Source organism: Eptesicus fuscus, chromosome 11, assembly GCF_027574615.1.
Source record: "Eptesicus fuscus isolate TK198812 chromosome 11, DD_ASM_mEF_20220401, whole genome shotgun sequence".
Taxonomy (NCBI): domain Eukaryota; kingdom Metazoa; phylum Chordata; class Mammalia; order Chiroptera; family Vespertilionidae; genus Eptesicus; species Eptesicus fuscus.
The window spans coordinates 62448383-62703950 of record NC_072483.1 but is presented as its reverse complement, the minus strand read 5'-3'; the positions used below and the strand labels follow the sequence as shown (position 1 = coordinate 62703950).

The 255568-nt window shown below is 44.1% G+C and overlaps 5 protein-coding genes and 1 long non-coding RNA gene across 16 annotated transcripts; 3 read left to right on the top strand and 3 right to left on the bottom strand.

Moving 5' to 3' along the window:
* Nucleotides 1–15100: 15100 nt before the first annotated feature.
* Nucleotides 15101–17733, bottom strand: LOC114230427 (uncharacterized). Of its 2 annotated transcripts, XR_003616307.2 has the most exons (4): nucleotides 17660–17733; nucleotides 17307–17362; nucleotides 16425–16488; nucleotides 15101–15394 (listed from the first exon to the last, which is right to left on the bottom strand). It is a non-coding gene; the product is annotated as an uncharacterized LOC114230427 (long non-coding RNA). The 2 variants fall into 2 exon arrangements; XR_003616306.2 differs by lacking the exon at nucleotides 17660–17733 and having other exon boundaries at nucleotides 17307–17396.
* Nucleotides 17313–55474, top strand: EFHD1 (EF-hand domain family member D1). Of its 3 annotated transcripts, none has more exons than XR_008557522.1 (5): nucleotides 17313–18285; nucleotides 39889–40036; nucleotides 48522–48656; nucleotides 54284–54581; nucleotides 54870–55474. XR_008557522.1 is itself a non-coding variant. In XM_008138407.3 (4 exons), the coding sequence occupies exons 1-4, from the start codon at nucleotides 17408–17410 to the stop codon at nucleotides 54416–54418; spliced, it is 1296 nt and encodes a 431-aa protein (XP_008136629.2). In that variant the 5' UTR covers nucleotides 17313–17407; the 3' UTR covers nucleotides 54419–55474. The 3 variants fall into 3 exon arrangements, 1 of the variants encoding a protein (XP_008136629.2); XR_008557521.1 differs by having other exon boundaries at nucleotides 54849–55474; XM_008138407.3 differs by having other exon boundaries at nucleotides 54284–55474.
* Nucleotides 55475–61553: 6079 nt separating this feature from the next.
* On the top strand, nucleotides 61554–185251 carry GIGYF2 (GRB10 interacting GYF protein 2). 7 transcript variants are annotated; one of them, XM_028140572.2, is made up of 30 exons: nucleotides 61554–61627; nucleotides 65083–65144; nucleotides 67509–67574; nucleotides 79646–79727; nucleotides 91284–91413; nucleotides 93063–93158; nucleotides 107560–107668; nucleotides 112745–112856; nucleotides 113902–113942; nucleotides 137516–137695; nucleotides 141051–141250; nucleotides 141341–141503; nucleotides 141588–141776; nucleotides 145217–145413; nucleotides 146390–146549; nucleotides 149253–149419; nucleotides 153538–153629; nucleotides 154914–155021; nucleotides 156025–156125; nucleotides 157424–157524; nucleotides 160054–160215; nucleotides 161931–162089; nucleotides 163182–163418; nucleotides 168532–168654; nucleotides 171700–171915; nucleotides 172038–172243; nucleotides 173325–173479; nucleotides 174945–175153; nucleotides 178583–178730; nucleotides 184213–185251. In XM_028140572.2, exons 4-30 carry the CDS (start codon nucleotides 79687–79689, stop codon nucleotides 184278–184280), a joined length of 3870 nt encoding a protein of 1289 aa, XP_027996373.2. In that variant the 5' UTR covers nucleotides 61554–61627; nucleotides 65083–65144; nucleotides 67509–67574; nucleotides 79646–79686; the 3' UTR covers nucleotides 184281–185251. The 7 variants fall into 7 exon arrangements, with proteins under 7 accessions (XP_027996373.2, XP_027996371.2, XP_027996370.2 ...); XM_028140570.2 differs by having other exon boundaries at nucleotides 171697–171915; XM_028140569.2 differs by having other exon boundaries at nucleotides 141033–141250.
* KCNJ13 (potassium inwardly rectifying channel subfamily J member 13) lies at nucleotides 120808–123612 on the bottom strand. Its single transcript, XM_008138409.3, has 2 exons — nucleotides 123153–123612; nucleotides 120808–121430 (listed from the first exon to the last, which is right to left on the bottom strand). The coding sequence occupies exons 1-2, from the start codon at nucleotides 123610–123612 to the stop codon at nucleotides 120808–120810; spliced, it is 1083 nt and encodes a 360-aa protein (XP_008136631.1).
* A 14909-nt stretch (nucleotides 185252–200160) lies between the features above and the next one.
* SNORC (secondary ossification center associated regulator of chondrocyte maturation) lies at nucleotides 200161–206011 on the top strand. Its single transcript, XM_008138411.3, has 3 exons — nucleotides 200161–200291; nucleotides 205564–205746; nucleotides 205857–206011. The coding sequence occupies exons 1-3, from the start codon at nucleotides 200219–200221 to the stop codon at nucleotides 205964–205966; spliced, it is 366 nt and encodes a 121-aa protein (XP_008136633.2). The 5' UTR covers nucleotides 200161–200218; the 3' UTR covers nucleotides 205967–206011.
* Nucleotides 206012–207829: 1818 nt separating this feature from the next.
* NGEF (neuronal guanine nucleotide exchange factor) lies at nucleotides 207830–238499 on the bottom strand. 2 transcript variants are annotated; one of them, XR_008557499.1, is made up of 14 exons: nucleotides 238240–238499; nucleotides 237447–237589; nucleotides 231558–231856; nucleotides 222213–222373; nucleotides 220597–220749; nucleotides 218788–218917; nucleotides 216625–216699; nucleotides 213898–213987; nucleotides 212628–212791; nucleotides 211961–212116; nucleotides 210886–210965; nucleotides 210110–210214; nucleotides 209315–209425; nucleotides 208735–208789 (listed from the first exon to the last, which is right to left on the bottom strand). XR_008557499.1 is itself a non-coding variant. In XM_008138413.3 (13 exons), the coding sequence occupies exons 1-13, from the start codon at nucleotides 238344–238346 to the stop codon at nucleotides 208599–208601; spliced, it is 1854 nt and encodes a 617-aa protein (XP_008136635.1). In that variant the 5' UTR covers nucleotides 238347–238499; the 3' UTR covers nucleotides 207830–208598. The 2 variants fall into 2 exon arrangements, 1 of the variants encoding a protein (XP_008136635.1); XM_008138413.3 differs by lacking the exon at nucleotides 209315–209425 and having other exon boundaries at nucleotides 207830–208789.
* Nucleotides 238500–255568: the final 17069 nt, after the last annotated feature.

Below are 255568 nucleotides of genomic sequence, written 5' to 3'. Positions count from 1 at the left end.
GTAAGTTCTGTGATCCTGAAACTGGGACAACTGAAGAAAAGGTGACTATGATAGATGGCTTTCTTTGCAAGGCTGTGCCTGTCTGCAGTGGTTGGAGACCTGCTTTCATTCCTCGTCACCTGGTATATGTTAGGCTACTGCAGGCATGCTTTAGAAATGATTGGGCATGCATCAGAGAAGCTGGGTCATCTGACTCAGAAGGACTGCAGTCAGAGAGGCGAGAAGCACCTAGAATTGAAATAAGTACTGAGTACCAATCGTACAGCAACCTCCAAGGAGCACTGTCTTACTAGGCTCTTGTGAGCAGAGATCGAAGTACCTTAAATTAAGGTCTCTCCTAAAACCTATCCTTGTAGACCAGGAGTCCTTAGCCACCTGGTCTCAGAGAAGTCATAGGAGAGTAACAGGCATTTCCTTATTGTATTTATATTACTCTCCTACTTTTCAACTCCTAAACACCCTCTAATTGCCACTGTTTTGGGATGTTTTTTCCTAAAAGAAGAGAGGAGTACAGGGGCCAAAGGGAGGTGCTTCCGTTATAGGTGAAGTTAGATCGGATAAGATCTAGCAATGATTTAAACTCCAGGAATGTGAAGAATAAATTCTAGTGCCCGGACCATTGTGAAGGGCTCAGGCAAACAAACATAGGAGCAACATGGCTAAAATGGGGAGCAAAGGCTGCCTCCTGAGGTCTGTGTAGACCCAGGGAGGTCTTTACTTCTGCCTAAACTCAGAATTGCATGGATATTCCAAAGAGAGCAGACATTTGGATTTGCCCTCCTTTGGGCATCTACCTGACTATTGTGTGGGTGCGTGTGCGCAAAGTGTTCTTGAGTGAGGGATTTGTCACGCCCAGTGCTTAGGTGTATTGTCCATATTCATGTTGCTTTTTTTTTGTCTCATTGTTCAGATCTTTTACTCTCTTGTGTTTTCCAGAGCTGCTCATGTCTCCCACTTTTGAAATTTAACTTTTTTCCATCAAAAATAGGCTGACCCTATGCTAGGTCAAACCAGAGTTATTTGTTAGGCAGCATCTTACCCTCAGAGCGCTCCAGATACTCTGCCTAACAGCTTCAAATGAGAGCTTGAAGAGTCACTTTATCCAAATCACCCATTCTCCAGCCTGGCTGGAGAGGTCTTTTCACTTCTGACTCCGGCCTCTGCTGTGCTGAGACGTGACACGTGCGTGGTTACGGTTTCGTCTGTTCTAGAGACACGGGGAAGGGTGCACCTAACAAATGTAGACGCTGCTGCTGGGATACGGGGAGTCTCTTTCCACTTTGCACAGGCGGGCTGTTTTCCCAAGACCCTCTGCTGAGTTTGCCATTTGAAACTGGCCCCTACTCCTCTCCTGTTCTCTTCTCATTTTGTCTTTCTATTCCTGTGTGTGTTTGTGTTTTCCTTGTGACATTGGCAGCGGCAATAAGTTTCTACCCAGAGAGAAGCTTATGGTCCGCATGCTCTAAGAATGAATTTCCAAGGATCTGCCAGCGGAGGAGCAGAGGCCGTGGCAGGAGGGATCTAGTGTTGCACTTTCAGAGCAATTGTCTACTGCAGTAATAAATGGAAAGTATCAGCAAGAACTGGGTGTGGCCTCTTCAATACAAGGGAAATGGGTAATCTGTGCACAGGTCTTTGTTTTAAGTGCATCCCAGAACACAGTATGTGGATGGTGCAGACAGTGTCAGTATCATAACTATGTTATTAAAATATTCTCTCATTGGTATTAATCACTGCCAAAACACAATTTACATTTATAATGCCAAAATGTGGTTGTAATTCTCAATTTTTGGTAAGGAATATTGGAATGGAAGAAAGTTCAAGGAATTAGATTTTTTTGATATATATTTTTATTAATTTCAGAGAGGAAGGGAGAGGGAGAGAGATATAGAAACATCAATGATGAGAGAAAGCATTGATTGGCTGCCTCCTGCATTCCCCCCACTAGGGATCGAGCCCGCAATCCAGGCATGCGCCCCCGACCAGAATCGAACCTGGAACCCTTCAGTCCACAGGCCAACGCTCTATCCACTTAGCCAAACCGGCTAGGGCAGAAAATAGATTTTGAAGTGAGAAATCACTCCCAGCCTAGGCTTGGAATGTAGCTTAGCCCAAAGGTGGACATATGGGGTGTACGGATGTCCAGTGCCCATGGGAAACACCAAGAGAAAATGAAACTTACAGAGCCTCAGTTATTGTGTCTAAAGGATTTAAAACAATACAGTCTTGAGGCCCTGTTTCAGTAGATAGACATTTCCTTGCTATGTGTATCAGTCATGGTCCAAATAGGAGGCAGAAACCTCACACAAGTTATGTTTATAGTATGATAGGATTGTTTACTCAGTAACTAAAAGGGCAAAAAGAAAACACTAAAAAATGAAGGAGGCAGCAAATCCAGAAGTGCTGCCTCTGAGCGTGGATGCTGCCCACCTGGTGCTGGTGTCTGGGTGCGAATGCAGCTGGTTCTGAGCTCAGACATGGCAGTCGGGCTTGGCTGTGGGAACACATTGCTGCTGCAGAGGCAAAGAAACGGGGCTGGAATCCTGCTGATGGGAGCAGGAGCATGGCCCTTCTCTCCCTCCAGCATCGAGTCTTCCCTCATGGGCACCCTGCTGGAGAAACCTAAGGTATGCCAGCTGGCAAAGCAGGATATTTGCCCAGTTCTATGCCCAGTATCCCAAAAACAGGTGAGGCTGAGAGGAAGGAGCTTAGTAATTGGTATAGTCCTCAGCATCTATACACACCCTTCTACACATATTTGAACTTTAATAATACCACAAAAGCAACTCTTTTTCTGCCCAAGATAGAATTAATTGCAGTATGTTCTTATCCTCTCCCCAAACAGGAAGTGCAAAGCTCAACAATCTGTGGACCTCTGGGCTACGTTGATTCCTCAGTCACAGTCTCATCTGAACAGAATGTAGAATAATAATGACACCTAAAGATTAAAGGGTAGCCCTAACCGGTTTGGCTCAGTGGATAGAGCGTCGGCCTGCGGACTCAAGGGTCCCAGGTTCGATTCCGGTCAAGGGCATGTACCTTGGTTGCGGGCACATCCCTAGTAGGAGGTGTGCTGGAGGCAGCTGATCAAAGTTTCTCTCTCATTGATGTTTCTAACTCTCTATCCCTCTCCCTTCCTCTCTGTAAAAAATCAATAAAATATATATATTTTTAAAAAAAATAAATAAAGATTAAAGGCTTTAGCTTCCAGCAAAACTTGCATGAAATACTGAGGAAAGAAAATTGCGTGCGGGTAGCACCTCCAGGAAGAGCTGCCGTGTACATCGAGGAAGGATGTGCGGTCTAACTCATGAGGCTGGAGCTGGTGTTTTATAACTTCTTTGTCCACTTCCTCGCTGTATTTGCTGGGCCCTCAGCCAGGACCTCAGCTGGTCAGCATTCTTCATTTGACATGGTTGATTCACACCTTTACTCCAAAGGGTCTGAATTGTGCAGCCTTTGTTACAGTTTTTCATTCATATTTGCTGTTTCTAGAGGATTCTCTGGGTTTCAGCTATGGTCCTTCCTACCTTTATTGTGGGGGAACTTGTGCCCAGGTTTCCCCTCCTAATGCTCCCCAGTCAGTGTCCTGAAGAGCCCCAAATGGCCTGGTGAGACAATTTGCCATCCATTATTCTGTCCCCTGGCAGAAGCATTCCTTCTTTAAAAACCAAGACCTCCTCGAGAGCAGAACTCCATTTTACACCTGGTTCCTGGGCCAGGAATTGTGGTTGAGGAGAGAGACTCATGCAAAACGGACACTGCAACCTTTAAGGCAGAACCTGCCCTTTCAGGAGACGGTCTCCAGTGGGCCATTCCAGTCTTTTACCAGCTGCTCTGTGTCGTGGGACCTGTGCTAAACCCTGAGAATTACATGATTGCAAGTCCATTGCTTCACTTCATTTGCTGTGAAATTAGTTTCTTCATTAAAAGTAATATGTGGAACACCATGCTGGCGAACAAGGTGTTTTATCAGTCCACAGCTGGCCATGCTGGGAGAAGCGCTGTGGAGGGAATGCAAGTCCCCATCCAGGATCTGTGGCTACTTGCATAATTTACCCAAGGGCAGGAGACCTGATCCATCAGCTGTCCCTTGGCCAGTAGGTCTTCTTCCTGTCACGGACAAGAGGACTACTCACATTGATGCTCTAAGAGCCAGAGGCCCGGCTCAGCCTTGGCCTCATCCTGTTCCCCCCAGACCCTGCTCAGGATGGTTCCTAGAAGGTGCTGCGAGTCCTGCAAAGGCTGCCTCCATCTGTCACCGGGCTGGCCTGGCCCTGCCGAACATGGGCTTTCTGGGGGTCTCCAGGGGCTGGCTCTGTTTTCTCAGGTCTGTTCTTGTTCTCCCATTTGCAGTGCCCTCCACGCCCCAGTTCCAGGCACCCTGCCTGAGGTCCCAGCCCACTCATTGCCAGGCCCCCTTGCTGTCGCTAATTCTGAATATGTACCTCAGCTTTAGGTTTAAGAAAAGTTTCTTGATCATTTGAGCTGCCTAAAACTGGAGTGGCTGGCTCAGATGGTGCAGGTGAGCAAGCAGAGGCCGGAAGGCCACCTATTGGGGGATTGACCAAGGAGATCCCAGTGGCACACTAAGGGTAGAGCAGATAGCCTTTCAGGCCCTATTCAATCCTGGGATCTAAGAGTCTCAGAACTGAGGGTGAGGAAAATAACCTCCCCCTCCTTCCACAGCTGCCCTGGCCCTGGGGATACAGTGGTGTCAGGCTCTCGGCTTGTGAATTTGCCTTAGCACCCATGGCAACTGGCAGTCTACCAGTTTGGCCACAAAGGTGCTAAATGTCCAGGCTTTGAGCCCCTGGCCTCCTAGGAAATGCTTGGTGGTGAGCTTTTCCAGACTGCAGCTGCCAGGAAGCGGTAGTGGGTGCTTTGAAACCCACCATGAGCCAGACAGGAAATTCCTCAAGACACAGGTCAACATGAAATGACATAGATGTTGACTACTCTGCACCTGTTATGCCTCCGCCTTCTCTCCCAGGACCTAGAGGCCCAGGGCTCCAAATAAGTACCTACTGCTGCTGCCCTGCCTTCCGCAGCCCCTCTCCCTTCCACCACTGCCTCCCTCCCCTTGGCAATACCACGTTCTGCTCAATTCTGCACCCCCCGCCCCCGCCCCAATACCATCTATACACCTTCCTTCTGCCTCTTCTTCCCCAAATACATTTTGTCCCCCTTTCTAAAGGAGGGTTTCTTTCCTGATTTTAAACGTGCTCATTAGATAAACTGTGGTTGGTACATCCATACAATGAGATATTATCTATAATAATAAAGGGTAATATGCTACTGGATGTCTTCCCGATGTCATTCCGGACATCCTTCCTGAAGAAGCCGGGGCACAAGGGAAGCCAGCCTGGGTCCCGGGTGCCTGTGGGCGGCCGGAGGAGGGAAGCAGCCCGGGTCCCGGGTGCTGGAGGGAAGCTGGTGCCGGCAGCCGGGGGAAGGAAGGCCTACTCTTGCACGAATTTTCGTGCATCGGGCCTCTAGTCCTGTATAATAAATAATATGCAAATCGACTGAACGATGGAACGACTGGTTGCTATGATGCGCACTGACCACCAGGGAGCAGACACTCAACACAGGAGCTGCCCCCTGGTGGTCAGTGCGCTCCCACAGGGAGAGCGCCGCTCAGCGACAAGCTGGGCTGAAGGCTGGCGAGCACAGTGGCCCGCCCCCCACCCAGTGCACGAATGTCTTGTACCGGGCCTCTAGTTCAACAATAAAAAGAAATGAGCTATCAAGCCACGAAAAGACATGGAGGACACTTGAATGCACATTACTAAGTGGAAGAAACCTCAGCACCCCTTTGGGATGAGTTGGTTTTCTTGGACATGCTTCTCATAGCTGCCCTTTCCCTTCATGCCCATGACACTCTCTTCCCAGCACTGACACCAATTCGTAGTTGTACTTTTAATACATAATCTCCTGTCCTTCCAAGCTGCAATAGAAGATAATTGTCATCCCATTTTATAGATAAGGAAGCTGAGCATCCAGAAAGGAAGCAATTAATCAGATTGGACATCTGGTAATTGCAGTGTCTAGGAGATGGTGGTGGTGCACCAGGCACCCCATCCTCAGCAGACCCCTCCCTCCAGGGTCTATGCCTGCTTCCCAAGATTTCACTGTCCCCCTTTGACTCCTGCTCCATTTTCATCCTCAGCTGGTGATGGAGTCAGGCACCCAAACACTAAGTTGCAGTCCCCCAATCTTGGCAGGGTGTTAAAGAATTAGGAACCCAGTCATTAAGACTCCAAAGTCCCCCGCCCTCCTTTACCATAGGGACATGGCCTTTCTGCCCCTGGCTCCCCAGTACCTAGAAAAACACCTTCAATGTGGAAGTTTAATTCCTGGGAGCAAGCAGTGCAGGGCGGGTGGAGAGGGCACAGGCTTGGGGATTAGACCGGCTTTATGGCCTGCTGGCTGTGTGCCTCAGGCAAGTCCCTAGACAGCTCTGAGCCTCAGGTCCTCATCTGGGAAGGTAACGACTCCCTACCCCATGAGGTTCCCTTAGCCTCAAGAACTGAACTCCGGAAGAGACCAGCAAGGGCCTAACACATGGTGGGGATCAATGAACAATCATAATAACTAGTAAATGTTAATGCCAAAGGGGACGATCTCCCCGGCAGTGTAGGACACGTCTCCAGACCCAATGTAATGTGGGTGGCAGCACGGTCTGGTGAGCTGCCATCTGGTGGTAGCTCTGCTTTGCTACATCTCAGCCCACTCCAGGCTAAGGAAAAGGAGAGAAAATTGAGGGCCAGAGACCCCAAGGACCCTTTACCCAGCCACCCCAGACTCAGGGCTGATTTGAGGGGACAGCCAGGGCTTGGACTATATGGGTGTTACCTGGGGGTACAGGTCCTGGTCTTCTCACCCTCTTGCAAGATTCCACTGTCACCCCAAATTCAATAGGTCTGGAAAGGAGCTCATGGCCTTCAGCTTGCCCTGGACCTCCCACTCATCTCCCACTACTTTTTAACAGAAGAGAAATTGACTAACTGAACAATAATGTCTTTCACTCTTAAATGATTCTTGAAATAGCAAACCTCCGAAACAGACCTTAATGTACATATCACACTTTGGTATATGACATGGTGGCGTTTCAAATCACTGAAGAAGTATTACTCAATAAAGGGGCTAGGATGCTTACTTTAATTAACTATTAAAAATAAAACAATCTCATCCTCTTCTCCTTTCCTTTTATTAAATATTAATTATTGCCATTCTTCTTTCTATGGTCAAAAAGCCACAGGCAGGTCCACGTGAGGTCGTTGGCCTGGGGTTGGGGGTTTTGAATGGGGGAAAGTGCCCTGAGTATCAGGGGCTCATGGGTGAAGGGGTTGGGAAAGTGGTTGTAGAGGGAACAACGAGCAGGTAAGCAAACATGTTGAGGCAATGGGAACCAGGTTTCTCACTGTTGGAAAGGAGGTACAACCTGGAAAGGGGAGAGCAAGAATGACCCTGTGGTGTTGGGTTGGAATGGGAAGTATTGGTCTGAAATCACGATTTGCACATATTGACATAGAAATAAATGTAGATGTAAATCTGAGTGTGTGTCTGTGCGTTTCTGTGTTTGTTTATACACATATTTCCTAGCTATGTCCACTGTAAAGGCCTGGGAACACACCACACCGGTGACAATGACCACGCCCACCATCTAGGTCTTGGTTACTGAACACCACCTCCACTAAAGGGAACGAGGCTCCTTGGACAGATGGAGAAAAGGGAATATGGATGAACCTGGAATGTTCTTAATGCCAGAGAATCAGGAAGTGCCCCCAAAATGTCAGGGCGATTAATAAAAAGAAAAGCTAATTTAAAGGGGCTACCAGCAGCCAAACCTGGGATAATTTGAGCATCAAGAGAATTAATGATAGTAACAGATTGTAATCCATTAAATAAGAGTTTATACTGATATAAATGAATGAATGAATGACGTGAGAACGGAAAGCTATTTCTCACAGAAGAATGCCAGCTAACACCTGTAGGAGTGGTGACATTAGAACATCACTGGCAGACACCATGGTAAAAATTAATTCCATTCTAGCAAAAAAACACTAAGGCCTGCTAAAGTTAGTGGGTGAAAGGGGTGAGGAACAGAATTTTACATGATCTTGAAGTATCTCCCTACCAAACACTTATTAAATACAAAGGGAAGAAAAGAAGCTCAGTGCACGTACCATCTTCATCAAGAGGACTAAGGTACCACCACCAGTCATGGGACAGAGAGAAACAGGTTGCAAAGGAGAGAACACAGCATTTGTGGAATTTTTTGTTTTTGTTTTTTTAATTGTTCAATTGCCGTTGATGTACAATATTATATTAGCACAGCATTTGTGATGTGCACTACCTGTGTCTGATCAAGAGGAAGCATTGGACAAATCCAAATTAGGGGACAGGCTACAAAATGACTGGCCTGTGCTCTTCAAAACGTGAAATCCTGAAAGTCAAGGAGAGACTGAGGGGCTGACTCAGATGGAAAGTGACCAGAGGGGCAAGACCACAAGGTACGGTGTTCGTCCTGAGCTGGAACCTTTGCCCTACATGATGTCACTGGGACGACTGGGGAAACTGGAATCGAGTCTCCTGCTGGAGGATATGGAAGGGATCTTTGTACTAGTCTTGCAACTTTTCTGTTGCATTAAAGCTGTTTGATTTTAAAATGTTAAAAACAATGAAAGGGCCCTAGCCGGGTGCTCAGTTGGTTAGAGCATTGTCCCCACACACCAAGGTTGCAGGGTCACCCCAGGTCAGGGCACATATAAAAACCAACTAATAAATGCATATGTAAGTGGAACAACAAATGGATATCTCTCTCTCTCTCTCTCTCTCTCTCTCTCTCTCTCTCTCTCTAAAATCAATAAATAAATAAATTTAAAAAAAGAGAATCTTCTGCTTCCTGTCCTTAGAGGTGACCCTCCCACATGTTCCAGCCAGAAATTACACAACTGGACAAAATTCCCACTGGCGCTGGCTAACTGGCAGCCCAGGAGAAAAGGGAAGAAAATGAGGCGAGTCCAACCCTCTCCCAGGCTTCCCGCCTGAGGCAAAATCCAGACTGGGCACCATGTAGACAAATCCAAGCAGAGCCCAGCAATCTCACAGAAAGTGGAGTGTGGGGCAGCTAAGACAGCAGGAACTGACTGCACAGAGGAAGCGAGAGAAGCAGATAGAGAGTTCCAGAAATCTGCAAAGGGTGCCTAGCATCTTTGACTGGATGAAGACTCCACCCTCTACACATCAGGCCCTATTGCCTGACATTTTATTTAATTATAAACTTCTATTTCACGAGCAGGTCACTTCCTACGGGAAGCCTTCCCTGACCACCTAGGTCAGGTGCCTTCTAATATGTTATCATTGCCCTGTTTTTTCATCTTGGACATTTATTACATTGGTGTGAATTTATGTGAATACTCTGAGCCCAAGAACTGGATCGTGTGTGTCCCTTGAATCTCCAGCATGAGGCAAAGTGCCTGGCACAGGGTGTCATCCATAAACATTTGCTGAATGAATGAATGAATACATGAGCACATGCTGTGGGCATAATTTTATTCAGTCTTTGAAGCAAATTTTAAGAACGTCACTGACAAACCGGGGATATCCAGAAGAAGGCGCTCCGAACTTGTGATGAAGTGGAACTGCCAGGGTCAGCCCAGGTAGGCTTCAGGAAAGCACATTTGGTGCAGGGAAATGTTTGAGCTCCTGTCTGACTCCCCTTTGATGATTCCTTCTTAACAGAGGTCTTTCTCACACAGTGTCTTCAGGTCACGATCTATGACGTTGAGAGCACTGTCCTCATAGGCAAGAGAGACCATCCCTAGACATAAAATGGGACGGTTGCAGTAGGTGTTCTTTAAAACCCCTTTCAACCTTGAAAGTCTATGATTTTTGACGTTAATGAGTCAATTTTTTCTTTCTTTTTAAATGTAAGCATTATTGAGGTATAATTGACATTTAAAATTATAAAATATTTCAAGTATACCTCGTGGTGATTCGATATATGTATACATTGTGAAAGGAGTCCCCAAATATAGTTAATTAACACATATATCACATTATTATTATTAATTATTATAATTATAATTATTATTATTATCATTTAAGTTCTACTCCCTAGGCAAATTTCAACTTCAATTACTTAACCATCCAGCTTGGTTCTAGTTCAGTGTAGGGACGCGGTAATTTCTCACGGCCGCCACTAGGTGGCACTTCCAGTTTTAAATTCCCTACCGGGCGGGAGGTTTAAAAACCTCTTCAATTTACCTCTACTGGAATTTGTCATTGTAGAAGAGAGAATCGGTAACTAAAAACTTGTAAGATCCCACAACCTCCAGCAATCGGGGGAGGGGGAAGGTGTTGGAGGAATCCACCGCCGGATTCACCCGGAACGTCGGTGAGAGCCTGCCCACACTCTTCCTCCTCCTCTTCCCACTCACCTGCCTTCTCTCTGCGGCTGTACACTCGTCAGGGCTGGCGAGGCCATGAGCAAGCTCCGCATCCACACTGACCCTCGTCTTTAAAGGTAGGGTGCACAGGATCCACTTCAGTGGTGTACCCCAGCCTGGACATCTTGTTTCGAAAATAGATTCCCAGGCTCCGCCTCCAGAGATGCTCATCAGGCCTGGGTGAGGTTACCTCCCAGGTTGCTGGAAAGGTTAAGGGAGACAAACCTAGCTTGCAGGATTTATGGAAAATTAAGTGAGGCCATATGTGGAAAGCTCCCAGTACTGTGTGCAGCGCATAGTAAGTGTTGCTTAATGAGAGCTTTTATTATTTTTAGTGTTAGCAGTTATCAGCCCAAATACTTGTACATAGACGCCCAGAAAATGCTGTTGAATTTCTGGGAGCAAATTGGAAGAGAACACAGAATGCCTGATCTCTCACTTTTCCAGGAGGCAGTCACAGAAACTGTTAATTAAGAAAATGGAGGTTCAGCCCTGGCCGGGTAGCTCAGTTGGGCATCACCCTTGTCCTTTTAATCCCGGATCAGGGCACATACAAGAATCAACCAATGGCTCTAGCCAGTTTGGCTCAGTGGATAGAGCGTCGGCCTTTGGACTGAAGGGTCCTGGGTTCCATTCTGGTCAAGGGCACATGCCCAGGTTTCGGGCATGATCCCCAGTATGGGGCATGCAGGAGGCAGCCGTTAATGATTCTCTCTTATCATTGATGTTTCCATCTCTCTCTCCCTCCCCCTTCCTCTCTGAAATCAATAAAAATATATTTTAAAAAATATTTTTAATAAAGAGAATAAACCTCATTTTAAAAAAAGAACCAATGAATGCATAAATAAGTAGAACAACAAATCAACGTTTCTCTCTCTCTAAAATCAATTTATTTTTTTTATTTATATGTTTAAATATATATTTTCTTTCTTTCTTTTTTTTCTCTCTTTTTTAACTGAAGGTAACCACCAATACAATAATATTGCAGTTACTTGGGGGAAAAGAGAAAAAACACTTGACTTGTATACGAATAGACAGGAAAGGAAAAACCAGGGAATTGCAGGGTAGCATCCAAAAGAAAACTCCAAGCCTGGCTGGTGTTGCTCAGTGGTTTAACGTCGACCCATGAACCAAGAGGTCTCTGGTTCAATTCCCTGTCAGGGCACATGCCCGGGTTGCGGGCTCAATCTTCAGTGGAGGGTGTGCAGGAGGCATCTGATCAATGTTTCTCTGTCATTGATGTTTCTATCTCTCTATCCCTCTCCCTTCCTCTCTTTCTAAAAATCAATTAAAAACATTTAATTTTTAAAAAGAAAGAAAATGCCTAAAGTCAATGATGAAGTAATTTCAAACATTTATTATCATAACCCATTTGAATAGGTTCAACTCTTCTATTACAGGACAGAGATTTTTGTTTAAACAGGAGAAGCATAAACTCTTAAATGAAAATGCAGGTAAACATGTTAGATGTAAACATTCTGATCAGGGAAGGCAAGGTTAGGTGAAATAGAAAACTTCTCTTCAATTCTTCATTAATTCATTCCTTCCTTCATCATCATTTGTAATGCCTAAGTGTGCCAGGCACTGACATGGGGACCAGGGATCACAAGTGACGAGACTAAGAGGTCGGGGAGGAGGGTGCTTCCACCAACTCCTGGGGAGCTGTCTGTCCTGGACTCCCCTCTCAGGGGGTGCCATTTGTGGGAAGGCCAGGGATGTGAGGAAAGGTGACTTCTTGACCGGCTGGCCTGTCTTGATCTGTGGACCCTGAGGCCTGTGGGTGTGCCCAAATGCCCCTTTTCCTGCGGAATGAGCCGGGTGCTGGCGAGATTTTCAGTGAAACTCACATGCTGCGTGGCTCCCCCAAGAGTGAGGGCTGCAATCTGCTTTTCCTTTGTGCCAGTGTCTAGACCTGGGGTCCATGGACCCCCAAGTGACTGTGGACAGGCTCAAATGGGTCTATAAACTAGAATAGAGAAAGAATTCCATCTTTATCTTTACTAACCCCCACTGAAATTTAGCATTTTTTTCCAGCATGGAGCCAGCAACCTCACAGGATTTTGTATTGCTCAGTTGTGGCAGGCGTCTTGAAATACTGCTTCCATTATTCTATTTTCAAACGACTGACATCATGAGGGCTGCTGTTAGGACATTATCCAAGAAGCCCATATAGCATACATTTCTAAACAAGTTTGATCCTTGTGTTTCACTATAATTGGTTTCCTTTGTACTCCTGTGTGTTTTGTTGTTTACACTGAAAAACATTCCAAAAGAGTCCATAGGTGAAGAGGCCAGCAGGATCCAGGCAGGAGGGAGGTCAGGTGCCCCTGAAGTCCATCTCCTTTTGTTATTTTCATGTCCAGGCGAGTCTGCCTGCAGCATGCAGGGCCCAGCCCACAAGCCTGTCAGACCCAGAAGGCAGAGGCTCCAGGTCCCAGCTGTCAGAGGGAAGCAGATGACCAGCTGCCACCCAGGTTCCCCCTCCCCTCACCCATTGTGTCTTCGGGGGCCTCTGGATCCCATAAGCATCCTGGGCAGGGGGTCCATTCTGAGATGAAGGCAGCTCTTGTGATTCAGTCCAAAGCCCTAAGATGAGTTTTCCAGCTCTACACTCCCATCCACAGCGACATCTTGGGAGGGAGGGGGCTGTCCACCCCCCACATCACACACGACACCTTCATGGTAAGACCTTCCATTGCTAGAGGGCACTGGTCACCTTGAGAATGAGAAAATCATCAACAAAGCTCAGCCCCAGAAGAGGGCACCAGGTGGCAGTTGGCTTGGATAGTGGCAGAGGCTCAGGGTGACTGAGGGGCCAGTGATGTTCCCAGCTACTCACCCGCCAGGCTGAGCTACGTCTGCATCCAAAGCTCCCTCCCATGGGCAGAACAATTCTGTTTGTCTTCCCAAACCTCAGAGACTCTGAGAGCTGTGCTGGATCTGACTGGCTTAGGTAAGTTCAAAATGATGCTCATACCTGTTGCCTGTTTTGTTGTTGTTTAATATATTTTTATTGATTTCAGAGTAGGGAGAGGGAGAGAGAGAGAAACATCAATGATGAGAATCATTGATAGGCTGCCTCCTGCTTGCTCCCTCCTGGGGATTGAGCCTACAACCTGGGCATGTCCCCTTGACCAGAATTGAACCCAGGACCTTTAAGTCCACAGGCTGACGCTCTAGCCACTTAGCCAAACCAGGTAGGGCCCTGTTACCTGGTTTTTAATCAGTTTGTTTTTCTTTTTATTATTACTTTGTAGGAGCTCCCCATAAAATTCTAGATAGTTTTTTGTTTTTTGGTATTTGTTGGAGATATCTTCTTCCAGTTAACACATTAAATCTTTGAATATTCTTCCTTGGCATGGACCACTCTTAAATTGAAACTGTAAATAGGTTTGTTACACCAATGATTCTGGAAGAACCAAACTATCCCTGCTCATCTCAAGACCCACTGGGCCTTGGTCTACACCCTAATTCAAGCACCAGCCAAATCCTTAGAAATGCAGAGAGACCTAGACCCAAGTTTGAGGGCCAGGCTGAAGTGAGGGAGTGAGTGATCTGCGTGAGAATATCGGAGGTTTCTGTGGTGGGGGTGGTCTCTGAGAGGGAGGGGTGAAGATGGAGAGAAGGAGAGAGGGAGGAAGCCCTGGGCCACTCGGCCAATTTGGAGTGGGTAAAGGAGACAGGTTTTCTAAAAATCAAAATAGAATTCATTGATGTGACAGCAATGTGATTCCCTGGTGTCTCCAGGCTTTTGAAATCCTGAAGGGCTGAGCTACTAGTCTGCGTAGCAGAAATGTGGGTGAGGGCTGCAAGACGCTCCCCCCAAAACACTGGCTTAGTCAGTGCCAAGGTGAAAGCTGGAGGGCACAGAGCATGCCTGTGGCTGGAACTCATCTCCAGCACCCCAATCGCAGCCACGCCTGTGCAGTGCCTAAAGCAGCACCTCCTAGTTCAGTGATGGCGAACCTATGACACGCGCATCAGCACTGACACGCGTAGCCATTTCTGATGACACGCGGCCGCATGCCGAGGATGAAACATTTGCTGCTCCTCAGGATGAAACATTTGCGACTAGAGTCTTGGAGTTAGTTTTTTCCTCAAAGTGACACACTACCCGAGTTATGCTCAGTTTTTTGGCGAAGTTTGACACACCAAGCTCAAAAGGTTGCCCATCACTGTCCTAGGTGCTTTACATGCCATCAGTGATCATTACATCCTTGTACATCCTATGGGAAGTGTTAGGTCGCAGAAGGTTACGTAATTTATTCACAGTCACACAGCTGATAAGGGACAGAGCCTGGATTTATACCACTCCTCTTTTCCTTCCCTCTGTCCCTGTGACAGGGTCTTGGTTCCCTCTGAAGAGAAGAACCAGAATAGTTTTTTATTATTATAGAACCCCAAAGGTGATCTTATCCTGTGCTTTATGTAAAGACTGTCAGAGAATGTGGGGGGATGCAATGAAGTGTAATATTTCCAAACTTAAGACATGCTCTCATCAGCAGGTGCCTGGCAACCAAGCAAACCTTTGAACCTCGAAGATGTCCCCTCTGCAGGGGGAGGGCAACCCCACCACTCCCTACAGCAGGGGCCCCAGATTAGAACAAGAAAGGACACGTCGGAGCTGCAACCAGTGTCGTAGTTTGGCCTTTATTTTAGAATTTTATCCCCAGGTCTAGCATCTATGGAACACGGGGTCAGATGTGGGCGGATGGATATGCCTTGTGGGGCAGTGAGGGAGGAGAGCTGGGGGAGGAGGATGATTCAGAGCAGGAGTGGAGGCCAGAGATGAGGCCAGACAGGAACTTCTCAGCAGCAGAAATGGCTGAGGGTCAGAGTGAGGGAGCGACTGCTCTGATCTGCCCCTTAGTCCTGAGTTATCCAAGAGGGCAGCCAGCCACCAACTGTGGGTATTGAGCGCTGCAAACGTGGCTCGTCTGAATTGAGATGAGATGTAGGTGTAAAATACACCCCAAATTTTGAAGCTTTGGTATGAAATAAAATAACGTAAAATATCTCATGAATATTTTTATATTGGCTACATGTCAAGATGACAATATTTGGCATACGGTATATCAGGGTAAAGAAAATATATTAAAATGAATTTCAGCCCTGACCCGTTTGGCTCAGTGGATAGAGCGTTGGCTTTCGGACTGAAGGGTCCCAGGTTCGATTCCGGTCAAGGGCATGTACCTTGGTTGTGGGCACATCCCCAGTGGGGAGTGTGCAGGAGGCAGTTGGTTGATGTTTCTCTCTCATTGATGTTTCTAACTCTATCCCTCTCCCTTCCTCTCTGTAGCAAATCAATAAAATATTTTAAAAAATGAATTTCACCTTTTTTTTTCTTTTCATTTCTAAAAAACCAGGGTATTTAAAATACAAAATTACAAATAAAATTATGCTTTCTATTTCTATTGGATAGCACTATTTTGGACCAATTCCTCCTGCCTGGGTGAGTGAATGGGGGACAGAATGACAGAGGGTGAGGCCCCTAAAGAGAAAGGCATTGGTTGCCAGCTACAGTTGACCCTTGAACAAGGGGGTGGGGGATTAGGGGTGTCAACCTCCCTTGCAGTTGAAAATCCGTGTATAACGTTTGGCTCCCGCAAAACTTAATCACTGTTGATCAGAAGCTTTAGGATAGCAGTCGAATTACACATAGTTTGTGTGTTGCATGCATTCTCCCAATAAAGTAAGCTAGAGAAAAGAAAATCATAAGGAAGAGAAAATACATTGACTTCACTTATTGGAGAAAATTTCCCTATGAGGGGACTGAGCAGTTCACACTTGTGTTGTGCAAGGGTCAACTATATTGCCCTTCCAGGCGGGAGACCTGTGCTAGTCTCACGCGGGAAGGATGGGAGACTGGGAGCACTCCAGGGAGTGGAACCCAGGGTTGGCTGACGCGGCATTGGGGGGAAGGGGTCCCAAGGGTGGGGAGCAAATGGAATAGGATTATGTTCTTACGGCCGTGCCAGGGGACCTCTTGGGCAGTGGGACGGTCTGGCTTGCCTCCCCTCCACCTGCCAGGCTGAAAGAGAAAGGTGAGAAAACCCTGTTAGGGCCTGAGCCATCCTGGGGAAAGCCACGTGGATCACTTTAAGGATTTTCCAAGCAGAAACCTAAAAAAGACCTCGACATCCCTGGAGAAAAGGAAGAAGTAATTGAGGGCCTTCTGGAAACATCTAGGGAAGAGTTAGAAAGTAAGAGGAGGAAAGTAAGGTGGGTGCTGATAACAAAGGGAGGGATTTCTCCTGCTCCTGTGTGAGCCTGCTCTGGGCCTGGTTCGCTGTTGGGCACCCTCACTTCCTGCTGGTCATTATTTTAATGACACCTCTCCGATGAGGCTTTTCCTGGCCATTTAGCCCATCAAATCACATTGTTAAGTAGGGATGTTAAAACATTTTATTTGATACCTTTAGTTCAAACGTAATATTTCCCCTAATACCTTTTAAAAAATACCCTTCCTCTCCCTCCTCATTAGACCCTTCCAGAGGCCCACAATCCCTGCAGGACCTCTGCGTGCCCTACAAAGTCATGCCGAAGTCCCACCCGGGGTCTCTGGCGCCCCCCGCCGGTTGGGTCGCAGACACTCCTGCTCGAGCAGCCCCAGGGGCGGTCAGATCGGAGTCGGCCTGGGCTGGGGCAGATCTGTGTTTACAAGACATTTCTCAAGGCTTGGCTGATGTAACTGCCACCCGCATCAGCCTTCCTTGGGGAGAATGACGACTGTACTTGTTTTGCCCTCTTGTTAAACATGCGGAATTATTTATTTTCGAGTGTCTTTCTTTTCCTTCTGAGCGGATCCCAGAAGAAGCCGGAGCCCCTGGAGCTGCGCTGGTCTCTTACCTGCAGGGCAGCCACGAGTTCCCTCTTGCTCCTTGTTCTCTTTTCTGTTTGTTTATCTGTTTGCAGTACGTCTAGTTTTGTTTTGCAAACATTTCTTTTCAATGCGTGTTCGAAAAGCAGCTCCCCCGCCCCGCGCTCCCTGCGGGCGCCTCCCACCCTCAAACCTCCGAACCGATGGGAGGGGTGTCACCCGGAGTCGTGGGGGCCTGTGGGTGATACCCGGGGGCGCTTGGCTCCCCCGACCCCCAGCCTGTCCTGGGCCGCGAGCGCCTCCAGTTGGGGCACTTCGGGGGGAAGAGAAGGGAACCGCCCGAACGGTCGTGAAACTTTCCCGTTGCCGTTCCTCCCCGGACCTCAGGGTCCCCGGGCTCCCCCGGAGCGGGCGTGGGCAGCGAGGTCAGAGATGGTCAGAGGTCCGCAGCCTCAGGGAGCCGGGAGCGGGCCGAGGTCCCGGGACGCGCAGACACCTGCGGCCTCGGGCGAGGCGGGCGGTCCCCAAGCCCTGGCGCCTCCTTAAAGCCTCGGCTCCGCCCTGCGCTCCCCGTCCCTCGCCAGCAGTTCCACCCAACCGCCGGTCCCCGCCGCCCGGGCAGAGTGCTGCCGAGCCGCGAGCCTGCGAGAAGCGCGACGCCCGCCCAGTCCCCGCGCCGGGTCCCGAGTCCCCGCGTCCCGGATACGCCGCTATGTCCAGCGAGGAGTTGGCGCGCAAGCTGCAGCGGAGACTGCAGCGGGAGGGCGCTCCGGACGGCTGCCCGGAGCCCGCATCCCTCGCCGCCGCGGCCCCGGAGCCGGAGCCCGAGCCGCCCGCCGGGACGCCCGCTGCCAGCGCCGACGCCGAGCTGAGCGCGCAGCTGAGCCGACGGCTGAACATCAACGAGGGCGCGGCGCGGCCCCGCCGCTGCAAGGTCTTCAACCCCTACACCGAGTTCCCGGAGTTCAGCCGCCGCCTCATCAAGGACCTGGAGAGCAAGTTCAAACAGTGAGCGCTGCCCCGCGCCGTGCGCCCCAGAGGGCCCTGTGCCTGGGCGCCTGGGAGGGAGAGAAGGGAGGCGGCTGTGGGTCGGTCAGGGCCGGGGGTCCCAGGCTCCGCTCTGACGGGGAGGGTGGGACAGTGCAGGAATCCCTGGGGTGCCCTTCGCGTTTCACTCAACGCCCCGGACCCTGCGCTTCCCCAGTCTCCGCCGGCGCGGTGGGCAACCCGACCGGGCTGTGGGCACGGAAAGCAGGACCGCAGACCCAGCTCAGAAGGTCCCCCCCCCCCCCGCCTCCCCCCTTCGGGCAGCGGAGCCCCACTCCCGGGTCCTGGGGCCCCGGGCGGCTCCCGCGGGTCCCGCCCCCTCCGCCGCCTGGTTCTGCGATTTGCACCGAAGCACAACTTCTAGGAAACGGAGACGCGCCGCACCTCACCTGCCAGCTTTTATCTCCCAAGGGAGAAATTAGCCCCGTTGTCCTTTATCTTTTAAAATAAAAGAGGAAAGTTATCCTTGGCTGCCGCACGGGGTCTCATGTACCAAATAGAGGCTGAGAACTGGGAGTTGGTTAAACTCTTCGCAAAAGATCAGGGCGTTGCTGGAGCGAGCGGATCCCGGGAGCCTCCTGGGGGCGTCGCCTTGTCTGGAGGCGTCTGTCGGAACCGACGCGGCAGCTGGCAGCCGCCCCGTGGGGGGCTCATTCTTGTCCTGCTGTGTAAGCCCCACCCGGCGGGGACGGCAGAGCAGAGAGCCCCCCACTAGACGGACTGGTAGCTTGGGAGCTTCTGGGGCCTCAGTGTTCTCATCTGAAGAATGGGAGCAGTAATCGTTCCTGCCCTTCAAGGCCATCACTTACTTTGCACACCGTAAGCTCCTAACCGAGCTATTAATATTATTTCCAGAATAGGGCCAGGACCAGAAAAAATGTCTGGGGGAGCGGAGGCCTCCGGCCAGGTCATGCTTGGGGCGTTTTTAAAGCTCTTGGAATGTTTGTCCTCCCCTGGAGGTTCTATTTAAGGGCTCTGTGTGGCCAGCGCTGTGTGGCTCCAGCCTGAGGCTGGGCTGTAGTCCAGCGCCAGCCCCCGTGGGGAGGTCAGCAGAGGCAGGCACCCGGAGGCCGCCGAGCCTTCTCTGCTTGCCTGACACCCCAATTTCCGAATCCCGGGCTTCCAGGCACTGTTCTCTGGTGTTGACACCTGATGGGGCAATGAAGGAAAGCCGAGTTGGGGCAAAAGAAATGCCTGCAACTGGGGCAGAGGCGGAAGAACAATCAGTGAGTGCGTTGTCAGAGTCCCTTGGATTTGTCTGGGATTATGCCTTTCATGGGAAGACCAGCAGTCCCCCCAGTCCAGCTGGATTCAGGGAGGGCATCTTGGGGACCTTCTTCAAGTTGCTTTGCAGTGATTTGGGTTTCATTTACTTACTTTTATTACTATAATTTCTTTTCCTGCAGAAAAGTCTTTGAGAGGATAAGTTTGTTAGTTGGCTGCCTGGGAGCAGCAGAGGCAGTCCCCATAGTAACAAGGCAGTGGGGTCAGGTATGGCTGGATCCAGGTGCTCAGATGATGCCGACCGTGCTTAGTTTCTCTTTTTCTTCAGCCAACTACCTCTCTTTTGTCCATGCCCAGAGCCTCGCTCCCCTGCCCCACCTTCAGGCTACCCAGACCCTACGAAAACGAGGATTCCTTGGCCCACCCCCTGAGCTTCCACAAACGTAAGCATCTTCCACCTGAGCTGATGGGCACCCTGCAGGTGCTTCTCCCAGTTTCCCATCTGGGAGCAGCTGAAACTTTGCTCTCCCTGCCTCCCCAAGGTCAGGGGCTCCTCTGGCTGAGAGATTTTTGTCACTTAAGTGCTCATCCACCCTCGGTGCCTAGAACATGGCAGAGACTCTACTTGATAGACACACCCCTCATCTTATGAAGGGGCCTTGACTACACCAGCCCAGGCAGGCAACAAATCCCCAAATGCAGTGGGTGCTGGTCGCTCTGCCTTGATAGTCACATGGTGCTCTCCCTGCACGTGTCTTCACGTGGCCTTCTTATAAGGACACTAGTCATTGGATTTATGGCCCACCCTAAGCCAGTGTGATTTCCTCTTAATTTATTACATCTGCAAACTCTATTTCCAAATAAAGTCACATGCTGAGGTTCTGGATGACCATGAATTTTTTTTTTTTTGGGGGGGAGCCCTATTCAACCCATTATTGTGAGTGAGCAGAGATACCCAGACCATGGGGCACCATGAGTGTCTCCTCCCCACCTTCTGGGAGGTATGGGGAAAGTCCGTTCAAGGATGCCCTCAGATTTAGGAACATCAGACTCCTAACCAACTTAGGTTATCTGAGGGAGTTAGGAAGGTCAGAGACCTAACCAAAGCCAGCATGATCCCACCCCCAACAGAAGAGGATCAGTCTTCCCATAGCCCAATCCTAATCCAAACGGAGTTGCCATCTAACTATAAGAACGAAGCCAAACCAATGGAAACCCCCCAGTGGTGCCAGGTGTGCAATTACTTTCAGTAGGAATTTTACTTTTAATCAGAGTTTCTAGATCCAGATTCCGATGTCACTTTGGAGTTTGCTGAGAACCTGACTTGACCGGTACAGAGCACGCTCATTCTTTCGTTCGGGGCTAGAGAGATTCATGTAGATACTGCAAAACATGCTTTGAACTTTTAAAGGTGATTTCTTGTATTTAAAAGTATTTTGCCTGGGGATTTCTTACATTTTTCAAGATTAACACACACACACACACACACACACACACACACACACACACACACCCAAACAACTGGATCCTTCCTTCACAGCCTGTGAGCATGTTGGGTTCTTGGCAAGGGGTCATTTGTCTTTGTATCCTGGCTCCTCAATGGTGAGTTGTAGAATAAAGAGAATTTTCTAATGAGTGTGGGAAGCCAGAGGCGTCATCGGCCGGGCCAGAGAAAGTTCCCTCTCCATTTCCAAGTGTGTTACTAGATAGCCTGAGCCTACAGAATAGTGGCCTGATTTTAAACGAAGAGTGAGAAGGCCCAGAAGAAACTGACTCTACAGTGTGTGTCCAGGACTGTAATAGGAGCTGGCGGAGTGGTCAAGGTTAGACAGGAAATTTCAATTACCCTGGACCTTAGCCAGGGGCCTCTTTCAAAGGGGGAGGTAACGAGGGCAGCCACTTAAGGGCAGGACCCAAATGCAACATCTGAAAATGCAGCTGTGATGTGTTTGCAGCATTTTAAAAGCTTGTGTTTCAATTCCCCAAAGAGAGGGTGGGAAGAGGAGCATTGGGCTATGGGAAAGTTGTCTTTTTATTAAGAATCCGAAATGATGATGTCATGGACACCCTGCCAACACCCAATTCCCGGGTCACCATTGAACCCCGAAAAGAAGACGTTGTCTTGGAACTCTTCATTCCTTGTCTTCCCCGCACCCTCCTAGTTTCCTTTTCTCCTCCCTCTCTGAGGGTGGGAGAAAGGGGGTGTGGGACTGGAGGGATTTTGCCAAAGAGGTGAAAGGAGCCTTCTTAAGGAGGTTTGTCCTGGGGGGTAGAAGTGAGGCGCGTCACCCAAACTCATCCACATCTTTTGAGTGAGTTGACTTTAAAGATTGGAAAGGAGATGCAAGTAAATGGAAGCTGAGTGCTTCCCCCCCTGAGGAAAGGAGAACTTCGACCTCCCTGTGGCTGCGGTGACAGGGATGCCCTTGGATTTGAAATGGTCTCACCTGCACTGGATTTGCACGTTGGACTGTTCTGGGTGACGGTGGGGTGAGGGAACCCAGGCTTGTTGGAATTCCTGGGGGGTGTTCAGCCAGAACCCAGGCTGGCTTCTGTTTCGGGGCCTCGGTCTCTGGCAGAAAGTCAGCGTGACTTGGAACTGCTCCTTCGCCCGGTGAGCACTGCTTGTTTTTATTCGCCAGCATGCGTGATGAGCGCGATGTGGGGGCTCCTGCGGTGCACAGCGCCTGGTAGTTCTTCCTTTGCTGGAGTTTCTCCCGCCTCTCTCTCAGAAGTTCCCTCCACCCTCCTTATTACAGAGCCATCTCATTTTATGAGAATTTGAAATTGAGTTATTAAAGACTTACATTATGTAAAAAAAAAAAAAAAAATTAGTTAACAAGTGCCTGATTCAAGGTTGTACCGTCCAGGGGACTCAAACTCTCAGCCCTGAGGTTCCCCCCACCTCAGTCTAACTAGGAAATAGAAATACCTTCTCCATTGAGTTTGGGGGTGTCTGGTTTACACGGGGCTACATCCTGCTTGGTTTTTGCAGCATGGCTGAGCCAGTGGGTCTCGGGAGCTGGGGACTGCCAGGCTGGTCTGCCTCAGGGAACACGTGCTGAGGTCAGGAGCCCAGCACACCCTCAGGTTTTGGGAATGTTTGCTTTTAGCTTGTTGTTTCATGAATGTGCATCTCGGGTACGCTTGCACACTGACACATGCCTATATGCATGTGACACCCATGCTCTCTCTCGCGCACCCTCTCACGCACTCACAGTGCTCGGCCTCCACCGCATTTTGCGGTCCTCCTGGAAAAAGCCTCTGTAGCCTCCTGCTTCTGTTTCCCTTGAGTGTTGATGATCAAGGGCACCCCTGGTCCTAAAGCCTAGATGCTCCTTGGGGGGCCTATGTGCGGGGACATCTGAGTGGTTAGAGCCTGACCCGGAATCTAACCAGCAACCTTCGGTGCCCAGTAGGACAGGATGATGCCCAACCAACTGAGCCACACCAGCCAGGGCTCAACAAACGTAACAGCGACTCAGATTTAACAGGATGCTGCTTGACAGGGACGGAAGGAAGTCCTGGGAAAGCCACCCACCACCCGTGTGCAAGACACCCCAGGTAGCCTAGCAGACCCTGTGAGGATGTTGCATTCTGCTGCCTTCATGGCAGGAGGTCCTGGTATTTCTGGACACAGTCAGAGAAGAGCAGCCAGCCAGTATTGGGAAGGCATTCCGACGGAGGCTTCTGGAGCCAGAGGATGGGGGCTGAGAGCTTGAAGCGTTGGGGGGACCTGTGTGACCTCAGAGGGCAGAAGGTGGGCCACATGGTTCCGTGGTGGTCTCACTCCTCCTTCCTCACTTCTGGTCATTGGCCTGGGTTTCCCTCGCTGGGGCTGACCTCAGTTCCTGAGGGGGAAAGAGGCAGAAGCTGGGATCCCCAGTGTGACGTTCTGCACCCTCAGAAGGGTTGCCTTGGTGTTGCTTCCCCTGAGAGGTGGTCCAAGATGTGTTTGAGCCGGGCTACGGTCACGCTCTGGAGGGGCTTAAAAACCCCAGATGGAAAGGAAGACTTGTGGCACAGAGACCTTGGCCTTGGGTGTCTGCCTCCTTGAGCCCCTTGGTTAGAGCAGAGGTTCCCCCGCCCCCCAAGTCTTCAGATCCTCCAAGGGGTTTATGACCCGTTTCCCCAGACATAGTTGAGACCCATTGGTTTGAAGAGAAAGAGGAGATTAGAATCTCACAGCTTAAAGAAAACACATTTTTTCCATTACAAAAGTATGTTTCCTGTTTAAATTTTCTTGTAAAATAGTAGAGATATTTATGTACGACTTCAAGAACGGAAGCCTCATGCTGTTCTGTCCCCGAGGGATCACTGCCAACAGGTTAGGTGTCTGTTCCTAAACAGGAATGCTGAGACGGGCTATGCCGTCCTGTCATGTGTTAGGTGGGAGGCCTTTGGCTAAAGTGGCAGAAAACCCTGCCCCCAACTCACTGATCAGTAAAGAAATGCACCAGCTCGCATGACAGGGATCCAGAGAACAAGGAGGCCCTTGGGCCTGATGGCTGCTTCCATCAAGGACTAGGGTCCGGTCCTTCTCTGCCGTCTACCACTCTCTCTGTTGGCTTTATCTGCGTGCTGATAGCAAGATGACTAGGCTCTCCAAGTCACATCCAGGCAGGAAAGACCTGGGGTTCTTCTCAACAAGGAGGAAATCTTTCCCAAGTCTTCCCCTAAGCCAGCCTCTGGTATCCCATGGCCAGCACTGGGTCATGGGCCCACCCAGCCCAGTGACTACCCAGAGGAAGGTGATGACCATGACCAGACCACAATAGGGCTCCCTTCCCCGCGGGGGGGAGTTCTGTCATTGAGGAGGGAAGGGGCCCCTGTGTCCTCTGGGTCTTTTCCTGAGCAGTGTGCTGTGGCTCTCTTCTGTCCCTCTGTGATTCTGTGTACATGAGAGGGGCTTAGTTACAGGCTTGGATTCCAGAGACCAGGTAGCAAGCAGCCCATTCCCAGGGGCTCCTGAATGCCTGAGTGTAGAGGTCATTTCTCTGGGACACTCACTTGTGCTGTTTTAGTGGAGACCCCTATGGTCTCTCTCTGCCTGTGGTTGTGGATCCCTGGCAGCTGGGAGCGCTGTGTGTGTGTGTGTGTGTGTGTGTGTGTGTGTGTGTGTGTGTTTTGGGGGTAGAGGATGTGTGTCTGTGTCAACATTCCCTAGGCCAACTCTCAGCAAAACGGCTTTTGCCCGAAGTAGTTCTTTTACCTTACAGAGAGCCTGGCGTGGCTGGACCCGCTCTGCATCTGGAGGGCCAACTGGCTTCCTGGGGCAAATTGATTGGGTACACTCCTCACCTGCTTTGTCTTTGAAAACTCTTTGCTGATGCCTCCCCCGCTTCTCCCTCCTCTCTCCCCAAACCTCCTCTACTCTCCATCATCATCAGTCTCTGAGTTCCTCCTTTTGGAAGGGGCTGCAGAGGGAGAGTTGGTGAGTGCGTGGAGCCAGCCACCATCTTTGGCTGGGAGTCGAGTGCATTGAGGGCCCTCATTCCTTTCAGCGCTGCCTGGGGTTCTGTTGCTAGGGCCCCTTTCTCGGCACGGAGGCCTTTGTACAAGGCGTGGGTGGAAGGGTGTGGGGCGTCTGGGCCTGGTTTTATCTTCTTTTCATCTCAGCCCCGGGCACCCCCCGTGTTGGCTGAATGAAGGTGCATTCTTTGCTTTTGGAGGTAAGGACTGGCTTGCCAGTGCCAGCAGCCGTCTCCTTGGCCGGTTCCTGGTTTCAGGCCAGCAGGGGCCTTGGGGAAGTAGGGACAGGACAGAGCAGTAGATTCCCTCCAGCCTCGCTGGGGTCTGATTCCGAAGGGATGACCCCACCTCTGGTGGGTGGTGTAGCTGCATGGTCTCTCATCATGCAAGGCTGCCCCTGGGTCGCCGACAGGCCTGTAGCCCTTTTCCAGCGTGGACCTGGTTTGTGGGAAATAGGAGGACGTACTTTGGGGCTTACATATTGCCACGTGTCCAGGGCTGGCCCCTCCACCCCATCCTGGTGGGAATGGCAGGGGGACCTGAGGGCTGCAGCTGGTCCCAGCTCTGGGGTTAGACAGCTCTTTGGACCCGCAGTCCCACCCAGCACTGCTCATTGAACACCCATTGTGCCTGGGACAGTGGTCCCCAGCCATTACCTCTCCAACAAGAAGATCTGGCTGCTGGCCACCCTAGCTCTGTTGCCAAGGGACCTGGTGAGCTCTGTCCTGGCCTTGGAGAGGTGCTGTCCCCGATCCTGCCCACTCTGCCGAGCTTGGCCCCGGTGACAGGGTCTGTCCCTCCCTAAATGCCTCATGCTTGCCCCACTCCACCCTGCCCTACCTACGAAGGCCAACTTTACTGAACACTGGGCTCCCCCAACTGCACCGAACAACCATTGCTTACAGAGTACCTACTGTGTGCGGGCACTGTTTCTAGCATTTACACATCAGAATCACTGAGGTGGGTACTATTATCACCCCCCCCCCCCCCCATTTACAGACGAGGAAACTGAGACACAGAGAAGCTAAGTAACTTGCCCAATGTCACATGGTGGAAGTGGTGAGATTGGAACCCAGGCCGCCTGTGCGCTTGTCCCCTGTGCCAATGAGCTTCTCTCGGTAACTAATATCATTCCACCCCCAGCTTCTTAGGCTCCAAATCTCAGCTGTCCTTGGCAACGCCCCCTCCACAGCCAGGTGGGGCCGAGTGTGGCACAGCCTCTGCAGGCTTTCTGACCTCCAGGTCTCACTGGACCACCTGCCCTAGGCCTGGGCAGCTTCCACCTAACTGTCCTCCTCCCATCCATCCTCTTGCCAGAACCCAGATCTCATTACAGTACCTTGTTTTCCTTTTCAGAACCTTTGGGGACAACATACAACATTTGGTAGCTCCCTATGACCCATGGAACAAAGTCCAGACTCCTCATGAGGACCTCAAGGCCAGGCCCAGCTGGCTATTGCATTCCTCTCGCACAGGTTCCCCCAGCCTGGCCCTCCTCTTATTGGCCTGATCCCCCCCTCCCCCCACAGCCTCTCTCCACACCCCGCATTGTCTAATTGGTTGCACTTAGTTATTATTATAGAACTGTCCATTATTGTTGATTTTGTGAGGATCCCCTCCCCCTCCATAGGGTCTGCCCTGGGAAGGCAGGGTTGGGTCTTTGTGGTTGTGTGGCTAACTTCTTCCTCCAGGCCCCCGGTCCCCCCAGGGCCAGCCCAGGGCCAAGGAGGGCAGGGGTGCCTTGATCCCAGCAGAGGGTCTTCCTCTGGAGCTGCAGTGAGGCCCTCATGAGTGCCCTGGGGAGCTGGGCAGCTCACAGGGCTGTCCGAGGAATGGGAGCTCTCAGCGGGGTGGTACAGTTCCTTCTAGCCGTGACACGGACCACATGCCACACGGGCACACGCCTGTAAGTGAGATGTGGAAAAAGGTAAGTGACCACCTTCTCAGGTTGTCCCCAAGATCGCGTGACTACTTGGTGTGCGGTCACAGCCTTAATTAGGTCACTCCAGTTCCAGCCCCATGTTCTTTCCACTAAGGGAGCTGCAGGTCCCTCCGGCCCGGCAGGGCAACTGGATTTAAGGTGGTGCCAGCCCAGAGCAGGGACACAGGAGAAGGACAGGCCGGCAGGGAGGCAGTGGGTGGAGAGCCAGACTCTGAGGGCGGCAGCCAGGTGCTCTTCCTCCCGGTTTGGAGCGATAGCCTCATCCTCCACTGCCCACTTCAGCTCCCCCGAGACCTGTGCCTCCCCCTGGCCATTTCCTCCCAGACTCCTCCTGGTCTTGGGGGAAAAGAGGGGTGGGGCACTGCGGGGCTGCCCCAGGGCTGACCAAGTCTGGGTATGAAAACCCCCGGTTGTTTGGGGGCACCCGTCCCCCGAAACTCACAGGGCTCCTGGGAATTCCCAGAACTGGGTCTCCAGGGGCTCCTCTGCCTGGTTGTCTGGCCCCTCAGGACTTTTACGGGGAAAGTTGGGAGCTAAGGGGAGGCACCCCCTTACTGCACATTCACAGCAAAGAACCCACCATCACCCGTCTCGACATCCCTGATCAGAAGAGCCTTTTACCCGCCCCTCCCCCAATCAGTCTTTGTCCAGAGAGGCTTCCCTTGGGACCCGACTGTTGTGTCCTCACAACCTCGGTCCTTTCGTCTCACCTCCTTTCAGGATGGATTGCCTGGAACTCAAGATTCCCAGACCCACTCACCCCATCACCCTGTCCCCAAACAGTCCCCCAGCCCATATTTGCCCAAACCCAGCAAGAGTGCCCCAAATTCCAAAGGACTAAGGGGAGGCCCCAGGATGAGGGTCTTTCTCTTAACGAGATAATAGCAACCAAAACCAGGAAAGGGAGGCCTCATTGATAAGCTGAGCGTTTCTCTGCCTTCCTTTCATTTTGGCAACAACTAGACAAAAGAGGAATTGGAAGCCCAGAGAGTTCGAGTAACTTGCCCAGGGACACACAGTACATGAGGTCACCAGGGGTTTGAGCCAGGGGATTCCGACCCCAGGAGCACACACCCAGCCACTGCTGTCTCCACCTTCCTCACTCAGGCTCCAGTAGGAGGAATTGTTACTGTTACACTTGCGTTGCTGAGTCAGAAGCTTTCCGGGGCTCTTCCTTCTGCACCCCACTGTTCGTTCGTGGTCAGAGGGCATTTGTGCCTTCAGTGTGGCTGAAATACTGCACCACTGACCTGTTATGGCATTGTCTCTGGCATGTTCCTTTGGGGATGGCCATGGGGACCGGTTGGCTTTGTTTCCACTCTGGGTTGCTGGCATCAGCAGGAGGGTTTGTACTGAGGTCTTCCCACTATTGCGTTATGGCATCCAGTTGAAGAGCATGAGGCTGGGGCCTGGGCGGCTTGGTGCAGCGAGCTGCTGTCCTGTGCCATCACCCCTTGCCATCTCTCTTCCTGAATCCATGTGGCAGTCCCCAGTAGGGCCACTCCCCGGCATGCATTTGGGACTAAGTAGACTTCCCTGATCGCACTGAAGCCTGAGTAGCAGCCGCCTGGCTCTGCCTCCCCTCTGCTGTCTTGTGAGGTGCTGAGCACACAGGTGGTGTTCTGTAGTGGGCTCTGCCCCCACTTTTTAAATTTTTTTTTATTGATTTTAGAGGAAGGGAGAGAGAGAGAGAGAGAGAGAGAGAAAGAGAGAGAGAGAGAGAGATTTGTTTTCTACTTATTTATGCATTCATTGGTTGATTCTTGTATGTGCCCTGACCAGGGATCGAACCCACAACCTTGGCGTATTGGGACAATGCTCTAATAAACTAAGCTATCTGGTCAGGGCTGCCCCCACTTTTCTTTACAAGCTTTCAGACATCGTGTATGATGTGTGGAACTACAGGGTGCTGTGGCTGACGGTGGGGACAAGACCCAGCCTCCACTGGTCTCCTGCAGCCTGCCAAGAGGTTGGTCTTGGCCAGAAAAGGAAGGAATTGGCCAGAATGCGCACTGGCTGTGCACAGAACAGGTGAAGCTGGTGTTCACCTGTACCCGGGACCGCTCCCACCTCACCATTGTCCCCCCCGCTCCCCCCGCATCCCTCCATGGCTAGGACTACGTGGCATTCCCCCACTGGGCCCCCTGCCTTAGTCTGCTCATCTCCCACCCCTCAAAAGATCCATTCTGCTCACAGAGCTGAGAGGTCTTTCTGAAACAGCTCTCTGCTGTTGCGTCTCTGCCTCAGACTCTTTGAGGGTCGCCCCCTGTTGCCCTTTGGCAGACACAACTCTCCCAGAATGCTTTGTGAGAGTGGGCCCTGTGCCCCCTTCTGGGACATCCTGGCACCTCTGGACAAGACTGGTGATGGTGGCTCCCGCTCAGCACATTTGCTCCTCTGTCCCAGCACCTCCTTCCACTCCAGCTCTGCCCAAGTTCCGGCCTTATCACAGCTCAACTGTCTCTTTGTCCCTCTGCTTCCCGCTGGGACTGGTCTTTGTGCTTTCCTCCTGCTCGGGAGTGGCCCCAGGTAGCTGGGAGCCTGGTGGTGAGTGAGAGGGTGAATAGAACTTGACAAAGCTCGTTCGACCAAGCTGGCTGGGAGCAGCCTGATTGGAAATCAAAGACTTTGGGCTCAAGCTTTCGTACTTAACTCCTGCGAGTCCCCCGGGCCCTTGCTCAGAGCCTGCTTACTCTTACTTTGCAAGCAGTGGTAACACACGTGGATATCTGGTTTCCCTGCAGCAAACAGGAAGGAAGGAAGGAAGGAAGGAAGGAGCAGCAGATGACTTGACAGCTGGGAGGTGGAGGAGGACCCACACAAAGACTAGGAAACCAGAGACTAAGAGAATGGGCAACCGGGCGAGTCTGGAGGAGGAGGGACAGTCCTGTGACCTTGGGGAGTCCTGAGGCTCATGTGGATAGGCCCAGTTAGGGATCGGCACAGTGAGAAGGTGGGGGGGGCCCCAGGAAAGGCCACTCACTTTGGGGACAGTCTGGCACAGTGCCTTTCTCCTACTTGAAAGAGCCTGGGCACCAGCAGGAGTCATAAAAACGCAGGTTCTGATCCAGCAGGTCTGGGGCGGGGCCCGATATTGCGTTTCTAACAATCCTGGGTGACCTGGCCCCAGGACCACACTTTGAGTAGCCAGCCCCTGCCTGTTTGAAATACACGATTTCCGTACAAGGCCTTTTGAAAGAAAAGTGGGGGTGTTCCGATGTCCTGGTGAGGTCTGAGGCATGATCCCCCAACACTAAGGCATTTTCTGGGGCACTGCCACCCCCCTGAGAGCCCCCTCCTGAGGGGTCCCTGGGGAGTTTCTGATGGCTGAGCCTTAGACAGACAAAAGCTGGCGGCTTCTTTCTTCCATGAAGGCACGATTATTTGTGCGTTGAAAACCAAGAAAACCCAGGGGCTCCGCACAGTGGGAGCCCAGTGATTCGTGGAAAAAGGAGCTGCCAGCTCTGGGCCCACATGGGAAACTGGCCCTCGCCCCCTTGCTAGCGGGCCTTTGGTGGGGTGAGGACTAGGCATCACTGGCCCCTCTGGCCAGGCTGGGGGCTTTTCTAGGTCATAGGCACACACAGCCGTGTGTTCAGAGATCTCAGCCGGGCCTTGCTCACCTACTCCAGTCAGTAAAGCGTGGGCCCTTGGGAGCAGACCTAATCCTCTGACATAGGATGGCTAGGCGGGTCCCTCAGTGAGGGCTGGTGGAGATTCCGTGCAGGGAGCCACCGCAGGCTGTGGATTTGGGTTCCCTGCAGAACGCTAAGATGGTGGGACCTGTGTGAGGCCTGGTTGGGTGTGGGCAGCAACGCAGAGCAGAAGCCCTGGAAGCTGTCAGCTTCCTCTTCGTGGCTGCAGACAGGCACTGCTTTTAGAAATAGCTCCCTCGCGCTGGCTGCTTCCCAGGTGCAGGGGCCAGTGCAGGCGTCTTATCTCCACTTGGCCCCTCTCCCACCCTGCACGGCACAGATGGCTCTCACACTCAGTCTGCAGAGGGGCCCCAGCCCAGGCCTCTCCCAAGTGAGTGGCAGGGCTGGGCTTGAACCCGGCCTGTGTCAGCAGGGCCATCCCCAGTGCTGCTCGGACCAGAGTCTCTCCTAACACAACCTGGAGAGCATACAGATGACGGGGACTGAGGACATTTTAAAGATTTGAAAAAATACTTGTTTATATGTGTGTGTTTTTAATTGATTTCAGAGAGAGGATGGGAGAGGGAGAGAGAGATAGAAACATCAACGATGAGAGAGAACCATCCACCCACTGCCTTCCGCAGGCCCCCTACCCGATTGAACCTGAAACCCGGCGAGTGCCCTGACTGGGAGTCCACTGCCAACCGTTTGGTGCACGGGCCCACGCCCAACCAGCTGAGCCACGCTGGCCAGGGCAGGACTGAAGACATTTTAAAGCAAAAACACGGGGAAAGGTCACCAATCCTGAGGAGGGCTGGAGCAGTGGTTGGCAAACTCATTATTAGTCAACAGAGCCAAATATCAACAGGACAACGATTGAAATTTCTTTTGAGAGCCAACTTTTTTAAACTTAAACTTCTTCTAATGCCACTGCTTCAAAATAGACTCGCCCAGGCCGTGGTATTTTGTGGAAGAGCCACACTCAAGGGGCCAAAGAGCCGCAGGTGGCTCGCGAGCCGCAGTTTTCCGACCATGGGCTAGAGGGAAGCTCCAGAAAACACAAAAGGGTGCTAGGTTTTTGGGGATTACATGTGGTTTTTCTTTAATATCCCGGGTTGTCTTTAATAAGAAAACGCTGGGTTAAAATTTAAATTATAGAAAAAAAAGGAGCTAAGATGTTAGTAGTGGGGAGCCAAGGGCTTAAGGGAATTCTAATAAGCCTGCAAGCATTTGAAAGATGTAAACCGTGGGGAGGAAAAGAAAATATTTTGATGGTTTGAAATGGTGGGGGTGTGACTGCAGGTTTAGGCCAGGCTTGTAGAGAGAGAGGGAGACCAGCGAGGCCTAGGGCTGGGACCCTGCCTGCGGGGCCTCCCGGGGCCGTGGTCTCCCTCCCTCTCCTGGCCTTCCCCTTCCGGTTCCCCTGTGACCTGGTCCCACATCCCAGTGCTGGGAAGTGGCATCTGTCTCCGGGGCGATGCCTGACTTGGACAGGTGTTCTAGGTGCTGTTTCCTTTTCTCAGGGCTGGGTTCCAAACTGCAAGGAACGTGATAGCATTGTCCTGGGGGCAGGCAGCAAAAGAGTTTTCTAGAATAAGGAGGACGCATCCAACTTCATTCGCCTTTCCCACAGGCCCCAAAGTTTGACGGAAGATGAGCGATTTTCAGCGGCCTGGTCCAAAGGGGCTTCCACACTGCCGTTGCCTGAGAAGAGGGCCTCTGAGCCCATTAAAGCAGGTTGTGGTACCCTCGGGGCCAGCCTGGGCACCTCCGCTCGGGGTCTGCACCTCCAGCACCTGCAGCCACACCCACCATGGGATGTGGGAATAATGTAGAGAATCTTACAGCCTCCAGAAAGGCCCTCATATTTTTAACACCTGACTTCCCCACAAACTCCTCTCTACCTTAGCTTTGGCTAACCTGTCTCTGTGAACTGTCCTTGGAGGGGCAACCTTGGCATTGTGTAAGGACTGGCCTGATATCAGATCTTCCTTCCCCAAAACCTACCTCTGGTGGCCATGCCTCCCAGCCCCAGGGGTGGGCCGCAAGCCTGGGCATCAGGATAGATGTCCTCCTTGTTAACCTCACTAGGCCCTAGTGACCTCGGGCTGGTTGACCTTGATGGGCCTGGTTTATTCATCAGCCACACATCCCTCAGTACTACATCCCTCAGGATGTGTTGGGGGTTTAAATCAGTTTAAATTTATTTGAAGGGCTTGGCTGGTGAGACTTTCTCCAAATGTTTGTAAGATGGCAACATCAGTATTCTCTTGGCCAAAAATGAATGACTTTGCATATTTGGGCAGTCCAAAGCATCATGCTTTAAGACCAAAATCAGAATCCACCCACACTCAGGACTCAGCAACGTGGTCCCTGTCACTTCTGCCAAAGGCTTCCCAAATAAATTGTAAGAGGTGTAAATCTCACAGTTGCAGTAGTGGTCTGTTCATTGAGACATTGAGTAGGCACGGTGCCCCCCGGCCCCTCTTCAAGTTGAGGGGCACCTGGTATAACTCAGTTAATGATCATTTTTGCGTTCCCCACGCCCATGCAAAGCCAAGCTCCTGTTTGGAAGTCCCAGGTTCATTGTGATCCACACAGGACTTGGCTTTGCTGCCTACCTCAGCTGTCACCATCCATCAAGTGGGTGACTCATCACCACGTTACAGAACTGTTGAATTCAACGAGGTGATTTAGCACAGTGCCTGGCACTTAGCAAGCTCTCAATAAAACAAGAAACAGGTGGCTATTATTAATTCTTCACAGGACGGGTAAAGATGAAAAGGATTAGAATATGAGACAATGCGTCGTGAACTGCAAAGCAGACCGGTTTCAGTTATTGGGCACTTTGAATCCCATTGTGTGTACTGCACACATATATAGTCTTAGATGCTAGGAGAGGAGCAGATAAAACAGTAAGATGACAGGGGACTTGGGAAGTTTTTTTGCCTCTCTTGCAAATGCAGGCCCTGAAGGAAGGGACTGTGGACAAACCCTCCTAGATGGCCTGAATGATCAATCCCAGCTCCACAGGGAGGGGTGAAGATGCCACTACTGGGACCACTTTATAGTCCTGCCAGGACTTACAGAGATGGCACTGGGCCGGTGCTTCCAGCAGGAACAACGAAAGCAGCCTTTACTGCGTCCCTGGGAGTGAGGGCGGTGGCTGGCTCATGACCCCTTCCTTCCCTGTCTTTCTTGGCCTTGGAGATGTCCCCTCTTTGTCTACACACTGTCTATTCCTGTGCCAAGCTGGTGGCTCATGGCGGGACACCAGCGGGGCTGCGGCTGCAGCTTCGGCTCTTTCTTCTGTCTGGGATCTGCCCCCTGGGTGGTGGGCTCAGCTTCCAGGCAGGAAAAAGTGGTCAAACCAAACTTTCCAGCCCAGTCACAGATAGTGGAATTCCTTAACCTGTTTCCAGGCTGTGCTGAGTCCCTTTCTGACATATTTGTCCTTTTTTCTTAGGCCTGGAGAATGTTTGAAGCTTCAGGGCCTAAAATAAAGGTTTTCTAAACCTTCTGCACTCCTCAATCAGAATCCAGGTGAAAAAAAAAAACAAAAAAAAAACAAGAAGAAAGTCTCCAAGCCCCTCCCCACGCATGGCCTGTATCCACAGCCCCTCTGTGCTGGGGGGGCCATGTCACTCCAGGTTAGGGGAGAAGGGAAACCCTGGTCCTCCTGGTGCCCTCCCCCACCCCAGGACAAATTCCTGCTTTGTTCCCTGATCTTTTCTTATCTCCATCCTCGCCCCCTGTTTACCTCTTCTTCCTGGGCCCTCCTCAGTCTTTTCACCTAAGTTTTGGGGCTGCTCCTTTCCTGCCTTCTCTTCTCCTTCCTTAGCGTTCAGACCCTAACCCTCTCGGCATCAGCCCCCAATGGTTCCCATCTTGAATGCACCCCTCCCCGCTTCATCGCTTTAGTTTCCTCTGCAAACTTTGGTGGAATGCACACCGTGTGCTGAGCAGTGGGTGGAGGCCATTTCATTCAAAATCTCAGCATGGAAGCGGCTGTCCTGGTCGTTTAACTGGTCGCCCTTCTGGAATTGCCCAAGGAAGTGTTTCCCAAAGTTAACTCTTTGGTACCCCAGGTTGTCAGTTGTGCGCCTCCTCCGGTGGAAATTTCCCAGATGCAGAGACCTGTGGTCAGACGAGTCTGTGTGCTGTTTTCCTCTGCTAAATCTCAGACACATGACTGTATGGAAGGCTCTGGAAAGTTCCACACTAAAGAAGCCTGTTTACTTTGACTAGGACTCCCTGTAACGGAGACTGTCCCGGTGGCCTGTTTGTAAGAGCTCTCCGTTCTCAGGTCTCCTCCTAGTCGCCTGTTTTTGCCAGAGAGCTCTTCCTTGTGTTGGCTAAGGCCGCTTCTGTCCTGGCCACGCACAGAGCCCAGTCCTCACCATCCAAAGGTTCCTGGGAAGTAAATGCACAATCTGAGGACAGCCTTCTGCTTCCCGGCGCCAAATGCTCCAGGTTCCTTCCACTCTAATCCTGATGGGGTCTTAAACACCATCCCCCTTCCCGGGTGCTCCCCACTGACCAGGCCCATGGCCCCCGATGTTGGGATCAGCCTGGAGTGGAGCAGACGATTGTGGGCTGGGGAGTACTGCGCGCCCCCCCACCCTTGTCCAGGATTGGGAACTTTTCCTTCTCGCCGCCGTCAGGATTTTACCCGTGGGTTTTGGGCAGCCCCCAAACTCACTGGTGTCTGGCAAATCTCCAAATGTCATCACACATGCCACTGAGCCCTTTCCTCCAAGACCTGCACTTGAGAAGTGGGTGTGGAGGACTTAGTTTTGCGATCTTGCCTTTAAAAAAAATTGTGACAAGGTATAAATTTTACTATTTTACCCATTATTAAGTGCACAGTTTCAGTGGCATTATGTGTATTCACATTGTTGTGCAACCATCACCACCATCCATCTCCATAATTCTTTTCATCTTGTAAAATTGAAACTCTGTTAACAAAAACAATGAAATAAGAGCACCCCATTTCATTCCCGCCACCATTCTACTTTCTGTGAGTCTGACTATTCTAGGTACCTCATATAAGTGGAATCATACAGTATTTGTCCATGTTGTAGCATGTGCCAGAATTTCCTTCCTTTTTCTTTTTAAAAAATATGTTTTTATTGATTTTTAGAGAGGAAAGGAGAGGGATAGAGAGAGAGAAACATCGATGAGAGAGATACATCGATTGACTGCCTCCTGCATGCCCCCTACTGAGGATTGAGCCCGCAACCCAGGCATGTACCCTGACCAGGAATTGAACCAATGACCTCCTGGTTCATGGGTTGACGCTCAACCTACTGAGCCACACCGGCTGGGCTCTTTCCTTTTTAAAACTGAATAATATCCCACTGTAAGAACACACCACATTTTGTTTATTTAGTCATCCATCGATGGGCATTTGAATTGTTTTCACCTTTGAGTATTGTGAATAATACTGCTATGAACATGTTCGAGTCCCTGCTTTCTTTCTTTCTTTTAAAATATATTTTTACTAATTTCAGAGAGGAAGGGAGAGGGAGAAAGAGAGAGAAGCATCAATGATGAGAGAGAATCATTGATCAGCTGCCTCCTGCATGCTCTACACTGGGAACTGAACCTGCAACCCGGGGATGTGCCCTGACTGGGAATTGAACCGTGACCTCTTGGTTCATAGGTCTATGTTCAACCACTGAGCCATGCCGGCCAGGCCGAGTCCCTGCTTTCAGTACTGTTGGGTGTATACCCAGAAGTGGAATTGCTAGGTAATGTGTGCTCTTCCTTGCTCTGTTTTATCCCTGGACATCACCAGCTTGCTGAGATCTTTTGGGCCTCGCTTCTGCCCCAACTTTGTGTCACCAGCAAATTTGGTAGTTGGCACCCTTTCTAGGTTGCTCTACAACCAATAGCAAACCCACCTAACTGTATAGGCACCTATGACCTGTTTATCTTTCCGCCAGCAGCCCATCAGAGGGGCCTTGCTCACCCTGGCAGAGATAACGGGTTAGCCGTGGTTTTCTGTGGGACTAGCTTGACAATCTTGTTTCAAAAGCAAATGAACATGTGACTCAGCAATTCCACTCTTGGATATATACCTAAGGGAAATGAAAACGTATGTCTGCACAAAAATTTGTACGTGAGTGTGGTAGCAGCATTGTTCATAACAACCAAAAGTGGAAACAACTCAAATGTCTATCAACTAATGAATGGATAAATAAAGTAGGGTATATTTATACAATAGGACATTATTTAGCAATGAATAAAAAGGAATAAAGTACTGATTAACATATGCCACATCATGGATGAACCTTGAAAACATTATGCTAAATGAAAGAAACCAGATACAAAAGGTCACATATGGTATGATTCCATTTATCTGAACTGTCCAGTAAGGCAAATACATAAAGACAGAAGACAAACTAGTAGTTGCTAGGGGGTGGTGTGGGGGAGAGGGGAATGGGAATAACCATACAGATTTATTTTTGGGTGACAAAAATGTTCTGGAATTAAATAGTGACGGTGGCTGCACAATCTTGTGAATTCAAATTTAAAAAATGAATTTTATGATATACACTGAGTGGCCAGATTATTATGATCTCTGAACGCATAATAATCTGGCCACTCAGTGTATATCCTATATAATAAAAGGCTAATATACAAATTGTCCCCTCGACCAGGAGTTCGACCAGCAGGCAGGTCGGCCAACTGCCCATGTCTCCTCCCCCTGGCCAGGCTGGCCGGACCCCACCCATGCACGAATTCATGCACTGGGCCTCACACACACACACACACACACACTCACACACACACACTGAGTGGTCAGATTATTTTGCATTCAGAGATCATAATAATCTGGCCACTCAGTGTATATTATATCTCAATAAAGCCATTATTTTAAAAAGAAGTTAAAACCGAGTAAATAAGGCCCACCCCTGAATTATATTTATTGAACTGATGGCAATCATTGCTTCCTTTTTAGAGGGCTCACACACCATCCTTTGGCAATACTAGATCCTGGACTGGTCCATCTGTGATTCATATACGCTGCCCCCTTCCTGGAAACCCAGAAGAACCTTGCTCATTCCAGACCTGGAACACCTGTTTTGTCCTTAAGTGTCCTTGGAGTCACCAGCAGATCCAGGGGTCTTTCCTGCACCCAGTAGCACTTGTACTGTGATTCTCCCAGGCAAGGAGGCAGTGCTTAGTGAGAGCACAGAGCTGCTTGAGTTGGAAGATGCCAAGCAGAAGGAGGTCGCGTCAGCGAGTTCCAGAGCGGGACAGACAATGGGTGCTGTTGCATATCAGAGGAGAGAAGGGGGCAGCTCCCAGAGCTCTGGGGTATAGAAAGGCCACCGTAGAGAGTCAAGAGTGGGTGGGTGGTGTGTTCCGGGTGGGAGGATTGGCATGAGTCAGCCACTGTGGCTGGAACAGATCATGTTGAGGAGTACAGGCCTCATGTCCAGCCCGACCCCGTGGGCCTCAGAATACCTCCAGCCCACAGAGATGGGTTTCTGGTTGCCTACAGGCTGTAATTCCTGGTGGGTGGTGGTGTGGTTCCCAACAATGGTGGGTTTTTGTGTTAGGTTGGGGGAAGGGCGAGATAGAGAGTGAAGAAACCAGATTTTTTTTATTTGTTTAATTTTTTAAAGTGCTAAAATACACATAAAATTTACCATCTTAACCGTTAAGTGTACATTCACATTCTCGTGTAACCATCACCACCATCTCTCCAGAAACTTTTTCACATCCCAAACGGAAACTCTAGCCCAGAGATTTCTAACCCTTTTCATCTCATGACACACATAAACTCATTACTAAAATTCTGTGGCACACCAACAAATATTTTTTTGGCCAATCTGACAAAAAAAAAATAGGTATAACTGTCATTTACACCAGACAGTTATTGTTGTGTTGGTTGTTGTCATTTTTTTCTTTGACAATTTAAGGGAAAAGAGGTCAGTGCCCCTGATGATATATCAGGTATTGCATGTTTAAAAAATTCTTATGACACATCAGTGTGCCACTGCACACTGGTTGAAAATAGTGGCTCTAGCCCATTAAACAGTAACTCCTCATTCCCCCACTCCCTGCTAACCACTGTTCTACTTTCTATCTCTATGAATTCTAGATACCTCATATAAATGTAATTGTGCAGTATTTGTCTTTTGTATCTGGCTTATTTCAACCCTAGCATAATGTTGTCAAGGTTCATTCATGTCGCAGCATGTATCAGAATTTCATTCCTTTTTATTGCAAATAATATTCTACTGTATAAATATGCCATATCCCATTGTATGGATATACCACATTTTATTTATCCACTCATGTGTCAATGGATAGGTGGGTTGTTTCCGCCTTTTGGTGATTATGCATGGATATGTTTTTTAAAGCAAGAGAGCAAAGAGAGAACTCTGGGCAGCAGAAAATAAGATGCACTTGAAGGAAGGACGCCAGGGAGTCTGTGAGAAAATGCTGTAATAGTCCGAGTGTGTAGAGAAGGCAGGTGGAGTGGTCAGGAGAAAGCAGAGGACTGAAGGCTAAACAAAGCCCTACTGGGCTGACCTAGGCATTCTGCAATAGAGGGCAGGGCTGGGTTTGTTTCCAGGGAGAAGGATGGGGGGCTCAAGGGGCAACCAGCAGAGGTGCTGGCTCTGTGGTTAAAACTCAGACAAGAGGGCAGAGCCGGGACCCCTCTCAGCTGTCACTCACACAAAAGTGACCATTCAGAACTGGAGACTAGATGAGTGAGCTAGAGGGCAAAGCATAAAACCAGAGTGCAGTGGCCAAGCCTGATTCACAGCCTCGTGCAAGGGCAGGAAGCATAAGCAGGAGACAGAAGGATGAGAGGAGGGGTTGGTGGAAATGGGGGTAGAGAAGCCCGAGGGGAGGCTACTGGAACCTCTGGTTGCTTTCTGTGAATATAGTGAGTGCATGGGGCACATTCCTGCAGCTCGTCTGCTGTCCAGTACCAGGAGATTCAGTTGATGCTTATTGACAGAAATGGGGGGAATAAAGTTAAACAGGAATATTTTCATCGTCAAGAAACTATGGCCCACTTATGAAGATAAATCATTAAAACAAACATGTAGTACAAGATCCACTGTGAATCATAGCAGGCAGTACCCAAAGGTTTTGAGGAAGGTGGTCCCTTCTGATGCGGTGGTCCAGGTGCTGCACAGCAGGAGGTACTTGAGTCGCTTTTCAATGAGTGAGGCCAAAGAGTCACACGTTTGGGAGAGTAACTAGTGTTCTTTCGTCCTGGCTGTGCCATGCCTCATCAGTGTACTTCTTTTGACTCTGCAGGTATGATGCCGGACGGGACGGCTTCATCGACCTGATGGAGCTGAAGCTGATGATGGAGAAACTGGGGGCCCCCCAGACCCACCTGGGCCTGAAAAGCATGATCAAGGAGGTGGACGAGGACTTTGACGGCAAGCTCAGCTTCCGTGAGGTACCTGTGTCCTGCAGTCCTGAGCCCCTGGAGGGGGAGTGTCCCTGAGGGCACCCTCAAATGTACAGTCTCCTGGAGTACAAATGGCTTGGGCCTCTCCAGAGCAGTGTTTGGATATTTAATCTACAGTTCTGCTTGTAAAAACAATTTAAGGCGCCAGTGAACCTCGGTTCTGCCATGGGGAAATGCTCAGTAAGGAGATTGAAAGTCAGTGTGGCCCTGGCCAGGTAGCGCGGTTGTGTGGAACATTGTCCTGTACACCAAAAGGTGGTGGGTTCAGCCCAGCCAGTGTGGCTCAGTGGTTGAGCATCAACCTATGAACCAGGAGGTTGCAGTTTGATTCAGAGTCAGGGCACATGTTCAGGTTGTGGGCTCAATCCCCAGTAGGGGGTGTGCAGGAGTCAGCCAATTAAGGATTCTCTCTCAGCATTGATGTTTCTATCTCGCTCTCCCTCTCTTTTCCTCTCTGAAATCAATATATTATATATATATATATTTAAAGATGCCAGGCTCGATTCCCCATCAGGGCACATACTGAGTTTGCGGGTTCGATCCCCTATCGGGGCATATGTGGGAGGCAGCCTATCCATGTTTCTCTCTCACATCAATGCTCTCTCTTTCTCTCTCTCCCTTCCTCTCTTTAAAATCAATTGGGGGAAAAAAAAAAGAAGAAGAAAGTCAATGCGAATAGGTTAACTTCATTTGGGTAAAATGGTATAAGTATTGAGAAATCTGGAAGTATATTCACCAAAATATTCACAGTAGGTATTTCTGGGTACAAAGTTTTGGTGGTTATATAAGTTTATTCTGTTTTATATATTAAAACTTTTCATTTTTATAGTAAGCATTTAAAAATAGTAAAAAATAAAGAAAAGAAAAGAAAAAGTGCTCTGTCCAGGTAGCTCAGTTGGATAGAACACATCCCTAAGACTGTGGGTTCCATCCCCAGTCAGGGCACATATAAGAAGCAACCAATGAATGCATAAATAAGTGGAACAACAAATCAATCTCTCACTCTCTTTCTCGTTCTCCCTTCCGTTCTCTCTCTAAAAGGAATAGTTCTTTTGGCCTTTGAACCCTGAAATTGCAGGCAAAATTTTGTATGTGCAGATATCTTCCTAAGAGTGTGCACACAGATTCACAGGATGATCCCCTGTGGGTGAAATGGCCTTTTCTGTTTGCGGGGTGGGGAGGAGGCTCAAGGCCATTGGGTTTCTCCCAGGGTAAGGATGCAACCCTAGAAGAAAGGGAATTCCATGTCTTATATGTTTGAGGTGTTTTTGTTTTTTTTTATTGTAAGTCTAGAGTTTTATCTTAAACATGTATACAGTAAATTCAGAATTAAGGTGAAGAAAGTTATAGTGTAACAGCCAGAGGCCCCTTGGGGACTGAAGCATTCATTTTTTTATTTTTAATAAATCTTTATTGTTCAGATTATTACAGTTGTTCCTCTTTTTCCCCCATAGCTCCCCTCCACCCGGTTCCCACCCCACCCTCTGCCTTTACCCCCCGCTGCCGCGACTGTCCTCGTCCATAGGTGTACGATTTTTGTCCAGTCTCTTCCCGTACCCCTCACACCCCCTTCCCCCCGAGAACTGTCAGTCCACTCCCTTTCTATGCCCCTGATTCTATTATATTCACCAGTTTATTCTGTTCGTCCGATTTTTTTATTCACTTGATTTTTAGATTCACTTTTTGATATGTATTTGTTGTTACTTTGTTGTTCATAATTTTTATCTTTGCCTTTTTCTTCTTCTCTTCTTAAAGAATACCCTTCAGCATTTCATATAATACTGGTTTGGCGGTGATGAACTCCTTTAGCTTTTTCTTATCTGTGAAGCTCTTCATCTGACCTTCAATTCTAAATGATAGCTTTGCTGGGTAGAGTAATCTTGGTTGTAGGTTCTTGCTATTCATCACTTTGAATATTTCTTGCCACTCCCTTCTGGCCTGCATAGTTTCTGTTGAGAAATCAGCTGACAGTCATACAGGTACTCCTTTGTAGATAACTAACTGTTTTTCTCTTGCTGCTTTTAATATTCTCTCTTTGTCTTTTGCCCTTGGCATTTTAATTATGATGTGTCTTGGTGTGGTCCTCTTTGGATTCCTTTTGTTTGGGGTTCTCTGCACTTCCTGGATTTGTAAGTCTATTTCTTTCACCAGGTAGGGGACGTTTTCTGTCATTATTTCTTCAAATAGGTTTTCAATATTTTGCTCTCTCTCTCTTTCTGGCACCCCCATAATTCAGATGTTGGTACGCTTGAAGTTGTCCCAGAGGCTCCTTACACTATCTTCATATTTTTGGATTCTTTTTGCTTTTTGCTTTTCCTATTGGGTGTTTTTTGCTTCTTCATATTTCAAATCTTTGACTTGATTTTTGGGATCCTCTAGTCTTCTGTTGGATCTCTGTATATTATTCTTTATTTCAGTCAGTGTATGCTTAATTTCTAATTGGTTCTTTTTCATATCCTTGAGGGTCTCACTAAATTTCTCGGAGGTTTCTAGAAGATTCTTGAGAAACCTTATAACCGTGGTTTTGAACTCTATATCCAGTAGTTTGCTTTTCTCCATTTCTTTCATTTGTGACCTGTTTCTTTGTCTCTGCATTTTGGCTGTTTCCCTGTGTTGATAGAATGGCTTTGTGTGCTATGTGTCCTATAGGGCCCAGTGGCTCAGCCTCTCTAATTACCTGAGGTGGACACTCTTGGCGCACCCCTTTGTGGGCTGTGTGCACAGTCTTGTTGTAGTTAAGCCTTGATTGCTGTTGGTATTACTGGGAGGAATTGACCTCCAGGCCAATTGGCTGTGAGGACCAGTTGTGTCTACAGTGGGAGAACTTCTGTGCTGGAGACACCCTTATGGGGCAGGACTTGCTTCAGTGGGGCTTTGGCGCTCACTGAGTCTGCCCCCTGAGTGTGTCTCTTATGGATGTGAAGAGTTGTAATCTGGATGGTCTCACTCTGACCACTAAGTACACTTTATATGTTTGAGTTTTATTGAAAGGCCTCTAGATGTGTCAGAGTGGCCTGGAATTAGAATAACCTGGGGACAACATCCGGGCTGAAGGCTCGGGGCTTTAGCCCAGCTGATGAAGTCTATTCTCAGGCATGTCTCAACTGATCCCTCAGGGGCCGGGAATAGAGAAGATTGTCCTTCCTGGTGTTTACACTTGGTTACTAGTATTCCAGAAACAGTGGAGCGCCAGCGTCCTGCTTTCCAATGGTGACTTTGACCGAGTACTGGTCTTCTGTCCAGGCTAGATAGGGCCTTGGAGGCTCTTCCTGGGGTCTTTGCAGCTGACTGGCATCTACGAGTCCCTACCCAGCTGTGATAAAACTGACCTTGCCTCTCACTGCCCACAAATCAACTTCAGATTCTTCCATCGCTTCCTTTCCTGAACTGGTAGGTGTGGATGGAGATGGAAGATCACAGAAAACATGTGTTGGGCATAGCCTCCCCAACTAGGATAATCCGGTCCAGCCTTCATTTCAGAGCTGGGAGCTAGAGGGCCGAAAAGATCAGCATTTGCCTGAAATCAGGCCCCAGCTTATGGGTGGACCTGAGCTGCAGCCTTTATGTCACATGTGTCACTTGCCATGGTCGCCTTCCCACCTGTCCCTCCTGCTCCCTCACCTGCCGTTTGGTTCATTTATACCATGCATGTGTGGTACTGGGCACTGACTCTTTCCTACCCTGGTGCCCCTGGGGTGTAGAAGGTAAAAGCTTTTGCTTGGTGAAGCTTTGGAGGCAACACTGGGGAAAGAACTTCTGTGGCAAAGTTGTGATCTCTGGGGAACAGAAATCAAGAGAGTGTTGAGAGGTCTGTGCAAGTCACCAAGTGAGCTAACACAATCCCTGCCCTGAGTTTTACCAAAGAGCCTCCCAAATTTGCTCTTCCTGGAGTCCAGGATGCTTGGTTAGCTGCTGGAGATGCTGGTTTGGCCATTTCCCACAGATGGTGGACAGTAGAGAATTGGACATCTCCAAGGGTTCCATGGTGGGTTTTCAACCTGCCTACAGAGCTCAGTGACCTTTGCATTCACTCCTTTGTCAGTTCAGAGCCCCATGTGGTCCCACCTCTAGCAGTTATACCTCCAGAGGTATAGGCTCGCTTGCTGTTACCACACTGTGCTTATGGAGAGAGGTTTGCTGTCAGACCTCAGTCTCACACAAGCTGCAGAACTTCAGCACATTATTTTCCTCCTGTGCCTCAGTTTTTCTGTCTTAATATGGGAGTGTTAATAGCTTTTCCTCAGGACTGTTGGGAGAACCAAGTTCTCTTCCTTTGCCTGTATCAGAACTCTTAGTTGTAAGTGACAGAAAGAGAATGCCAACTAATGTAAATGAGAAAAATCAAATCACTATTGGTTCACATACCTGGGAGATGAAGAAGTAGAAATGCATTAGGCACAAGTAATCCAGGGTCATTCTCTTGACATATCTCAACATCTTGACTGTGCTTTCTTCTGTGTCCACCTCATCTTCTACTTCCACATAGGCATTGTCCCAGCACCTGCAAGATGGCTGACAGCAGCTCCCAGGTGCAGTGTCCCAGTTTAGCAACCCCAGTGAATAGAGCGCTTCTTTATATATATATATATTTTATTGATTTTTTACAGAGAGGAAAGGAGAGGGATAGAGAGGTAGAAACATCGATGAGAGAGAAACATCGACCAGCTGCCTCTTGCACACCCCCTACTGGGGATGTGCCCGCAACCAAGGTACATGCCCTTGACCAGGATCGAACCTGGGACCCTTGAGTCCGCAGGCCGACGCTCTATCCACTGAGCCAAACCGGTCTCGGCTAGAGCGCTTCTTTATCTCAGTCCATACCAGTCCTAGAGGAAGGCCTCCGATTGGCCCTACTATGAATGCATGCCCACATCCTGGGCCAATCATTGCATTCAGAGGACTGTTATTGGCTAAGGCCAGGTCAGATGCTACAGGGCACCATGGTCAACAGACTTACCATCATCACATGGGACAGGGGTTGCCAGGAAACAAAATTGCTCACGTCTTCAGTTCCTTTCTCAAAACCTGGCACTTAGTAGGTGGTTACCTTTCTTTAACTCTCCCAAGCAAGTCACACCCAAATAAAGCTCTTTGATATAAAAGGTAGGTCTCTGTTAAGTATTATTTTGCTGCTTTTCCCAAACATACAAGGAAATTGGTCTTCCTCTTAAACCTTTTCATTTCCAATTATGAAAATAATGCATGTACATTAAGGGCATTTTAGAAAATGACATACATGGAACCATTAAAAATGATGATGCAACACAGTGTTTCATGACCAGAGAACAATTGTTAACAATGTTAAAAGTAGGGACAAGTTCTACCCGGTGTGGCTCAGTGGATAAAGCATTGGCATGCAGACTGAAGGGTCCCGGTTCGATTCTGATCAAGGGCACATACCTAGGTATAGGCTTGATCCCCACCCGGGCCTGACCAATCAATGGGACATCGATGTTTCTCTCTCTCTGTCTCTCCTCCTCCCTTCCACTGAAAATATCCGCAGGTGAGGATTAACAAACAAACCAATTTTTAAAAAAGTAAGGACAAAAGCAGATTACTAAACTGTCTGTAAAATATTATTTGCATTTGTGGTTTGTGTGTGTGTTCAGACACACAGAAGAAGCATAAGGATGGACCAAAGTTAGCAGTTCTATCTCCATCCTCACCTGAGGATATATTTTTATTGATTTCAGAGAGAGAGAGGAAGGAAGGTGGAGAAAGAGAGCGAGAGGAACATTGATATGCGAGAGAAACATCGACCGGTTGCCTCCTGTAGAAGCCCCACTGGGGATCAAACCTGCAACCTAGGTATGTGCCCTCACGGGGGATTGAGCCTCAACCTTTCAGTGAGTGGGACGATGCTCCAAGCAACTGAGTCACCTGGCCGGGGCTACCCTTGAGTTTTTATATAATGACTACCCCCTTTTTGATTAAGCCAAGTTTGTTTCTGTTACTTGCAAACTACGAGCTCTAACTAACTAATATGGAGACGTGTTCGCATCTCCAACTAGAGCCATGACATTTAAAATTTCCTAAACTTATCAGAAGCATTTTATAGCTTGTATCTGAAATTGCTTTTAGCTTTGACAGATCTCTCTGTTTCTTTGTTTTCTGTTTCTCCTTCCCTCCCCCGCTCTTTGCTCATAGCTAGGACATTTTCCAATTCTCCACAACATACCAGTCTTTGTGGACTATAAATAGGAAGACAAACAAGGCTGGGCAGTTAGAGAAATTATCATTCAGGGGTTGGTGATTGTAATAAAATTAAATGAGAATGTCTGACATGCTTTTGGAAGGCTGCACATTTTCAGGTTGAGCTGGACTTTTTATCTTCTTTAACTGGCTGGGATGGGGGCCCCTAAGTAATGACAGGGCTCCTCTTGGTCATCTGCTGAGCTGGCAGAGTGAGCACACGAGGCCAGGCTGGGATCTGCTCTGGGAAAAGACCCACGAGGAATACTTTAAGCTATTCTGTAAACACAGGGGAACATTGTCATCTCCACTTCGGATGTGAGAGGCCTCCCCAGGGTCACCTGGGTTGTTGCTAGGCTCTATCTTTCCTGGGTTGCCTCCCTGGGCCCAAGGGAATGGCTGCTATGAAGAAGCTACCTGCTTTTGTGTGTGTGGTGGGGGAGGGGCTTCTGTGACTAAATGTTTTAAGGACAGGCAGGGTACGGAGGGACAAGGGGCAGATACTTCCCTCCTTCTCTCCTGGAGTGGCTCACATTTGCAGCATTGAAGTCTTTGCTGCTTCAGTCTCTTCTGGGAGAACCCGACCACAACCGTCCCCAAATCCCCCTGGCCCTCCCTTCTACTCTTGTGGACCTCACCTTCTTCAACAGGCTTGGTTTCTTTTTTGTTTTATAGCCAATATGTACGTGTTAATTTAAAAAAATAGTTAAATACATTTCTTTTATAGTACCTGAACTTGACTCTCAGACATATAAAATGAAACACCGAAGTGTCTTTATAGTCAGTGATAAAGCTGATATCATATATAGCTTTCATATAAGTATACTTAATATTTTCCAAGCCTCTGGAGCCAGTGTTTGGGCTCTGATAGTCTGCAGCAAACTGAGTCTTTGCCGGCCTCTAGTGAGAGAGTTTGAAGTTGCGGGTGGGTGAACATCGTGTTGCTACTGAGCCAACCAGTGGCCTCTGCAAAGCTGCGTGTCCCTGCACATCTTGCTTCATCCCTGAGCATCTTGCTTCATCCATAGCTTTGCATTCAGCAATGCCCATAGTGGAGTCAAGACCTCCAAAGCAAGAATTACAAAGAAAGCTTTATTAGCAATGTTTTTGGGGTAGTGGTGGTAGAGGTTAAAACTTTTTCTTTTTAATATGTTTTTATTGATTTTAGAAAGAGAGGGAGAGAGAAAAAAACACAACAGCAACATTGAGGCTGATTGGCTGCTTCCTGACAACCCCTACTGGGGATCAAGCCTGCAACCCAGGCATGTGCCCTGACTGGCAATCGAACCTGTGACCCATCCCTGCATGGGGGGATGCTCAACCAACTGAGCCACACCGGCCAGGGTGAGGAGGTTGAAACTTTGACTTAATGAAAGACACTTCCCTCTAGGAATTAAGAGTCTTGGCAGTAAAAGACACCCCCGGTGGGATTTGGAGAGCCTGTTGTAGGTGTTTTACCTCTCACTATACTTTCGGTAATGTCCTTTTCTCTTGGGAAGCCATTCTCTAGAGAAGAAGGTCATGAAAAAGAACCTGAAATTTCCCTATATTTTAGGTAGCACATGAAAACCTGGAGAAGCCTCTTTGATGAGGAATGCATAACTCATATTCTTTCCAAATGGAAAAATAAATGGTATGAGTTAGATAGCAGTTATTGACAAATGAATTCAGAAAAATTCTTTAAAGAAGAGAAGTAAAAAGCCATAAAATTGACGTGGGGGAGAAAGACAGAACGCTGGGGGACCAACCTTTTCAGCTTAGCCTATTTATTTATTTTTAAATGCATTCTACGGAGGCCTTGGCACAGGCTGGCTTTAAAGATTAACTCATTCAGGTCACATTTTGAATCTGAAAGAAGAAGATGGATTATCCAATAAATGATGTGGGGATTACTAACTAACCATTTGAAGGAAAATAAGGTTAATGATCAACGTTGCATGATAGATCAGAATAAATTTCAGAGATTAAATATTTACATGTTACAAAAAAAGGGAGTCATAAAAGCAGTAGACAAAAACATGGGTGATTGTGTCTATAACCTTGGTGGCGAGGAAGGTTTTTCTAAGCATAACACTGGTGAGAAAAAAGAAAAAGTTTGATAGATTTTATGTAAAATTTTTGAAAGTCAAAAATGACCATGAACAAAAGTGGAGAGACAGAGCTAAAGCATTTGAAACATAGCTATAAGGATTTCTTAGAAAATACTAAGAAAGGTAAGCAATCTAGTGGGGCCGAAGGGGATGGTTGTCAATCTCTCAGCGATGTTGACCTTTCCCCACAGTTCTTGCTCATCTTCCACAAGGCCGCCGCAGGGGAGCTGCAGGAGGAAAGTGGGCTGATGGCCCTGGCAAAGCTGTCTGAGATCGATGTTGCCCTGGAGGGCGTCAAAGGTGCCAAGAACTTCTTTGAAGCCAAGGTAGGTGGCTTCTTCCTGTGCAGGACAATTGCCCCCTCCCTCTACCTTGCCCAACAGGAGATGCCAGTTAGTGACTCTCTCAACTCCCTCAGGACAAGCTTAAACAGATCATGTGTGATTGCAGGAGAATGAATGAGTTTCCTCATCTGTGCAATGGGGGGATAATGGGATTACTGTGGGAATTACAAGAGTTCACATATACATGAAGTATTAAGCAAGTACCTGGCTCACTGGGAATATTTCATATGTGATATGAGCTGTTGGGACTTTCCACCACCCCAGGCAGGAGTCTGCCTCTTGTGTGGTTTTGGCTTATTTTACTAGTCTGCCCAGAGACAAATTGTCCTTGGCAACACATTTCAGCCTGCTCGGGCCCCTAAACTCGGTTATCTTCTCTGTGGTGCTGCTTGGAGAAACAGTCCATCATTTTTGTGCCAACATGTAAACTGAATCATGGTGGACTTGGTGCCTGAATTTCTACTGCCGTCATCTGATAGTCAGGGGCAGGCTGACCACTCATTGGGCCTTCAACACCAGCGTTGTGTGTCCAACCCTGAAAGTGGTTTGGTCCTTCCTTCATGACGTAGCATTGATTCAACCCAGTCCCCCTGGCAATGCCTGGCCCCACATTCAGCTCAGGAGATACCAGGGTGTAGTAGACAACACTTTTGCCCTTCCCAGGACATACACTCCGTCTAGTAAGGAAAGCAAACTCTCAGCCTAGATAGAGAGGAGGCAAGGAATAATTCTGGTGGGATGGGTCCTCCCCATTCATTGACTGAGTCAACATGTGCAGATCTCTCGTGATGCCTTGGGCTGGGGCCAAGGACTGAGACCCACCTTAGCAGGATGCTCTTTCCACTCCATGGCGGCAGCGCAGTGTGCCGAGTGCTTTTGTCCAAGACTGTATGAAGTCTCTGGGAACGTCTTATCTGGGCATTCAGACCTTTTATAACCTAGATCTGGTCCCCACTCTAGCCTCGTCCACCCCATGCATGTTTCAAACGCTGCCATGCTTTTCACGACTGGGCCTCACTACTGCTGTGTCCTCTGCCTGGAAGGCCCCATCCGAATGCCTCTTCCCAGAAAACCCTACTCATTCTTTAAGACCCATGTTAAAGAGTTGCCTCCTCTTGGCTGTTTTCCCCGACTATCCCAGTTGAGAAAGTCTGTCCTCTTCTGCGTGCCTGTGTTATGAGTGGAAGTGCTATCATAATTTATTTGTTCAAGATATTATAATTTATTTTGGACACTTTGGGCAAGTACATAAATCGACCCAACTTTTTGAGAGTGGATTGGGGCAAGCTGTTAACTTTTGATATCCTTCACCTCTAGAATTCTGCCTTTAGGAGTTTGGCCTCAGAGATACTCATGTAAATGTGCCTTCAACACCAGCATTGTGTGTCCAACCTTGTCTGTATATAAATATAAATACAGACAGGGTTTTTTTTTCTACAGCACTGTTAAGTAATAGAGAAAAATTGGAAATGACTGAAACTTCCATTACCGGGGAATTACACCCACACATTTGCACACCCTACCGCCACGGGTATGTATGGACAGATGCCGAAAATGAATTAAGCAAAAACAGTTTGTTTGAAACCCCATTTTGTAAATATTAAATACACCCTGAATAATCACATACCAAAGCATTAGTAATACTTGTGTCTGAGGGACTTTTTAAATATTTTTGTAATGTTTTATAATTATGGGTGCATTATTTTTATAACCAGGAGAAAAGATGAAAAGAATAACAATAAAATAAAAATTTTTGAATGTGTTATGTGTATGCATCTGCCTCCCCACCCAGACTCAAAGGCAGGGTAGGTATATTATCTTTGTAATTACAGTGCTGGGCATATAATGGCCCTCAATAAACATTTGCTTGAGTGACAAACGCAGGGAATCACCCCTTGAATTTAGGAGAGGGCCATAAAGGAGCTGACGTTTGTGACAGATGTTCAAAGATGAATGGAGACTCACCTTGTAATCAAGGAAGGGAAGGCGTTCCTGCCGTGGGAATGGCAGGAGCAAAGGCTCCAAGGCATGGAGGGTGAGGAGTGTCTGGAGGCTGGCCCTGGTCCACACTGGACACACTTAGACAGGGAGTCTGGGCTCCCCTAGAGGTCAGGCCTTCCTCAGCCTCCTGAGCACCAGAACCAGCTGCAGGCCAGCTTCCCAGTCCCACCCAGATCTACCCGGTTCTCCAGGGTGGGGCTCAGGAAACATGGACTTGAATGAGCTCTGCAGGTGGTTCAGGGCAGAGCCAGGCTTGGAAAGCACAGCTGCACACTTGTGTGTGTGTGTGTGTGTGTGTGTGTGTGTGTGTGTGTGTGTGTGAGGGGGGTCGTCCTCAGAGGAGCTTGAGCAGGAGCCTGACATGATCAGTGGTGGACACTATGGGGATCGGCTTGCCTGGGGCGAGGCTGGACTTGGGAAGCTTCCATAGATTCTGGAGAATCATAGGTCCAATGAAGGCAGCGACAACGGGGGACTCTCAGTATTTACAACCACTTGATGGGAGGTGGGATGTAAAATGCTGCAAGGCTTGTCGGTGATATTTTTTTTCCCATCAAGGCAGGACATCCCCCCAGCCATGGGAATAATTTAAGGAGGAAAGTTATAAGCTGGGTTTTAGAGTTTAATCTAAGTTGACTTAAGGCAAAAGGAAGGCATGCCCTTTCATTTGAAGGGCACAATGTTGGTTGCAAATAGTTTCTGGTCATGCCCTAAGAAATATCTGGGAAATTTGGAAAATATAATTTCCTAGTCCCTGTTACACCCACATATTGGCATGATAGGGCTTCTGATTCAGAAAGAACAAAAACATAACACTTCCAGGTAATATTTTCAGAGGTATCTGTCTCCAGAAACAGACCCCTGTGAAGTGTGGACAGAATTCAGAAAAAGGATATAATAACTTTACACTGAGTTGTGAGAATCTTCATTAGGCTCCAAAGGAGGTAACAGAATGAATATTAGAAAGGGACCTGGCCAGTGTGGCTCAGTGGTGGAGTGTTGGCCCATGTGCCAAAGGGTTGTGGGTTTGATTCCCTGTCAAGGGCATGTACCTGGGTTGCAGGTTCGCTCCCTGTCCCCAGTTGGGGCATGTTGGGAGGCGACCAGTCAATGTGTCTCTCTCACATCGATGTTTCTCTCTCTCGCTCTCTCTTTTTCTCTCCCCTTTCTTGCCTCCCTCCCCTCTCTAAAAATCAATGGGAAAAATAGCCTTGGGTGAGGATTAATAATAATAAAAAAAGGACTGGGATAATGTTTAAAATATTGATATCATAGGTAGATCAAATTAGAAAAATGTGGTCAGTTAGACATCTCAGAGACATTGGTGAAGTTTAACATTCATAATAACACATTTTAAAATAAAACCATCTTCTTTTTTAAAAATATTTTATAGGTTTCAGAGGAAGGGAGAAGGAGAGAGAGATAGAAACATCAATGATGAGAGAGAAACATTGATCAGCTGCCTACTGCATGCCCCACACTGGGAATCAAGCCAGCAACCCGGGCATGTGCCCTGACGGGGAATTGAATCATGAACTCCTGGTTCACAGGTCAATGCTCAAGCACTGAGCCATGCCAGCCCAGCAATAAAACAATATTCTTCTTCAACGTGATAAAAGAATATTTACTTTTTTTATAAGTATAAAAACATTCAATAAAACAGTAATATTAAATAATGTAGTTTGGGTATAGGAATAAACAAAACAGTTAGTCGAACAGGATAGACAATAATAAAGACAGATCTCCTTCATGTGGGAATTTCGTAGATGAAAAAGATCATTTTTGCCCTACCTGGTTTGGATCAGAGGTTGGAGCATCAGCCCAGGGACTGAAGGGTCCAGTATTGGATTCTGGTCCAGGGCACACACCTCAGTTGCAGGCTTGCTCCCCGGCCCTGATTGGAGTGCCTGCAGGAGGCAACTAACCGATTTGTCTCTCTCACATTTGTCTCTCTCTTTCTCCCTCCCTCCCTCCCTTCCACTCTCTCTAAAAATCAATGGGAAAAAAAAATCCCATGTGAAGATTAACAACAACAACAACAACAAAAAGCTGGATGTGAAGATAAAACCATAAAAGTATTGGAAGGAAATACAGGAAAGTGGGTTTAGAAACTTCTTAAACATGACATAAAATTCTAAAGTCAGAAAGGAAATGGCTGGAAAGCATTGATTGCATCAAAATTTAAGAATATTTGTATGGCTTAAGCTACCTTGAAGTTAAAAGACAAATAAGCCCGGCCAATGTTGCTCAGTGATTTGAGTGTCAATCCATGAACCAAGAGAGGTCACCAGTTCGATCCGGTCGGGGCACATGCCCAAGTTCCAGGCTTGATCCCTGGTGGGGTGTATGCAGGAGGCAGCCAATCGATGGTCCTCTCTCATCGATGTTTCTATCTCTCTCTCCCTCTCCTTTCCACTCTCTCTAAAATCAATAAAAACATATTTTAAAAAAAGACAAAGAACTTGGAGAAAGTAACTGAAAAATATTAACAAGGAATTAATACCTACATTATGGAAAGTAAAAAAAAAAAAAAAAAAGCTGAATAGAAAAATGAGCAAAGGATACAAATGGGTACTTCACCAAAGAGGAAATAAAAGGTGCCAGTTTGCCTATCAGATTGGCAAGTAGGGAGAAGGTTAATTATAAGCCATGGCAAGGCTGCAGGTGAAGTGAGAACCTGTGTTCTCTGATGGTGGGGTATAAATGGGAATGGTTGCTTTGGAGAGCAAGTTCGCCATCTTTATTAAATAATGTACATGCCCACTGTGTTTGCAAAGTTTACCTAATTGATGAGACACACAGAGAGAAAAAATCAGTTCTAGAATAGAGGATTTTAAGATGAGTTTACCTGATATTGTATCATTGGAGATAAATTTGATTTTTTTAAAATGGCACTGAATCCCATTCACAAATACAAACAAACAAACAAAAAAAACATGTAATATATGGAAATAAGTTTAGAATGATTTATTTAGAGAAAACAAAAAATTTTAGTGGGTAACATAAAAAACCATACTGAATAAAAACAGAGGTTTTCAGGGGGAACCTATATTGTAAAGAAATCCCTTTGCCACAGGAGAGTGATTCAGTCCCAATCAAAATCCCAGCAGGGAAGTTATTTTGTTGTTGTGGAATAAAAAGTGGGAAGCAGCCCAGATGTTGTTGCTCAGTGGTTGAGCGTAGACCTATGAACCAGGAGGTCACGGTCTAGTTCCTGGTTAGGGCACATGCCTGGGTTGTGGGCTCAATCGCCAGTGTGGGGCAGCAGGAGGCAGCTGATCAATGATTCTCTGTCATCACTGATGTTTCTATCTCTTCCTCTCCCTTGCTCTCTGAAATCAATAACAATATATTTAATAAAGAAGTAGAAGTGGGTAATAGGTGGGACATTAAACAGTATCCTGAAAAAAGAAGGGACGTGGGAAGACCCATCCACAACAGCAGAGTGACTGTCCTCGCTACTACCAGGCAAACCTGGGAAGACCACAGGGAAGGAGTCTCATGTCACGTGGCTCTAGACAACCGAGCTCTGTTCGGTGGGTGCTCCATCTCCTAGTTTCTCTTCCCCTCTCTCACTCTGTTGGTCTATTTCTGCTGTTTCACTGCAGGTCCAAGCCTTGGCCTCTGCCAGTAAGTTTGAAGCTGAGCTGAAAGCTGAGCAAGATGAGCGGAAGCGGGAGGAGGAGAAGAGGAGGATCCGCCAGGCAGCCTTCCGGGAGCTCAAGGCCACTTTTAGCACATAGTCGGGTGACCTTGACCTCTGTCTACAGCTGTGCCTCACAGATGCCCCTGGGAGAGCTGGCCAGGCATCCTCGCCCCCAACTGATTCCTCGCCCCAACCAGCCTCCTCACCCAGTCAAGCAAACTCCTTCGCCTCAGGGCAGCAGGGAGCGCTCTCACCCCCAGGTGAGAGAGACCAGCTGTTCCTTGCCTTTCTTTTCCTCCCACGTTGCTCTGCCCTTTTCTGTATCCAGCACGTGCCTCTGTTTGGCCACCTGTGGCTTTTCCTTGTTCCTCTTACTCTTCCACATCAAAGAGTGGAAACAAATTGTACAGACACTTCTTCCCTTGGTGGTCCTCAGAGGAGAGGATCCTTGGGGGCTGTGATGTTAATGTTGCCCATTTTCTTGGGTAATTCTCTGCCCCGCCCTCCCCCCCTTTGTTTCCCATCAGCTACCTTGTTCTCATTCTTAGCCTGAGCCTGCCAGTTGCCTTTGCATCCTCGTCTTTTGATGGTGGTGAAGTTTGAGGCAGGTCAAGCTGGACCATTGTCCCCTCTCCAACAGGGGGCGTTGGCATGCTGCCAAGATGACACAAAGTGGTGAAAAGATAAGTTCTGTTCCTTCCCATCACTTTTCTCCTGTCCCCTAGCATTTCCCCCAGACCCACCTTCATTCATGTCTCCCTATTTCAGCCTTTTTCCTACCCTTAAATACTGTGCTACATACTTATACTAATAAAAGAATAATTAGAAGTACTATGAATGAGTAGAAGAATTCCTGCTAACTCTGACTCTATGCAAATTATATTACAGTAGACCCCTGACATTCACAAGTGACAAATCTAGAGTCTTTTAAAATCCCAAAGGTCATGTCCACCCTCATCATGTAGAAAGTTTCCAACAGCTGCTCCAAGGCAGCGAAGCTGTTCTAAACCTCCCGCACACATTTTTCTATCTTGAGAGTTCTTGGGATTGTGTACAAATGCCAGGGGTTTGCTGTATTTTTAAAAAATAATTCCTAATGTCATATTTATTCCCTTTTGTAACTGCTGTCTTTACAATAAAGAGAACATCTGCATTTCTACCTTACAGCTGTTTCTTTTTAAATAAACTGTGCAATTAGACTTTGCCATCACATCATTGTGCTTCTAGACTTCTTTGAGTTGGGGGAGAGAGGAAGTGTTTTCTGTAGGGGCCACTTCCAGCCCAGGCTTCTGTTGGTCACCGATTCTCTGAAATCCAGTGAGAAGTGGTAACTAGAGGGTTAGTCTTCACTCCAGGGAATCTGAGCACTGAGGTTGTCTGTTGGCTGCCCTTTCCCATCCCCTCACTGAGGATTTTTTTCAGCTGCAGGTCAAACCTGTAGCTTAATCTCTCTCTTGCTTCCTAGACTCTTGAAACTCTGATGAGAGTTCAACCTTCCCATGTATAATGCCAGGGTATTTTGGGGACCTGGTAAGGACTTCTGTCCTGAGAGAATACCCTTAGCTCCCCAGTGAGAGTCATTTCTGTTTCTGCCCATGCCCAAGACCTATACAATCCTCAGGCATTTTTCTAGGTCAAGTTACCCTCCAACCTCCCCACCTGGGTTGCGGTGAACATGAAAAAGGAATGAAGAGACTTATTGTATGATATGCTTATTGGTATTTATCCAAATGAGCCAAGAACCTTTGTCCGCACAAAAACCTGCACAAAAAAATGTTTATAAGAAGCTTTCTCCATAATTGCCAAAAGTTGGAAGCAACCGAGATATTCTTCAGCCGGTGAATGGATAACAGTGTCATCACAATGGGATATTAATTCAGTGATGAAAAGAAATGTTTAATAAGAAAAAGAAATGAGCTATCAAGCCACAAAAAGATATGAAGAAAACTTAAGTGCATATTGCTAACTGAAAGAAGCCAACCCATAAAGGTTGCATCTACGTGATTCCAACTGTATGGCATTCTGGAAAAAGCAAAACTATGGAGACAGTAAAAAGATCAGTGGTTGCAGGGTGAGGGGCAGGATGAATACGTGGCACACAGAGGATTTTTAGGTAGTCAAACTATGTATGATACTGTAATAGTAGATACATTCATTGTACAGCTGTCAAAACCCATAGAATGTACAACAACAAGAGTGAATCCTTATGTAAACTATGGACTTTAGTTAATAATAATGCATCAAATATGGGCACATCAACTGTAACAAGTGTACAACACTAATGCAAGACGTTAATAATATGGAAAACTGGCCCTAACCGGTTTGGCTCAGTGGATAGAGTGTCGGCCTGTGGACTCAAGGGTCCCAGGTTCAATTCCGGTCAAGGGCATGCACCTTGGTTGCGGGCACATCCCCAGTAGGGGGTGTGCAGGAGGCAGATGATTGATGTTTCTCTCTCATGGATGTTTCTAACTCTCTCTCCCTCTCCCTTCCTCTCTGTAAAAAAAATCAATTAAAAAATATATATGAATCACTTAAAAAAATAATATGGAAAACTGGAGGGGGAGAAGGAAGAGAGGTTTATGGGAATTGGGTACTTCCTGCTAAGTTTTTCTGTAAACCTAAAACTGCTGTAAAAAAATAAAGTCTAACAATTAAAAAAAAGAAAAGGAGAAGGCAGGAATGGAGGCAACATTGTAATTACTTTCAAACATTCATTTGTTTCTCTTATAACTAGCCCCATGTGAGAGTTAAAAACTCTTGATTGCAATAACAGAAAATGTAACACAGGAGGATTTCAGACAAAAAAGGACCCATATTGGGCCATGTACTATTAACAAAGACCAGAGACAGGACTTCGTGGCCCCATCTTGGTCATGAAGTCCTGCAGATGTTCCTTTCATGCCTGTCACCTACAGTTCCCATCCTCCATCTCCATGGCCATGGCCTTCATTGGTTCTTTCCTGGGTCACTACAGGGTTGCCCTGCCCTCATGTTGCCCTGATTGTCCACCCTGCAGCTTAGAATAATTCTTATAAGCTTCAAACTGTTTCTAACACCTCCTGATTCTACCTTCCTCTTCACATGGAGTTCTCCCTCTATGCGTGTCTGTGTCCAAATTTCCCTTTTAAAATTGTTATTGATTTTTTTTTCTTAGAGAGGGAGGAAGGGGGAGAGAGAGCGAGAGAGAAACATCTATCAGTTGCCTCCCATATGTGCCCTGATCAGGAATCAAACCCTCGACTTTTCGGTGCACGGAATGATGTTCCAACCAACTAAGTCATACCCACAAGGACTATAGTTCCCTTTTTCATAAGGACTCGAGTCACTGAATTACAGCCCACCTGAATGGCCTCATTTTAGCTCAATTACCTCTTAAAGACCCTATCTCAAAATAACATGACATTCTGAAGTACATTCTGAGGTTAGGATGCCAACATGTCTTTTGGAGGGATGCAATCCAATCAATAAAGAGGATGTTCAAATTGCTGTGTAACAAATTACCCCAAAATGTAGTGGCTTAAAGCAACATTTCATTATGCTCATAGATTTGGTGAATCAGGAATTCAGACACGGCACAATGAGGATGTTTGTCCTTGCTTCATGATGTCTTGGGCATGTACCTGGGTTGCAGGTTTGATCCTCAGCTCCAGTTGGGATGTGTGTGGGAGGCAACCAATTGATATGTCTCTCTCCCATCCATGTTTCTCTCTCTCCTCCTCCCTGCCTCCCTGCCTCCCTCTCCTTCCCTTCTACTCTGTCTTAAAAAAAAAAAAAAGCAGTGGAAAAAATATCCTCAGGTGAGGATTAACAAAAAAAATAAAATAGACTGAGCAAACAAGGTGGAAGCTCTACCCTCTTTATGATCTAGCATTGAAAGTCATCTTGTTTTTCTTCTAGCACATTCTATAGGTTACAAGGGCCCAAGGGAAGGGGAATTATACTCTATGTCTAGAAAGGGTAATTACAAGGTTTTAGAGGAGTACAAGGCATGGAAGATATTGTTGCTGCCATCTTTAGAAAAACACAATCTGCCCTAGCTGGTTTGGCTCAGTGGATAGAGCGTCAGCCTGTGGACTGAAGGGTCCCAGGTTCGATTCCGGTCAAGGGCGCATGCCCGGGTTGCCAGCTCAATCCCCAGTAGGGGTCATGCAGGAGGCAGCCGATCAATGATTCTCTTTCATCATTGATGTTTCTATCTCTCTCTCCCCTCTCCCTTCCTCTCTGAAATCAATAAAAATATATTAAAAAACAAAAAACACAATCTGCCACAGTTGATCAACCTGTGTTTGCTACAAATTAAACTTGTTTCGGACTAAACTCCTTACTCCCCTCTCCTCCTAATGATCTGCTAGTCTCAATTTCTGTTTCTATCACTGATACAACTAATCTGAAACTGTTATTATCTCTGACTAGGGCAGGAATCATCTGCGGTTAACTTTAAAAACCACTATTTAACAAAACATTGGAGAGACAGCAAATTAAATGAGGAGAGAAAAGCACCCTTCCTGAGGAGCATAAGAAAAAATTTATTGATTCTATAGGTATTTATTGAGTGTCTACTGTGTGCTGGGACAATGCCAGCTGCTGAGGAAACAAAGTCAAAGAATGCAGTATGTGTAATGGTTAAAAGCAAGGGATGTTGTTAGCTTTCACCACCACTACCACCATCAGATCATCATCATCTCTTAGATTCAGTTCCTGCTCTCTGGTTTGTAGTTTGGGGCTAAAAATATGGCTAAGGTACTCTGAAAAACAACTTGGCAGTTTCTGATAAAGTTAAGCAAACATCACAAAACCACCAATCCTGTCTCTAGGAATTTACCCAAGTGAAATAAAAACCTATGTCCAGCCCTGGCTGGTTTGGCTCAGTGGACAGAGCGTCAGCCTGCAGACTGAAGGGTCCCGGGTTTGATTCTGGTCAAGGGCACGTGCCTGGGTTGCAGTCTCAGTCCCGAGTAGATTGGCTATCAATGATTCTCTCTCATCATTGATGTTTCTATCTCTCTCTCCCTCTCCCTTCCTCTCTGAAATTAATAAAAATATATTTTAAAAAAAAACAAAATAAACTTACGCTCATACAAATACCTGTATATGGATATTTATAGAAATTTTTATTAATAATCCCCCAAACTATAAACAGCCCAAATGTCCCTCAACTGGGCATGGATAAACAAATAGAGTGCATGTACCCAGTGAAATACTACTCAGCAATAAAAAAGAATAAAGTGCCCTGGCTGGTGGGCTCAGTTGGTTGGAGCATTGTCCCATGTACTGAAGGGCCTTGGGTTCAATTCCCAGTCACAGCACATACCCAGCTTGTGGGTTCGATCCCTGGTCAGGGTGTGCACGGAGGACAACAAATTGATGGATGTTTCTCTCTCTCTCCCTCCTCTCCCTTCCTCTGCCTCTCTAAAATCAATGGAAACATATCCTTGGGTGAAAGAAGAAGAAAAAGAGGAAGGAGGAGGAGGAAGAAGAGGAGGAGGAGGAGAGGAAGAGGGGGAGGAGAAGGAGAAGAAAGAAAGAAAGAAAGAAAGAAAGAAAGAAAGAAAGAAAGAAAGAAAGAAGAAAGAAAGAAAGAAAGAAAGAAAGAAAGAAAGAAAGAAAGAACTGAAGCACTGAAACATGAAACAGTATGGCTGACTCTCAGATGCATTAGCTGAGTAAAAGAAGCCAGTCTCAAAAGGCCATATAGTCTATGAATTTATTTATATGACATACTAGTAAGGCAAAACTATAAAGATGGAAACAGAACAGTGGCTTCAGGGGCTGGGAGTTTGGGGGGGGGGTAGGGCTACCTACAAAAGGTCATGGGGGGAACTTTGGTGGGTGACGGGACTATTCTATACCTTGATTTTAGTGGTAGTTACACACACCTGTATACAAAAGTTGCAGAACTACACATACAAATGTTAAATTTTACTATATGCAACATAATTACAGGCACAGGTTAGAAACATGAGCTCTGCAAGCAGTCAGCCTGAGCTAGGAAGTCCTTAGAAGCAATAGGTGGATGGGTCAGGATAGAGGCCACGTTGAAGTTGTTCATGATTGCTTACCAGGTATGGGAATTGAGAAAGTGCTTATAACTTTGTTGTGTGTAGTTGGCTTTGAAAGTGAACACAGAGGTAGGAGGTGGTTGGAAGAGGGATTGGAGTGAGAACATTACATTTTAAGATGGAAGAACATTTGAGTAGTTTTAAAAGTAGACAGCCCGGGCTGGTGTGGCTCAGTTGGTTGAAGGGTTGTTCCATACAGAGAAAAGTCATGGGTTCCTGGCACATACCTGGGTTGTGGGTTCGGTCCCGGTTGGGGAGCTTAAGAAGGTGCAACCAACCGATGTTTCTCTCTCTCCCTTCCTTTCTTAAAAACAAACAAACAAAACATCAATAAACATATCCTCGGGTGAGAATTTAAAAAAAAAAAAATCGCGGATGGGAAGAATCCCTATAAGAGGGAGAGGTTGAAGCCGTAAGGAAAGAATGGGATGACCTGAGAAGGGTAGAGTGGTCAGATTTAGCAAACAAAAATTTGAATTTCAGAAAACAACAAATACCTTTTTAGTGCATGTCCCCCATATTGCTGGGCGTCCTGTATTTCACCTGACAAACCCCAAACGGAAGATTTTTGGGCAAAGGGTTTTAGCGCCGACACAGGAGGAGGGGTGGGGGCTCTGAAGTCCTTCCCAGCTGTCACACTCCAAGACTCTAGAATGAATTCCCAGTTCTACCAGAACCGTTAGTAAGTGGAGAAACTGCTTTGAATTTCAGCTTTTGCCGCTTCCCCATTTTCTCTAGGATGGTAAGCGGTCAGAAAAAGGCTGGACGAGAATCTGTGGAAAAGTTCTAGTTGGAACATCAGCTCGTAAATGATGCAGAGCTTTTTGAACTGTGAACGGGCTCAGGATTGGGCACACAGGACGGTGAGTCACAGGGCACCTGGCCCGCGTCCACCGCTGGACACAACTCTACTCAACTCAAGGGCAGGCGGAAGCCCCGCCGCGGACCGCCGGCGCCTGCGCCCTGCCGCCGCTCCGCCCCGCCCCCTCCGGCCCGACATCCGGGGCTCCGGCGGCAGCGTGTCCGGGAAGAGGGGCGGGAGGCAGCGGAAAGGAAGATGTCGTGGGAGGCTGGAGGAGCCCGGAGGGCGGTGAGGCGAGGCGGGGCGGGGCGGGGCGGAGCAGGGGGCGGGGCGGAGCGAGCGCGCTGTCACGTGACGTGCGTGGCGACGTGTCGGCCATCTTGTGTTGTTGAGGCTGAGGACTGACTTGGGTTCTGAGAGACTCCCCTGTCCCGGACCGCAGGTAACCAGCGACTCCGTCTCGCTCCCCTGCCCGGCACCGCTCCGCGCTCCGTCTCCGCTGATCCTCCGGGTGGCCGGGCCTTCCGCCCGCGCTCGCGTCCCCGCCGCTCCGGCACCCCTGGTCCAGCCGCATGGATACCCATAGGCCGCCCTGGCAGCGGCCGCGGCCGCGGCTGGCTCGGGCGTCAGGCTAGGGGACAGGTCAGGTGCGGGGCCGGAGGGAGCTTCCTCCCCGGCGGGGGGCACGCCGGCCCCGGGCGCGTCTTGTCCTCGGAGCCGGGGAGCCCCCTCCTCCGGGGCCCGTTGGCATCGCGGTGGGAGCCAAGGAAGGGTGATGGGATGGGCAGTGTCCGGGCCTGAGGGCTCGCCGTCCGCTACCTGCTCCTCGGGGCCAGCCCCCCGCCCAGCCTCGGGGTGCCCGGGGTAACAGCTGCTGCAGCGAGACAGCTGCTCCTGCCGGCCGCCCCCCCTCCCCACACCTGGCCTCTGGGAGGTGCGCCCTTGTCTTGCTTCCTGAGTATCTGCATTGGGAGACTCCTTCCGTGGAGAGAGGACTGGGTCTGGACCAGGCCTGAGGCGAAGTGGAGCCATGGTCGGAACCTGGGACAGAGGTTGGGAAAGTAGAGCCCTTGGTAGCTTCGGGACCCGAACGTTCACTTCAGGCTAAAATGGGCATTAGCCTTTAAGTGTCAGCAATTTCCCACCAAGCATTTGAATACTTCAGTTTTGTGGCTGAAACATAAGTCAAGCGACCAGGGAACGGGGGAGGGGGGTGGGGAGCGGTGAGTATGAAAGAAGCAGGTTGTATGACTGGTGTTTGGGAAGCAATAACGTTGCTTTGCATTTACCTACTACTGTTTTTTTTAAATTTATTTTACATTCTTCCATCTCTGAAAGTCAAAGCACTTAAGCACACCTAGTCTCTCTGTTAGAAAGGTAAGTATCCCAATGTAATCTGCAAGAAATTGAGGAAGGGGCCAGCACCTGTAAACAGTTTCTTATCCGGTGTTACATACCTTGGGTTATAGGCAGTTTTGATTGCCAGTGTTGCGTGCAGGGAATATATTCTTATGTAGTATTTCCTTTTTAGACTTTTAGACTGAAAAAGAATTTTCTTGTCATTGTTTCTGTACATTAACTCATTCTTCTGATATTTGCAGCTCTGGCCTTACAGAGTTTGTCCATTTTGGTTAGAATGTAAATGTGTTTGGTCATACATTGATGTTTTTATGTATTTTACCAGTTCAAGTAGCACCTTTTTTCGAGTACTCAAACTGGAATGTGTGCTTTTCTGTTACATCAGATGTTGCCATCAGTAGAGGACACTGGATAAAAATTTTCAAGTGGCATGTATCTGGGAAAATGTCACACTACCCTTCTTCCTTTGACATTTAACACCGAGGAATACACTGATGTTGGTAGTGATTCACTAGCAAAGCAAGGGCTCCACAGCTTTTCTATACTTGACAGAGCATTTTACAATTTTGAGAATGAGGAGGGAGTGAGGACCATGTGTCTTTATTCATTTATTTATTTATTCATTCATTCATGCATTCATTTATTTGACAAATATTGAGACCTTGTTACACTGTTGGGTGCTAGGAGCAAAACAGACCAAAAATTCCTGTCTCCTAGGAGCCCATTTCTAGACAGATAAGTAAATACTTAGGTAAAATATATTGTGCAGTGGTAAATGATGTGGAAAAAAATGAGACAGTGAAATAGGATAATAAAGAATTGGGGGAGGGATTAATTTTGAGTGCCCTGGCAAGGCTTCATGGAAAAGCTAATATTTGAGGAAAAACCTGACACAGGGGAAGGAGCTACTCCTGTGGCTATGTGAAAGAGGAATGCTCCAGGCTAGGGAAGCCAGGCCAAATACCCCGAGACAGAAACTGAAGGGAGCAGATAGATGCTGGTGACTGGGGAAAATGGAGGGTAGTCTAGCCAGAGGTGCAAGTGAGAGATGGGCTAGTAGGAAGTGTGTACACAGGTCATTGGTCCTGAGATGAGAGGAGTTATTCAGTGTCCTGGACTCTTTCCACATCTCTGACTCTTGGAAAGGGAAATCAGATTCTGGAAATTTGGGCCCCTGTATTCAAACCCCTCTCTCCACATGACCCCCTCCCTCCCTACCCTACCCCATTTAGAAAAAATTCAGGATGCTCATAGAACATATTTCAGGAAGTTGTCATGAAATACCTTTCTCAAAAAGTTTTTAAAGAAGGTTGATGATAAACTACCTAAAGTGATTTTTCGAAAGGAATTGCTTTTTAAGAAGGGGATCTTTGTGATAATTCAGAATATTTGAAAATGTAGGGAAATAATGTCCTTTGAAGTTTAGATACAGATAGTTCAATAAGGGATATGACCTAAAAGAAAGGTGAAATCAATGTATTAACTCATGTTGTCCTTAATGTGGTTAGCAAATAATTCGTAATTATTTCTGTGTTGTCCAGCCTAGTTTTAAATTACTCAGGGACTCTTCCACTAATTTGTTTATATATATTTTATAGCATTTTACATGTGTAGAACTTTATGTGCTGTGTTTTTTATTCTTCCACTTTTACCTTTTAGAATAGGTCTTCAATTAATTTGATAATCAATAGACTTTTTCATTGGAAAACTTTTCTGATTTCCTTCCAGCTTATCTCCATATTCTTATTACTGAGCTTTCATAAATGTCCTCTTTTGTTTAAAAAATATATTTTTATTGATTTCAGAGAGAAGGGAGAGGGAGAGAGAGATAGAAACATCATTGATTGGCTGCCTCCTTCATGCCCTCCACTGGGGATCAAGCCCGCAATGCAACCCAACCTGGGCATGTGCCCTGACTGGTTCATAAGTCGACGCTCAACCCTGAGCCACACCAGCCAGGCTGTCCTCTTTTATTTTAATTCACCTTAGGAATTTAATATTTTGGTTTTGAAATACTTTTGCTTGTGAGTTGCATATATGAAAAATAATTTGTCATAGGCTTGCCTGAAAATCATGAGAAGATAAGAATTACAACTTCAGGATGTGAGTGCAGCTCCTTGGCTCAAAAGGAGACATAGTGATGATAGTGACAGTGGTAGTGTTTTGTTTTCTTCTTTTTTTTGTTAGGGTAGTGTTTTAAGTGAATCACCTTTCTCCTTTTTCTTCATTGAATTTTGAAGTGACATTTCCAAATTATAATGTCTTTGATGTCATACCAGTTCATTTGTTCTCTTGACTCTGCATTTAATACTCCATATGTCTGTTCTCTTTTTGTTGACCTTCACACTGGAAGATGACAATATTGATTGTGATTACTATCTAGGAGAATCTTTTTGGGTGAAAAGATTATTACTGTCCCTTCCCTCCTAAAGGATCTTTGATTTGTGCCATTTTCAAAGACTGATTTCATTTGCAGTTTTCCATTAGCCCCAGCTGAGTAAATTTTCAGTACTTTTTGTTTTGTTCTGTTTCTTACAGATTAGAGTGGGACCAGTCTCATGAGGTTGAATCTACTACAGCCTATGTTGGTGTTAATCCAGGTATTTTAGAAGCAGGTTAAGTGTCCATTTTTCTTCAGCAATTTAAATTGCCTCACATTATTTGGTCATTGTTGTAAAATTTTGAATCCCAGCTTTGTTCTCCCCCTTGATTCCCACTTGGATTTTATGATGATAAAATCCTAGGATTTACATTCATGTTTAATGCCCTGAAGAAGTACATATCTTTAAAGTTGTTGTTTTTTTAATCCTCACCAAAGGATATGTTTTTATTAGCCAAAGAGGAAGGGAGAGGGGGAGAGAGAGAGAAACGTCGATGTTAGAAAGAAACATTGATTGGTTGTTTCTGCAGGCACCCCACCAGGGATCAAACTCGAAACCTAGATATGTGTTCTGACTGGGAATTGAACCCAAAACCTTTTCATGTATGGGATGTCGCTCCAACCATCTGAGCCACCCAGCCAGGGCAAGAAATACATATCTTCAAAAATATCAGTAGATTTTTTAATCCACAGGCAAGTTTACTTATATTTAGAATGCTAATATTTCTTGTCCAGATTAGCATTTGGTTTTTATTTTTTATGCTCTCTAGATGACTGAAAATATACTAGATTAATTATGCAGGAATACAAAATGATACCTTTGCTGAATTGCCCATAATTTTCTGGGAGGTTGGAGAAGAGGGGAGAGGTTTGAAAAACAAAAGGGAATTCACTTAAATGGCCAAAATTAATTTTATAAAAATATTTTCAAAGTATTACATGCTTTCCTACTTGAAGAAATTAAGGACCACAATTTTATATTAATTATAGAGTTTCACTGAACTTGAACTTAATTTATAAAAGAAGATATTCTAGAGCTTGTTCTCTTGAGCCCAGAGGAAAGTTTGTTTTATTATCTAGTTCTGCCCTCTTTTTTTAGTTCTGCCCTCTTTTTTTTCTGCCTACTTTTATAAAAAGTAGAGTGCATTGGGCAAAGTTGGATGACCTTTTGGACATTATAACAGCTATTTTTTCTTGCAAAATCAAAGGCGGAAGTGGCTTTCTCAAATTGCTTTCTTTTTGTTAGTAAAATTGTCAACTTTATTGTTTTTTGACTCTTTAGGAGCAGCATTCAAAACATCATTTGATGTTAGCTGAGAAACTATTATGGTTCAGTCCACTCCTTGTCATTTGAAATATCACCATCTGGTGGATTTTTAAGATACTGTCTCAACAGAGCATTAAAAGAAGGTTGTGATTTTATAACCGAAAGCATATCTGGAGCTTTGTTCCTTGGACATTTTGGCAGTGGTTATACTTCTTAGGACTCACGGATTATTTGCATTATGTTGCTTTGTTGCTGGCTGTCGTTTTTCTATCAGATATGTTTAAAAAGTTAATACCAAATATCAGCAGTATTATTTGTTTTTTTGTTTTTAATCCTCATTCAAGGATATGTTTATTGATTTTAGAGAGAGAGAGAGCTAGAGAAAGAGAGCAAAGCATCATTGCTTCCTGTACACTCCCAGATCGGGGATTGAACCCAAAACGTAGGTATGTGCCCTGACCTGGAATCAAACCCATAAACTTTTGGTGTACAGGATATCGCTCTGACCAATGGAGCCACCTAGCCAGGGCACAGTGTGGTTTTGAATGAAAATTCCAAATAATCACTCTCCTGAAACCTTATAGTAGTGCTCATTTGTTATCTTCATCAGAATCAGAACTTTTGTTAAAAAGTTCTATATGTATTTTTCTCCTTAGCCAGCATAGCCTAGCGGTTAGAGCAGTGATGGGCAACCTTTTGAGCTTGGTGTGTCAAACTTTGCCAAAAAACTGAGCATAACTCGGGTAGTGTGTCACTTTGAGGAAAAAACATTATTTCGCAAATGTTTCATCCTCAGGAGCAGCAAATGTTTCATCCTCGGCATGCGGCCGCCTCAGCGGCCACGTGTCATCAGAAATGGCTACGCGTGTCAGTGCTGACACGCGTGTCATAGGTTCGCCATCACTGGGTTAGAGTGTCAACCAGTGCCCTGAAGGGTCTTGGGTTCGATTCTTGGTCAGGGCACATACCCAGGTTGCGGGTTGGATTCCTGGTCTGGGTACCTGGGGGTGGGCAACCAATTGATGTTTCTCTTTCACATCTCTTCCCCTATCCCTTCCTCTCTAGAATCAATGAAAAAAGCATATCCTCAGGTGAGGACTAAAAAAAATGTATTTTTCAGTCCCACTCCAGAAGTAGTGAGAGAGACTCTCTAGCTGTCAGGAAAGAGAATCTCGTTTATGAGCACACCATATGATTTTAATATTTTAACTAGGTTTGGAATTCATTTCCTATAAAACATATTCATAATAAATTATGTTTTTGAAGTTTCTTATGAGATTGCTAGGTGATTTTCTTTAATAATTTTATTATTTACAGTGTTAAAAGGGCCTGAACAAAGTCTGCTCAAACCACCTGCTGTGAACCAGTAGAACTTTTGAACAGGTGAGTGTTGAAGGGAATACAAAGCTGAGGTGGGTTTATGCAAACAGATGGTTTTTGCTTTTAAAGGTTTTGGTTATTTTTGTCCTATTATTTCTCCTGAGGTTATAGACAATGAGTAAACTTCTCTAATACTGCTCAGATCCTCTATGAACCATAAGAGTAATAATAAGTGCTGCTCAGATCCATGAACCATAAGAATAATAATACCCTTTCTGCATTGATCCTGGTATAAATTTAAGTCTTAAACTGTCATAATGATGGCATGAAACAGGAAGAGGAATGCTTTGTGGGCAGGGAGGAGGTATCTTAAAGAACCCAAGAGCAGTTGCCTTCATGAAGGACACGATTTAGAAACTGGAAAGCATTCAGGAACAAGGTTGTCCAGCTAGCACTTTTCTCCCCTTTGGCTAGTCAGTGTCCTCTCTTGTTTCTTGTTATCCTGTTTCCGTTGTCTTTCCACAGTCTGGTCTTTTATGCTTTACAAACACATGAAAGAAAATTGTCACTTATTTTCTAGAGCCACAAATGAACTCAGGCTCTTGTGCCACTGGTTAAAATTGTGTCCACATTTCAGGTTCCTTTGAGGGAAAATTTGATTAGCTTAGCTTGGTCCAGTTCTCCATCATTGATTCATTTAGTATAGCCATAGGGTTGGGGTCGGTAGTGCAACCTAGTTAGCTGAAAGATTCCTGAGTGGGGGCAGGCCTTGGAGAAGGTGGTATGTTGGCTATTCTAATCAGAGACCCACAGAAGTTTCTAGACATTTTTCCTTTCCTAGAAAAATTTTCTTTATCTATAGCTCAGCAGTTTCAGTTTATGTGCCCTGAGGAGTTAAAATATAGGGCGTACACTCTGAATACCATTATTAATTCCAATGGGTTAAATCTGAAAAGAAACACCAATTGAGCTATCAGCTGTTAAAGTGTGTATACATTTTTTGGGGGACCCCCTATATATGCATATCTTTTGGTGAATGAGGGCCAGTAGGTCTCACCAAGCATCTTTGTTGGAACTTCCTAGTGCAGAGTTTTAAAAAAAATTATTTTAAATTGGTTTTTAGAGAGAGAAACATCTATGTAAGCGATTAGCTGCTTCCTGCATGTCCCCTACTGGAGATCGAGCCCAGAAGCCTGGACGTGTTTCCTGACCTGGAATCGAACCAGGAATCAAAATGGCAACCTTTTGGTGCATTGGATGATGCCCAACCAACTGAGCCACACTGGCCAGGACCCTAGTGCAGAGTTTTAACTAAAGTCCTTTTTTTAAAAATATTTTTATTGATTTCAGAGAGGAAAGGGGAGGGAGAGAGAGATGGAAATATCAATGATGAGAGAGAATCATTGATTGGCTGCCTCCCGCACACACCCCACTGGGATTGAGCTGTAGCCCGGGCATGTGCCCTTGATGGGAATCAAACCCGGCATCCTTCCGATGATGCTCTATCCACTGAGCCAAACTGGCTAGGGCTTAACTAAGGTGTTTGATTGGAGTGGGGAAGGAATGCGGGTGGGGTTCAAATGAATACATGGGATAAAGGTTTTTTGTTTATTTTTTAATTTTTAGAGAGAGGAAGGGAGAGAGAGAAGCATTAATGTGAGAGTAAAACATTGATCAGCTGCCTCCTGCACACCCCCTGTCGAGGATAGAGCCCGAAATTCCAGGCATGTACCCTGACCTAGAATTGAACCAGAAACCTTTCTGTGCACAGATGGCACCTAACCAGCTGAGCCACATTGGCCAGAGTGGGATAAAGGTTTAATAAAAGGACATAAGCAAATGAGAGGCTTAGTGGAAATTCAGTGGTTACTTATTTATTTTTCATTGATTGCTTTTATAAATTTTAATCTCTGGGCACCTTTTACATTATTGAGCAGCACTTAAGTATTAGGAAGCAATAGAGAATTTGAAGGGTGCGACTTCTATAAGTGAATCTATAGTCACATTATTTGGGTGGTAGAAGGGACTTGTTACTGTTGGTAAAGGATCAGTGAGACAATATAAACTTTTATATTAACATGTTTTTGTAGTCTTTAATTATTAGTTAATTCAGAAGCAAAATTGCTTAAATATTTTTTTATTACTTAAATCTTACGTTAGTATATTAGTATATCGAGATTTTTAAAAATTGATTTTTAGAGGAAGAGAGAGAGAGAGAGACACATCTATTGGTTGCCTCCTGAAAGCGCCCCAACCAGGATGGACCCCAAAACCTGGGTATGTATTTTGACTGGGAATCAAACCCACCACCTTTTGGTGTACGGGATGACACTCCAATCAACTGAGCCACACCGGCCAGGGCAATATATCGAGATTTTTGATGCAAAGCCTAGGGATTATTTATAAAAGTGATCTATTACAGAGTGATGTATCGAATGACAGATCACAGATGTGATTTCCTATGATACTTCTTCAGCCAAGGTTTCTTTAGTAAATTGGTTACAGCTGAATTCATTTTTAAGGTAGAAGAGTCCATTCTGATATTGTACGTTTTCTTTAATCTGGATGTTGAGGTAAGGGTTATTCAAGATTTTGTGAAGTTTAAAAAGATTTCCACATAACCTCTGTAAAGGTGTCAAGGGTTTGGGGAACCCTCTCTGGAAAACATTGGCTTTTAGTGAGATTATCAAATGAGATGGTAATATTTATGACATTGAAATTTTTCCTAGAATAGTGCACAGTTGCTAATTTTGTTCTTTGATCAAAAGGGGGAGAGAAAAGAGAAACATTTACTTATTGTTCAGAAACAGTGGGGAGAATGATAGTAATAGCTTTTCTTCTTATAGTGATATTGTGGTCAGTATGTTCTCTGGGAACAAAGCTCCTTTTATTCAAGTTGTCCTGGGTCTGGAGGAAGTCTCAAGAGCTCTGGTCTCTTCAGTATTGGTCTCATGGGTATAGAGACTGGCAAGGAATTGACAGAGGTACTGTCTTGGTACTTTTTAAACGATAAATCATGGCTGAGGCCGTGAAGACATGTCCATATCCAGGGGCTCTCATGATTAGCCCCTTGGGAGTTGAAGTGGTGCTGCCCAAACCATGGCCAGTTGAGTAAAGCCATCATGAAAGATCAGTGGGACAGAGCCTTAATTCATGTTCTGGAATCTGATCCTCTCCTTTAATCTTTTATACTGCACCACCATAGTTAATGACCTTTGTAATAGTGTGTTATGAGAATACATACATTCCCTGTATTGCTTGCTTAATCAAGTGATGCAAAGGCAGGGTAGAAGTTGGAGGAGAGTGAAATAGAGTGGTAGATTGGGAAAGGCGAAAATTCATTCCACAAAATGAATTCCTCTGAAAATTACAAAGAAGTGGGGGAGAAAAGGTAACCAAGCAAAACTGAGCAGTATATCAGTATGTAGTGAAAAGCTTGTGGCCTTTTAAATTTTTTTTTGTTAATCTTTACCCAAAAATGTTTTTCCATTGAATTTTAGAAAGAGTGGAAGGGAAGGGGAGAGACAGAGAGAAACATTGATGTGAGAGTGACACATCGATTGATTGCCTCCCCCATGCCCCCGGAATTGTGTACCTATAACCGAGGTACGTGCCTTTAAATGGAATCGAACCCAGGACCCTTCAGTCCGTGGGCTGATGCTCTATCCACTGAGCCAAATCGGCTAGGGCGCCTGTCGCCTTTTAAGCAAAGAAATGTGGGCTTAATTTTCTATCACTTTTAAAAAATATATATATTTTTATTGATTTCAGAGAGGAAAGGAGAGGGAGGGATAGAAACAATGATGAGAATTATTGATAGGCTGCCTCCTGCACGCCCCCTACTGGGACCCAATCCGCAACCCAGGCATGTGCCCTGACCGGGAATTGAACAGTGACCTCCTGGTTGGTGCTCCGCCACTGAGCCACATAAATTGGCTTCTGTCACTTATTACCTGCCTCTTTAGGTAAATAAGGTAACCACTTGCAGTTGTATTTTCCTTACCTGTATAAAGTATATCCCACGGTGGTTGTGGGAATTAAAAATCTAAAATGCCCAGTACAATGCCTGACACAGTAAATAGGCTCTCAGTGAGTGGTAGCTTGTCTGATTGTTGCTACTATGTAAGTTGGTAATTTTGATTATAAAATTTCATATTTATAATTTGAATAGAGATGTCAGTGGGTTCTGTTTGTAAGTCTTTTGTCTTTGTTTTGTTTTCAATCTAACAAATATTTGAATACCTTCTTTGTGCCAGCCAGGTGCTGGTCTAGCCATAATGGTGAACTAAACATGAAAGGGTCTGTCTTGTGGCCGAGGCAGTTAAAAAATCATAGAATTAAATTTCAAAATGTGAAAAGTCTCTCTGTCCTTAGAAAAGATACATTATTAAAACCCTAGATACTTTTTTAATAAGTGTCACATTTTGGATCATGGTGTTCATGTCATTGGTATTTTATGCTCCTTGATATACTTTCTAGAGTATGTTCGTTTGTTCTGAGTTAATAGGTGTATTTCTTTTGTCATTTTTCTTCTTTCTCTGAGATAGACATTCTCACCTTTTTGATCTTAGGACTCCTTTACCCTCTTAAAAGTTAGAGAACCCCAAAGAGCTTTTGGCTTTTTAGTTACATCTATATATACTTACCATATTGAGAAATTTAAAATAGTTCATTAATTTATTTTAAAATAATCTCATTACATATGGACATAAATATATTTTTGAGAAAAATACCTATTTTCTAAAACATTTATAAGAAGTTTGGTGAGAAGAGTGGCATTGTTTTACCTTTTTGCAAATTACTTTTGCCTTGCTTTATAGAAGGCAGCTGGATTCTCTTATCTGCTTCTGCATTCAATTCGTTGTTTATTACTTTGGTTGAAGTATATGAAGGATATGTATGTAGGTGGAAAAGGGAGGAGTATTTTAAGAACTTTTTCAGATAATTGCAGATATTTTTTGATACACTAAAATTCAGCAAGTATTCATTTTTAAAGATTAGTTGCAATGTGAAATCTGAATTATATCAATGCAGGCACCCCACCAAATATCAGCAATGTACTGTTACATTAAAATTCATTGGTCTCGCAATGTACTGTTACATTAAGATTCATTGGTCTCGCACATTTAATGGATATATTATACATTACATAAAAAAATCACATTAATTAATGTGAACACTCATCAAAAAAAAAAACCACCTTCAAGTATTGAGAAAGTCTAAGTACTGGAAAACCTGTCAAGCTCATGGTGGTGAATAGGAGTTTGCCAAAATTTTAATTTTTGCTTGAAAGCTCGAATTTTATAATTGGTAACAACTGTACTGTCAATTGTTTTCCGTGAAGTGACAGTTTCACTTTGTTAGTTTAAAATTTTTTTTTCATTGATTTCAGTGAGAGGAAGGGAGAGAGGGATAGAAACAGCAAAGATGAGAGAATCATTGATCAGCTGCTTCCTGCACGCCCCCTACTGGCGATCAAGCCCCAAACCTTGGCATGTGCCCTGATGTGGAATTGAACCGTGCATGACCTCCTTGTTCATGGATTGATGCTCAACCACTGTGCCATACTGTCCGGGCATCAGTTCATTCATTTTTGAAAAAAAATGTTTGCTAAATATGTAGGTCTGCATAATCATGTTTGTGTGTCAGCTCTTCTTTCAAGTTAAAATAATGTTCCATAAAAAAACGAGTTGAGTTCACAACTCAAAACAATCTCCTAAGTGTCTTTGAGACCATGGTGTGCAGCAGAAGTGCTTTATGTATATTTCCCATTTCATTACATAGAACATTAAAAAGATGTATACAAAGGGGTCAAGATGAATAAAATCAGTCGTTTTTACTGCTTTGTCTAGGGCCGTGGTTGGCAAACTGCGGCTCGCGAGCCACATGCGGTTCTTTGGCCCCTTGAGTGTGGCTCTTCCACAAAATACCACGGCCTGGGCAAGTCTATTTTGAAGAAGTGGCGTTAGAAGAAGTTTAAAAAATTTGGCTCTCAAAAGAAATTTCAATTGTTGTACTGTTCATATTTGGCTCTGTTGACTAATGAGTTTGCCGACCACTGGTCTAGGGCATTCTCAAGTAAAATGGGCTTTTTTCTCTCCTGTGAGTATATAACAGTGGTAGCCAAGAATACAATGATTACCAGTACATTTTGGTGCCATTAATTTGAATGATGCTAAGGAGCCAGCAGCTTCCCTCATCACTGCTTTGCATGATCAGTGCAGTGCTAACACAGTGAAAAAATGCAAATAATACTTTAATATTATTATAAAAATTGTTTTGGCATCATGGATACCTTAAAGGAGTTCTATTGGAAGACTTTACTTTGAGGATTGTTGCTCTGGGGAATGGAGCAGTCTAAGGATGTCTGACCGCCGGCTTAGGCCCGCTCCCTGCGGGCTGAGGGAACCCTCCCCCCCTCCACCCCCCCCCCCCCCCCCCACCGAGTGCACGAATTTTGTGTACTGCGCCTGGCCTCTAGTGTGTGTGTGTATATGGCTAAGTGACTGACCATATGTCCATCCGACCAACTGATCAGCCGGGACATATGACCCACACTGGCAATTTAAAAATAAGCGTTGAGCCGAAACCGGTTTGGCTCAGTGGATAGAGCGTCGGCCTGCGGACTCAAGGGTCCCAGGTTCGATTCCGGTCAAGGGCATGTACCTTGGTTGCGGGCACGTCCCCAGTAGGGGGTGTGCAAGATGCAGCTGATCGATGTCTCTCTCTCATCGATGTTTCTAACTCTCTGTCCCTCTCTCTTCCTCTCTGTAAAAAATCAATAAAATATATTTAAAAAAAAATAAGCGTTGACTCGCGCATGTGCGATACATATAATGCTCTCGCTGGCACCAGTGCATGCATGTGTTTCGATAAAAGATTGCAACCTAACATAATAAAAACTGAAGTATTAACAGGATCTGTGGAAGGAGAGGTTGTTCTGATTCCAAGAATTGATTTGTTCCCATCTGACACTGGCCTCCCATTTAAATTAATTCAAAGACAGTTTCCCGTGATGCCAGCACTTGCAATGACTATTAATAAATCACAAGGATGAACTCTAGACCAAGTAGGAATATTCCTACCTGAGCCTGTTTTCGGACATGGTCAGTTATATGTTGCTTTCTCTCGAGTTTGAAGAGAATGTGACGTTAAAATTGTAAATACTTCATCACAAGGGAAATTAGTCAAGCACTCTGAAAGTGTTTTTACTCTTAATGTGGTATACAGGGAGATATTAGAATAAGTTTAATCAATTTATCAGTCATTGTTTTTATTAATGTTTTTATATAATGTTTTTGTTGTTTTATATCATGTTTTTGCTGCTTTTATATCATGTTTTTGTTTTTATATCTTGTCTTTGCTGTTATATCATGTTGTTTATTAATCAATTCGTATATTATTTTCATATACATTTTACTAATCTTCTTTTACCTCTGACACTTCTGTTACAGAGAAAGGGCGAATAGCGATATTAAAATACTTCTTGTAATTAATTTCCTTTCAGTGTGCATGAATCTGTGCACTGGGCCACTAGTTGATTAATAAGATTATATAGGATTCAGTATATATACAGGGTGGAACAAAAGTAGGTTTACAGTTATATGTAAAACACAATTTATTCTTATATTAGTATTTATTATTGTATTACGTTCCATATGAACAACTATAAACCTACTTTTGCCCCAACCTGTATGTATTTTAAAATATATTGAACATGATTATATTCTCTGTATTCCATAATCTGCCTTGGACACAATATATTGTTGACATCTTTTTATGTCAGTAAATACAGTTATCATCTCTCTCTTCTAGTGCTCTGGAGATCTGGCTTCTACAGTATCTGCTGGATTAATACCCTCTTTTCCCTTTAGCTCTTGTTAATTCATTCTCCTCCTGGCATCCTGAATGATCTTTCTGAAGGGCAGATTTCATCCTGGACACTTCCTTGCCTGAATCTTTTTATATAATAGTAGTTTTTCATTGCCCTTGGGGTATAAAATACAAAGACTTCTATGATATGGCCACTGCTACCTCAAGCTTCACTTTACTAGGTGTACCGGTTAATAATGATGGATTTTGTAATAAAAAACACACACGATAATTTCAAGAGAAACATCGAAAGTGCTTTATTCAAAGTAGTGTTCATCGCTAGCTACACATTTCTCCCATCTTTCAGTTAATTTGTGGATACCGTCCCAATAGAACTTTTCTTGTCTTGAGGCAAACCATTCAGAGACCCAATTTTCCACTTAGTACGTTTTGAAGTGCTGCTCAGAAAGTGCATGTGCCATCAATCGGAACTAGTGGTAATCAGAAGGAGCAAGGTCTGGTGAATACGGCGGGTGGGTTCATACTTCCCAGGCAAGATCTTTTAATGTGTCTTTAACTGGTTTTGAAGTGTGTGATGGTGTGTTATCATGAAGCAAAATTACTTTGCCGTGTCTTCTGGCCCAGTCTGGTCGTTTTACCATCAAATCGTGGTTCAAATTGATTATTTGTTGTCAGTAGCGATCATTATTAATGGTTTCACCTGGTTTAAGAAGTTCATAATACACCACACCTTCCTGATCCCACCAAATGCAGAGCATTGTCTTCTTTCCGAAGCAATTTGGCCTTGTAGTCAATGTTGATGGTTGACCTGGATCAACCCATGATTTTGTGCATTTGGTATTCTCAAAATAAATCCACTTTTCATCGCCAGTCACAATTCGATGCAAAAAAGACTTTCTTCCGTGCTGTTGAAGCAACATTTTACTGATGACTTTTCGGTTTTCCATTTGTCTTTTGTTCAGTTGATGTGGCACCCATTTTCCTTCCTTTAAAATATTTCCCATTGCTTGTAAACAATTGGAAATTGCTTGCTGAGCAACGTTTAATCTTTCTGCAAGTTGTTTTTGAGTTTGACACGCATCTTCATCCAATAATGCTTGTAATTGTTGGTCTTCAAACTTTTTCGGTTGACCTGGACGTTCTTTGTCTTTCACATCGAAATCATCACTTTTAAAGCATTTAAACCAGTGTTCACAAGTGTCTTGAGATGGAGCATGTTCACCATAAGCTTCCCGAAGTTATGATAACTTTTTCTTCAAAATAAAGTAATGAATTAAAACTTCCCGCAAATGCTTTTTTTTTTGGCACGAAATTTGACATTTTTAAGTGTAAAAATATCTATGCTCTTAACACCTTCAGCAAATTTGACATATGAAGTTTTGAAGCTTGCTGTCAATACAACAAAATAGCATACATATCAAATCGCATATGTATCAACATATGTGTAACTCCATCTATTGAAAAAAATCCGCATTATTAACTGGTACACTTAGTAGTAATTTTTAGCTTTATTGATGAAATGGAAATCTTCCAAAAGAATCTAGCTCTTCCCCCTTTCTGTTTTTTTTTTGATGCAGTGAATGTAGAAAAAGCTGAAATCAGTGAATTTGAGTTTAGGAGAAAGGTTAGGGCCAGAGATATCTAGCTTTATGCTTTTTCTCTTCTTTCAATTTTTGGTTGTTGTACTGTAGATTTACTTCAAAATCTATGTCTTCCCATCCCTACGCTACACTGAAGTTCAAGGTCTATATTATGGTCTTTTAGATGTCTTTACTAGGAGTTTTGATGATGCACAGTAGGTTTAATTGTTTTAAAGAGGGGTAGGCATACCAGAGCAGTGCTTTAGGAAGGTTGATCTTTTTGGATGTGAATATTTAGAGGCTGAGTCAAGAAAGCCAATTAGGAGTTTTATTCTAATAATCTAGACATGAGTTAAGGTTTCATTATAATGAAAAAAATGCAAGAGGAATTTTGAAGGAGAAATTGACCAAATTGGAGACAAAATCATTGGATATGAGAGAAGCAAAAGGAGTTTCAGATAACTGGGCTTTTGAAGCCTGGCTCACCGGTGAATTGTAAAAGCAGTGGTACCTTGATCAGTTGTTGATGAGATAGGTATCCAGGAGGAACAAGCATCTGGAAATGCCACACAGGTCATGGCAGAAAAGAAATCTGTAATTTACAATAGGGGCGAGGCATCGCCCCAGGAAGCTGGGCAATTTAGAAATTTGTGGGAAAATTTTTCATTGCTCCTGTTGTAACTATACCCCTACTCCCTGCATGGTATTCCCTGTGATTTAGTAGGCAGAGTTCTACCCAAAGTGTTAGTGGAGAAATAACAAAAGGTTCAAGACAATATCTAAACAGAATTTATAGTTAAGTAAAACATGGGTACACTGATGGAAGTTAGAAAAGAAGGGAAACTTTTGGGGAATGCTGACTAAATTGGAAGGAAACGAAGATAGGGAAAAGTAAGAATATTGTTCTGATCCCGGTGGATAAAGGATGAAATGGTTTTAAGAAAAGGCAGTCTAAAGAGGCAGAAGGGCATGATCGGAACACAGCATCTAGAAAGAGTCTGGTTCTAATACTGCTGTCAAAATTCAGAGCTGTTTTCTAATGGTCACAAGTCTCCTAGGGGTTTGAGTTAACATTTAGTATGGTGGGGTTTTAAATGGTGCTGAAGCCTATACTCATTTTAATACCTCACTGCATCTTTAGAAAGGACAGTTGAGGAAAAAAGCCCAGTTTCCATTCTGACTAATTTATAATTCAGAGGCATCATGTAAGCCAATCCCTCCAGTACATATAAATACATTACAACTGGGCTCATTTAAATTGATTTAGAAGGAGCAATCTGAGGTGTAGAATTTGGAATTAGTGATTATAGTACTTCAAGAATTTAAATGAGATTTCTTCAGGACTCATAACTCTAATATTTTTGCTTTAGTTCAGAAAGGAGAATGAGCAGAACTCCATTCTGAGTAATGTTGGTCTCTTTAGTTGATAATTAAATTGTTTGGATTATCATTCTTTGGTTCTTAAGAGTACTAGGGAAATTTTTACATCTTCTTATGAAAACAATGTTGTAAATGGTAGTTAGGGTCCCAGATCAAGGTATTAAAAAAACTTCTGAGCTTTTAATATTGGTACAGTATGGTAGTTTGGCATTACCTAAAGGTTTTTAGGTGGAATGATAGAGGACTGAAACAGGATTTCCTTTTTTTCTCTTTTGTGGTGAGAACCTTTAAGATCTACTCTCAGCAGTTTACAGTATTATTAGCTATAGTCACCATGCTGTACATTAGATCCCCAGAGTTTGTTAATCTTATAACTGAAAGTTTATATCCTTTAACCAATATCTCCCCATTTCCTTCACTCCTCCAGCCACTAATAACCACTACTCTCCTCACTGAGTTTGGCTTTTTAGATTCCACATATACGTAATATCATACAGTATTTGTCTTTGCCTATCTGATTTATTTCATTTTAAGCTCTGATATCTTAAAATTTCTTTTGAAAGACTATTTAAGAAATTCATTAGCTTATTGTTTTAACTTATGGTCCAAGATAATTTTTTAAAGCGTCACTAGAGTGTAAAGTGCTAAGCAGAAATTGGGGAGAGTTGTGGAAGCTGTGAGATAGGTAAGGGAGGCGGTCCTTATTTTAAGAATCTTTGATATATCTCATGGTGATGGGAGAGTCCTTAACAAGGGAGTAATATAAATTAAAATGGAAGTCTGTTATCCTTCATTTACTCTCCATTGCTGTAAGGCAGTGATGGCGAACCTATGACAAAATATTGTAGCCATTTCTGATGACATGCGGTCGCTGAGGCAGCCGCATGCTGAGGATGAAATATTTGCTGCTCCTGAGGATGAAACATTTTGCGAAATAATGTTTTTTCCTCAAAGTGACACACTACCTGAGTTATGCTCAGTTTTTTGGCGAAGTTTGACACACCAAGCTCAAAAGGTTGCCCATCACTGCAGTCTAAGGTGAAAGTAGAAAATCCTTAATTTGGTTTCCAGTGCTCTGCATGGTCTGTTCCCATCTGTCATCTTATACCATGCCTCCTTTCTTTAGATAAACATAAAAAGATGGTGAATTGGAATGTAAGGGTGATTATATTAATTTCACTTTACCTGCTATATTGTTATAAACAGGGATTTAAAAATCACATTCTGGTGACTGTGGTTGAGAGGAACATAAACAAAACACACTCCCTAGCTATACTTTCTGGGCTGGAATTCTGCATTTAATCTTGATTCACTGTATGGAGATATTTTTCTCTTTAACAGGTTTCTCCACATATAAAAGTCTTGTAAACATACTGAAAAGAATGGCAGCGGAAACACAGACACTGAACTTTGGGCCTGAATGGTGAGTTTTCAAAATCACATCTTTTTGATATTGGATGACTAGTACAGTAGTAAGGTATTTTTACAGGTGTTAGATGGTTTATAAATGTGTATGGTTTTGAGACTGCTTTATGTGCCTAGTTGAAAACAATGTATTTAGCCTAGGAATAAATTATATTTGGTCAATGACTATATTATATACTTTATTTTAAAACATTTCTTGGTCTGGTTATGTTAACAATAGTGGAATTAAAACATCTCACAGTCCCAAGATCCTATCAAATTATTTATTTTCTGTTTCAGCCCTTGTCTAGGTATATGTACAATTTTATATAGTTGAAACATTTATATGTGTATGTTTTTTGCTATACTGTTCTTTGTGAGTGCTGTTCATAGACTCATTTAAAAGTAGTTTTGGTTGAATTGTTATTTGAATTTTATATTATTGATGGGCTAGGCATGTGGTCCAGAATTATATTGGTTGTTAACAGAAGCCCATCTAGGATTGGGTTAGCATTTGCCATAATTATAACTGACCTTTGAGTCTCTTACAGATGTGTTTGGACCCCGAATATGGAATTCTCATGGAATTTTGAGATCCATCACATTGTAGTGTGACTTTTACCCCTTTCTTCCTTTCTCCCCAAAGTTGGTGATTGAAGATCCTCTCCTCAGTGCGTGAATAATGTAGTTGCTTTTCAAACCTTGAACCAGAGGCATTTGGAATACATTGGAATAGTGTCTTAAACATTGTTGGTTGTTCGGGTGGTGGTGGTTTGATAAATGATGCAGACTTCTTGAAGTAACTCCCTGTCTGAGGATTCTTATTAACTTCCCTTTGTATACGCATTTCTTTATATATGTAATTTCTAAATTTTCTTGGCTCTTATAGCTTAGCATTTGGAGACTAAGGAGAAAGTCTCCATATTTGAAATTCTAAGAACTGATGCATCTTCTGTACTTTGAGAATTTATTTTGGAAATGTTGATACAAGTAGTGCTGCACCTGTTTTAGTTCTTGTTTATATTAAAAAAATAATTTTCTTATTATCAAATTAATATGAATTTCCCCGACTATCTGAAATTGGAGTGTTCCTGTGAAACCTTTCATAAGCTGAAATGGTATAAAGTGAAGAAGCAGTTACTTTAGGGACACATCTTGCTAGCAGATGCACAAATTAAATGGAGATAAAGCACAGATGTTCATAGACACAGTTCAAAGCCATGGTGGCTAATGCTGAGATGCTGAGTACAGTTCCTGGGGAGGGAGCTTGGGGCCACTCTCGCTGCTCAATATTAACTGCTTAATAATAATTGCTTATTGCAAGACACATGCTGAATGCTATTTCACTTTTTGCCTTTTTTCGTAAAAGTGAAAATCCTCTTTGGATTTCTTTTGGTTATCGAAAACAGGTACTGGTATAGGTCTTTTGCAAAAGCGAAGTGGTGTAAAGTGAACTTTGAAAAGCGGGGGATAGCTGTATGTTTTTAGAAAAATGAGAAATTACTAGTAAGCCAGAAGAAGATATCACCATAATTTCACCAGCCGTGATAACCACTGTTAATAGATTGGTATATCTTTCCAGCTGGTTTTATGTATGCTTATTTGTGTATATATATGTTTATTTTCACAAAAGGTGGGATCATACTGTACATTCAATTTTGTAACCTGCTTTAAAAAAATAACTATGCCAAAAATACCTTTTTATCAATAAATATTTTCTGTTACCTTAAATGGTTGCATTGTATGGATGTATCATTTATTTAATCTTTTAGATGTAGCATATATGGGCTGTTCTCAGTTTTTCATTATTATAAAAATATTGTTGACGAACATTCTTAATAGTTAACTCTTTATTCACATTTTAGAAACTTTCTCTACCAGGTGGATTTTAATTTATATAGCTTACTTTGTAAGGTATTTTGTGTGCTGTCTTATTTTAAAAAAAATTTAATTTTTATTGTTTCACTCTTTGTGCCCTCTTCTGCTTTTATCTAGAGTTTATAAATGCTCTTTTATTTTTTAAAGATAATATATATTTTTAAAGGTTACATGCAATAAACATTAATATCTCAAGAAAAATGATTTTAAATATGATCTTACATGCAATAAACATCAATTATTCAAGAAAAATGATCTTACATATAATATTACATGCAATAAACGTGAATATGTTAGGATTAAAAGGATTTTAAGTATAATAATACCAAAACTATACTAACATAGTATGATATCACAGAAGTTGTAGGAAATATTAAAAATTTGCAAATAACAGGATTACTTCTCTTATATTCTAGTATATATTTTTTCCCCTCTGGCTCTATTTTTGTTCATCAGTTTATGTTGTTCATTATATTCCACAAATGAATGAGATCATTTATTTATCTTTCTCTGCGTTATTTCGCTTAGCACGATGCTTTTAAAATCTATTTTGTGAGATGTGAGTATTGCTACTCCAGCTTTTCTTTTCCATTTGCATGGAAAATTTTTTTCTATCCCTTCTCTTTCATCCTGTGTGTGTCTTTTGTTTTGAGGTGGGTCTCTTGTAGACAACATATAGTTGGGTCATGTTTTTGTATCCATTCAGCTCCCCTACACCTTTTGATTGGAGCATTTAATCTGTTTACATTTAGGGTTATTATTAAGAGGTACTTATTTATAGCCATTTAAATTCTGTATGGCTAGGTTTCTCCCTGTGTTTCTTCTTCTGAGCAATCCCTTACAGCAATCCCTTTAGCATTTGCTGTAATGCTGGCTTGGTGGTGATGAACTCCTTTAGCCTTTTTTTGTCTGGGAAGCTCTTTATTTGACCATCTATTTTGAATGATAGCCTTGCTGGATATAGTAATCTTGGTCTCAGATCCTTGCTTTCCATTACCTTAAGTACTCCATGCCATTCCCTTTTGGCCTGTATAGTTTCTGATGAGAAATCAGGTGTCAGCCTTATGGGAACTCCTTTGTAGGTAACAGTTTTCTTTTCTCTTCCTGCCTTTAAGATTCTCTGATTGTCTTTAGTTTTTGGCATTTTAATTATGATGTGTCTTGGCATGGGTCTGTTTGGGTTCTTCTTGTTTGGGGTTCTCTGTGCCTCCTGAACTTGTGTGACTTTTTCCTTTACCAAGTTAGGGAAGTTTCCTACCATTATTTCTTCAAACACCTTCTCTATTCTTTTCTCCTTTTCTGCCTCTTCTGGCATACCTAATATTCTAATGTCACGTTTCACATTGTCCCACAGCTCCCTTAAGCTGTCCTGTTTTTTAATTGTTTTTTTCTTTTTGGTTCTGTAATTGAGTGATATTTTCAACTTTTTCTTCTAATTCACTGATTCGATCCTCAGCTTCCCATAATCTGCTGTGTATTCCTTCCAGTGTGTTTTTTATTTGTGTTATGTCATGCTTTATCTCAAACTGTTCTTTTTTCATAGTTACTATCTCTTTTTTCATACTGTTGAGCATTTTAAACATCATTGCTCTGAACTCTGTTTCAGATAAATTTCTTATCGCTGCTTCATTTATCTCTTCTTCAGGAGAATTTGCTAATTCTTTTATTTGGGGATTGTTTCTTTGTTTCCTCATTTTGGTTGTCTGTCTGGGTTTCTGGCTATGTTTTAGGTAGGTCCTCTATACCAGTGGTCCGTGAGGTCCGAAAGGTTGGTGACTACTACTCTATTCCTCTCAATCTCTAGTGCAAGACAGTGTTAAAGGCTGTTTCTGACTAATTGGATCAGGCTAAGACTCAAAGCCTTCAGAGACCTCCTCTGTCTACAGACTAATAAGATCCCAACTTGAATTGCTCCCAAGCAATCATCAGGTGTAGCAGGTGTAGCAAGAGTTTTTTCAACAAGGTGGGGCAGTTGCTCCTGCCTGGAGGCTAATTGTTACTTTAATCTCTTTTTTTTTTAAATATATTTTATTGATTTTTCACAGAGGGGAAGAGAGAGGGACAGAGAGTTAGAAACATCGATGATAGAGAAACATCGATCAGCTGCCTCCTGCACAACCCCCACTGGGGATGTGCCCGCAACCAAGGTACATGCCCTTGACCGGAATCGAACCCGGGACCTTTCAGTCCGCAGGCCGACGCTCTATCCACTGAGCCAAACTGGTCTCGGCATACTTTAATCTCTTAAGTGGCCTCAGGGCAAGGTGTTTTCCAATAGGATGTGTGGACTGTCTTCTCCCCAGGCAAGGTAGATGTGTATGTGGGAAAGATGTCCTCTGCTGTGTGAGGGAATAACCCAGCCCAGGAAACTTGGGGGGTCTGCCTTCTGAGCTTTATCCTCCAAGTCCCCAGTCCTGGGTTCTGCTCTCACAGCTCCAGTCCACTTCACCCTCCCTCTGCCAGAGCACAAGGTGGGTGGCTCCACAGGGAATTTTTGTGTGTTGGCCCTTTAAGAGGGTGCTTGAACTTTCAGCTGCCACTCCTTGGCAGACAGCACCCCACTACTTTTCACAGCTAGATGTTATGTGGGTACCCTCCTCAGGTTTGGTGCTCTCTGTTGGGGAGCCCAGCTTGGGGATTAGATCCCAGAGTTCTCAGAGAGATATCCCTATAGCTGAGATATCTCTCCCGGACTTCAGTTGTCGTCTGTGGGTGCCCAGCCAGCCCTTTTGCGCCTCTGCCCCTCCTATCAGTTTCTGTGCAGTCTCCACCTTTGGTCCTTGGGTATCCGGGTTCTCTCCTGTGAGTTTTCCATTGATTATTCAGGAAGCTTTTCCGTATTTCAGATGTAATTCCAGCTTGTTCCTGGGATCATGCTCGTGCAGCATACTCCTACTCTGCTGCCATTTTTAATCTCTTTGTAAATGCTCTTTTGTATTTACATTCTCATATCTCTGTGTAAAAACATCATTAAAATCATCAGTAAATTTAAGGAAACATTTTTTTCCCCCTGAGTCCCTCTATTAACCTTTTGCACTCAGATGTCGAGTGTGACTCGACACAAGCAAGCGAGTACAAAGGGTTAAGGGATGACAAAGAGAAAGAACACCGGGGATTTATCTAAAACAAAAGAAAAAAACTCCTAGTGATATTCTGGAGTCATTACACATTTAGTTTGATGCCCTATACCACAGGTTGGCCTGTGAGACTGTTAATAAAGTTTTTGTAAGTAAAGTTTTATTGGAACACAGCCACACCTATTTGTGTCTTATGTTACCTGCCTGTTTTCACACTGCAGTGACAGGCTTGAGTAGTTAAAACAGAGATCATCTGGTTCAGAAAGCTTAAATATTTACTCTCTGGCTGTTTACAGAAAAATGTTTGATGGCTCTTGGCATAAATCATGGATGGATTCCTAAAGGCATGTCAGTGTGTCATTGATCCAGGATGGATAGTCTTTCACATTCTTTTCATTGGTACACTCAAGTTTTGTTTGATGAGCCCAATGTGGTTTTTTTTAAAAAATATATTTTATTGATTTTTTACAGAGAGGGAGAGAGAGTTAGAAACATTGATGAGAGAGAAACATCAATCAGCTGCCCCCTGCACACTCCCTACTGGGGATGTGCCCGCAACCAAGGTACATGCCCTTGACCGGAATCGAACCTGGGACCTTTCAGTCCACAGGCCAACGCTCTATCCACTGAGCCAAACCGGTTTCGGCGAGCCCAATGTTTTTATATAAAATTTGAATTGAGGTAACTTTAGCAGAGGACAGGTAATAGTCCCATGCTTAAGCAGTAGCGTTACCTAATTGCTACTTCTGTTATCCTTCAGGCATTAGAGTTTAGGAGTCTTCCCTTAGTCATCTGTAATGCTGATAAACTGAGGAGTGGAGGTTTAAATAGGCAGCTGCCTTCTTTGTACCATCTATCAAAATTTCTTCTGGCGCCCTACCCGGTTTGGCTCAGTGGATAGAGTATCGGCCTGCGGACTGAAGGTTCCCAGGTTCGATTCTGGTCAAGGGCACATGCCCGGGTTGTGGGCTCGATCCCCAGTGGGGTCGAGCAGGAGGCAGCCAATCAATGACTCTCTCTCGTCATTGATGTTTCTATCTCTCTTCCCTTCTTCCTTCCTCTCTGCAATCAATAAAAACATACTTTAAAAAATTTTTCTTCTGGCAAAGAGAATATATAAGAATATATAAGACCCTTGAGTAACTCAAGTAACCCCGAGCTAGAAAGTTGCTGTGTTTTTCTGCATGTTACATTACATTCATTGCGAAGCTTGAGGTAAGAAGCTGTGTCCAAAATACTTGAGAATCAAAGTTTTCACGCTGAATCAGTATATAACTCTGGATCATACAGAAATATTTAGTGATACTATATTCTATTTACTAAGATCATAATTTTTATAATGATGTAAAACAGTGTTCAATAAAGTGGATAAAATGAAGAAATTTTTTTTTTAAAATGAAGAAATTTATTTGTACCTGGGACAGAAGTGAAGATGGGAGAATATTGAAAATTGTGGTCGTTGATTATTTTCAATATTAATTGTGGAGTTGATTATTTTTTAAGGTAGATCTGTGGATTCATTAGGTTTTAGCTTATCTTTTTATTTAGAATAAAGAAATGTATTACATAATTTTCAAAGCAAATTAAAGGGTGTGGTAGATTTAATGGAGAAGTAAATAATTTCTAGGTTTAAAACAATAGTCACTATAAGTCTTTACACAAATGTTAGTTACTACCTTTCATCTTTCCTGACCATCTATATAACACCTCCCCCTTACTCTCTATCGCCCTTCCTTGCTTAATTTTTTTTTGAATGGTTTATATCAAATAATGTACCAAATATTGAAATCACTTACTTTCTTTATTTATATCCCATCCTTCAGCCTCCACTAGACTATGTGCTCCATTGGCAGGCACTTTGGTCTTGATTATTGTATAATTTGTGCAGTGCTGTATCTCCAGTACCTAGCAAATAGTTGGTACTCAATAAATATCTGTTAAATGAGTGAATTGCTAGAACGTAAGTTCGTTTTTAAGTTTTGCTATTGTAAATATGTATATATATCCTTGAACAGTTTTATTTGTATTGTTGTTTACTTTGGATTAATTTCTTGAAAATAAAATTATTAAATCAAAAGTTTTCATTTAAAAAAATATATTTTATTGATTTTTTTACAGAGAGGAAGGGAGAGGGAGGGAGAGAGTGTTAGAAACATCGATGAGAGAGAAACATCAATCAGCCGCCTCCTGCACACACCCTACCGGGGATGTGCCCGCAACCAAGGTACATGCCCTTGACCAGAATCGCACCTGGGACCCTAGAGTTGAAGGCTGACACTCTATCCACTGAGCCAAACCAGTCAGGGCAAAAGTTTTCATTTTTAAAGCTTTGGATGATATCTGAACAGATTGACCATCAGTAGGATTGTATGAATTTAATTCCTTTTTTTTTTAATCCTTACCTGAAGACATTTTTCCATTGATTTTTTAGAGAGAGTGAAAAGGAGGGGGAGAGACAGAAACATCCGAGTGTAGAGACACATTTATTGGTTGCCTGCCGCATGCGCCCTGATCAGGCACAGGGATCAAGCTGCAACTGGTACGGGCCCTTAACTGGGTTCAAACCCGGAACCCTTCAGTCCATTTAGCTCTCTATTCATTGAGCCAAACTAGCTAGGACTGAATTTAATTCTCATTCTTTGCCTGTTTACTTCATCCTTGAAAAAATGCTCAGTACTATTTTAAGAAAACTTTTTTTTAGTTCTAAATCTGGTAGGTACAGGTTTTACAGAATTTTTTTGTTTTTAGTCCTAGTAACAAAATAATACATGCTTATTCCAGAAAACCTTGGAGGAAACAATAGTACAAAAGGGAAAAAAAAATCTAAGTTACCTTATTCCTACTACCCAAAGAACCATTGCTAACATTTTGGTTTGTTTCCTTCTATCCTTTTTTTCTTGCAAATATTTGTATGTGTACTTCAAGACATTTAAAAAGCAAAAACAATAAAACCCCAACAAATCCATTATACTTGTTTTATTTGGGAATTTTTTTTTTTTTGAGGATCAAAAATCTACTCAGATAAGTTTACCTAATAAAGAAATGTATTATAGGGGAAATAATTACTGATAGTTCCTTGGCTTTATGGGGAAGGGTGACGTCTTGGGGTCAATGTCTCCTGTCCATGGCATTAAGAAAGTTATCCCAGGTCTTGCAGAAAGAGTGAGGCACTTCTGTTTTCTTCCAAAGCACTTTGTTTATACCTATTTTAAAGTAGTTGCAACTTTGGGTGGTTGCTACATGGGATTTTTTTATGGGAGTTACTTATGTTCTTGCTGCTTTTATATTATGTTCAAAATTGTCCATAATCAAATGTTTAAAACAAAAAAGTAAAAAGAAGCGTTAGAAACATTGGGGGAAAAAAGTTTAACTTTACTAATGCATATTCCTTTTTTTTGGATATTTTCTACACGTAAACACAATTTTACTATGCATATACTTTTTTCCCCTGCCATTTTGAAAAATATGCAAATATTTTACTATGCTTGGTACTCATATTTTTAATGTATAATTAGTAGATTATTCCCCTCTTTTTTACTTTTGTGAATAAAGCTTAGCATTTGGGGAATATTTTTAATGCTTCTGTTGAATTTTTCTTTAGGCTAAGTTATTGAATTAAATTGTTGAATTAAGGACCCCTTTACCCTTGCTATCTATTACTCTGTAGAACTTTGGGCAGCCCCCTGATCACCAGCTACTCCTGATAGTTGTTTTCCCACTTGCTGTTTGACACAGTGCTGTCATTCTTTGCTAATGTTCCCTCCCTTTTTATTTTTTTAAATAAAAACATCTCAAAATTAAAACAAAATATTCTTATTTCCCAGTTGCATTTCTCAGAGGCAACAGATATTATCACCTCAGAGTACAATTTATTTTTCTTCTTAGTGGTGAATATGGCTTTTATATTTTTCTCCTTGTACTAGTCACTGCATTTTCAAATTCTCTATATTAATTGCTTTTATTAAAAATGACATGAGCCCTGGTCGATTTTGCTCGATGGTTAGAGCATTGGCCTGCTCAAGGGCATGTACTTGGCCACCATCAGGTGCTAGAGGAAAGCAACCAATAGATGTCTCTCTCACATTGATGTTTCTTTCTCCTCTTTTCCTCCTTCCCACCCTTCCTCCCTCTATCCACCCACTCTCTTCCACTCTCTAAAATTGGATGGAAAATAGCCCTAGCTGGTTTGGCTCAGCCTGCGTACTGAAAGGGTCCCGGGTTTGATTCTGGTCAAGGGCACATGCCCGTGATGTGGGCTTGATCCCCAGTAGGGGGCGTGCAGGAGGTGATTCTTATCATTGATGTTTCTATCTCCCCCTTCCTCTCTGAAATCAATAAAAATTTATTTTAAAAAATTAAAAATGGAAGGAAAATAAATAAAATGAATTATGAAGTATTGCAGGTATATGCAAGTGTAAATTGTAACAAACTCACACGTACTCAGTGCCAAGTTGAAAAATAAAACATTGCAGGTATAATTAAAGCACTATTTATTTATTTATTTATTTATTTATTTATTTATTTCCCTTACCTCAGGATATGTTTGTTGCTTTTAGAAAGAGGGAAGGAAGAGAGAAGAGAGAGAGAAACATTGATGTGAAAGAGAAACATTGGTTGCCTCCAGTACATGCCCTGACTGGGTATCAAACCCGCAGCCTGGGTATGTGCCCTGACTGGGACTCAAACCCTCGACCTTTTGGTGTATGGGATGATGCTCCAACCAACTGACCCACCCGGCCAGTGCTAAAGCACCTTTTATACCCTACATTCTTTTGCAGGTAGAACCTAATCCCGAATTTTATATTTGTCAACTCATTTTGCATCTGTACTTTTGCTATGTTTTGTATGTGTTCTTAAACAGCAAGTTTATATAAATTATATAACTATCTTTATAAGCTTCGATTTTTTTTTCTTTTGTGTAGCATACTTTATTACGTATTTTATTAAATATTAGCACATCATTCTTTGAAATGGTTGTTCTAATTTATAATCCCACAAATACTGCATGAGAATTGTTTTACATTCTTACCAACAACTGGTATTATCAGATTTATTCATTTTTATTAATCTGATGGGTGCAATCTAATGAGATACCACTTTTGTTTTAATCATGTGTTCTTTTATAATTTGGAGAAAAGCTTCTCAAGGACGTGCCATGATACCTTTTAGATTAACTAATTGCCCATTGATTGTCTAATTATTTCTCAATGAACTACTCTCTTAGTGTGCTATGACAGCAGGTTTTATTGAAGCTAAAATCTTGGGTACCCTGAGATAATGGGATTTCTTTCTGTTCTTTTAAAGAACTAAAATGAAAATTTTTATAGTATCTATTAGGGGCCCAGTGCACGAATTCATGCACCTTGAAAGGAACTGTGGGCTACGAGGCTGCAATGGGCATAGGGGTGGGTCTTGGACCATCCTCCGCGCCCCCGCCCCCACCCGGCCCCTTACTTCACGGCCCTGGTTCCCTGTCTGCTGGCAGCCCCACTCCTACCGCCACTCCCATGTGCTGATGGTGCCGGGCCCTGCTTGCACTCGCTGATGGCGTGGAGTGATTGGGGCCGGTGCCAGCAGTGGGTGTGAGTGGCGGCGACTGCTGGCCCCAATCACCCCTCAGGAGCAGGGGGAGGTAGAGAAGCCCTGAGGGGCGATTGGGGCCAGCAGCTGCCGCTCGCATCCACTGACAGCACTGAGTGATCGGGGCTGGCACCGGGCACTGTCAGTGGGTGTAAGCAGCAGCTCTGGCACTGGCAGCAGGTGCGAGCACCGGGTAGGACCACGGCATGTAGGAGCAAAGAATTTTCAGTAACCATCAGAGGCTTGCCTCGATGACAGCGACTGGCGCCCCGCCCTTTTCTGGTGCCTCCCCTCTCCCCCCCCACCTGCTCCACCATCCCGCCGCGACCAATGCCTGCCAGGTTCCGACCAATGCCCACCATGTTCCGCGCGCACCCCCTGGTGGTCAGTGCACATCATAGTGAATAGTTATTCAGTTGTTCCGCTGTTCAGTCGATTTGCATATTAGGGATTTATGTATATAGATCTCTCTATGTATATAAAAGCCTAAGCGACCGTTACAACCCGTCAACTGGTCGCTATGATGAGCACTGACCACCAGGGGTCAGATGCTCAATGCAGGAGCTGCCCCCTGGTGGTCGGTGTGCTCCACAGAGGGAGCTTCGCTTAGCTGATCAACGTGAGCCAGACACCTGAGCCAGGCACCGGGCTCACGGCTGGCTAGTGCAGCTGCAGCGGAGCGAGCTTCTCCAGCCTCTGTGGCAGCGCTACCAAGTGTGGCAGCGGCAGGCACAGCGTGGCCCCGATGAGCGGGAGCTGCACGGTGCCTGGCCTGGGCTTGGGCTCATCCCTGGCCGCCTGCAGCTTCGTGCACTACTACATCCCTTGGGTAATGTCAGACTGCCTGGGATGGGGCTGAAACCGGCAGTCCGACATCCCCCAAGGGGTCCCAGATTGTGAGAGAGCCCAGGCCAGGCTAAGGGACCCCACCAGTGCATGAATCCGTGCACCGGGCTTCTAGTAGTCTATAAAAGTAAAAAGTTTATATTGGCAGAATGTTTGACACTTCATTATTGTATTCTGTGTGTTTCCGTTTCTAGGCTCCGAGCTCTGTCCAGTGGTGGGAGTATTACATCCCCTCCTCTTTCTCCAGCTTTGCCAAAGTATAAATTAGCAGACTATCGTTATGGCAGAGAAGAAATGTTAGCACTTTTCCTTAAAGACAACAAGGTAAGAAAGGAAAGAATTAAAAATTATTCTGAATGAGTTGTTGGGGTATGTACAGTGATGTATTGATATATGAAAGACCCATGGTTTTCCTCTCTACCTTACCTCTTTTTTTCTGCTTTTGAAACTAAAATAGTTAACAGGTTGTTGTTTTTTAATCCTCACCTGAGGATATTTTTTCCATTGATTTTCAGAGAAAGTGGAAAAAGGAGGGTTGGGATCGGGTGGAGAGAGAGAGAGAGAGAGAGACAGAGAGAGATCTAGATATCAGTTGGTTGCCTCCTGCACATGCCCCCCGACTGGGGCCTGGGATTGAATATGTAACCCAGGTACACGCCCTTGATCAGAATCAAACCCACGACCCTTCAGTGCGCAAGCTGACCCTCTAACCACTGAGAAACACTGGCCAGGGCAACAGAGGCTCTTCTAAGTGTAATGTACTCTATTTTTTTTAAAGAGAAGGCCTAAGATTTCAGTATATGATTGATAGCTTCATGCAAACAGGAAGAACAGTTAACACTTAATGTTTTGTCTGACTAGTTTCCTTTCAACCTTTCTTTCATGTCTATTTCTACTCCAGTTTGATGGCCGAGAAAGGAAGAATTTCTCCCTTCTTTTTATTGCACCTCTTACTCTTCTTTCCAATTAGAGAGAAGAGCAGTTTTTTCTCTTTTTCTTTCCCTTTTGAACTAAATGTAAAATTTTTAGTGGAGAGAAAATCTTAAAATGTAATGCCACACTTGTGTCACAAATGATCAAAACTCAAACAGTATTAACTGTGCTTTTATTATTTGACTAGTGAGAAATCATATTTTCTATTTCAAAGCATACTTTGTTTTTAATTTATTAATGGATTGAATCTCAAATATTAATGGTTGCTACGGACAGACACAGTTGCTTGTAAAACTCTTCTTACCGCCTTGTGCCTTGAATTCAATGTAGGGATTTTTACTCTCCCACTGTGTATTCTGGTTTAACAGAGTTATTGCTGTATCAAATCTAAAAGTGGTGGCTCTATGGGAGGTTTGGGAGGGTAACTGGGGTTTTCATATTTGATCCCTGAGAATGTGTAAGTACCACTAAAGTTAATTGTGGCCGAGTAAGCTTTTTATTCATATCCTAAATAATAAAAGCCTAATATGCTAAGTGTCCAGTTGACCAGTCGGCCATTCGACCAATTAAAGCGTAATATGCTAATGATATGCTAAGGCCGCTCAACCGCTCGCTATGATGTGCACTGACCACCATGGAACAGACACTCCTACTGGTAGGTTAGCTTGCTGCTGGGTTCCAGTCGATCGGGACTGAGCAAGACCAGCCGGACATGGACATGCCCTGGAGCCCTCCCACGGTCCCTCCCCAGCTGGCCAACCTCCTGTGTCTCTCTCCAGCCCCATTCGTGCACTGATGGGGTCCCTCGGCCCGGCCTGCGCCCTCTCGCAATCCAGGACCCCTCGGGGGATTTCAGAGAGCTGGTTTCGGCCCAATCCCGCAGGCCAGGCCGAGAGACCCCACTGGTGCACGAATTCATGCACCAGGCCTCTAGTTTATAATAATTACCAACAGATAAAAACAGTAGAGTTCTTTCTTGTTTTATTTTCTTGACTTGGAGGGGTAGCATTAATCTCATGGTCATGTGTTTGGTCAAACAGATACCTTCAGACCTTCTGGATAAAGAATTTCTGCCTATCCTACAGGAGGAGCCCCTGCCACCGTTGGCTCTTGTACCCTTTACAGAAGAAGAACAGGTTTGTGCTTAGCTTTGAGCCTCAAGTCAAACCCTTGTTTCTTTCCAGTGAGGCATGAACATAGGTGGTTACTACTTAGACTCTGTGGAGTATACTTCGTCTCCACAGGCCTGCTTCCTTCTTACTGTTTGCTTGGCATGTGGATGCTTGTCTTACTGGACTAGATTCTGCTTAGATCTGAAGTTGGTGAGTATTATGTAGAGATAAGGAAATGTTTCTAGATCCTTAAGGACCTTGGGAACCATCCTTTAGATTTTATTCGAGTAGAGAAAAAGTTATTTTTTTGGGGGGACAGGTTTTCAGAAGTAATTGGCAACCTGAATTTTCACAAGTACATTCTACCATTAAAGGAAAATGTAGATCTTTAGCTTAAAATGTGCTTAAAAATACTCTACTGTCAACATCATTAAAAAATAAAATTTTTGTTCATTTTAGAGAGAGAGGAAGGGAGAGGGAGAGAGCGATAGAAACATCCATTAGAGAGAAACATGGGTTGGCTGCCTCCTGCATGCCCCCCACCGGGGATTGAGCCTGTAACCTGGGCATGTGCCCTGACTGGGAATTCAAACCTGACCTCCTGGTTCATAGGTCGATGCTCAACTACTGAGCCACACAGGCCTTGCAGCAACGTTTTAAATGATAATGTGAGAAAATTTGATTTTCAGGTTGTAGAGTAACAGATTTTGTGTTGCCCTATTATAGTCCAAAGATATAGTCCAAAGATAAGTAAAAGAGTTTCTGATTTCAAGGACTATGGTGATTGTAGTAAAACGGAGAAGTAAGAGCTTTGTTGGAGTGTTGGAATCCCACATTAATGAAGAATCATTGAGGCATAATTCACATGCCATAAAATTTACTCTTTAAAGTATACAATTCAGTGGTTTTGGCATTTTCACAGAGTTGTGTAACCATCACCACTCTCTAATTCCAGAACATTTTTATAATTTTGTGACAACCCTGAATGTTTCCTCTACACCAAGCATGTCAAACTCACGGCCGGCGGGCCCCTTTGTGCCATGGAGACCACTGGCCATGAATTTGACATGCTTTTGCCTACACGCTTGCCATTTTGTATATGAGGAAGTCACTCTATTAAGAAAGAAAAGCTTATTAAAAGAACTCTATTCCAATTGTGTTAAATTCTAAGAAAGGTGTGATGTTGATCTTTAATTATTTTCAGCACCATACTTCATAAGCAATTAAAAATTTGTGTTTGTGTGTTTGTGTGTGTGTGTGTGTGTGTGTGTGTGTTGTGTATATGTGTGTTAATCCTCATCCAAGGATATTTTTTCCATTAATTTTTTTTTTTCTTTTAGAGAGAGTGGAAGGGAAGGGGAGGTACAAGAGAGAGAGAAACATTGATACATCTGTTGCCTGCCGCAGGTGCTCCAACTGGGTCTGGGGATCGAGCTTGCAACCTAGGCACGTGCCCCTGACAGGAATCAAACCAAGCCCTTCAGTTCTTGGGCTGATGCTCTGTCCACTGAACCAAACTGTCTAGGATTCATAAGCAATTTTTGTTTTGTTCATGGTTTCTTCTAAATTAGGCTAGTTTTGTGTTTATTTTTGAAACCCAGTATTTATCATCTAGGGTCATCGGCAGATATTTTCATTGACCAAATGGTATTTATTACTGTAAAAATTACACAGGAAAGCAAGGGTCCTGTCTTGAGCGATTGCTGAAAAGTTCCTTGTTAAAAAAAAAAAAAAAAAAAAGAAAATTGACATTTGGCTTTACAGGGTGGGGCAAAAGTAGGTTTGCAGTTGTGAGTACATAACACACAGAGTTTATTCTTGTATTATTTATTAATTATTGTATTATTTTCCATAAGAACAACTGTAAACATACTTTGCCCTATCCTGTATTTTGGTTTTTATTTTTCTTAAAGATATTTTTTTATGAAATATTTAAAATAGGTAAGTACAGAGCATAATATTACAAACACCAGTGTATTATAATTCAAATATACCAAATCTTAAAAATTATGACATATTTGTGTCTTTGTTTTAAGTAATAAGATTTCTCATGTAGTTGAGATGCCTGGGATATACCCCTTTCTTCCTTCACAGAGATTACTATGAATTGAGTTACTTTTCTCATTGATGTTTTAATCTTCTCATTACATATTTGTATGTCCATAGTCTTTAAACGTTTTATTTTATAGGGTTATAAATTTTATTTTGAAGATAGTATACTGTAGTTTTTATTTTTCAGCTTTTTTTTTTTAATCCTCACTGAAGGATATTTTTTTCTATTGATTTCTAGATAGAGTGGAAGAGAGGGAGGAGGAGGGCAGAGAGAGAGAGAGAGAGAGAGAGAAACAGTGACTTGAGAGACACATATCGATTAGTTGTGTCCCGCATTCGCCTCACTGGGGCTGGGGAACTTGTAACCAAGGTATGTGCCCTTGACCAGGACTCGAATCCTGCACCTTTTGGTCATCAGGCTGATGCTGTAACCACAGCAAAACCAGCCAGGGTCTTCAACTTGATTTTCATTCAATAATGATTTTTAGATTTATGTTAATACACATAGCTTTAGTTCATTCATCTCTGCTGTATAGTATTCTGTCTGCAAGAAAATCCAGTTTTTAAAATCTCCTCTGGTTGAATATTTAGGTTGTTTTGAGTATTTGCTATTATAAATTATGTTGCTGTAAACATTTTTATAATGTGTTAGAAAAATGAAATCTTTGGGCTTTGGTTCTTTACATTTTTTAAAAATGTTACTGGATATTATCACATTACTTTCTATAGGGATTTAGGTCAATTTGCACTCTCACCAGCAGTGAAGGTGAGGTATTATTTATTGTATTTTATTTTTTTGTTAATCTTCATCTGAGGATATTTTTTCCAGTGATTTTTTTTTTTTTTTAAGAGAGAGTAGGAGGAAGGAGGCAGGGAGGAGAGATGGAGAAAGAGAAAGAGAGAGATCTATGTGAGAGAGACATATCTATTGATTGCCTCCTGCACACGCTCTGACTGGGGCTGGGGATTGAACCTATCATCCAGGTACATGCCCTTGACTGGAAATCGAACCTGAGACTCTTTGGTGCTCAGGCCAATGCTCTAACTATTTAGAAACACCAGGCAAGGCAAGAGGTCATTTTTATGCAACCCCTCAGTTGTTGGTTTTTAAATTTGGCCTAAATGATGGCTGTGATAGTTATCTTTAATTTGTATTTCACTGATTACTAGTAAGGTTGAGCATCTTTTCATATGCTTATGGGCCATTATCATTTTTTATTTGTCTGTGTCCTTTGCCCAAAGAACATTAGATTATTTTTCTTACTGATTTTATGATTTCTTTATATATTCATTAAAACCAATAAAATACTTATTTTTATAAAAGGTACTCAAATTCATTGCAGAAAATGCAGAAAGGTATAAAGAAGAAAATCTCATCTATAAACTTGAAATGTAGAGATATTTGTTAACATTTAACTTGTTTTATTGCCGTCTGTGTTCTTTGTATATCTTTAGTTGTCAAAATATACTAATAGGATCCAACAGCATATTTGAAGGGTTATACACTATGACCAAGTAGGATTTATCCCCCGAGTGCAAGGGTGGTGCAACATAAGAATATCAACATAAAGCATCACATTAATAGAATGAAGGAGAAAAACCCATTTGATCATCGTAATTGATGCAGAAAAACATTTGACAAAATTCAACAACCTTTTATGATAAAGCAATCAGTGATCTAAGAATAGAAGAGAACTTCATCAATATGATTAAGGTCTTTTATGAAAACCCACAACTGATATTATGCAGTCATATATCACTTAATGGTGGGAACATGTTCTGAGAAATGCATTGTTAGGTGATTTTGTCATTATGGGAACATCATAGAGTGCACTTACACAACCTAGGTGGTGAAGCCTACTACATATGTAGGCTGTATGGTCTAGCCTATTGCTCAGAGGTTACACAAACCTGTACAACATTTTACTGTACTAAATACTGCAGGCAATTGTAACACAATGGTGTTTTTATATCTAAACAGAAATGTTACAGTAAAAAATACATAAACCAGTACCGTAGTCATTTATTATTATCAAGTATTCTGTACTGTATATTATTGTATGTGGTATACTTCTATTTATTTTTAATATATTTTATTGATTTTTTACAGAGAGGAAGGGAGAGGGATAGAGAGTTAGAAACATCAGTGAGAGAGAAACATCAGTCATCTGCCTCCTGCACACTCCCTACTGGGTATGTGCCCGCAACCAAGGTACATGCCCTTGACCGGAATCGAACCTGGGATCCTTGAGTCCATAGGCCGACGCTCTATCCACTGAGCCAAACCGGTTAGGGCTGTATGTGGTATACTTTTAATATGACTGGCAGCACAGTAGGTTTGTTGACACCAGCATCATCATAAACACATGAGTAATGCTTTACACTACAGCATTACAACAGCTAGGACATCACCTAGGCCCGTGGTCGGCAAGCTGTGGCTCGCGAGCCATATGCAGCTCTTTGGCCCCTTGAGTGTGGCTCTTCCACAAAATACCACGGCCTGGGCGAGTCTATTTTGAAGAAGTGGCGTTAGAAGAAGTTTAAGTTTAAAAAATTTGGCTCTCAAAAGAAATTTCAATCGTTGTACTGTTGATATTTGGCTCTGTTGACTAATGAGTTTGCCGAACACTGACCTAGGCGATAGGGTTTTTTCAGCTTTACTATCATCTTATGGGACCACCATATGTGCATTCTGTTTTTGACTGAAATATTGTTAATGTGGTATATGACTGCACTTATTCAGTGAAAGACCGAAAGATTGGGAACAAGACATGGATGCCCACTTTCACTACTGTCCAACATTATCTTGAAAGTTCTAGACAGAGCAGTTAGGTGGGAAAAAGAAATAAAAGACATTCAAATTGGAAGCTAAGAAGTAAAACTATATCTATTTATAGATGACATAATCCTAGATACAGGAAATCCTAAAGAAACCACAAGAAAACTATTAGCACTAATAAATGAATTCAGTACAGTTGTAGAGTACAGAATCAACACACAAGAACTAGTTGTATTCTTATACATAAGCAATGGACAATTTACAAAGGCAATTAAGAAAACAATCCCAGTTATAATAGCATCAAAACCAATAAAATACTTAGGAATAGATTTAACTAAGGAGGTGTAAGACTTTTATACTAAAAACTATAAAACATTTGAAAGAAATTAAAGAAGACCTAAGTAAATGGGAAGACACCAGTATTCATTAAAACTTGGAAGATTTAATGGTTAATCTATCTATTGCAATCCCCATCAAAATCCCATTGGCTTTTTGGGTAGAAATTGAAAAGCTGATTCTAAACTTCATATGGGATTGCAAGGGACCTGAAATAGTAAAAAATAGTTTTGAAAAATAACATAGTGGGAGGACTCCATACTTCCCGATTTCAGAACTTACTATAAAGCCACAGTTATACAAACTGTAACATAAGGATAGACATACAGGTCGGTGGAATAGAATTAAAAGTCCAGAAAGAAAGCCCAATTGCTCGATACGGCTAAATTGCTTTTAAGAAGCTTTGTATAACGATAGTAGTGTTTTTGTTTTACTGCTGCCAAAACTGTAACATTTTACCATTACCTTTTTGCCATGATGAGTATTTTTTTTTAATCCTTACCCAAGGATATGTTTTTATTGATTTTTAGAGAGAGATAAATGGTGGAGTTGGAGAGAGATTGGTTGCCTCATGTATGCGCTCTGACCAGGGATGGAACCCAAAACCTAGGTATGTGTCCTAACCTGGAATCTAACCTGCAACCTTTCAGTGCCCAGGATGATGCTCCAACTAACTGAGCCATGTGGCCAGGGCCCATGTTCAGCTGTTTGTTTGTTTTTAATTATCTTTTAAAATAAATAATAAATCACATGGTTTAAAATAAAAATTTAAAGTATAGTAAATAATAGAAAATCTCTCCCATTTTGTTCCTCAGTCACCAGTTTCCCTTTCCCAAAGGCAGCCAGTGTTAGCAGTTTCTTGTGTATTTTTCCAAGTAAATATTACATACCCTCTCCCCGCTTTTGTACAAGTGATGCTGTACATGAAGCATTCTTCTGCACTACCAACTTTGAGTATTCTTCTGTACTACCAACTTTGAGTAAAAATTTTCTGTATATTTGGGAAAAATGTTCTTCAATTACTTTAGTTTATATTTTTCCCCCCATTGCAGTGCAGAATTATTCAAATGTTTCTATTTGTATTTCTTTAGTTTTTTGTTCTTTGCCAGTTTTTCTTTTGTATATTAGTCTTTTTCTTGTTGATTTATATTATTTATATGAGATAATCCTAACCTTTTTTCTAAATTTAAAAATTTTTTTTAAATACAGAAGCTAACTTTAACACAGTGCAGTCCAGTTTTAATCTTTCTTTGTATTTTTCCTTGAATGATTTCCTAGATTTCTTGGAGACTAAGTGGGTCAGAAAACCTTTTAGTAAATAGGGAGGCTTATTGAAAGTGGGCAGCTTTCTGCATCCTGGTCTTCCCAAGCCACACATATACTCAAGCAGCATTGTCTAAGGCACCTGCAGGTGGCATTGATCTTGGTACCCCTGACTCTTGTTTGGGTGTCTCAAGCGTGAAAAAGTGGAAATAATTGGCAATGATCAGGGAAACTGAACCACACCAAGATGTCGCCTTTATTGATACTGAATGATTTATTGGTGATGCTGCAGAATCAAATTTCAGTGACTCTACCAACATGGTTTGATGCCAAACACTTGATTGGACATAGTTTTGATGATGCTATTATCTAATCTGATAAGAAGCATTGGCCCTTAATGGTGGTGAATGCCCAACGTCCGAGTAGAATACAATGGAGAGATGAAAAGTTTCTATCCTATTCAGAAAAGGCATCATCTATGGTTTTGACAAAAACGAAGGAAATGGCAGAAGCCTGCCTACCTTGGGAAGCCTGCTACTAAAATGTTATTGTTATGGTACCTGCTTACTTCAGTGATTCAGTGTTAGGCTACCAAGGATGCTGGAACTGTTGCTGGTCTCAGTGTATTTTTGAGTTATTAATGAGCCAACTGCTGCTACTATTGCTTACATCTTAGACAAAAGGCTAGAGCTGAAAGAAATGGGCTAATATTTGACTTGGGAGGTGGCACTTTAAAAAAAAAATACATATATATATATATATATATATATATATATATATATATTGATTTCGGAGAGGAAAGGGGAGGGAGAGAGAGAGAAACATCAATGATGGGGGACAGTCATTGATTGGTTACCTCCTGCACGCCCCATACTGGGGATCAAGCCTGCAACCCGGGCATGTGCCCTTGGCTGGAATTGAACCCAGGACCTTTCAGTCCACAGGCTGACACTCTATCCACTGAGCCAAACTAGCCAGGGAGGGTGGCACTTTTGATGTGTCACTTCTTACAATTCATGATGGAATTTTTGAGGTCAAGTCAGCACTTGGGGATACCTACTGAGGTGGAGAAGACAACCTGATGGTCAACCATTTTATTACAGAGTTCAAGCAAGCATAAGAAGGACATCAGTAAGAAGAAGAGGGCTATCTTGTTGCTTTCGTACTGCTTGTAAACGTGCTTAGTGTACTCTCTCTTCCAGCACCCAGGCTAATATTGAAATTGATTGATTTGCTCAATGAAGGAATCGACTTTTATACCTGTGTCATCAGTGCCCCATTTGAAGAATTGAATAATGACCTTTTTCGTGGTACCCTGGGCCCTGTAGAGAAAGCCCTTTGGGATGCCAAGCTTGACAAGTCCCAGATCCATAGTAGTGTCCTGATGGGTGGTTCTACCCACATCTCTAAGATTCAGAAACTCCTACTGGATTTCTTCAATGGAAAAGAATTGAATAAGAGTTAATTCCTGATGAGGCTGTTGCTTATGGTGCAGCTGTCCAGCAGCTGTCCTGTCTGTAGACAAATTCGAAAATGTTCAATATTTGCTGTTGATGTCATTTCTCTTCCCCTTGGCATTAAAACGGCTGATGGAGTCATAGCTGTCCTCATCAAGTACAATACTACCATTTCTCTCAAATAGACACAGACCTTCATGATCAACTCTTCACAACCAGCCTGGTGTGCTTATTCAGGTTTATGAAAGTGAGTGTGCCATGACCAAGGATAACAATGTGCTTGGCAAGTTTGAACTCACAGGAATACCCCCTGCACCTCGTGGTGTTTCTTAGATTGAGGTTACTTTTGATATTGATGTCAGTGGCATGCACAATGTCTCTGATGTGGCTTAGAATACAGGAAAAGAGAACAAGATTACCTTCACTAACAACAAGGGTCATTTGAACAAGGAAGACATTGAGCGCAAGTCCAGGAAGCTGAGAAGGATAAAGCTGAAGATTAGAAGCAGCGGGACTAGGTGTCTTCCAAGAATTCACTTGAATCTTATGCATTCAACATGGTTCAACCGTTGAAGATGAAAAACTTCAAGGCAAGATCAATGATGAGGACAAACAGAAGATTCTTCACAAGTATAAGGAAATTGACTGGCTCAGTAACCAGACTGCACAGAAGGAAGAATGTGAACATCAGCAGAAAGCTGGAAAACGAACAATTGCAACCCCATCATGAGCAAGCTGTACCATCGTGCAGGAGGAATGCCTGGTGGCATCCCTGTGGTGGTGCCTCCTGGGCCCACCACGGGAGAGGTTGATTAAGCCAACCTTGAGCATAGATTTAGCATTATTCCACACAAAATATTGAAGGACCCAAATTTGTAGCAAATTCTATGGGAGTTCTAAAAGTTGAGCTGCTATAGAGTAAATAACTGGGCATTCTTGATACTTGAACATGGAATATGTGCACAGGGAAAGGAAATAACTGCACTTGGTAAGTACTGTATTGTAAACTGGAAAATGTGGTCTTAAATAAAACTGTTTAAAATTGACACCTCCCAAGGGAGGAGCACTTGCTATTAGTAACCAAAACATGATAGACTTAACAGAATTACTAATTGAATCATTTAGAAACATCTCTAACATTTGTAAGAAAATAGTATTTAGTAAATGGCTACACAAATCATTTGGAAAATTAAAGATTATTCAACAGATGCTATTAGGAACGGTTAACAATTTGAAAAACAAAGTTAGGTATGCAGTACGCTTACACATCAAAACTAGTTCTAGAATGACTAAAGGAGCAAGCCTTCATTTTTATTTATTTTATTTTTTTAATGATTTCAGATCAGGAATTATTTAGATCTTTGCAGACTAGAGTTTTGCATACTTCTTTACTCATTATCCCTATGGTGCCTCTCTTAAAGTTTCCTGAAGTTATCTGAAATAGATCTTTTATCTTTAAAATGAAAGTTAATTTTGTTCCCTCCCTCCCTGCTTCCTTCCCTCTCTCCTTCCTTCTCTCCCTCTCTCTCCCCGCGTGTGTGTGCATGCATGTACCTATAAAATGTAACTAGGGAAAAACTTGTTTTTAAAACAAAATTGATGCTCAAAGCAGATCTAGTTGTTTTTTTGGCATTTCCCTTAAATATATATTTCATTTTGAGAAGCATGACTCTGCACTTTATACCTAAAATTTAGGTACCTGTTACCAAATTAGTGTCTTTTATTTATTTGCCAGCAAAGAAAATTACTTTGTGTGTGTGTATATATAAATATATATATGTATATATGTTTTTATTGATTTCAAAGAGGAAAGGAGAGGGAGAGAGAGATAGAAACATCAATGATGAGAGAGAATCATTGATCAGCTGCCTCCTGCACGCTCCCTATTGGGAATCGAGCCCGAAACCCAGGCATGTGCCCTTGACCAGCATCGAAACCGGGACCTTTCAGTCTGCAGGCCAACACTCTATCCACTGAGCCAAACCGGGTAGGGCAGAGGTTAGCAAACTCATTAGTCAACAGAGCCAAATATCAACAGTACAACGATTGAAATTTCTTTTGAGAGCCAAATTTTTTAAACTTAAACTTCTTCTAACACCACTTCTTCAAAATAGACTCGCCCAGGCCGTGGTATTTTGTGGAAGAGCCACACTCAAGGGGCCAAAGAGCCGCATGTGGCTCACGAGCTGCAGTTTGCCGACCACGGGGCTAGGGCCGTGTGTGTGTGTGTGTGTGTGTGTGTGTGTGTGTGTGTGTGTGATTTTTATTTTTATTTTTAATTTTTATTTAGTGATTTTAGAGAGAGGAAGGAAGGGGGGGAGAGAGAGAAAGAGAGATTGATTTGTTGTTCCACTTATTTATGCACTAGAGGCCTGGTGCATGAAATTCATGCATGGGGTTGGGGTATGTGTCCCTCAGCCCAGCATGCACCCTCTCCAATCTGGGACCCACCGGGATCGGGCCTAAACAGGCAGTCGGACATCCCTCTCACAATCCAGGACTGCTGGCTCCCCATCACTTGCCTGCCTGCCTGCCTGCCTGATTGCCCCTAACCACTTCTGCCTGCCATCCTGATTACCCCCTAACCATTCCACTGCCAGCCTGATCGACACCTAACTGCTCCCCTACTGGCCCGATTGCCTCCAACTGCCCTCCCCTGCTGGCCTGGTTGCCCCCAGCCTGATCACCCCCTAACCATTCCACTGCCAGCCTGATCGACACCTAACTGCTCCCCTACTGGCCCGATTGCCTCCAACTGCCCTCCCCTGCTGGCCTGGTTGCCCCCAGCCTGATCACCCCCTAACCATTCCACTACCAGCCTGATCGACACCTAACTGCTCCCCTACTGGCCTGATTGCCTCCAACTGTCCTCCCCTGCTGGCCTGGTTGCCCCCAACTGCCCTCTCCTGCTGGCCTGATCGCCCATAATTGCCCTCCCTGCTGGCCATCTTGTAGCAGCCATCTTGTGTCCACATTGGGGTGGCCATCTTTGACCACATGGGGGCGGCCATCTTATGTGTTGGGGTGATGGTCAATTTGCATATTACCATTTTATTAGATAGGATTTGTGGGTTGATTCTTGTATGTGCCCTGACTTGGGCTTGAACCCTCAACCTGGTGTATTGGGATGATGCTCTAACCAACTGAGCTACCAGGCCAGGGCCTTATGTATGTGTTTTTGAATAGTTAGTTATTTCATGTATGTGTTTTTGAATAGATAATACATACATAAAAATTTTTTTAAAAGCATGTGTAATGAAAAGCAAGTCTGTGAGTCACCCAAACTCTGCCAATTATTTTTCCTCAGGCGTAACCACTGTTTCTATTTTCTTGTTCCCTTCCAGGAACAGCAGTTACATCTGCAGCTAACTGTTCATACAGTTGACCCTTGAACAATGTGGGAATTAAGAGTACTTACCTCCTCTGCAAGTTGAAAATCCACATATAAATTTTGACTCTCCCAAAACTTAACTATGAATAGAATCCTTATTGATAACATAAGTAGTTGTTACAAGTACATAAGTAGTTGATATGTATGTGTTGATCAACTACTTATGATCAACACATACATATACAAAATATGTGTTGATCAATCAAATAGTTGATCAACACATATTTTGTATATGTATGTATTATATACTGTATCATACAATAAAGTGAGCTAGAGAAAAGAAAACTGTTAAATCACGAGAAAGAGAAAATACATTTATTGGAAATAATCCACCTATAAATGAACCTGTGCAATTCACACCATGTTGTTCAAGGATCAACTGTATATCAATTCCTTTAAACACATACACATAAATGGTAGCATGTTCTGCACACAGTTCTACACTTGACCTATTTCACCTAAGCATCTGTTTAGGAGATAATGGCAAATATTTATTTAGCATTTAGTGTCAGACACTGTTTTAAACACTTGCAGGTTTTTTTTAATTTTTATTTTTTAGCACTTGCAGTTTAATGTGTTAAGTGTTTGCAACAACCCAGGAAGTAGATAGAAATATCATTCCTATTCACATCATATAGATGAGGAAAGTGAGATACAGAGAAGCTGAGTAAAGGAATCAAAATTCAGTTTCAGGCAATCTGGCCTCTCCAAGCTCCCAAGTACAACTGTGCTTTATATCTTCATAAACTAGGTTGACCATATGAAATTGCAGTTTTGTGATCAGAAATGGCTGAATTTTAGCAATTTCATATTATCTAACCTAATAAATAGAGTTGCCTCATTCTTTCAAACAACTGCATAGGATTCCATATATAGATGACCATGATTTTTCAATTAGTTTTATTGGTTGATACTAAGCTGGTTTCTATATTTTGCTTTTACAAAAATACAGTGCTGCTGTTAAAGATCTTTCTGCTTATATAATTTTTCACAAATGTCAAAAGAGCAATTGTTGTGTCAAAGGTTATGGACATTTAAATATACTTTGAGAAATTGCCTTGCAGAGATTATACCATTTTGCACTTTCAGGGGCAATGTGTGAGGATGTGTGTAAACATATGAGAGTTTCCCCCACACCCTATGGATGGGTGCATTTGAGTTTTATACATGTGATAGTTTGGTAGTAAGGTGTTCAGCTGCATGGAATCCTGGCACACATAATGCAGTTAGCCCTGATTTCTGTTTTTCCAGTATTAGAATATATTAATTTAGATTTTGAGACTTCATAATATAGCTTAATTGTGATCTCAGAGGCATTATTCAACAATTTAACGGGTTACTCGGTGGTGAAAGTTTTTTATTTAACGGGTTACTCGGTGGTGAAATTTTAATTGTGATCTCAGAGGCATTATTCAACAATTTAACGGGTTACTCGGTGGTGAAAGATAAGTTAATGCATTGTTTCAACCAGCTTTTTAAAAATACAGTTAGAAATAAGTATTTTCGAGTTGGGTGTCTTACTATAATTTTTAGTTATTGGTTAAATCTTAAATTTTCAGTTTTGAAATTATATGATTATAGATTGTATATCTCTCAAATGCAAAGAAAAAAAGTAATTACATTAATAAGTTTGTAAAATTTACCTGAAAGAGACAAATAATGAAGACAGGTAGTGAGAAAGTGACCCATATATTAAAATAAATTCAATAATGAAAGTAGAAGTTTTCCACCAACTACATGTCAATTTCTTTAAAAGGTATAGCTATCACATAATTGAGTTTGAATCAAAATAGCAAATTAGGATTTCACAGTGGAAAACAATTTGGGTGAAAAATATTAGTTGGGGAAAAAAACATTTCAACCCTTAAGTCTCACTTCTTGCCCTTATCCAGGAGTGTCCTTGGCAATAGCCATGCCTAAGTTGCATTTTCCTCAGTGCACCACACATCTGAACTTGTGCACAAATGTCTGTTAGGTTCTAAGGATATAGGAAGTATTCATGTACGGATATATTCCAACATTTTCTGTGCTTAAAACTGTTGTGAGCCAAAACCGGTTTGGCTCAGTGGATAGAGCGTCGGCCTGCAGACTGATAGGTCCCAGGTTCGATTCCGGTCAAGGGCATGTACCTTGGTTGTGGGCACATCCCCAGTGCGGGGTGTGCAGGAGGCAGCTGATCGATGTTTCTCTCTCATCAATGTTTCTAGCTCTCTATCCCTCTCCCTTCCTCTCTGTAAAAAATCAATAAAATATATTAAAAAAAAACTGTTGTGAAATCTCCTTCAAATTAAATTAAAATTGATCCTTGAACGATGTAGGTGTTAGGGGTATCGACTACCCATGCACTTGAAAATCTGCTTATAACTGCTGTATTTTATAGATCATTTTTCAAGGTTATTATACTCTTGCTTCAATTTTTCCTAAGTTCTATAAACATATTTTTGATTTCCAGACCTCCTGTCTTCCTCTTGTTTGTGATTGCCCACCCATTACTGTCTTACTGTACTGGACCCTATTCCAGATTGGTTGTGGGGTTCAAGTGTAGGTGAAGACTGATTGGGGTTTTGTTTATTTTTTTCAAGCATTTCCTCCCTCTCTCCATTAAGGTAGCTGGTCTTAAGTAGATTCTTTTTTGGCCCTTCCCCATCTACGTCCAATTCATGTCATTCTATTAACTACTACTTGGAGTTGCTGATTCACTTTGGTGAGCAGAATGAGGCAAAAATGATCATTCATTTTGCTCTTTATCATGCTACTCTTGATTCAGACCTTTTTGTGACTCCCTCTCATTTCTACTAATTTAAGGACCCTTTCAAATCAGATCTCTTACCTAGTTTTCTCTATTATGATGCATATTTACCATGTCTGCTTTGGATATATACAGATTTAGAGTTTAATATTTCTTCACAGAATCTAGCATAGTGTAAGGCTTTGGTTGCCAATGTTTGTTGATCTGAAATGTTTATTTGAAATTTTTAGCTAAAATCAGGATTTGGATCATCTTAGTATGTTGTGTAGTTAGGGTTTCCCATTGTTATTAATAATTATATGCATTTTATAGATGCAACGGGAGACGGGGAGAAGCACCATGTAGTTTTATCTGTTTTATCCATTTTTTCCTTTCTTTTTAATTTTTTTTTTTGGCAGAGAAACTTTTCCATGTCTGTAAATAGTGCCGCTGTCCTGCGATTGACAGGACGAGGAGGAGGAACAGTGGTGGGGGCTCCTAGAGGTCGAAGTTCTTCAAGAGGGCGAGGTGAGCTTTTATCTGAAAAAGTAATAATGGAGGAGGAGGAGGCGGAGGATAGGAAATCACTTTAAAAATATTTTAATACTTGATTTTTAAAAAAACTGCTCTTTGACATTAACTGCATACTAAATGTCCTGAACATTTGCTTTCTGAACCATTTTTTAAAATGTATTTTTATTGATTTCAGAGAGGAAGGGAGAGTGTGAGAGATAGAAACATCAATGATGAGATAGAGTCATTGATTGGCTGCCTCCTGTACTCCCCCTACTGGGGATTGAACCTGCAATCCATGCATGTGCCCTGACTGGGAATCGAACCGTGACCTCCTGGTTCAAAGGTTGACACTCAACCACTGAGCCATACCAGCCGGGCCTGAGATATTTCTTGATGTGTCTGCTTCACAACCCCTGATGTGGAACAGAGGAGGGTAATTCTAGCTTAGAGATTTGAGTGTGAAGCATTCTAGATGGTCCTAGTTAACTTTTGCAAATCTTTGTCCCCAGGGAGTTTTGCACTTGGAGAGCCAGAGTTTCATGAAGTGCCTTGGCTGCTGGAGCAGCACCAAAGTCCCTGCAGGCCTCTGTGATGCAGGGCTTCTATATAAGCCACGTATCAAGGGTGTCCCAGCCCCAGAGAGACTTCAGTAAAAGTGGTCTCATCAAAACTAGGGCTGTTTTAGGGGGTAGAATAAAAAATAGTTATGTAGCATTCATTTAACCTACATTTTACAGATTTGTGTCTTGTCTTAGAAGAACAATTCCTATTTCAATATTGTTTTTTTTTGATATCTGCTCTCTATTTTGGGTTTGTTGATTTTCTGCTACTTAAGGGCATTCTTGATGTTTATAATATAAATATTTACTTGAGCACTTACCTTTAAGTTGGCTAAATCATAGTAGTAGTCTAAACGTCCCTTGTCATTTTATTTAAGAGATGCTTTAGAAATGCAAGAATTGGGTATCTGCAATGGCAAAGGACATTGTGTCTGCATATCGCACCACCCAGATTGGCTTGATTATGCGTGTGGAGCATCTAAATTCTTTTTAATAATTTTTTTTATTGATTTCAGAGAGGATGGGAGAGGGAGAGAGAGATAGAAACATCAATCATGAGAGAGAATCATTGATAGGCTGCCTCCTGCAGGCCCCCTAATGGGGATTGAGCCCGCAACCCAAGTATATGCCCTTGACTGGAATCAAGCCTGGGACCCTTCAGTCCGAAGGCCAATGCTCTATCCACTGAGCCAGACCAGCTAGGGCTAAATTCTTTTTTCTTAAAGTTGTGTCTTATGAATAGATTAATTTATACTCAGTCTTTATAGAGACCGTATTTAATTGTGCATTCCTGTGAAGAGGTTTCTTTTAGTAGTCCATTCAGAATGTGGAATGCGTGTATTATAAATAATGTAAAGGTTAATGAACACTCAACTTGTAGGCTTGTTACTATTACTGAGTTATATTTGTTGTATATGGTTTTTTCTTCTGAATTATTTGTCAGTCTCTAGAACGGTGGTTTTTAACCTGGGGAGTTAGAATCATCTGTAAAACTTAAAGACACCCTTCTGTGAGAGACTACTTTGATGATGAAATAAGGTGTGTGTGTGCTTCAAAAGCTCCACACACCATTGATATTTCCAAGTGCATTTAGGTTCCATTGATCTAGAATTCGTCTTGAGATGTGTGCATCTATCTTGGTGGTGTGATAGTGTTTTGGAGATGGCTCCAATCTGCTATTTGGTGTTTCCTGTATTTCTCTGTAGTGGCCTGGCAGCAAGGAGAGGTTGCATGTTCTCAGCTTTGTCTCCAGTGCTTTTCAGGGTGAGACATAGAGAGATCTTATTAATCAAAAAGTGTGGCCCACAAGCCAGCTGTTTTATGTGCCTCAAAAGTGACTATCAACTGTGTGTGCTGCAAATACTAGCCAGTCTCTCTAACAGGCTTAAACAAAATTCCATATTGAGGAACAAATGAGGGATTGATAAATTTCTCATTTCTCCCTGCTTTCTAGTTTCTTTGAAGTGTAGGGTTATCACACAGGATAGAAGTCTTACATTCACAATTTAAACAGGGCATGCACAAAAGATAGATACCGTGATGAAAGCTGTGAATTAACATTAGTGTGAAAGAATGGCTTGAAACTTAGTCAAATGAATGAACTGACTGTGAAAAATACTTCTAACACCACTGTCCCAATTGTGATTCTTTTGAATGGATATGGTTTTATCATCACTCATTATTTAATTTTAACTTGTTGGTTAAATAATGATTATTATGTCTTTTTTTCTTCCATTTTTTTTTTTTTTTTTTGCATGGGCAGAGCTAATATTAGATGATAATCCTGCCTCTTTCCAACTTGAGGGAACTTTGACTTGAAAATTGACTGATTTCCCAACTTCTAAAGATTACAAACTAGTAAAATTTAAACAAACAAAAGGGGGGGGGGGACAGTATAGTTGTCATCTTTCTATTTTATCTGGTTAAGATGTTTAATAATAAAGCAGATTCACATAGCTGTCAGCCACTGTCTTCATTAAAAGGAAATAATATTTTAATCCCTCAAAAGAATAGTGTGAAATCTCAGGTAATAGGTCAGTCCTTCAATTTGAGCTTTATGAAAGATTAATGTTCTATTTACTTGCTCCTTATCTGGGAAGTACACTTATAAAGGATTATGGACCTTGTGCACTTTGAAGGTTATTTCTACTTTCTACAAGCTGGGACGCTCTAGAACCAATTTTTTTTTTAAATATATTTTATTGATTTTTTACAGAGAGGAAGAGAGAGGGATAGAGAGTTAGAAAGATCAATCAGCTGCCTCTTGCACACCCCCTACTGGGGATGTGCCCGCAACCAAGGTACATGCCCTTGACCGGAATCGAACCTGGGACCCTTGAGTCTGCAGGCCGACGCTCTATCCACTGAGCCAAACTGGTTTCGGCTAGAACCAATTGTTTTTATGTGCCCACTTATAAAGCTTTAGTCTCATAAGGAGTTCCAGTGCTCACCCTAGTCATAACTGGCAGAAAATCTTTTATCTGTGTTTTGCTTGTTTTTCGGGCAATCTGGAGGCTATTTTTCCTATTCGTACTGGTATGTTTTTTAGAATAAAACACTTTTTTCAAGGTGATACATACTTAATGGCTTTCCAGAGAAAATTGTTCTCTAAAAGGACAGGGTACTGTTTTCCTTTCAACCTCAACATTATTGTAGGGATCATCCCAGTATTGTATAACAGTTTGTATTACACTGTTTTAGGACGACCTTAAATAAAATGTATACATTCCTAAGGAGAGAGTTACTGAAATTGAGAGTTGACTTTCAGTTAACTTAAGGTTGACACAACTAGAAGGTAAGTTTAAGGTAATTACAGTTCCGCCCTAGTCCTCACCTATGTTTTGCAAATGAAGACATGGATACTTGGACTATTAAGAAGGTACACATTGTTCCTAAGATTACCCACATATAATCCTGTCCGTTATTTTTGTATTTCCTAGTAAGATGTTAAAGTACAACTGTATTCTGAGTCAATTCTTGAGAAATTATAACCAAAATGTAGAAATACTGCCTGGATATTTGAAATAATTATTTAACTCAATTGTATTTAGCTCTGGAATGCATCCATGCTTTTATTCAAGACTCAACATCACTTTTCTTTGGGTGGTTTTACCCTGTTGGAGAAGTTGAGCTAGGGATGATGGCTTAGTTTTTGTCTAGGTATAAATACATCCCTAGACCCCCACTCTCCTTCAATTTTCAAGCCTGTTTGTTGGAAACATACGGTGCACATTAGTTGGGGAATCCTCACACTGTATAGAAAGTATAAAGCTCACAATTCATACTGTCTTTTGCCTCTAAACCCAGCAATTGTGTATATAACCTTCCTGACCCAAACTATGCAGCTATGTCATTTATATAAGTGGAATCACTTTTATGTGCATTGTTCTTCGGCATGCTTTTGTCTTTCAACAGAATAATGTAGTTTTTAAAAATATATATTTTTTTATTGATTTCAGAGAGAAAGGAAGAGAGAGAGAGAGATAGAAACATCAATGATGAATCATTGATTGGCTGCCTCCTACACACCCCTACTGGAGGTTGAGCCTGCAACCCGGGCATGTGCCATGTGCCCTTGACTGGAATCGAACCTGGGACTCTTCAGTCCACAGGCCAGCGCTCTATCCACTGAGTCAAACCAGCTAGGGCAATAATGTAGATTTTTTAAAAAGTGGCAGTACTTTATCTTTTGTGGCTTCATAGTGTTCTACTGAATTTTGTCAGAATTTATTTAACCAGTCCTTATTGATTATATATTGTGTTTTTTAATTACAGTGAACATTTTTTATATGTATGCATTTGCATGTTTATGAGATTATTTCTATTAGGATAAATTCTAAGTTAGAATTGTTGAGTCAAATTTTTATAGATCTAACCAATTGCCTTTAGTAAAGGCCAGTTTACACTTGAACCACTAGAGCTCCTAAATTCCTACATCCACACATTCTTATTAGCTCTGTGGTTTGAATTTCTTTGTGATACTTTTCTTTAAGGTTTGAGCAAAAAGGAAAGTGCCTTTGGTTTCTGTGGAATATCCTTTAAGGAGTTAGTTTATAAAATGTATGGTTTAAAGTTGACCCTATTAAATTATTCTTTCTCTGGAGTTAAATTATTTTTATATTTGTACTTGGCTTTTATACTTTATCTGCTCTCTTTGTAAACTCCAAATCTTCCATTTTTGTTGAAAATAATAAAAATTTTAACTTGTAGTAATTGTTTAGTAATCACCTTAGAATTTCACTATTGGACTTTTTATTAAAGAGCTTAATATTGACACTGTTTCTTGTTCAGGACTGGGACTGGGACTCTTATACCAGTTTACTAACTTGTTTCTTTCAACCTCCTGTGGTCTAGCTACTTCAGTGCCATCGTTGGTCTCACAGGTAAAGATCCATTGGGCCTCGCTAAATAGTTAAATGTATACATTCTGCTTTGTATAGAGACAGAACTTCAAAGATTAATCTTTGGTGTTAAACATGTGCCAAATGTTGACATTTGATTATCATTTTTTCTATTTTCTTATTTTCAGGCAGAGGCAGAGGTGAATGTGGTTTTTACCAAAGAAGCTTTGATGAAGTAGAGGGTGTGTTTGGTCGAGGAGGTAGCAGGGAAATGCATAGGTCGCAGAGCTGGGAGGAAAGGTAACTAAATATTCCACATCTTCGTATAAAGGTTACTTGGTGTAAAAAACTTCTGTTCTGCTTTTTGTAGAGGAGAAGCCACTTGGTACAATTACAAGTTTTCTTCTTTTTTTAATCCTCACTTGAGGATTTGTCCATTGATTTTAGAGAGAGAGAGAGAGAGAGAGAGAGAGAGAGAGAGAGAGAGAGAGAGAGACAGAGAGAGACAGAGACAGACATTGATCTGTTGCCTCCTGTAAACACAATCTAGGTATGTGCCCTGACTGACTGGGTATTGAACCTGAAACCTTTTAGTGTATGGGACAGTGCTCCAACTGAGCCACCCTGCCAGGGCACAAGTTTTCATTTTTTAAAAGTGCTGTTAATTATTGAATGTCAAGCTATATGTAAGAAAATTTAAATGATCTTTATTTAAAAGGAGCATTTTAGGTAAATAGATTATTTATCTGCTTAGATATTTAATAGTTAATTAGATTTGCTATTTGACGAGCGCTCAGTGGGATGCATTGATATTTTCTCATTTGTTGCAGTTAAAAGATCTTCTCTATATTGTTTGTGAAAAAGATGTATGTGCATAGAAGTCCACTGTGATGATATTTATAATATGAAATAACTGGAAGCAAGTCAAACAGCAATATCAGCATGGTTTTTAATATAATGATGTATCCACACAATTAATTCTTTATAACCATTAAAGTTAGGTTGATTTTGAAAATATTTAATGATGTGGGAAAAACACATTGTTAAACATCTAAAAATTGTGCAGCATGTATTTAAAATAAGCATATATCTAATTTAAAAATATGTCTAATTAAAAAATAACATTTCTGTGTCAGTAGAAGCTAACTATTGTATGTGAGATGATGGATATTTTTGTTTTCATACTTGCTTTTCTGTAGTTTCCAAATGTTAGGCAATAACCATTTATTTGTTTTATAATTTGAAAGATAAAGAAATGCTACTAAAGAAACATAGGAAAGTGTGTGTTGTGGATGCGAAATCTGTATATTACCCTCAAATCTTGTTTGAAACTTATCTTTTCTAGGGGTGACAGACGTTTTGAAAAACCAGGACGAAAAGATGTAGGTAAGGCTTTCTTACTGTTTTGAGGTATTTTTATTTGGATTTCCATGATACTAGTTTTTATTTATTATTATTTTTTTTTTTACTAGTTTTTATTTATTATTTTATTTTACTACTAGAGGCCCGATGCATGAAATTCGTGCAAGAGTAGGCCTTCTTTCCCCCAGCTGCCGGCACCGGCTTCCCTCCGGCACTCGAGATCCAGGCTTCCCTTGCAATCCTGGCTTCATCCGGAAGGTCGTCAGGTCTAATTAGCATATTATGCTTTTATTATTATAGATTATTATTTTTATTTATTGATTTCAGAGAGGAGGGGAAAGGGAGAGAGAGAGAAGAAACATCAATGATAAGAGAGAATCATTTATCGGCTGCCTCCTACACTGCACGACCCCCACTGGGGATCAAGCCTACAACCAGGCATGTGCCTTGACCGGGAATCGAACTGTGACCTCCTGGTTCATAGATTGACGCTCAGCCACTGAGCCACACTGGCTGGGCCATGATACGGGTTTTTAACATGGCTCCCACATAGGATACATTTATTAAAAATTGACTCAGTTACCTGCACCTCTCCAGTAGATGGGGTTGTAGCATTGTTGCATTGGAATTTCATGGTCACTTAAGAGCTCTATTGTATGGAACCAGCGCTGTGGCATACAATCATTAGGATTTACTTGATTTTACTTTTTAGGTCTGTGTATTCTCTGCAAGGCATACATTTTTTTATTAAGGCTATGTTGTGAACTGAAATTTCAAGTTAGGAATCATTATTAACTTCTAGCATCTCAAAGGTGAAAAGAAAGAGAGAAAATGCTAGAATGTTGGCTTTTGTATAAGAGCAAAGGCTAAAATTATGAATGTTCTTACTTTAGTCACTTATTTGGTTTTTTTGATATATAATCTTTTTTTCTTGTTTTGAAATGAGAGCAGTCAAAATAAATTGTATATTTAAGGTACCCACTGAATTAAGACAAACATAGTAAGAGAACAGAATTTCATTGTTTATGGTGAATTAATCAGTTTATATTAAAGATCTATAATGTTAAGAAGGGCTTTCTGACTGATTAAAGGTACTGCCTTACAAACTGCCAGTAGGTATTATTAATATCAGAGAAAAGTTCCAATTCATAGTAACATTACAGTTACGAAAATTACTATACAAATTCCAAATTCCTAGAAGTACCAGGCAAGTTCTTCAGGGCATGATTCTGATAGTGGTAAACATTTCTCAAAAATACATGTTAGATATGCAAATATCATTCACAGACTGATTTACAGATTTTTTAAAAAAAACTAAGTAGTTACAGTACCACTTTGCATCACTGTTTCCATATCAAAACTCATTTTAACATCAGATATTTAAGTTTCTCATTTATTATGATGGCATTAGGAATATAAATAAGAAGCCATTAAATGGGTGTAGCATGAAGAAGTTTGGAACAGACTGGGTAGATAACTTATTGGTAGCTGAATGGCTTTACTCATATTGTAGACCAGGGGTGGGCAACGTCCGGTGCCCACGAAATCATTTGGTCAGGCCCTGCCAAGGCATTAGGGGTGAGTTAATTAAATGTTTGACCAAATATAGCAGGCTAATTTTTAAGTTGATAATCTTGTATGGCCCGTGAATGATGTTAGAAATATCCAAATGGCCCTTTGCAGAAAAAAGGTTCCCCACTCTCTTGTAGACTATTGGATAGGTACTATCTTGGGGGATTTGTCAGGACCTCTGCTCCCATCCTTGTTTGATTCAATACCTTTCCCAGTGAATGCAGAGAGGTAATGAAGAACAGTTTAAAGAGTACAGGGTTTGGAGTCAGAAGATCACGAGTAACCTAAGCTCACAGATATTCAGTAATATCATAATAAATGGAGCTGGAAATGTTTTACATAATTATTGGGATTAAATAAGAGTGTGTGAACTAATTTATTAATTTAATGATTATTGAGTTCCTATTCATATAGTCCTTGTGCTAGATGGTAAATAATTATTTCTTTTCACTGGATGACAATGTTGGTGTGTGATCAGATTTTCAAGTCATTTATGTCTAGAGGGATAGCTATAGAGAGGAATAGTTGGGACTTGGGGTCAGAATTAAGGTGGAACAAAAGACCAGATTTAATCAGATGGAAGTTTAACAACAGAAAATGCAGTTTTGCATAAACTCCACAACTTAATATAGGGAACAGTTGTGTAACAGCAGCCTTCTGGGGAAAGGCACAGCCCTTTTAGCTAACTGCTTGATGTTAATCAGTAGTGCCAGTGTGTTCAAGTACAGCATTTACTAGAACTAAAGTGTCCTCAATGAACTTCAGTATTGTGTTCAGTACTGGAGCCACACCTTGAAAGGATCCATACATTGGAATAGGATGATTGGGCATTTGAAGCCCCGTGGTGGGGAATGCATGAAGGAAATGCGTCTATTTACATGCGAGACAAGATTGTGGACAGGAAAGAGTAGAGGAGAGTTTATAGGATCACTGTCTGCAAATATTTGTGTAAGAGAGGAATTTGACTTGATTTGTATGAATCTAACGGGCAGATTTAAGGAGGCAGATATTTGACAGTCATAAAAAGATCTAATAGAGTTGTCTGAAAATGACTTGGATTGCCTAGTAGTGAGTTCCCTGTCATAGGAATAGCTTGATTTTAACTGCTTGAGAGTCACACTTCGGTGGTTTGGACTAGATGAGTGTAAAGATCCTTTTATCATTATTTGCCTTTCTCACATTTTAACTCTTTAATTCAGTAGGGTAATTTTCCCAATCATCCACTGTTAAGAATATAGCCTCTTTTCTTTGCAAAGGCTAAGAAAAGGTATATTTTTTAAAAGGCAGGTTCCATAAAAACTAAATTGATGTGAAATGGTTAAGAATATTAAGAAAGTGTTTCCTACTAAAATATCAGGGCATCTTCTACAAATACATATTCAAATATATAATAGTGGCTTTTTGATAAGATGCTCACTTTCAAGTTATTAACTGTGTTAATTATTCTGAGCTCTTTTTGTAAGTAATTCACTTTTGTTGAAAATATTTGCTCATAATTGTATTTTATACTGTTCAGGAACACAGTACTAAACTAGTTTGTTGGGACACTGATATACTATTGATAAATTGTGAGGTGTCCTATGACATTAAATTAAGATAATTTGAGTACTGAAGATTCCAGAATGATTTTTTTTTTAAATTGAAGTTGGTCCTTATGTATTTGCTTCTTATGTGGAAAGAAATGGGTGTAATTAGAGATACCTGGGTAAGAATCAGGCATAACCCTTGTGAACACCCATGGGAGAATGTGGAAAGAGGCCTGTGATAATGGATTCCTATTCAATGGGAATTGATTGCTCCATAGGGGGAGATCAGTTCTAGTGATCATCTTGTATGATTCTGTGAGGATGAAATGAAAAGATGATTAAGAAATATGAAATGGTCCAAATGATACCAATAGGTTCATAGCCCAGTTTAACACTAGTTAGTGCATTTGGTGTGAAATACTTTGAAGAACACCAAAAGCAGTTTTTGGTTATTAGGTCTCTGTTGGCAGTAATATGGATTTGTATATAAATAAAACTAGGCCTTTTGATTTTTAGTATCTTCTTGTCTTCAATTTGTTGGCACTATCATGGTATTATGCATTGGTTTCCAGAAGCACTATTTAAGTTGATCTAACGTGGTCTTCCTGATAATGTATCCGAGATACATCACTGAGCTCCCAGGTGATCCAGGTTATTGAGCTGTGCAGCCGGGAAGTATGAGCTACTATTTCCATCTCCCAGTAATTTCCGCCCTCTTTTCTATTTGCACTCCATTCTCCTGAAATGATAACGGCATCTTTGCAGAAAACTTAATCCTTTTTTGTTTTTTGTTTTTTTGGTTAATCCTCACCCAAGGATATTTTTTCATTGATTTTTTAGGGAGAGTGGAAGAGAGAGGGAAAGATAGAAACATCGATGTGAGAGAAGCACATTGATTGGTTGCCTCCTGCATGAGCCCTGACCAGGGCCTGGGCCAGGGAGAAGCCTGCAACTGAGGTACGTGCCCTTGACCAGAATCGAACCCAGTACCCTTTGGTCCCCAGGCCGGCGCTCTTAGAAAACTTAATCCTTAATGTAAAAACTGTGATTCTTTTAAGTGAAAGAATTATGAACAGTGCTTTTGGAAGCTTTCAACCCCCTAGACCAGTGGTTTTCAACTGATGTGCTATGCCATACTGGTGTGCTGCAAGAATTTTTGAAACATGCAATACTTGACTACTTAGTCAGGGGCACTGACCTCTTTTTGCTTACTTAGATTGTCAAAAATAAAAAAGACAACTGCCTGGCCAGGTGGCTTGGCTAGTTGGATCGTTATCCCGTACACCACAAGGTTGTGGGTTTGATTCCCAAACAGGGCACATACCTAGGTTGGGGGTTTGATCCCTAGTTGGGGCTCATATGGGAGGCAACCGCTTGATGTTTCTCTCCCACATCGATGTTTCTCTCTCCCTTTCTCTCTCTCTTTCTTTCTCTCCCTTCTCTCTCTCTCTCAAAAAAAAAAACAAAAAACAACAAAAAACAAAAACACTATAAACATATCCTCAGGTGAAGATTAAAAAAAAAAAAAAGCAGAAAGAAGAGACACAACAAGACACACAGAAATGACAACAGCCAACACAACAATAGCCATCAGTGTGAATGAATCAAAACTACACCATTGTTGTTTTTTTGTCAGATTGGCAAAAAATATAATACTTTTTTTTGGTGTGCCGTAGAATTTTAGTAATTAGTTTATGTATGCCGTGAAATTAAAAAGGTTGAAAATCGCTGCCCTAGATAAAAGTTTTTTATTGCATTTCTTGTCTATTTTTTAAACATTTTAAAAATAGCGTTAGTGTACCAACTAGAGGGGTTTTTTATTTGGTCGGGGTGGGTGCAGGGGTAAGTCATTCTAGTTTTCAGATACAAAGTTAATGTGTAAATAGTGTACTTCAATGGAGAATTTACTGCATCTGTAAGGGAGGCTTAGATCCCAGATCTTTCTCATTCCCTTTGTTTTTTCATTTTGGGAAATTTTACTTAACTGTTGGAATTGTGATCTATGAAAATTACATAGAACTCTTAGGAAAAAACATACCATGTAAATCTTGATATAACTTTTATTTTCACAGGTTAGGTGAATCTTATTACTTTATTATAGAAATAGGAATTACTGCTGTCTAATTGTTACAATAATTTTGGGTCGAAAAAAATCTGTTGGTCTGGGTAGTACTTAAATTAAGAATGCTTAAGATTTTCAAAGAGCCAAAGTTCACAATAATAAGTTTCTGTGTCCTTGATATTCTTCTGCTATTACCAGTCTTAGACACTCCAAAATTCTTCTTAATTTCTTTTCCTTTTGGTCAAAGAGAAAAATGTGACTTGCTGCTGTGCCCTGCTCTTCACAACTGCTTGCTTTTCCTCAGCTAGTATTTATTTCAAGAGCTTATTCCTGCATGGGTCATCACCAGGAGGGAGGGTTAATCTTTCACTTTTCCCACATAAACCTGAATAAGGGAAATTTCAGAAAAGAAGAGCAACCACAAATCTATTTGAAATTTGATAGGGTGACTTACTTGGTTCTTGTTTAGAGGACAGTTTGATTTTTTATTGAAATGAAAAGTATACAAAGGATAGTCTTAAACTGGATGTGTAAGGGAAAGGGCTCATCTTAGTATATATAAAGTAAAAATTGAAGCAGAGAAAGCATAATTTTCAGGGGATATTAGATTTGGAAATAAATAATAGATTTATCTAGTCCAGCCTCCTACTGGTGAATAAACACTCATTTTTTGTTTATAGAAAAAACTATTTCAAGTTGGAAACAGGAATTTGGGGTTGAAAATACTTCATTGCCTAATTATTTTTTGCTTTATCTATTGGAGACTTTTTCCTAGTTGAATTACATCTAACTAAACCTTTATGTTTATAAAACCTTAAAATATATAAATGTACATTTATGAGTTACTTAGAGCTATCATTTTTTTTATATATACCATTGAATGAATCATAGGTAGGAAGGGAATATTTTTACTTAGGTTGCAAGCCACTTAATGAGCAGTTTATTATACTTTTTAAATTACTATTTTATTGTTATGCAGTTAGCTTTAACGTAGATATAATTTTGAATCTCCTTATCAAAAGTACCCCCACAGGTTCCATTTGGGCTGGAGCTTATCTTATTTTTTTTCTAATCACATTCTGCTGCAAATGTATGAACATGTGATTGGGTGTCATGCTCAAATATCTATGAAGTTATGCATAAATCTATATTTTGCTGTTTTTCTTGTGGAGTTTTGTTCTTAGCTCTTAAAAACTAAGGGTGTATTACTTACCCAGTTTTGTAGTATAAAGAACCAAAGGAATGATCTTTGTTGTCTTGAAAAAATAAGTTTTAAAAGGATGTTCACTAAATACTGTGAAATCATCTACCTAGGAAGCTAGGTTTGAAACTAGACTGTTGCTTCAACTTGCAGATGAAAATGAGAGATTTATGGTTGATTTTCTTAGAGTTTAGCTATGTTAAACTTCATTGTCCATTTTACCTTCACCATTGGTATCATACTACATATTTATAAATTCACCAACATTTCTGTATAAGTATCTGTCATGTTGAGATAACACTGATTTCAGGAGATAACCACAGATACAAACTTCGTAAAGTAGAATGTTATATTTCCAGAATGTGTATTGTTAGCTCAGCCATTTTTTATGGGCTTAGGCTCGATGTAATCAGAGAGATGTAATCAGCATTGGAAAAAAAAGAACATGAGATATGATGAAGGAAAAGTAGCTGCATAACTGGCTGGATATATTTAATACATTAAAAAATAGGGTGCTATGAATACATCTTATTCTGTTAGCCCTGTTTCAGAGATCTGAAAATTGTCAATGCTTTGTCCATTGATACGGATATCCAGGTCAGTCCTGTTTGGGCTCTTAGAGACCAGAGGAGTTGGAAATTCAGGAACAGTCTTATCAAAATTCTCCATCTTGATTTGATACTCACCTTTGGAACCTCGGGTCAACAGAGATGCAAAACAGTGGTGTAACATGATCTCAGAGGGTAGGTAGGATGTCCTCCTTTGGCATATTTCTCCAGTGCCTTCTTGCATTGCTGAGAGGAACACAACTAATTCAAAGTGGGGAGGATTTTCATGCTGGAGCAGAGTAGCCAGAGGACTCGAAGGTATAATGGAGTGATAGTAGGTTAGTGGGAAGATAAAGAATGGACATTCCTCAGAACTGATGCCGTCAAGGTGGAAGTCCACACTGGTTTGGTAGAGTTCTCCATTTTCTCTTTCCTGATAGAGTATAGCTGAGACCCGAACACTGGTTAGAGGGCTAGGTCGAGTATTGGCCACTTGGAAAATAAGATTAGGTTTGCCATCTAAATGAGTCACTACTGCCATGTCAGTGAAGCGAATTGAGAATGCTCGATTTTTTGGGCGGGCGATCTTCGCCACAAAGGCACCTAAATTAGAAACCATTAAGTTTTTTTTTTAGAATGATTATTTTACATGCCAATATGTTTTCTGCATGAGAAGGGTATATCAAATGGGTAATACATTTCTTGGTGCCATGCATTCCAAATAAGTTAGGAATTGAACTCATTAATTTGGATAGTCTTATTTGCCTGAAGAAATTTTGAAAGCGTACATACACTTTTTAAAAAAAAATTATGATTTCAAAATGGATAAGCAAAATTCATTTTGTTACATAGAAATGTAAAACTTTATCCTCTAGTATGTTTTAAAGTCAAAGAATAGTTATTTCCTATATTCCTGCCCTTTTTTTTTAAAAAAAGTGACAAATTCAGTTTAAGTGCAAACAAATTACTTCAAGCCTACATAGAGATTAGATTCAAAGTAGAATGATTTGGGGTGGGGAAGGGACCATAGATACACTAAAGAATTTTTTAACTTTGAAATTTATCCCCATACACATTTTTTCTTTTTTTTAAGAAGACTCTGGCTCTAAGGTTATTTCAGAGCATCTTTCAGGTGCATCCTTCTTGTTCCCACGAGCTATAGATTAAAGCTTCTTAACTGCTTTTGTGCCACAGGTCTTCTTGGCAGGGAGGTTTATGGAATTATGCTTTAAATTCATACAAATAAGATATGTACCAAAAAACCCGAATATATTGAAATCTGGTTGAATATGTTTAAAAAATGTATTATAGTGCTATGTGTGATTTATTAGTACATTAAATAAAAAAATATAGTGGTGGATTTAGTACTGTAATGTTGAAGTATTATAGAGTGAATATGAAAAAATCTGTGATTTCTGTTTGCATCAAAGTTGTTACTGATTTTTGTTGCCTATATTTATAATCAAAGGAAATACAAAATTTCAGTTAGGAGTTAGTGAAAAAAGATGCAAGTTTTTCTTACCTAAGTTCACAGATCCTCTAAATTTTATCTAATGACTAATCCAGTGTATGAACTCTTATTGTAAAGGTTAACTGATTTGTTACAGGTTGTGGAGCCACTTGTTGGCATACTGGCACTTCATTCTACATCACCCTGCATATGGCCATTGCTTACCTTCTCAGATTATTACTAGGTAGTGTGTTAAGACCAAGTTTTCTTTCTTTTTTAAAATTTTTTTTACTTGTATATATCACTTATAAAAAGTACATTAGCCCTACTTGTTGCTGCGTTCTAAGCAAAATTTCAAAATCTCTGTGGCTATATTTCTAGAGCATTTTGCTAAGAATGTGTATACTTGTATGTCTATACATACAATGCTGACTTTGGTGCTCTGGACTCACTAGTGTTTAATAAATGTTGAAAAGGTGAACTTAGAGGAGAAAATTCTAGCCAAGTTTAAAATAGCGAATTCTTCCATTAGGTAATATGTCAAAATATGTGCTGATATTTATTCATTTATTTAATGAAATATTTAGCTTCTCTGAAAAGTTTTTCTTAGAGTTGTATTTTTTTTTTTACATAAGATGTTGCTGCAAGTTAGTGTCATAATGGTTCCTTTTTTCTTAAGAAGTTCCAATAGGTAAAATTTAAGTATAGAGACATGCTTCTTATAGTCCCCCCTATCATTTGTCCCTAGATTCTCTTTTCAATCTCAGACATTACCTGCTAACAATGCAAAGAAATGATTCTATAGCACAGTTGCTAATTACTGACTATACCCTTTCTAGAACTTCCATACATTTTTTAAGAACAAAAACAATTACCTGTGATAAAAGCCTCTAGCATGAGGCCTAGGAGCATTTGTATGGCAAGGAGGGCGATTGCACTTGGACAGTCACCACTGGGGAACATGGTACCATAACCAATTGTGAGTTGTGTCTCCAGGGAGAAGGAGAACGCAGCTGTGAAACTGGTGATGTACTTGACACAGATAGTGTGGTTTTCAGGTGGGGCATCATGATCTAGTTCCAGATCGCCATTCATCTCAGCTAGCACATACCAGAGCACTGCAAAGACAAGCCAGTGGACAACAAAAGAAGCAGAAAAGACCAACATCATCCAGCGCCAGCGCATGTCCATTAGGATTCCCCAAGCATCTCGAAGATAGACAAGACCTCTTTGAGCGCCATCCATTTGAAGTGTGCTGTGGCCATCCTTGGTGACCATCCTTCGGTATCTCTGATTTAGGAGAGGAGCATTAACCTTGCAATTGCTGCCATCCATCTCAGGCTGTAAATCTTTGAAATCAAAGGATTTACAGTTAATGTTAATACATTCTGAGACCTCATTCACTATGTAATTTCTTTGGAATGCTTTCTTGACTGTTGGACAGGCTTTTCCAATCTGACACTGTCTCTTTTCATAAAGTGGCTAATAATGGTTTGCCTTAGGACCATGGTCAGCAAACTGCGGCTCGCGAGCCACATGCGGCTCTTTGGCCCCTTGAATATGGCTCTTCCACAAAATACCACGGCCTGGGTGAGTCTATTTTGTAGAAGTGGCGTTAGAAGAAGTTTAAGTTTAAAAAATTTGGCTCTCAAAAGAAATTTCAGTCATTGTACTGTTGATATTTGGCTCTGTTGACTAATGAGTTTGCTGACCACTGCCTTAGGATATCTCGTATTGTTTCCTACCTAGAATGACTGTTAAAATATTGTTTGGCGTTTTAACATTTTCAAGTATATTTTAAAATTTCTGAAGGTTAGGATTATGGTTCATGGCTTATTGACACCCCTGTATCTGTCTTTCTTGCACAAGTCCAGACATTGAGTATTTATTAACTTGACTAAACATTATGTGTAAATAAAAACTTTACATAATTATTTAATGATTTATAATTATGGAAAACTCATAATTATAAGAAATGTTAAATATATATGTTTCTCTGTGAAAATAAATAGAAATCATTTAGAAGTGTAAATAATAGAAATCATTTAGAAGTTAAACTGTCTACAAATGTGTTGACACCAAACTTAGTGCTAGGACAAGACTAAACTTTTAACTTTTAAAGTCATAGTTCTAATATATGCTTATTAGTTAGTTATTTAAAGTTTTATTTGTTTTTGCCACTTTGCGGCCATCTTCATGGACTCTTCTTTCCTGGCTGATTAATTGATGCCCTCTTAAAATATTCTCAATGCTGATTAGATCATAGGGTAGAGAATTATTTTCTTGCCAAAATAGGGAATTCTAGGTAGAGATTCCTAGATAATATTAATTTTGAAAGTAAATAAAGCTTCAAGTTTAATGAACTAAAATAATCATTAGTACATCAAATGGCAATTTTAAAAAGATAATATAGTTAGTTTTTAGCTGTAAACAGTATTTATGAGTGGTTACTCTTTTCTCTGTGTGGTGAGTAGAAATACACTGTGTGTTTTCTATGTGACCATCTTTGCATCTTGAGACTTGTGTAGAGGCTACCAGGAACTGAATGGGAAATGCTGCTTTGCTCCTTGAATACTCCTCTCTTCTTTGCTATAGTTCAGTAGTAGGTATTATATTTGACTTCTTTCTTTGCTTTTTCCTTTAGAAGTAGATGCCCTTGGAAGAATTGCAAGGCACTGTCATTCCTATCTTTTGAAGGACAGTGCTGCTTAAGTGGACTAGAGGCATATATACTACTAGACTTAGCTTGTTGCTTAGGTTTACTGGATCCTTCCTATCCTGTGTTGTTGGAATTGAACATTGCCCAGCTGGGTATATACTTTCTCTTTTGTCTTGAGGCTAATTTATCGTTTATTGGTGATATTAAAGTCAGTCTCTTGTATTTTTTCCAGATTTTAGTTACTGATGAAACACTAAAATGATTGATAAACTTATTTAGATTAGATAGCCATTTCAGTTTCATATTATAAACTTTTAAAAAACTTAGGGCATTAATGTTTTATAATTTTTTATTCTCAACAAGTTGTTATTATCATTTTACTTAGTATATATTTTTTCCTTGCCACAGCTATTTAATGACTCATTTTGCTAGATTCTTTAAATGTTTTAGGAGACCCGCTCTCTGCCTTTTTGGAAATAATACAACAACCGTAAATAGGCACTCTGCTACAGGCTTTTGTATTGCATTATCTCTAATTCTTTGGTATCTGAGCAAAATAGACATTATTATCCCATTTTTCAGGTGAAGTCACCAAGGAGCAGGCTGATAAAAGAAATGTACACAGGCAGATGGGGGCCTTGGATTATTTGAATTATTAACCAAATCTGTCTAATTTCACAGCTGGTTAATTTTTTTTTTTCTTTTTTAACTACAAGAAGATCTCTATTTAGAAAGTTTGGTGAAATAAAAGTCTTTCCTAAGTTAATTGGTATTACATTCACAAAAAGTCTGACAGCAGATGTTTTAGTATCTTTAGTAGATGCTCTTTTTGTCCCCTTAACTGTCTCAGCTATCTATTTTAAACCATTGTTAACTTTTTACATGATCTTTGACAGTAATGATTAATAATATTAGCTAATATATATGGTTTGTTGTGTGCCCGGAATCATACCAAACACTTCACATGTATTAACTTATATGAATCCAATAGCCAATCCCTGGCCAGAGTAACTTCTCTGGGTGGGGAATGCCCAGTCTGTGGGCCATGTAAGCCCTGCGAAGTCATTTGGTCTGGTCCTGCCAAGGCATTAGGGGTGAGTTAATTAAATGTTTGACCAAATAAGTATTATTTGCTTTACCGTAATTAATAATGTTTTTGACTTTCACAGTAAAAGTACCATTAGTATGCTCATTTTACAGATAATGAAACTAAGGCACAGTGAGTTTCCTAAGATCACCACGGTAGTAAGTAATGGTGAATCCCATACCAAGTCCATAGTTCAGAGTTAGTGCTATATTGCCTCTTTGGCCCTGGTTAGCCTTCATAAAGAAACACAATGTTTTATTTGACAAATTTTGAGCCACTACAGAATATTTGTTTTTCAGTAATGTTTGCTTAGGTTCAGACCTATGATTTGCAGGCAAAAAATATATTTTCATTTAAGGAAGACACATTGCAAGATTTGTATATTAGTACAATCAGAATTACTACATAGTCAGTCTAGGGTTCTGCAGACTAGTAGAATTAAAGCAAAACGTGGAGAGGAGAGTTTTTATATGGCATTGCCAAATTTGTATTTTGCCAGATGAGAAAATAATTTTAAAAATATATTATAATTTTATGAAAGACATTTTGACACTTGAAGAATGTCAGAACCACTGCATGGTTCTGTATCATCCATGGCATTGTCCTTTACTGTTTCTTACTTCCTGCCTGTGTGAAAATGCCCATCACGGGACTTTACACTAGTGCTTATTCCACTTTGGGAACCACTGATTGCTTTTTGTTTCACAGTTAATTTCTGGGTAGGGAGAAATCTACATGATTCTTCTTGATTTTCTTAAAAAAATTTTTACTTTTTTTTTAATTCAGAGAGGAAGGGAGAGGGAGAGAGGAATAGAAACATCAATGATGAGAGAGAATCATTGATCAGTTGCCTCCTGCACACCCTACACTGAGGATCAAGCCCACAACATGGGCATGTGCCCTGACTGGGAATTGAACCAAGACTTCCTAGTTCATAGGTCGATGCTCAACCACTAAGCCATGCAGGCCAAGCAGTTCTTTTTGATTTTCAACCTGCTTTGTTAAGTTCTAAAATGCATTACCTGGGAGATAGCCTTTCTATACATACTATAGCTAACAATTATTCTCATTTGGGCCTTTTCAGGATTGTTACTTATGGCACTCATGCTCTAGGCCAGTGGTGGGGAACACCCAGTCTGTGGGCCATGTAAGCCCTGCGAAGTCATTTGGTCTGGTCCTGCCAAGGCATTAGGGGTGAGTTAATTAAATGTTTGACCAAATAAAGCAGGCTAATTTTTAAGTTGATAATTTTGTATGGCCCACGAATGATGTTATAAATATCCAAATGGCCCTTGGCAGAAAAGTTTCCTGCCCCTGCTCTAGGCTTTTATAATTTTATTTTTTCTCTCTTGCAGCTAAATAACTATACATACATTGAAAAACCTTTGGACAGGAAAGTCAAAAAGCTAATATCAAAGCAGCAAAGCAATCTTGCTAGATCTTGTTCAGATCGTGTTGCGGAGTGGAATAGTTGAGAGAAGTAAGATTTTCATTCCTGCCTAACAGATTACCCTGTATGACTCCATTCTTTGGACTCATGTATTCACTAAATGTAGTACAAGGAAGACAAGGTGGGGAATCTAGCTGGCCAGTTTCTGGCTGTGTTGATTACATAGCTGTGTCAGTGTGGGAAAGCCACCCAATTCCCTTGGCCAGGCTTCTTTATATTAAAAAGGGAAAGAGAAGAGGGTATTAAATAACATGATACTTAAAAACCTACATGTTTGTAAATTTATTACCATTTCCCTCAGCTGATAGGTTTTCTCTATTCGTGTCTGATGGATAGATGTTATGTTTATGCTATTCCAAGTAATTTTCATATCCCTATAGGCACACAAATGTGTTTTTAAAATTTTATTTTTAAATTATAGTTGACATACAATATTATATTAGCTTTAGGTATACAACATAGTGATTAGACATTTATATACCTTACAAAGTGATGATCACAATAAGGTTAGTAACCATCTGTCACCCACCATACATCATTATTACAGTATTATTGACTACAGTATATTCCCTATGCTGCGTATTATATCCCCATGACTAATTTTGTAATTGGCAGTTTGTACTTCTTAATCTCTTCACCTTTTTTGCCCATTTCCCCCACATGCTTCCCTCCTGGAAACCATCAGTTTGTTCTCTATATCTATGAATTTGTTTGTTTGTTTTAATTATATTTATCTTGGTTTGTATTCTTGATCCCAGTAGACAGTAGAATTGAAGATTGGGAAGGTTTGCTTGTATTGCTGTCTGTGGGCTATAAAATTTTTGCCCACTTATAAACTCTTTGGTGGAAAAAACAGTACTTTATATAAATGATAGTTTGGCTGCTTCATTGGTCATCAAAATAATGGATTTATTCTACTCATTAGATTGTAGCTTTAATAACTGTCTTTTATTAACATGTTGTAATATAGTAGTATAGTTCCTGTTAAACAGTGTAGATGCAGGCTATAACAACAAATGTTAAATGATTACAGTATTACTATGTGTTTGTTCACATCTGGTATAAACACTTTAAGACCTTATAGGGAGTCTTAAAATTGTCTTTCCTGTCCCTCCATAATTAGGGCAAACAGTGTGAGTTCTAACTCTATTATATAAGCTCTGAGAGTCTTTTAAATTCTTATTTGCAGAAACATCTACTTCCAGTAATCCATGCTTTTAAAACATGGATTGAAAAGTTAAAAACAAAGTTTTTCTTTTTGTCATTTGTTTTTATATGCTCATTTGGGGTTCTTTAATCCCTTTCAAAAGAAAAAGATACATTTTGTTAAAAGTTGCTAAAAAAATTTCTAGGGTTTTTCCTCTTCTACTCATTTCTATATTATAATGGAGAATTATTACACATTTAATAAAACAATTAAGAAAATTTACAGTAATGCTTTCAGTAGGATCCATTATTCCATTTCAAAAATTTAAGGAAAAAGAATAAATAACCTTAATGTATGTTTTAAAACTCTTGGCAATATCTAGTTCTGTCCCTATTTGCCAGATTTTCTTTCTCTGTTCCCCTTTAAAGAAAGAAATAAGAATGAATATTATTTCATGTACTCACCAGTTTTTTGCTGGGTCAGACTATATGCACAGGTAGGTCTTGAGGAAACTTAAAGTCAGCCTTTTTGATGAGGTAATTTACAAGTTAGTTTGTAGATTCTCTTCTTGGACTGGGTTTACAGTTCACATTCCTCTGTTTATAATGTCGTGGGGGTTGGTTTCAGCTGAAGCTGATGTGATTGGTCACTTAGTCTGCAGGGGGGCCAATTAGTTCTGATCATGTGGAAAAGAATGCTGGTTTATTAGGAGGTCTTTCTTTACTCAACACAAACCTTAACAACTCTGGTTAAAGCCTCCAGAACTGACTTGGAGAAGGGGTGCATTTTTTCCCTCTAATCTGGACCAGTTTTTAGTAAGTTTGCATAATCTTACTTAAGAATTTATTTAAAAGTTCAAAGGGATAAAATTCCCTGCAAGATTTCCTTGCAGACGTCTTTCCTTATATAGCATGTTGAAGTGTGAGGTATTTCCTTTACTAATCATTTTTCCTCTCCATTTCTTTGGGGAAGATATCCTTGGATAGGGACTTTTAGGTATGAACTAATGAATTTATTTTTACCAGTTTTCATATACCATCTCATCAGAATGGCTGTCACTAACTCTAGAACTAGTAATAAAGGTAATTTAGTTACCTGAAAACTTTTTTGGGTGTGGCAAGGAGGCAGACTTTTTTTTTTTTAAGGCTATGTACAGAGACCTTGAATAAGAATAAACTTTTTTGGTACATTGTACTTATCTTTAAAAAACACATCTGTGTGAAAAAACTGAAAAGTTGTCTTAAGGCATGCTTTAGTGATGTTTAGGAGATGTTTCCCTGAGAAATATGATGACATGCAAATCATAGTATTCAGAGTTCAGAAAATTTAATTTAACATCTATATAATGTTTAACTGGAAACATCTGTGAGATTTAAACCTTAAAATAAGCTGTGGGATGGCTTTGTATAATATAATACCTTACTGAGCAATACTTTTCTCCACCTCCATTAGCTGCTGATTTTAAAACTTTGATCAAATGTCACATGTAAGAGGATCTTAGAAACAAAGGCTGCGATTATTCAAAGTAAAATCATGGAAGGCCTGCTGGGAAAATTAATAATGTAGACCAATATAATGCTACTTAGAAAGTGAAATCCGCCTTTGTAGATTCCTTTCTCGCTCCTCACAACTAAAAAAATATATTAATTCCTTCTTTGTTTTATTAATGCCAAACATTTCAATACAAGTTCAGACACAGCATTGGAAACTTATGACCTTCAGAACTAGAGAAGGTAAAAGCATAAAGGAATGACTTGTGATGTGATGTTGGTTTCCTGCCTGTGCTGGTAGGAATTATACTGTATATCAATTTCCAGTTAATGGTGGTTTTTTTTTTTTTTTTTGGGGGGGGGGGTGAGGTAAGCCACAGTAAATACAGTGTAACATTGCCTTTCAAAAAGCAGAAGTATTGGAGTGTAATCTGCCATGTGTCTTGAATAGACATTATAGCAAGCAAGATAGTTAAGGATTTTACCAAACTTAGAAGCCTCTTTCCATAATAAAGGGGTGAGCAAAAGTAGGTTTACAGTTGTTTATTTGGAGAATGATACAACAATTAATAATAACACAAGAACGAACTTGTGTATACTCACAAATATACACCTACTTTTCCCACCCCTGTATTGAGGCAAAAATGATTTGGCAAAATGATCATCAAGAACTGTCTCAAGTGAAAAAGTGTACTAGTTTTTGGATTTTTATAATTTGAAAGTTTGCTATGGTCTATACACGGTGATTCCTAATTGTTAACTGTATGGATAATGTAGATCAGCTTTGGAGTTCTACTCAGGAGCACAGCACTCCCATTATAATAGCCTGAGCAGTTAAATTCATTTCTGGTTGAGTTGCCAGATTAGCTGAGATGAAACTGATTTTGGAACAGATGATATGCCAGTTTCATTCTAATACACAGGGCCCTCCCATCTAAACAGAATTAGTGATTTTGATTGGAGATAGCTCTGAAACATCTGTGAATGAACATAAATGCTAGATATCTGTTCATTTATTTTTTTTATTCAAAATTTTAATGATTAAGTAAGGTGCCAAGACCAGGTAGGTTAGTCTTTTTTTTTTTTTTTATATATTTTATTGATTTTTCACAGAGAGGAAGAGAGAGGGATAGAGAGCTAGAAACATCGACGATAGAGAAACATCGACCAGCTGCCTCCCGCACAACCCCCACCGGAATGTGCTCACAACCAAGGCACATGCCCTTGACCGAAACCGAACCCGGGACCCCTCAGTCCGCAGGCCGATGCTCCATCCACCGAGCCAAACTGGTTTCGGCGGTTATTCTTTATTAAATTCAGTTCTCTGTCCCTGAAGGTGTTGGATTTTTTTTTTTTTTTTCCATTTTGGCAGAAGTAATTCAGTGTATAATCACAAACTGTGCCACCTTGTACTTGAAAACAACAAAACCTTTAGTGGAGTGCAGTGTCCTGCCTGTGTGCAAATAATTTCCCAACTTCAAAACTTTAGCCCTGGCTCCAATGTTCTTTCTTACATAGTGCACTTAGCTTTCTTTAACAGGTGCCTCTTGTCTTTCCAGTTCTGCATTCGAGCTCACCTTCTGATTGTCTTTCCCAGATATTTTAGGCAGTGTCTGCGTGTACACCAGCAGGGGACTAAGCAAGAAGATTTTAGGGATATGGAACATATTCAAACCACATGAGATGCCTTTTCAAAGAGATTCTGATAATGCTGCCGCCCCTCCTGTTTCTTCCTTCCAGCCAGGAGCTGCTGTGTTTCCAGGACTCATGTTAACCAGTGAAGCAGATTGTTTCCTTTCGGGGGTTAGGATGGGAAAAAAGTTGCAAACCTCTGGATATAGAATTTATATCCATTCTAGCCACCATGAGTTTTGTTTATAAGTAATTGTGAGGGGAAAAAAGTAGATACTAACACCTGAGTGGGATTCCCTTTCACTGTTTATCTAGCATTAGAAAATATTTTTAGTGTTGATCAGAGAATATATATCTGAATAGAGGAATACAAAGTTACTTGCTAGAAAAATTTGCACATAAACAAGCTTCAAAGTCTGTCCCATAATTCCACTTTTGCTTTTGGAGTTTGGGCACTTGTAAGTTCCAAGTCTCACAGCTGTAGATTTTGTTGGCTGAGAGCCTCCTTGCTCCATCTGAAGTTTTCCATAAACACCATGTTTGGCTGTGTGTCAAACATGCACACAGGTGCCCTTTTACTGCTCTTTCTCCTTAGAAAGTCCACTCAATTAGACCAGACTAAAACCAATAGTGTGTTTTAATTTTATTTTATTTTTAGAAGAATCCTGTTGAGAATACTTTAAGACAGAAACGAGTATTCATTGCCATTGGGGAAACTATTTAGAAATGAAGTACCTTTGTATTTTAGCACCTTTTATACATCTTGAATTACTGTGATGTAAGAACAAACATGTATTACACAATATAGTTTGCTCACAAAAATGGTTGTGTTTGTTATGTAACAAAAAATATACATTTTAAATTTGTGTTTACCTTTTTTCGAAGTCATAGATACCCTTGTGACTCAAAAACCTTAGACCCTTTTCCCTGAAAAAAGAAAAAACGTGCTAGCGCATATGTGCTTTCTGTTCAAGGATTCATAGCCCCGAGCTCATTTACTGACTCTAACTTAGAAATACTTGGTTCAGGCATTAATTTTCAAATTATTCAATTGCATTTACTTTAAAATCACCTTGTTTAAAAATTAATCTGTTAAGATTTTAAAAAGAAGCCAACTAAAATATTCGGTTACTCAATTTTGTCATAATGCTGATGTTATAAAAGGAGGAAGACTTTGATTTTAAATGCTAAGAAAGGCCATGTTGGTGCCCCTCACTCATTTTAGCCCTGGTCACTATGGAATCCTAGAATACTTTAGACATGAAAGGAACTTTAGATATTATCTTATAAGTTGCCCATTAATGACTTTAATATTTATCCTTAATTTAAAGTTATATCAGTAATATACAGGGATGGGCAAAAATAGGTTTATCATTGTGAGTACACAAACAGAGTTAATAAAGCTGTTGTAATAATCATAACCTGCATGTCTTTTTCCATCCCTACTTTTGTCCACCCTTGTACAAATATATTTATTTTTTTAACTCAAATTATACAGATGTTCTCTCTGACACCTCCACTCTCCACCCAGATTTATACAAGTACAAGTCTGTTGTAATCATTTAGGGTATAAAGGATTTATTTTAATGTTTTAGGTCAATTTTTGTGTACAGTGTAATTTTTAGTTGTATTAGCAGTAATTGGAAAGTATATTTTAATTTCTTAAAATATGTTTTTATTGATTTTTAGTGAGATAGGAAGGGAGAAGGAATCTCTCTTAATATCCAATGAAAGAAGTTAGAGAGAGAGAAATACCAATGAGAGAGAAAATATCGTCGATCAACTGCCTCTTGCATGTCCCCTACTGGGTACCGAGCCTGCAAACCCGGGCATGTGTCCTGACTGGGAATCGAACCGGTGGCCTCTTGGTTTCTGGGTTGACGCTCAACTGCTGAGCCACACCGGCCGGACTGGAAAGTATATTTTATTAGATGGTGGTTGAAATTATTTTTCCTTTCAAAATAATTTCTAGAGTGAAGTTTTTACATTGAATAAGTTGGTCTTAATATTTTTTCAGAGGTATATATTATTTCTGCTAGAACATTTAATAAGTTTAGTTCCATCTTCCCCCTTTTAGAGATGTTGTCTGTCCCCACGATGTTCCATGAATGGCGTGTTTATTGCCCTTTTAGAGTTTATTAGATTTAGATCCAAGATATTTCTCTTCCTACTTTAGTTTTTCTAGAATTTCTGGCTGCTTCTGATGGGTTTAATTTGTGAGTAAACCCTGGATTAGGAGTTTGACACCTATGTTCTATTTCTGATTTGGTCACTACTCAGCTATGTGACTTTGGGAAACTCCCTACAGGTATTCTTTTCTTTTAGGAATAATAGAGATGACAATGTTTGACTTAAACTCTTGTGTTTACTTATAAGGATCATATAAGACACATCAGTGTATTTTGTAAACTGTAATGTATCAAGTCATTTATTTACTGTGTGTTCTTGGACTGTAGACCTGGAGGCTAGGTGCTATGTCTAAGTCTCTTCTTTATTTTCAGTCCTGTATCTTCAGTTGTGTTTGTCCACAGAGAAGGTACTCATATTAATGTTTATGGAGGTTTAAGTAAAACACACAAAAAATGGTAAAGTAGTACTATTTCTCTGGGAAAATATTTGGTACTACTTACTGAAGTTGAATATACCTATGACACGGCAATTTCACTACTAGGTAAATACCAACAGAATGCAAACATATGCTCATCAAATTTTATATCCATGAATGTTCATAACAGCACAATTCATAATAGCAAAAAAACTAGAAACAACCCAAATCAGCAGTACAGAAGAGTAATATATTATGGTCTGTTTATACAGTGAGATCCTTTACAGCTTTTTAATTTTAAAAAGCTTCTGTTGTCTGTAGCATTGTGGATGAATCTCTCTTAATGTCCAATGAAAGAAGCTAGACATTAACGAATATTCTATTTTTATAAAATGTTTAAAGACAGGCAAAATTAATTTTGGGGTATAGAAATCAAGCTAGTGCATAATTTGGGAAGAACTAACTGGGATGATTGGGAGGAGATGAAGACTTTTGAGAGTTCCTGATATTCTTTTGCTTTTTAAAAATCTTAGTTGGCAGTTATGTGGATATATTTGCTTTTTGAAAACCCTTTCAGTTGTACATTTATGATGTGTGTACTTTTTGATAAGAATGTTATTCTTCAATAATAAGTTTTTTAAAAAAGATAGGGGGAAGAGATAAGTGGAGTCCATTTAAAAGTTCTTGAATCTTTTTCACCCTTCTCTTTTGAAAATGACAGTGATCCCTGAAGGTGGAAATCCACCTACCTTGCACTTACATATGGGATTGGTTTGGCATGTCAGAATTATATTATTCTGGCTTTCTTTTGTTTACCAGAAAAGTTGTCACATAGATCTTTCTATTGCTGTTAGTCCTTATGTAATATTTGATATACCAAAAAAGTGTAATACAGTTTTTAGGAGTTATTTTGTGGAAACAGGCACTCTGTAACAAAATCTGAATTCCTTTGTTATGAATTTTTCTAACTAGATTAGGCTAATGTTTATGTACTAGTAAAATCAGGTGGTTTCACTGAGACACTTGTACATACAGACCCTCTTTCAAATTAGGAGTTGGGTCTTCTTTACTCAAGGTATAGAGATCAGAATTAGAGTCAGAATTTAAAAACAGGTCTAGCCCTAGCCGGTTTGGCTCAGTGGGTAGAGCATCGGCCTGCGGACTGAAAGGTCCCGGGTTCAATTCTGGTCAAGGACACATGCCCAGGTTGCGGGCTCGATCCCCAGTGGGGGGCGTGCAGGAGGCAGCTGATCAATGATTCTCTCATCATTGATGTTTCTCTCTCTCTCTCTCCCTCTCTGATTAAAAAAAAGTAAAAATAAAATCAGGTCTAGTGATTCCCAGATCTCCTTTTTTTTTTTTTTTTTTGTAGTGTGCTTTAAAATTTCCCCCTCAAATCCATTTTGGTACAAGAAATGGCATAAATAACCATTAAACTTTATGTGATACAGGTTTCCCTACAGGTTGAGAATTACAAGATAGTTTATAGTAAGTAGAAAAGCTATATTTTTTTCGTCCTGTCGTTTCCCTACTTTTTTTTTTTTTTACCTATTCTGTCTTTATATTTTTCTTATTCCTAGATACTAATATGAAAAGTATATGTAGGACTTGACAGTTACAGAGGTAAAGAAGCTGTTAGTTTAGAAAAAAGTGCAAACAAACAATTCACATAAAAGGAAATAAAGTCAGTAAATATGAAAAATTCCTATTTGAGCCACATTAGCATATCATTTTACAGCTATTTTGGAGAAGAAATAGTTAAAAAAAAAAGAAGAACACATATATACACAAGCTCTGGCTGGGTGGCTCAGTTGGTAATGTTTTGCCTAGCAAATAATTGTACACCCATTCCAAGTTATTTTATCCTTTAAAATAATCTTAATTCTTTAAGAATAATATCTGATAGAACCTAACAACCATTTGGGCAAATAGGATGTTGAATCTTAATCTGAATGCACTATAAGAGGATGACCAAAAATGAAATTTCTTCATTTTCAGAGGCCACTGTACAGTACTTCCCTCTCCCCCCCGCTTTTAATATGGTTCAATGAAAAGAATTGAGGTTGTCACTGAGAGAATATATAACTCTTAAGGTTATAAACTGAGGACATCTGTGTATGTTCTGGATTTTCTTTTTTTTAAATATATTTTATTGATTTTTTTATAGAGAGGAAGGGAGAGGGATAGAGAGTTAGAAACATCCATGAGAGAGAAACATCCATGAGCTGCCTCCTGCACACCCCCTACAGAGGATGTGTCTGCAACCAAGGTACATGCCCTTGACCGGAATTGAACCTGGGAACCTTCAGTCCACAGGCCAACGCTCTATCCACTGAGCCAAACCAGTTAGGGCTATGTTCTGGATTTTCAACTGAATTTCAGATTTTATGTAATCTGTTGTGAATTATATATGTTAGCGCTCGTGGGATGGTGCTAAGAATTTGTTTGCACAATTTAGAATTGTCTTGTCTTTTGAAAGTACCAATTTAGTTTATTTAGTATTGTCTTTTATCCCTAATGTAGGTCTTGAATTGCATCAGGTTAGTCATAGCTTGGCTTTGAATTCTGTTCAAAAGCAATTTATTGTATGTCTTGTAATGTACTAGGTGCTAGAATAAATGAAATATTATATATAGCTCATGGTCTCTACTTTTGTGTTTACAATCTGTTTTGGACATTTACAGTTATCTTGTTTGGGCAGAATCACCAGTAGAAGTTGATGAAATTAAGTTATAACATATAATTAAAAATATTATATGACTTAAAAAGAACACCTATGTGCTTGTTAAGGAAGGATTGCCAAGATGCACAGTTCATGCAAACAGCAAGGGTATAACACAATATGCATAACATTCTGAGGGGGTTGGTATGTAGTGTGAATGAGGGATCTGTATATATGTGCAAAAGTATAGCTGTGGACAGTTTGGGGAACACTTTATAAGAAACTTGAGGGAGGGGTCTCATGTAGGGGAAGGTTGATTTACTTTTCATTGCATGCCCCTCTTTTTAATGCATGTATTTATTTTTGTTTAAGAAATATTTGCCCAGTCTATGAACATTCAGCTTTAAGAAATGTGCCTAATAATCTATGCATATATCCACAGTTATTTTATTTACACTGCCTAAACATTGAAATGGACACATTTGCAGAAAAGCTTTTTTTGAGCAGTCAAGTCTGTTTTCAGAATTCCCACTGGCTGAGGCTCATGTTTCTTATTTTCTTTACAGGGAGACCAAACTTTGAGGAAGGTGGACCAACATCAGTGGGGAGGAAGCATGAATTTATACGATCAGAAAGTGACAATTGGCGTATTTTTAGAGAAGAACAAAATGGAGAAGATGAAGATGGAGGTTGGCGATTAGCTGGATCAAGAAGGGATGGAGAGAGGTGGCGGCCTCATAGTCCTGGTAAGAATTCTGTTTAGGATTTGGTGGAAATTGTTAGGGAGTTAGTGGAAAAGATAAACTGGTTTAAAAAAAAAAATGGAGTCGTGATTTATGTCATCACACTCAGTCTTAGTATTACAAAAATTTCAACATAAAAATACTCCAGATCTATTTATTTGATTAAATCACTCTTATTTTTCTGGGGCAAATAATGTGGTTTCACAGGAAGCATTTTCCCTTAACTGCACAACTGTGAGAGGGTTTCATTTGTTTCTGTTTAAATCTCTCAGTCCTTTTTCATCACGCTTTAAAACGTAATAAATGTATTATTAGGGACATTTAGGGACATGTGCTCCCCCTAAATTTTTTTTTCTCCCTGTGCAAGAAAGGATTTATTCTTTGAAATTTTTTTTGTCCTGCAAATGTGTTTATGCTTATTTGAAGAATAAACTTTAAACCCAGGTCAAAACATCAAAAGTTCATTCTTTTGTCCCTCTAATTTTAAAAAAAAGGAGAGAGAATAGTAGTGATTAGTGGCTTTATAAGTTCTTCTGTTTGACTCCTAAGAATGCTTCCAACTGTTCTTCCCTGACATTAGATATGCTGGTAACTGAAGACACTGGTGCTTTGTGTCAGAGTTCATCCGCTGCCAAAGTGCTGATTCCACACCTCATGATAATCAGATGCCACTGTAGTTTGAATCTTGGGGTCATGCAGAACTGAAGCATACAAAGACCGTGTACATGTCTTTTGAATTTCACATGCATAACATAATATTTTATTAACCATATGCCAAGAGAGCTTACCTGTAATAGAGGACATTATAATAATGTAAATTGTTTCCATTTACTTTTTAAAATCAAGTAGCAAAACCACTAGTCTTGATCTAAGTGAATATTCTAACAGGCATGTAGAGTGCTTTATGGAGTTGTGTGGGTAGGTAGAAACTTGACGAAGTCAATCTTTGGATAAAGTTGGGATGCTACACCCCAGCTCTTCATGACCTCTTGGGTGCATTTTCTGTCATCAGTGGGCATTGTTTACATCATAGTTTTCTAGGCACTTCTCATCAGTCTGTGTCCTGGGCAACCAAATGTTACTGTTCTATTCAGGGCATAACTGCATTTTGTGCTGAGCTTGCCTGTTAGCAGAGGGTTTGTAGACTATGTTCCCAACAAGCATTCAGTGAGAATGAACAGGATCTGGGCTGAGCGAGAAGAAAAATTCCAGCTGATCAAAAACAAACAAGGTGAATGTTTTGGAAGATGAACAGTGTTTCTGAGCTCGAAAGAATGATGTTGATTCTATTAAAGGGAGTTGAACAAAGTAAAATTTTAGTGTTATATTCTACCATCAAATCTCCTCAACCAATAACTTAGATTTTGAATATATATTGTCTTTTTCTAAATCTTTCTCCTAATATTTGACTTTCACATTAGTTTTATTTGTAATTAACTTGACAGTTTTCCAAAAATTTTTATTTATATATTTTTAAAATATAGTTTGGGGGATATAAAGATTTTGGGTCAAAAACAAAACAAAACAACCACTCTATGCATTTAAAAAAATGAATAGTATCACTTTTTCAAACCAGCATATTAAATCTGATTATATCAATTGTAAGTTACTCTTAACATTTCTTGTATTTTAGTTAATCTTTCATTAAGATTTGATTAAAATTTTAAATATAATGATTTTGACTTATTTTATCTTGTGAAAATACTATCAAATTAGTTCTAACGGAAGGTCTTTAAAGCATTGGTTAGTCTTAAGCTATAGATGTACCTTATCTGCTATATTAACTTTCATGAATAAAATGTTTTTTTACTATTGATAAGACAACAACATTATGGAATCTAGTTTTATTAACGTAGGGTGCACAACTGGATATGTGTGGAGATGGTGCATTAGGCCAGCTAAGCATTCACTCTGAGAGCTGAACGTAGGAAACACAGTAAGAGGGAAATGTGAGCCAGAGACCTGGAAGCATATTCCTGTCATGGTGCATATTTACAGACAGTTTAGAAATGACAGCAGTAGACAGAGTGCTCTGGAAATCAGCATTTGATTATGAACACATCTTCTGAGCAATGACTATAGGTTTACATTTAAGCGATCTGGGTGTAAAATTCCTTCATTTTCATAGAAGGTCATAAATAGTGTTTTGCTTTAAGTAAAGGGTGGGAAATGTGGAATAATGTTGTCTTACCATTTTGTGAGTGGCTTACAGAATGCTACCCATATTTGGCATTTTAACATTTTGCCCTTTGGTTTTCAGTTTGAGTTTTAGATTGCTAGGTTTAGCAAATTAAGCCTCAATGGTAAGAACATTTTGCTTTGGCCTCATTTTTTGTGTGTATCTCCCACAGAGAAAGCAGTCAAGGATAGAAAATTCTAATATGTTAAAAACTGCTCCCCCCTCCCCCTTTTTTTTTTTCTTTAACTCTCTTAGACCCAGGTTTGTCAGACTTTACCAAGGTTTCCCATTCTTTTTTAGAAAAATATGTTTCAACTAGGATCTTTTATTTTTAGGCATTCTTATTCTGCTGGATAGTGGATGTAATAAACAGTATGCTAGGGTGGATTTAGGAATGTCCCTGGGGATATTACACGGAAATAACTCCTTAGGGAGAGTGAAGAGATGAGAGAAGGGAAAGGAAAGTAAGCCTGTTATTGTGGAAAAAGCAGTAGAGGATGCAGAATTGGATTCTAATTCTGCTTTGCCATTTGCAAGTTACTTCTGCTGTCAGAAGTTTTGTTTTTTAAATTATAAAATTATGATAGTGGGCTATATAAAATCTCTTTGAAAGCTGACAGTGCTGTAATTCCATGACTTTTTCTTGGGAATCAGAATTACAAATGGGATGTTGGCACTAGCAGGTAGGCATGATGATTTTGATGTGAACTGTCATAGGGAGCTGGTCTTATTCAGAAAGAACAATACTTTCCGGGGAATAAAGAAAATGCTTCACAGACTTGCCAGAAGGAAGGCATGGACTTCAAGTATGGAAAGATATGCAGTGCTAAGTCTGACCAAGGAGTAGGTTAATCAACATTTCAGTCAGATACCTAAAGCTCATTAAAAGTCTATACTTTGAATAAAGCATCCTTTAAAAGTTATTTGTTTTAAATGTATCTTTAAAAGCTTTAGAGTCTGTTGTGTCTTGGTACTTAATGAAGATAACTACATGTGCTGAGCTCTGAACTTCATGTAATTTGCCTAGTTTTCTGTTAGTAGGTTGATGTATTTGAATTTGCTTTTAGTTGTAGTTTTTTCCTTTATTTCCTATCTATTATTTTCTTTTTCCAATATTGTCACAAAACTTTTCTAAGGTTTGTGTCCTCCTCCTGATCCCAGATGGCCCTCGTTCTGCAGGCTGGCGGGAACACATGGAACGACGGCGAAGGTTTGAGTTTGATTTTCGAGATCGGGATGAAGAACGGGGTTACCGAAGGGTGCGCACTGGCAGTGGCAGCATTGACGATGACAGGGACAGCTTGCCTGAATGGTGCTTAGAGGATGCTGAGGAAGAAATGGGCACATTTGACTCTTCTGGAGCATTCCTCTCTCTAAAGGTAAGAAGTTGATTTAAATGTCCTAACAGGCACTGACCTTCTACCAAATCCAAATATGCTGTTAACCTTTGGCTTTATTTTTTGCTACAGAAAGTACAGAAAGAGCCTATTCCAGAAGAGCAGGAGATGGACTTCCGGCCCGTAGAAGAAGGGGAGGAGTGCTCTGACTCTGAGGGTAGCCATAATGAAGAAGCCAAAGAACCTGATAAGACAAATAGGAAAGAGGGAGAGAAGACAGAGAGAATAGGAGTTGGTAAGGTGCAGTTTTGTCTTTACTTTTTATCTGTCAAACCAGAAGTTTCCTAAATTGTTAATTTAAGATTACTTCATGTTACAGAAGCTAGTGAGGAAACACCTCAAATCTTAACATCATCTGCTAGACCAGGTACTCCTTCAGATCACCCGCCTCAGGAAGCACCGCAGTTTGAGAGGAAAGAGGAATCCAAAACTGAGCAGACAGAAAAAAATGAAGAAGAGAGTCGGACGGAAAATAGTCTGCCAACCAAAATGCCCAGCAGAGGGGACGGTATGTATTTGTGAGAGTCGTTAAGCTAAAGTAGGATTTTGCTTTATTTTATTTATTTATTTTTCCAAAATATATTTTATTGATTTTTTACAGAGAGGAAGGGAGAGGGATAGAGAGTTAGAAACATCAATGAGAGAGAAACATCGATCAGCTGTCTCTTGCACTCCCCCTACTGGGGATGTGTCCGCAACCAAGGTACATGCCCTTGACCGGAATCGAACCTGGGACCCTTGAGTCCGCAGGCCGACGCTCTATCCACTGAGCCAAACCGGTTTTGGCAGGATTTTGCTTTAAAATAGGGACTCGATCACTGACTGGTAAGATAGGTTTCTGCTTATGCCTCCTAGAACTGCTTCTAATGATAGATTATTAGAACACATTATTTTACTGGTAAACCTAGTCGAACTTCGTTTTCCACATGTGTCCATCCCAGAATTTACCAAAACAGAGTTAGAGGAAGCAAAGGTGGAACTCAGGAGTCTCACTTCCTAGGATGTTATGACATAGCCACCCTGGTACCAGTTGAGCAAACTGGGTTTGTGATCCTCTGCAGTAATTTGATTCTGATATCAGACAGGTACCTTCCCTTTTATGTAAAGGCTACGTTGTGTTTCTAGATGACAGACCAAATTGCCATTGTTCCAAAAGAGGCCAGAAAGAACAAGGATGAATCTGTGGGATTCCCATAAATTTTGCTGTAGAATAAGCTTAAAGTATATCTCCTCCAATGTTACTATATTGATTTTATATTGCTCATATACCTTAGTAAGCAATATTAATATTTCCATATTTCTTGTACATATTAAAAAATGACATTGTAAGGCCTAGTGTTGAAGGGTTAATTGATTCACTCACCATAAAGATGCACACCTTTTTTTATTTTAAATACGTTTTTATTGATTTTTAGGGAGAGAAAAGGAGAGGGGTAGAAAGATAGAAACATTGATGAGAGAAACATCATCGATTGGCTGTCTATTGCTTGCCCCCTGCTGGGGATTGAGCCTGCAACCCGGGCATGTGCCCTTACTGGGAATCAAACTGGAGAACTCTTGGTTCATGGGGCAACATTTAACCACTGGGCAACACCAGCAGGCGAAAAATTAACATCTTTCAATATGGCCTTTGATATCTTGCATGATTGGGCTTCTGCCTCCCTTCATGCAGTTTTAGCACCAGTCTATGTCTCCTTTGTATTCTATTCACCAGCCTCACAGCCTGTTAGGTTCTGAAATGTGCCGTGTTCTCTTGCCTTGTGCCTTAACACATGCTGTTCTCTGAACCTGACACACTCTCCCACCTCATCTTCCCAAACTAGGTTAGGTGCTTTGCTTCTTAAACAACATTTTTAAAATAGCAATACAGTATTATAAAGATCTTCTTGTCTTTTTTTGCTCAATAAACTAGTATTTTGAGGGCTTGAACCAAGGATTTCCTTATAGTGTTTTATGTCTAGAACAAATGTGAATGAATGAATTCAGTACATATTTGAATCTCTGCTATATATATCAGGCACTGATATATGTGGGACTTGTACATTTTGAAATTTTAGGATGGGGTCAAAATGTGTATTTTGAGAAAGCTTCATAGATAGGCATTAAAGATTGAAACTCTGGATTTAGGGGAGATAAACTATGTGTATTATTAATAATCTAGGGCAAAAAGGAATTGTATGAGTTCATGACTGGTAAACTGCAGTGCTTCAGGAAGCAAGTGTCTTGAGTTTGTCTTGGAATAATAAGTAGAATTTGGAGGTAGGTGTAGCTGGATGATTTAGGAAAGGGCATTCTAGTACAATGAAAGCTGTACCTAACTTCGCATTAACACCTCAGAATCAGTGAAAGCTAAAGTGAGGAAGTGGGGCTGGTCCAGGCATGGGCAGGAGCCAGCTCCTGTTTTTATGTAGATGAAGCATGAGGTGTGAAAGGAGAATGATGGGAAACATGGTTGGAACATGGATTTAACAGATGTGTGTAGGGTAGATTGTTTTGATGACAGGTGGGTTCAGTGTGACCTGTTGGGCTCCCAAGTAGTCATTATGATGGAGGCAGTGCACCTGTAAAGGGAGGTAGTGGCAGATGAGATTTCAAAGTAGAATTTGGCAGGACATAATCATTGCTTGTATATCAGGGCAAGGGAAAGGGAAGAGTCAAAGATGAGTGAGTTGTCTGAGAGGATTATGCTACCATTAATAGAAAAAGAGTAGAAGTTGAGGAGCACATTTGAAGGGGAGAGGATAAATTAATTTTGAATATTGATTCTGAGGTTTTAATGAGAAAAAGGTAGAGATGGCCAGAGAGCAGTTGAGTAAGGGACTGCAAAGATAGGAAGAGTTTAGGGCCAGAGAGAGAATTAAAATAGAAACATTACATATACTTGTTAGGGGTGAAAAGAAAAGTGGACAGAGAACAGAGCTTTGGGTAATTTCAGTTTTTTTCCCAGCTGTAATTCCGATTTTTAGAGGATAAAGAGGAGCCAGAGAAAAGTCTTTAGAGGCAAGTGTAGAGTGCAGGAAAATGAAGTAAGGAGAATGCTTTCAGCTTGGAATAGGGTCGATAATGTCAGACACTACTAAAAGATTGGGTGATGAGGATGAGGAAAATACTGGATTTGGGGACTTGATGTCACTGCCTATCTTTGGAAGAGAAGCTTGACTGGAGGGGTGGGAGTGGAAGTCACAGTGTAGCAGGTGTAGATGCTGGTGAAATGGACACAACTTGTATAGACTGTCCTTTGGAAAAATATTGGCAAAGGAAGGAAAGAGTGAGAGGAACAGGAATTTAGAGAAGCTATCTGTAATTGAACAAACAAGGTTTCAAAGGGGAAACTGCAATTGTTTCTAATTAGTTCCATCCCCCTTTTCCTTCTTAAGAGCCTGCATACTAATAGGTTAGAAACAGGAACCAACATAGAACCTCTTTTGCTATTCTTACTGAGAAGAACTTCCTGCATTCTACAGGTAGACTCCCAAGTGTTTTTCAGTATCCTACAAAATCTAATGTATTGAGTTACATTAATTATGACTTGAAAAGGAACTTATTCAAGATAATTGCAGAGATTTTTAATAAAGGTTTTAGTGATGAGATATGCCATCTTTGAGAAGATTTGCAGTGCTTTGTTAACTGTCTCTACTATTCTGAGACATGATATTAAGAAGCGATTAGACTGACTGTTTGCTTTCAAGAGGTAAACTCATAACCATTGGGTGGGTAGATGCTCTAGTGACACAGGTAGGCACTGTAGAAGGTGCTTCTGGATACCTTTTAATCCTTATATTTTGTCATTCTGGGGAGGTACTTCTGTCTTTCTGGGGAGAAATACTGTACTTCTTCAGAAGTAGCTGAGCCCATTTAGCAAGCTGCTCAACTTGATATAGACTTATTCTTCATAAGATTCTCTATATTTTAAAGGGTTTTCATCTGTCTACATCTTTTTCCCTCTAGAAATGATTCCTGACGTCCAGCAGCCCCTGCCTCAGATTCCTTCAGACACAGCCTCTCCTCTCCTCATACTTCCACCTCCTCTTCCTAATCCTAGTGCTGCCCTCCGGCCAGGTGAAACGCAGGTCGTAGGTGCTCCTGGTATGGGCAGTGTTTCCACGGAGCCAGATGATGAAGAGGGTCTCAAGCATTTGGAGCAGGTAAAAATCATGTAATTCTTTTTTTCTCCAACTGCTAAAAATATTAGAAAGCATTAATGAATATTCAAAAATGGGACTTTTGTGCACCAGATTTTATGTACTGGAAAAGTTGTTTGTATTTGTAGTATTTATTTGTATGAAAAATTTCTTTCAAATCATTTCATGCTTATAAGTTTCTGCTATGTAGTAGTCATGTCAGGTTATTTTTTGCTCTTCTGAGGTTGCCTTTAGCTGTTTGCTTTTCTTTTTTCTTTGGAAATTAATGGAATGCCAAAAATGGTGTATACAAGCAGCTGTGGATAGGTACTGTGTCTTCTGTATATTTTGCCTAAAGTATAACAGGGAAAATAGTAAAACTCCCAGGATATTAATATCTTAATCATGTTTCTAGATTTTCCCAAGATTGTATATACCGTTGTTTACATGCAAAGTAAATAATAGCTTGCTTTCTGCAGAAAAACTTCTCTTTCCTTCAGGGTGGGGGGGTTAGTGACAAGCAATATTGAAGAAAGGAAGAAAAGGGGCGGTGTCTTAGTAAAACGTGCAAAAGATTTTATTGGTAATTGTACTAATGGAGCCTTTTGTTCTGTTAACATGCACGTATTTACAGGTTCAGTTTATACAATATAGGATTGAACAGTGGCTTATAAATTTTAAAAAGTAATATTATTAGTGTGTTGATTAGAAGCCTGGGCTTTGATCCATATCAGTTTGTGGATGAGAGAGAATCATTGATCAACTGCTCTTAATCTTCAGCTTGCTTAATAATTTTGAGACCCTGAATAAGACTTCCTCTTTGTGAAATGGGGGATAGTACCTGTTTTCATGGCATTGTTGTAAAAATTAAATCATTGCCTGCTGTGTTCCTTGCATAATGTCTTTCACAGATCAAGTAGTCCAAAAAAGGTAGGCATTTTTTTATGTGTACAAGTATTAATTTAGGATCTTTTCTTTCCATTTTTTGTTTTTCTGTTAGCAAGCTGAGAAGATGGTGGCTTATCTCCAAGACAGTGCGTTAGATGATGAGAGACTGGCATCAAAACTGCAAGAGCACAGAGCTAAGGGTGTCTCGGGTCCATCAATGCACGAAGCAATGCAGAAGTGGTATTACAAAGATCCTCAGGGAGAAATTCAGGGTAGGTGGTTTTGTTCTACTTTAATATAGAAGTGTCTGACATTACCTCCAGATTTTGTAAGATGGTGGTGATTAATGTTAATTTTCATGCTATAGGCTTTCTTTCTTTTTTTTTTTTTTTTAAATATATTTTATTGATTTTTTACAGAGAGGAAGAGGGAGGGAGAGAGAGTTAGAAACATCGATGAGAGAGAAACATCGATCAGCTGCCTCTTGCACACCCCCTACTGGGGATGTGCCCGCAACCAAAATACATGCCCTTGACCGGAATTGAACCTGGGACCCTTGAGTCCGCAGGCCGACGCTCTATCCACTGAGCCAAACCGGTTTCGGCTAGGCTTTCTTTATATATATAGAAGGCGTTTTTATAGGCTCCTCCCATAGTACTTTACTATTTCAGTGAGGGGAAGGGAAATCCAATGAAAATAATTTGAATACAGGGCAGAATGTCATGCTAATTTGATAAGGATGTAAGCAAAATGCTTAAGACCCCCCTCATTTCTGGCATCCCACCTGATTTATTAGGCAGGTGAGTTACTTACCTTCTCTATATTCCAGTCTTCTTTCCATAAAAAGGTAATGGGAGCGATTTTGGAAGACTGCTTTAATATTTCATTCACTCAAGTGGAGTTGATATTAAGTGATAAAAAACTATTAAAAATGTCTGAGAAGTAGTGCCATGTTATAAACTAATTCCTTAAAAGATTTGTATGATGCATAAGTTAAATTAGAATAGGGAGAGCCTGGCCAGTGTGGTTCAGTGTTTGAGTATTGACCTATGAATCAGGAGATCACTGTTCGAATCCTGGTCAGGGCACATGCTGGGTTGTGGGCTGGATCCCCAGTAGGGATGATGCAGGAGCAGCCGATCAGTGCACCTCTGTTGTAGGTTTCTGTCTCTCTCTCCCTCTCCCTTCCTCTCTGAAATTCATAAAAATATATTTTAAAAAATAAAAATTAGAATGCAGAGAGAATGCTGTAAAGGACATTTGTTGATCATTTCTGCTTTTGAAATCTTTGCTAATAACTTGAAATTGGTTATTGACTGTATTAGTGTCATTTTCATGATAGTGTTTAACCAAGTGACCTCTCTCCAATGTAATAACTCCTTTCACACTCTCAGTACCCTTAACCTGCTTCATTCTTCTTCATAGTATCTATCGCTACCTCTATATATTTGTTCATGATCTATAGAATGTAAAGTATGTAAGAGCAGGGTTTTAATTAAAATACATATGAATGTGTGTTTTAATTAAATTTACTTAGAGATAATTGTTGCTTCACATGTACTTGTAAGAAATAAAATGGAGATTCCACATACCTTTTATTTGGTTTCCCCAGGGTAACCTCTTGCAAAACTGTAGTACACAACCAAGGCAATGACACAGATAGTCAAGATTCAGTGTTTCTGTCTCAACAATAGGATCCCTTCTGTTGCCCTTGTATAGCCATACCCATTCCCCTCCCATCCTCACCCTCTTCTCCTCCTCCTTAACCCCTGGCAACCACTGATCAGTTCCCCATTTCTATATTTTGTCATTTCAAGAATGTTATATAAATGGAATCATACAGTATTTAACCTTTTGGCGTTGTCATTTCTCACTCAATATAATTCTCTGGAGGTTCGTTCAGTTTGTTGCATGTATCAGTAGTTTGTTTCTTTTAATTTAATATTCTATGACCTCGATGTATCATAGTTTAACATGAATGGCATCTGGGTTGTTCTGATTTTGGCTATTATAGTAAAGGTATTAAAACATTCATGGATAGGTTTTTATGTGAACATAAGTTTTAGTCCTATGAGATAAAATATGTTCACTAGTGCAATTGCTGGGTTATATGGTTATTACATGTTTAGGTGGTTGTTGTTTTTTTAAAGAAATTGCCAAACTGGTTTCCAGAAGGGCTGTACCATTTTATATTCACACTAGTAATCTATGAGTGACCCATATTTTCTTTACAAAAAATATTTTTATTACTTTAAAATATTTTCATTGATTTCTAGGGAGGAAGAGAGAGACATCTATGTGAGGGCAAAACATCAATGGGTTGCCTCCTGCATGCCCTCTACCGAGGATCAAGCCCGAAACCTGGGCATGTGCCCTGACTGGGAATCGAATCAGCAACTTTTTGGTGCACAGTATGACGTCCAACCACCTGGGCCATACCAGCCAGTGCATGATGTGGCTATTTTTAATTATAGCCATTCTGACAAGTGTGTCATGATATCTCATAGTTTTTAATTTGCATTTCCCTAATGGCTAGATCTCAGGCAGAAAATGAAAATGTAGAAAAGCATGTATTCTGCCCTGCATATCTGTATTCTCTATTACAAAGTGACACAGAGTCTAACAAATACTCTTTCCAGTTTTATTTATATACTTCTTTGACAAATGAATTATAGAGATTGAGTGAGATGGAGACTATTATGCTCTTTAAAACTATTATGCTCTTTAAAATCTCAGCATTGCTGAGAATTTGGGATGTGTAGACATAAGGCTTATTTTGAAATCTTTTTTGTTGTATTTTATTAGAAGCCTTCCACCACCTTTGGAGAGAAATTAAGTTTATCTTACAAATTATTTGACAGGTGCCACCTGAAACAAGTTGTTACCTCTGGATGAGGATCAGACACAGAAAATATTTTTTTCCTCTTTAGCCTGAAAGGATTCTTATTGCCTTTCTGTTTTCATTGGTGTTGTAGGTCCCTTCAATAATCAGGAGATGGCAGAATGGTTTCAGGCGGGCTATTTTACTATGTCTTTATTGGTGAAGAGAGCATGTGATGAAAGCTTCCAACCTCTTGGTGATATCATGAAAATGTGGGGAAGGGTTCCCTTCTCTTCCGGTCCTGCACCCCCTTCTCATATGGTAAGTACCTTACAGCTCACCCAGAACATGTATTAGATACAGATGCATTTGCTTCTCTATGGAAAAAATATCTTTGGGTGAGGATTAAAAAAAAAAAATTAACTACTGGTATTGTAACTAAAAACTGGATCATAATGTAGGCCTCTTGTATAGTGGCCCTGGAGTACCTTTGAATGGGAAATAATACTCCTTTTCACCTGCTCCCGACCCTCTCCCCAAAGAGTTCCTCTTGGAGAACTTTGTATCTGTGCCTTACTTTTCCTTCTCCAAGTATAAGAGTGTCTGGTTCCTGGCCATAGTCAAAAGTAGTCATAGTTAGAAACCTCATTGTGAACACCAGATTTCTATAATGAAAACACCATTGACTTACTCATTAACTCTAGGTTGAGGGCCTGTGCCAGGCCTTGTGGTAGGTTCTGAAGAGATGAGGATGAATAAGATATAACCTCTTATCAAGGGCGTTCATAGGTGAGAATAGTGGCTATCAAACATTTCTGACCATGGCCTGTAGTAAAAAAAAAAGTTACTTTGTGCATTTCTGACCATGGCCTGTAGTAAAAAAAAAAGTTACTTTGTGCATTTCACAAAACATTTTGTCATGCACATATCTTCTGTTCTATTTCTTTTCTTCTTCTTATACAAATGTTGATCTTGACCCAGTCATTGATTTTACAATCCACTGATGGGTTGAGACCTATAGTTTGGAGAGCAGTAAATATTCCTGGGTGAGGGAAATTATTTCTGTTATAAATTCAAAGGAAAATTATAGTGTATTATTGTGTATAAATTTAACTTATGTACCAAGTTTGAGCTTTATTTTCCTTCTCTGAATTGGGATAAGTTTTTATCTTGCATGTTTCAGAGCTGAAAGATCATTACTTGGAGCTTAGCAAACTTTCTGTAGTCCATTTCCTGACTTCCAGTGACAGGGCTGAGCCTCAGTCAGATTCATTTAAGGGAAAAACCATGGGAAGCTCTGCTTCCTGTTAGCTGTTGCCTTTGCGCTGATAAGTGAATTCATCTTTATGATGAATACTAGTGACCCGGTGCACAAAATTCATGCACTTTAAAAGGGAATTAGAGGAAATATTTTAATATTGCTATTTGCCCTTTCTCTATAATAGATGTGTCGAGATGAAAGAAAATTAGTAAAATGTATATGAAAATCTTCCTCTTGTCAGAGTCTGGGGCACACCATGGGAACCAGAGTCAAGTCCCCACCCACCTACGTGTGCCTCGAAATCGCGTGAGACCCAGACCTGGCCGGCCCCACCCCCATTGGGCTAGATCCATACCCAGCTGGCCTCACCCCCGTCGAGCCCCACTGGGCAGGGGTCGCGGCCTCAGGTCCCCTGGCTCGGTGCTGGGGCGGGGGTGCGGCCTGAGGTCCCCCATCAAGCTCCGTTGGGCGGGGCACGGCCTGAGGTCCCTGCTGATTGCTCGTTAAGGCTCCTTACGGGCACTCAGCCTCTGCTGTGGGTGCAGCCATCTTGTGTTATGGAATCTCTGCCTCCGCTGTGGGCGCAGCCATCTTGTTATGGTGTGACGATCAATTTGCATATTCCTTCTTTATTAGACCAGATACCTTGAAACCTACATTTCATAAAAAAATTTTAGATGAACAGCATAGTTTTTATCTAGGTTTAATTTTAGATGATCCCTAGCCCAAGAAATTATCAGATGTTTTATTGCAAACTATAAAGATATAAACTATTCACTAATGATGTGCCTAAGTTTAGTCTATGTCACCCTTATACTTTTACAGCATTCCCCCCCTTATCCATAGGGGGTACATTCCAAGACCCCCAATGGATACCTGAAACCCCAGAAAATGCCAAACCCTGTATATGCTATGTTTATTTTTCCTATACATACATACCAATGATAAAGCTTAATTTATAAATTGGGTACAGTGAGATTAACAACAGTAACTAATCAAATAGATCAGTTATAATAATACTAGGGGCCTAGTGCATGAATTTGTGCACCTTGAAAGGAACTGTGGACCACAAGGCTGTGGTAGGCAAGGGGTGGGTCTCAGCTCATCCTCCGCGCCCCTTCCCGGCCCCTCAGCCACAGCCCCCTGTCCCTTGTCTGCCAGCAGCCCTGCTCCCACTGCCACCGCTCCCATGCACTGATGGCAGCACTGGCCCCACTCGCACCTGCTGATGGCACAGAGCGATTGGGGCTGGCTCCAGCAGCGGTGCAAATGGGGCTGGCGCCATCAGTGGGTGCGAGCGGCAGCTGCTGCCCCAATCGCCCCTCAGGAGCAGGGGGAGGTGGAGAAGCCCTCAAGAGTTATCAGGGCCAGTACCTGCCGCTCGCACCCACTGATGGCGCCAAGTGATCGGGACCAGCACCGGGCATGGGCAATTGGTGCAAGCGAGGTTGGCACCAGCAGCAGGTGTGAGCGCCAGGCGGGACCACGGCGCGTGGAAGCAAAGAATTTTCAGCAATCACCAGAGGTTCACCCTGATGACAGCAACCGGCTTCCTGCCTTGGTCTGGCACCCCTGCTCACTTACTCCACCAACCTGCCGCGGCCAACACCCACCATTTTCTGCACATGTCCCCTGGTGGTCAGTGCACATCATAGCAACCGGTTGTTCTGGTTGTTCCACCGCCTATTTGCATATTAGCCTTTTATTATATAGGAATACTGTAATAAAAGTGATGTGAATGTGGTACCCCTCTCCCCCACCTCCCAACTGATCTGATAAGCAGGACAGCTACTAAGTGACTTAACTTGGAGGGTAGCATCTGCCTTGTGGGCATGCTGGACAGAAGGATGATTCATATCCTGGGGGGGATAGAGGAGGGATGGTTCGAGATTTTATCATACTACTTAAGTAGCTACTTTAAGTAGCACACAGTTTAAAACTTATAAGTTATTTATTTCTGGAATTTTTTATTTACTATTTTTGGTCCATGATTGATCGCAGGTAACTGAAACTGCAGAAAGTGAAACTGTGGATAAGGGGGACTACTGTATTTCTCTTATCTTATACTTCCCTTATTTTTCTCATTTTAAGCTTTTCAAATTTAAATTTCAGACCATGTTATTTGAAATATAAGCTAAAAATCCAGGGTTTTACTACAGATTGTTTTTGTAAAACTTATGATGTGTTAATAGCAGTAGAAAAACCTAATTTGGGGGTAGGAAATTTTACTTTTCCGAGCTCTTTTATACTGTGTTTAGCTTAAAATTTCTCATTATCTCCTGGCTGGTGTGGCTCAGATGGTTGAGCATCAACCTATGAACCAGGAGATCATGGTTCAATTCCCAGTCAGGTCATATGCCCGGATTGCTGGCTTGATCCCCAGTAGGGGTCATGCAGGAGGCAGCCGATCAGTGATTCTCTCTCAGCATGGGTTTTTCTATCTCTCTCTCCCTCCCTCTCCCTTCCTCTCTGAAGTCAAAAAATAGTAAAACATTTTTTTCTCATTATCTTAAGAAGACATACATATTAGCACCCTGTATTATGTGCCATTTCCTTTAACCTTTAGATAACTTCACTTTTCTGTTTGTCCCATTTCTATAATTTCTGATGATCTAACAAATTTATAAATCACTTTTAATATTAGGAGAATTATACATTTTTTAGTTATAGTAATAACTGGAGTACAGTACAACATTCAGCTTCAAGGGCAGGAGGGGAGGGCAAATAGCATCTGAAATAAGAACCGTTTCCCACACCTTAGGGAATCCTATATAATAAAAGCCCAATATGCTAAGTGTCCGACCGTTAGGTTGGGACACCGGGGGCAGACACTCCCACCAGTAGGTTACCTTCCTATTGGGGTCCAGCTGATTGGACTGGGCAAGACGGGCCGGACACACCCTGGAGCCCTCCTCTAATTAATTTCCTTCAATGTGCATGAATTTGTGCACCCGGCTTCTAGTCTCTTATAATGCAGACACCACTTTCTTCCACTAGATGGAACTGTTTAGTTTTTACAAATGCCTGAGGTTTTTATAGTTATGCATTTTGGGTATAAAGGTGGAGTGGGAAGTAAGACCTGGGATTCATTTTGCTTTTAGATATATGTGCTAAATGGCTTTTAGGTTCTTTGCAATTTATTCAATGGCATTTCTTCCCCCATTTCTTCACTCTTCAGGGAGAGTTGGACCAGGAGCGACTGACCAGGCAGCAGGAACTCACAGCCTTATATCAGATGCAGCACCTTCAGTACCAGCAGTTTTTAATACAGTAAGAGCAGTACTATTGAGGGTGTACTGTAGCACCAAAAGGGCCTTTGATATCATCTGCTCACAAGTTTCACCTTTTACAGCAGAAAACTAAAAGTTTTAGGATATTTCAGTCACCCTCCTAGTGGCATGTTACCACTAAGTTTTGTTTTCTTAAATACCAGAAGTTTGTAGAAGATGACACAGTATTGTAATTTTGCAAGCTCATTAGCTCCAAAAGCAATAATCAACAAGCATTTTAAGAACTACATGCCTCCTAAAAAGCTCAACTTTGAATTCTACAGAGAAAAAACATAGGCCAGAGGTCAGAAAAGAAGTAAAAGTTTATACTGTTAGAAGTGGTATAGAATTATGGCAGAATCACTTAGCTTGTGTGTTCCTTTTGTAGAAGAGCTAAGATTGCCTGTCATCTGTGCAGAGGTTGGCAGCCTGCTACCTGTTTTATAAGCAGAGTTTTATGGACACACGGCCACACCAATTTATGTGTGTATTGTCTGTGGCTGCTTTTGAACAAAGATGGCAGCATTGAGTAATGCGTATGGTCTGCAAAGCCAGAAATATTTACTGTCTGGCGCTTTACTGAAAAATTTGTCTACCTCTGATCTAGTAGAAAATAATTTTACCTAAAATTTTCCCAGCTGAAACAAATTTGAGAATTTTTATACAAGTGGTTTTATTTTTACAAAGGGTGCTTCATGTAGAAATAACTATTTGATTTTGTTTTATTTTTAACTTGTTTTCTGATATAAAACTATTAAAATATTAATAAACTAGCAAATTTCTTCATCATTTTGAAGGAATTTGCCAGTTTCTTATATTTGTTACCCCCCCTCCAGAAGCATGTCATCTATAAGTTCAGTTCTTTCTAGAATGAAGTATAGAATTTTCTCTGTGACTATTATTCTCATGAAGAATTATAAAATATTAGAGGCGCGATGCCCGAAATTTATGCAAGAGTAGGCCTTCCTTCCCCCGACTGCCAGCACCAGCTTCCCTCTGGCACCTGAGACCCGGGCTTCCCTCTGGCTGCCAGCAGGCACCCGGGACCTGGGCTTTTCTCTGGCTGCCGGCAGGCAACCGGGACCCGGGCTACCCTCGCAGCCCCGGCTTCGTCCGGAAGGTCGTCCGGTCTCATGAGCGTATTATGCTTTTATTATTATAGATATTTGTTAGCTGTTTCTGATGGTGGCTTTGGGGGAGGGGTAGATTGAACCATGTCTTTCATTGTCTCAGTAAAGTGAACTAAATATGGATAGACAAGTTACACTTTTTCTACTTTTTAAAGACAACAGTATGCACAGGTTTTGGCTCAACAGCAGAAAGCAGCCCTGTCTTCCCAGCAGCAGCAACAGTTGGCACTTCTTCTCCAACAGTTCCAGGCTCTGAAGATGAGGTTGGTGGTCATTCCATGATATGTCCCTGTGTGTGTGTGTGTGTGTGTGTGTGTGTGTGTGTGTGTGTGTGTGTGTGTGATAAAGAGAAGAAAGGAAATATGGGTATGTGTGAACTCAGGTATCAAAAACCCACACACCACAGAAAACTGTGGTGTTGTGTGTTAAAATAGAATATAGTTTTTAAAAATAACTAGGCTGGAGGTAAAGCATTTACTTGGTCTTTTTATGCAGAGAATAAATTGCAAAGGGTAACACTTGAGAAGCAATGTAGTCTTATGGAACCAGCAACCAAAAAAGTTGTAGTCTAAAAGCTTAATCTCATTTTTACCTGTGCTATCTCAAGATATTAGCAATGTCACACAGGGTTATTATTTTCCAGAACCCAAATGCTATTAAGGTCGTTCAAAAGAAAAGGAAATTATGCTAGGAATTATGTTAAATTTCTGCTGTTTCTGATTATCATTCAGGGTAATATTTATTTTATCTTCTGCAGAGAACAAGTCACTGCTCTTTAAAATCTTACTGTGCAGTTTAATTAGAACCTTTTACACTTCTCTTTTGAGTTGTAACCCATCCTGTTAAGTGATAAAGTGTCCATTTTACAGATGGGCAAACTGGGACTCTGAGAAGCTCGAGGTCTTGGTTGACATAATACACAGAAAACTTCAGAGACAGAACTAAAATACAGACTTTTTGACTTAGAGTCTGGGGTTTTTCGGTGTGTTTTTTTTCCATTATAACATGCCTCTGTTTATTGAGATGTTGTGGATTTTGAAGATAGTAGGTATATCCATTATTTTGAAATCAGTGTTTGCTAAGACCTTAGTAGTCCAGAGAGTGATTATTCTTCCCTGTCTCCCAGATGCTGTGGTAGTGTTACCATTTAGTTAAAACAATGGAGTTTTCTGGCCAAATAACCTGGAAAATCTACAAGTAATATAGAAGTTCCTCCTTATTTGGGCAAAATAACAAGAACAAGTTCTCTTTATTTCCCTTTTGCAGAATATCTGATCAGAGTGTCATTTCCTCAGTGACTAGATCTGTGTCAGTGCCAGATACTGGGTCTATCTGGGAACTTCAGCCAACAGCTTCACAGCCTACAGGTACCCAGAAATTTGGAGAAGAGAAAAGCCTGCTTTGAAGTGAACGTCTTAACCTCATTCTCTTTTTTTTTCCTTTTGCCGTAAATTAGAACATTTTGGGGGCTGGGATTTTTTAAAAGTTGCCATTGGTGGAGTACTTCTGTTTCTTAAGATCTGATTTCTGCAAAAGTGGGTAGTCCTTACAAGAGGTTATAGTATATGCTGAAAATTCTCAGGAACATGGGCATCGATGGATTTTTCTTAGAGTAATTAAGCTATTCAGGCCATAGTTCTCTCACTAACAGTGACCCTGAGGATTATAGCAGAAGGACTGATTATCCTCCCTCTTCTTCTTCAACTTCCCATGCTATATGTACCTTTTTTTAATTTTTGGTAGCCATTTATAGTTAGGATGTTAAAATACTCTCCAGTTTTGGGGAAACTGTAAGTACCTTATTAAACAACATCTTTCTTTGAGTATGATGCACTCAAGATCCTTTACAAATACTCTGTTTTATATAGACAATAATTTATAGTCCATAAATAGACTATAATAGGAATGTAGGAAATAGAGAATGCTGAAAAGTGGTATCAGCAAACATTGCTGACAATAGGAAAACAGACTCAGAAACCTTCTCCTGTTTATTTACTTCCACATCTGACTCTCTCAGGTCAGTAGGACCGAGTGTTGTTTGTGAGACTTGCCTAGCCTTTCCAGAGGCCTGCCCAGCTCCGGCTATACCTTTCTCTTTTTTTTTTCTCTCTCTCTTATTGAACTGAAATCATATAACATAAAATTAACTGTTTTTAAATGAATAATTAATGCATTCACAATATTGTACCACCACTTAGTTTTCTCTAGTTCCATAGCTATGCCCTTCTTAACCCCATTCTCCACTTAGTGCATGCAGTAAGAGGTGGTGTGGTTATTAGAAATATGGTGGACTTTGGGATCTGATTCACAGAGTGGAATTTCAGTCCTAGCATGGCCACATGCTTGTCCTGTATTCTTGGGGATGTTATAGAACTACCTCTGGCCCTTAGCTTGTTCATCAGTAAAAATGGGGGCGTGAACAGATACCTTACAGGGTTTTTTGAGGATGAATGCATGGTACCTATCTTTCCCTCTAGATGTGTTGAAGGTTAGTGATATAAATTAGAGCCCACTGGCAGTTCAGTTGACTTCGAAGCAAAACAGATATAGTATATGATGGAGCTCATTCAGGGACAGGGGATAGCTTTTTCTGTTATGCTCCTGAATATGTGACTGTGCATGTAAGCCCTGACATCCCTCACTTTTTTTCCTTGTTGTCTTATAGTTTGGGAAGGTAGTAGTGTATGGGATCTTCCCCTTGATACGACGACTCCAGGACCTGCCCTTGAACAGCTTCAGCAGATGGAGAAGGCCAAAGCTGCAAAGGTCTGAACTCATTCTTCCACAACTGTGCATCCTTTCCAGTTATGGGACACAGGCAAAAGTTTACGGATGTCTGTATCTTTAGCTAGCTATATATTTTTTCCCTTCTAGTTTACTGCTACTTAGCTGGTATAAGCACATTTATATTCTATGAATATATATATATACCCAAAAAGACCGTGAACAGAATTAAAATTATAAGTGAAAATCATTTCAATTAAAAATTATTGGTTGGTTGACACATTAATGATCATGGTCATCTGTATATTTTAATTTCATGATTCATGTTAGATACATTTGTTATAAATACTAAGACCTTAAGAAAATATTCACTACATGGCTTATTAGACCCTTGACCTGTAGCCTGAGTTCCCACCTAGAATTTTTAATAGTGATTTTTATTTATATATCTTAGTGCCCCCAGACATAGCTGAAAGACTCCACATTAACATTAGATCCTGTGATCCATTCACGTTTTCTGGAGGAGCTAGGAATCTTGAATTTTGGTTTTAGTACTTGCCAGAGAGGATGTCTATCAACACTTAGTATCACTGTCATGATTTCCGGGTTCTCAGGCCTCTGAGAGACTTGTTCCTATTTTATAGTTAATGCAGTCTTATCCCCTGAGGTAATGAAATACAGGAGCTTGCAGTCCTGTGTGTGTGTGTGTGTGTGTGTGTGTGTGGCAGGCGATGGAGTGTGATGACACACAGACAAGCAGGTCAAGAAAACATTATGGGTCGGCTACCTAGTTGGAGAGGTGGGGAATCAGAAATTGGGCAACATTTTCTTTTTTTTTTTTTTTTTAAATATATTTTACTGATTTTTTACAGAGGGGAAGGGAGAGGGATAGAGAGTTAGAAATATCGATGAGAGAGACACATCGATCAGCTGCCTCTTGCACACCCCCTACTGGGGATGTACCCGCAACGAAGGTACATGCCCTTGACCGGAATTGAACCTGGGACCCTTGAGTCTGCAGGCTGACGCTCTATCCACTGAGCCAAACCGGTTAGGGCAGAAATTGGGCAACATTTTCAATGGACAGTAATACCTGAGTTAATTTTCACTTGAAGGATGGTAGGATTTAACCCTGTTGAAGGGTTTTGGGTCGACAGAGTAGGAGGAGAAAACATTTCAATTGCAATTGAAGGAAACAACCCTGTAAAGGCTCACAAATGCAGGAAAACATACTGGCTAAGGAAACAGCTAAGTACTTTGGTCTGGTCTGGACCCTTGATGCGTCTGAGGAATGAATGATGAGAAAGGAAACTAAAGAGGCAGGCCAGTCATGAGCATCCTTGTACATGCTATGTTAGTTAGGTTTTATTTTCTGGGTGAAGGATAGATTAAATCAGTTGTTCCCAACCTTTTTTTGGCCATGCCCTACGTAAGCATCTCTAAAATCCTGATGCGCGCCCCCCCCCCTCCCCCCGACATATAATTCTTATTCAAAAAGTGAACTCCAATTCACATGGAGGAAGCCTAAAAGACCATTAGCTTGGTCTAAACAAGCTTCCAAAGAACATGACATCCATCAAAGAGGAAAAAGAACAAAAGGACAGTTGAAGTACTGAGGAAGAAATCACTAAGAAACTGTTTAAAAAAATAATAATATGAAATGATATGAAAAAATAGCAAATAAAGTTTCAAAACATAATAGAGAACTGAAATGCATAAATATGTCAAATATGTATTTATATACTATATATGAGATCCCAGAACCATAAGAAATGCAAAAAATTCACTGTGAATAACTCATTGTCAAATTGAGTATGTATTTCTTAGTGCCCCCAGACAGAATCAAATTGCCCCCCTGTGGGCCTGTGCCTCATGTTGAGAACCACTGGTTTAAATGGGAGTGATTTTTTTTTTTTTGTGTGTGTGTGTGTATGTGGAGGTTAGGTGTTGAGCTGGGGAACGTGGGCACAACTGGATTCTGGAAAACCAGATAAGGAGACTCTTAGGAATGTGGGTGAGAAAAGGAAAGCCAGAACTATACTTGTGGCAATGGAACTGGAAACTGGGTGCTGGATTTGACTAGTATTTAGGGACTCTGAAGATAGAATTTGTCAAATGGTTCATCTTCAGATTTTAAAGAATCATATAATTTTTTACACCAGTAGCTTTACAAAATTGCTTTTGAAATTTTGGAGCTACCTTGTTAGATCTTCAATCAGAAAATCTTTTTATGGAATGAGCAAAGAAATGGCCACTCCCCAAGAAAATTGTGTTCCTCTCCTCTTGGCTACTTCTCTTCCACATGCAGAAAGTATGGTGCAGAGGTGGTATGAAGCAAGGAGGTAGGGAAAAGTGGGCCGAGAGTGCACTCAATTTAGAAGAGCATAAAACTGTTCTGATTACTGAGACAAATCAGAACTTAGAGCTCTTACAGAACTGCTTTCATCACCCTGTTGCTGAGTGACTGGTGGTGCCTGCGCATTTCAGCTTCTCCCCATTGTACTGGTCAGTGATGTTGGGGTGTTCCTGTGCATGCGTCAAGTGTCTAAGAGTACTCTCATGTAATCACAGCTAGAGCAGGAGAGAAGAGAGGCAGAAATGAGGGCAAAACGGGAAGAGGAAGAGCGAAAGAGGCAAGAAGAACTCCGGAGACAGCAGGAGGAAATTCTCCGAAGGCAGCAGGAAGAAGAAAGAAAAAGGCGGGAAGAAGAAGAACTTGCCCGAAGGAAGCAGGTAACCCTATCTCCGAGAACTCTGACCACAGGATTAGTGCTGAAGGAGGGCCTTCAGGGTAGCTCGCTCACTCCTATCATTTCACAAGCTGTAGTTCACAGAGATGGTTTATCCAAGGTCAACAACAGGATTGGAACCTTAGAAGACTCACTTCCCTTTAGAGTGTCTTATCCACTAGCACCCACTGGAGGGATAGTCCTCAGTCCAAGTAAAACATTAGAATTTATTTCTTTTGCATATTTCCTGGGGTTTTATAAACCAGTTAGATATCAGAAGTAACCAAGTCTTTGCCTAAGTATTTATAACCAGTGTCATTGAATATTTTTCATGAACTTTTGGTCATTTGTATTTGGGAGGGGGGTTGTGGAATTTTCTATTCATGTGCTTGGCCTATTTTTTACTGGGATTTTTAAAGATCCCAATGGAAAGAATCCTCTTTGTAATAGCCCCAAAGTCTAGATTTTACCTCACATTTTCTACTTTTTGTTGGCCACAAGGAGGTACTCTGAAAAAAGCGTCTATACTGAGATTAGATTAGAACTACTAATATTTCTTAGAGCCACACTTATATTAGCATTTAAGGGCCCTAAGAAATATTGCAGTAAGGAAATCTGTTTAATTCTGTGATGCTCAGTATTTCCTAAATTACTTAACAACGGGACCCTTTTCTGTATACTTAATATCTGTGGGACTTTTGTTCTGGGAGACATAACTTTACTCAGTACTGCTGACTGGAGAACTTATTCCTACCTCACCAAGCATTTTTGGTAGCTATGTTGATTTGATCTGACTATTCCTTAGGTTCTGAGCTGATTAAAAAATTGGGAGCTGATGGTCCCAATGGAGCAAACTAAGGCCAAGTCCTAATAGACTCCTTTCTTTCTAGGGGTAATAAGTAAATATAGCTAATGTGGAAACCAAGGTAGACTTCACAGTGTAATGCTATTTATATTCTAAATACAAATTATTTTAACTCTTTTTTTAAAAAATCCTCTCCCAGGAATGTTTTTATTGATTTGAGAGAGATATAGAGAGAGGGGGGAGAGAGAAAGAGAGAGAGAGAGAGAAAGAGAGACAGACAGACAGACAGACAGACAAACAATGATCAGTTGCCTCCCATACGCACCCCCAATGGTGATGGAACCTGCAACTTAGGTATGTCCCTTTAACTGGGAATTGAACCCACAACCTTTTTGGTGCATGGGACAGTGCTCCAATCAACTGAACTACCAGGTCAGGGCACAAATTATTTTAATTCTTAATGTATCTTCTTCTCATCTTACATATATACTGTTTACTCTGCATACTTTTTAAAATATATATATATATATTTTTTATTTCAGAGAGGAAGGGAGAGAGAGAGAGAAGCATCAATGATGACAGAGAATTATCAATTAACTGCCTCCTGCGTGCCCCAGATATGTGCCCTGACCAGGAATCGAACCGTGACCTCCTGGTCCATAGGTCAACACTCAACCACTGAGCCACTGTGGCTGGACTACTCTGTATACTTTTTATGTTTGCTATTAACAGAGTCTTTGCAGCATATAGCCTATTCCTTTTCAAATTATGATGTGTAATATATTAATTGAGACCCATAGTTCCTCTCTTTCTCTCTCTCTCCTCTCTCTCTCTCTCTCTCTCTCTCTCTCTCACACACACACACACACACACACACACACACACACACACACACATCTTTCTTGTTACTATAGGAAGAGGCCCTGCGACGCCAGAGGGAGCAAGAGATTGCATTAAGGCGACAGCGAGAAGAGGAAGAAAGGCAGCAGCAGGAAGAAGCTCTTAGGAGACTGGAGGAGAGGAGAAGAGAAGAGGAAGAAAGGCGGAAGCAGGAAGAATTGTTACGCAAGCAGGTGACTGATGGTTTACTCTTCTCATTGCTACTTAAAGCTGGGAATTAGTGATGAAGAAAGTGTTTAGATAGCCTGTCTTTTTCAGGTTGCTGACAATTACCAAAAGAGACCTAACTGGCTCTTCCTATTTTCGTAATAATCGTCCCACATGTAATTATAAAAGCTGAGCTACATATCAGAGAAGCAAAACAAACAAACAAAAAAATAGACCACCAGTGAAGAAATCTAAAGACATACTCTTTAAAAACCAAAAGTGAGATCTTCAAGTTGACAGCTTTTGCCTGAGGGTGTTCCTCAATTCATTCTTTGCAAGTGTACAATTCATTGCTTCTTAATATAGTCCCAAGATTCTGCAACAATTAGCACTAATTCTAGCCCAACCATGTCATTCTGCCATTACCAGCAGCCAGAGGGGTGGAGGGTGGGTCGAGGAGAGTTTGTCCAAGGAACCTGTGGGCCACAATGGGTGAGAGCCAGGGACTGAATGAAGTGCTCTTGTGAAGTTGCTCTGGTTCCAGCCCTTGCTGAGACTTTCTTGGTCATTAACATCCCTGCAAGGTCCTGGCAGCAGTTTGCCTCAGTGTTGGAACAGTTTCCAGGAGACTTCCCTGCAGTTGGCCGTGATCTCTTAGAGATCAGTACTTATCACAAATATTGAAAGTGACATTCCTTTTATGTAGAACTAGCAAGCCAATGAAAATTTATCCTGTAAGCATTGCTAGGCCTTTGTGGCTACTGTAAATATATTTTAAAAGAATATTTAGCCCTAGTCGGTTTGGCTCGGTGGATAGAGCGTCAGCCTGTGGACTGAAGGGTCCCAGGTTCAATGCCTCGGGTTGTGGGCACATCCCCAGTAGGGGGTGTGAGGAGGCAGCTGATCAATGTTTCTCTCTCATCGATGTTTCTAACTCTCTCTCCCTTCCTCTCTGTAAAAAACCAATAAAATAAATTTTTTAAAAAAAGAGTATTTAACTCTACCTTATATCATAAATAAAGTTTCTGCCTTTCTCTGTTATTTCAGAAGTGATTCAGATTTTTTAAAAAAACACACCACACAATTAAATTTTATTCTCTTTTATTTTTCCTTGGAAGGAAGAGGAGGCTGCAAAATGGGCCCGGGAAGAAGAAGAAGCCCAGCGTCGATTAGAGGAGAACCGGCTGCGAATGGAAGAGGAGGCAGCCAGACTGCGGCAGGAGGAGGAAGAGCGGAAGAGGAAAGAGATGGAGCTCCAGCGGCACAAGGAGTTGATGCGCCAGCGGCAGCAGCAGCAGGAGGCTCTGCGGAGGCTGCAGCAGCAGCAACAGCAGCAGCAGCTGGCACAGATGAAGGTAAAGCCTGGGCACCGGCCCCAAGGAGTTACTTGCTAACGTCTTAGGTAGATGCTGGCAGTAAAATAGTGTGCTTCCTTCAATGTTAAATTTACTGCAATGATTTTTTGATCAATAAAACATAATATGATGCATGTACTTTGTGTAGGCCTTTAAACAAGAGAGGAATAAATAAAAGAGGATAGGATATTAGCAGTGATACAGGCAAATTAAAGTTAAATCTTTGGTTCATAATTTTTTTTTAATTTTTAAAAATTGATTTTAGAGAGGGGAGAGAGAGACATCTATCAGTTGCCTCCCATACATGCCCAGCAGGGAATTGACCCCGCCCCATTTTGATGCTCCAGGCAATGCTCTAGTCAACTGAGCCACCTGGCCAGGGCATGTGTTTCATAAATTTAATGCAGCTCATTGGAGTGTCTACTGTAGCAGTAAAGCACTGCTGAGGTAAAAGTAAATAAGAGAAGGTACCTGCCCTCGCTGAGCTCCCAGCCTTATGTGAACAGGAGATACAAACATTTGGATGTGTAAATAGGAACCATCATACGGACTTGAAAGGCAGCTGACTTGAAGTTATGTATGCAAAGTGTTGTTTTATGAGTATTCAAAGCATTATTTGAAGTTGTAGAAAGAGAAGACTGAGAGACCAGTAAAGGGAACATGATGGTGGTAGTGAGAATGAATAGGAAGGGCCAGCGGTACAGACTTGTATTAATAGCAATCAGCAAGACTTAGTGACTATCTGGATCTGAGAGTCAAAGCTGGGGTGGCTGCTAGTTCGTAAGCTTCAATGACTGGGAAAGCAGTGGAACTATTGATAAAGCTGTAGTGATTGGGAGCAGACAAGCAGATTTATGGCAGAGTCTGCACACCTTTACATGGGGTCTGTAGTTAGTAATAAGGCTCAATGTCTCCTGTCTTCAAGGGGCTTACAGGATAGACATACACAAAGGGAATTAGAATACGCATGGTGAGAGACAAGTGGCCTTAGGCCTTACTATTTTGTGACTGGCTAGAATAGTGAGTGAAGTCCCACTCCCCCAACTGTGTGAAGCCTCTGCTGCTGCTCTTCTGGGGCACAGCCCTGGGTGTGCTCACAATCACTCTGCTCACAATAATACTGATCTGAACAGGCCTTTCTTTTGATTTTCTTTTTCCACATCCAGCTGCTCAGCTCCACTAGTTGCCAGCTTGATTGCTCTATTGTTCTCAAAAGTGCCCTGGGGCACACGTTGCTTCTTGCTGGTCCTTACTGATACAATCAAATTCTGGCTTCTTTGAAGAGCTACTTCCTGAGGTCAATATTTGAAGTTTGTTCTGACCCCAGGATAACTTCTTCAACTCTTTCATTGGTTCTCTGAGACCAAGTAGTGGTAGACAGTTCAGCCTGTATCTCCAGTAAATCTGCCCATTTCCTCCCAGTTGCCTTTCTCCTTGTCCTTTACTGTTTTTTTGAAAGTGTTCCTGGCCCAAACTCCTCATTCTCCACGCTGTTGCAAATGAAGTCAGTTCCTTTGGGAAGAGGCCTGGAGCTCTCCATATTCCAGTTTGTTCCTCCCACCTTCACTCCCAAGCAAAATCTCTGAGTCACAGCTATGGGGCTGGGAACAATGGTGTGCTTTTCTCTGAGTGACACCACTGCTTTAGGAGTTGAGCTCTTGAGCCTCAGGTCTTTTTAGCTTGCCTTTTCTGGTGGCATGGTGGCCTTTCCAGTGAGGGCAGTGGCAGTCAGAGCCCTAGTAGTCTCAGTAGTTTTCATTTTACAAGGAGGGATAAACGTGAAGAGGGAGCCCCCACCTCTCAGCTGTATTGGCCTGTAACAGCCTTTGCATCAGGTAGCTGGAGTTAGAATGAGAAGTGCTGATGTACTTTCCGGGAAGCCAGCCAACAGACTGGCAGCTGAGGGGGAGAGGGAGGCCTGTGTCCCTGGCTCCACTCATTGGGAGTGGAGTTTCTCTGACTGAACTGGGAGTTGGGAGATAGGGGTATTGGTATAAGTACCACAGACTCTGTTCTTAACCAAGTTTTAGCAGCTTTTCTTGAAATGTTTCATTTGCTGTATTTCCTTGGGAGCATTCCCAGAATCTTTAAGTAATTTTGAAAAAATACTTTCCACCATTTTTGCTGAAGAATTGGATCTACAGAGCTCCTTGTGCTATCATACTGGATGTGGAACACAATCTTTTTTAAAATAAAAAATAGTGTTGAAAATAAGATAGCAATGTCAGGGCAGAAAAAAGTAAATAAAACAAATTGACAAAGGATAATAGGCATTCAGGGGTTACAAAATGTGCCCAATTCCTTACTATTTGCTGCTGATTTGGAAGAGAATTGTTCTGAAAAGCATGATTGATAAAATGCAGTTCTGAGTGGACTGTACAGGATGTTGGTTGAACTGGAAAATGTCCTGAGGCAATGTTGATGGAGTGATGGGATATTATTTCCTATGTACAGATAAGATTTAAGGAAAATGATAGTTATCTGCAGACATTTGTCTGTCATGTGAAAATTTAGATTTGTTCTGCTTTGCTCCAGAGAGCAGACCTGTGAATCACGAGCAAAAAGTACACTGAAGTATATTTTGGCACAGCAGTCGGAAGGATCTCAGAGGTGCCTGAAAGAAAAATAGACCATATCAGGAGGTTGTGCATCTCTTCCTGGTGTGGGCCTAGGTTCTGCGGAAGAGGAGGGGAAAGGGATGAGGGGCTGGTTCCAGGGTACTATGGGGTGACACATCCACTGGAATTTTATTTATTTATTTTTAATATGTTGTTACTGATTTTAGGGAGAGAAGAAGGGAGAGGGAGAGGGAGAGAAACATCAATCGGTTGCTTCCCATATGCATCCCAACCAGGGATTGAACCCACAACGCAGGCATGTGCCCTGATCGGGAATCTAACCTTTCATTGCAGGGTAGGATTTTAGACATTAGTGGTTACTGGCTATTATCTAATTGCAAAAGTATGCAAATTCTCTGGCCTGACCTTTGGCTCTTCTGATTAATCAAGTGTGGGGCCAGGGCATCTACATTTTTACAGGCCTCCCATGTGATGCTACCAGGTTTGAGATCTAATGCCTTATTTGATCTTGATATCACCTTCCAAGTGGGTTATTTCCTATGGAGAAAAAGCATTTGTTTGTATTCAACTTTGCTTACCTAGTCCACCATCTTTCTCTCTTAGTTTCCCTCTGCACTCCTCCCACACCCCAGGACTGGTGCATTTTTTAGAGAAATGCCCCTACTACCTATCACATTGGCCAAAAGTTGTTACAAATTGACTCATGATGTTCAGTAGTATTAACCTTTTGCACTCGGATGTCGAGTGTGACTCGACACAGTTAGCATCGGTAGCAGCTCTTTTTATACTCTTTGAATGTATCGATAATTTGAAATATAAAAAAATCCAAATAAATAAGTTTGTATGAAAAGAAACTCCAGTTTTTCATTCTACTGCCGCGCTTTGTAAAATCTGGGGTATTTAAAAAAATTAAATCCTGAGTAGAATAAAGGAATCGAGAAAAAAGCAAGCGAGTGCAAAAGGTTAAGGCTATTCATTTGGAGAGCTCTTTGGTAATATCAATGACAATTGTAACTGTTTATACCCTTATCCTATAAGCTCCGATTTTAGAGATTTCTGCTATGGAGCCATTATTTGGGGGGCTTTAAGGCATTTTGTTCTTTTTTATTTTTTATTTTTTATTGATTTTTCACAGAGAGGAAAGGAGAGGGATAGAGAGCTAGAAACATCGATGAGAGAGAGACATCGACCAGCTGCCTCCTGCACACACCCCACCGGGGGATGTGCCCACAACCAATGTACATGCCCTTGACCGGAATCGAACCTGGGACCTTCCAGTCCGCAGACCGACGCTCTATCCACTGAGCCAAACCGGTTTTGGCTTGTTCGTTTTTATCCATGTTCACATATTATTTTTATTAAATGTTTTTAAGTCTGATTAGATTTGTATTTTATTTTTAAGATCCATAAGATGGCTCACAATTTGAATGCATAATTTTATCACCTAGGACCGTGGTCGGCAAACTGCGGCTCGCGAGCCACATGTGGCTCTTTGGCCCCTTGAGTGTGGCTCTTCCACAGAATACCACGGCCTGGGCGAGTCTGTTTTGAAGAAGTGGCGTTAGAAGAAGTTTAAGTTTAAAAAATTTGGCTCTCAAAAGAAATTTCAGTCGTTGTACTCTTGATATTTGGCTCTGTTAACTAATGAGTTTGCCGACCACTGGCCTAGGAGACCAAGGGATTCTCTTAGAATAATCAGGCTTTTTTTCTTTTTTAATCTTCACTTGAGAACATGCTTAGAGAGAGGAAGGAGGAGACAGAGAGACAGAGACAGACTTCGATGTGAGAGAGAAACATTGATCGGTTGCCTTCTGTACACTCCCGGAGTGGGGATCAAACCTGCTATCCAGGTATGTGCCCTGACGGGAATCAAACTGGCAACCTTCGGTGCATGGGACGACACTCAACCAATTGAACCACTCTGGCTCGGCAATAATCAGGCTTTTGAGAATGCTAAGGTATTTAGAACCCAGATATTTACACACTATTTTAGTCCATAATTTTAAGGGATAGGAACATAGAGTTACTGATTAAAAGCTGCTTAGTGCTCAGGACTAGAAGCTACAGTTTGGTTAAAGGTGACTTTCATAAAAGACTGAAAACTATGCCTGGTGTCTTCCATTAGCTGTCCACTTCAGCTCTCCCTGCAGAAATCTGTCCTTAACCCTTTCACTGGAAAGTCTCACATCATGCACTAATTGCCTCCTGGGATTAAAAATTTAGTGTTAACTTTGTTTATTTGTTTCCCTCTATGTCTTATGTCTGTATATTGCTGTATATGTCAATGCTAGATATAACAAATTGGCAACCCCCAAATAGAGCAAATAAACTGTATTGCGTATATTTTAAGTTGTTTTGAAATAACCTTAGGTTTGGAGTAGTGACAGAAAATTTAAATAAAAGAAACCAACTTGGAGAATAGTGTGTAAAAGTATTGCACGGGGTGTCTGAATGTTCTGCTTGTACACGATACATTACTGCCCGTTTCCTGTCCACATTTCCTCATGCACTATTCTGCTTTCCTTTCCTGTTAGCTTCCCTCTTCTTCAACATGGGGCCAGCAGTCTAATACAACAGCATGTCAGTCCCAGGCAACACTGTCATTGGCTGAAATCCAAAAACTGGAAGAGGAACGAGAACGGCAACTTCGGGAAGAGGTAAATTTCAAAAGTAAATGTGGTCCAGTCCGACAGTGTTACAGAATAGCTAGTGTGCATTCTGAGTTAGTAGTTAGTGCAGATAATTATTATTGTCATACTAGAGGCCTGGTGCACGAAATTCGTGCATTGGGGGGGGTCCCCTCAGCCCAGCCTGCACCTCTCCAATCCGGGACCCCTCAGGGGATGTCCAACTGCCGGTTTAGGCCCGATCCTGGGGATTGGGCCTAAACCGGCAGTCGGACATTCCTCTCACAATCCTGGATCGCTGGCTCCTAATCGCTCACCTGCCTGCCTGCCTGGTCGCCCCCAACTGCACCACCACCCCACCCACCCCCCCTGCCAACCTGGTCACCCCTAACCTCCCCCTCCCCCCCCTCCCCCCCACTGGCCTGGTTGCCTCTTACTGCCCCTCCTGCTGGCCTGGTTACCCCCAACTGCCCCCCCCTCCCCCCGCCAGCCTAGTCGCCCCTCATGGCCCCGCCACCAGCCTGGTCGTCCCACGCAGCCTGCTTGTTCAGTCGTTTGGTTGTCCCTCACTAACCCTCCTGCTGGCCTGGTTGTAGGCAGCCATTTTGTAAAGGCATGAGGGTTAATTTGTATATTACCTCTTTATTATATAGGATTGCTGTGTGTGTGAATTGCATGTTGATTATTAAACTCCTTAGCTTACAGTTTGGTCATTCTAGCAAATAAGGATCTAATAAAAATAACTAAGATTGGATAACATAAATATCCAGTTATCTTAATTATTTTAATGTAGTTCTTGAGAGAATAACTCATGGTGTTGCAGAATTGTGACTTCTATGCAGATTTCCATTTGTAAATTTGAATTTTAGAATGCAGAATACATTCTTCTATAGGGTGTTGGGTTTTTGACTTTCCTAGAAAACCATAAAATATGCCCATCTGAGAAATTAAGTCTCTGCTTGTAAGTCTGTATCCCGTAGTAGTTGTAAGTTGATATCTTTAGGATAGTAAGGATACAAAAGAATGAAAGAAGAAATGGAGGGGAGGGATACAGTTCTTTATATAAGGGAAAATGAATAAGTAAAATGGTTTGGTTCAGTATGCCATATATTCATCCATCCCTCCCATATTTGCTAGTACCTACTCGGTTATAGTTATAGAGTCTAGGAATATAGCTGAATCCAAAACAGGCAAAATTCTCTGCTTTTATTTTATTTTTAATATATTTTTATTGATTTCAGAGGGAAGGGAGGGAGGGAGGGAGAGAGAGAGAGAGAGAGAGAGAGAGAGAGAGAGAGAGAGAGAAAGAAAGAAAGAAAGAAAGAAAGAAAGAAAGAAAGAAAGAAAGAAAGAAACATCAATGATGAGATTGAATCATTGATCAGCTGCCTCCTGCATGCCCTCTACTGGGGATTGAGCCACAACTCAGGCATGTGCTCTTGACCAGAATCGAACCCGGGACCCTTCAGGCTGCAGGCCGATGCTCTATCCACTGAGCCAAACAGGGTAGGGCCAAAATTCTCTGCTTTTATAAAGCTTACCCTCTAATTGAGAGGAGATGACAATTAAAGTTGTTAGTGGTAGTGCTTGGTTGTCTAATTTTAGCTAGTGCAATCTGGGAAGGCCTCTGAAAAGGTAGCATAAAGTACAGAATCTTAAAGTGTGTATGTGGATATGATTGGAGGCAAAGTAGTCAATTTGTTACAATGCAAGCTGTCATTTTAGAGCTGGATTGTGTCGTTCACTGAAGGTCGTGGTTGCACAAAGAAAAGTGAGAGTTGTCTACATATTCACCATGTAGTGTGCTTAACCTCATCAAATGGGTTAAAATGTTTCATCTTTAAAATTACCTTATTACCTTATTTCCCACCCTCTTCAAATAGAGAAAGACTGAACTTACCCTGAAATCATTTCTTTTTTAAAAAGCTTTTATTAACAGCCTTAGCAGGTTTGGCTCAGTGGATAGAGAGTTGGCCTGCGGATTGAAGGATGCCAGGTTTGATTCTGGCCAAGGGCACATGCCTGGGTTGCAGGCTTGATCCCTAGTGTGGGGTGTGCAGGAGGCAGCCAATCAATGATTCTCCCTCATCATTAATGTTTCTATTTATCTCTTCCTCTCCTCTCATCTCTGAAATCAATAAAAAATAAATAAAATTTTAAAGAACTTATCAACAAACGGATACATAGCAGAGTATATCATCTTCTTTCAAGGCTAGAAATTGTTCCATAATTTTGGTCTCTGCTGAATGAAAAATAATAGTAGTTAGAGAATCACAGGTCTTAGTCATCTTTTTGTCACAAGTTAGGCATTGCCTCATTTTTATATTTTTTGAACCATAAATTTTCATTTACTTTAAAAGATATGACATGCTCCTCAATAGATATTTGTCATGTAGGGAGGCCTAAGATAATTTTATTGTGCTTTTTCCTGGGAGGTAGCCTTTTCAGGACCCTCCAATCTATTCAAATCTGGATGCTCAGGGCTTGATGCGCAGCTATTCTGTTTTTCTTTTCTTTCTTTTTTAAATTGATTTTAGAGATGAAGGGAGAAGGAGAGAGAGCTGCCCAATTGTATTGGGTGGGGCAGGCAGTCTGGAGTCTCACTACTGCTTTCTATAGACCGTCAGCCAGTCTTCCTCTGTTTGAGATATCAATGCCTCATTTCTGAGCTTCCTTTACTTAATTTTCAACCTTTTGAGTCTTTTACATTGGCTATCATTGTTTATCTGCTTTCCAGCTTTTTAATTGATTCTGTTCTCTTTGTCCTTATGGCTTGTACTTAAAAATTTTTTTTTTCTGTCATTTTGGTAGGGCTTAGAAGTAAGCATGTATTTCATTTCTATGCTTAACCAGAAGCCCTACTTAATTTTTAAGAAGTAATTCTGCATTTGATCTTATTTCCTCTTAGTAGCTTTAGCAGTCTATGTATTTATTTGCAGCAAAGGAGTTAACCCAGTCAGGTGTTTAATTTGGTATCACTACTATATATTTGCACTCCAGTTAGTATACTGGGCACATGCAACTTATTATTTTTGAAACTGGAATCTTGAGCTGGCTTCCATTTCTGTGCAGCAGCAGAGGCGCCAGCAGAGGGAGCTGATGAAGGCTCTGCAGCAACAGCAACAGCAGCAGCAGCAGCAGCAGCAGAAACTCTCAGGCTGGGGGAATGTCAGCAAACCCGCAGGCACCGCCAAGTCGCTCCTAGAGATACAACAGGAGGAAGCCAGGCAAATGCAGAAGCAACAGCAGCAGCAGCAGCACCAGCAACCAAACAGAGCCCGGAATAGTACGGTGGGTTCATTTTCCTGAGCAATCATTCTGAGGTGGATGTTCTCTTTTCTGGCTTTTTTGTACTCTCTTTTTATCTTTTTAATATTGTTAACTGTAATCATTTGTCTCTTTTTCTTTAACAGCATTCCAACCTGCACACCAGCATTGGGAACTCTGTTTGGGGCTCTATAAATACCGGTCCCCCCAACCAGTGGGCATCTGACCTAGTTAGTAGTATCTGGAGTAATGCTGACACTAAAAACTCCAACATGGGATTCTGGGATGATGCAGTGAAAGAGGTGGGACCTAGGAACTCAACAAATAAAAACAAAAACAACGCCAGTCTCAGGTAGGGCTCAAAATGATCAAACCTATGCTCCTTGATGGGTTGGGGGAAGGGACGCTTGGGAATTGGGATATTGAGTGGGCAGAGAAAGGCAGTTATTTAGTTTCTGCTTATTTTCATCTGTGTCTAAGCACATGAGGTCATAGTTTGGTGACCTAGGGGCTCCTACTGCTGGGCCCTTAGTCCATTGCCAGTCACATGCTAACCACTTAATAAATATTAGGTATAGTATATTTTTGTTGTTGTTGAACATTTTTCCAAGATATTCTCTAGATCTTAACATTTTTTCCTAAATATATATTTTTAAGTTACTTATACTAAAATAAGTATAATAAACACTTCTGTAATGACCTTAAACCTGTTTATTTTTTATGATGTTAGTTACCTTTCACCTTCATCTTTCTTTCCTCAATATACAGTGTTGTTGAAAGAGCATGGGTTTTAGTGTTAAGTGAAACATGAACTGAAATCCCAGCACTATCACTTATTAGCTGTGTGACCTTGAGCCTCAGTTCCCTCATCTGTAAAATGAAGATAAGAATAACTTCATGGGTATAGTTGTAAAGATTAAATGAATACATGTGAAGTAGTTGGTAAGGTGCCTGGCACATAGCAGCTACTTAATAAATGGTAGTGTTGTCAGATTGTTTCTTCTCAATTGAGAGCATAATAAATTATGAATAGGATGCTAAATATCTGCCAGTTCATAGAGGACAGTGTTTTTAGGCCTTTGTGTGCAATATCTTTATTCCCTTTGATAACCAAAGAGATACTAGTATCATTTTACAGATGAGAAAACTGAGGCTTAGCAAAATTTAAAAAAATTAACAAAGCACACATAGGAAGAATTGAATCATTTCTCTGAAAAGAAGCCCTGTATTCACAAACTAGAATGTATTTGCTGAGACTAGATTTTAAAGGGCTATTGAGTAAACCCCAAATCCAAATATTTGAGTTTTTGGAGCCAAGCATTAGATTATTGGATAGCCATCCAGTGTTGCCAAAACATTATTTATGGTGTTGTAGTATAATCGTATAGTAATAGTTTCTGGGAATATAATATTGCCCTATTGTTTTGCTTTAGTAAATCTGTAGGTGTGTCTAACCGGCAGAATAAGAAAGTAGAAGAAGAAGAAAAGTTGCTGAAGCTCTTTCAGGGAGTAAATAAAGCCCAAGATGGATTTACGCAATGGTGTGAACAGATGCTTCATGCCCTTAATACGGCAAATAACTTGGATGGTAAGAATTGGGGAGGGAAACCTAGCATGTGGGGTGGCAGAGCAGGACCCACAAAGAGGTTGGCAAACTGGAATGATCTAATGGAGGTCAAGGCCTGCACCTGCCATAAAAACTTGGCTCTTTAATCATATATAACTTGTGACAGAAGCCCTGTAATACTGTGCTCAAATTACCAGAGGTTGCCAAAAAGTAAATGCTATCTCTGGCTGTCTTATGATGTATAAGACAGAGGTGGTCATAGTTCCTTACTGATCCTTTTATGAAGGACAGTGCCAAGTATGAAGGAAGGTAACTGCCGTAGTGGGGACAAAGGTCAACCTGGGCAAGAAGAGGTTGAGGTGATATATGAGCTCTTCCCTTCCTGCCTTGGGGGTGGGATGGGAATTGTGTGACAGAGTAAGTAGACTTAATTTTGTATAGCATAAAACTAGGACCAGTATGTGGACGTGAAAAGGTTTCAGGACAATTTGAAGAAAAACTTGCTAATTGTTAGCTGTCACAAAGAGAACTTTCTGCCTTAGGTAGAAGTGAGTCACTCCCTCACCCACAAATGTTTGAACAGAGACTGATCAGCTTGGTATTGGGAATTCCCATAGCTAATAGACCATGTTGAACCAGTCCACCTCTAATGTGTCTTATCTAAAACCAAGGATCTTTAAAAACATAGAAATAAAGGGATTGAATGGGTCTTTGCAACATTGTAATAATATCTAATGTTCTAAAAGAGCCAGAAAAAACAATAGTAAATAATAGTAATGGCTACCATCCATTAAGCACCTACAATGTGCTAGGCACTCTCTCAGGGTTAACGTACATTATCCCAATTATTTAATTTTTGCAGCAATTTTATAAGCTACCTTTACAATGTAAATGATTGTTACCTACATTTTATAAATTAGGAAACGGAGGCTCAGAATGGTTAAGGCACTCATCAAGGTCACACAGCCAGCAAGTTCCCTAGTCAGTTTTAAACCCATGTCTGTGTAACTCTGACACTTGTGATTTTCTCCTACACTACACTGCTTGATTTCTCTCTAAACATATGACATCTCAGTGACGTGAAAGAAGGGGATAGCTATATCTTTAGTATCTATCGAGGTGTCTGGTATACATCATGGCACTTATAAGTATTATTTGATTTTTTTTCAAGTGAATACCCAGATGACTTCAGTCTTAGGCAAGCAGTTGTTTCAGTTGACATAATGTTTAGTAAAACTAAGCATGTGTGATATGTCTTTATTTGACTCTAGTCCATTTCAGATAATTTGAGATAATGCAACGATAGTGTTTTTTTTTAAATTTCTAAAGTAGATTAAGGACTATTTAATACAATAGCTATGTACCTTTTAAGTTTCCATCATCAATGTCTGTGTTGAATTGACAGTATATTAAAAACTGAAACTGATTTTTTGTTATGTGATATTTCATTATTATTCTTTACCTCTTTTACCCTTTCATGTTGCAGTTCCCACATTTGTTTCTTTCCTGAAAGAAGTAGAATCTCCTTATGAGGTCCATGATTATATTAAGGCCTATTTAGGAGACACATCTGAGGCCAAGGAGTTTGCCAAGCAGTTCCTCGAGCGTCGTGCCAAACAGAAAGCCAGCCAGCGGCAGCAGCAGCAGCAGCAGCAGCCGCAGCCGCAGCCGCAGCCACAGCCGCAGCCACAGCAGGTAGGAGGAGGCAGGGATTGCAGCCCTGTGCCTGAGCATTTATTCATACCTTGAAATTCTGAGCAGCCAGAAAGATGAAAAGTAAAACAAGGATACCATTTTTGTATGTCAAATGATCAAAGCTGTAGTAGATGTGATATTTTTAAATTACATATCCAGAGATCTTGATGAATTTCTCAAATAGCAAATATAACTGTTCATTTGCTGTTAGGCACACTACCAGCCCCATTATTATTAGTTCATATACGTGCCTCAGTCAAATTGCAAATTTCAACTTGTCACAGACCCATAAATTTGGTTTAGAACAGTTAAAACCTACAAATGTTAAATCTCCAGTGCTCAGAAACCATTTAACCCAGTACTGACAATTTCCTATGTTTTTGGTGGGGATGTTAAAGGTACAATCAGTTCTTGCTATTCATAGTAGTGTGTTCTGTGAAGTTGCTGCCAAGACTGAATTAGTGAATACTGAATCATTATTCCTAGGGGAAATAAAGGGTTAGCTTTTTGCGAACCTCTGGTCACAACATTTTTGTCAGCTGATCAGTATGTAACCTTATTTTATGTGAGTTTCTGTTTCAAGATGCTTTATTTAATACTAGAGGCCCGTTGCAGGAAGATTCCTGTAGTAGGGCTTCCTGTGGCGGTCTGCTTCCCTCCCTTCTCCTCCACCCCACCTGCTTCCCTCCCTTCTCCGCCGTCTCGCTTGCTTGCTTCTCTGCAGCTTCACTCCCTTTTGCAGCACTTGGCTTCCTTCTACACTGTACAGTCTTCGCTCTGTGCCTGGATATTCAAATTAACCACATCTAGGTTGGTTTAATTTGCATACTCGCCCCTGATTGGCTTGTGGGCGTGGCTTGTGGGCGTAGTGGAGGTACGGTCAATTTGCATGTTTCTCTTTTATTAGATAGGATAAAGGGGTGGGCAAAAGTAGGTTTACAGTTGTGATTGTGAAATAGGTTATTCTTATATTCTTATTAATTATTGTATTATTTGTAAAACTTTTGCCTACCCCTTTATTGTTGATTCCTTAATATTGAACTCACAGCCAGCACACTCTAACTCATGCCTGAATGAAGCTTACCTAACACATATATTTCCTATAAGGCACATAACAGACTCCTTGTGCTTAGGAACACTAGACAGCACTTAACACTTGGGGGCTATTTTAAACAATAAAATCACCAACAAAAAAGGACAAAAATGTGGAAAACATGACACTAAATAGGCTAAAAAAGATGCTTGTTTACAGTATGAGAGCTGAGATAAGAAGGCAGAGTATTGTTCTGATCTACCTCAACTGCAAATGTGTGCCTCGAGCAACTCAGACTTTTCACTGCTCTGGACATGTACATGTCCAGAATGACCACAAAAGCACTGCTGGTATTGATTTGAGGGTTACAAATAAATTACAATGAGTACAGTAGTCCCCCCTAATCCATGGGGGACATGTTGTAAGACCCTCAGTGGATGCCTGAAATTGTGGGTAGTACTGAACCCTATATATACTATGTTTTTTTTCCTGTACATACATACTTATGATGAAGTTTAATTTATAAATTAGGCACAATAAATGATTAACAACAATACTAAACAATTATAACAATATACTGTAATAGAAGTTAGGTGAATGTGGTGTCATTAGCTCTCTGATAACAGGCCCGATACCAATGTAGCTACTAAATGTCTAATGGGCAGGTAGCAAGTACACAGACAGCATGGAGATGCTGGACAAAGGGATGATTCATGTCCAGGGCGGCACTGAGTGGGTGGTGCAAAATTTCATCATGCTACTCAGAACAGTGCACAACTTAAAACTCATGAATTGTTTATTTTTGGAATTTTCCATTTCATATTTTTGGACTATGATTGACTGCTGAAACCAAGGAAGACAAAACCGTGGATAAGGGTGGACTATTGTAGTGAATTTATAAATGTGGAATCCATGAATAATGAGGATTGGTTGTATAAGTTTTTTGAAAGACTAACTGGCATAATTAAGGGAGAGGCTATAGAATATTCATATTCTTTAATCACATAATTCTTTTACTAGAGATAATGTTTGTTTTATGGGTCACTTCTGGGAACATGTAAGATACAGTGAAATCCATTTGAAGGCTAAAAGGGATCAACTGAAGGAAAAGTGAAAAGATGTAAATATGAACAGCACTAGGAAAAGTATTTTGAGGAATTACAAGAGAAGACATTCTGTAGCAATGCAGAAGGTCCTTTGCATTTGTGAAGTGGCTGACTCTGCTGAAGTAGGAAGGCAAACGTCTAGGACAAGTGCATCCAGGCTCATCCTTCCACAGGGCTTTCTCCACCCTTCCTGCCTTCAGCTAGCTCACTAAATCTTTATCTCAGTGTTTTTTGTTTGTTTGTTTTGTTAATTCTCACCTGAGGACATTTTTTCCATTGAGTTTTAGGGAGAGGAAAGAGAGAGAGATTGGTTGATGTGAGAGAGACACATGGATTGGCTGCCTTCTGCACATGCCCCCTTGGAGCCTGGACTGAACCTGCAATCCAGGTGTATGCCCTTAACTGGGAGACTCTTCGGTGTGCAGGCCTATGCTCTAAGCCAGGGGTCCTCAAACTTTTTAAACAGGGGTCCAGTTCACTGTCCCTCAGACCGTTGGAGGGCCGGACTATAGTTTTAAAAAAATATATGAACAAATTCCTATGCACACTGCACATACCTTATTTTGAAGTAAAAAAAACAAAATGGCAAAAACACCTGCATGTGGCCTGCAGGCCATAGTTTGAGGACGCCTGCTCTAAGCACTAAGCCACATAAGCCAGGGCTTGATCCCAGTTTTGAATAAATTGCTCTAATAAGTGCAACAAGTAAGTGAATTATCTGGTAGATCATTTCATAGTTGAACCAGTTGGTAGAAGTATGAATAATGTTTTAAGACTAGACCCCTTCGGTGATTGTCAATAGGAATAAAGTACAGGGCATTTACTTTATTTGATATGATGGTACCAGTTCGTTTGCAGCCTGTTCTCTCTGTCTAGGGGCCCAGAGAACAAAGGAACCTTCCACTTTGGGTATGTGAGGCATGTAAATTGCCAAAGTCAGAGGTCTGCTGGTGATTGTATCTGCTGCATATTGAATTTCCTAGTGGATTGTACAGACTCCATGCAGACCTGAGAGGATTTGACTGCTGTGCTGTCATAGCAGGGTGACACCTGGAGTTACCAAGATAGGCTTTGTGGAGGCATAGCACTTAAATGGGATGTCCAAATCTAAATGAAGGAGAAGGGTGGCTCAGTGGACTACTCTGGGGTTCATAATTACCAGAATCTGTGGTAGACTTTTTGTTTGAAACTCATAGTTGATAAGGTGAGGGAGGGCAATCAACCATTCTCGGAGGGTGGGCCAAGCCTACGTGCACTGTGTAATTTCACTTGTACCATCTTGTTTCACAGGACTCCGTGTGGGGGATGAACCACAGTGCACTCCATTCAGTATTTCAGACCAATCAAAGCAACAACCAACAATCCAATTTTGAGGCCGTACAGAGTGGCAAGAAGAAGAAAAAACAGAAGATGGTTCGGGCAGATCCCAGTTTATTAGGTGAGCACAGGTCTTAAGTCTCGGCTGGGCATTGGGGGAATAGCAGGCTATAGCAGTCCCATGGTAGGATTTTTTTCAGGAAGGGAAATAATTCTTCTACCAAATTAATTCTTTTAACCAGTTCAAAATAAGTAGTAAGTATTTACTGGATGTCTCAACGCAAGAGCCGTGCCTCATGTGCTATAGGGACTAGATTGTATGGTGCTTTATACTTTAAAGCCTGTTTCATATTTAATATTAATTTCCCTAGAAGGCCTTTTCATTTATTTGGAAATAATGATAATGGAGAATAGTAAAAGTTATTTACAAACTTAAATGCTGATGTGTGTGGAAACTGACCATAAATCCAATCAGGTGTTCAGAGAAAAGAGCCAGTGTTTGTTGATCATGTGATTCTCAGAATGATTGCTTTATGAGGTGATGTTCATTTTCCCATTGAGAAAACCCCAGCCTAGAGGATTCAGAACATTTCCCAGTCACCCAGCTGTCAGCATGGCCTGGGATTGCAGAGCAGGCCTGTTTTCTTTCCACTCTTCTGTGTTACCAACAGCTGTTCTTGTCCTATAATGAGGATCAGTGTCTTCACACGAGGCAGCTTCATGGAAAAGGTGACACCTGAATTGGGGCTTTGAAAGACTAGCAGGAAGGATGGGGACTGTTGTTTCTGGAGTAATTAATAAACAGCATAGGCAAAGCTGATGGGCTTCCAGTGTTCCTTAAATTGGCCTAGCAACCTACATACAAGGATAAAATTGTTATTCATTTATGAATGTAAAATAGGCTATTACAAATCACACTGTCTGGAATAGAATGGTGTGGGATGTTGGCTTGGTTAAGAGGCTGCAATATAGACCAGGTGAGTAGGGTTTTGGAATGAGAGATGGATTTGAGGAATTTTAAGGATCTCAAACTTTAAAGAAATTGTATGAGAGGCAGCCTGTTATTCTGAACATAAGAGAATGTGGGCTTTAGAGCTAGGAATCCTAGGGGATAGAATTGGCTGGATAAAAAGACTGGAGAGGTTTGACAGCAGGAAGGATAGTGTTGGCTTTTGCTAAAATGATAAGCAAGCACTGTGAAGTGGAGAGAGCTTTAGGGGAAATGATAGGGCATTTAAGTGTTGGATGAGTTGAGTGGGAAATGGCTGTGAGACTCCAATGGAGAGACCCGCATGAGAGAGCGAATAGCACAGCAAGAGGGAAGTTACAACCCCACTCTGCCTTGAACAGAATCCACTTTCCTCCAGAGGTTTCCTGCCCTCGAGAAAGCAAATGTTAGTAACAAAAACTAAACTTTGAGTATTGCCATTTGGAGCTAATACCTGAACGCTGGCTTTGGGAGCATGGAGATCTGGTGAAATTCTGTTCTTTCTGCCTGTCTTGAAAGTTTATGTTAAGGATGGATAGAATAGTCCAAAATTTTATCTAGTTGACAGAAATAGATGAATATAAATTTAAAAGTGTTTCTAAAAGTCTGGTTGTGGGTTCTAGCTCAGAATTCCATGCTACTTAGCTGTGGCACTTAAAGGCTAGGCTGTCAGGAAAAAGATTCCTTTGAAAATGAGGCTTAAGTATTGCGTTGTTTGATCTGACCCCATCTCCTATTACAGATGTAAGAAAAAAACGGGACTTAAAATCTCCCGTTAGGGCAGTGGTTCTCAACCTTTCTAATGCCGCGACCCTTTAATACAGTTCCTCATGTTATGGTGACCCCCAACCATAAAATTATTTTCGTTGCTACTTCATAACTGTAATTTTGCTACTGTTATGAATTGTAATGTAAATATCTGTGTTTTCCGATGGTCTTAGGCGACCCTGCTAGCGGTTGAGATCCTCGTGTGAAGGCACTGCCCACAGGTTGAGAACCGCTAGCAGGGTCGCCTAAGACCATCGGAAAACACAGATATTTACATTACAATTCATAACAGTAGCAAAATTACAGTTATGAAGTAGCAACGAAAATAATTTTATGGTTGGGGGTCACCACAACATGAGGAACTGTATTAAAGGGTCATGGCATTAGGAAGGTTGAGAACCACTGCTTTAGGGGAATGAGGGGTCATTTTAGAAATAGAGTTTAAGGAATCTGTATATCTTAAAGGGGAAGAAAAAAAATCAGAGTATTAAGGAAACTCACTTGGGTAGTCTCTTAGGCCATTTTATGAAAATTTCTGTTCAACTGGACCTCCTTCTGGAAATTCTTTGGATAATTACTAATTTCTGCCCTTTACCTACTCACTTTCACATATTATTGTTTTAATTTATATATGCCTTATTGATTTACAGATTAAGAAAATTGATAAATATCCGCCAGTTACAAGTTTCCCATCACAGAGTAGGAACCAGGCTTTAATTTGCTCCAAAAGTATCCATTGAAAAAGTAGATGAGAAGAGAGCCATGCTTCTAAAACAAACCACCAGAAGGGGCCCAGGCTCATTTTAATATCTTCCATTGTCTGCCAGCTGGCATTGTGAGCCAGCATCCTGTACGTAGATATGACAAATACAGTTGACCCTTGAATAACATGGGTTAGGGTCGTAGACCTTCTACACAATCACATGTCTGAGTATAATTTTTGACTTCCCCAAAACTTAACTTCATTCGTCCCTTGCATCTGTGGGGGATTGGTTCCAGGACTGGTGCGGATGCCAAAAGCTGAGGATTCTCAAGTTCCTTATATAAAATGCCGTAGAACAATGTATATAGTCTGCCCTCTGCATCCACTGATTCCCAGTTTCCAGTCAAAAATACTGTTTTCCATCGAGGTTGGCTGAATTCATAGATGCGAAATCCTGGGATATGAAGGGCCAACTGCATACTTATTGAAAAAAAATCCACCTATATAAGTAAGTGAACCCGTGCAATTCAAACACACACAGTTACACTCCTTATAAAAACAGGCTCTCAACTCAGCCGATGTGGCTCAGTGGTTGAATGTTCAACTTATGAACCAGGAGGTCATGGTTTGATTTGTGGTCAGGGCATATGCCTGGGTTGCGGGTGCGATCCCCTGTGTGGGGGTGTGCAGGAGACAGCCAGTCAGTGATTCTCTCTCATCATTGATGTTTCTATCTCTCTCCCTCTCCCTTCCTCTCTGGAATCAATAAAAATATGTTTTAAAAATAAAAACAGGCTCTCAAACCTTAAAGAAATTGTGTGAGTGAGAGGCAGCCTGTTGTTCTGAACCTAAGGGAATGTGTCTTTAGAGCTAGGCATCCTGGGCTTAAATCCTCGTTTGCATTTCCTTGGGTGTCCTGGTGTTCCAGAGCTTTCCTTTTTATCAAAAGGGGAAAGTGTCCACCTTACTGATTTTCTATGGCAAGTAAATGAGACCATGTCTGCAAAAAGCCTCGTTATCAGAATATTATGGCAATAAATAAATAACTTTTTTTTGCCCCAGGCTTCTTTTCCTTCCTGTCTTTTTATGGTTAAAAAATAATTTAGTTTGTGTTATTACCTTTTCACTTTTATTGCCTGTAGTTCATTATTATTTTTATCACATTTCATATGTTCTCGAGATATATGTGACATCAAAGAAAAAGCTGCTTCAGAGTAGATTAATAGCTCATTTCATAGACTTGTTTGGTGTTTAGGTGTTTATACTTACCTAATTAAACTGTTATTTAAAAATACAAACACTAAGCCTTTCATTATTTTTAAGGGAGAAAGTCTTGTGGGCTGTGGGAACACAGGTGATGGGTAGAGCTCAGGTTGGGGTTTGGAGTCCTTAGCTCTCCCAGACTCAGACCTATAAGCAGCTTGTACCGCAGCTTCCCTGGTTAATAAACAGACGTGCTTATGTTTTCAATTCATGATATTTTTGAGTCAAGAATGTAATATAATTAAGCTGTTTTTATTATGTAGAGAATTTTTGGTTTATTATTGGTACCTTTAAAAAATGTATTTGTTTGAAAACTTGAACATTAGGAATAAAAAGGAGGAGGCAGAAAACTCAAATAATATTAACAGAACTGCTTTTAGACTGGAGAGCATGGCTTGTTTACTTTTTGATACTCAAATAGCAGTTAAACAGTTTGGGATTTCATTTAGGGTAGTTGAACTGAAAGCTTTTTTGGGAGTCACTCCTTCCAAAGAGGCCCTGTAAATAACTCTATTTATCAATCTCTGATTATGGAGTTTATGGGAAAATTACATACATGTGGCTGGTGGCATTAGGTTTTCAAATGTCAGTAGTGTTTATGAGTACTGCTTGCTGCCTTCAGTGCTAGTACTGTTATTCTATTTTTGTTGTTATTGTTGTTGCTAATCCTCACCCAAGGATATTTTTTTCATTTTTTAGAGTGGAAGGGAAGGAGGGAGAAAAACATCAATGTGAGAGATACACATCAATTGGTTGCCTCCCACACCATGACCTGCAACCAGGTATATGCTCTTGATCAGGAATCGAATTTGAGACCCTTTAGTGAGTGAGCTGATGCACTGAGAAACACTGTCCAGGGCAGTTCTGCTATTCTAAAACAAATTGCATTTTGCTTACTCAGTATTGCTAACTGAAATCCTTTCCTTTGCAGGTCTACTTACAATAGATTGAGTTGAATAAAATACTTGAACATTTTTGTGCTGTCTACTATGTGATAGAAATAATTTCTGAGGGCCCTAGGGATTTTGTAGTGGATCTTTCCTGAAGCCTCCTACCTCCGAATAGCAAAAGCTCTTGGCCAGAATTTGATAGAGTTTTTGAGTTAAGGGTGGTGGTGTTCCCAGTAGTGAGTAGGGCTGAAGTAGTATTACTCTCACTCAGAATGTGTTACTCCTGCTTTCCTGCCCCCATTTCTTATTTTTTGTTAATCCTTACCCAAGGATATTTTTTCCATTGATTTTTAGAGAGAGTGGGAGGGTGAGAAATAGAAACATTGATATGAGAGAGACACATTGATTGGTTGCCTCCTGCACTCGCCCCAACTCAGGCCAGGGATTGAGCCTGCAACCAAGGTATGTGCCCTTGACCAGAATCGAACCTGGGACCCTTCAGTCCACAGGTCAACACTCTGTCTGTCCACTGAGCCAAACAGGCTAGGGCCCCAAATGCAGCTAAGGCCCCATTTCTTTTAAGGTACCTATCCTGAATGAATTTCCCCTCTCCTTCAGGGACCAGCCTGGCCTGGCCTGAACACACACTTATACCCTAAGTTCCTTTCTGAACTCTCTAAGGCAATGGTTTTGTAATTCTGTTTAAGCAGTAATGCTGGTTTTGTTTGCTTGTTTTTTCTTCCTAATTAAATTATATTAGAACCCTAAGAAATAAAACAAAAAGAATCTCTTATTTGAAGGGCAGAAAACAAAACCACTGCTCTGACCTTTATCCTTCTTTCTTCTCCTTCCCTTGATTATTCCACCCTTATGGTGTGCTCAAAAACAAAAGGACTCATATTCCAGCCTACTGCCCAGAATTGCAGCCCATTGCATTTGAGACACATAGTTGTCTGGGTATTTGTCACTCATTGTCAATTTTTTCCTGCAGGGTTTTCAGTCAATGCTTCATCGGAGCGACTCAATATGGGTGAAATCGAAACTTTGGATGACTACTGAGCACCTGCCAGTGGACTGGCCTTCCCTCTCCTCTCTGCTGACCATGGATTCTTCACCTTTGGACACAACACTTACCATTTACTCTTACCACTCTGCAACAAATCACAGAATCCATCACTCAGGCTTTCTCTTCTAGCCTTTTGTGTCCAAGATCCTTTAAACCATTTCTGTTGGTGAGCATCTCAGACTGTATAGATAAGTGGACCAGACCCTGTGTCTCGGGGGTGGCAGTTGGGATTACTCTCCAACAAGGCTGATTTTGGGCAGCACGTGTTTACTGTGCCGTGATTTCATCTACTGTCTCCCAGAAAGTGTGTTGGGATCTGCCAATAGCAATTTACTTTCTCTTGTCATTTTTTCCCTTTTGTTTTTCTTCATTTTATTCTCCCAATAAGGGCAAGGGGTCTAGCTGGTGCAATCATGAAGAGAGTTAATGGTAACAGACATTGGCCAGCTACAAAACACCCATGGACCGTGACTGAGTGTCCGACAGAGACAGTCAGCGCTCTGCAGTCTGAAGGTCGCATTGCTAACTTTGGGATTGCATCAAAGAGGCCCTGAGTCGGGTGGAGTTTAGATTGGATTAGTTTGATGTTACACACCCCTCGCCTGTTCTTTCTGAGCATCCTTTCGGAGGAAGGATTCATGTTTTCTTCATTAGATAGTGACTTCCACGCAAGCTGACTTCTCCCCTGGCATACTCCAACCTGATTGGACAAAGGAGACCCTGTGGCCTGGGAGAGGGACTTATTCTTAATTTTTCTTTCTTACAAAAACTGATTTTTCCCATAAATATTTTTACTTCAGAGGACTAGGACCAGTTTGTTTTTGGGCCTTTCTGCTGAAAATTTGTCTCGTTTAAGAGGCAGCTAGGATCTTTACCATATGTATGAATTTGTATAATTTCATTTTGAATAGGGATAAACTTTTGCATCAGATAAAAGCTCAGAAATTCATCTGGTTCCTCAGAACATTGCGTGTGTGTCTTGCTGTGGCCCTGAAAAGGTTTTGTTTAAAGATTCTGGAATGGCAAGTTGGTTGCCTTTTCTGAAAGAAAAAAAAAAAAGAACATACAAAACCTGACCATCTGTAAGACCTTCATCCATGGAAACCACTATACAAGAGAATGCAGTGGGATGGAGGGACGGGATAGGATGGGAGAGAAGCCTGGTGCTGGCTTCTGGTCATGGTCTCCGCATACCCTTCCCTTCAGATATAAATGTATTCAAGCCCTATTTATAAACAAATACTCTTCCTGCCTCCACCAGCCCCTCCTCCCCCACCCTCCCACTCCCCACCCCACAACACCATCTGGAATTGCCAGTCACACTTTGGTCCGGAGCCATTGGACCATCCATCCCTGTGCAAGAAGTGCTGTTTGGGTGGCTCCTGATAGAGCACCTTTTCTTCCTGTCATTGCCTGAAGAGGCTGGAGTTGCTCTGAGAGCAGTTTGGTTTTGAATGATTATATTTGGTTTCTATTTTTATTATTTTGGATCACCATTCTCCCTATCCCTTCTTGCCTCTCTCCCTCCTAAACATGTACAATAACTATACAGAGACTGCTATAAACTTGTATATAGTTTTTGGATCAAATAGCATGAGGAGATGGGGAACCATTTAAAATTGAGACTCCTGCTCTCCTTTGCTTTGTAAATTCAAAAGTGGGGGTGGGGGGGAGAAGAGTAGTTAAAATGTTTACAAAACTTTAAGCTCCCTCGGAACTTTTGCCAGTGTGGAGGAAAATAAAAAAGAACTTAAATAAAAGCTGGTAGTATTCTCTCGCCTTGTCGAGGCTGCGCTTTGCACAAAATCGTTCTCTTGGTGCCATGGAAAAACGTGGAGGCAGCCGGAGCTTTCTCTGCCAGGCTGTGAAACACTGGCTGGTTCTTGACTTGAAAATGTAGGGGTCAGGATAAACATGGGTAAGTTTGACCAAAGGGCTTTTCTTCCTTTGTATGTCCCTTCTGCTGGTCCGTGGATGTCTGCTCCTCGGCCCTGCCCACACCTTCCAAACCAGACTCTGCTGTATGCTTGTTCAGGAAATAAATAAGGGGTGGGGGAGGCAGATTAGAAGGGACAAAGTCATTTTAGTCATGGAACATTCCATTTGCCTAGCTCCTACCTGTGGAATTTCCCACTTGGTAGAAAGAAACTGCTCTTCCCTAGGAATTTCTTTCAGTTCTCTCTTTTTCACATTCTGATTTGCTCACTCTCACTTCCAGCTGCCTTGTTCTTAATCCTTTCTATAAATGTATTTGCAAATTTTCTGAACTGTTTCTGTAAAATTTCTGAACTCTTTCTGAGAGTTAAAGTATTTGTTTTGTACACTGTTTGCTTTTAGTTATTTTAACTTAAGCGATTTTTAAAACATACCCAGATAAAATAGTTTTAATTATGGAGACTTTCTCCAAGATAGTTGGGGCTCTGGTTACTGTCGCTGCATAACCAATTACCCCAGGCTGGCTTACAGCAGCTCCTTCGTTTTGTGGGTAGTTTTGTGAGTCGGGACTTGGGGAGGGCTCAGCGGGCAGTTCTGTGTCGTCTCCTCTGGCATGCTCAGATGTCTGCTGGGCTGCAGGCATAGGAAGGCCCGGTTAGTTTGGCTGGCCAACATGGCTCACTGTGTGAGTGGCAGTTGATGCTGGCTGTTGTGTGGGAACTTGACTGAGCTATGGTTGCAGGAACTCCATGTCCTCTCTATCACAGCAGCTTCAGGGTAGACAGGCTTCTTGTATGGCAGTTGACTTCCCCCAGAGAACCAGGCAGAAGTCACATAGTTCACTTCTGTGACACAAGCCCACTCAGATATCAGGGACTGGGAACATCCCATCCGCCTCGATGGAAGAAGTGCTAAGGTCATATTATAGATGTGTGTGTGGAATGGAGAGACCTCTGTGGCCATTTGGGGGAAAGAACTGTATAAAATGAGTTTATGCATATACATCAAGGAACTTGAACTTTCTCCATTGGCTCTAAGTTGAGGGCTTATTTACTTTTTTAATGGGGTAGATATTAGTACCTCTGGCTTTATTTTATACTAGAGGCCTGATGCACGAAATTCGAGCAAGGATAGGCCTTCCTTCCCCCGGCTGCTGGCACCGGCTTCCCTCTGGCACCTGGGACCCGGGCTTCCCTCCAGCCACTGGCAGGCACCCGGGACCCGGGCTTCCCTCGCAGCCCCAGCTTCATCCAGATGGTCGTCTGGAAGGACGTCCAGTCTAATTAGCATATTATGCTTTTATTATAGATAATGAATTTCTCTAAGGGGAACCATTTTATAAATATATAATACTAGAGGCCCGGTGCACGAAATTCATGCACGGGGGTGTGTGTGTCCCTCAGCCCAGCCTGCACCCTCTCCAATCTGGGACCCCTCGAGGGATGTCCGACTGCCTGTTTAGGCCTAATACTGGTAGGATCGGGTCTAAACGGGCAGTCGGACATCCCTCTCACAATCCAGGACTACTGGTTCCCAACTGCTTGCCTTCCTGATTGCCCCTAACCACTTCTGCCTGCCAGCCTGATCACCTCCTAACCACTCCCCTGCCAGCCTGATTGATGCTTAACTGCTCCCCTGCCAGCCTGATTGCCCCTAACTGCCCTCCCCTACAGGCCTGGTCACCCCTAACTGCCCTCCCCTGCAGGCCAGGTTCCTCCCAACTGCTCTCCCCTGCAGGCCTGGGTCCCCCGCAACTGCCCTTCCCTGCAGGCCCGGTCTCCCCCATCTTCCCTCCTCTGCCGGCCTGGTCACCCCTAACTGCCCTCCCCTGCAGGCTTGATCGCCCCCAACTGCCCTCCTTTGCAGGCCTGGTCCCTCCCAACTGTCCTTCCCTGCTGGCCATCTTGTGTCCACATGGAGATAGCCATCTTTCACCACATGGGAGCAGCCATCTTGTGTGTTGGAGTGATGGTCAATTTGCATATTACTCTTTTATTAGACAGGATAGTGGGTATTTTAAATACATTACAGTTGATCAGGTAGAGGAATTAAAATTTATTTTTTACAAAATGCTCCTTTCTCCACTATTAATAAAAATAGGAAGACTGTGTATGACTGATTACACAGATGTGCTACTGTGAAATGAACCTCTTTCTCCTGTGTGCCCACTATGGGAAATAGAACTTCCCCAAAAGATCAGCAGGCATGCACATTCTATAATTTTTATTGATTTTTGAGAGAGAGAAACATTGATTTGTTCCACTTATTTATGCATCATTCATTGGTTGCTTCTTGTATATGCCCTGACTAGGAACCAAACCCACAACCTTGGTGAATCAGGATGATGCTTTAACCTTTTGCACTCGGATGTCGAGTGTAACTTGACACGGTTAGCATCGGTAGCCCATCCCTTCCCTCCTTCTATCCCTCCTTCTTTATTTGGGCTTTTCTTACATTAAATAAATAAGTTTGTATGAAAAGAAACTCCAGTTTTTTATTCTACTGCCGCATTTTGTAAAATCTGGGGTATTTAAAAAATTAAATCCCGAGTAGAATAAAGGAATCGAGAAAAAAGCAAGCAAGTGCAAAGGGTTAACCAATTGAGCCACACACATTCTAAACAAAAAGGCACAACCACCACTAACGCAAATGGAAGTTGGCCTCATTGATGAGTTTCTTGGAACAAAAAGGAAGGGGCTCATCTCTGGATGATGGCTTTGGTCCTGCTGTGGCTGTTGGGATGTGGGAAGCCGGACACCTGGAAGCAGCTAGCTAGATGTGTGATGTTCAGCTTATTGATGTTGCTGGATTCCCTGAGTGTGAGGAACCTATGCAGCTTTTGGTAGCATCACTTCCAAACTGGGAACCCTAGCCTTCAAGAGGAGAATTTGCCTCCAGGGATTATCAGTGAGAATGTTTGCAACTAAAGAAACAATGGTAGCCATGGTTCACTGCTTGGGAGAAGCGGCACATTGATGCAGGGGAATGAGAGAAGTGGGCTTGTTCCCTGATGGCTGCCCTGTGGCCTAAGAGCTGGCATTGCCTCCCTTCATTGCTAGCAAGATGATGACATTAGGGGTGGAACTCAGGATCGCCTCAACACTCAGTTCAGTCCAGGCAGTCTTCCGACGCAGCGACATCATATCCTAAAGATTGTTTACTTTTCCCCCCAAATGCAGGTGTGATGGATTAGTTTCCCCTGACAGTACATTCCTTTTTCCTGTGACTTCTTTTAGCATGAGAAACGGTCCTTAAAATGGTCTGTGGGTCAGTAGTAGGTTTGGTTGCATATAATAAAAGACAGTAGCAATGACTTAACCAAAATCGTTTCTCAAGTGAAATTCGGAGGTCAGTTAGGGATCCAACTTCTTTCTGTTCACTGTACCCTTGTGGCTTCCATCCTCAAGGTCACTCATCGTCCCAGGTGACTGCTAGAGCACCAATGATCATGCTTATATTCCAGACAGGAGAAAGGAGTGGGACAAGGCAAAGGGAGCACACCTCTGCTCAGTCAGCCCCCTTTAAGGAGCTTTTTTGGGAACCCTACCCAACTCTTAATTCTTGTTAGCCAGATGTAGAGATACAGCTACAATTAGTTGTAGGAAAGTCTGGGAAGGGGGGGGGGGTTGCTTGAGTGCTTTGCTACCCCAAATTTCACTGTGGTCCTGATTCTACAGTCACACTCTCTAGTCTTGTTTTGAGATGGGAGAAGTTTGGAAGAGGTAAGTTTGTGCACAGTGACCATGGGAAAGGAGTCTTAGCAGACACCCCGATTTGGCCTGTGGACTGAGGACCCCTGGCTTTTCCATGAGGGGCTCAGAACAGGCTCTGGTTTCCATTCTTGCACAGAGCCAGGAACCCAGAGCCGTTTCCAAGGGCATAGCCTTGCCGTGTCTAGCATCTCCCAATTCTACACAGAATCTAGGCTTTTGGTGTATGTTTTTAAGGTTCCCTGTGGAGTAACCCTGTGAGTGGTGTTATGAGTGGAGGCCCTGGAGTGCAGCTGTTAGATGTGAATGTTGGTCCCACCTACTTTAGGCAAGTACTTGTTTCCCCATCTGTGAAATGGGAACTACCAGGTAGTTGTGATCAGTAACTTAAAATGTAATTGCATTGTGCCATGTCCAGCACATAAAAGCTTGATAAATTCCATTTGTAGACTATTTCACAAGGGAGAAGAGAGCTTGTGGGAGCAAGTATAGGTACAGTAGAGCATATTAAATAGGGGTGCTCTTCCTCTTAGGTGTCTTAAAATTAGTGCAAAGACATATCCCTCAAGGTTCCAGGAGATGGGACAATACTGCCAACCTCGATATTAACCAGTCCTTCCTGTCCTGTCTTGGCCTCAGTTTGCTTGCCTGTCAGGTGAGGGGGTTGGCCCAGATCATCTGAGGAACTTGAAACAAAAATCAATCCCTGAGCTCCATGTCCCAGAGTCTAATTTGGGGCAATTCCAGCATGAGATTATTATTTTTTAAAAAATATATTTTATTGATTTTTTACAGAGAGGAAGGGAGAGGGATAGAGAGCTAGAAACATCGATGAGAGAGAATCATCGACCAGCTGCCTCCTGCGTGTGCCCGCAACCAATGTACATGCCCTTGACCGGAATCGAACCTGGGACCCTTGAGTCCGCAGGCCGACGCTCTATCCACTGAGCCAAACTGGTTTCGGCCCAGCATGAGATTATTTTTAAGTGGCTCAAGTAATTCTAAATGGAGAGCCAGAATGGGGAACCAGCGGCCTCGCTGACCTCCGAGGTTTCCTTTAGCTTCTGCCACCTGAGTGCTGGTGTGCTCTCTGTGGCACCTGCCCACCCTTGTGAGATCCTGCTGACACTCGGTTTTTCAATGACACTCGGTCCTTGCTGATGCTTGACAAGTACCCTTTGAAGTTCTACTTAAGCAGACCCCAGTCAAAATGCAAGCATGGTGAGCTCATGTAGGGAACAGAGACACTCACATGGATTTTCTGACCTTCTCTGGAAGCATGAAATTAAGTTTTAGGTAGGTCAGTCTGTCATGAAACAGACACCACCAGTTCCCCCTTAGAAAGAGAAAAAGTTGATAAAACAATCATTTGTCCACAGAACATCCCATATTCTGGATTCAGCAGGGAGCATCTTTATGGTATGGCTTTGTTCACCTTTCCACATTTTCTGTACTTGGTCAGATCTAAAGGCTTGACTAAATTGAGGTTTTCCCCTCCCCTCCAAGAATACTAATCGGTGGTGTGGTGTACACCCTGCTGCACACAATGGTCACACTGGCTGGCAGTATTGACTGGTTGTCCCATTTTTACTTACATTAAATTCATCATCAGTTATGTTGCTGTTAGTTGATTCACCCCATTAGAAAAGTCCTGTCGATCTTGTATGTAGTTTTTTGTAACATTCATTGATTGTCACCTAGGTCTATTACTTCCTTCGTCATTGAAAAGTTGTGACTGTCATTGGGGGGGGGGGGATGCTCTTATTTTGAGTAATTTCAACCTTTTTTTAAAAGAAAAATTGCCAGAACTATAGCAAGAACTCCCACATAATGTTCTCCCAGATCCTCCAATTGCTAACATCGATGCCTCTTAATAGCTGCAGACGTTATATCCCTTATCCCTAACTATTTCAGAGTGTGAACCTTGAAACAAGGACATTTTTACATAACCACAGGACAGTGATTAAAATTAGGAAATCAGTGATCCATACTATTAATATTCAGGCTTTCGTATTTCACCAATTGTCCTGCTAATGTCTTTCATAAGGAAAACCACCAGGAGCAGAATGCTGTCCACAATCACTCGCTGCATTTAGTTGTCATGTTTCTTGGGTCTCCTCTGATCTGAAACAGTTCTTCTGTCTGGCTTTGCCTTTCATATCTTGACATATTTTAAGGGGGCAGGACAATTACTTTGTAGAATGCCTACAGTTTGCCTGGTGTTTTCTCATGATCTGATTGAGGTTACGTAGTTGGGCAGGAATACTACAACACTGATGTGATGTCCTCAGTGCGTATCAGGAGCACGTGTGGGTGGGTTGGACCATTACTGGCGATGGTCACTTTAGTCCCTTGGTTAAGGTGCTGTCTGCCAGGTTTCTGTGCTGTACTGATTTTCCTCTTTATGGGATACCTGCAGACTAAGATCCTCATCAGTCTTTCACCCACTGGTTTAGCAGCCATTGGTGATTCTTGAACAATTACTAAGATGTTTGCCAAGCTTTTCTTTCACATTTATTAGCATTCTGTAAGGATGAACTTCCCATACATACACACCCATGCACAATCATGAACACACTGTATAGGTTACAGTCTGATTCTCTTTTTCATGCACACTATCCATTTATGAGCCCCTCCGATTGGCTTCTATGTTCTTTTGCTATATCCCCGTCATTCTCTGAACACTTCCTTACATTGACAAGAGATATGTTAGGTTCCTCGTCTACTTTTCCAGATTTGGAAACCATTTCTCTGAGGAGCTGTGGTTCCTTTTCTTGGGGAATGGTATCCAGACCAAAATCTGGGCACTGGTCATGCTTATTGCTACTGGGGTGTCTCCACAGATAGGCAGTGTGTGTGTGTGTGTGTGTGTGTGTGTGTGTGTGTACATGCATACACCTGTGTATCTACATGTCATAACTTTATCTCTACATTCAATGAGTTCTTACTAATATCTTCAATTCCAATACACAGGATCCATTCTAATCTTCCTCCTTCCCATATTTGTAATTCCTCCAACAATGAGACACTGACTCATATTATCTTCAGTGTATTTCCTTATTTGCTCAATTCTAGAATATTCCAATGTGGTCTCATAATTATTAACCCATACTACTGTGAAAAAGTCTTTCTAGCTAGAATTCAATATTTGTTTACTCTAAAGATTCACCTCCAACATTACAAAAATACAGCGTGGGCAAAAGTAGGTTTATAGTTGTCAGTATGTGAAAGTTTATTCTTGTGTTATTATTTAGTGATTATTGTATTATCTTCCATATGAACAACTGTAGACCTACTTTTGCCCACCCTGTATGTACAAGGTTAATCATGTAGTAATTTCTTTAATTTAGACTTTTTGTCTAATTCTGAGAATACATTGCTATTATTTGCTCTTTAGTGTGGTTTATTAATTATTTGAAATACATTTTACTATCTTAAAATTCTTAATTTTGTCTCAAATTTGTATTTATAAACAAAATCTGATGGAAGGATGAAACATGCACTGGGCCTGGCACCTTGTCTCATACATGGCTCCACCTCCCCAGGATGCTGTCTCAGCTGCCCACTCTTGCCCTTGGGTAGCCTCCCTCTCCCTCCCTTCTCATCCACTGAGATTGATTCAGGCCAAAACTCTTATCTACCACGTGACTCTCATAAACTCCCACTCTGGTGAACAGTGGCATTTGGGTCCCAGAGATTAGTGTCCACATAGCCCATGTCCAGCAATCCTTGAAGATTTCCCTTCTCCGGGGCACAGTGGCCCTGGTCTGTGGCTGCCAGCACTTTTGGGGAAGACTATTTATACTTGTCCAGGCCACCATGCAGAGTCCTGTCTTACTGAGAAGCTGCCTTCCTGTCCAGAGAGTCTGGGTCTGGGAACTAGGCTAGAGGTTGGTGCTCCGCTCACTGCAGTAAGTGCAGGCTTCTACTCCCCTCTCCATGTTTGTATAGCAAGTAACACATCAGCAGGTCGCCCATCTGTTTTATTCCTGTAGGTCTAAACATTCTTGTGGACACACTGTGTTTGACACTCGTTGCAGTGTTTATATCCATCTGATTCCCATTGAAGTCAGTCATCCTGTCATCGTCGGCCTTGGCCTGTGGGGAACACACACCACACAACTTTTTAAAGATGCTGGTCGCCTTCCCTACACATCTCTCAGCGCCTCAGTGAGGGAGTCACGGCTGGAGAATGTGTGTCACCATAAATCCACTCCAACATCCCTTCTAAGTCTTTGGCTTCCCTCCTCTTCAGTCATCAGGCTTCTCAATCTCATTGAATCCAGGCTACTATTGAGTTTGGTTTTAGTCAAGATGTTAGAGCTACTTCTAGATGTTTGAGCTAAACATTGAGTTCAGAATCTCTGCTAAACACACCAATACATGTGACCTGATCTAAGATCCCTCATATCCTATCCATTTAGTCCAATACCTTAGAATTTATTCCCACACATATTCTCCAGGTTTTATTATTATAAATTAGCAAAATCTTACTTAGTATTTAGTTATTAATTTATTGCTGGAATAATTAGCAATTGTTTTAGTGTGTACTGGTTTCCTCCTGTCTCAGACTCTGTACCTGTTTTCCTTAATTCTAGTTATGGGTATGGGGACAATGAGGGTGTTGTCAAGGTGGGTGTTGAAAATAGGCATCCTCTTGAAAGGGTACTTAACAGGTGAGGTTATTTATTATTCAGACAAGAAAAGGCACTGTCTTCACACTGGAGAAGAGCCCTCTGCCTGGGGATTTGTCTGAGTCTACCCAGGGATCCTCAATCAGACCTCCAGGTCTCACTCCTTCCCAGTCAATGCCGTGAATGCCAGCTAAGAGAATTGGCATGGCTATGAATTCAATTTAAGATTATTATAATTCTGCAACCCATGCATATTTTGGTCCTGACCTTATACCCCGTATCTGTAAGAAATGAGAGATTCTTTTAAAAGACTAACACATAAATGCTCTAGTTCTCTGATCATGCCCTAACCTTAGAATTCAAATCCTTAAAATTATCCTTTATGTGAACACCCAGCACAGTAAAAAGTAGCCAGTTTACTTACTGTCATCATCCCTTCCGTAACTATCAAGTGCAGCATCTACCTGGTCCTGTAAGCCTTGTGTTCAATAGGCACTTCATGCTAAACAACCGAGTCCTAACACACAGTGGGCCATGTGTTACAGCTCTCACCAGGAAACAGTCCCCTGCAGGTATTTCAAGCAGAAGAGATTTAACATGGGATTTTTAAAAATATATATTTCATTGATTTTTTACAGAGAGGAAGGAAGAGGGATAGAAAGTTAGAAACATCGATGAGAGAGAAACATCGATCAGCTGCCTCCTGCACACCTCCTACTGGGGATGTGCCCGCAACCAAGGTACATGCCCTTGACCGGGATCGAACCTGGGACCCTTCAGTCTGCAGGCCGACGCTCCATCCACTGAGCCAACCAAACAGGTTAGGGCAGCACGGGGATTTCTTATAAGGATGCCTGAAGGGGTAATGGAGCAAGAGACAGAAGGCAAGGTTCCTTATCTAATAGTAACTGCGACTTGGAGGTTGACACCAGTCTGGGCTGGAGGAGCAGAAAAATTGCTCAAAGGCTGGAGCACTGTCCAGTAAGGCTGCTAAGGTTGGGGATCCAGGAGCCTGCACTTCCAGCCTTCTCTCCTTGCAGCCACTTCCGTCTGACCCGTCACTGTTCCTGTAGCCAGTGCTCCTGCTGCTGCCAGGGATGCTGTCAGAAATCTGAAGCAGCAGGAAGCCACTTCTCCCCTCCCACCTCTATCTCCCTGCAGTGCTGCCCATGGACAGATGCTGGCAGGAAGGCCTCAGAAGTGTGATTTGGGGGTCCGACGGTACTTACGTTGCTACATTACATTGCAGGGTACAGAAAGATGAAGATGGGACACAGCAATCAAGCAGCACAAATGAGTGAACAGAAGATGCTCACGGTTAAATCTGTCCCCCAAATCCCAGCTGACTAAATTCAAATATTAAGTCCCTGCTATGTGCTGGGACGGGGCTAGGTCCAGGAAATGCACTGGTGAACACAACAGCCCCTGCTGTATTGGGACTTACGGGGTGGGCACAGACAACCTATGAACACTTCATCTGGAGACGCTATTACATATATCTGACAGATGTTTTTTATCTGGGACACACACAAAAAACCCTAAAAAGATAGACCACCCCATAAGTATGGAGGCAAAAATAATTGAGCAGACCCTTCACAAAAGAGGATAGTCCTGTGCTCAATAAATATGGAAAACTGCTCAATTTTATTAGTCATGGAAATACAACCGCAATGAGATACCACTACATACCCAGCAGGCGACTAGTAATGAAAAGACGGGCAACACCAGGATGTGGTGAGGATGTAGGGCAACTGCTGATGAGAGTGTAAATGGGAACAAACACTAGAAAACTGCTGGGCAGCATCTACAGAACCTAAACACTATCCTCTGGCCCTTAGAGTTAGTGCACATGTTCACCAGAAGACATGTGCAAGAATAGTCATAGGTGCTGTATTCATAAACGTTCACACCCAGAAATAACCCAAATAGACATAGATAACTGGGTGAAATGGATAAAGGAATGGATAAGTTGTGGCATATTCAGCAACAAGAATGAATGAGCTATTGCCACATGCAACAATGTGGATGAATTTCACAGAATGTTGAACAAAAAAGTTCATATCATATGGTTCCATTTATTTGAAGTTCAAGTGTAGACAAAACGAATCTATGGAACCAAGATGGCGGCATAGGTAAACACCTAAACTGCTGCCTCACACAACAAAATCAAAACTAAAACTAAAAGACAAAACGGACACCATCCAGAACCACAAGAAAGCTGGCTGAGTGGAAATTATACAACTAGAAGGAAAGAGGAAAGCACACTGAGACTCAGAGGAGCTGCAAAAGGCTGAGGTACAGAGACGCGCGCGCAGAGAGGGTGGGCAGCTGACTGCATGGGCAGCTGAGTGCACAGCTGGCTTTCTAAAGCGGGAGGGAGACGGAAGCTTCCGACTGCGCTGAACTCCAGTTCTGGGCGAGTTTCTGGGAAACCAGACTCATTCGGGGAGAAACTGGACTGTCTGGCAGCGGGCGAAACTCGAGGGCAGCTTTCTCTTAGAGGTGCTTGCAGCGATTACCGAGGGACACTGAGACCCAGGGGCCTCATAGGGCAGAGCTGACGGGAAGCCAAGGCTGTCTGCACCACCCTGAGACTCTGCCCCATCCAAGCTGAGCACAGAGGCTTTTGCAAGTCTTCTCCCATAAGGGTGTCTCCAGCACAGAAGTTCTCCTAGCGTAGACACAGCTGATCCTCACAGCTAATTGGCCTGGATGTCAATTCCTCCCTGTGATACCAACAACAATCAAGTCTTAACTACAACAAGGCTGTGCACACAGTCCACAAAGGGGTGCACCAAGAGTGTCCACCTCAGGTAACTGGGGAGGCTGAGCCACTGGGCCATATAGGACACCTAGCACACAAAGCTACTCTACCAACTCAGGGAAGCAGCGAAAATGCAGAGACAAAGAAACATATCACAAATGAAAGAAATGGAGGAAAGCAAATAACTGGATATAGAGTTCAAAACCATGGTTATAAGGGTTTTCAAGAATTTCCTAGAAAAGGCCGATAAATTTAGCGAGACCCTCGAGGATATGAAAAAGGACCAACTAGAAATTAAACATACACTGACTGAAATAAAAAATATTATACAGAGGCCTAACAGCAGACTAGAGGAACGCAAGAATCAAGTCAAAGATTTTAAATACAAAGAAGCAAAAAACACTCAACCAGAAAAGCAAAAAGGAAAAAGAATCCAAAAATTTGAAGATCGTGTAAGGAGCCTCTGGGACAACCTCAAGCATACCAACATCCAAATTATGGGGGTGCCAGAAGAAGAGAGAGAGCAAGATACTGAAAACCTATTTGAAGAAATAATGACCGAAAACGTCCCCTACCTGGTGAAAGAAATAGACTTACAAGTCCAGGAAGCGCACAGAACCCCAAACAAAAGGAATCCAAAGAGGACCACACCAAGACACATCATAATTAAAATGCCAAGAGCAAAAGACAGAGAATATTAAAAGCAGCAAGAGAAAAACAGTTAATTACCTACAAGGGAGCACCCATACGATTGTCAGCTGATTTCTCAACAGAAACTATGCAGGCCAGATGGGAGTGGCAAGAAATATTCAAAGTGATGAATAGCAAGAACCTACAACCAAGAATACTCTACCCAGCAAAGCTATCATTCAGAATTGAAGGTCAGATAAAGAGCTTCACAGATAAGAAAAAGCTAAAGGAGTTCATCACCACCAAACCAGTATTAATATGCAATGCTGAAAGGTATTCTTTAAGAAGAGGAAGAAGAAGAAAAAGGTAAAGATAAAAATTATGAACAACAAATACATGTCTATCAAGTGAATCTAAAATCAAGTGAATAAAAAATCTGATGAACAGAATAAACTGGTGAATATAATAGAATCAAGGGCATAGAAAGGGAGTGGACTGACAATTCTCTGGGGGAAAGGGATGTGGGGGTGCAGGAAGAGACTGGACAAAAATTGTACACCTATGTATGAGGACAGTGCGGGGGAGGTAAGGGCAGAGGGTGGGGTGGGAACTGGGTGGAGTGGAGCTATGGGGGGAAAAGAGGAACAATTGTAATAATCTGAACAACAAAGATTAAATTAAAAACACACACAAAAAAACAAACGAATATATGGTGATAGAAGATAGAATGCACTTTGGGGGTACTGACGTGATGGGGAGGGGTAGTGTTTACATAGGTGTATGTATCTATTATAATAAAAGCATAATATGCTAATTAGACTGGACAGCCGAACAACCTTCTGGATGTCCTTCCAGACAGATGACCTTGCAGACAAAGCCGGGGCTGTGAGGGCCCAGGCAAGCCACTGCAGCTGCGAGGGCTGAGCCCTTTGCATGAATTTCGTGCATCGGGCCTCTAGTATCTGTATAAAAGTTTATCAAGTTGTAAACATAAGATTTGTATACTTCACAGTACGTTAGTTCTCACAAAAACTGAAAACAATAAAACCAAAAGCAAGAGATTTTAATGTAAATATAAGTTTTAAGAAATTAAAGTAATGTGAGTGGATCAGGAGCTAACTGATCAGAACTGAGACCGGAGTGATGATGAGAAGGGAGCCAACTGAGGGGCTGCTTTCTGGGAGAGGGGAGGCAGGATCAAGCTTGAGCAGGTGGGGGAGGGGTCAGGGCCAAAGCAAGCCCTTAGGTTGACTTTTTGCGCTAAGAGCAGTGGGAAACCAGGACAGGTGTGAGGTAGGAGGGTGATGGCAGTATTTTCTGAGCTATTAGAGGGGGCAAGGGTAGTAAGATTAAAAAGAATGCTTTTGGTGACCTTTAATTGTGTGGCTAGGATGTCAAAGGTGGGGGCTGCTCCCTGGTGAGCAGGGCTGGGAAGGCAGGGCAGCGAAGGCGTGTGTCAGACATGTTAAGTTAGAGATGCTTATTAGACACCCGTGATGCTATCGGCAAGGCAGTGGGCCATGGGGCCAGACTTGGCCCCAACGCATTATGAGCATTTAGGTGGCATTTCAAGTCCAGGCACCTGGGAGAGCAGAGAGCAAGACAAGGACATTTAATGACATGGGCTTTTCTGGAAGGAGATGAGCGCAGACAGAGGGTTTGGATTGAAACTGCCTAAAAGTGCTGTGCTTCCTTAACAAGCCCGCTCCCAGCCGGGCATCCAGAGCCCGAAAGTGAGCAGAGCCTGCTGCTCAGTGCCGACAGCCCAGGGCGAGTCTCCTCGCCCGGCCCCGGGCACTGGACATAGATTCCTGGACCCAAATACAACCCACTGAAACAGAGTTCCCAAGACGTCTGCATTTTCCAGTTCCCTGGGAGAGTCTTTGCACATGGAGGGGTGTGTGTGTGTGTGTGTGTGTGTGTGTGTGAGAGAGAGAGAGAGAGAGAGAGAGAGAGAGAGAGAGAGAGAAAGGGTGCAATTTCCTCTTTCCCCTCTGAGGGTGGGGCTGCTCCAGAATTCAGGAAAGCAGTCTGTTCTGTTAGCTCTGCTGTGTGTGTGTGTGTGTGTGTGTGTGTGTGTGTGTGTGTGTGTGTGTGTGTTGGCATGCATGGGGGGCGGGCACGGTGTCCCAGGAGGACAGAGTTTGCATTGATGAAAACCCTTCCCAGCCCTTTGATACCTCTTTCCCGCCGCCCTGGAGTTAACCAGCTCAGTCCTCGGTGCATCCCGCTCGCTGGCCACACTCACTCGGCCCAGGATGGCATTCTGTCTGACCCTGCGCATGGCGCTACTGCTCCTCTTCGGGGTCCTAGCCCCTGCGGTGCTCACAGGTAAGGGTGCTCCCTGGCTCTGCTGCCAGAAGCCTCCAGGGCCAAGAATCACCTTGGGCCAGGTTCCCCAGTGCCCAGGGGGCAGACGTCCTGCACAGCAGATGGGGCAGCCTCTGGGGCGATTCAGCGGAGGCTCCTACGAGACAGATGGCCGCAGTTGGGAACTGGCAGCCACAGGACGATGGCCCTGAAGCAGGGCCAGGAACGCTGAGCTGCTTGGGGGACAAGGGGATTGCTCCTGTACCTAAAATCTGAAGGCTCCCAGGTCTAGGAGTGAGGAGGGGGCACCAGGCCCAGGGCAAGTGGCTGAGAAGCCAGACCCCCCGGGCCTCTCTCTGGACAGAAGACCCGGACGCTGCCGTTTACCTTTCAAACCCTGCGTGCCTCTCCCTGCTGGTTTTCTGAGACGTCTTTCAAGAGCGAAGCCCCAGGTGCTAGTCCTGCCTGTATCAGGAAATAGTTCGGGGGGAGTGCATGGCCGGAGACTCCTCAGAAAACCCTGAGGACGTGGGACTTAGGCTCTGCACGGAGGCCAAAATGTCTGGGTCTGGTGTCCAGAGAGGAGAGTCACGACAGGCTTGGGCGGCAGGCTCTCAGACCTCAGCCCCAGCTGGGCATGGCTGTGGGGCCCCGAGCTGGGCTGGCCCAGGCTGGCTTCAAAGCCTGAAAGGAAAGGCACATCTGGATTCCGGGGGTCTTTCTCCTGGAGGAAAGTGATCTCTGCTGGCCACGACGTAGCCGGAGAACAGTGTGTCCGAGCCCCGGGTGAGGATCCTGGGGCCGGAGACCCTCTGGGGGAAAGTCCATGGGTCTGTGGGGAGGCAACTGGAGAGCAGGTGAGTAAGCAGGGCCCTGGGGAGAGCCGCCTGTGGGACGGCCCCATTCTCAGGCACACACGGGGGAGTCCCGGGGGATGGCGAGGAGCCTCAGACGCCCTGGGAAGAAGCTAGCAGCCTGGCTTCGCTTCCGGCCCCTCCTGGCTCTTCCTCAGCCTCGGTCCCTCCTCATCTGTACAGGGCGACAGCCACGGTGCCTCTGCCTCCCTCACGGGATAGCAGGCCTGCCACGGTCAGACACCAGCTTTCAGGATGGCCAGGCACGGGGGGATGCTTAGTTCCTGTCACTGACCGCATACAGACGTCCCCAGCCCCTCCACTGGGTGCAGGGTGGTCTCGGGGCGGAAGCACCCCTTCGCACCTCACTCCCTTTTGGTGGGAGAGGTGCCCAGGAATTGGGGAAGTGACCTAAAGTGCCAAGTGGCGTCTTCCATGGTCTGGATCTTCTTGCAGACTCTATACCCCACCCCAGTGAAATGCTTCTCCCACTGGTGGGTCCGGGGCCGCCTGGGCCGCTCTTGCCCAGTTTCCTGCACTCCATGTAGCCAATTCTCCCGGCCCAGGCTGCCGGCCAGAAGCACGGGGTCACACTGTGCGTCCACGGCCTGGGTGGGTGGGCTTCGTCCTCCACCACAGGAATGCTTGAGGGGACAGCCTCATGTTGAGCGTCACCGGGATCTCACGTGGCCTCACCTCCTTGCACATGTCCTACCAAGAGGGACAGGCCAACTCCTCTCGGGGTTCTGGCTGGCTGTCCTTCTTCCTGCCATTCTGGGAGGTGTGTACCAGGCCTAGCAGCCCACTGCCCGCTGCTCGGTGGGTGGGGGGTCCTGGAAGGAGCGGCCTGCTGCCCTCCCCACTGGTCGCCTGTGGCCACAGCTACTGGGGCAAGGGGAGCAGGCCAGGTTGAGCGGGCGGGAGGCCAGGGCAGGGATGAAAAGGCCCTTCATGGCCGTACAAAGGCCGTCTGTGAGCACGGGCGCCTGGCCTCGGGGCCCTGTGGTCAGAGTGAGCACTAAACAAACTTATTTACCGAAAAGGCAGGGCGACTGGGGCGGTGGGGCCGGGGGAGAGCCCACAGTGCCCAGGCCTGTGTCACGAGGCCCCAGGCCTCCTGGTTTCCTTGGTCAGAGCACGAAGTCGGCAGAACCTTGTTTACTCTGGTCCTTGCAGTTTGGGCCTTCACATCACTGTGGCTGACGCACAGCTCTCCTCACAGGCCCATGGCTTCCCTCTCTGTGCCTGTGCCATGCAGGTCCCTGCCTGGCATTCCTTCACCCCTGCTCAGACGGGGCCGTTGCTGGCACACTCCTGATGACGGCTGGGGGGTGCTGGGTGGGAGTGTGGGTTATTGCCTTTAAACCTTGTTTTCCCCTAATATGACAGCAAACTGAGAAAATACAGAGGCGTGTAGATGAGGATAAGAAAGTGAGCTGGCCCTTCCCTGGCAGCTGCACCTCCTTTGCTGGGGGCTGGGGGCTGAGTGCAGGCTGCCCCTGGGGCATCCGCCTGGGTGGGCAGGGAGCTGGCTAGCCCCTGGGGCTCCGCTGCTTTGGCACAGATGAGCCCTGGAGCAGCTGTGGGGGTCTCCTGAGAATCCGCTGCAGCAGGCAGAGCACACGGGGCAGCCTGGCCTGTGTCCGGCCATGTAGCTCATGCCAGAGGGAGGCATCCCGATGATGAGGATGGCAGCATAGTTACTAACTGTGTGGCTGTGAGAGGCATGATCCAGCCCCGATTCTCAGGTCGGGAAAGCGAAGCGGATGGTGAAGTCAGTCTGCCCGGTCCCTGGGTGAGAGCACGAAGGAGCAGCATTTGGAAGCCCCTAGGCTTAGCTCCTGGAGCCTCAGGGACTGGCTGGTCTTGGAGGAGAGGCTGGAGGAGAGTACATTTAGCAGGGACGAGGCAGCCTGGGCCAGTGTGTCCGACAGGGAGGAGCCAGGCCTCTGGGGAGCAGCAGAGTAAGGCTGGTCACTGGGGAGAGAAAGGGAGAGGTTCTGGGTGCACAGCCCAGCCGCCCTGCTCAGGGGCCCACTCTCCCCAGAGATGGCTCCTAGGCTCTGGCAAAGGGCAGGGGTGGCTAGCTCCAGGGAGTAAGCCCCTGCTCTCCCAAGGGCCATAGGGCCTGTCACTCCTCCTCCTGAGCTCAGAGTTGATTCCCCTGATGCCACCCAGGTTGGCTGGGCCAGGTACCCAGGAGCCCTGTGGTGGCATCCCTGGCCAGGTGCCCAGCAGTCAGAGGTGAGCTTCGGCCAGCAGTGGTGGGACAGGGCGGTGCCTGCCTGCCGCCCTGTCTTGGGTATGTGGGGAGCTAGTGGGAGCCAGTGGTTTCTCCATTTATCTGGGGAGACAGACATTTTTCAAGCCCTAGACCTCAGGGTCTGCCAAGCAGTGGGCACTCCCAGGCCTTTTCTCCCCTGGAGCCTGGGGTCAAGCATGTCTGGAGCCTGGAGCCACCTGGGGCCTGGGACCTTCCCTGGCAGCTTCAAGGCTATAGGCCCCTGACCTTCCAGACAGGGACAAAGGAGGCCTGAGAGGGTCACTGTGTCCCCCTCACAGGGATAACGTCACAGTGGGTGGGGCCAGGGTGGCCCCAGACCCAGTGCTGTAGGTGAGCCTCGGGCCCCGCTTGTCGCCACACCCATGGGTGCTGGGCCTTTTGTCCCTGGAGGCCTCCCTGCCAGGGGCATTTTCTGAAAAGGGGCACCAGCTTGGGCAAGCCTTGGGGAGTGGGACAGTTGGTTCCTGCCTGCAATCCAAGTCCCTGAACTGAGCCAGCCCGGGCCTGGGAGAGGCTGCAGGGGCAGGGCTGGGGGGCCTTATACAATTTTATTGGGAAAAGATTTTAAGTTTACAGAAAAGTTGCAAGAATAATCCAATGACCAGTATATTCTGCACTTAGATTCACCAGTTTCCAACATTTTGCCATATTTGCTCTTCCTGTCTCTCTCTACCCACCTGCCTTTCTGTCTGGATGCCGAGCCATTTGAGAGTTAAGTTGCAGACATGCCCCTTTGCGCCTAAATATGCCCAAGAACAAGGGGATTCTCTCACATGCCCATATTGGGAAATGAACACACATGCAGTACTGTTATCTAAACCACAGCCTTACTCGGATTTCACCAATGGACCCGAACCGCCTTTTATAGCAGCCCCTCTGCCCCATCCAGAACATACACTGCATTTAGCTGTCACCTGTCCTTGGTCTCTAATCTGGAACAATTCCTCCATCTTCCTTTGCCTTTCATGACCTTGACATGTTTGAAAACCCAGTTGTGTTATCACTGACTCCGAATTTGGGCTCGGTTGATGTTTCCTTATGATTTGCCCCAGGCGGGCGCTGTTGGCAGGAAAGGCCCGGAACTATCCTTGCATCTTCCCAGAGCATCCCCGGGTCAGTCAGGATCAGGTATGGCGGGAGCCTGGAGCCTGCCTGCCAACCTGGCCTTGAACTTTCCTGGGTGGCTGGGGCCGCCTGTTCAGGAAGGATGGATGGGCCCAGGAATGGGGTGGTGCTGTGGGGCTCCTCGGGGCCAAGATCCTTGGGGTGGGGGGTGGGGGGCGGGTATTGGCATGAACTGCCTGGGGCCGAGCTAGGGTATAAGGCTGGGGTTATCACACCGACCTCTCAGCCTTGTCTCTTCAGTTCTTTGGGGCCCCTGGGTACCCGAAACCCTTGCTAACCCCCACCCATCTATACTAATAAAAGGGTAATGTGCTAATTAGTCTGGGAGACAGGACATCTTCCTACCATCTGACTTCCTTCCAGACAAAGCCACGGTGGTGGGGGCTGAGGCAGAGGCAGTTGGGGGCCATGAGGCCGGCAGGGGAGGGCAGTTGGGGGCCATCAGGCCAGAAGGGGAGCAGTTAGGCGATGATCAAGCCAGTAGGCGGGCAAGTGGTTAGGAGCCAACAGTCCCGGATTTCGAGAGGGATGTCCCACTGCCAGTTTAGCCCCCCCCCCCCGCTCCCCCCCGCCCCTGCCCCGTGTACGAATTTCATGCACTGGGCCTCTAGTGAGCAAAGAAAGGCTCCTGCAGAAAGGGCGGCCCAGACTCTGATGCGCTTATTGAGTCTCAGCTTGTATGGGGCAGGGAGACACCCACCCTTTCCTGGGGTTTCCCTTACAGACCACCGCCTGTTCTGTCTGCAGACAGTAATGTACTGGGCTTAGTTCCTTGGGGTAGAGAGGCCCCTTGGGCTTTGAGTCTCCAACACACATGGGCGTATGTGGGTGCTGGACCCCATGTCCTGTGGGCTGCATGGCTTTACCCAGGTGAGGGCCAAGGAGAAGCAGGGCTCTCAGTTGCCTCACCTGTGACATGGGAAGGCTAGAGTAGTGCTGAGCCCCAGGACCCCGAGTACAGCGCCACCTCCCCGTGGGGAGACATTCCTGGAGGCAGCCGGGGCCCCAGCGCCTGTCCTTGGCCTTGCAGCCGAGGGCCCGCAGGAGCCCGTGCCCACCCTGTGGAACGAGCCGGCCGACCTGCCCTCGGGAGAAGGCCCCGTGGAGAGCACCAGCTCCGCCCTGGAGCCCGCAGCCACCGGCGCCCCGGCCCCCACCGCCCCGCCCAGCCCCGAGGACAGCACTGCGCGGGAGCATCTGGACCCCGGCAGCGGTACGAGGCAGCCCCAGGCTGCGGAGGGGGGACGGGGGGTTGGGAAGAAGGGGAAGGCGGCGGGGAGCGAGAGGCCGGCGGGCCGGGCTGAACCTCCTTCTGTCCTGCAGGCTCGCTGGGGCCCGGCGCCATCGCGGCCATCGTCATCGCCGCCCTGCTGGCCACCTGCGTGGTGCTGGCGCTCGTGGTCGTCGCGCTGAGAAAGTTTTCCGCCTCCTGAAGCGAATAAAGGGGCCGCGATCCTGCCGGGCGCGCCCGTGTCTTCCGTGTGTCCGAGCGTGAGTGTGTGGCGGGCGGGGGCGGGCGGCAACTTGTGACGCGGGCGCCTGTGTGCACGCGGCCGGGCGCCCGCAGGAGCCGCGCGTGCAAGCGCGGGGCGCGGAGCGGGTGCGGCCGGCGCTCGGAGCAGAACACCCTCCCTGCCCGCCCCAACAAGTGGGAGGCCAGGCCGGGGGAGGGCGGGGGAGAGGGCGGCCATCGCGGGGACTCCTGTCTACCCCAGGGAGCTCCAGGAGCTGGGAGAGCCGAGAAGTGAGGCCCAGGCGCTGTCAGCCTGGCCTGGTCCCCCACCCACAGTCCCAGGCGGCCCCCAGGTCGGGCTTCACGGCGGCCTAGGGCCTCCAGGCGCCCCACCCCCACCCTGCCTCCTTCCCCCTCCTCCCCAGCGTGGCCCTGGCTCTCCGACCTTGCTCATGCTCTGTCTCCACGCTCCCCAGGAAGCCTAGCGTTTATAATTTGGGGAGAGGTTGTAAATAGTGGCAGACCCGCCCTGGGCGCAGCAGGGAAGCCAGAACTGTGACCTGCCCCGGTTCCCGCCCCCCAGGGGCCTTTGGGAGTGAGGAGAAGACCTGGGGGAGAGATTGCAAACACCCTGGGCCCTGGCCGGTCCCTAGCGTGGGTGCTGGTGGCAGGGAGCTGTTCCTCCTCCTCTTCCCACCGTTTTCTCTTCAAGTATTTGGCCTCTGGTTTCCCTGATCTCCTGGCCACACCTGTTCCTGGATACTCCAGATGAGCACACGTGGTCCCCACACACACTCTCCCCAAAACACTTCATGGGTTTCAAGTTTCTGCTTATAAGGACTGTTGTGAAACTGACCAGTTTTCATGAAACTGTTTAAATCACATAACCTCCAGTGGCCAAAGCCCTCCTTAGGGCAGGGGATCCAAGTCAGCATGCGGCTTCCCAGCTTCAAAAAGAGAGCTGGACAAGGGCCAGGACCACTGGAAGACTCCGCCACTCTTCATCCCCTCCCCTCTCCCCAGCAGCATGGGGCTCAGGAACGGCCCCTCTTACCCTTCCCTCAGGCAGGGGGCCTCAGGTGTGGCTCCTGGACCAGGGGTGCAGCACAGAGCGTCAGTCCCTCCCCAGTTGAACAAGTGTGTCGCAAGCGTGTGCGTCTTTCAGGATTCATGCAGTTCTCAAAGGATCTGAGGTCTCAAGAACGCCGAGTCATGCTGTGGCCCGTGGGAAGAAGCCACAAAGCCCCATTGGATCAAAGCCTCAGGCTTCTAATCAAGGGCCTCTTCTGGTGCAGAGGAAAGTGTGTCCTGGCAGAAAGAGCATGGTCCTAGGCGAGGGGCTGGGTGGAGTCAGATTCAGGCCAGGACAGAACCAGGGGTGATGGTGGGGTGACTGTGAGGGCCAGCGGGGCTGGTGGAGGAGCTGCAGCCTCTGGCTAACTGGCTACCACCTCCACAGGTGGGAAGAAGTGCCCAAGGCCACGGACTGGCCGGGTAGGAAGCCCCCGCCCTGTGCCTGGTGGTCAGATTCCCTGTGGGACTGCCACACACGGACACCTCAGGCCCACTACGGTCTTCCAAACCCATGTTCTCACTTCCACTGCAGCAGAAGGGCGTCTCCAACTCCCTCAAACGCCCTTTTCTGTTTCTGGAGTTCTTGAACAAGTGGAGGCCCTTCCCCTGGCTGCTCCCTTCTTCACTAGAGGCCTCCTCAGCCCCCTCCTTCAGGACATACCTCCTCCACTGACCTTGAAGGGGGCTCCTCTCCCCCTGCCCAAAACCGAACACCTCATTCCTGTGTGCAGCAGGGAAATAAAAGAGAACTTCACCTCCTTTATTTTATACATGATGCTTCTTTTAATGCAGCCAAAACATGGTATTTGCTTTTCTTAGAACCACAACTGATCAGGATGCAGTGACTAGTTCATTCCTTACAATACCTGGGCTCCTTAAGGGGCCAGAAGACACGTTACATCCAGCCCATCAGGGAGCCAGAGGCGGCATGGGCCCTCTGCCAAGCTCCGGTAGGCCTGCCACGAGGCAGGGTCTGGCCTGCACGTGCAGCCAGAGGCTGGAAGAGGCAGACAGAGGCAGTTGGTCTCTTAGTCTTGTAAATTGGAGACCAAGGGCCGCTCATCAAGCTCATCAGGCAAGGGCAGTCCATCTGCATGCCTGGTGGATTCTAACGGCTTCCAGGGTAGAGAAGGACACGTGCAGGGGTTCGTGACAATCACCTTTGCACCTGCCCTGGGCCAGGGACACCCGGGGTCTGGGGCTTCTTCCAGTGCTGGGGGCAGGCCCCTGGAGCATGCCAGTCCCCTTCCACCCCCTCTAAGAGAGAAGAGGGAGAGGTGGTGTAATACTGTTTAAAATACATTTCTCATTTACAAATGCATCAGAGGAAAGATGTGGGCACCATTTTTCCAGTTTGCAAGCAGGGGGCCAAGACATGTGAACGTTCACCACGTGGCAGGGATGAGGGGTCAGGGTGACTCCTGCACAAGGTCACCTTCCCCCAGAGCCCCTCCACGGTCAGTGCGTTTGCCCGCCAGGCCCAGCTCCCACCTGCCTACCCACATCCCCCTGCTGGACTGGGGGCTGGGGGAGGGGTGTCACTGCCGATTTCGGCTGCCCAGCTTCCTGCGGTCCTTATTCTGACTGCGCTGAGGGTCATCCATCTTGTGCACTCGGAAACATTCCTTGAGGTTTTGGGACCGAATCTTGGGATTCAAGATCTCCTCAGTCATGTTGCTGGGGAACCAGCCTCTCTCCTGGTCATGCAGACGCTCACCAAAGATCCACCCTGCACAGGGAGGGGACGGGGAGGGTCAGGAGCTCCTGCAGGGGCCTGGCTGAGCCCTCCTGCCAGCACAGGAGTCCAGTGGGCCTTCCCAGAGGAGCCTGCTCCAAGAGCCCCTGCCGGAGACCCTCAAACTGGGTTTGTCCCCCATATCCTGGGGCAGCACTGCCCGGACACCCTCCTAGGGAGCACAGCATGTGGGTATCACTGACGGAACCAGCTAGCTCTGTGCCACAGTGTGTCCCAAACGTACTGCCTTTGGAACCCCTTCCCAAGCACTCAGTAATCCTAAGCTGTCCCACATGAGGTCGGGGGTCCCCAAGGGTTTTCCCCAAAGCAAGAGGCATCCCAGGGGCTGGTGGGGGTGATGACTGACTGGTGGTTACCAGGCCTGGAATGTCACATCGCCCTCTTGCTGGGCATCCCTCTCTGAGCCTCCCGAGGGTCGGCTGGTCAGCGGAGGGTGGCTGTCATGAACTGGCCAACCCCAGCACAGGGCCCTGGCTCTCTCCCTCCCCCAGAAATCACCTGCAGTATGGGGCTCCTGGCAGGTCCCAGTGCAGGGCAAGGACCTGGGCTCGGAGGGCCTGGCGCTCTCCCTCTGCAGGCCATGGGGGAAGGATGTTGGGCTGTTTTATTCTGGGGGAGGAGTGGAGGGAAACACTGCTCTTTCAATGCCAGGGGAGGCCCTGGAGTTTGGAACCAGCAGAAACGGCCTCCCCTGGAGGTCACCAGCCCGAGGCCTTCTAGCCAGGACCTCCAAGGGGAGGAGTTGGGGGAGGGGAGATGCTCTGTGCCGTTTTGGGGGTTCTGATGAAGAACAACGGCTGTAGCAATAGGCATCAGTTTTTCAGGGGAGTGAGCTCATTTGGTGCTGAGGCCGTCGACAGGGCTGGGTGGACGGCTTCTTGGCCCACACGGCTCTGAGCCTGGTGGTCAGGGCTCAGCTGGAAGCTTGTGGCAAATATGGAGTTTAGAGTCAGGGTCACAGGTAGGGTGAGGGTGGGGGCCAAGCCCAGGGCCATCGAGGGAAGGCGCAGAACGGGTGCTCAGGCTGGGCCTGGTGTGAGGGGGAGGCGGACCTCGTGGATTGGGGGGAGGAGAGCAGAGACCCTGGGAGAAGCACCTTCTCTGGACTGAGGAAAAGCTGGGGAAGCCAGGATGGGCGGAGCGGTCTAGGGGAGCAGAGACGTGCCAGGTCCTGGGCTCGCCTACCCATCCGCCAGCTTCTCCACCTGGGGCTGAGCCTCATCCTCAGGCTGGTGCCCGTGGGTGCGGAGTCCTGGGTGCCTGAGTGAGCGACACACCCAGCCCCTGACTTACCGTCTTCCGTCTTGTCCAGGATATTAAGGATGTCCGCCAGCTCCAGTGTCAGCTCGTCTGGCTGCTGGGCCACGTATGGGTGCACGCACTGGACCTGGGGACAGTCTGAAGGGAGGGAGGGAGGTGGCACATCCTCCCCATCCATCACCGCCCCGCCCCCACCCAGCAAACCCTGGACACTGCCCTGCAGTTAGTAGGGACGTGCTACCTGTCTTGCAGCAACTGAAGAGAGGTCATTTGAGGGAGGGGGCTTGGCTCCAAAGAAAATGAGAGGAAAATAGCTGGGACTCGGATAAAACATTACACCCATAAAGGGAGGAACAGGCAGCGAGGGCTCCTATTCGAGGCTTCAGAAGGACTTCTTGAACCTGGACGAGGCCCTGGGAGCAAGTGTGGGATGCTCAGGACACAGTGGACACTGTCAGGGCAGCGGCTAGCAGGCAGCTGGACTGGTGCCCTTTGATATTTTGTATGGTTTTCAGACAACTGGCAACCCCAAAGAACACTGGCGTCCGCCTTCTGGGCCCAGATTCCTCATGGTTTCCCAGTGACACTCCTTCAGCAACCACCCCACTGTTTGCAGGGATCAGCACACTGATATCCCCCCCTAGGCGCTAAGCTAGCGGCTGGCACGTGGGACCATCGCCAGTCAAAGTAGGCATCCTAGAGGCCATGCAGGCTTCTGGGAAGATGGACTTGGGAGGCATCTGGGGCTGACGCCACGGAGGCCTCACCAGTCCTGCCCAGAGGTGTCCTGGTCTCAGGGGGCCACTTACCCAGCAGCCGGGACGTGAAGGAAACAAACTTCGTTCTCCGGTTGGGGGCCAGAGAGGTCATCCAGCGCTTCATCTCACTCCTGGGACAGGGAAGAGGACAAATGCCCCAACCGCAGAGCAATGGCCGCCACAGAGGTGTGGCGTCAAGTGTCCAGCAAGCCCGCTCCTCAGTCCTGAGCTTGGCCCAGGGCTCCAGCAGGACGGGTGCCCAGAAATCAGCCAGAGGCTGGGGAGCCTGACAGAATCTCCCCGTGCACTTTACAAAGTCAGTTGGTGAAGGTGAGCCCTGTGCAAACCCCAAAGTTAACTCATGAAAGTGCGCTTGGCAGGGGTCAGCTGCCCAGAAGCCATGACCTGTCAGCAGTGTCAGCTGCGGGGGGGGGGGGGGGGCGGCGGGCGGGGGGGACTGGAACAAAGAAGATGAAGGGATTCTCCCAAAGGGGGGTGGGGTAGGTGGAGGTGGGCAAGCGGCGGGGGGGACGGAAAGAGACTGCTTGGGGTGGTGGGAGCATGATGCAGTGTGCAGATGATGTTTTGTTGAATTGTACACTTGAGACCTGAATGGTTTTGCAAACCAATGTCATCCCGACAAATTTTATAAAAAGTGTCAGCTGGGGAAGGCCAATGCCATGCGGTGGGGACTGGACCTAGATGGACTGGGTGGTACCTGTGACTATGGGGGTGAGAGGGTATCTCCCCACATTGATCTTGGCTGTGCCTCTCAGAGCACTGGGCTATAGGGCAGGTAGCCTGGCTGTTCAGAGAAGTGAGGAGATGAGCCTCAGGCCACACAGCCATGGTCAGCCTGGCCCAGGGGTTCTATAACATCTCATTGGAAAAGAGGGCCCGCCCCCCATCTGAGTCCCTGAGGGAACACACGTGTGTACACACACACACACACACACACACACACACACACGCAGCAATGTGCTACACCTGACTAACCCCGGACAGAAACGCTCACCACAGGCCTGGGAGTGGGAGGAACAGGAACTGGGCGGGCCGTGTGCTGAGCCCTGGAGCCGTGCTCCACCTGGGATGGTGACACGAGGGGGCGGTGGCCCAGGGCACTCACTGAGAGGACGCCTTCAGCATGTAGGTGGCCTCCCGGTCGTCTGCGTTCTCGAGCAGCCGCAGAATGAACACGTTGGCCAGCGTCTGGCCCTGGTCCTCCAGCTCCTCCACGCGGAGCAGGCCTCGAGGGGCCGAGTCAAACACCTGGTACTTGTCTCTGGGGACCAAGGGTGGCAGGCGGGCATGTAGGTCCCAGGGGACACCTCACCCTGGCCCCCAGGAGGACCAGCCCCACCACGGCCACTCCTCACCCCCATCTCCGGGAGGCCCCGCCTGAACTCCTGTCCGCTCCCCTCCGCCCCACCCCCTACCCCCGCCCCAAACCGCCCCTCCCATGGTGTGGCTGGGGACTGACAATGCCACAGCAGCTGCTCTGCTGAGCACTCACTGTGTGTCAGGCGCTGAGCTGGCCTCTTCATATCCCTATAAAAGCCTCATGCAACAGGAGGGGGATCTGAGCCGGGAGTTTTAAATTAATTTGCCCAAAGGCCCAAGGCTCGACAAGAAAGGAGCTAACCTTAAACCTGACCGAAAGCCTGAGCTCCATGCACATCCTGCCGGCCTCCCCGGGGCCACAGGGAACCATCTCCCCATGTGCCCTCCCTGGGCTCCCCCACAGCATGCTCACCCCTCCCCACCCCCGAGCGCCAGCACTGCCCGGCTCTCACCCAGGGATCTGCCGGCAGATCACCAGCAGGTCGTTGAAGAGGAAGAGGTAAATTTCCTGGAAGAGTTTCTTGGTCCGCAGCGTTCGGGAGGTCTTTGGGCCTGACATCTGCTGCAGCTCGCCCTGCTTCAGCAGCCAGCGGGAGTGGGAGATGATGGGCACTGACTGGGTGAGTGGGGGGGGGGGGTGTCAGACGGCTGTGCCCACACCTGCCCGAGGCTCCCACGCCTGCCCGAGGCTCCCCCAGGGCCCTCACTGGAGCAATGAGCACGAGGAACAGTGTGCAAGGGCTGTGCTGGCCCCAGAGCACACGCAGTGCCAGTGGGAGGAAGGGGTGAGTTGTAGGCAAACGCGGAGGGCAGGGTGTGTGTGTGTGTGTGTGTGTGTGTGTCCGCGTACTTATGTACAGCTGTGTATGTGTTTGTGCCTGTGCGTGCAATTGTGAATTATCTGTTGCATACGTATTTGTGCCTGCTTCTATATGTATGTGTTAGTGTCTAAGTGTATCTACACGTAACTACTGGCTGAAGCTGGTGAGGGGATCACACACACCCAGAGCTGCCCACATGAACACCTCTGTGTGTGTGTGTGTGTGTGTGTGTGTGTGCGCGCGCGCGCGATCCCCTCACCAGCCTCAGCCAGTGTGAGGCAGAATCAGAGCAGGGGCCAAGTTCGGAGGGAAAGGAGAGAGCTGGGTTGTGTGAGGTCCCTGCTTCGAGGCTCAGGGGCAGGCTCCTGGCACCTGGCTCAGCCTGGCAGGTGGAGATATGTAGGAGTTCGCAAGGCCATGTCTGCATCCTCGACTGGGTCTCAGCCCCCAAACCCAGCATGACCTCAGGGACCCTTGGTGGACACTACATGTTCATGTGTCCCCAGCACCAAAAATGCAGGCCCCGAGGTTCACTGATGCCTGAATCTTTATGCAAAGTTGGGGAGAAGGTTGGTGACTTCCCTCGGAATTTCAGATCTTCCAGCTCTAAGAATCCCTGGGCAGCTCCCTTTCAGGCACTTGGTGTAAACACACAGCCAGTATACGAGAGCAGGTGGCTGCAAGCTCCTTGCCCACCGTCTCTCAGAAGACAGTCTAGGCCCATGTGATGGCCTGGCGACAAGGGGGCTGAGGGGTGCCCTCCAGTTAGGGGCTCAGAGACGGCTTCTGGGAGATGACACTGCACTGAGACCAGGAGGTGGCCATTTGAGGGTCCTGGCCAGCGACCCAGGCTCCAGACCAACCGGGCTGGATGGGGACACGCAGATGGGTGAGGGCTCACCTTGATCTTAAACTCCATCTTCTTCTGAATGCTGATCATCTGCTCTGTGCGGCTCATTTTCCTGACGCCCTCGTTGCATGCTTTTACCACCTGGGATGAAAAGCAGGACACATCAGGCCCCCTGCAGCCTGCTGTCCCTGGTCACTTCCTGCTGCCCACTCAGGCCCCAGAGGGCTGAACAATCGCTGGGGTCAGACAGTGCGCCTCAGCTGAGACTGAGTCAGGCTGGAGCCCCCTTCTCCAGCATCTTCTGGGACAAAGGCAAAGTGGGAAAACTTGTCAGGCTGTTAGAAAGCAAATTTAAACAATAAGATGTCCTCAGACATTTGTCAGACTGGAAAAGACAAGGCTCCAGGCCGGCAAGGTGTGGGGATCGAGCCCTGTCACACACTGTGGGGGAGTGAGGGTCCCCCCTCCTTCCCGGGAGGCATTCTAGGCACCAAGAGGTCTAAAAACTGCATTTCCCGGGACTTCTGGGGACTCATTACGGAGAAACAATATTCTGCACTGGGTCACAGGTGTCTAGAACAGAGCCCGGCGCCCAGCAGGCGCTCAGGATTTGTGAATGAGGACGGTGCCCAGTGATGTGTGGACCTGCAGGTGAACGAGAAAAACCATCATCGACCTAAATATCCACCAACTGGAATTGATTAGCACTAATATATCCGTATTACCAAGTTCTCTAAAATCATTGAAAACTGCAGTAACTTTACAAATGCGCTAAAATGGAGAGCAATGCTGGCTTGTAAGACACAATCCCTTTTTTGCAAAGAACACAATCGTGTGTGCACGTGCCTGTTTGGAAAGAGGCCTGGAAGGGCAGGCACCAGCGTGTCAGCAGTGGGTGTGGGACAGCTGGTGTGGTCTTTACCATCTTCTTGCTTACGAGCACTGTCTGAAATGTTTTGTATCGAGCATCAACTGCTTTTATACATTAGACAAGAACCTTGGTTAAAAAAAAAAAGTAGTTTATGAGAAATAGGAGTATAACTTCCGTTACAAGGACAAGGGAGAGGACAGCAGAAAAGAACTTAAGCAGCAGAACGTGGTCTCTGACCGTAGGGAGACCCCCGGGGGCACGTGGGCCTCTCACAGGCCTCAGTGGTCACTGGACTCCTCTCCGGTGACCCAGGGTGGTCAGCTGCCCCGTGGGGGCTGTAATCACCTCCCGACTGATCAGGTATGTACGTTCAGAGGTGAGCAGAGGGCCTGAAAGATGCTGCCTGACCCACAGGTCACTGCCCTCCCCAACCAGCCTGCTCAAGACTCCCACCTTCCCCCACTAGCCTGGGAGGAAGTACTGTTTTCTGATATGCAAAGGGTGCAATTGCCAAAAGGATTTTGGGGGCCAATTGGTCTGAGAAGGGACACGAGGAGAGAGTCGGGAGGAAATGAAGCATAGTAACCTCCATCTTGCATAAAAAAACGGCTGTTGGAATTCTCTGCTATTGTTAGATAGCCCCTAGTCCTGTAAACTCTGTCATTATAAACTCTGTCACTTTAAGACAGTCTGTTATTCTGTAAAATGACTTTGTTTTTTAGTTCAAATAATATAAAAAGATAAACTTAACTGTCTGACCTTGCAAGCTAGCCGTCCAATGTAATAGACTAATACTGATAATAGTTATGCCAAGTACTAACTCATTATGTATTCAAGGTTACAACTGTCTGTAGCAATAACTCACACAGAGCCCTTTGTAATATCTACAAAGAGGCTCGAAAAGTATAAATACGGAAAAACTTCCTGTATGGTTTGCTCAGAGATTTGGAAGAGACACCTCCCTCTGGGCCTCGCACAATAAACGACTCCTAATTAATTGGCTCATTTAGGCGTCTTGTATCTCATCCGCTGATTTACGATACAACAAAACCACTGCATTAAGTTCCAAAGTCCTGGTGGCTCAGGGTGGCTTGGAACCACCATCAGCCGCTCACTGAGGCTCTTCCTTTGACGGAGCTGCTGTCTCTGGTACAAGGAGTGGAAAGGACTTCCCCACACCCATGCTTATCCTCGGCGGGGTCACCGCATGACAGAGTGGCCACCCCGGCCCCACACAGCTGCCAAGAACTGGCCCGCGGCTCTCTCTGACACGCCCGAGACAGCAGTTTAGACAAGGAGCCACGTGAGCCCAGCCCTCGAGACCCGGCACGTTCATCGGCTCCTCCCGCACAAGCTCTACTCCGCGGGCAGCTGCCAGGAGGAAGTGCTCTCTCCAGGGTCAGGAGCAGAGATGGTTTCTCCACTCCCGGGCTTGGCAGGGCCCCTGAGTCCTCTCACAGAGCGAGGGCAGCTGCAGCTTGAGGGTCGGGGAAACCGTGGAGGCAGGGGCTCGGGAGAGCCAGACCAGCCTCTGAGAGTCACAGGAGGGAAGACCCGGGAAACAGGCAAGGACAAGCGTGGGGCCTCCCAGGGCCCCAGATGCCTGCGTGAGGGAGCTGACGAGGCGCACCGGGCCTGTGGGTGGCGCAGAGATCAGCATGGGGAGAGCGCTGGGCTGCTGCCGAGGCCGCCCCGCACATCATCAACAGTCGGGGTGGAGAAGGAAGACAGCGTGCTCTCTGCGCAGGGCACACCTGACCCAGGGACTCTTCTGGATTCCAAAACCAAATACTAAAATTAACATGCGTTTTCCAAAGACGCACCGGCATGTGAGGGAGCAGGAGCAGGAGGGCAGGTGTGGACGAGGAAGCAATTTATTGGGAAAAACAGAGAGAACGCATGCTCACCAGTTCCAGTTCTTTGTGGGCGTCCAAGGCAGTGCATTCACGCTCAGACCTCTCCTCCACTCTCTTCAGGATGTTCTGAGCACAGGAGAGTCGGCATGAATTTTCATAATGGCCATTCCTCCCCTCTCCGCTCCCGCCCTCCCTTTGCAGTGGCGGCCTCATTGCTGTACCAGTCCAAACAGCCTCTTGCTGCGACATCCACGAACAAACAACCCTACCAGGTGACAACAGAGGGCAGAACCCTCAGCGGGGCCGAGGGCCGAGCATCCTGACTCAAAGCCTGGCCTGGCTCTAAATTGGTAACCACGAGTCAGTCTCCTATGAGGTTAAACCCTGAGGGCCAATCCAGAGCCTGACACCTCCCTGCACAGCAAACATCAATGCAAAGGAGGTGACCAGGTGCTAGCGGGGAGGCAGGTCCAGCAGGGACTGGAGGTGATGTAGACCAGAGGGTGCTCCCTGCTCATGGCAGGCACCCGCGACTTCCCTCCCCCTCCTCTGGGATTTGAAGCCAAGTCGCAATAACCCCAAAGCTTTGTTAACTTTGGTCTTATTGGTCAAAATGTCTGTTTTCTAATTGTTAAATTTTCTTGAATTATCAAAAAATGATGCTTATATTGCCTTTACCTATAGATTACAATTTTTGCTTTGCTCTCCAAACATTTCATGGCTGCTGCCTCACAGTCCTGTGTCTATCCTTTTTGACCAGCTCGGTCCCCTGGGGAGGTTTGGGTGTGTCTGAGCACAGTCCTCTGCCAGCTGCCCTGTGCAATGGCTGTCTGAACAGCGCTGTTGACCACTCCGTTCCTTATAGACACCTGGACGGTAGCATGCCTTTTCACCCTTCACACGATGCTCAGCCTCTCTCTGAGACCAGGCCAGACCCAGATCCTTGCTGCCTCTGACGTCTCTCAGCCACACCGCCATGGCCTCCTCTGTGTGGCTACCTGCCCAGCTCTGTCCACAGCCAAGCCAGACGCTGCAATCATTCCAAATGCTTCCTTGCACCCTCACCAACATGGGGCGACCAAACTTGGCATTAATGGCCCCTCTGTGCCCAAATCAGCATGGTTCAGGCTCCACCTTTGCCTCTGGAATAAAACTCCCACCCTGCGTGTGGCCTCAAAGCGAGGGTGGTGCGGCTTCTCACCAGGTGCACGGGACCTTCACACTAGCTTCCTCTCCATTCCTTCCTGGGCACAGTGTGTCCCAGCGCTGGGTCTCCGGGTCCCTTTCTGTACTTCCTTGATGGTCTCACTATTAAATGCCATCTCCATGCTGAGAACTCCAGCCCCTACTTCTCCCTTTGACTCTCAACCTGAATATTCAACTGCTCAAAGTCATCTCAAGGTCAGCTATTTCAACACTGAACCTGGGCTGCTCCCCAGACGGTCTCCCCCACCTTCGGAAGCTGCTCCAACTAGAAGATTCTTCTCTTCCTTCCTACTCCACAGAAGCAAGTCCCAAGCTCAGTTCACTCACTTCCCTCCAGGATCCTTCCACTCTCCACCTGCCATGCCATCCTTCTTTTTTAAATTGCTTCCTAACCCTCTCTCCCACTTTCACTCTGGCCCTCCTGCCCATCGCTCCCCACATGGTGGCCTCTGTGTGCTCATACAAATGTCAACTAGATCAGGTGAATCCCTGTCACACTGAGGCAGAACCCAATGTTTTACCCGGCCTCTTAGAGCCCCTGCTGGTTGGCCTCTGCCTACATCTCCACACTCACTCCCTTCATATTCCCCCAGCTCCTCACTGGCCTTCCTGTCTGTGTACCTGGCTGCCTCAGGGCCTTTGCATAAGCTGTTCTATCACTTGAATGGCTCTTGCCTGTCAGCCATTTCTCAGCTTAAATGTCACTCATCCGAGATTCTTTCCTGACCCCCCAATTGGCAGTGGCCAGGAAGGCACCCAATTATGTTACCCAGTTTCACTGTCCTCACAGCCATGACCACTTCCTGGTTGTGTGTTTGTTGATCTCTCCTACCCAAGCTCCTTGGAAGAAGTGATTCCCCCGCTGCTTGGCACACAGTAGGAGTTTAATTAGGATTTGTGGAACAGACTCCCTAGAAAGCCAGTGGAGACCTGACTGCCCGAAGGAAACAGGTGTGCAGCAGAAGTCTACACAAGCCCCGCCTGCCTGTCGGGTGGGAGAGGCGGTACCTGCACCAAAAGCTTGAGGCGTGTGATCCTCTGGAAAGGCAGGATGAGGAAGGAGGAGAGAGGCAGCCCCCTGCACTTGGGGTCGAGCTCCAGCTGCGCGATCAGCTCCCGAAAGGCCGCCTTCTCCTGGCTGGGGACACAGACATGGGAGTAAGTCTCTGGCTCCCCACCCACAGCCTCAAAGGTACCAGACAGCCCATGGGCCCCCAACGCCCATTGCTTGATTGATTGATTGATTGATTGATTTTAATGTAAAATAGCGGCTTCACATGCCTGGCCCAAGGAGACTTGGCCGAATGTGCTGCGTGTGGGAGGGCAAGTCTGTGAATCAGACGCACAGCCGATGGTTTACCCAGCAGGAACCCGTGGCGAGGTAAACCCACGTAGTGACAGGAACAGGCAGCAGCTGGAGGCAACCGCCAGGAACCTGCGCTCTTCCTGCCAGGCGGGGGCACCCCACCTGCAGATGGGCTCGGCCCCGGGCCAGGTCCACAGCCGGCCCGCAGCTGACGAGGGCGCCCGGAAACTGCCGCTGGAGTTAGACGCAGGCCCTCACGTCAGCAGGGACACGGGCCCTCTGCCTGGGGCTCAGCCCAGACAGTCTGCACTTGCAGCCACAGCAGTGCACCCGTGGGCGCTGTGATACCTGGATTCCTGTCTTCTCACGTCGGTTCTCAAAACTGGCTTCCGAGTCCCTCCAATCCCAATTTCAAACCCCAAACATAAAACACTCCCCCTCCCTGAATACTCCAGCTTTAAAACATCCACAGTGGATGACAGGGTTTGACAGACAGGCCCAGGGAAGTAAGTGTGGCAATCACACGTCACTACTTGGGAAATTCTTGCATGCCCCATCTAAGAACACATCCCTCGTTACACTGCCATGAAGCCCAGCATAGAAACACAAAGGATTTAAAAGAGGCAAGTTGAGCCCTAGCTGGTTTGGCTCAGTGGGAAGAGCGTCAGCCTGCAGACTGAAGAGTCCTGGGTTCAATTCCTGGTCAGGGCACACGCCCGGCTTGCGGGCTTGATCCCCAGTGCAGGGTGTGCAGGAGGCAGCCAATCAATGATTCTCATTATTGATCTCCCCACCTCTTTCTCCCTCTCCCTTCCTCTTTGAAATCAATTAAAATATATATTTTTTATTTATTTTTGTTTTTTTAAAAATATTTTATTGATTTTTTACAGAGAGGAAGGGAGAGGGATAGAGAGCCAGAAACATCGATGAGAGAGAAACATTGACCAGCCGCCTCCTGCACAACCCTCACCGGGGATGTGCCCGCAACCAATGTACATGCCCTTAACTGGAATCGAACCTGGGACCTTTCAGTCCGCAGACCGAAGCTCTATCCACTGAGCCAAACCGATTTCGGCAATATATATATATATTTTTAAAAAGGCAAGTTGACTGAAAAAGTATCTGTCAACTGAAATCCCAAGAAAGTTTCCTTAATGGGTAGATTAGCAAGAAATTCAAGGGCATTACTGGGTAGCCACCAAAGAGACTTCCTCCTGCCTATCCTATCCTTGTTTTGTCTCTAGTTCATCTCACTTTCCTGCCATTCTGGCCTCAAGTTGTCCTCTTGGCCTCAAACTCCCTTTTCTACACCTGAGCTCTGCACAGCTGGACAGAGGTCCAGTGGGCACCACAGCTGACCATCTCAGGATCAATATTTCTCTAGTGACATGGAAACCCCCCCCCCCCTTTCCAGAACACACCAGGCATGGATACTATCCCAGGAAAGCCAAGGTCCAAGGGCCGGGGCTCCGTGTCTCCATGAAGCATGGCCCGCAGCCCGGCGCACTCACAGCAGCTGCTTGTAGGTCCTCTCCTGGTAGGTCTGGTTGCTGACGTAGGTGATGTAGACCGAGAAGTGGTTGGCTGCATAATGGTACACGATGTCACACACGTCCGAGATGACAATGTTCTCCTCCATCCGGCGCTCCAGCTCCAGGAGGAACCTGCAGAAGGCAGCGGCTGGGGTTAAGGGCGCCTGGGTGGAAACTCAAACCACACCTTCGCCAATGGGTCTTGCCCGGACAAACCAACAAACACTATGAGATGAGATCCCAATGCCAGTGGCAGAGCTGATCACATCAAGGAATTACTGTCTAGTTTTTTAGGTGGAAATAGCATTAGGACTACAGTATTATTCAGAGAGAGAGAGAGAGAGAGAGAGAGAGAGAGAGAGAGAGAGAGAGAGAGAGACCTTGTCTTTAAGATGTATACTGATAGACTTACAGGTAAAATGAAATGATAAGGATTTCTATCAGCTCAGCTGGCATCGCTCAGTAGTTGAGCGTCGACCTATGAACCAGGAGGTCATAGTTCAATTCCCGGTCAGGGCACATGCCCAGGTTGTGTGGGGTGTGCAGGAGGCAGCCAATCAATGATCCTCTCTCATCATTGATGTTTCTATCTCTCCCTCTCCCTTCCTCTCTGAAATCAATTTTAAAATTTTTTTAAGGATTTGTATCAGACAGATCCCATGGGTTTCAGGCAGGGGTGGGGACATGCTGAATCTAGATGCTGAAGTGTGGGCTCGCTACACTGGTGTCTCTATTCCGCATGTTTGGAATTTTTCCTAATAAAATATAAGTAAATACATACATAAAAAGACCCTTCTCCTTCCAGCGAAGGTGAAGCAGCTGAGGCCGAGGGCGTCTCACAGCTGCTCGGGCCTAGGGCTCTCGGCCTCCCAAGCCCAGTGCAAACGGAAAGGCGAGGCATCAGTGCTGGGCAGGGACCTGCTTGGGGTCCACCGAGAGCCAGCAGCTCTGCCACACCTGATTTCACACCTGGACACTCAGGTTGGACCACATGATCCAAAGCTGAGTTCTTCACTTTTCTCTGTAAAACTCCAAGGCCTACAGTGAAAATGGTAAGTGGCTCTTTTACCCTAACAATAGGATCGGAGTTCATTCTTCTTTGCAGGAATCCATTGGTAGATGTCTGCTCCTCCCCACTAAGCATATCCCATCCTTCCTAGGGGCTGAGATATAATCACAGTCTGGGAAACACTGCCACACGGGCAAACACTCTCCCGTTGGTGAGGTGGAGGCACTAACCCAGGGCTGCGCTCCACACTAGCTCCGAGGGTCTAACCCCACAGGCACCAGGCCAGGACTTTATGACTCTGTCAGGATAAAGAACAGCTTACACGGACGCCCTGACCTGCCAGGACACCGCCGCACACCCTCCTGACTGTGGGATGCACAGACACTTGTGCTCATGGAAGGACCTACAGCCACAGTCCAGGGGGACGTGACTGACTGCCCTGCTAGGAGGGAGGCGGATCTTTGGGTTAACATATTTATTCCTATCTTATCATAGAAAATTCCAAGCCTACAGAAGTAGAGAAGCCCACGTAAGGAGCACTGGCCACTTGCTCCAGCTGCCCCAGGCGAGAGGGCAGGGTGCTCACCGCTGGCTGACGGCCATGACATCCAGGACGTTGGAGAAGAGGATGTGTGCCTCGGACGGGTGCAGGATCTTCTTCAGCCGCTCGTTCTCCATGAAGTGGGACACGAGCAGGTTCAGGCTTTTGTAGTAGGAGGCCTCAGAGGTGACCAGCTCGAACATGGCCTTCATCAGGGACACAGGGAGGAGCAGACAAGAGGAGACAGTGGTGGGATTCAGCAATAAAAAACACCAACCAACCAACCAATGAGTCAACAAACCAACAAACATCTATACATATAAAAGACTAATATGATAAGTGTCCGACCAGTTGCTATGACATGCACTGACCACCAGGGGGCAGATACTCAACGCAGGAGCTGCTGTGACACGCACTGGCCATTTACAGAGAAACGGCACCGTGGACCTGGCGCTGACAAAGCAACACTTGGCTTCCACCAAGTGGGACACAGGCCCTGCCACCACCCCGGAGCGACACCCCACTAAATCGCAGCTGATGCTGCTGAGACCCCATGGTGCAAAATGCAGCCCACAGCCCAGCCCAGCCCAGAAATGGTTGCTGTGGGCGCTGGGCAATGATGTCGCTAGCAACGCCCAGCTTCCTCTCCCTAGCGACTAGCCTCCTTGGAGTTTCTTCAGCCCAGGAACACAACTTGCTTTATAGCCAGGTGGAAACATTTTACACTTTAACCAAATGTCTGTGAAGCGTTTTTCTGTGCCTCATCTCATTTGATCCTCACAGAAGTCCTGGAGTAGATAGATAGGAGACTCAGTGGAATCCTATTTTCTTTTCATTAGCCCGAAAAACAGAGATTTAGAGCACTTAGAAACTTGACCCCACTGAAAAGAAGTAAGAAATGGTGGACCTTAAAAATGACTGCAGGTTTTCTCACTGTGCAGAATATAGTCAAACACTGCTGCAGATAAATATTTTACCCTTTGTTCTCCCTGCGTGATCTACAATAATAATCTGCTTCGTGTTGATATTTACTGCTGTGTTGCAATTACCTGAAAGAGAAGTTGGGTGCTTCACTGGGCTGGAAAAAGTTTAGCTAAATCAGAAAGCAGATCTAATTAAGCAAGTTTATCTATATCTATATATCTATATAGTTATATCTATATCTATATCTATCTATATCTATATCTATATCTATATCTATATCTATATCTATAGCTAAAGCTCTCGCTGGCACCAATTGCACGCGTGTGTTTCTATCTGTCATTGTTGATCATGAATTTAGTTGACACTTCTATTATAGAGAAAGGGCAAATACCGATATTAAAATATTTCTTCTAATTAATTTCCTTTCAATGTGCAAGAATTCGAGCACCGGGCCTCTAGTATCTACATAAAACACATCGACACAGATAGCCAGAGGGAGAGGGGGCGAGGGGTAGGTGGAGGTGGGCAAAGGAGGGGGAAATGGGGCAGGAAAGAGACTGCTTTGGGCAATGGGCGCACAATGCAGTGTAAAGAGGAGTTTACCGAGTTGTACACTTGAAACCTGTATGGTTTTGTGAACCAGTGCCACCCCAATAAACTCAACTTTTAAAAAAGAGGAGACAGTGGTTACCACTGCAGACTCGCCCTCAGGAGAGTGCCCACCTGGTTTTCAGACAGAGACCCAAAGGGGCTTGGCAAGGGTCTCCAAAGGGAAAATGAGTGCTGATGCCCAGGGCGTGTGGAGGGAGGTGGGAAAGTCAGCCTCTGCCATCATCCAAGGGCGGCCACCAATCATAGACCCTGGGCCACCAGCAGCGGTGGGAGCCATCCCCACCCGCCCAGGTCCATGGCATCTGCTGCTGACCTGAAACAGTGACAGTGAGAAGAGGCGCTGAAGCGGGCCCTGGCCACGGAGGGCACAGCACGCTGGCTGCACTGACCAAAGAGCTGCGGGCCCAGCACTGAGCGAGGACCCACCCACCCTTCACTCTGCCAGCATCCACCCAGGGCCACGCCCACCCCATGTCTCACTCCCTCAAGGCCTGCCTGGCAAGACTGAGACTAGATCAGCAGGAAGTTCCTTGAAGCTTCTCTGTCACTGATGCTGAAATCAAGTCACTTTCCTGCTGCCACATTTAAGTTTCTTAAGAAAATGTCAAGGCAGCACAGTTCAGAAGTTCTAAGCAAATATAATTTAAAAACAAACAAGCCCAACAACATCTGGATGAGTGCTACCAATACCAGGAGCAGAACAATCACCAGGCCCCAGATGCACCCCTGCGGGGCTGGGCATGGAGACACGCCCCGACTCAACTTCACCCAGGTCCCAGGGGCCAAGGGCATTTTGTCCTGAGGACAAGGGGTCAGGGACAGCTGGGTGGAGGCAAGTGGCCTTCCAGCTGCAGACACGCAGAGGGGCTGAGCCTGAATCACTGCTAACTGGTATTGGCTGAGCCCATTTCCCACAACACTCACCCCCTCTTTCTCTGTTTATAGGCGGTTAGTCATCTGGAATTTGTTTTCCAGGGTGTTTGTCTTCATTTTATATGTCAAATTATTTGCCACATCAATAAAGTTGTTTTTTCCTTATCCGTGTTATTTTTATTCTCAGTCATTCAAGACTTTCCATGGCAGCAAGGAGCTGACAGGGATCCAGGTCCTGCTTTTTCGTCATTCATTCATTCATTCACTCACTCATTCATCCATTTACTGAGCACCGCTGGGGTAGGCGCTGACATTCAGTGGTGAACACTGCAAACTTCCTGCGGCCACTGAAGCTGACATCCCAGGGAAGGGGGGTGGGCAGACAGGAGGACCATGCACCGGGGCAGGTGGAGAGCAGAAGGAAGAGGTGTGTGTGAGTGAGTGTGATGTGTGTCGCTTGCTACAGGGAAGCCCTCTTTGATGAAACCAGCAAGGGCCCTCTGTCCCCACCATCAGGCTCACACCTCTCTGCTGGGCTCACACAGGATGGCTGTCTCCAGGGAACACTCAGTTCGGCTGACCTGAATTTTATGAATCACAGCTGGGTCTCCCAGGGGTGCTCTTAGCACCCGACTATTCCGTTGGAAGTCTGCCAGTCCTTACATCACTCCTGGTATGTTCCACCCCTGCGACTGCAGAGCCCACTCCCGTGTGGCGTCTTTGAGAAGGGTAGGTCCTCAGTGTTAGTGGGTCACAGGTCAACTCGGCCATTTCTTCAGAGGGGTCAGTCCAGGTCATTTGCGGTCAGCGAGCGCCGTGGCGGGCCCGGTGTCCCCCAGGGGCCTCAGAGCAGCAGAGTGTCCAAGGCCTTGGCCTTGGAGTTGGCCAGACCTCTGCTGTGAGCGGGAATCGCTTCACCCGCTAAGCCACAGTTCCCATTAGGAAGTGCTCAGCCTGGAGCAGGCCCATCTCAAAGCACCTGCAGACCTGCAGGGTCACAATGGGTCCAACCTCTGGGCGTTGCCTTCACAGGACCACGCTTCATGGATGGTGCTCCAGTCAGGGAGGGCCCGGCCCAGGACATGACATTGGGGCTACGTCCCAAACTTCGACAAGAAGGCCCATTCCAGGGGCGCCCGTGCAGGGAAGGCATGAGGACTCCAGGAGGAGGCGGCGAGGGAGGCGGTGGGGCTGGCTCCAGGCCACTGGAAGGTGTCAAGTGGGGAACAACAGGCTGCCGGTAGCATGTTGAGTAACATGTTGAGGCCGTGCCCTCTGTGATGTGGGCCAGAGACACAGCCTGTACCCACAAGGCCGCGGGGGCTGCTGCCCTGGGCTCTGAAGCCATGCCCATCCCCCCAGAGGCCTTCCCTGCCACACTCGGGAGGCACTAGAACATATTTTTCTCAGTAAATTTAGATTTCCCTCCAAAGGAAGGAAATCTCTGGCGCTCAGTTGCTGGGTGAGCTTCAGGCAGGGAGCGTCTCCCTCCTCGGGGACTGCAGACCCGGGCTGGCACCACAGCAGCTGCCCGGAGACACCCACAGGTATGCAGAGCCAGGACCCGCCCCCACACAAGGCAGCACAGTACTGGCTTCCGCTTGGGGTTCAGAGACCTCAGGCAGCCTCAGGACTGGAGTGGCCCAGAGCTAGTCCACCTGGACCACCTGCTGGAGCAAAGCATTTAAAGAAGCAAAGGAGCTCTCAGCCTGCCAGCCAGGGGGATGACAGAGGAAGCAGGGATGGTGAGACAGCCTGGAGGAAAATTACCTCCTACTGACCCAGGAGGGCCGACGACCAGCCCCAAAGCACAGCACTGGTCCTTAGGAACTCAGATGACTGACCCAGAATTGCCTGTGAGCTGACACAGTTCGGCTGTGTTGTATTTCTCCGTGCGCCCTAGGTCCTCTGTCGGGCTAGGCAAGCTCACCTTACCGGTCCTCCACACCTGCTCCAGTTGGAGAGTGGGAATTTTTGAGCATGCTTCCAGAGAGGCCGTGGACTATGCCCCAGATAGAGTTGTCAGTGCTGACACTAGGCCAAGCCTTGAGATACGGTCTCATGGCCCCTTCCCAGCATGTAGCCTTCTCTCATAGAACACTGTCAGCTTTCTGAAGAACAGGATGACCCTGTGAATAACATGGTCATCATTGGCATGATCCTGACGTTGCTTGGGAAAAACTGTTTTGTCTTGGGTTACTTGTTCTGTAAAAACCGGATGTGGTTAATGTGCTTAAAAGCGGTCCTACACCAAGGGTCGCTGCTGCTCTCTGGTCTCCCTGCGTGGAGAATGGCAGAGCAGTCGCCGGGTCGTCCGGCTGCCCGGCTAATAAAGGCTCCCTAAATTTTAATTTGGTCTGGGCTCCAGTGGTCATTCACTCGCATCCGCTCCACAACACTCCAACGTCCCCATTGGTACTGCCCGGTCCCTCCTTCCGCCAGCATCACACACTCAAAGCTGGACAATGCTCACCTCCCTGCCTCCTTCTTATAGCTCAGGATTCTCTGGGGTCCCCCACGTGGTGCTTTCCTCACGACTGTGGCCGATACAGTCATTCACACCCCCCAGGCAGAGATGACTCCCAGCCTGTGCCCCGGCCCGCTGCAGCGAGCTCTAGTCCTCAAAGGAAACGCAAGGAGGGCAAGGCTGAGTGAGCCCATGGGGCCCGGCTGTCACGTGGTGACAACTACCTGCTGGCATTGCTGTGGGACTAGGGGTCATGTTAAATGTAAGACGCACATGAAAACATTGGGGTGCCCGGTACAAGCCACACACCACCAGCAGCCCAAACCCAAGCCTTAGCAAGCTCCCACAACTGAGCGCCGATTGCTATGTTTGCTCAAGGTGATCTAGTTAATAAGTTACAAAAAAAGTACATAGTAAAAAAGTTTAAATTTTAAAAGACACAGGTTTGCACAGAAGCAGAAGCACGAGTTAAAAGCACAATGAGATACCATCTACGACCTGGCACATTGGTCACGATAAACTCCTTGGATGACAGTATAGGGAGCCAGCACCCTCATACACGGCTAAAGTGTGAAGGTAATTTGGCAGTATCTCCTCAAAATCTTAAAAACATGTAATCTTCAAACCAACAATTCCACTTAGCAATCCCCATGGTATAAATCTCAGCATTTTATTACTATAAATAATGCTGCAACGAACACTAACTGCAATTGTCCAGCAACATCGTAAACCATGGAGCCTCATAAAGCTACCAAAAGAGAGACAGAGAAGACGGAGGGGGAGGAGGAGCGGAGAGAAAAAAGAGTGGGGTTCTCGACTTGGGCTGATACGGAAAGATTTAGAACAATGTACATAGTATTTCACCGCACGCGCTCGGGCCCTGACCAGGCTGGGGGTGGGGAGACTCCCCTTCACTATAAATCTGTTTGCTCTTTTTGAACCTTATATCAGGTGCATCAATTACTTACCCAAGGCTTCACCTTAAAAACGATAAATGCTAACACTGCCACTTAGTTAAATTGTTAAATGGTCTCTGCCTGGAAAGTCATAGGTGCTTGCTTCCTAGTGAAACAGAACAGGAGCTCTCTGGGGTTCGGGGCGATGGCTACTGTCCACCTCAAGTTAATGTGCAAACACCCCTGTTCCCTCCCAAGGTGGGATTAATTTGCTGAATTGTCCCAAAGAGACAAATACATGATTCAGTGAGGGTTGCTACATAAAATAACAATCACAATTTAATTTTTGATGAAAACCCTCAGTAACTTCCTTCTAACCTGGATAGTTTTCTTTTGGGGGAAAAAAAAAATAAGAAAATACATTTAAGTCCTACGCTGTGAAAGTAAGTTGACAAGCAATGGAAACGCAGCCCTGATGTCAGCGGCTGCGGGGACAGACGGTGAGTTGTACCCTAACTGGCCAGCTCCCCTGGGGAGACCCAGGGGCGCCCGGTGCAGGTCTCCTCCCTTCCGGTTCCCAGCAGGGCGAAGCTGGAAGTCTGGGCCTGTCGGGGCTGTGCTGCCAGAGTGCCAGCTGGGCAGGACGCCCCGCGTGCGTGTATGTGTGTCCCTGTTTCCTTGGAGACACTCAAAATACTCCCTGCTCATTTTTCAAAATCTGCACACCCAGCTCCCCAAGACCAGGGACCGGGGCGAGCTGTCCTGGGAGGGGGGGAGGGGGGTGAGGATGCACCGCGAAGGACAATGCCTGTTTGAACGGCACCCGACGGGCAACCGGGACCAGGAAAGGTGTGACCTAAGGAATACCGTGCAGCCCGAGCCCTCGCCTCCCCGTTTGGAAACTACCTTGAAACAACCTATGACACGAGCTACAACCACAAAACGCCACTTTCAACCCACGAATTTACGTGAGAGCCTCGCTGGCTCCCAGGACATTGACCTGAGTTGGGTCCTCCCTGACACAGATGCACAGGACAGACCACTTCCACGAGCAGGTATTCAAAACTCCGTGTGTGTGTTACACCCACCCAGGTCAGGGTCTCGGACCCCAAGGAAGAACCAGATGCTTCATTTTTCCAGCGTAGAATACAGGAGGGAGCACATTCTAAGCACAACCAAGAAGTCTCTCTCTGTCTTTCCCTCTCTCTTCCAATCTCTAAAAATCAATGGAAAACTATCCTTGGGTGAGGATTAACAATAATAATAATAATAATAATAATAATTAAAAAATTAAATTAAAAAAAATGAAGTGATAGGTTTGACCATACAAAAGGATTCATCGTCCCCTGTGGTAACTTTCCTTGCCCTGAATTCTACGCTGTCTGATAATACAGCAGGTTCCGTTTTCCAACCAATTGCAGAACCTCTGTCCTCCAGGGGCGGAGGTAAGCAATCCGCAGTTCTTTTTTTTTTTTTTTTTTTAATATATTTTATTGATTTTTTACAGAGAGAAAGAGAGAGGGATAGAGAGCTAGAAACATCGATGAGAGAGAAACATCGATCAGCTGCCTCCTGCACACCCCCCACTGGGGATGTGCCCGCAACCAAGGCACATGCCCTTGACCAGAATCGAACCTGGGACCCCTGAGTCCGCAGGCCGATGCTCTATCCACTGAGCCAAACTGGTTTCGGCAATCCGCAGTTCTTGTTGCACCTCACGCCTTGGCCATGAACTCGGCCACCTTATCTTGTGCTGTTTGGTTTTGTGCTTCTCCCCGGTTTGCTTTCCTTTATTGCAAGGACCCTGCTTCCTCTACGTTTAGCTTCGCTCCTGTAGTGGGAGGTTTATATCCTATTTTAAGTTCTACTAGGATTTATCTCTCAACTTTCCAAAATATTGAAAACCTTCATTTCTCAGATTATCAAGGTAAACGAGAATCAGCTCCCCTCCCCAACACACAGCCGGTCTCTTTTCCTTGCTCTGAGGATTAAAAGGGGAGAAAATGGCCCCAGGGTGGTAATAATTGAGTGAAAGAAACCAAAAGCAAAGTTGTGTTGTATAATTCCTTCAACAAGAAAGTCAGGGACAGCAGCCTGCCTGTGGCTGACGTAGCCCTTGGGTCTCCTGGGGAGGAGGGACAGCCACGCAGAGGGGGTTCCTCCATGTCTCCCAGCACCTTCCACCAGGTTGCTTCCGTGGGCAAAGCGTGGTGGGCTCTCTGTCCAGCTCCACCTGCCTCAGCGGAATGCCTCTGATGACCAGACATCATTCACATCAGAAGGTGCGTATAAAACTCGCGATGCAGCCATTTCCAAACCACTGCTCACGGCCCCAGGGATGTCAGAGTTTAAACCAATTTTTCCTGATAGTGCTGCACCGGACGCAGGTGAACCGGGGCGGCCCTTCTAAAATCAGCTTCCTCAAGCTCTCCCCAGGGAGCGGAGCTGGAGCACCCGGGGCATGGAGCACCTGGGGCATGGAGCACCCGGGGCTGAGTGAGGCAGCCCTGGGCAGGAAGTCTCAGTCCTGGTCACTAACTGTGTGCCCAGTTTGTAGCTCCCCTTTTAAATAAACGAGAAGAGCAAACGTGTCTACAGAATCTGGTGCAAGAGTAAGTAACGGGTCAGAGAAGGCAGCAGATATGGTGTCAGGACTGCAACCAGCAACAAACACAAACAGGTTCAAGTGCAGCTTCAAGGAGTAGGTGAGTGCAAGGGGTAGGGGAGGGTGGGGGTGTGGGGGTGGGGGTCAGGGCGGCCCAAGAGGGACATGAGAGAATAGATATGATGGGGTTTTGGACTGAACCAGTGGAAAAACCCTATCTCTTCATTTCATTTCCCCCTCTGTACCCACTTTTTAAGTTTCACAATGGACACACACTTGCACACTCACCATTTCTCTCACCCAGTCTCTCTCTTTACTATTGACCACACCCCATACTCTTGTCTCCCTATTCCACAGATTTTTTTTCCCTTTATACCAAACAATCTTTGTGCAACTAAAGTGAACACTTACATTTCTTAGCTACTCGTTACTGTTACTGCTCATTGGTAATCGATTATTTCTGCCTGGTGGCCCCAAACCAGGAGGCACCTCAGCGATACCTCAGCCTAATGCATGATGGGCAGTCTGCCTGGACCACCCAATGAGAGGGCAGAGAAGCAAGTGCCAGTTCAAGAGGAGGTGGGCATGCTAGGGCTTTCTTTCAGAGCCTCCCCTCACCCGAGGTTCAAGCGACAGCACAATCAAGTTGTGGGCCAAGACCGAGTGAGAAGCCAAGCACCAACGGAAGTGATTTCACGGTCGCAGTTTGCTCCGCACCACCTGGAGCATTAGTGGTCACCGGTGCCGGGAAATTCCCAACAATAACGGCGGATTTAAAGAATGCAATCTTGCTATGCAATGAAACCACTACGCTGAGAACACTCACTGTTGGGATTGAGCTTTCCTACAAGGTAACGAGCTGTGCTTTGTTGCCTGTGAAATAAGGGAATTTTCTTGCACGTTCTGGGTGGATGAACCTTGCCAGGACTTCTCAGGGTGAGCCTGCTGGGCAGTCTCAAGGCACATGGGTTAAAACACCCCCTGCCCCCCCCCCCCACCCCAGGCGCCCTCACCTCCTGCAGTTTAATCTCTTCCGGCTGGAGGATGTCCAGCACCCCGCTGCTCTGAATCTCTGGGAGGTCCTGCCAGAGGTTAAACCTGGAGTGCGGGTTGCTGAGCAGGCAGATCTGGGGCAGAGCCCTCCGCTCAGGTGGGCTTGCCAGCTCCTCTGGCTCCTCCTCTTCCTCCTCCTCAGGCGTCTCCTCGCTGGACGGGGAGCGGAGGTCATCGGCTTGTATTTCTGCATCCTGTTGCCTCCTGGTTTCAATTTCCTGGAGAGTTGATTTATCTCGGTATTCCTGATATAGGAGCCCTGAAATTGATAGAATTGGAATGAAGAGCAGAAAAAATATTTCAGATGAAGATCTTTCTGAATCACTAAGGCAAGGCTTTGTCTTCTCCTAAGGGCCAGGGCCCCAGGAATACAAGAAGACAGACCCTTGGCCAACTACTGCCAGGCCAGGCCTTCCCTCCCCGGGAAGGATCAGCCCTTGTAAGTTTTTTTCAAAGAAGGCTAAAGAAACCCCTGAACTGATTTAAAATCCAATCACACAAATATATGCTTTCCCCACACATGAACCCTGCTGGGAACCCTGCTTGGCAAACAAGAATCCACAACTGGATGTGTTAATAACCAACGTGTGCAGAGTGGATGGAAATGTCCCAATTACGCTTCAATATCCCCACAGGATGCTTTCAAGGCCTTAAACGCTTCCATATTAAAACTCGAGTATGTTCATTTGTGAACTGGGAGTAGTTGTCAGTTCTCATTTTGAAGGAAAAGACATTTCACCATCCTTAGGATTCAAAAGGGAAACATTCCTTTTTTCTGCTTTTGCAGTTTCAGACTCACTTCCCTGACAAACTGTACTTGAAGTAAATGTATTCTAAGTCTCCAAGGAGATTTGGGGGTGCCTATGAATCAGCACAGAGGTAGCACCTCCTCCATAGGGAGAAACCCATTTCAGACATCCTGGCTTAGGGGCGGGGCTGTCTCATCACACAGGAGCAGCAGGAAGCTTCTGCAGTAAGGGGGTCCTAGCCTAGGGAGAGGGGAAGCTGGGTGGGGAGGGGGAGCGGGAATGTGAGGCTGGAGGAGGGGCAGCAGACTCCAAGGGTCTTGTCTGCCTGCCATGCCACGGAGGTGGCAGTCTATCCTCTGGGCAAGAGAGAGGCCCCAAGAGACCTCGGGCAAGCAGCTCTGGTCTGTTTTAGGAGGCCCCGATGGGAAGAGGCTGCGACAGTTCTGCAGGAGTGATGATGGAGGCAGGCCTGAGCTGTAGTGGGTGGAGGGATGGAGCCCACCTGTCAGGGCACAGTGATAAAGACATGTTCTGGTGCTGCTGGGTCACGAACGATGTCCAGGTTTTCAGACTGGCAACAAGGCCGGTTGGCCCCATTCAAGGAGATGAGGAACACAGGAGGGTCTGGCCGGGGAAGGGGATGGTGGAGGGATCCAGTGGGCAGCTGAGGGGCACCTAGGTGGAGAGGTCCAGTGAGCAGCTGGACATACTGGTCTGGAGAGTGGTCAGACCTTTGATATGTCTATTCACAAAACAAAGATGATTCTCCCAGGAAAGTTGTGATAGGATAAATGCACCACTTCCATAACACTGTCTCTTATAATGCAGTACAAACATTGCCTATTATCCTTCTTTTTCTTAAAAAGAATACTTTTATTGATTTCAGAGAGGAAGGGAGAGATAGAAACATCATTGATGAGAGAGAACCATTGATTGGCTGCCTCCTGCACGCCCCACCCTGGGGATCGAGCCCACAACCTGGGCATGTGCCTTGACTGGGAATCGAACCCTGACCTCCAGGGTCACAGGTCAACGTTCAACCACTGAGCCACGCCAGCCAAGCTAAATCCATTCTTTAGATTAAACTACTTGGCTTTCTATGTTGCATGACACTAAATGATAAAGCCTTTACGCAAAGTGTAGAACTTGTTTAAAAAATTAAGATCCTGCGATTGTACAAGGTTACATTCCAGCAGAATACAGCATGGAGTTAATCTGACAAAGGAATGAAAAAGAAAACCTAGTCTACCCTAAATGCAATCTGGACTGAAGATCTATAAAGACAGAGGTTTAGTGTCACCACGTAAACTGGTTCAGTCATGAGCACAAGATCTCTATTGTTGTCAACAGTAAACCAATTATTCTGTGATTCTGATACTGAGTTTATGGAGGTTTAAAGAAACTAGGTTCCCACAGTTGACTTGGAGTCACTTTTCAATGCTTAGCACAGTGCCTCCCCCACATAGTAGGTACATACTTATTTGTTGAATTGAACACCTTTAAAAAGTGCAGTTTCCAAGCTTTGCAAAAATACCTAATTTGGCATCTTTTTGAAGGTTCAAAAATACATCTCATGTACGCTACCGTCATGGGTAAAAAAAATAATGGGTAAAAAGTCATGGGTTAAAAACTATCTCCAGCCCAACTGGCGTGGCTCAGCTGTTGAGTGTCCACCTATGAACAAAGAGGTCACAGTCTGATTCCTGGTCAGGGCACATGCCTGGGTTGTGGGCTCGACCCCCAGTCGGGGGGCGTGCAGGAGAGACATCAGATCAATGATTCTCTCTCACCATTGATGTTTCTATCTCCAACTCTTTTCCTCTCTGAAATCAATAAAAAAATATTCAAAAAAAACTATATCCAATATCATATGCTAAAAAAAAAAAGAAGACAGCAATATTAGCAGCATGAGTAGTTGGATTGAAAATATTTCTGAAATCACATCGTGGCAGACACCATTGGCTGCCTCTCTCTTATCCCCTCACAACCCTTCTTCCCAGCTGACAGGGGAGGGGTCTGTTTGAGTGCTGACCCATTCTGTGCTCAGGGAAGAGAGTGAATGTTGACTGATCAAAACTTTCTGTGATAGTTCCCATCCCCTTGCCAGTGGTGGGTTTAGACATAAGCAAATGACACAATCTGGTTGAGGAGAGTAAGGGGGATAGCTTCTTAAAAAGATGTCCCTCCCCAACAGACACTTGAAGACAGACTGCCCCTTTTTGCTTTTATACACGGCTGCTTGAGGATGTGATGTCTGGAGCTGTGGCAGCTATCTTGTGACATGAATTAACCAACTGCCGAACATCCTACCCCTGGACTCATTAACTGAGATAGAATACTTACATTGTTTAAGGTTATTTTATTTTATTTTTTATTTTTATTTTGCTGGCTATTCTGCTACTTTCAACCAAAGACTTCCAATACTAGTGCTTTTAGAATACTCTTAAAATGTCATATTTATTTTTGTAGTATTTAAAGTAGGTATTTAAAAATCAATTTTCCTAGAGTTACTGTGATTACACAGAGTTATCTGACACACCGTGTCCCCATTTTTCATATCCTGTTTATTTTTTATTTTTAGCTTTAAAATTCAGGTTACAATAGAGAGTACTTTTACCCAAGGAACTATGTTATTAATTAAATTTCTCTGCTCACTGTACTGTTAATATATGATGTTTTCCTACTTTATATTTTGTACATTTAGCAAGCACAACTTTACATGGAAATTAATTTTACCTATAAAACCCTACACCTGATATTATATCCATGCAGAATTAGAAGGCTCCATTCCCATCTCTCCTTATTAAAATGATCTATGCCTGGCTGGCTGTGCTGCCCTGCACATAGGGCAAGTTCCCAGCTCGTCTTCAAAGTCATCAGTCATTCAAAATCTCACTTTCTGAACAGAATAAGTTTGTTCCTTGAATCCTTCAAATGGAAACTTCTAAGGGACAGAGAGTCTTTTATTTTTTTACTGAGCACCTTCTATATGCCAAGCATTTACTAGGTGTCATAAACAACAGTAATGCATGCACATACATGTACACACACACACACACACACACACACACACAATCCCAGAGTCACAGGGTCCACCATCTATAATGATGGTTGCATACCATATCATGCATAATCCTGTCATAATTCTGTCCTGGCCTCCATGGGAGCCACTGCAAAATCCAACACAGTGGTCTGCAAAGTGCCCACATAGTCATTCCACCTTCCTCCCCTCTCAGTTACACTGTGTGTTTAGGTATCTATTGGCAAAGAATTCACTTCATTCACAGAGCTGACAGCAGGTAGGGCTGGTGTAGGCTCTGTAAGGGAGAACGTGAGAAGGCAGCCACAGCTCTGTGCTGTCACTCAACACATCTGTCCAGCACCTACTATGGATCTAGCCCAGGAGCCAGAAGAAGATAGTTACCATGCCAGTCTCTGCTGTTTGGCACACGAGGAAACTGGGGGCAAAGATGGGCAGGCACCACAGCTCAAGGCCCCTGACTCCCAGCTTCAGGTTTATGCATTGGCTCAGCAGGTCCAGCTGTCTCCAGGAGAGGAGTCTCCACATGCCCGTAGCACAGACAGGAGCCTCCCAGCCCCACCCCGAGTTCCTTCGTAGTCATGGCATCGATCTTAGCCAAAGAGGATCCCTTTCAAGAGGGCAGAAGTCTAGGCTTCCAGCATGTGCCAAGGCAGAGGTGGCCCTCCTCATTAGGAAGGACAGTGTGGCAGGGAGGTGGGAGAAAGGCGTTTTCAGGAGTCTGTTCTCAGATCAGCCCCTCTCCATTCCCCCAGCAAACAAAGGGAAAAGCCGCCGCCACCACCATCCCACCCGGCCTGACACTCAGGGGGCCTGCTGGAACCAAAATTTCTGGAGTCAGCAGCTTCACTGCGTGCAGTGTGCGCTCCACCCCCTCAGCTTTGCAAGGGCTCAGCTCCTCTCAGGGCTCAGTTTGGAAAAACCCCTGCCAGGGAAGAGTGGGCCGCCCCCAGTCTCCCAAACGCAGGGTCCTCTGGGGCCACGGATGCTCCACTTCCACTCGAGACACCTCCTGTCTGTCTGAGCATTTGGGATGAAAGGCAATGATGATATTTAGGGAGCAAATTTCCCAAACCTAGAATTTCAATTGAACAAATAGACTGCTGCTCTGACGACATTGAAAAACAGGATTTACTAAGCAGCCGGTACCATTTTCTGAATAAGGGAACCCACATGGTAAGAACTAGTTTGATATTATTAGCAATTTTTGACTTTGAAATGCAAGTGCTCACGTACGTGGGACTCCTCACTCTACTTTCTGCATCCACAGGGCTTCAGCTGCAGCTGTGCTGAGCTGGACATAAACGGATGCACCCCCCACCTCTCGGCCACAGTCCTGGACAGGCAGGTGGAACTAGGCTTTCTTAATCCAGGGGTTGGGAGGGGAGGTCCCCATTTTCTCTCTACTTTACCTGTCCCCTGTGCAAAGTCTGCCACTGCCTCCTCTTCCTGGATTGCACCCGTGAGCCAGGCTCTCCCCAGAGGCCCCCTCCCCCTTTTTTTTTTTGCAGATTCTCTCTTTCCAGGTCTTCCCCAGACCTCATTTTGGGCTCCCCCGTGCCTGGCCTAGCAGCACTTCACTCTTGGTCTTTGCCAGAGAAGTGACAAGGGCCTGGGCGGGTAAACCTCTCCAGAGAGAGCAGGACAGAAATGCATTTGCTAAAGCCCAATTATGCAGCATTATTAAAATGGGGCAGTTTTGCCTATAGAACAATTTAGAATCAAACACGTCAAAACGTTCGCTAGGCCCAGCCGGCATGGCTCAGTGGTTGAGCATCCACCCAAGAACCAGGAGGTCATGGTTCAATTTCTCAACAGGGTACATGCCTGGGTTGTGAGCTCCGTCCCTAGTGTGGGGGCGAGCAGGGGGCAGCCGATCAATGATTCTCTCTCATCATTGATCTCTCTCTCTCCCTTCATTTCTGAAATCAATAAAAATATATTAAAAACAACAATAACAAAAACGTTCCCTAGCCTCCTCACAGAAACGCAAGGGTATCTCAGTAGCAGGGGGACCCCACATTGGCCCCGCGAAGGGCAGCCACCGCTCGAGTACCCACCTATTTGTTCGATGAGGTTCCTCCAGGAGTCGGCGGGAATGGGGTGGATCATCTGCAGGGCCTCCGTGAGTGTGGTGGGGCTGTCGGCCAGAGCTGGGCACTCCTCGGGCGTGGCCCCATTTCCCGGGGTGGAGGATGACTCACTGCCAGAAAGAAGCAGGGGCAGGACCAGTTATTTTTAAGCAACGACACACCTTGGCTAGCTGGCGAGAGACGCGGCCGTGGCCAGCTGGACCCGCCGGGGACCATCCAGGCGGGCCCCACAGACCCTTTTTGTCACAGCACCAGGGCGCGACCGAGTGATTCATTCCCACACCGGCCCGTCCCAAGCCTTCATGTTTTCGGAGCTCGCGGGCAGGCATCGGAAACTTGGCGCTCCCCGCTCTCTCCACGGCGGCGCCGCCCGGACGCCCCAACGGGTCCCGCGGCCAAGAGCCCAGCCCGCGCTGCGCACCCCGCACCGCCCGCTGTCACCGGTCCCCAGTCCCTTTCGGGCTTGGGTCCTCCAGTCCCAGGGTCCCTCGACGTGGAGAAGGGGATGCCTAGCAAGACGCGCGCGCCCAGGGCGCCCCTGGGAGGGCGCGGGAGGCGGCCCGGGGCAGGGACATGGGGCGTCAGCGGCCGGGCTAGGACTCATCTCTCACCCCAGTCGGGTGCGGGCACGACAGGGGCCGGGGTGGAGTGAGGGACGACGGGGCCCACGGGGCCAAGGCCACGGGAGGTAGGGGGGCGCGAGCCGGGGCCAGAGGAACGCGGGGGCGACGCGCGGGTCCGGGCGCCGGCTAGTCCTCACCTGCCGGGCAGGTGTCCCGCCGCCGAGTCGCGCGTGTCGCTCTCCGAGGTGGAGCTGTCGTGGTCCACAGCGCAGGCGGCGCTGAAAGCTGCGGCCAGCAGCTCCATGGGGCCAGCGGCCGGCCGGCGCGGGGGCCGGGTCAAGGGGCGCGCAGGGGCCCGCAGCCCGGCCAGGGGCGAGGAGCGGGCTCAGGATCCGGGGCGCACGGCGCACTGCTCGAGTCGGAGCTGCAGCCGCCGCAGCCGAGCGCTCCCGCAGGCGGGCGGGCGGGCGGGCGGGCGGACGCGCGCCTGGAGGATCCCGGGGTTGCCACGGCAACGGGGGAGGCGGGAGGGGCGCGCTCGGCGGGGGCGAGTCCAGGCGGCGCGGGGCGGGGAGCGGGGCTGGGCGCGACCCTGGCGGCGGACGCGGACCTCCCGCGGGGCTCGCGCCTCGCTCTCCCGCCGCCACCGCACCGGGCTCGGGGGTGAGGAGGAGGGCAGGATGCGTGGGGGTCAGCGAACGGCGCCCTCCGCCTACCGTCCCCTCCTCGCCGCCTGGCCGGACCCCACCGGATCGGATGGAGAACTTGGAAGGTCCGGGCGAGGTGACCCTCTGCCCTTCGCGCCCTCAAACTTCCGCCTGGCGATGCCGCACATCCTCTGCGGTCTCCCGGGGAACCCGGCCGGGGAACCCTGCCTCGGTCTCTCCAGCTCAGCCCGGAAAAGCCTCTGTCTGAGGGAGTCCGAGGCCGAGACTGGGGTCTGAGGGAGCCCCTGCGCCTTGGCTACGGAGAGGGGCCAGGCGCACAGACTTCTTCCCGGCGCGTCTGGCCGCCCCCAGCGACCCGCAGGCCCTGGCGGCCCGGCCCGGGGTGGGGATGGTGGAGCTAGAGGAGGAGAGACAAAGTGCCCCAAACCTCCACCCGGCGTCCCTGCTCTGTCACGTTGACTCTTGGAATCTGCATCTTCGTGTTAGCTAGTGGAATCCGCTTCTGGATACAGAAAGCAAATACAAACGGGAGCCCAGTGGAGTGTGAGTGATCCCGTGGCCCGCGGAAATCTACAGGGATTTCATCCAATTGGCACACTGCCCGGTGTCCTTTCTGAGGCTGCGGGCCAGGGCCAGTGCGAGAGGGTGCCTGCGGACAGGGGTGGGGCTCCCAGAACCCGGGGCCTCTAAATGTGTTTAAATGAACAAAGTCCTTGTTTGGGGATGCAAATACTGGTGGGAGGGTGTTAGCTTTACTAGGTTCCTTAGCCAGCCGTCTAGATTGGCAGTTGTGTAAAAGTTAGTTTCCTCAAGGGCCCAGAATGGACAGTTCCCATCTCCTCGTGCCCTTCAGGCCTCAGAATGTCTTCGTGACAGCCATCTGGTCTCCTCTTTTTCCAAGCCAAGCTCCTCTCTTCCTTGGCTCTTTCCACATGTCTCCAGACAGACAGCCTCCTGTTGAGCTCTCCATTTCTACTTGCTCTCTGGCCATCTCTTTCCGATGTGCCCTAAACACACCACCAGGACACTCACATCCCCCCCTGCCACCAGCAGCCAACCAGGAGGCCTGCAGAAGAAGGTGAGAGCTGGCCTCCACTTCTCCTGCACCTCCCGCCACCTACACGTCAGTGCCTCACTGAGCACCCTGCGTCCCCGGTCCTTTAAAGCACTACCCCAATCCTTGGGCCTGTCCCCACCCAGCTCATCCTCTCTCTGTCCCCGTTCTAAAATACGGGGCTACTTTGGCCCCTCCCCTGCTTAACAACGTGCCTTGGAGTACCATCACGGGGGGGTGGGGGGAAGGCCAGCCTCCTGGCACTGAAATGGGCTCTTCAGTTCCTTGCCAGCTTCCTAGAGCCACTGTCCTTGCGACTCCTCCAAGGCTTTGGTTTCACACACTTTTCCAGGCTCTGGGCTCTCTACTCCTGGGGTCAAGTAATTACTCTGGTGGGTGGAGGCGCACTGGGGCGCCCCTCCCCTAGGCCCTTTCCTTTGTGTAACCAGCAGCGTTGGCCAGCACTGTAATTCTCTGTGAACAGGGCTATCCTTACACGAAGCCACGGGCTCCTCCAGGCTGGGCACTACCATGTCCTACTCAGCTTTCACCAGGGTCCAAGGAAGAGCATGTGTGGCAATCACCAGAACCTCCTGCTTTGCAGGGTTTCACCACCTCTCAATCTGGGTGCAGCATTCAGTGATGTTGTTACTTTTGCACTTTGCTGCACCAAGGGAAAAAGATTAAATTTTTTTTTAAATCAGAAAATATTCAAGTGAAATTACATATGGGGTGGGCAAAAGTAGGTTTATAGTTGTTTGTACAATAATTAATAAACAATAATACAAGAATAAACTGTGTTTCACATACTCACAACTGTTAGCCAGCTGTGAGCATGAAGGTGAGCATAATAAAACCTTCCCGTTGAAAAATAAGCTAAAAATATCTTCCTAATTATAAAATCAGTTTAGAAAGTCACTGAGTTCTGAAGGCATATAACCTTAAGCTAAATTCCCCATGTTCTATTTTCTATCATATTTTAGTGCTTATTAGGAAATTATAACATCTCCGTTTAACTGACATTTTACTCACAATATAATTTATTCACAAAATGTAGATAAGTTTTTCAAATATGCCTGATTAGCACATGGTCAGTGCTCTATAAGTACTAGTATTTGTTAAGGAAGTAATGGTATTTTTGTTTGTTTGTTTTTTTAAATATATTTTTATTGGTTTCAGAGAGGAAGGGAGAGAGAAAGAAACATCAATGATGAGAGAGAATCAATGATCGGCTGGCTCCTGCACGCCCCTTACTGGGGATCGAGCCAGCAACCCGGGTTCATAGATCGATGCTCAGTCACTGAGCCGTGCCAGCCAGGAAGTAATGGTATGTTTTAAAAAATATTTAGTGTTAAAAAAAGGGTCAGTGGATGGGAGAGAAAAGGGGCATATGTAATACTTTCAACAATAAAGATTAAAAAAAAGAAAAGAAAGAAGAATCAATGGGCCAAAAGGAAGTCACTTTTGCTAAGCCACGTCACCAAAACAAAACTTAATAACTAACCTAACGAAGTCTCAGACTTTGCCAGGCGTGGAATTTTAAGCCAATCGGTATTGAATTTCCTGGTCCTCACTAGTGGGGGTCATTTGCTTGACAAGACCCCCGCCTTCCCTAAGGGAAGGTGTCCTTGTCTGAAATAATTCAACTCCTTCAACTTCTTAGTCCCACCCTTTTTCTGCCTGTAAAGAATCTTCCATTTGGAGGGAATCAATGGAACACGTTTCCAGTTGCTAGATGGGATGTTGCCTGACTCATGAATCACTTAGTAAAACCAATTAGATCTTCAAATTTACTCAGTTGAGCTCTGTTTTTTGAACATTAGTTAGTTTATATATTTTATCTAAAGATTGTTTATTTTTTCCTTTGAACTACAAAGAGTAAATGTTGGGAAAAAGTAGATTCTTATTTATATAGCCATCTCAGCTTTCAGGAATCCGAATTTATAAAATGGTACCTTATTCTGAGGGAGAATTGCTAGAAGCAGAAGGAAGTTTAGAAATGATCGGTTCCAACACATATATTTGACAGAAAAGAGGAACAGAACCAGAGGGTTAAAATGACAAGGTCACACAGCTGGCTAATGGCAGATTTTGGAAGAATATACTACTAAGTCAAGACTGTGTTGTGTGGGATAAGGAACTGCACATTTCTATTTAATTATTCTAAATATTTTTAGGGTTACATGATCTGCCAACAGACAATCAAATGTTAAAATACATTTGTAGTCTTCAATCTAGTAGGAAAAATGACATGGAATTGTTTTTTGTAGTGAGGAGATAATCCTCAAATATATATTGGAAACATCTAGAAACAGGTGCGGGATAACTTTTAATTAACTGCATCTTTCACATCCATAAACACAGTTTATTTTTATCACTCTCAAAAGACTTTTTTTTCAGTTGCTTTGAAAATCAACAAATTTAAACTACGTAGGCAGCCCCGGCAGTAAATCCATGGAAAGCTAGAAGAGATAAATGAACCCCCAAAATCTAGGAAGAAAGTTAGGGAAAGGACAAGATGTAGCCTCTCTCACCGAAGCTCCAAGAAACCTGGAAACCCATATTTGATGGATACAAAGATTTCTCCGTAAGGAGAGTGGTCCCAAGTAGACTTGTCCTGTTGTATGGTTGGAAGTATTTTACTGGAGAGGGAGAGGTGGATGTCTTTCCTTAGTTTGGATCATAAGGCTAATTTGTAAATGTGGGACTGTAACATGCTGTGGAAATAAGTTAAGCACAATCAGTTTAGCCCCGTGTAGTAAAGCATTATTTGTGCCCAAAGAGAGGCCTGGGCTTTGCCCTGGACTCCTGGGAGGTGATCGCTAAGCCCTCAGAATGTTATGTCTGTTAAGAGTATCTTTGCTTACCTGGGATCCTGGGGCCATACCAGAAAAGGTTGGGATTTGGGGCCATATGGTAATAGCTTAATCTCCAGAGGAGCTGAAGACTGACCAGTTCTAGCTGACCAGGCTCCAATAAAAACTCTGGACACTAAGGCTCAAGCGAGTTTCCCTAGTTGGCAATGTCGTCACAGATTGCTGCAGGAGAATGTTAGCGCTGGCCACAGTACCACAGGGACAAGGTAACTAGAAGCTCTGAATAGACCTCTATGCATCTCTGCCCTTGGCTGATATAAATTTGCAGCCTTTCAGCCTTGGCTGATGTGGCTCAGTTGGCTGGAGGATTGTCTCGTACACTGAAAGGTCACAGGTTTGATTCCCTGTTAGGGCACACACCTAGGTTTTGGGTTACCCCATCGGGGCACATGCTGGGAGAAAGGGTAGCCATATCTTCAATTATGAGATGCAGACAATTTGTATGGCCTTGATAGAAATGTATTCTCAAAACAGGTTGCCCCAAATAACTCATGGATAAGATGCTATAATGCTGGTGTGTTTATCTGAAACTGTGGGACATGAGACCAGCGCCTGGGGCTATGGGTTTCTTTGGAATATCCCTATCCACGGAGTCTGAGACACACAGGGTTCAAGGATTATGGCTTTTGACCAACAGAAGCATTCTGAAACAAGGGGACCTAAGGAAAAATACTATTGAGGATAAAATGTGGAGAAAATTAGATAAAGAGTTGTCTGGGCATACATACTTGACATTTTAGGTTGTGGCTATGGTAAGGTGACCAGATTTTAACATTGGTAAAGCGGGACACCATTGACCGGGGTGGGGGGGGTTCTTTTTTTTTATAATATATTTTATTGATTTTTTACAGAGAGGAAGAGAGAGGGATAGAGAGTTAGAAACATCGATAAGAGAGAAACATCGATCAGCTGCCTCTTGCACACCCCCTTACTGGGGATGTGCCCGCAACCAAGGTACATGCCCTTGACTGGAATCGAACCTGGGACCCTTGAGTCCGCAGGCCGATGCTCTATCCACTGAGCCAAACCGGTTTCGGCCCGGTGGGGGGGGGGGTTCTTGATTAAAAATTTGGTCTATATTGTAATCGCTCTTTTTTTTTTTTTAATAAAAGGAAATTCACTTCTTAGATCATCGTTGAATTTGCATCCTCTTTTCTTACTCATTATGTTAAAAATCTAAAAAAAATAATTTAAAATTATATTATAAATTATTATATACATATTGCTTAAAACACAGTAAGTAGGTACATAATTACATGAACATATTTTATTGTTAGTTTATAAATTAAATTAATTTGATTGTTATAAAGTAACTATATTTTAAAAATTATTTTAATCCTATATTTCTTTCTAAATAATAACAATACTAACTTGTATTATTTTTCCTCTGAATTTGCCGTAACGTAAGTCGTAAGTGTCACTTTCAATAAATAATACGAGTACTGTCTGCTAAATTCAAGAAAATTTATGTATTTATGAAATAAATAAATAAATGATTTACCTAAATTATGTGAATAGCTGATTTGTAATGACATCACTTGTTTAACTAGCTTACTAGCATGCAGTACGATGTGTATCGTCTGAGAGACAGTTACAAAATGTTTTCGTCGTTGCCACTCCCAAAAAATGCCTTTGTTCACTAAGTCCAAACAATGGTGGTCGAATTCTAACAACTGATCAACAATGCGAACTTTGATAAGCAGTTTTCGATAATCAGTTCTCAACAGTTATTTGTTATTATTAAAGTTTAACATTATAAAATTAACAAAAATAATATAAAACTCATATCCTGGCTAAATAGCCACATGGCCGCCGAAAACCATATATTCCCTTCCTGTTCTCCCGCTGTTCCCTAGCTTGTCGTGCATTCTTTCCAAAAATCGGGACTTTTTTGAAACGCCGCGGGACGCGGGACAAATTGTTAAAAATCGGGACTGTCCCACCAAAAGCGGGATGTCTGGTCACCTTAGGCTATGGGAGTTCAGAGACTCTTAGTTGGAATTCAAACTGTAAAGGAACCAATAGCTTTTCATAACTCCCTTCCACTTAGCTTATTCATTTTAAATCACCTTGTAAACTATATAGTTAGATCTCATTTAGTCCTACGTATAGTGAGTCCTATTATGTAGCACACAAGTAAAAAATGATATTATTAATTATTATTTAGGAAGCCGGCATTTAGCACTAAAATACATTCACTATTATAATGGAGAATGTCTTGTATTAACCAATAGCAAAACATACAAATGTAGCAAAACTGCTTACAGTATGAAATGAGAAAGAAAAAGATGTCCATTCATAAACCAAGTAGACTTGAAGAAATAGCATGTAGTTAAAATTAATAACTAGCTATTATTCACACGTTGTTCCTTGAAAATTGCAAATAACTGGACTTTAGATAAGTATTTTTCATAATAAGAAGTAATATGACAACTTTTCATTCTCTATCCAGTAGGAAGAATATTCTTTGTTGAGTCACTAGAACGAAGCATTCAAGGACGTAGGGTCCCGTAAAAAGAGCAGTATGTCTTTGGTAGAGACCGATCGCTTCACAAGGGCCATCTGAGACATGAGGGAGGTGTGCCCCCAGACCAGGGGCCCGTTCTGAGTCCTTGACTGCTCATCATGTTGACAAGACCTGTCTTCCCAGGAATTCAAAGCTTCTAACCATTACTGATACTTCTGTTTTAAAGACTCTAACAAGGAAACTGGGGGCTGCAGCGGAGAAATTAGCACCAAACAAATGAATATTATCCTAAAGAGAAAGCACATCATTTCAAAAACATACCGAGTGCACAGCCATCAAAAAGGTTTAAAAATGAACAGGCAGTTAGCAAGGCTTGGAAACAGTCATTGGCCTCTGGGATGCGCATGTGAATTGATAGGACCTTTCTGGAGGGTAGTCTGGACCACCCATATCATAAATGTTCATACCTTTAGTGAAGAGATGCTACTTCTAGGAATATAAAATCCATGGGGGAAAATTAGCTATAAGATTGTTTATTACAGCATTATTTATAACTAGAGGCCTGATGCATGAAATTCGTGCGGGGGCGGGGGGGTCCCTTAGCCCAGCCTGCACCCTCTCCAATCTGGGACATCCCTCTCACAATCCAGGACTGCTGGCTCCCAACTGCTCGCTTGCCCACCTGCCTGATTGCCCCTAACCTCTTCTGCCTGCCAGCCTGATCACCCCCTAACCACTCTCCTGCCAGCCTGATCAACGCCTAACTGCTCCGCTGATGGCCCAATTGCCCCTAATTGCCCTCCCCTGCTGGCCTGGTCACCCGTAACTGCCCTCCCCTGCCAGCCTGGTTGCCCCTAACTTCCCTCCCCTGCAGGCCTGGTCGCCCCCATCTGCCCTCCCCTGCTGGCCTGATCCCTCCCAACTGCCCTCCCCTGCCGGCCATCTTGTGGCAGCCATCATGTGTCCAAATGAGAGCAGCCATCTTTGACCACATGGGGGCGATCATCTTGTGTGTTGGAGTGATAGTCAATTTGCATATTACTTTTTTATTATATTTATAATAGTGACACATTAGGAGCAACCTGAATGTCCAATAATAGAAGATTGATTATTTAAATTATGACAAATATCTAAAATGGAATATCACTAAAGTGACCTTTAACGTATTTAATAATCTGGAAAGATGTCCATAATGTATTGAATAGACAAGCAGATTCCCAAACTAAATGGTAGTATGATCTTATTTCATTTATAAATGATCTAATTTTGTTTATAAATAGACTTATCGAGATGGAAGTTTAAGCACACACACATTTGAAAAAAGACTGGAAGAAAGTTGCCCTCTTAGCGCAGTAGGCAGCACATCAGTCTCATAATCTGAAAAAAGACTGGAAGAATGATCAGCAAAAACATTTCTCTGTACTTGAAGTTGATCAGTTGGAATCTGAGGGAATTTTCTTCTTTTTACTCATCTGTGTTAAAAAAAATTTCTACAATCAAAGTGTCACTTATGTAATAAGGGGAAAGTTACTTCAAAAAACAACATCAGTCCCTTAATGTGCACAAATTTAGAGCTGAGTTGAAAGCATTCACGTAACAGGAGGGAGCCCTAAGGAACTTGACGAATTGGGCTGAGCTGTTTTGTATTCTCTAGATTTACTTTGGGGAAAAACACCTCAATTCGTTATATAAATCTATCTTTTCAAAAGCTCTTCAGTGTCAATTCAATGGTCCTTAAAGAATCACGAATTCAAATTTTATAGTAGACTAGAGGCCTGATGCACAAAATTCGTGCCTTTGGAGGGGGGGTTCCTCAGCCTGCTTAGGGCCGCTCCTAAGCCAGGAGTCAGACACCCTTAGCGCCGTTGCAGAGGCGGGAGAGGCTCCCACCACTGCCGCTGCACTTGCCAGCCAGCCAGCCCTGAGCCCGGCTCAGGGCTTCTGGCTGAGCGGCACTCCCCCTGTGGGAGCACATTGACCACCAGGGGGAAGCTCCTGCATTGAGTGTCTGCCCCCTGGTGGTCAGTGAGCATCATAGCGACCAGTTGTTCTACAGGTCGGTCAATTTGCATATTAGCCTTTTATTATATAGGATGACTTCCTGGCATCTCTAAAATTAAAGCATTTACCTGCTTTTCTAATTTGCCCAGTGATAAAAATAGTCCTTTTCCAGAAATTCCCCCTTTCCTTCCATAAATCGACACGTACAACTGCTAACCAGAATGCTTCTTCCTTTTCTATTGAAGTCAAGGTCCTGTTGAAGGAGTCATCACAGAATTCACTGCCTCCCATCAAAGGCAGGTCTCCCTCATACCACAAGCCCTTCTCATGCCCCTTCCCCCTCCAGTAGCATGAAGACATCCCACCTATGCAGGCTCAAATGCCACCTCCTCTGTGAAGCCCACCCCCTGTTCCAACCCATAACTGGCTGCATTCGCTCCCTCTTGGGATCTCCATAGCCTTCCTCAGGGCTTCTCTTAAGACTTGATCACTTCCTCGAGGAGGAGGAGTCTGATTGATGTTGCCCCCCTGCCTGTTCGGGCAGAGAGCTTGCACATCCCTGAGGCTCAGGACATATTTGCCACGTGGAGGCGGAGTTGAAAGAGGCTTGAAAGCACAGGCATTCCTTTGGTATCATTCCAGTGCCTCTGGGTAAATTATAGCCCAGAAACATCTCACAAACGCTTTCCTTTTATTCACTAAATACAAACCTCCTCTCCTTGCTACTCCTTTAAAAGGTGAGTGCACCTTTAGCTAAAGTACCATTATTAGCTGGGGGGAAAAAGAGTCAGGCTACCAGCAAAGAAGTGTAATTTCTGTACCTCTTGACTGTTCAGCCCTCCCCCGAGCTGACCAGTGGATGTTTCTTTCCCTAATTTTAAACTTATGTCTCATTTTTTCCATGCAGTGAAGATTGCATGCTAAATGATTGCTATTTCTAAAACGTTGCTCAGCCTTCGGAGTGGCTTTTATTTGTCACAGTCAGCGGGATCTCTAGGCTGTTTTTTTCTCAGGCTCAGGGTAAAACAATGGTCCTTAATAGGTCTCTCTTTTCTGCTTAACCACGAGGGGATTTCATAAGGGTCTCAGAGAAGGGTCCAAAGCTCTACAGAAATACATTCTTCCATTTGAAAATAGCATTTGTTCGAAGAAGAAGAAGAAGAAGAAGAAGAAGAAGAAGAAGAAGAAGAAGAAGAAGAAGAAGAAGACAAAGATAGGAAGAGAAAAGAAAAGAGGCTCTAACCTGTCATCAACTGTTTTCTCTAAGTGATGGATTCTTACCAGGGGGAGGAAACTCTTCTCGACAGAGTGAGTCAGAGAAATGACAGAACCGAGTGGAAAATTTCCTTCCTGTTGAGAGCACCTTAGAATACACCTTCCTTAACCCACGGCTTTCAGTTTCAGCACTTCACACGCTGTGAATCTCAGTCGATTGTGTGCCTGTCTTTAGGATGGAGTGCTTTGAATTTTCTGCATTGAAATACACTGTTATTAACCAAGTTGAAAATCTTCTGGGGAAACAGGCACTCATATACATTGCTGATGGGAGAGCAAAGTTGTCCAGCTTCAGGAGGGGGGGGGGGGGCCTTGTTTGACTATAACAGAACAGCATGTATGCAATGGACTGAATGTTTGTGTCTCCCCAAATTCTATGCTGAAATCCTTGGGCCTTTGGGAGGTGATTAGGTCAAGAGGGCAAAGCTCTCATGAATGGGATTAGTGCCCTTATAAAGGAGACCCCAGAGAAAGCCCTCACTTTGGTTTTGGATTTCACAGCCTCCAGAACTGTGGGAAATACATTTGTTGTTCATAAGCCACCTAGTCTATGGTACACTGTTATAGCAGCCCAATCTGACTAAGACAACGTGCATTTACCCTTTGACTTAGCAATTCCATTTCTAAGAATTTACCCCAAAGATATCCTGAAACATGAAACAAGATATGTGCAAGGACCTTCATTATGACATTATTATTTTTAAAATATATATTTTTAAATTTACTTTTGTTAATCCTCACCTGATGATATTTTTCCATTGGTTTTTAGAGAGTGGAAGGAAGGAGGAGAGACAGAGAGAAAGGAACATCGATGTGAGAGAGACACATCGATTGGTTGCCTCCTGCACACACCCAGCCAAGGGCTGGGAATTGAGCCCACAAACCCAGGTATATGCCCTTGATTGGAATTGAATCTGAGATCCTTCAGTTCTCAGGCTGACACTCTACCTACTGAGCCAAACCAGCTAGGGCAAAAACTAATTTTTTTTTTTTATTGATTTCAGAGAGAGGAAGGGAAAGGAAGAGAGAGAAATATCAATGATGAGAATCATTGATTACCTGTCTCCTGCACGCCCCCTATTGGGTATCGAGCCCACAACCTAGGCATGTGCTCTGACTGAGAGTTGAACCATGACCTCCTGGTTCATAGGTTGACACTCAACCACTGACCACCCCCCGGTGGGCATTGATAGTAAAATATTGGAAGCAAACTCCATACCCATCAAAGATTGGTTGACTAGACTATGGGATAGCCACATAATGGAGTCCTTTGCAGCTGGAGGACGAGGATGAGGGCAATGCCTGAATTGACACTGAGTGGTCCAGTGTTGGGACAAAAGAGCCTGTGCAGTATGTGAACTAAAGGAGGTGAAGATATACAGTTATACACACACTTTCCCTCCTGATAAGAAACCGAAGAAGGAAAAAAGAGAAACTAGTAAAGATGATTTTTTCCCGAGTTGGGGTAGAAGGTAAGCCCTTTCTATATAGTTTTGACTTGCATACCAATATGTAGATGTTTTACATATTCAAATTATTTTTAAAAACCTAAAAGAATGGGAGGGGGGGGGATCAAACCCTAGAGTTAAAAAAAAACAAAAACCTGAAACAAGTGAACCTAATTATCAAATTGATAACATAACCACACAGAAAAAAAAAATTTGGGTGGGGCCTAACCCAATAACTGGTGTCATTATAAGAAGAGGGGGAATTAGGACCTAGAGACTCAGAGACTAACAAACAGGAAAATGTGAAGACGTTGGCAGAGGTTGGAATGATGCATCTACTAGTTAAGGAATGCCAAGTGTTGCCAGCAACCACCAGAACCTAGGAGAGAGGCGTGGGACAAATCTGCTCCTACAGCCTTCCGGGGCACCTGCCAATGCTGGATTTTGGACTTCTCGTCTTCAGTTTTGTGAGAGAACAAATTCCTGCTCAAATTTTTAAGCTGTCCAGTTTGTGGTACTTTGTTACAGCAGCCCTGGGAAACTAATACTCTAGATTCATCGTTGGTTATGGTTCAAGTGAAGTAATTGTGAAATTGTTCTGTGTGTATTTGTAGACTAGAGAAATAGACTACAATATTGTATATTGATGTTGAGGGTCCTCACTGTTAGAAAACGGAGATGGAAACATGGAATGAGGAGAGGGAGGAGGATTGCTGTATATTGGGTTGGAATCAAAGGTATTTGTATGAACTCACCCACATGTTTCTTAGCTCTGTCCACTGGAAAGTCTTGGAAGCAATGACCTTCCAGTATTAATGAGCACATATAACCCCCAGATCTTGGATTCTAAATACTATTCTGCACTCAGAGGAACTAGGGCTCCTGGGAGAAATGGCTGACTCCAGATCTCAGATATAGAAAGTATAAGAAAAAGTATTTTGCTGTGTCAGAAGGCAAAAAAAAAAAAAAAAAAAAAAAAAAAAAAAAAAAAAAATGCTCCAAGGCAGGAAGGGATATATATCAAAGGGACACAGGAACCAGCTTAAAAGGGACCCCTACTGGCCGAATTTGTGACAATTTGGGCATCAAAAGGAATATGACAGTAATGAACTAAAACACATTGAACTAGACAACCACAAGCCACCACCATGAATCCATAGTGATACTCACAATGAAACAAAAAATCAAGGAGGGGTCGTCTTCACAGGAGAAAACCAATGAATAAAAGAAGGAGGGATAATACAACTCTCCCATTTTGCAGTTCCCAATGTGATGGTTGTTTCAGGAAGGATCATCAATGGATATTAAAAGCCCTATGTGAAAGGTTAATAGAAAGAGGATCTTTATATGATGTCAAACTACCACTTGTTAGTTGCAAAAAAGGAAAATTGTACCTTTACTTCAGAGCAACCTGGCAGTTTCTAAATTAACCAAACGCTGAAACTTAGCATCAGGAACAGTGGGCCGGCTGATATGAATGCCTTCCTATGGGGATGCAGTTTGAAGTACACATCACCTGGATGCATCCTTGCTAGAAATGTTTATCTATTCAGTCTTTTGATTGGAATATTGAATCTATTTGCATTCAAAGTAATTGATGATAGATAATGCATTTATTACCATATATCATTCATATGTTTTACCTTTTTTAATTTCTTTTTTTAAATGTTAATCTTTTAAAAAATATATTTTTAATTGATTTAAGAAAGGAAGGGAGAGGGAGAGAGAAATAGAAACATCAATGGTGAGAGAGAATAATTGATTGGCTGTCTCCTGCACCCCCCTACTGGGGATCAAGCCTACAATCCGTGCATATGCCTTGACCGGGAATCGAACCATGACCTCCTGGTTCATAGGTCAATAGTCAACCACTGAGCCATGCTGGCCTGGCTTATTTCTTCTTCTTAAAGAAGACCCTTTTACATTTCTTGTAATACTGGTTGGTGGTGATAAACTCTTAGCTTTTTCTTGTCTGGGAAGCTCTATCAGTCCTTCAATTCTAAATGATAGCTTTGTTGGGTAGGGTAATCTTGTTTGTAGGCCCTTACTTTTTATCACTTTCAATATTTTGTGCCAATCCATTCAGGCCTGCAAAGTTTCTGTTGAGAAATCAGCTGACAACCTAAGGAAGCTCTCTTGTAAGTAAATAACTGCTTTTTTCTTGCTGCTTTTAAGATTCTCTCGTTGTCTTTAATCTTTGGCATTTTAATTATAATGTGTCTTGGTATAGGCCTATTTTGGTTCTTCTTGTCTGGTACTCTCTGCACTTCCTGGACTTGTAGGTCTATTTCCTTCACCAACTTAGGGAAGTTTTCTGTCATTATTTTTTCAAATAGGTTTTCAATTTCTTGCTCTCTCTTCTCCTTCTGGCACCCCCATGATGCAAATGTTGGTATGCTTGAAGTTGTTCCAGAGTCTCCTTATACTATCCTCATTTCTTTGGATTTTTTTTTTTCTTTTTGCTGTTCTGATTAGGAGTTTTCTGCTTCCTTACCTTCTAAATCTCTGATTTGATCCTCTACTTCATCTACTCTACTGTGGATTCCCCGTAATGTATTCTTCATTTCAGTTGGTGTATCCTTCATTTCTGACTGGTTTTTAAAAAATGGTTTCCTTTGTATGCTGTTCTTACTATGTTTCCTGAGCGTGCTATAACCATTGTTTTGAATTCTGTAGCTGGTAGTTTGCTTGCCTCCATTTTGTTTCGTTCTTTTACTGGAGATTTCTCCCGTTCTTTCATTTGGGACCTTTTTCTTTGTCTCCTCATTTTGGCTCCCTCCCTGTGTTTGTTTCTGTGTATTAGGTAGAGCTGCTGTGTCTCCCAGTCTTGGTAGAGTGGCCTTAGGCAGGAGGTGTCCTGTAGGGCCACGTGGCACAGCCTCCCCCGTCACCTGAGCTGGGTGCTCCAGGTGTGCCCTGTTCTGTTGTAGGCCAACCTTGATTGCTGTTCGCACATTACTGGGAGGGATTGGCCCAGGCTGATCAGCTGTGAGACCTGGCCGTGACTACAGAGGATGAGCTGCTGCGCAGGGGCTGACCCCATGGAGCTATCTACAGATGGCTGCTGCTTGTGCTGGGATCGGAGATGCCCAGGAGAGGCTAAGCTGTGAACTGAGGCTGGTTGCCGCTAGTGCCAGGCCTGGAGCCACTTGGTGAGAGTAACGGGGTAGCAGGGGCCAGATGCTTCGTGTTTGAAAGGTTTTAGGTACGTCCAAAGCATGAACCAAAAGAGGTCATTTGTATGGAGAAACCACTGGCAGTGGTGTGGGTGGGCCTGCAAGCTGGGTGGGGCGAGCCTCAGGGAATCACCACGGTGAGGCCAAGAGCTCTGCGTCGGGAGGGGCTCAGCAAAAGGAACCATGGTCTCTGCCAGCACTTCTGGCTGGGAGAAAGCTGCTCCCCACCCCCAGCTCTCGCCCTGAAGCCAGACAATTCACTTCTTCCCAGTATGTCCCTGGTCCCAAGTCCGAGTAAGTCTGTGTGTGTGCCCTTTAAGAGGAACACCTGGGAATCTTAGCAGCTGTGTCTTCCTCTGTCTAAATCCTCGCTGGTCTTACAGCCAGAAGTTGTGGGAACTTCACTTTTGGCACTGGAACCCTGGGCTGGGGGGCCTGGTGTGGCTGGAACACCTAGGACTTCCAAAGGTGAGATATCCCTCCTGATTTTTATCAGCCACACGTGGCTACGGGGCCAGCCAGTTCTGGGTCTCCACCCCTCCTAACAGCCAGTGGCTTTCTTTCTTTCTTTCTTTCTTTCTTTCTTTCTTTCTTTCTTTCTTTCTTTCTTTCTTTCTTTCTTTCTTTCAAAATATATTTTATTGTGTGTGTGTTTTGTTTTTACAGAGAGGAAGGGAAAGGGAGAGAGAGTTAGAAACATCAATGAGAGAGAAACATCAATCAGCTGCCTCCTGCACACTCCCTACTGGGGATGTGCCCGCAACCAAGGTACATGCCCTTGACCGGAACCGAACCTGGGACCCTTGAGTCCGCAGGCCGACACTCTATCCACTGAGCCAAACCGGCTAGGGCAGTGGCTTCTTCTTTAAATCTTTAGTGGTAGGACTTCCATTTAGCCAGATTTCAGTCGGTTCTGAATGACGGTTGTTCCGTAGTTTAGTTGTAATTTTGATGTGGTTGTGGGAGGTTCCGTGTACTGAATTTACCTGTGTGACCTCTTGACCTGAAGCTGCAAGGTGTTTTAATAATTTATTGAACTAGGTTCAGGGTACATGGGAGTTCATTGTACTATTCTTTCCATTTTTTCTATATGTTTAAAATTTTTAAAATAAAAAGTTGGGGAAAGGAAAAATAATATTTAGAGAAATACCTCATTTGGTTTAAGAAATGGATAAATTAACAATGAAAAACAAATAATTGGGGAAGGGCATTATGATTTAGAATTTTCTCAGTGACTTATGTATCTAAATTATTATCCTAATAAAATTATATTTTACAATGACAAAAAAAAAAGTATAAACGACCAAATTGAAATGCAGTCAGATGTAAGGTATAGAGTATTGAGTGTGGGATCCTTGCCAAGCGGGGCGCCTTGGGGTGCCAGCACCCTCAGGAATGTGAGCCTAGTAAGGCAAAACTGTGTTCCCCTGTGTTCACTGCTGCTTCCCCAGGCCCAGAGCAAAGCAGTGGCATGTAAATAGCTTAGTGTTAAATATTTTTGTCTGATTTTTAAATTATTTTTTTAGGATACACTCTTGGTCGGAGATTAAGAGCATTTTTATCGCTTTTCACATATTTTACAAAATTACAAAAGGTGCCCAGCCGGTGTGGTTGAGCATTGACCTATGAACCAGGAGGTTACGGTTCAATTCCTGGTCAGGGCACACGCCTGGGTTTCGGGCTTGATCCCCAGTGTGGTTGTACAGGAAGCAGCTGATCAATGATTCTCTCTCATCACTGATGTTTCTATCTCTCTCTCTCCCTCTCCCCTCCTCTCTGAAATCAATAAAATATATTTAAAAATTACCAAAGGTTATAGTGGTTTACACCAAACCAGTATCTCTTCTCTACACTCTTTCCAGTACTCAGATTAGAATTTTAAGCAATTTGCCAATTTGATACACAAAGAAAATCTTGCTCTATTTTGCATTTCTTTACTAGTGGCTTTGATTTTTTTGTTTATTTTATGAGAGTTTTGTAGTCGTTCATGAATACTCTTTTCATGTCTTTTGCTTGTTTTAATTTTAGAATGTATATGTTCTTCTAACTGATTTGCAAACATAGTATGCAATGGTGTTCGTAGGAGTATATTTTTAGAACATGGCTCACTTTGTAGGTTTTCCTACAAAAATAGGAACCCTAAAATGAGTTATTTTAACTTATTTCTAAAGGGTGTATGAGTCAAAGTGTCAGTGAGGGCTGACAGGTGCTCAGTGAGGGCAGTGGTTGGCTCTGCAGCCACTGGCCCCTGGACCCACCAGAGACAGGGACCTGGGGGTCAGAGAGGAGCCTCACAGGGTCCTTTGGCCCAGCTCCAAGACAGATGTACTGCAGTTTTATAGAAAGGACAAGCAAGGGGCAGGCCTCTCTCCTTGGACACACCTGGTCCAGGTCCACGTGGGCGGGTGGGAGCTGGGGGAGGTTCCTCAGTCCTGACAGTTCCTGTGATCTCAGGGTACTTTCAGGAGGTCGCCTCCCCCTGGAGAGACAGTTTGACCTGAAACTGTCACCATGAAAAGCAGACTTGCCTGTCTGCCGGCTTAGTCTCTTTTCACTAACAT

Coding starts and splice junctions, on each gene's coding strand:
- KCNJ13 (XM_008138409.3), bottom strand. CDS start 123,612: ATGGATGGCAGCAATTGCAAGGTTAATGCTCCTCTCCTAAATCAGAGA. Junction 121,431..123,152: donor GCTAGAGGCTTTTATCACAG/GTAATTGTTTTT, acceptor TTTCTAATTTAG/GTGCCTTTGTGGCGAAGATC.
- SNORC (XM_008138411.3), top strand. CDS start 200,219: ATGGCATTCTGTCTGACCCTGCGCATGGCGCTACTGCTCCTCTTCGGG. Junction 200,292..205,563: donor AGCCCCTGCGGTGCTCACAG/GTAAGGGTGCTC, acceptor TTGGCCTTGCAG/CCGAGGGCCCGCAGGAGCCC. Junction 205,747..205,856: donor GCATCTGGACCCCGGCAGCG/GTACGAGGCAGC, acceptor TCTGTCCTGCAG/GCTCGCTGGGGCCCGGCGCC.
- EFHD1 (XM_008138407.3), top strand. CDS start 17,408: ATGCGTGTTCGAAAAGCAGCTCCCCCGCCCCGCGCTCCCTGCGGGCGC. Junction 18,286..39,888: donor CTGGAGAGCAAGTTCAAACA/GTGAGCGCTGCC, acceptor TTGACTCTGCAG/GTATGATGCCGGACGGGACG. Junction 40,037..48,521: donor GCAAGCTCAGCTTCCGTGAG/GTACCTGTGTCC, acceptor CTTTCCCCACAG/TTCTTGCTCATCTTCCACAA.
- NGEF (XM_008138413.3), bottom strand. CDS start 238,346: ATGGAGCTGCTGGCCGCAGCTTTCAGCGCCGCCTGCGCTGTGGACCAC. Junction 237,590..238,239: donor GCGGGACACCTGCCCGGCAG/GTGAGGACTAGC, acceptor TCTTTCTGGCAG/TGAGTCATCCTCCACCCCGG. Junction 210,215..210,885: donor CTTCACGTCCCGGCTGCTGG/GTAAGTGGCCCC, acceptor CCCTCCCTTCAG/ACTGTCCCCAGGTCCAGTGC.
- GIGYF2 (XM_028140561.2), top strand. CDS start 79,687: ATGGCAGCGGAAACACAGACACTGAACTTTGGGCCTGAATG. Junction 145,414..146,389: donor GTCTCAAGCATTTGGAGCAG/GTAAAAATCATG, acceptor TTTTTCTGTTAG/CAAGCTGAGAAGATGGTGGC. Junction 153,630..154,913: donor TACCAGCAGTTTTTAATACA/GTAAGAGCAGTA, acceptor TACTTTTTAAAG/ACAACAGTATGCACAGGTTT.